The sequence below is a fragment of the Lynx canadensis genome, chromosome X (genome assembly GCF_007474595.2).
Source record: "Lynx canadensis isolate LIC74 chromosome X, mLynCan4.pri.v2, whole genome shotgun sequence".
Classification (NCBI taxonomy): Eukaryota; Metazoa; Chordata; class Mammalia; order Carnivora; family Felidae; genus Lynx; species Lynx canadensis.
The window spans coordinates 85,187,422-85,475,779 of NC_044321.2; the positions used below are offsets into that span (position 1 = coordinate 85,187,422).

The 288,358-nt window shown below is 45.7% G+C and overlaps 3 protein-coding genes across 3 annotated transcripts; 2 read left to right on the plus strand and 1 right to left on the minus strand.

Annotated features, from left to right (window-relative positions):
* Positions 1–39,942: 39,942 nt before the first annotated feature.
* Positions 39,943–40,130, minus strand: LOC115507459 (40S ribosomal protein S27-like). Its single transcript, XM_030305815.1, has one exon. The coding sequence runs from the start codon at positions 40,126–40,128 to the stop codon at positions 39,943–39,945; it is 186 nt and encodes a 61-aa protein (XP_030161675.1). The 5' UTR covers positions 40,129–40,130.
* A 56,560-nt stretch (positions 40,131–96,690) lies between these two features.
* Positions 96,691–221,321, plus strand: FRMPD3 (FERM and PDZ domain containing 3). Its single transcript, XM_032592070.1, has 15 exons — positions 96,691–96,821; positions 160,651–160,805; positions 163,895–163,997; positions 167,650–167,695; positions 178,110–178,214; positions 182,624–182,731; positions 185,476–185,607; positions 186,993–187,112; positions 192,021–192,157; positions 192,487–192,613; positions 194,638–194,727; positions 196,407–196,586; positions 206,263–206,407; positions 215,102–215,923; positions 217,522–221,321. The coding sequence occupies exons 1-15, from the start codon at positions 96,691–96,693 to the stop codon at positions 220,533–220,535; spliced, it is 5,415 nt and encodes a 1,804-aa protein (XP_032447961.1). The 3' UTR covers positions 220,536–221,321.
* Positions 221,322–235,066: 13,745 nt separating this feature from the next.
* PRPS1 (phosphoribosyl pyrophosphate synthetase 1) lies at positions 235,067–256,587 on the plus strand. The gene is made up of 7 exons (XM_030305677.1): positions 235,067–235,332; positions 244,886–245,069; positions 246,176–246,274; positions 247,812–247,936; positions 251,043–251,216; positions 254,158–254,317; positions 255,455–256,587. The coding sequence occupies exons 1-7, from the start codon at positions 235,211–235,213 to the stop codon at positions 255,545–255,547; spliced, it is 957 nt and encodes a 318-aa protein (XP_030161537.1). The 5' UTR covers positions 235,067–235,210; the 3' UTR covers positions 255,548–256,587.
* The last annotated feature ends 31,771 nt before the right edge of the window (positions 256,588–288,358 follow it).

The window sequence follows — 288,358 nt, forward strand, 5'->3', positions numbered from 1 at the left end:
ATTTCAGCATAAGTAGTTTGTTTGGGAGGTGATCACAGGAAATACCTATAAAGGAGTGGGGGAGTGACATAGGGGAGGGAAGAAAGCCAATGAAAGGGCATGTTATCAAGCAAAGTACCACTGTGGATAAATACAGCTTAATCACACTGAGGAATTCTGGGAAGTGGTGTAGAACATGCATGCAGAGTCATTCCACCTGAAGAATAACTTACTCTTGTAAGTCACTGCTTCAGAACTGTCCTAGGGAGGTTGTTCAAACTCTGGCACTTCTGGCTTCCTGTGTGTGCAGGCAAAGAAGGTTCTGGGGGCCAGAGAAAACCCTCCAGGCAAAGAGATGCAGGGGCTGGCAGTTGGAAGTCAGGTTGCAGGGACAACAATAGTAAGGGCCCAGGGATGTGGGTGGAGCACCACCAGCAGTATCTGCTACCGGAAGCAGCGTGCCAGCAGAGAGCCAGGATTCAGTCAGGACAAAGAACGGGAGAGACTGTTCTATAAAGCAGGGGAGAGTGAAGGGACTAATTTACTTTAGAATGGACATTAAAAAAATTGTATTCTTTCTTTACCTCATTGTGCAGATTCTTTTAACACCTAATAATGCTCAAACCATATTCAAATTCCCCTCCCTCCACCGTTATTTCAGAAATGTCCTTTATAGCTAGGTTGTCCAAATCAGAATTCAGTCCGAAATCATGCATTCATCTTACAATGTCACTTAAATCTCACTTGAGAACACGCTCTTTATTTATTTTTTTTAATTTTTTAAAAACATTTATTTATTTTTGACAGAGAGAGACAGAGCATGAGTAGGGGAGGGGCAGAGAGAGGGAGACACAGAATCTGAAATAGGCTCCAGGCTCTGAGCTGTCAGCACAGAGCCCGACGCGGGGCTCGAACTCACAGACCCCGAGATCATGACCTGAGCCAAAGTCGGTAGCTCAACCGACTGAGACACCCAGGCACCCTGAGAATACGCTCTTTAAATTTCCTGTTGTGTTTACATCTGGAAGAAATCAGGCCAGTTGTTCTGAAGAATGTCCCATTTGGGGGATTTGTATAATTTCTCATTTGTGGTGTTATTTAGCCTGTTCCTCAATCTCCTAGATTTCCTGCAAACTGGACATTAGGTTTAAAGTCTTGAGGGGCGCCTGGGTGGCTCAGTCGGTTTAGCGTCTGACTTCAGCTCAGGTCATGATCTCACAGTCAGTCAGTTTGAGCCCCGCATCAGGCTCTGTGCTGACAGCTCAGAGCCTGGAGCCATCTTCAGATTCTGTGTCTCCCTCTCTCTCTGCCCCTCCCCTGCTCATCCTCTGTCTCTCTCTGTCTCAAAAATAAATAAAAACATTTAAAAAATTAAAAAAAAAGAAGTCTTGATCACAGGGGCACCTGGGTGGCTCAGTTGGTTGAGTGTCCGGCTTCGGCTCAGGTCATGATCTCACCATTCATGAGTCGGAGCCCCACATCAGTCTCTGTGCTGACAGCTCAAAGCCTGGAACCTGCTTCGGATTCTGTGTCTTTCTCTCTCTCTCTCTCTACCAGCCCTCTGCTCTCTCTCTCTCAAAAATAAATTTTAAAAAAATTTAAAAATTTTTTAAATAAATATTTAAAAAAATAAAAAAATAAAGTATTGATCACATTTGAGTTAAATATCTTGAGCTAGACTACATCAGTGTGGCACTGTATCACATACTGTAGCACCACCATCAGGAGACTCATGTCTACTTGCTCTTCTGGTAGTAATGCTAGGATTGACTACTGCGTCAGCATGATGGCAGCCAGCTGCATTGGATAGTTAAGTTTCCCTCTTGATGCCCAGAAAAGGGCCTGTGGGCTGTTTCCTTGGCACCATACCAATGTCCAGCTTCCCATCAACTATTCACATAGTAGTTTTTAATCCCACTTGACAATTCTTGCCTGGAACAATGAATTCATGTCAGCATTAAAAATGACTTTCTAATTCTATCACTCCATCTTTATTTACTAGCCATCATTCTTCAGGAAAGTAGAACTTTCCTTATTCAACCAGAGCAGCCTAGTGCAGTGGGTATGAGCAGGCACTTTACAGCCATACTGTCTGGATTCAAATCCTGGTCCCACCAGTTGCTAGCTGTGTGACTAAGTCACTGAAACGCTTGGTACCTCAAATTCCTTATCTGTAAAACGTGGTTGCTATGAAAATTAAATGAGGTAATATTAGTAAAGCAATAAGAATAAGGTCTGCTGTATGATAAGTGGTAGAGAAGTGCTAAATAAATAAAAAGTAAAACTATGGGTATTTAATTATATTGAAATACAGTTCCTACTGGAAAGGCAGGATAAATGCTTAATTCTTTCCCTTTAATTACCAAGTCTCAAAGTAAGGATTTGGTTTAATAGCTGCCACAAGGGTTGACAAATAAGCAGAATGAACATTAAAGAGCTCAGGAAAAGATTTGGGAGGGAGAGCAGCTGGGAGAAGCGTCCAGAATGAGGGCATACAGAGCAGTGTGGGGCTGGGAGAAGTAGAAGACCGGAAATAGCCCTCTCCACCTTTTTCTCCATTCCCCAGAGCCCCAGTCAAAACCACACAGGGCTGGGTAACCGATGGAAATAGGAAACAGAAGCTCCTGTTTAAAAGACAGGTGCTGTGGGGTGCCCGGATGGCTCAATTGGTTAAGCATCCAACTCTTGGTTTTGGTTCAGGTCATGATCTCACGTTTGGTTTGTGAGTTTGGGCCCCACATCCAGCTGTGTGCTGACAGCACAGAGCCTGCTTGGGATTTCTCTCTCTGCCCCTTCCTGGCTTGCTCTCTCTCTCTCTCTTAAAAAATAAAAATAAATAAACTTAAAAAAAAAGACAGGTGCTTGGCTATTCACATATATCTGCAAAAGACAGCCATGCTTTCTCTTCATTTGCTGTTATGATAATACAATTGCATTGTTGTAATATATTATACATGTGATATGAAATAGAAATTTTTAATTCATAAAACAAAATTTGGAATAAAGCAACACAAAACTGGGGTGCCTGAGTGGCTCAGTCGGTTAAGCATCTGACTATGGCTCAGGTCATGATCTCATGGTTCATTGGTTCGAGCTCTGTCTCAGGCTCTGTGCTGACAGCTCAGAGCCTGGAGGCTGCTTTGGATTCTGTGTCTCCCTCTCTCTCTGCCCCTCCCCCGCTCAAATTCTGTCTCTCTTTCTCTCAAAAATAAACATTAAAAAATTAAAAAAAAAACACACACACTAAACTTATTCTAGCCCTATCATCTTGATTTGTTGAATGAAATAATGAGGCCTCATTCGGGGATCCACTTAAAAAATGTTCCTAGGCAGAGCTGACTTCTTGGGTATGGTACCTGGGCGGTATCACAGGACTCCACTGTTAGTAAAGCACAGGCCTGGTTTAATGTCCTGCTGTCACTGTTTTAAAATTCCTAATCATTTTTGAACAAAGGACCCCACATTTTCATTCTGCACTGAGCCCTGAAAATTATGTAGCCAATCCTCTTCCCAGGGCTTCTTTGGGCCCTTGACCCTGACCCCAGGCAAGCTGCCACCCTGCACCTGGCAGAACAGTGTAGGTAGATGACTCTTTGCATTTCTAAGCTCTCTCTTTTTTAACTCTTGGGCTGCTCTACGCTTTGCTTTTCTTACTGGCAGTCTTTTGATTTGGTTGCCTCCGTGGCTTGTTCAGTCTACATCCCCTCCCTTTTTCCTTCTTCAGAACCATTGATGAAATGCGGCTGTCTGTGGGCGGTGCTCCTTCCCCCACTCCCCGGAACACACTCTCACCAGAGCTGTGAGGATTGTCTGTCTTGTCCTCTTCCCCCTCAGTCTGAGTATTCTCTGTATTGCTTGTTGCTTATTACTAAAATAAGACAAATGGCCAAGAAAAGAAAAGAAACCACCCCAGCTCTCCCAGGCGAGCATTTTATTGATGTGTGGACCGGCTCAGCTCTGAGGCTCTGGGACAGTTGAATACAGGTGGGGGCTGGAGAGAAAAGCAAAAAAAGGAAGCTCTGAAAAGGATAAGATTATTCAGTTCCCTTGTCTGTCTATCCATAGGGGTTGTCTCCAGCTTTATGCCACACAGATGAGGGGCTAATTGCTTTTTTAAGTTTACATATTTATTTTGAGAGAAAGAGAGAGAAACAGAGAGAGAGAGAGAGAGTGAGCAAGGGAGGGGTAGAGAGAATCCCAAGAAGACTCTGCACTGCCAGGGCAGAGCTGTACTCGTGGCTCGAACCCACAAACTGTGAGATCACAATCTGAGCTGAAACCAAGAGTCAGATGCTCAACAGATTGAGCCATACAGGTGCCTTTATGAGGGGCTAATTCTTAAGGAGCTCCTAGGGAAAGCCACATCACAAGGTATTCTGAGCATTTGCAGTTCATTTCGTAGTTCCAAACACCTTTCCAGAAATGATCAATATCACTTTTTCAACACACTAAACTCTAATCTTCATCCTTTCTACATCTATTATATTTATATTATATTAAATATATTATATTATATTATATATTATATTTAATATGTGTGATTCCTTCTCTAATTCCTTGCTGTGTGTGTGTGTGTGTGTGTGTGTGTGTGTATATATATATATATATATATATATATATATATTCTCCTATTCTGAGGAGGCTTTATGTTAAAGATTATGCCTTTTGCCCTTCCACATTTGGTCCACTCTCTTTCCTTAATGTGAGAACAAAGAAATTTTCATTAGGGCTGGGATAATCCCCAGCAGTGTATTTTTTTTTTTTAAATAACTCAAAGGCTGAATAATCGGAGAAAAAGTCATAGTAGCAGTAGTAGTAATAATGAGTGCCCCTGGTGTGCAAGGCACCATCCTGCATTGCTCATCCTAGTGAAAACCCCGTGATTTGGGTTTTATTGTCCCTATTTTACAGACAGGGAAACAGGCTAAATAGTCAAGGAAATTTGCCTAAAGTTATTCCATTTTATTTTATTTTATTTTATTTTATTTGAGAGAGAGAGAGAGAGAATGAGCAGGGGAGGGGCAGAGATAAAGGGAGAGAGAGAGAGAATCCCAAGCAGGCTCCACACTGTCAGCACAGAGCCCAACGCAGGGCTCAAACTCACGAACCGTGAGATCATGACCTGAGCCGAGACCAAGAGTCAGACCCTTAACTGACTGAGCCACCCAGGCGTCCCAAAGTTGTTCCCTTTTAAATGACAAAACTGAGAAGCTAATGCCACTCTGCGGACACCAATGCTTGGTCACCACCCTACCAAGCTCCTCCATTTGAAAGAGAAGACCACAGCATCCTCTTTTGTTTGAACAAGGCTCCATTAGCTTGGTAGCCACAGCTTTTCCACTCTTTATTTACATGCAAACACCAAATGCTGGGGTGCCCCCCACATGCACACTGTATTTTCTATGATGGTTTATATTAGCTCTCACTAGGTGCTTGTTATGTAAGATGCTCCACATGACATCTCTGCTTTGCCCTCTTTCTTACATTCCCTGAAGTCTCTTAAAGATCTTTTTAATGTCCTCATCCCCTCATCCATCAATTTCTATTTTATGGCTTTAGCCCTCCTTTGCTATTTCTCTGCATGGCACTCTCCTGGCCTTTCCCTTGGGGTATTTGCCATTCCTTCTTTGTCATACCCTTTCCACAGGTCACCCTGTCCATATATCTTGCGTTCAGTGACATGGGCTCCTCCTATTAGTTTCTCGGTGTTGGTAGAAGGAATTTGAATCCTGCCCCCAAGTTGTCCTCTCCCCGGTATCTTACTTTGAAACACAAAAGCATTAAATTGTAAATGAATTCTGCATTGATCAAGGCTGGCTCCCATATCCACTGCCTGGCTGCGACCTCTGAATGCTGAAACCAGGAGTTTGCTTCTGTGCTTGCACTATTCTTGTACAAGGCCAAGAAAAGGTCCTCATCAACGAAGCTGCACACCCTGTTGGCAGGAGTCAGGCAGGAAAGCTGGCAGCCAAATCTTGCTCATTTCCACCTTTCTTTTCTAATGATAATCTTAGTCTCTCTAATTTGCTTCTTTTTTAATTTTCCTACTCCCATTGCATCTTATTCTTCTCCCAAGTGTAGGCAGGGAATTCTTATCTCTCACATTTACAGGTTTTCCTCTCTTTTCTTCCTATTCTGCTCATTTGTCCCTTTGGTTTGACTCTCATGTCAGTCTATTTGGGTTTTGCTTTCAACAGCTGTAGATAATTCAACAAGTATGTATTGAATGCCTACTATGTGCTAGCCACAACAAGGTCCCTTTATCTACCTCAGTTTACAGTAACAAAACTTCCTCTAATTAGTAGTAGCTTGGATTTTTGCCAAGCCCTGGCAGCGGTGATAATGAGAAAAGAGAAAACAAAGATATTTGCTCTCCTTCAATTATTGGTAGTGTGATGTGCTCTGCATGAGTGTGGTTGGGACTCTCCTTGCTTCTCAGGAACCCCCTCTTTCCATCCCAACACTTTGCACCCCTTTGTCTGACATATATTTCTTCTCCAGACTTCTTTTTTTTTTGAGGGAGAGAGAGATGGGGGGCAGTGCACAAGTGAGTCAGGGGCAGAGAGAGAGAGAGAGAGAGAGAGAGGTGGGACTCACCTGACGCAGGGCTTGTGCTCACCGGAAGCGAAAGTGGGGCTGGAGCTCACTGGATGCAGGACTCCAGACCACAATCCATGAGATCATGACCTGAGCTGAAATCAGATGCTTAACTGACTGAGACACCCAGGCGCCCCATCTCCAGACTTCTTTACATCTCCACTTAGATGTCTGATAGGCCTCTGAAATTTAACTGGTCCCAAACTAAGCTCACAATTTCCCCAATCTTCATACCTGCGCCTTTCCCATTCTTCCTCATCCTAGTAAATGGCATCCTGATTCACCTAGCTGCTCAGGCCAAGACACTTGTTATTATTCTTGACACTCTCTCACACACTATGTCCAATCCATCAGCAAATTCTATTAGGTTTAGCTGGTTTTGCCTTTAGAATCTATGCTGAATCCACCTACTTTTCACCCCCTCTGCTGCTCCCACCCTAGTTGACACCATCATCATCTTTCACTTGGACTAATGCAGTAGTCTTCTCTCTGGTCTTCCTGCTTCCACTCTCACCCCCTACAGTCCATCCTCCACACCATGGCCAGAGGATGCTTGAAAAAAAGGTCAACTTGATGCTGTCGATCCCCAGATGAAAACACTCTAATGGCTTCTCATCAAATTAGGACAAAAATATAAAGTTCTTACCTCAATCTGCAAAGCCTTTTGCAGATTGGTCCCTGGCTGGCTCTACAGTCTGGCCTAATTTCCTACCATTCATCTTTTAACTCATCTTACTTTACTGGCCTCCTTCACTGTTTGCAAACACATCAAACACCTCCAGGCCTGGGTACTTTCTGTCCCCTTAGCCTAAAATACTTTTTTTTCCTAAATATCCACGTGGCTCACATCCTCACTTAATTTAGGACTATTCACTCCTCTGAAGGCCTTCCCGGCCCATCCTGCCTAAAACAGCGCCATACTCCGTGACTTCCTAGTTTATTAACCTGTTCTATTTTTCTTCATAGTACTGGTGAGATTATATTATATGCATAATTGTTTGTTATCTATTTATCATCAGAATACAAGCTTCACGAGGGCAGAAATGTCTGTTCATTCACTTCTATATTCTCAGCAACTAGGACAGTGTCTGGCACACAGTAAGAGCTCACTAAATATTTGTTAAATGAGGGAACAGTTATGTGGAAGGGGCCCAACTTGGCAGCCTAAATTGGATTCACTCTAAGATTCACATACATCTTGTGTCTGTCTGGAAGGTCCAGGAAGGAGGCTACTGGGGAACTATTTGTTTAAAAGCCCAAGAAGCTTCTCAGGAAAGGGCTCATCCCAATGTAAGAAAGATGTACATACAAGATTCCTCTTAGATCTCAGAGTAGAAGGGGAGGGAAGATTTGAGTGCAACTCTCAGGTTGTGGTTAATGTGGATATTTTAAAATAAGAACGAACAGAAATCTAACTCAAACTCAAACTCAAATCTAACTCAAATCTAAATCAAACAAAGGATGTATTGGTTGATAAGACTAGGAAGGAAGGTCAGATGCTCAGAGGAACCAGGGTTGGGTACTCAATGTTGTCAGAACTCTCTGTATCTATATTTCATCTCTGTCTCTGCTCCTCTTTTCCCACTTGTCTCATCCTCTCATGTTGTAGACTTATCTTCTCCATATTGGAAGAAATGTGGCTGCCAACAGCCACCATTTAGCAGAAAACTTCTATCTCCCAGAGTTTATGGATTTATTTTGAGGAACATTTCTGATTGGCCTTTTTTGATCATGTGTCGATAATTTGGTCCAATCAACATTGCTAGGAGAATGGATGTTCTGTGATTGGCCAGGTCTAGTTCACATACTTATCCCTCAGGGTCAGGAGTAGAGTTTAAGACAGTTGAAGGGGAATGGGAAAGCTTGTAGGAGAGACAAAAAACCAAATCAGGACAACACAATAGCTACTAGAGGGCACTACCCTGGTTATCTTATTAAATTTTTTTTTTTTTTTTGAGAGAGAGAGAGCAAGCGAGTGCGGGAGGGGTAGAGAGAGAGGGAGACAGAGAATCCCAAGCACTGACAGTGGAGAGCCTGATGCGGGGCTCAAACTCACAAACTGCGAGATCATGACCTGAGCTGAAATCAAAAGTTGGAAGAACCGACTGAGCCACCCAAGTGCCCCTACCTTGGTTATCTTCTGATCTAGCTCCCAGGACTCCTACCTGAGTTCTAAGTAGAGAGGGCTTCGTAAGAATAAGTACCAAATTAAACCACTGTCTCACTAAAATCTTTATGGGGCACTGAGTACACAGGCCACATCAGAAGCATTGGCTTTAGTAGTTTTGCTTGTGTAGGAGGCAGCTTTGTGACAGCAGCAGCAGCAGCCACCGCAGTCACCTCAATGCATCAATGCCTTTGTTATGGGCATCAGAAGCCTTGGCAGCAGATTATCACCCCAGGATGCTAGAGAGGGAATGGAGGAAATGGTAGTAGCCACTGGGGAGGTGAAAGGATTCTGTTAATTAACCTATGTGACAGACCTCTGGGAGGCTCACAGAAATAGTTGGGTTAGTGAAAGGCTTTGAAGAGGGGCAAATACAGTCAGGGACAGAGTCAGAGAAATTCCTTCCTTTTTGTGATGATATTGTAACTTGATTTTACTTCCAGCCTGTTTCCCAGGTCAGAAGGATGTCTATGGACCACATAAACGTAAGGAACAGGAGCAGATCATCCTAGTGATGTCTTAGAGGCCCTGGAACTGGGTTGAAGCCACAAAAATCTGTGAAACTCCATCTTTTTCTGGGAAGGTTCAAAATAGGGCATAGGGTAGATAGGTCCCAGTTCTGGGATCCACTGGAACATCCTCGCTGAGCTATGGTGTGGACCACCTAGCTGTTCTAATTCAGAAGATACTTTTTCCACTCTGATTTTATCTCCAGCCTAGTCCCTTCTTGGCTTGAAGCCCAGCCACAGGCCAACACCAAAACTAGACCAGGATTCTCCTGACACTGCCTTCTTCCTGGATTGAACCTCTGCAGTTTAATTTTTCCCTATTTATTCAGACTCCAGACTTTGTCTGTGTCCTCCAGTTTGGCTTTATACCCTGGATTCAGACCTTGGCTTCACCCTCATAACTCATGATAACTACCTCCCTGGTCACTCATTCTAGCTTCCCAATTCACCTGCTGCCCCAACCTATGAGTCCCAACTTGCATTGTTTGGCAGCCACCCATGACCTAGAATTGACAATGTCCTTCCACCTTACTCCTCTTATCACTTGCACTGCTTTCACTACCCACCCTTAGAATATAAAGATGCTGCTCACGTTGATACATAATGTCTTCATATTTCAGCAGCTTGTCTGGCTGAAGGAACCTTCATAACCTCCTCTGGCAATCCATTCAACTGTCTAATCATGCTGATAGTCAAAGTTCTTCCTTCTGTCGTACCATTTAGTAGAAGCCTGAATGCTGCTGAACAATAATCATTCTAAATGTCACCTACCTGGGAGAGATGAGAACAATGATCCTCAGGGTATGCACTATTTGGAATATGCCCAGAATGTAGAAATAGTTGTTAGCGATGGAAACAGTGATCCCCTGAAAATATGTCATCAATAGGCCCAGGGAACTCTAATAGTCACTCCTAAAGCTTATCGGGATAAAAGGGGGAGCCAATGGGATGACTCTGTGGCTCCTGGACAATTGAGGTTCTTGAGGAAGAAATCCTCAAACTGGAGGTAGAAGATGGCACTCTTCTGTGGCTGGATGGAAGCAGTGAGATTGCCTAACACAACTTGTAATGTTCAGTCCAGTGCCTGGCAAAATAGATTCCCATTCACTCATTTTTTACTTCCCTCCATTTCAACTGTCACTGCCCTTGTCACTCTGCTCAAGTCCAGGCATCCAACTCATTCTGCCTGGACAACTGCAATAGCTCCCATCTGGTTTTCCTGCCATCACTCTTGCTCCTTTCTATTCTATCTTCCTTACAGCAGTAAGGAAAGATCACAGAGTGATCTTTCAAAAATGTAAGTCAGATCCCGTCACTCTCCTTCAAAAGGTTCTCATTTTTCTTAGAATAAAATCCAAACTTCTTCCCATGGCTTGTAAGATCAGGTCCCTGCCCATCTCTCAGACATCTTCTGGGCCTGTTCTCTCCCTTCCTCACTATACTCTGACACACTGAATCTATTTCATTTCCTCCTATGTGCTAAGCTCTTCCTTCTCTTGAGGGTCTTTACACATGTGGTTCCCTTTGCCCAGAATGCTCTTTCCCAGGCTTTTATCAAGGCTGGATCTTTCTCAGCTCTTAGTTCTGAGCTATGATGTAACCCTGCCCATGCTTGCAAAAGAAACTCTCTCCCCTACTGTTTATTTCCTTCTTTAGCATTTATCACAATTATGGTTGTTTGATGTGTCTATTTATTCAAGTCTATCTTTCTCACTAGAATATAAGTTCCAAGAGGACATCATATTGTCCCTAGCCTTAGCACAGCACCTGACACATAATAGGCATTCAATAAATATACATTGAATTGATGCTTTTAATAGTAAGTACTCAACACAAAAATTTTTAATGAATGAATGTGTAAAATGTGAAGGATATCCCATGCACATTAAAAAGAAAATAGAAGAATATTACCAACAACTCTATGCCCACAATTTGATGACTTAAGGTGAAATTGACCAGTTCCTTGAAAGACACAGCTACCAAAACTCATAAAAGGAAAAACAGATAATCTGAAAAGGCCTATATTGATTAAAGAGATTGAGTAAATAATTTATAACCCCCCAAAGGGGAAACAATAGGCCCAGATGGTTTTAACATTAAATTCTACCAAACACTTAAGAAAGAAATGGTATCAGTTACAATGTGTTTCAGAAAACAGAAGCTGGGGAAACCCTCTATAACTTGTTCTATGAGGTCAACATTACCCTAATATTAAATCCAAACAAAAACATCACAAGAAATGAAAACTACAGAGAAATATCTGTCATTAACATAACTGCAAAGATCTTCCTAATTTGATTTATACATTCAACTTGATCCCAATCAAAATCCCATAGAGTTGCTTTGTTGATATTGACAAAATGATTCTAAAATTTTGGCATAAGATACCAAATAACCAAGACAGTATGGAAGTAGAAGCAGAAGGGGAAGAAGTGGAAGATAGGGAAGTAGGGGAGGAAGAAGAAGAAGAAGAAGAAGAAGAAGAAGAAGAAGAGGAGAGGGAGAAGAAGGGGTTGGGGGGAGTAGGGGGAGGAGGAGGAGGAGGAAAAGGAGGGGACGGAGAAGAGGAAGAGGAGGAGGAGAGGAAGAGAAGGAGAGGAAGAGGAGGAGGAGAGGAAGAGAAGAAGGAGAAGAAGAAAACAAAGACAGAAGACTGACACCATCCAACTTCAAGACTTACAGTAATCAAGGAAGTGTGGTATTGGCACAAGAATAGACATATATATCAATGTAACAGAATAGAATGTCCAGAAATAGACCCACATAAATGTAGCCAACTGATCTTTGACAAATGATAAAGACAATTCAATGGAGAAAGAATTATCTTTTCAACAAATGATGCTGAATATCCACAAGCAGAAAAAAAGGAAAGAAGATAAAAGTGAACCTAGACACTGACCTTATAATTTTCCCAAAAGTTAGCTCAAAATTGCTCTTAGATCTAAATGTAAAATTCAAAACTATGAAACTTATGGAAGATAACATAAGAGAAAATCTAGATGATCTTGGTAATGGCTTTTCATATACAACACCAGAAGCACGGTCCATGAAAGAAAAAATAGTTAAGTTGGACTTTATTAAAAATACAAGCATCTTCTCTGTGAAACACACTGTTAAGAGAATGAAAAGACAAGCCACAGACTGGGAGAAAATATCTGCAAAAACACATCTTAGATGTAGGACTGATATCCAAATGTAAAAGAACTCTTAAAACTCAGCAATAAGAAAGCAACCCAATTTAAAAAAAATGGGTGAAGGATCTGAAAAGACACCTCACTAAAGGAGATATACATATGGCAAATGAGCATATAAAAAGAGGCTCAATATCATATGCCATTAGAGAATTTTACATTAAAACAACAATGAAATACCACTCACTACATAACTACTGGAATGGCTGGAAATCCAAAACATTAACAAGGATCTAAGCTGACAATGAGGATGGGGAGCACTCTCATTCATTGCTGGTGGAAAGGCAAAATGGTGCAGCCACTTTGGAAGAGAGTTGGCAGTCTCTCACAAAGTTAAACATAGTCTTACTGTGCAATCTAGCAACTTTTCAAACTTATGTCTGTACAAAAAAAAAAACCCCTACACACAATGTCCTTTGCAACTTTATTCATAATTGCCAACACTTGAAGCAACTAAGATATTTTCAATAGGTAAATAGATAAACAAACTGGGATACATCCAGGCAATAGAATCTTATTCTGCAATGAAAAGAAATAAGCACTCCAACCATGAAAAGACATGGATATCGCTGAAATGCATATTGCTAAGTGAAAGAAGCCAGGGTGAAAAGGCTACATTGCTGCACAAGTCACAATTCCAATTATGTCACACTCTAGAAAAGGCAAAACTATAGAGATAGATTAGTGGTTGCCAGGGGAGGCACGAATAGGTGGAGCACAGGGGAATTTTAGGACAATGAAACTACTCTGTATGACACCATATAGGTGAATACATGTCATTATACATTTGTCAAAATGCATACAACTGTACAATACAAAGAGTGAACCTTGATATAAACTATGGACTTTACTAATAATGTATCATTATCGGTTCATCAAATTGTAACTAATGTGCCACACTAATCCAAGGTGTTAATAATAGAGGCAACCATGTGCACAGGGAGAAGGGGTATAAGGGAACTTTTTGCTTTCTGCTCAATTTTGCCATAAACTTAAAATTGATCTAAAAAGTATCCTATTAATTTTAAAAAGTGGAGGGAATATGTGAGAAAAGTTTCTGGAAGGTGCAAGGAGGCAAGCTCCTGGCATTGCATGAGAAATAAAGGTTGATGGTTGAAGGACCAGTTAGGTTCTGAAAGAGCTGCTAGAAGCCTTCTCCCACTAAAACCTGCAGCACATGCTGGACTCCACCACTGGTCTTAACACCACTTGGCCTTCAGGCTTTGCACAGAAGCTAAATCCCACTAGGGCAATCTCAAACGGGCACAGGGACCCCCTCTTCCCCTCATAACCTATCCTTTTCCCCCACTAAAGTCCCACTAAACTGTTATCTGACAGTTTGATTCAGTCTACTGAAGGAATTTCCTCTATAATCATCCCATTTATATAGCCCTCCCAAATGGAAAGGAAGGAGGGAGAGAGGGAGGGAGGGAGGGAGGGAGCAAAGAGAAAGAAAGAAAAAAACAACAACTAATGAAAAACTAGAGGGACGCTTGGGTGCCTCAGTTGAGCATCCAACTCTTGATTTTGGCTCAGGTCATGATCTCACCATTTGGTCCATGGGATCCAGACCCACACTGGGCTCCCTGCTGATAGCACAGAGCCTGCTTGGGATTCACTCTCTCCCTCTCTCCCTCTCTCCCTCTGTTCCTCTGTGCCACCCTCACTCACACACATGCAAGTCCTCTCTCTCTCTCAAAATAAATAAATAAACATTTGAAAGAAACAGAAAAAGTAGAATTCATTTTACAGCTGCCTTTGATGGAGTACATCCATTCCACTAAAGTGTGGGATATTTTCATGTCTCTTCATTCATATACCTTTCTGTCTCACTGGAGAAAGATATGACAAGCACATTCATACTGCAGTTTGTGCAACTGGTTATGTATTCTCCCCATCAGAGCTATTTGTAACTACCTAGGGATTTTTAGAGTCACAGGTTAGGGAGAAATTAGACTCGTGGGAGAATTCCAGGCACTAGTGAGTGGTGGAGACAGTGGAGACATTTTCCCCCAGGCTTCTTGGTCAACTTCATCTCTTGGGTCACAGGAAATTGATGGACATTAGAAGGAGGAGCCCAGACAGGCTCAATCTCAAGAGTTTCTGTTGTTAAGCTTAATTGGTCCTAATTCTGACAGGTGGTTTAGGAGGGAAACAAGTGGCATAGACCAGATAGGAGAGGATGAGACCTAGTTCTGGTCTCACAGGCCTCAGAGAGTTGCAAGGGGAGGAGGCTGACTGCTTTTGGCTGCCGAGGCCCCCCCCCCCCAGAATTGAGGAGATGACAGGAATTGCAAAGACAGAAGCCTCTCCTAGGAGAAAGGCAGCTGAATGAGCTGTTTATTCAACAGGCACTAAAAATGAAGTTCGGCACCTCATCTGAGAACTTCCAGCAGTGTGAAGGAAGCTGATTCATTTTTTCAAATAAAACTTAATCATTGTACTGTTTATTTAATAGTGAAATAATAGCATCTTATGTTTATGAACTGTCTTGTAGCCTGAGGGAGGCCACACCAGTTTACACATTTCACAATCTGAGAGAAGGTAGATGCTGTCTTCAGAAATGCCATCACCCCCGGGAGGGGGGTTCTGGGAACAAGGGTGGGGAATGATTGGCTCAGTCAGTTGCAGTGGCTTTGCAACAACAGATGCTTCCTGGATTAGCTTCCCAGTCTCTTCAGCCCAGGACTCTTGTCCCTCATGGGCAGGGACACGTTGGGCATTTTGTTTCATGAGTGACACCGAGCCAAGGAATCCAGTGGGAGTGGAACCCTAAACCAGGGTCTGCTTGCCAAGCCAAGTACCCTGTGAGGGTCTGCATCTGCCTAGGGGAAGGGATACACTTTTTCTCATTCACAGAAAGAAGTGTTTCTAATTCTGATTAATGCAACATGTGATTCCAAAAAATTAGCTGTGGCCCTGATGAAGGGGGTCGCTAAGGCGTGTGTTATGAGAACCAGGTTGCCTTTGTAGCTTGACTCCTGTGACAGGACAGTGTGGTGTCAGTGAGGCAGAGAGCACTCTGATGTGAAATAGCTGTGCAACCCCCGTAGTCTACTCATTGGTATCTCCAGGCCTCCATTTCCTCCTCTGGAAAGGGGGGAGTCACAGTAACTGATTTCACTGAAATACACAACTCCAGGGGCACCATCCACATTGTTTCTGAAAGAACCTTGAGCTCTAAACAGACTCTGTAGTCCTGTCTAGATGGTGGCAGGGCTAACCATTCCCCTGTTAGTTGTTTTGTTTTGTTTGAGAGAGAGACAGAGCACGTGAGCAGGAGAGGGGCAGAGAGAGAGGGAGAGAGAGAGAATCTCAAGCAGGCTCTGCCTTGCCAGCGCAGAGCCCAAAGTGGGGCTTGGACCCACAAAATGTGAGATCATGACCTAAGCCGAAGTCACGAGCTGGATGGATGCTCAACCAACTGAGCCACACAGGCTCCCCTCCCATGTTAGTTGTTTATGCCAAATACTGCCCCCTCCTTCACGTTCTCTCACATCTAGAGGCCACTGTGCCCTGCTCCCCACTTTCTCTGCACATAGTACTCATTCCTTCTTCCCCCGACTCACAGTATACCCTGTTGTGCTCTTCATAAACTTGTAATATTTTCTCATGTGTTTAGGCTCCTTATTAGACCATGATCTCTCCTAGGGCATTATAAGCTCTTTTTCTTATCCATCTTTGCATATTTCCCTCTGCCCAACCTCTACACCCCCACACAATCGATCTGGCTCCTCTGGCTAATTAGAGGCTTTTAAGTCTGTTTGGTCCCCGCCTTCCCTCTCTAAAAACTTAACTATGAAGAAAAAGACTGGGGGGTGAGGGTGGAGGTTACCTGGGAGACCAGTAGGAATTCACCATTTCCCATCTAGTGTCCTCTTGGCTCCAGGAGGCCCCTTCTCATGCCTACTCACTGCAGAGGTTGGGGGAGGGCTCTGGAAGGGGAGAGATTAGCTGATCTCCAAAGTCTCTTCTGTTTTCGGCTTCCTATGAAAACATCCTAGTTGCCCTTAGTAACCAGCTATGCATAAATTTATGAATGCATCTAACCCTTTTAAAAAGGTATTTATACATACTTTCCACTTACACTAACTCTTGAGGATAATGAATTTAATACATTTGTTTTGTGTTGCATAAAATCACATTAATTTGTGTTTTTCTGAATGTACTTCTTTCAAAGCCTCAAGTGGGCTCTGATAGAGTCTCCACATCTGCATTTACCATCTCTGTAGGCCTCCCCTAGCTCTGCTGTGTCAACCTGTGTACTGACTTCAGAAGCAGGCATTCTTTGTGCAAGGGTTGGAATGGGTCTCTCCTGAACAAGCCCAGTATTTGGTGGCCTGCCTTGACCACAGTGGTAGGTGGCCACCTGGATTTTTTAAAAAAAAGTCTTAGGATGCCTGGGTGTCTCAGTCTGTTAAGCGTCCGACTTGGGCTCAGGCCATGATGTTGAGGTCTGTGAGTTCGAGCCCCGTGGCGGGGTCTGTGCTCAGAGCTTGGAGTGTGCTACAGATTCTGTGTCCCCCTCTCTCTCTGACCCTTCCCTGCCCACACTCTGTCTCTCTCTCTCTCTGTCTCTCAAAAATAAATAAACATTAAAAAAATTTAAAAAAATTCTCTCACAGAGCTCTTTGCACACCCCAAACAAGCTAGACAACCCTCGTGAATCCTGGATGTGTCTTTGGCCTCATTCCAAGAGCTTCCAGTGCTTGAGGAGATGGTGTTTTTCCTGGGATCCTTGAGAAGCATGAGACCTGGGGGATAACCACAAAAGCAGCTACCATCCAGAAAATATTCCAGTAGAATATGTGCCATTGGCAAAGCTGCTACAAAGAAAAGACAATGCTCTGAAGAATAGAGAACCAGGCTGATGTACAAAGGACTTGCACTTAGTGCTGAACAACACAGTTGGATTCCTAGGTGGAGATTGCTTCAGTTTTTCCATCTGTCTTATGGGAAACAATGAGGATGGATGACACAGGAAAAACACATAGATAGTTATAATCTCAACCCTCCCCCCCCTTTTTAAAGAGTTTCCTGGATTTTTAAAAATCTTTATTTATTTTTGAGAGAGAGAAAGCACATGTATGCGAGTGAGGGAGGGGCAGAGAGAGGGGGACAGAGGATCCGAAGCTGGTTCTGTGCTGATAGCAGAGCCACCCATCTCATGTGGGGCTTGAATTCATGAACCATGAGATCATGACCTGAGCCAAAGTCGGACATTTAACTGAGCCACCCAGGCACACCCCAACCCCCTTTTAAAGAGAGTGGCTACTGGTACATGGAAGAAAGTTTCTTAAATCTGTTGAGGCCTTGATGGATAGACCTGCTGGATGCTCTGTCTAATACAGGGAGAAGAAATTGCATGTAACCATACAGTCTCTCTAGGAGGGAGGACGCTAAAAGGAATAGAGAAAGGAGGAGAAGGAGAAGAATGCAGGGGAGCAGGCAGAAGGCTCCATGCTGTGACCCTTTCTCTGGGACCCTCCCCCAAAATCATTAAAGTCTACCCAGATTTGCTGAATGCCGCTGGAGATGAGCAGATAGCTTTTGGAAATCAAAGGAAAGACTGAGGTTGTGCCTGGTGTCCCAAAGGAAACAAAAACAGCATATGGAGATGCAGAAGCCAGAAGCATAGTGGAGAGAAGAAAATTAGCTGTCCAGAATGGCTGACTCCCTTTCCATCACGTTGAGCTGTCCCTTGAGGCCTGCAGTGTCCTTTCCTGCCCAGAGACTCTGATTAGACTTTTCTACTTGGCCAGATTTCCCCATTCTGAAGTCTCTGGGAAGAGAGCTTGGGCCCCATTTCCTTTCCTTCCAGAAGACCCTTACCCCCCAACCCACACTCCTTGGAATCATGTTGAAGGACGAGGTGGGTGGCTGAAGAGGCATCAGGCAAAAGATCCTATAACATCCTTTCTCTGGCACTAAGGCCCACACTGGACTTAAATGACTTAACTAAGTGAAGCCACTCAAGGGATTTTGGAGGGGGGCATAATAGAATTAAACGAATCAAAATAAATGAAAGTCTGTGAGCTGAAGTGACATGCAGATTTGGCTCCAGTAATTTTTAAATTGCCACCTCACAAGCCCTCGAACATCTCAAAGGAACCCACACAGCTTTCCAATTTTAAGGTACCTCTCCCTTGGATCCATTCCTTTCATCTGTAGATTTGGTTAGTGCTGGGGGGGAGGGTGGATAGATCAATATTTATGAGGAGGAGACCCCCATTCCGCTCCCTGGAACAAAGAACCCCCTGAACAGCAGCCAGAATCTGATGCTGCACTGAGTTTAAGATCTGGGCCTAGTGGTCCTGCTGGCCTCTCTTTTCTTGGGGGCTGTGAATCAGGGTGCACTGGATGCATTTTTTCATGTAAGGCTGAGACGTTAAAATTCTGTGGTGCAGCCATTCCTGTTATGGGAATTAAGGGAAGGACAGTGTCGAGCAGGAAGGACACAGCAGCCTCAGCAGCCTGCCCTGTTCTGTCTCCCACTGCCCATCTGCTTCTCCTCTACCTCCACAGGCTTTCCCTAGAATCCTAAACTGAGATGGATGCTACCACCCCCACACCTGGCCTCTGACAACCTAGTGTTTCCCTATCTAGGCTGGCCAGTTGTGGACAAATCCCTCCGCTCTACAGAGATAAGGTTGGAATTAGAAATCAAATGCAAACACATAGGAATGGAGGGGTTGACAGCACAGGCATCTTCAGCTAAAGCCACAGAAATCTATTCAGAGCTTATAGGCCACCTGGCCCCAGTTCCTTTTCCTCACTAAAACCTTACTTTGCACGAAGGGTGAATGCTAGGCCAAGCCACTCAGACTTCCAGCCCCAAAGACTTTTGAGTTTGTGCAGCAGTTTGTTCACCCAGGAGAGGAGAGGAGGCTGACACAGAAAAGAAGGACACAAACATATAGAGATAGAGATAGAGATGATAGAGATAGAGATAGAGATAGAGATAGAGATAGAGATGATAGAGATATCAATATGGATAGAAATATGAATATATGAATATGGATATAGATATATGGATATGGATGTATGGATATAGATATGTATATGGATATATCAATATGGATATGGATATAGATATGGATATAGACATGGATATATGGATATGGATATAGATATAGATATGTGGATATATATAGATATAGACATTGATATATGGATATATGGATATGGATATAGATATATGGATATGGATATATGGATATAGATATGTATATGGATATATCAATATGGATATGGATATAGATATGGATATAGACATGGATATATGGATATGGATATAGATATAGATATGTGGATATATATAGATATAGACATTGATATATGGATATATGGATATGGATATAGATATAGATATATGGATATGAATATGGATATAGACATAAACATAGACATAGATATAGATATCGATATTGATATATATATATATATGTAGACAGATAGAGATATGGATATAGATATGGATACAGATATAGATGATCCCTAAGCAAAAATGTCAACAATTACCATAAATGAACCATAGTACTTTGTGATCTCAAGGCCATCAGCTGAACTGAGAAATATTCTTCATTCTGACAGTTAAGGGCCCAGTTGACTCAATTGGTTTGACTTTTTCCCCTATCCTGTGGTCCATCTAATTTGCCCTTGGATTGGCTGATGGATGAGCATCATCAAAACTCCTTGGCCAATTTTTAGTTTTGGGCTTTACTTGTATGGCAGAAGGTTTAAACTGTTTAGAGAGGGTTTGTGTTTTGGCTTTTGAAATAGCCACACTCCTCTCCTCTGAGAATTATGGGTTGTTTCAGAACTGGGAACTTCAAAGAAAGCTCTTATTGGATCTGGACTTGAGCCACTGCTGGAACTGTTTGTTTCATCTGGTCCATCACTCTGCTTGTTGCCACCTACACAGACAGGAACCATCTCCTGGAACTGAAATTTACAAGCCCCTTGCCTATCATCCAACATGCTAACTTCTATCTTTTGGAAGCTGATGTCTACTAATAATTGCAATATTGAGATATAGACAAGAAGCATCAATGCTATTGACCCACTGAAAATAGCCAGTCCAGAACTCTGGGCTATTAAGAACCTAAAGAAAGTATTGATTGTAAGCTGCCTACACCAAGGAAACCCAGCATATAGCCAAGAGTCAAAAATGGCCATGCAGAGCCGAGAGCTGGCACCACATTTTAGTATGTAAACAACCCATGATCATTGAGGAAGAGGGAAACAATAGTAAGCCTTTTCAGTGTATTTCCTGGGAAGCTAGCAAACAGATGTGTCTCTGAAATCTGTCTTCAGTCCCTCATGGGAATTGGGCAATGGTATCAGTGACCAGCAGGGGATACAGTGTCACATTATGCATAGAAGCTTGTGCTTGCTATAAGGCTGCCTGGGTTCAAAACGCCCTTGAAACACTTACCAAGATTTCTTTTGGAAGTTGAGGGAGTAAGGTTGTGTCTCTCTTGCTTACTTAACTTATTAAAATTCTTTGAGTCTGCATTTTCTTATTCATAAAATGGACATAGTAATGGTACCTACTGTGTAATTTAAACAAAAAAATTCATATAAATGTTTAGCATAGTTCCTGGCACACCATGAGAGTAAAATAGACATTAGTTGTTATTGTTTATGGGATTCAGGGAAGTCATGAATCCACAGCAGATTTTGGCCCCTGCTTCTAATTCCAAAGATGAATCTTTAGGTCTCCAGAATCCTAATATAAATTGATATCTCTTGCTATGAAACTACAGAATATAGTTTATAGAATACAGAATATAGAATATAAATTGATATCTCTTTCCATGAAACTTATTTTTGAGAGAGAGAGAGAGTGTGTGAGCAAGGGAGGGGCAGAGAGAGAGACACACACAGAATCTGAAGCAGGCTCCAGTCTCTGAGCTGTAAGCACAGAGTTCGAGGTGGGGCTCAAACTCACAAATCACGAGATCATGACCTGTGCCAAGGTCAGACGCTTAACCAACTGAGCCACCCAGGTGCCCCGACCCATGCAATTATGGAGGCTGGGAAGTCCCAAAATGTATAGTGGGGAAGCTAGATACCCTGAAGAGCTAATGGTGTAGTTCCAAGTCTGAGGCTAAAGACCTAAGAACCAAGATTGCTAATGGTGTGAGTTCCAGTTTGAAACACAACAGGATCAAGACCCAAGAAAACTCAATGTTTCAGTTTGAGTCCAAAGACAGGAAAAGATGGATGTCCTGGCTCAAGAGTCAAGCAGTAGGAGTTCCCTCTTACTCAGCTTTTTTGTTCTATCCAGGCTTTCAACTGATTGGATGAAGCCCACCCACATTAAGGAGAGTAATCTGCTTTACTCAGACTACCAGTTCACATGGTTATCTCATCCAGAAACACCTCCACAGATGCACCCAGAATAATGTTTGGCCAAATGTCTGGGCACTCTGCGGCCCAGTCATAAAATTAACCATCACAGGGGAGAAATGTTAAGTTCTCATGAGCCAAAGTGTGGTCTACAGACCAGCAGCACTGCCACTCCTATGAAGTCTGCTAGAAGTGCAGAATCTCAGACCTCATTACAGAACTGCTGAATCAGAATCTACATTTAAATTATTTTAAAGTTTTTTTTATTGCTTACTGAGACAGAGAGAGAGAGAGAGAGAGAGCGAGCGAGCTGGGGAGGGGCAGAGACAGGAAGATAGAGAATCCCAAGCAGGCTCCACACTGCCAGCATGGAGCCCAATGTGGGGCTAGAACTCACAAACTGTGAGATCATGACCTGAGCCGAAGTTGGACATTTAATCGACTGAGCCACCCAGGCGCCCCCAGAATCTGCATGTAAACATCTTCAGGTGACTCATATGCACATTAAAACTTGAGAAATGCTGGGCTAAAACTTTGAAAGCTGTGGTTCTCAAAATGTGGTCTTTGAAAAACGAATAGCATTGGCATCACCTATGAGCTTTTCATAAATGTAGCTTCATGGGCCCTGCCTCAATGCAACTGAGTAAGAATCTATGGGAATGAGGCCTAGGGAACTGACTTTTAACAAACAAATTAAAGCTTGAGAACCACTGAGTTACAAATAGGTGCCCTTCTTTATAAGGGTCAAATGATGGGGCACCTGGATGGCTTGGTTGGTTGAGCATCCAATTCTTGATTTTGACTCAGGTCATGATCCCAGGGTCATGGGATCGAGCCCTGCATTGGGCTTCACACTAAGTGTGGACCTGCTTGGGATTCTCTCTCTCTCTCTCTCTCCCTCTGCCCCTCTACCTCGCTCATGTTCTCTCTCTCTCTAAAATAAAAAATAAAATAAAATATTTTAAAAAAAGAGTCAAATGACCTGGGGCCTAAACAATAAGAAATTGTTTTAGACCAATGACTTGATTTTTTTAAGCCAACAGATTTGATTCTCCCATTTTTTTCCCCTCGCTGAGCTCTTTCATGCTTTTGACCTTGTTGCTACTAATTTGCCAGGGGCAGGGGGGGAGGGGGATACTGCCATGAGGTCTTGCTGGATATCCCAGATGGTCCAATTTCCCATCAGACTCTAAGCTCTGCAGCCACCATTCCCACCTCCCAGAAATGATCAGTCTCTACAAGGGATTTCCATCCTTGCCATGGAGGATATTTGAGTCAGTGCTAGAAGGAAAAAAGCATTTGGTGTAGGAGCTGAGATGGATGGGAGAAGATTCCAAGAAGATTCAGAGAAGATCCTCTAATCACACAACTCAAGATAAATGATGCCCCCCCCCCCGCAAACACACACACACATACACACACTGTTTATCTGTTCTCTGAATAAAACTGGATGGGTTGATTGTGACCCCAGCCCCTCCCACACATATGCAGGTGTAATCTTATTAGCAGAGTTCATGCTGTCTCCTGCCTCTTTGGAGAAAGAGAGACCAATTTGAGTGACCTAGCAATGCCTGGATCTGGGATTACCCTTTTAATGGCTCATAACAGATACTAGAGTTGGCAAGACTGAGAATTTTTCAGGGACTTTATAAGTACATCAAATATTGATGTTCTGTGGGGAGATGCTTAGAAATTGCCCTGATATATTTTTGATGACCGGTGTATGTAAATGTGTGTGGGGGTATTTATATGTGTATATTTCTTTAAAAATATTCATAATTTGCTCTGTGAGTTTATTTTTCCTGTTATGTACTCTCTCTTTAGGCCCTGGGAATTGCCCTGGGAATTGCGAGACTTGAATAGCAATCTTAAAGCCCATGGGGGTCATTGAATAAGTGGAAGGGGGAAAACGAAGGTGGTGGGTCCCCAAAGTTTGTAACAGATGTACTAGTTTACCGTGGGGAGATCTCAGGGGCCCCAGGAAACTGGCTAATCCCTTTGCCTATAGGTTTTGATACCTACTAAAATTTAAATACCCCTGGGGCTTTATTCTAGTTATCAATCACTCATATCTCAGAATGAATATATAAATCCATTATTCAACAAATATTTTTTCATCTTTCTGCCAGGCACAAGGTTGCAGAAGTTATAAGTTTCAGATGGAGAAGGATTAAGAGAGAATCCTAAAGAGGAGCTAGATAAGGAAAAAGGAGACTCCTTCTTGCTTGGAAATCTCATGTATTCATTCATTCAACAAATACTTTTTGAGTACCCACTATGTGTGAGACACTGGACCCTAGGCACTAGGGATAGAGCAATGAATATGAACAAATCAGACAAAAATCCCTGCCTTCACAAATCTTCCATGATAATGGAGAGAGACCATAAAGTAGTAAGGAAAAAACATAGCATATTAAAAATTTTTTATGTTTTGTTTTAGTTTTGAGAGAGCAGGGAAGGGGCAGAGAGAGAGAGGGAGACACAGAATCCGAAGCAGTCTCCAGGCTCTGAGCTGTCGGCACAGAGCCCGACACAGGGCTCAAACTCACCAATGGTGGATCATGACCTGAGCTGAAGTCGGATGCTTAACTGACTGAGCCACCCAGGTGCCCCTATAGCATATTAGGTTGTTATAAACACTATGGAAAAAACTACAGCAGGATATGGGGGTAAAGATGTCAGAGGTTGCAATTTTAAGTGGGGAAGGGGCAGAGGAGACCTCACTAAGGACGTGGCAGTTGAGCTGAGATTTTTTTTAAGTTTATTTATTTTGAAAGAGATAGATTGATTGATAGAGACAAAGAGAGAGAGAGAAGGGGCATAGAGAGAAGGGGAGAGAGAGAATTCCAGGCAGGCTCCACGTGGCCAGCACAGAGTCCAATGTTGGGCTCGAACCCATGAGCCACAAGATCATGACCTGAGCCGAAACCAAGATTCAGACACTTAACCGACTGAGCCACCCAGGCGTCCCTGAGCTGAGATTTAAAGACAGTGAGGGAGTGAGCCATGTGAATAACTTCAAAGGCAGAAGGAAACAGTGAGGGCAAAGGTTCTGAGGTGGGCCTCTGGCTGGAAGGTCTCCAGAACAGCACGGAAGCCAATGAGTGTGACTGGAAGTCACACAGGCAAAAATGAAGCAAGAGGTCAGGTCATGAGGACCTTGCAGGTCACTAGAAGGACTTTGACTTTTACTCAGAGTGAGGTGGGGAGCTGTTGCAGCGTGGTGAACAGTGATAGAATCTGAATTTATTGGATTTTTTTAAAGTTGTATATGTACATGGTAAAGGAAATCAAACAGTGTATAGAAGTAATGAAAAGCAAAACTTTTCCTTCTATCTTCCCATCTACCAAACCATTTCTTCAAAGGTAAACACTATTTTCAGTATCTTGAATAACCTTGAGAGAGAGAGAGAGAGAGAGAGAGAGAGAGAGGTGTGGAGGGAGAGAGGGAGGCATATTTCCTTTTTTTAACTTACACACATGGAAAAATACATGTTATACAGTTATGGCTTAGATATTTATCCATATTGGTCCATATAGGTGTATCTCATCTTATTCTTTTTAATGTCTGCATAGCACTACACTGTATGTCATAATTTATGAAACCAATTCCTAGTTAATTGATGGATATTTAGGTTGTTTCCAGGATGGGTTTTTTGTTTTGTTTTGTTTTCATTTTTCTTGGGGGGAGTATTATTATAAAAATACTGTAATGAATCTACTAATGAATGCACCTTCGAGCACAAGAATAATAACAACTAACATTTATTGAGAGCTTACTATGCACTAGGTACTGTGCTAAGCACTTTAGGTGCCTTTTCTCATTTTATCCTTATGACTCTATGGGCTAAATACTTGCTATATATTGAATGTTTGTGTCTCCCATTCATATACCCTCAAAACCTAGTGCCCATATGTCCTGATACCCTAATGCCTAATGTGATGGTATCAGGAGATGGGGCCTTTGGGAGGTGATTAGGTCATTAGGGCAGAGCCCTTATAAATAGGATTAGTACCCTTTTAAAAGAAGTCCAAGAGACTCCCTTGCCTCTTCACCATGTGAGGACATAGGTGGCTTTTTGCAATCTAGAAGAAGGTCCTCACCAGAACTCGCCCATGCTGGCACCTTGATCTTGGTGTTCCCAGCCTCCAGAACTGTGAGAAAATAAACTTCTGTGGTTTATAAACCACCCAGTCTGTGAGGTTACATTATAGCAGTCCAAACAGACTAAGACAGTACTATTATTATCCCCATTTTGCAGATGAGGAAAGCTTTAAAGAGGTTGAGGGACACTCCCAAGGTCACAAAGCTAAGAACCTGTAGAGACAGAATTTGAAGGCAGGCAGTCTGACTCCAGAGCCTGTGGTTTTAATTACTGTGTTATATAAATGGAATTACTAGGTCAGAGGGCATGTACATTAAAGTTTACAGTAGTTAAGGGGTGCTAGGGTGGCTCAGTCGGTTAAACGTCCGACTTCAGCTCAGGTCATGATCTCACGGTTCGTGAGCTCAAGCCCTGAGTTGGACTTGGTACTGACAGCTCAGAGCCTGGAGTCTGCTTCAGATTCTGTGTCTCCCTCTCTGTCTGCTCCTCCCCTGTTCATGCTCTGTCTCTGTCTCTATCTCTCAAAAATAAACATGAAAAAATTTTTAAAAAATTACAGTAGTTAAATTGCTGGCTCCCCTATACCCTCATCAACATTGGATATTATCAATCTTTTTGAATATTTGCCAGCACGGTAGGGGAAGAAAGGGCATCTTGCTGTTTTAATTTGCATGCTTTTGTTGAGGAGCAAGGTTGGACATCTTTTTATATGTGTAATTTACCCATTTGTCTTTTTTTCTGTTAACTGCCTGTTTGTATCATTTGGTTGTTTGACTTTGGATTGGCAATGTTTTTCTTGATGATTTGTTTGAGTTTGTTGGAAATTAAGGAAATTAGTCCTTTGTCTACCATAAGTGTTGCAAAGATCTTGTCACAGTTTGTCATTTCTCTTTGGGCTCTTTTTATGGTTTTCTTTTTTGCTGTACAGAAATTTTAAATTTTTATGTAGTCACATTTATCAGTTTTTTAAATGACTTTTGGATTCATGGCCTGATTAGAAAGGCCATTCCCTTTCCAGGATTGTATGTATTTAAATTCTCTCATATTTTCCTTTAGTACTTTTAAGTTTCATTTTTCACATTAAATTCTTTGATCCATCTATAATTTATTTTGAGGTAAAATGTAAGTTAGAGACTTCAGTTTGCCCACTATGCAAATATAATTTTTTTATAATCTATTTTTCCCTGTTGATTTGATGTGACATATTTCTCTCTCTCTCTCTCTCTCTCTCTCTCTCTCTCTCTCTCTCCTTTTTAGAGTTTATTTATTTATTTAAGTACACTGAACATGGGGCTTGAATTCAAGATCCTGAGATCAAGACTCGCATGCTCTTCTGACTGAGCCAGCCAGGCACCCCTGACATGCCACCTTTATTTTTTTAATGTTTGTTTATTTTTGAGAGAGAGCAAGGAAGGGACAGAGAGAGAAGGAAATCCCAAGCAGGCTCTGTGCCATCAGCACGGAGCCTGACATGGGGCTCGAACTCACAAACCGTAAGATCACGACCTGAGCAGAAATCAAGAGGCAGACACTTAAGGGACTGAGCCACCCATGTGCCCCGCCATCTTTAAAATACACTAATTTCCCACATATATCGAGGCATTGATTTTTTTTTTCTCAAGAACTCAACTGTCTTAAGGTAGCATCATAACATGTTTTATTTGATGAGCCCTTGGGGTGCATGGCTGGCTCAGTCGTTCGATTAAGCGTCCGACTTCGGCTCAGGTCATGATCTCACAGTCTATAGGTTCAAGCCCCGAACTGGGCTCTGTGCTGACAGCTCGGAGCCTGAAGCCTATTTCAGATTCTGTGTCTCCCTCTCTCTGCCCCTCCCTCACTCATGCTCTCTCTCTCTCTCTCTCTGTCTCTCAAAAAATAAATAAACATTAAAAAAATATTTGATGGGGCCTGTTTCTCCTCAAATGCCCTTCTTTCAGAATTTTCCTGACTTTTATTCATCCTTTTCCCCTTGATTTTCAGTTTCCTCTTTTGCCATCTCTCCCTCATCAAAAATGCCAGCTATTCCCCCAACTTCTCCATCCCATCTGGGTGTTGTTCATTCATGAATAAGAGTATACTAAGTATTGCTGATTGGCAGATATTATGTGGACTAGAGGTATAATGATGAATAATGACAGTTTTTGCCATCATGAAACTCAAAGTCTACTGGGAGACATAGAAAAGCCAACAGCTAGTTACAAGACAATTTCCTGAGGGATATGCATAAGTATGATAGGTCCCTGGTAGAACAATAATTAACCTAGGGGTGCCTGGGTGGTTCAGTCGCTTAAGCATCTGACTCTTGATCTTGGCTTAGGTCATGATCTCACGATTCATGAGATCGAGCCCCTTGTGGGGCTCCTCGCTGATAGCTCAGAGCCTGCTTGGGATTCTCTTTCTCCCTCTCTCTCTTTCTCTCTCAAAATAAATAAATAAACCTTAAAAAAGAACAGTAACTAACCTAGACTTGGTGGGAGGGAGGGAAAGGGCAAAAGACATGGAGTCGGTGACACACGAGCTGACCTTTGAAAGACTAATAGCAATAAACTAGGTGAGGGGGGAAGAAATAGGAGGGGGTTCCAAGGAGAGCAAGCCTCTTGTGCAAAAGATCAGAAACATGATGAGCTCGACAAATCACAAAGAGCAGTTAGCTGTGGCTAAAGAGTAGGATGTGGGGAGGGGTTGGGTTAAGGTGGAAGATGTGACAAAGAGCTGGAGAGATGAGAGATGGGTCCTGTGCAGAGGGTCTTGAAAGCTGTGCTAAGTAGGTTGCACTCTACCAAATGAGCCACAGGACACTATTGAAATATTTTAATCACATTCTCATTTTGGAGTGATCACTCTGGCTGCAGGGTGGAGAACGGGTGGGAAAAGAGCAACAATGGGAGTGAAGAGATGAATTAGGGGGCCAATGCAGTGAAATAACCCAGATGAGAAAGGCTGGGTGTCTGAACTAGGGTAGAGACTATGGAGGTGAAGACAAGTGGATGACTTTGAAGGATGTTAAAAGTTAAAATGGACAGGGGCGCCTGGGTGGCTCAGTCAGTTAAGCATCTGACTTCATTTGGATCAGGTCGTAATCTCACAGTTGTTGGGTTCGAGCACCGCATCGGGCCCTGTGCTGATGGCTTGGAACCTGCTTGGGATTCTCTCTCTTCTCTCTCTGCTCCTCCTCTGCTTGCACATGCTCTCTCTCTCTCTCTCTCTCTCTCTCTCTCTCTCAAAATAAATAAACTTAAAAAAGAGCAGTAACTAACCTAGACTTGGTGGAGAGGGAAAGGGCCAAAAAAGACATGGAGTAGGTGACACATGAGCTGATCTTTGAAAGACTAATAGGAGTAAAGTAGGATCTTCTGTCTTCCTCTCTCTCTCTCTCTGCCTCTCTCTTCCTCTTAAAAGTAAATAAACATGAAAAAAACCTTTCCTAAAAAATGAATAAATAAAAGTTAAAATTTACAGAAATTGATGATTTGTTGGACCTAATTGGTTGGAGGTATCAAGGATGCTCCCGGGTTTACTGAGCTAGGACATAGTGGAACAGGCATGGGAGGAATGCAGAATGACAGTGGGTACTGAGGAGTGTCCAGTGTTATGAACATATTCCTTCCCCTTCCTGCATCAGAATTGATCGGCCCTGTCGCCTGTTCCCTCAAGAGCTCTGTTCTCCCTTTCTGATTTACACTAGGGTATTATAAGCTAGTTATTCTAATCAGACACCAGGAACATTTTCACTTGGGAGCTACTTTTAAGGCTCTTGTCTATAAAAATGATTTTGATAATGGTAGTTTCAGGCAGGCCAACTGGGGAAGGGATTTTTGGTAAGAGGGCTTCAAATTACAGTTTGACCCTTGAACAACACAGGTTTGAACTATGCGGGCCCACTACTATGCAGATTTTCTTGTTCGATAAATACAGTATAGTACTATAATGCATTTTCTCTTCCTTATGATTTTCTTAATAATATTTTCTTTACCCTAGCTTTATTGTAAGAATATGGCATATAATACATAAACATACAAAATGTGTCTTAACTGACTGTTTCTTTGACTGGTAAGGTTTCCAGTCAGCAACAGATGATAGTAGCTAAGTTTTGGAGGAGTCAAAAGCTGTATTCAGGGTGTGTGCCCCTAACACCCGTGCAGGTCAAAGGTCAACTGTATGCCATAGTCCACAGCCTGTTCCCCAAAGCAGGTCCTAGTCCTCTGTTACCCTCAAAGCAGGTACTGCGTTGTTCCACAGCACGGGCTGGTGTAAGGTGGAGAGACTGGCCCAGACATCGGCAGGAATAGGTCACAGGCTTAACTGGAAAAATCTGTCTGCTGTGGTCTAGTCTCCCACATGTCAGGCTCCCTCTTCCCCAAAAGGAATGTGGTCTTAGGGGTCTGGCACGAACAGTCTCCGGAGACAGGCAGTTATTAGATGAGCCCATTATTGAGCCCTTGAAACCAAGCACAGCATTTACCGCAGAAAGAAAACTGGCATTGTGGATTCTGAAGGAGGGGGGAGGGCAGGCTGACATCAGAAGAGAAGGATTCGCGTTGTCATGGCAACCATAAGAGTTATACTGTATTGTTTGTACCCAGAATTTAAGAGATTATCCTTGGGCTACACAAAAGAAAGTGCCATCCCCGTGCACTTCAACGTCACCATCTCAGGACACCCACCACCTTCCTATGAGGAATTTTATTTGTTCATTAGTTATATGTCACTTGGGTGTTTATTGATTTACTAATCTCCCTTCTTCCATTTTTTTTCTCCTTCTTTTCTTTCTTCCCTGCATCTGACCAGCACAGCCAGCATAGGCCATTTGTCTTCTCACAGACGGTGCCAGTAAATCAAACTTCTGGCCGGTGGAAACTGGGACCCTGGAAAACCTCCCAAGTTCTCTTGCCTCAGGGCTGCTTCTGGTCTGCAGGGAGTGAGGGTCTCTGGGAAAGGGCCCTCTGTCCAAAAAGGTGACAAAATAAGGCACTGATGGAAAGGTTGTTTTCTCAGTCCAATCCTGTTCTGACACCTTTAAGGTCTGTAGCCATTAGGCAAGGAGCTCACTCAAATTACAGCCTTAACAGTGTCAGTGCAGGATCGGGCACTTGGTAAATGGGGAAAGACCTTTTCTGGGCCTTTACAAAAGCAAGCAAGCATTTGTTCATCACCTTGGGTTTCTTCCCATGTCACAGAAGAGTAAGGTAAGACAGGAAAGGCACACCTAGCCAGTTTTTTTTTTTAAGTGAATCAAAGAAGGATCTGGAAATAACACAGCGCTTATTAATTCCTGGCTCCAGTTAACCCCTCCTCCCATAGATAACACTGACATCACCTAGCTTTTTAATCCCAAGACCTAATTGGCATCCTGTTTATTAAGCTTTAAAACCCTTTTCTTTCTTTCCCCTTCCTGGCTCAGTAACTCCCACTTTGGAAATCTCTGGAGATTTTAATTTCCCGAAGAGCCTCCTGTCATCTCTTACAGTAAGTCTTTTCATTTCACCTCGTTTAAGTATATTGGCTGGTCTAAAGGCTTAATTGTGATGAAGAAGATTAAGTCTAAATGTAATAAGCATTAAGGATAGAACAACATCCTTTATTTCCTCTGGCTTCGATAATCATTGCATTTGGTTTTGTATTTGTAGTGGAAAAGTTCAGGTGACCCAAACTAGGGGAAGGAGGTGGGCTTGAGAGAAGGGTGAGAAGATAATCTGGCTGGTTTTTTCTAAAATGTGTGGCTGCTGCAGTCGCAGTAGCAGCAGACAAATGGTGGAAGGAGGGTGATGGGTCTGGAAATGATCGGGCAAGAACACAAGATGAAGCAGGCATGGAGGGAGGAAGGTGTGCCTCCAAGCTCTTCCTTAGTTTGCAAATGGGTTCTTTATTTTACCAGCAAGAGTGGCTTCCAGAACACTCTGGGTTCTCCAAGTCTCTTGGCATGGATGTAGACAAATCTCTTTTCCTGTTAGTACAGCTAAGACCAGATTAGCATTTTTCAAAAAGAGCTTGACTAGGAAATGAAGGGAAACACAAAACTAAAAAAAGAAAATGTAAATGCATAGAAATGAGCACAGAGTCTAAGATAAAGTCTAGCCCCAGATTGGCTCGACTGGCATAGACTACCACGCACCTGTGTGTGTGTGTGTGTGTGTGTGTGTGCGCGCACACACACACACACACACAGACACACAAACACCTGGTCCTTTCTCCTCCTCAATGCTATTTGTGGAACCCTGCCTCAAAAGGCCCCCGAGTGTTTCTCCTATGCATTGCAGTCTTGGCTCTCTTCTCTATTACACCTTTTATCCCTCTGTTTTCTGATGATCTCAATATATATTTGTCTCTTCCTAGTGGACTGTTAAGCTCTGTGAAGACAGGGACGAATCATAATCATCTTTGTATCCAGAGTGTCTGGCATGTGAAACCATCCGTAAATGACTGTAGAACTGAAGTGCACCAGATCAGATCCTGGCAACCTAGAATCATGTCTATCCTTGAAAGTAGCTCCTCTAAAAGTGGGGTTCTGACAGTGGACAATGCTTTACACTCTAAGCTTAGGTCTTTTTGACCCCGTGTAAACATGCTTTTGGCAATTTACAAAAACAAGGACTGCCTTATAATTGTAGAGGACTCCGTGCTTCTCAAAACGTGTTTCACACAATTTCTCATTTGATACTCCTAACAACCTTGTGAGGAAATGAGACTTAGGTTAAATAGCCCACCCCCAGTCACAGTGCTATATAATATATATAGCAGAATTAGAGCTTTTGGTACTTAGTCCCATATCCTCCCAGTTTGATATGTTACATCCAAAAAAGACCTTTTTGGGTCAGGACATCAGTAAACTGAGAGAATCGTTCTCAGGCTTGTCTCTCACCATCCTCTCTCTCTTCCACCTACCCAGTATGGCACCAGACCAGGGAGAGAGTCAAATGATCATTTGGGGACAAGCAAATACCAGAACCTTGCTAAATCAGAACCCAGCAATCCTGTTTCTAGGAATGTCTCCTAACAGATCATCCAAATTTGACATAACTTTTTTATTTAGGAAGATGTGCTGGGGTGCCTGGTGGTTCAGTCAGTTAAGCATCCAACTCTTGGTTTCAGCTCAGGTCATGATCTCACAGTTTGTGAGATAGAGCCCTGCGTTGGGCTTTGCGCTGACAGCGTAGAGCCTGCTTAGGATTCTCTCTCTCTCCCTCTGCCCTTACACACACTCTCCCTCTCTCTCAAAATAAAATAAAATAAAATAAAAATAAAAAGATGTACTGTCCACACAAAACACAACTGTGAGCACAAATCAGCCAGTGGGTTGGCAGTTTACTATCTCTGAAATAACTGGACAGGTACGTAAAGATGTATGCATCAGGATGTTCATGACAGCTGTGTTACATTGGGAAAACATTGGAAACTATCTGATGTCTAATGATAAGAGAAAGGGTTAAAAAAATTAAGGCACATCCATATTACTGACTCTTATGAAGTCAATAAAACCAATGATGTGGTATAGATTTATATTTATTGACATGGAAATATATCTATGGCACTGTGGAGCTTTTTTAAAAGCAAGATACAAATCAGCATTAAAGTATAATATCATTTCTGTAAAATACTACACTTAAGAAAACAGCCTGGAAGGATATTTTTAAAATGTTAACAGTAGTGGATTGTGTGACATTGAGATTGGAAGGTGGAGTGATATGTGATCTTCATTTTTGCTCACATATATTTTTCTTCAATGAACGTATATTACCTTTTTTTAGTAAGCTCTATGCCCAACGTGGGGCTTGGACTCATGACCCCCGAGATCAAGAGTCACATGCTCCACTGACTGAACCAGCCAGGTGCCCTGAATATATATTACTTTTGCCATAAGAAACATAATAAATGAGGGGCACCTGGATGGTTCAGTCAGTTAAGCATCTGACTTTAGTTCAGGTCATGATCTCACAGTCAGTGAGTTTGAGCCCCGCATCAGGCTCTGTGCTAACAGCTCAGAGCTTGGAGCCTGCTTCAGATTCAGTGTTTCCCTCGCTCTCTGCCCTTCCCCCACTCACGTTCTGTCTCTGTCAAAAATGAATACAGTTTAGGGGCGCCTGGGTGGCGCAGTCGGTTAAGCGTCCGACTTCATCCAGGTCACGATCTCGCGGTCCGTGAGTTCGAGCCCCGCGTCGGGCTCTGGGCTGATGGCTCAGAGCCTGGAGCCTGTTTCCAATTCTGTGTCTCCCTCTCTCTGCCCCTCCCCCGTTCATGCTCTGTCTCTCTCTGTCCCAAGAAAAATAAATAAACGTTGAAAAAAAAAATGAATACAGTTTAAAATTAAAAAAATAAAAAAATAAACATAACAAATGATTTTCAAAGGAAGAATTAAATGTCAGCCCTACCATTTATGATAAATTGATCTTTGACAAGGGTGCCAGTACATTTCAATGGCCCAAGAATAGTCTTTTTAACAAATGGTGCTAGAACAAGTGGATTCATATGCAGAAGAATGAAGTTGAACTCCTACCTCACACCATATACAAAAATTAACTCAATGGATCTGACACTTAAATATAAGAGCTAAAACTATAAAACTGTTTGTAGAAAACAAGTGTAAATCTTTAATTCTCAAGTTAGAGTATTGGCTTCCCCTTTGTTGATTTTTTTCAAAAGTATAAATATCCTGAGGTAGGTGTATTATTTCTTTTAGACCCTGGTCTGTGGCAATCAATACTGTGTGTGTGTGTGTGTGTGTGTGTGCACGTGCATGTGTGCGTGTGTGTGTGTGTGCCTGTCTGTCTGTGTCCGTGTTTGTGTGTGCATGTGTGTCTATGTGTGTGTCTATGTGTGTATTGGGGATAGATGTGCACAGAGAATGAAGTGGCCTCCATCCCAGTCCTTTCATACTGTGGCTGTCAGAAAAGTGTCATTTTCTGGGCTTGGTGGACCAGGAGTCTATTTTTATAAGGAAACAGAAGTGAATGGTAACCTAGACTAGATGCATAAGAAGGGATCCAGCTGAAATCTGCTGCTGAGCAAAGGTGAAATCTTTGTTAGCTGTGCCTTGAAAAACACAGACTTTCCAATTTATTCCCTGTTCTATAGCCATCTTGGCTCCCTTGTAGGTAGAGTTGCTCCACCCCTCCTCAACCATGCCCTAAGGTTAATACTTGTCTCTTTGTATTAAATTGGAGTGTTGCTTCTTTTTTCTTCACTCTTCTAGGTATGTACATTTTTAGTTTGTTATCTTAGGTCAGGTTTCCTGGAAATAGACTCTGATGCAGAGATTTGCATACAGGAAGGTTATGAGGAGTACACTTGGGACCAATGCCTGTGTGGGAGTGAGGAAAGCAGGACTGGGGGGAAGGAGAAGTTGGACTGAAAAGCTCCAGCTGTTCCCACAGAGAGCTCTGGAGCCAAGATGACCTTTCAGAATTATCCAAAATTGAAGCAAAGGTTGTGAACCTTTGTATTCTCATTGGATATGTGCTGTTTACCACACCATAAGGCTATGGCTGAGAGGACATAATCTTAGACAAAGCCACCTTTGGCTAAGAGCAATGCGAAGAGAGTGGCATAACTGTAAGCCATCAGCAACCAACACTTCCAGCAGCCGAGGGTGGAGGCAGGGATCTGTGTGGTGCCTCATGACACCTACTTACAGTAATTTACCTGACCAGACCTCAAAGAAAGCTCCAGAAGAGATTGATGTGAATTCTTTCATCTTCACCCACATTTCCCCCATTTTTTCATGGCTAGAAATGACAATTAGGAAGACAGGTGTAGGACTTCCAGATTTGGGGCATGAGCAACTGGGGAAGACAAAAAATATCCCTGGATTGAGCAAATGGATGGATGCTGGTGCAGTTTACTGAGATGGATGAGGAAAAAGGTTGGGGCAGGGAGAAATCAAGATTTTAGTCTTAGAGAAGTTAAGTTTGAGATGTTGGTGTAACATTCAGATGGAGATGTAAATTAGGTAAATGAACATGAATATGAGCTCAGAGAAGTCTGGGATATTGCTGTAACTTGGGAGGTAGGATATAAATTGGATTGATGGGGCGCCTGGGTGGCTCAGTTGGTTGAGCGTCCAATTCTTGATTTCAGCTCAGGTCATGATCTCATGGTTTCTGGGATAGTCCTGTGTCAGGCTCTGCACTGACAGCATGGAGCCTGCTCGGGATTCTCTCTCTCTCTCTCTCTCTCTCTCTCTCTCTCTCTCCCCACTCCCATCCCACTCGTATTCTCTCTCTCTGTCTCAAAATAAATAAATAAACATTTTTTTAAAAAGGATATAGGGGCACCTGGGTGGCTCAGTCAGTTAAGCGTCTGACTTCAGCTCAGGTCATGATTACATGGTTTGTGGGTTTGGGCCCCACATTGGGCTGTGTGCTGGCAGCTCAGAGCCTGGAACCTGCTTCGGATTCTGTGTCTCCCTCTCTCTCTGCCCCTCCTCCACTCGCGCTCTCTCTCTGTCTCTCAAAAATAATTAAATCCTAAAAAAAATTTAAAGGATACAAATTGGGTTGAAAGCCATAGGAATGAATGAGGTCACTTAAGGAGAGAAGTGTAGAAAGAGAAGTGAAAACGTAGAGCTGAGCCTTCAGGAAACCTTCAACATTTAATGCCTGGATAGAGGAGGATGGGGAGACAGAGATGGAGTAGTCAGAGGAGCAGGAAGAATACTGTGAGAGTATCATGTCACAAAATCCACAAGAGAATGTTTCAGCATGAGAATGGTCGGCAGTATTAAATACTTTTGGGGTGTGAAGCAAGTGAAGGATAGAGAATTTTCCATCAGATTTAACAACATGGGAAGCCATTGGTGATCTTTGTGAGAGCTATTTTAGGAGAGTTGTGGGGACAGAGAGCCAGATTGGAGTGGGTTGACGAATGAGTGGAAAGTGAGGAAATAGAGGAAGTGCATATAGAAAACTCAAGAAGTTGGCCGTGATAAGCAGGAGGAAAAGAGATACAGGACAGTTAGCTGAAAGGGTTTGTGATTTTGAGGGATTGTGTTGTATGCTGGTTTGTTTGCTTTTCGATATTTTGTTTTGTTTTGTTGCTTTTTTTTGCTTTTATATATTTTAATAGAACTCTAACATACTTACAGAAAAGTACAAATCAGGTGTACAGCTTGATGAATTTCCACAATATGAACACATCCATGTAAACAGCATCCAGATAAAAAAAAAGGAGAACAACTAAAGGCTGTATAGTGTATGATTCCAACTATCTGGCATTCTGGAAAAGACAAAGCAATGGAGATTGTACAGCAATCAGTGGACTAGTGGGGAGGGAGGGATGAATAGGGGAAGCACAGAGGATTTTTAAGACAGTGAAACTCCTCTGTATGATACTAACATGATGGATGCATGTGAAACTCATAGAATATACAACGTGGAGAGTGAACTCTAATGTAAAGGACTCTGGATAATTATGATGTGTCAGTGTAGGTTCATTGATTGTAACAAATGTTTACCAATATGGTGGGGAATGTTGATAACGGGAGAGGCTATGCATGTGTAGGAGCAGAGGGTATATAGGAAATCTCTATACCTCCTGATCAATACCACTGTGAACCAAAAGCTGCTCTAAAAACTGAAGTATATTTTTTAAAAAAGAGAGAGAACACCCCAGAAGTCCCCTTGTTACTTATTTCAGTAACTAGCCCCTGCAAAGGTAACCATTACCCTAACATCTAACACCATGGAGTAATTTTCCTTATTTTTGAACTGTAATGGAATCATCCAATATGTACTCTTTCATGTCTGGCTTGTATTACTTCACATTTGTATTCAATTCACACTGGCTTGTATTACTTCACACTGCTTGTGAAATACATCTGTATTATTGTGTATAGTAGCAGTGCATTTAGTCTCATTGCAGTATATTATTGCATTGTGTTAATTTATCCATTCTACTGCTGAAAGGCATTAGGGTAGTTTCCAGTTTGGAACCATTACAAAGAGTACATTCTTGTGCGTGTATCTATTTTTTAGTACTTAAACCATCATTAAGGTAAATATAAATCACTTCTCAAGAAGCACTCATTTTAAAACATAACTTTGTAAAAAGAACACACAAATCTTAAAAAAAAAAAAGCTTAAGAAAAGACCATTCTATGGCCCAGTCCTACAAAGTTAACCTCATGAATTTCAGAGCAATTTATTAAGATGCTAAATATTTGGGGCGCCTGGGTGGCTCAGTCAGTTAAGCGTCCAACTCTTGCTTTCAGCTCGGGTCATGCATGGCCTCACAGTTCGTGAGATCAAGCTCTGCACTGGGCTCTGCACAGTCAGTGAGGAACCTGCTTGGGATTCTTTCTCTCTCCCTGTCTCTCTGCCCCTCCCCTTCTCATTCCCACCCCCTCTCTCAAAATAAATAAATAAATAAAATTTTAAAAAAGATTCTAAATATTCATAAAATATTTCTCATATGCTTATGGATTAAAAGGTACAATGAGAAAGTTGCTCCAAAACTAATACCCCTCTTCCAGTCTCCAAATAACTTTCCTACTCCAAGTAATCCATAAGCCCGTTTAGGTCCACATTCCTTAAATGTTTGCTTTAAAATAAGCCAGCAGTTAAGTACTAGACAGAAACTTTTTTTTCCCAGGACATATGTGGATAGGCAACAAGTCAAATTCAAGCTTTCTATTTTTAAAACTTTTTCTTATTGAGGTAAAATTCGCATAATGTAAAATTAACCATTTTAAAGTGAACAATTCAGTAGCATTTGGTATGATCATAATGTTGTGCAACAACCACCTCTATTTTGTTCCAAACCATTTTTATCACCCCAAAAGGAAACCCTGTGCATGTTAAGCAGACGTTCTCTATTCCTCCTTCCCTCTGTCTCTGCCCCTGACAACCACCAACATGCCTTTACCTTCTACAGATTTATTCTGGATATTTCATATAAATTCTGGACATTTCCTATAACTGGAATCATACAATATGTGACCTTTTGGTTCTGGCCTCTTTTCACTGAGAAGAGTGTTTTTGAGGGTCATGCACATGTACCGTGTATCACTACCTCATTCTTTTTTGTGTCTTGAATAATATTCTATTGTATGTATATACCACAATCTGTCCGTTCATCCATTGATGGACATTTAGGTTCTTTCCAACTTTTGGCTATTGTAAATAGTACTCCTATAAACATGAGTGTTCATGTATTTGTTTGTTACCTGTTTTCCATTTCTTTTGTACATATACCTAGGAGTGAAACAGCAGGGTCATGTGGTGATTCTACGTTTACTTTTTTGAGAAACCACCAACTTATGCCCATTGGCTGAGCCCTTTTACATTCCCACTAGCAATGTATGAGACTTCCAATTTCTCCACATCTTCACCAACATTCATTCTTTTCTTTTTTCTTTTTCTTTTTTTGTAATAGCCATCCCAGTGAATGTGAAGTGATACCTCATTTCCTCATTGTGGTTTTGATTTGCATTTCCATAATGACTAAAGATGCTGAGCATCTTCTCATGGGCTTGTTGACTATTTGTATATCTTCTTTGGATAAATGTCTGTTCTAATCCTTTGTCCATTTTTTAACTGGGTTGTTTGTCTTTTGTGTTGAGTTGTAAGAGTTCTTTAGATGTTCTAGATACTAGCACCTTATAAGACACATAATATACAAATACTTTCTTCCTTTCTGTAGGTTATCTTTTCACTTTCTTAATCATATCTTTTGATGCAATTGAGATTATCATGGATTTATTTTTCTTCCTTCTATTAATATATTATTTTACATTGATTGATTTCCTTATGTTGAACCACCCTTGCATTATTAGGATAAATCTCGCTTGGTCATGGTGTTTTATCTTTTTAATGTGCTGTTGGATTCTGTTTGCTAGTATTTTGTTGAGGATTTTTTTTGAGAGACAGAGAGAAAGCACGAGCAGGGGAAAGAGGCAGAGGAAGAGAGAGAAATCAAGAGTCAGATGCTTCACCAACTGAGCCACCCAGGCACCCCAAGGATTGTTTTTAATCCAAAATATGTTTATTAGGATAGTTTCCCACTCATCTAGATTCAGGGTGCTTTTAGTGCTGCTGCCATTTGAAGGATCATCCTTCTGTAAGCCTTGCTTTTCCTCCTGTAGGCTGGCAAAGAACAGTGGAGCAGCCAACACACAAAACTACTGTTCGTGTATGGCTAAAGATGGTGGTGATTTTGTAGCATCCTGGGCACTTCACATCCATGAAGTAGGAGTTGGGGCTCTGCACCAGGCACTTCTTCTTATGCTTCCTCATCTCCTCTTTTGTGGACTGGTGGAGAAGGTCCTTTTCAAGGGGCACGTTCTTGTGGGAAGTTTGTCACCACCAGAAAGCTTGTTGAGGATTTTTGCATCTATATCCATAAGGGATGTTAGTCTATAACAAACATCATATTTTAAAGAGAAAAAGAAAAGAAAAAATGTATCAATACATTTTGCTGAAGCAAAATAAGGAAAAAGTAAAAAAATCACACCCCAGTATTTATCACCTTGAATGGCATCTTGTTAATTGGTAATCCATCTTGCAGGGAAATTTCCCTCAACAGGGACCCTGCCTAATCTATCCAATAGAGTTAAAAACACCTAAATCTTAAGCTCATCAAGCCACCTTAGAGGGGAGGAAACTGCCACGGAAGTTAAATGATTTGTGTGTGGTGACATTTCCAGCAAGCAGGAATTGACACTTTTTATTTTGTCACCATTCACCTGAAGCACTTTGCACTTCACCACTCTATTCTTTACTACCAATCTCCGAGACTTCAGCTCTCTTACCAAAAACCCACACTACAAAATTTTCCCCTGCATCTAATGAAAAAGATGTTCTGCAATTTGAGTCAATTACTCCCCACTATTTTCTTCGGGGAGACTAGAAAACAACCTTGACAGTATTTTATCACAAAAGCCATTCACATACTTGAAGTACAACAAGCCATGTGGCCAAGTTCTTTGACATTTTCTTTGCTAGTTTTATTTCCTAAGCCTTTGGGGCTATTCTGTCCTGGACTGGTACATGTTCTCTGCATCTCACAAGGCTACAAGATCCAAAATACAACATAGTGTCCTAATAGAGGCAATTCACAAGATAAAGCAACTGTTGATGGTGAAGGTGGATATAATATTTTAAAGTTTGAAAAGTGACAGAAATATTAAACCTTTTTGAAATGTTCAGGCTGTAATGTTCAAATTAAGAGCAATGTTGAGAGACAAGAGAGTAAAAACATGAAAAATAATGATATAATTCACATGCATGAGTCAATTGTATTTAGTAAGTAGGTGGAAATAGGATGGTGAAAACTAGGGAGAAAAACCAGAATTAAAAAAGCCAGGGTCAATTCAAAGGTCAAATGAACTATAAGTGAATCAATTTGGAGTCATGCAAAGTAGTTGACACAATGATGGGCCATATATCAGGCTGAATATGACATGCTGCTTCCAGTATCCTTAGAAGGAGGTGATGGAGGGCCCAACATTTTAGTATTTTTCAGTGGTTAATTTCAAGCTCTGTAGCTCCAGCTTTTTTACAGTACCACTCTAGTTCTATTTTTTTTTTTTGTCCTTTTGAACTTTTCCCTGCTTTTGGTGGTTCTTTCTCCTTCTTATTTCTATTCCCTGTGGCTGGTACAGGCCACTGCCCCCTCCTGCCTACCCCCGTTCACAAGCACAGACTCGCACTCTGCTATTGCACCTCCCCAGTGGCAGTGACATCCACTGTCTGAAGATAGTTGGTAGCTCCTTCTCACTTCCCCTTTCAAGACCCAAGGGCAGTGGCAGCCATGTATATATCTTTTGGTAAATATATTTGCACTTTTATTGGGCATATGCTTAGAAATGGCATTGCTGAGTCATAGAGAATGCATATATAGTTAGCTTTAGAAGATTCTGCCAAAGGTGGTTCGGTTTGTGGGATCAAGCCCCGTGTCGGGCTCTGCACTGTTAGTGCAGAGCCTGCTTGGGATTCTCCTCCCCTCTCTCTCTGCCCCTCCCCTGCTTGTGCTCTCTCTCTCTCTCTCAATAAAGTAATAGCTTTTAAAAAAGAAGATGCTCCCAAAGAGTTTGCCAAATGTTTGTACCAGTTTACATATACCCACCAGTGATGAATGACAATTCAAGTTTCTCCTCATCCTCACCAACAGCTGGCATTGTCTTTTTCTTCTCTCATTTTAGCCATTCTGGTGAAATTATAGTGGTATCTTATTGTAGATGATTGTTGTTGTTGTTTATGTCTTTCTTTTAATTATTTTGAAATAATTTTAGACTTATGAAAAAAGTTACAAAAAATAGTACAGAGAAATCGATACACTCCTCATCTACCTTCCCCTAATGTTAACATATTATATGCCTATAGTACAACTATAGAAATCAGGAACTTAACATTGATACATTATTATTAACTAATTTATACGCCTTATTTGAATTTTGCCAGTTGGCCCACTGCTGACCGTTTTCTGGTCCTGGATCCAATTGTATTTAAGTACCATGTCTCCTTAGTCTTCTCCAGCTCATGAAAGTTCCTCAGTCTTTGTCTTTCATGACTGTGGGAAGTTGAATAATGGCCCCCAAAGATGTTCATGTTCTAATCTCTGGAACCTGTGAATGTTATCATGTAGGTCAAAATGGATTTTTCAGGTGTGATTTCTTTAAGGATCTTGAGATGAGGTGATCATCCTGCACTAGCCAAGTGGGCCAACTGTAATCACAAGGGTCCTTATAAGGGGGAGGCAGGCAGGAGATCAGAGTCAGAGTAGGAGATGTGATGACAGAAGTAAAATGGTGAAGCAACACAAGGAAGGAGTCACTAACCAAGGAATGCTGGACAGCCTCAAGAAGCTGGAAAGGCAAGGAAACAGATTCTCCTCTTAGAGCCTCCAGAAGGAACACAGCCCTGCTGATATCTTGACTTTAGACTTCTGACCTCTATAAATATAAGGAAATAGATTTCTTTGGTTTTAAGCCACTAAATTTATGATCATTTGTTACAGAAGCAATAGGAAACTAATACACTAAACTTAACACTTTTTAAGAGTACTTGCTTGATGGATGTTCCTAATTTGGGTTTGTCTGAGGTTTTCTCATGCTTATACTGAGGTTATGCTTTATTTTTCACAAGAATACCATAGAAGTGATGTTGTGTCCTTCTCTGTGCATCATGTCAGGAGGTACATGATGTCAATGTGCCCTATTACTAGTGATAGTAACCTTGATCACTTGGACGAGGTGGTGTCTGCTAGGTTTTTTCCATTGTAAAATTCTTATTTTGCCCTTTGATGAACCTTTGAAGGGAGATACTTTGAGGCTATGCTAATATCCTGTTTCTCCTTAAACTTTGGCCCACTAATTTTAGCATCCATCAATGTTTCTTGCATGCAATAAATATTACTGTGATATGTGCCTAATAATGGTTATCAATTTCCATTATTCCTTCTACATCTATTAATTGGGATTCTTCTGTAAGAAAGAACTATCCCCTCCCCTGCCATTTTGTTTATATATATATATATATATATATATATGTATATGTGTGTGTGTATATATAATGTATATATATATATATATACACACATATATATATATACACGTATATATACACATTTGTATGGACCCATGTATATCTATTTTATTCTATGGGTTATAATCCATTGCTATCATTATTTATCTTGCTCTTCAAATTGCCCCAGATTGGCCACAAAGAGCTCCAACTTTATAGAAGTTGACCACTCTATAGAGGTGCCTGGGTGGCTCAGTCGGTTAAGCGTCCAACTCTTGGTTTCAGCACAGGTCATGATCTCATGACTCGTGAGTTTGAGCCCTACATCAGACTCTGTGCTGACAGCATGCAACTTGCTTGGGATTCTCTGCCTCCCTCTCTTTCCGCCCTTCCCCCACTCACAAACTCTCTCTGCCTCAAAAATAAATAAACATTAAAAAAAAAGTTGAACACACTACAAAGATATTTTCCAAGTTTTCTTCTGAGAGATTTATTGTTTTACCTTTCACATTTATATCTGCAATCCATATGGAATTCATTTTTGTGCATGGTAAGAAAAAGGAGGCAACATACATTTTTTCCTGAATGGATAACCAAGTGATTTAACACCATCTTTTGAAAAACTGTCCTTTCCCCTGACTGAACTGCAATGTCATCAATGATGTAAATCTGGTGACTATAGGTGTGAAGTTGTTTTTACATTCTCTATGCAGATCCATTGGTCTATTTCCTTATCCCTGTGCCAATACTACATTATTTTAATAATTGTAGCTAGATATAGCTTAATTTCTGGTAGTATGTTTTATTTTTCTTCTTTAAGATTGCCTTGCCTATTCTTGCCTCTTTTTATTTCCATATAAACTTTATAATTGCCTTGTCAATTTCCACAAATGAAAATAACCTGCTGGGATATGCTTGGGATTATCTTGAATCTGTAGATCAAATTAGCAAGAACTGACATCTTGCAAAATATGGAGACTTACAATCCATTTACAATCTACCTATTTATTTAGGTCTTATTTACTTCCTCTCAAACATGTTTTTGAACTTTCTGTTTAGAGGCCTTAAACAATTTTCCCGGTTTCACTGGGAAAGCATTGAATGTTTTCCAATGCAATTGTAAATGGTTTAGGTTTTGTTTTTGTTTTGTAGCCTGCTTTTAGCTTTTAATACATCCATTTGTGAATACAGATTTTTAAAATATTTCTTCACATAATGGCAAATAGAAGAAAATTGACAGAGGAGAGTGATTCACAATTATTAGATGAATCAGAATGTGAATATAATGAGAAAGATCACAGCACTCCAGTCTCAGATGATGGCAGTGAAACTGTGTAAGTGAAATTTCAGGCTATGAGTCTTCAGCTGAAGATCTACACCTTAGATGAATTTTCTCAGACTCAAAAATTGACAAGCAAATAATATATTTCTAAAGACAAAAAAGGGGGGTGCCTGGGTGGCTCAGTTAGGCGTCCGACATCAGCTCAGGTCATGATCTCACAGTTTGTGAGTTCCAGCCCCGCGTGGGGCTCTGTGCTGACAGCTCAGAGCCTGGAGCCTGCTTCAGATTCTGCGTCTCCCTCTCTTTCTCTGCACCCTAGCCCCCCTCTTCTCATGATCTCTGTCTCTCTCTCTCTGAAATAAACACTAAAAAAAATTTTTAAGACAAAAAAGGAATGAGAAAAAAATACCCAAAACAAAACAAAACAAAACAAAACAAAACAAAAGACACACACAAAAAGGAATGACAGTCATTTAACAGGAAGTATTTTATTATGCAGCATTCTGTGACATGGACCTAAACGGTCCCTTTTGGCTGAGATCATATGACTACATTCTATCTCCTTTATGATGTTTTTGTGCCCAAACTTAATACAAAATTACATGTTACATTAAAATCCTTCTTAAATGTGTTTTTAAAGTTATTATTTACTATTAACTGAATTCCAGACCTTATTTGGATTTTACTAGCTTTTCCATTTATGTCCTCTTTCTATTCCAAGATCCAATCCAGAGTAATGGTATATAGTTTTTAAATTTTACCTTTCAGGTTGTTTGTTCTGGTATATAGAAATATAATTGATTTTTGTATGCTGACCTCATTAATAGTGACCTTGCTATATTCACTTATCCTCTTAGTTTATCTTATATTTTATTTTAAGTTTAATTTTTAAAATTTACTAATTTATTGTTGTTTTGATTTTTTTGACAACCGGGCACATTATCTGAAAATAGTGATGGTTTTAATTTTTAATCCACTTTACTGAACTATAATTTACACATAATAAAATGCACCCTTTTAGAGTGTACAGTTGATTAGTTTTGACAAATGTATACACCTGTGTTCTTTGTCAATTAATCTCCACTGCCCATCCTGGCCTCAGGCACTCTCTATAGATTAGTTTTGTCTTTTCTAGAGTTTTGTATAAATGGAATCATGTAATATGTACTATTTTGTGTCTGGCTTCTTTCACTTGGCATAAGAGATTCATATATGTTTTAGGGTCTCAGTAGTTTGTTTCTTTTTTTAATGTTTATTTATTTATTTTGAGAGAAAGAGAGAGAGTGTGAGTGGGGGAGGGGTAGAGAGAGAGAGATACAGACAATCCCAAGCAGGCTCTGTGCTGTCAGTGCAGAGCCCTATGTGGGGATCAATGTTATGAACTGTGAAATCATGACCTGAGCCCAAATCAAAAGTCAGATACTTAACCAACTGAGCCATCTGGGTGCCCCAATAGTTGGTTTCTTTTTTTAAATAAATATTTGATCATGAGAGGGGTGGGGGGGGAGAGAGAGAGAGAGAGAGAGAGAGAGGAAACATGAGTGGGGGAGGGGCAGAGGAGACAGAGGATCTGAAGCGGGCTCTGCTCTTACAGCAGAGAGCCAGATGCGAAGTTCCAACTCACCAACCTGGAGATCATTACCTAAGCTGAAGTTGGACACTCAACTGACTGAGCCATCCAGGTGCTCCAGTTGGTTTCTTTTTAAAAAATACTTTAAAACTTTCTTGAGATGTAATGGAAATACACGAAACTACTCAAATTTAGAGTGTTAAAATTCACTCAACTTTGACATATATATATACACTTGTAAAACAATTATCACAGTAAAGATAACAAATGTTTCCATTATCCCCCCAAAGTTTCCTTTTTCCCATTTGCAATCCATTTTTCCCTCCACCTTCATCCCCAGGTATGTACTGATCTGCTTTCTGTCACTACATCTTAATTTGCATTTTGTATAATTTTGGACTCATGGACTCATGCAATATGTACATGTTTTGGCCTGGATTTTTTCACTCAGCATAATGATTTTGAGATTCATCCATGTTAATGAATATACCAATAATTTGTTCCTTTTAATTGATGAGTAGTATTCTGTTATATGAATTTACCACAATTTGTTTTTCCCTTCATCAAATGATGAACATTTGGATAGTGTCCATTTGGGGGCTTTTACAAAAAAAGCTGCTATGAATATTCGTGTACAAGTCTTCATATACACTTAGGCTTCCATTTCTCTCGGGTAAATACCTAGAACTGAAATAGCTAGGTCATTTAGTCAGTGAAAATTTACCTTTTGAGAAATTTCTGAACTGTTTTCCAAGTTGGTTGTACTATTTTATATTCCCATTAACACTGTATGAGAGCTCTAGCCTCTCCACATTCTCATGAACAGTTGATATGGTCAGTATTTTAAACTTCAGCCATTCTCCTGGATGAATAGTGGTTTTAATGTGCAATTCCTTGATGACTGATGATATAAACTATTTTCTCAGTGTCTATTCAAATCTTTTGCCCATTTTAAAAATTGGGTTGTCTTCTTACTGTTGAGCTGTGTTTATATATTCTGTATACAAGTCCTTTATCTGATTTATGTATTGTCAATATTTTCTCCCAGTCTGTGGCTTATTTTTTCATTTTATTTTTTCTTTTTTCTTCATTTTCTTTTTTTTCTTTTTTGAGAGAAAGAGGTGGGTGGGAAGGGGCAGAGGGACAGGGAGAGAGAATATTAAGCAGACTCCATCCCCAGGGCCAAGCCCGATGGGGGGCTCGATCTCACAACCATGAGATCATGACCTGGGCCTAAATCAAGAGGTGAATCCTCAACCATCTGAGCCACCCAGGCGCCCCTTGTCTGTTCATTTTCTTAATGGTGTCTTTTGAAGAGCAAAATTTAAAAATTTTTATGAAGACCAATGTATTAATTTTTTTTATGGTTTGTGTTTTTGTGTTCTAAGAAGCTTTTGCCTTCCTTGACATCATATGTTCTCCTCCTATATTTCTCCTGAAGTTGTATAATTTTAGGGTTTATGTTTTGATATATGATCCATTCAACTTAATTGTTGTGCCCAGGGTGAGATCATAGTAGAGGTTCAGTTTTTACATTAATATATCCAGTTGTTCCAGTTCTATTTGTTAAAAAGAGTTTATTTTCCCTATTGAATTACTTTGATAACTTTGTCAAAAATAAGTCTTATATATATAATTTGTATATGTTGAATTTATATATATATTACATTTTGTATCAATGGAATATATATGTTTGTGTATATATGTATGCTTTTCTGTCAACTTATCTGTATAGCTATTCTTACATCAATACCACACTGTCTAGATTAGTATAGTTTAATAGTAAGACTTGAAATTAAGTAGTATAAATACTCCAACTTTGTTCTTTTTTCAAAATAATTTTTTATATTCTAGGTCCTTGAAATTTTCATATGACTTTTAAAGTCATCTTGTCAGTTTCTACCAAAAACTCTGCTGGGATATTAATTGGGAATGTATTGAATGTATAGATCAATTTGCAGAGAATAGACATCTTATAAGAATACAATTAATTTTTATATATTTATCTTGTGCTCTGCAACCCTCCCAAATTCACTTATTTCTAAACATGTTAAAAAGTTAAAAGAACCAATAGAGCAGGAACATTTTAATAATAGAGAACAAAAAATCATCTATAACTTAAGGAGTGTATAGAGTTTTGCTCTTTAAAACACAGCACACAAGGGCGCCTGGGTGGCTCATTTAGTTGAGCATCTGACTCTTGATTTAAGCTCAGGTTATGATCCTAGGGTTGTGGGATTGAGCCCTGTGTCAATCTTCACCCTGAGCATGGAGCCTGCTTAAGATTCTCTCTCTCTCTCCCTCTGCCCCTCTCCCCTGTTCACACTCTCTCAAAACAACAACAACAACACTACACACACACATACACACACTCACATAGACTTCTTTCTTACCTTCTATACTTCCAATAGAGTTACATCACAATTATTGTTTAACTTGATACTTATTATTTACATTATTGTGACTATGTCAATATCTTTCATTGCTGAGCCAAGTAGTATGCTATGATTATATTTCCTTTTTTCTACATCCCTTTTTCTCCATAGGGTGAGTTTGTCCTTTTTAAATTTTTTTTTTTTGGTTTTCTATGTCTATTTTCCATATTTTTTTAAATTTCCCTTTCCCCAGAACATTGTTTTTTACATTGTTGAAGACATCTGGGATTCTATCAGTTCCATTTTTTTCCGTGTTTGTTTGAGAGAGAGAAAGAGAGAGAGAAGAGAAGGGACAGCAAGAGAGGGAGACAGAGAAACCTAAGCAGGCTTCGCACTGTCAGCACAGACCCTGATGTGGGGCTAGATCCCACGAACTGTGAGATCATGACCTGAGCAGAATCAAGAGTCATTTAACTGACTAAGCCAGCCAGGCACTCCCAGTTCCACTTTTTTTAAATGGAGATATCTGTCTTGCAGACCTCCATCTTCTTGCTCCAATTTGAACTGATTGCCCTCTAGGCCTGCTGCACAGTTCTTATCTCAGTGTTTCCTTTAATTCTCCTTCTATTATGAGTCTTATTTCCTGGGTCCCAAATGTTCCTGCTTCGTGGAGGACTTCCTCCAGTCACTTCCTGAGAAAGGGTACACAAGAGTTAAGTTTCCTAAGACTTGGCATGACCGAAATTTCTTTTTATTCTACTCCAAATCTTGATCAATAGCTTTGTTGGATATAAAATCATTATTTAAAAAGATTTTCCACTAGAATTTTGAAAACAGTTTCCCATTAATTTCTAACTTCCAGTGTGGCTGTTGAAAAGTCTGATGCCATTCTGATTCTCCATTCCTTTGTATGTAATGCGTTTTTTTTTTCTTTCTGAAAGCTTCTACTGTCTTTTATTTATTCCTTATGTTCTGAGTTCTTATGATGCCATCATAGTCTAGGTCCTTTTGCATTAACTGAGACAGGCACTTGTTGGATCCTTGCAATCTGGACCTTCAGATCCTTCATTCCCGGGGAAATTTACACTATTTGTTTCTTTCTATCTATTTTTCTCTCTTTTCTCTTCCTAGAACTCCTATTGATTAAATTTTGGCCATCTGGATTAACTCTGTAATGTTTCTTATCTTTTTTCTCTGATTTCCCATGACTTTGCCTTTTTGCTTTACTTTCTGGGTAAGAGTCTTTATCTTACAACTCCTCCAGTGATTTTTAAAATTCCAGTTACACTGTTTTTAATTTCTAATAGCTCTTTCTTATTCTGTATTCCTTTTTCTTTTTAAGGATCCTATTTCTGTTTGTTACATGAAAAATGTTAACTCTATAAGGATATTAATCATTGTTTTTTTTTTAAATTTTCCTGATCTACACATTGTCTCTGTTTTCTTTGAGTTCTCTCTCTCTCTCTCTCTCTCTCTCTTCATTCTTTCATATTAAAGGCTTTCCTCAAATGCCTGGTGATCCTCTGTTGTCTATGTTTTATTTTTTGTTTTTTTTTTAAATAATTTTTAAATTTTTATTTATTTTTGAGAGAGAGAGAGAGACAGAGCACAAGTGGGGGAGGGGCAGAGAGCGAGGGAGACACAGACTCTGAAGCAGGCTCCAGGCTCTGAGCTGTCAGCACAGAGCCCAAGGCGGGGCTCGAACCCATGAACCGTGAGATCATGACCTGAGACGAAGTCGGATGCTTAACCAACTGAGCCACCTAGGCACCCCTGTTGTCTATATTTTAAAATGAAAATTATTGGGGTGCCTGGATGGCTCAGTAGGTTAAGCATCTGACTTCGGCTCAGGTCATGATCTCACAGTTTGTGAGTTCGAGCCCCACATCAAGCTCTGTGCTGACAGCTCAGAGCTTACTTCGGATTCTGTGTCTCCCTCTCTCTGCTCCTCCCCTGCTCATACTTGTCTGTCTCCCTGTCTCTCAAAAATAAATAAACATTAAAAAAATTTTTAAATGAAAATTCTCCTAAGGCTTACTCCCTATAAGACAGTTACTAACTTCCATTCTAGATAATTGGCCAGGAACCCAGACATTTCACTGGAAGAGCAACAGTAGTCATTATCAGCAATCCTCATTTCTCATGATTCCTGTATGAATAAATGTCAGTTACCATCAGCCTCCCAACAGCACAGTTCAAATTTCAGTTACCACAGTATATTAACTGTGCGTGATTACTTAAAGTACAAACTGCAGTGTTAGCTCTTTAGCCAACAAGTCACTGTATAAATAACAGAAGTGCATCAAGACCATGTCACTTCTTTCAAACTCTATTGGTGGTTGGTCTCCTTTGAATCTGTTAGGCAGTCCGTGCACAGATGACAAAGCTTGTACCACCGTTGTGTTGACTACTTGTCTCACAGTGATGAACCCACATAACATTTACAAATAAATAGATAATCAAAAGAGGGAATTGGCTAACACAGAGGAAAATATAGCAAAGAAATAAAAAGTGAACATGCTGGCAGTGAAATTGGGTGTGAGTTGAATATGGCAGCAGCAAAGGAAAGATTGGACAAGACCTAGGCCTGCATGAAGCTATGGTGTGGACAACATTGCACAAGTTCAATTGATACAATAAAAGCAAAGTAAATTTGCATTAACACATTTTAGTTTAAATTGCACTAAGAACAGAAAGCTGCTTATGTGCTTGAAACGGAGCACTTACTTCTACTTTGGATTAAAGACTGTAAAAAAACCTAATCAGTTTGCCTGGGGTTTGGGCCAAAACACTGAAGTTATTGCCAGTAATGTCCACTTTAACCATTTCAGAAATTGGCATGAATTGATTAACGTTAATTTATCTGGCAAAGCTACTAGCACAGATGTAGATACTGATACGAAATTTGCATCCAAATTGCAAGAATTAGTTAAGGCAGGTATTTATAATAACCATCAACCATTTAATGTTGATGAAACAAGTCTTTTCTGAGAGACAACTCTGTGGATAACTTATATGACAAAAGATGGAAGGATCATGAAGTGTCCATAAAGGAGAGATTATAGATATGCCACTAGAAGAAACTTAGCGAAGAAGAATTTATCAACATAAATGAGGAAAATGGTTGTGACAAAAAGGATGAAAGTGTCCCGGAGGAAGTGACGCTGGCAGAAATACTTCACACTGAAGGAACTCTGAGATGTTTCATAAGATTGAAAGCGCAAAGGATAAAATATTGGAAGCTGATCCAAATTTAGAAGAGTCTGACAATTTCCATGACAAGGCATAGGAAAGACTCTTGCTCCACAACGTAAGTTACACTACAAAAAGAAGGCAAGCACTGTTCAAATAGCTTCTTGGTAAGTTTTACAAAAACAGAACAAAACAAAAAAAAACCACGACACACTTTAATTCTCAATGTTCCTCATGCTTTAACTTGCAATGTAGTAAATAAATATCAATTTTACTATTTCATCATTTCCCTATACATTTATGCCTGACAGAGGGTTTTTAATGTTTTCACAAAACAATGTAAAGATCATGGAATAATTGTAATTTTCCCCATTGATTATTAAGATTACTTTGCATGGTCATTGTTATGGTCCCTCCCTGCTGTGAAAGAAAGGACTGCCTATATGTGTAGATCTCTTCTCTGGGCTGTTCAGTTTCTCTGGAGAGCAATCCTCCAGTCCCTCAGCTGGTGACTCTACCTAGTCGCTAACATGCTTGGAGCTGACACGAGTTAGGGAGGTGTTACTACAGAATATGTAGACTTTTGCTTAATCCCACTGCCTCCAAATGGTGCCACACTCTGTGCTTGACATCTCCCAAACTAGAGTCTCTCTGGTTCAGTTTCTACATGGAATAAATCTCCCATATTCTACCAGGATGGGACAAGAGATTCAAGGGTGTAGGGGCAACTGGGTGGCTCGGTTGGCTGAGCATCCGACTCGTAGTTTCCGCTCAGGTCATGATCTCACGGTTCATGGGTTCGAGCCCTGCACTGGGCTCTGTGTTAACATGTTGGAGCCTGCCTGGGATTCTCTCTGCCTCTCTCTCTTTCTCTGCCCCTACCCTGCTCGTTATCTCTCTTTCTCTCAAAATAAATAAATAAATAAATAAATAAATAAATAAAATATTTTAAAAGAGAGACAGAGATTCAGGGGTGTAATTCTTTCTTATGTAGGCTTTCAGGTAAACCCTTCCTTTACAGCTCTACTCATTTACCACTCCAGCTGTACTCATTAACTAGCACTTCCAATTCCTGAGCTTCTCTGGCATTCTGTAGGTGAATTGGCTTGTTTCTCATCAGCATCATCCTTTCCATGGGCTTGGTATACAGCCTTTCCAGCCCTGCTAAGTCCTTTACTTGCTTCCCTCTCCTCCTCCTCCTCGCCCTCGTCCTCCTAGTCCTCCTCGTCCTCCTCATCGTCGTCCTCCTCCTTCTCCTCTTCCTCCTTCTCCTCCTCCTCCTCCTCCTTCTCCTCTTCTCCTCCTTCTCCTCCTCTTCCTCCTTCTTCTTTTTAATTTCATTCATTTTTGAGAGAGAGAGAGCGAGAGACAGAGCATGAGTGGGGGAGGGGCAGAGAAAGAGACACACACAGAATCTGAATCAGGCTCCAGGCTCTGAGCTGTCAGCACAGAAATGATGCAGGGCTCGAACCCACAAACTGTGAGATCATGACCTGAGCTGATGTCGGAGGCTTAACTGACTGAGCCACCCAAGTGCCTCACTTGCTTCCCTCTTCTAAAAATGTGTGCACATCTCTTGTCCTCTGGTTTCTTTCTCTGCTCTTTGTTCTCATGGGTCTATACTTAAAAATTGTTCTTCTTTACTTCCATTTTGATGGAGTTTAATGAGGGAACAGGTGTTCAATGTGCTATGTTTAACTGGAATAATCCATTATAAATTTACGATGATCCAAGTTTGCCTTATTGTATACATTCTTTGGCAGGGCTTGGGTGCTCAGGTTAAAGAATCAAGCAAGTAGATAATAGGGTTCATTTGGAATCAAAGCTTTATCAGCCAAGTGCAGCAAAATGTCAGAGGGACAAGAGAATTTGGGGCAGTGGAAAAATGTTGAAATTATGAATCATGTAATAAAAGCTGAATGAGAATGGAAGAAAAAAGAAAGTTGACAGAGGGAAAATTCATGGGTCAATATACTGAAGATGCTGATTAGGTCAAAAAAGGGTCATTGTAAGAGTAGTTGAATAAGTAATCAAGAAGAAGAGGAGGCTGTGGTCATACAAGTAGGATGTCTGAGTTAGTAATTTTGGAGATTGAACAGGCATGGGTGGTCGATTAGGCTCATCTTCTACTGACAGAAAACCCCAGATAACCATGACTTAAACAATATGGTCTATTTCACTTTCATGTGTCAGGCTCATGGTGATTCTTCCCATGATGCCCTCAGGGATCAAGGCTACCTCCAACTCAATGTTCCACCATTCCTACATAGTCCAAGTTGGTGAGCCAGAGTCCCAACCACCACACCTGCATTCCAGACAATAGGATTAAAGAAGGTTAAAAGAAGAAGCAAAAGATATGGGCAGCTTTCTTTTCTTAATATAATTTATTGTCAAAGTGGCTTCCATACAACACCTAGTACTTATCCCAACAAGTGCCTTCCTCAATGGGCAGCTTTCTTTAAAAAAATTCCTAGGAAATGGTGCTGGGAGAACTGGACAGCAACATGCAGAAGGTTGAAACTAGACCACTTTCTCACACCATTCACAAAAGCAAACTCAAAATGGATAAAGGTCCTGAATGTGAGACAGGAAACCATCAAAACCCTAGAGGAGAAAGCAGGAAAAGACCTCTCTGACCTCAGCCGTAGCAATCTCTTACCCGACACATCCCCAAAGGCAAGGGAATTAAAGGCAAAAATGAACTACTGGGACCTTATGAAGATAAAAAGCTTCTGCACAGCAAAGGAAACAACCAACAAAACTAAAAGGCAACCAATGGAATGGGAAAAGATATTTGCAAATGACATATCAGACAAAGGGCTAGTATCCAAAATCTATAAAGAGCTCACCAAATTCCACACCCGAAAAACAAATAACCCAGTGAAGAAATGGGCAGAAAACATGAATAGACACTTCTCTAAAGAAGACATCCGGATGGCCAACAGGCCCATGAAAAGATGCTCAACGTCACTCCTCATCAGGGAAATACAAATCAAAACCACACTCAGATACCACCTCACACCAGTCAGAGTGGCCAAAATGAACAAATCAGGAGACTATAGATGCTGGCGAGGATGTGGAGAAACGGGAACCCTCTTGCACTGTTGGTGGGGATGCAAATTGGTGCAGCCACTCTGGAAAACAGTGTGGAGGTTCCTCAGAAAATTAAAAATAGACCTACCCTATGACCCAGAAGTAGCACTGCTAGGAATTTACCCAAGGGATACAGGAGTACTGATGCATAGGGGCACTTGTACCCCAATGTTTATAGCAGCACTCTCAACAATAGCCAAATGATGGAAAGAGCCTAAATGTCCATCAACTGATGAATGGATAAAGAAATTGTGGTTTATATACACAATGGAGTACTACGTGGCAATGAGAAAGAATGAAATATGGCCCTTTGTAGCAACGTGGATGGAACTGGAGAGTGTGATGCTAAGTGAAATAAGCCATACAGAGAAAGATACCATATGTTTTCACTCTTAAGTGGATCCTGAGAAACTTAACAGAAACCCATGGGGGAGGGGAAGGAAAAAGAAAAGAGGTTAGAGTGGGAGAGAGCCAAAGCATAAAAGACTCTTAAAAACTGAGAACAAACTGAGGGTTGATGGGGGTGGGAGGGAGGGGAGGGTGGGTGATGGGTATTGAGGAGGGCACCTTTTGGGATGAGCACTGGGTGTTGTATGGAAATTAATTAATTAATTAATTAAAAATCCAGTTATAAAAAAAAATTCCTAGGAACTGAACACATCACTTGAGCTTACATCCCCCTGGCCTAAATGTTACATACCACTGGCCCCAAGGCCACTTCTAGCTAGAAGTGAAACTAGGAAATAGAATTGTTTTTCTAGGAAGCCATGTACTCAGTTAAAATTTCTATTACTATGGAAGAAAGAGACAGTGGGTATAAGGGGACAACCAGCAGCCTCTGCCACGGCCCTGGAAATTAGGTATGAGGAGAGAACTGGGATTAAGATTTGTTAACTAGAGGGGAATTTTCCCACCATTAAGTGATGTTCAAAAATAATCTTAGGCTCACCTGGGTGGCTCAGTTGGTTAAGCATCCGACTTCTGCTCACCTCTTGGGTTTGAGCCCTGTGTCGGGCTCTGTGCTGGCAGCTCAGAGCCTGGAGCCTCCTTTGGATTCTGTGTCTCCCTCTCTCTCTGCCCCTCCTCCCAGATTCTGTCTCTCTCTCTCTTTCTCTCTCAAAAATAAATAAACATTAAAAAATTTAAATAATCTTAAATTGTTTATGCTTCAATGTTGCCTCACTTTCCTTAAAAAAGTTGAGTAAGTTTTTGGTATTCATAACCAGAAAAATCATCAGGATCTTGGAGATATGCTGAATTAAATAATCAACATTTAGGGTTACCAAGAGGTTTGTGAACTTGCACTTGCACTTGAATTTGCACTCTCTTAAATGATAATAAAGGCTACTGGATCCACTAAAGATATCCACCTCTTAATCTCTGGAAACTCTGCGTGCCACCTTAAATGGCAAACAGGGTGGGGGTGGGGGTCTTTGCAGCTGTGATTAAATTAAGCATATGGAGATGGGGAGATGTCTTTTTCTCATCTCTTTCACCCCACTGGTGAGAGAGGAATTCCCATTCGAGGGTTCTGGGGGTGGTCAAATACATGGCACCCAACACTGGGCAGATGAGATAGGCAGTAGTTTATTGGTCACATACATTCACCTCCCAGGGGAGAATGACACTACATGCTATATAGGGCTATGCAGGGGTTGCACTCAGGAATAGAGGAAACCAGAAGGGGCTGTGGAAGGCAAGCTTTGTAGTAAAAGAGGGGTGGGGCACCCCTCAGTTCCTGAGGGAAGATGTGATTGGTTTGAATAAAATCACAGGCTGTCAGGGAAGTGAAACCCATGAGGTTGAGGACTGGCCTAGGTGGGGTGCAGCTGATCCAGCTGATAAGGGGACTAACCTAGTGAGACCCTTTCTACCTGGATGGCAGACATACCTGGCAAGAGCAAAAAACAAACTAGGACCTTGAGGCCCTTCGAGACTCAAAGATGTCAAAGTCGCATGCAAAATTTTAAGCCTTACACTACAGAAGATTATTCTGGGGGCGCCTGGGTGGGTCAGTCAGTTAAGCATCCGACTTCGGCTTAGGTCGTGATCTCATGGTTCCTGAGTTAGAGCCCTGCCATTGGGTTCTGTGCTTATAGCTCAGAGCCTGGAGACTGCTTTGGATTTGGTGTCTCCCTCTCTCTCTACACCTACCCTGCTCTCTCTCTCTGTCTCTCTAAAATAAATGAACATTAAAAATTTTTTTAAAAGAAGACTATTCTGGATTATCCAGGTAAACTCTAAATGTAATCCTGTATATCTTTATAAGAGGGACACAGAGGAATATTTTTTTTATTTATTTATTTATTTTTATATATATATATATGAAATTTATTGACAAATTGGTTTCCATACAACACCCAGTGCTCATCCCAAAAGGTGCCCTCCTCAATACCCATCACCCACCCTCCCCTCCCTCCCACCCCCCATCAACCCTCAGTTTGTTCTCAGTTTTTAACAGTCTCTTATGTTTTGGCTCTCTCCCACTCTAACCTCTTTTCTTTTTTTTTTTTCCTTCCCCTCCCCCGTGGGTTCATGTTAAGTTTCTCAGGATCCACATAAGAGTGAAACCATATGGTATCTGTCTTTCTCTGTATGGCTTATTTCACTTAGCATTACACTCTCCAGTTCCATCCACGTTGCTACAAAATTATGGAAAGAGCCTAAATGTCCATCAACTGATGAATGGATAAAGAAATTGTGGTATATATACACAATGGAATACTACGTGGCAATGAGAAAAAATGAAATATGGCCTTTTGTAGCACAGAGGAATATTAAACACACAGAAGAGGAGAAGGCAATGTGACCACAGAAGCAGAGATTAGAATGATATAGCCACAAACCATAGAATGCTGGCAGCCACTAGAAGCTGGAAGAGGCAAGGAATAGATTCTCTCCTAGAGTCCCAAAGGGAGTGAAGCCCCGTGTACACCTTGATTTCAACCGAATGAAACTGGTTTTGGACTTCTGGCCTCCAGAACTTTGAGAGGATAAATCTCTGGTGTTTGAAGCCCCCAAACTTGTGGCAATTTATTACAACAGTGCTATGGTCTGAATGTTTGTGTCACTTAAAGTTCATATGTTGAAATCGTAATGCCAATGTGATGGTATTAAGAGGTGGGCCCTTTGGGGGGTGCTTAGGTCATGAGGGGGAGCCCTAATGAAGAATATTAGTGATTTTAAAAGAAAAAAGACCCAACAGGGGCGCTTGAGTGACTCAATTGGTTAACCATCAGACTTCAGCTCAGGTCACGATCTCACAGTTCGTGGATTTGAACCCCACATCGGGCTTTGTGCTGACAGCGCAGAGCCTGGAGCCTGCTTTGGATTCTGTGTCTCCCTCTCTCTCTGCCCCTCCCCTGTTCACATTCTGTCTCTTTCCCTCTCAAAAATAAATGAACATAAAAAACCCACAGAACCCTCTTGCCCCGGCTACCATGTTAGGATACAACCAGCAGGAGCCACCTATGAACCAGAGAGGAGGCTCTCACCAGAACCCAACCACGCTGGCACTCTGATCTTGGTCTTCCAGCCTCCAGAACTGTAAGAAACAAATTTTTCTGGTTCATAAACTACACAGTCTGTGGTGTTTTGTTATACCAACCACTGAGTGTTTGCTATGTACCAGACACTATGCTAAATCCATCACATGTATTATCTCATCTAATCCTCACAAAAGCCCAAAGACATAGATACTATTGTTAACTGCATTTTACAGATAAAGAAACTGATTTTTAGAAATGACAAATAACTTGGGGCGCCTGGGTGGCTCAGTCGGTTACGCATCTGAGCTCAGTCGGTTAAGCATCTGACTTTGGCTCAGCTCATGATCTTACGGTTCATGAGTTCAAGCCCCACATCGGGCTCTGTGCTGACAGCTTAGAGTCTGAAGCCTGCTTTAGATTCTGCGTCTCCCTCTCTCTCTGCCCCTCCCCAGCTTGCACTCTGTCTCTCTCACTCTCAAAAACAAATAAAAATAAAAATAAACCCAAAGAATTAAAAAAAAATGACAAATAACTTGCCCAATGTCACACACCACTCAATGGTAGGTTGAGAGTGCTACCCTAATCTATATGACCCTAAAGCCCATGCTCTTTACCACTATGCAGTGTTATGATTAGAATATCCCGTGTTAGGACCTTGAGAAAGGCTCCCTGAGAGAATGCGAAACAGGACACCAAAGTTCAGATGGTAAAGGAGGAAGTCAAGGCATAGAAAACACCAGGGAATAGACAAGAAACTTGGGGTGCACAGACTAACAAAACAACTATTGGTTTATTCATTCATCCATTCGACAGATATTAACTGAGTGTCTACCGTGTGCTTGGCACTCTGCCAGATGTTGTGGGGATAAAGGCGATCAATAACTAAATTCATTTTTGAACTTCTCTTCCCTCCCCTGGCCCAGAATGAACCACAGGCAGCTTTCACTGACCTGAGACACTGTCCTACCTCTCTACTGAGAGCTAGCTTGCACTCTATTCATTCTAAAACCCAGCCATCCGGCCCTCAATGGACTCAGGATTCTCAGTCAAGGAAGATCAGAATCAAGACCAAACCTCTATGAAGTGCTTATTACTCCCCAGCAGCATCTCCTTAAATCTACAAATAATCTTGGGCCCTTTTGAAACTTCTCTTTCACCTGCTGGTCACATAGGGTTTGCACTGTAGAGCTCTTCCAACATTGGAAGGTTTTTGTGTTGTTGTTGTTTTTTTGTTTTTTTGTTTTTTTTTAACAGAGTTTGCTCGGAAACTCTCTAATACCCAAGAAAGACATAGGAACCGTTAAGAGGCAAGTGTTGTTCTTCCTTCCTTGCCCTGCAACACTGCTTTCTGAATACCTATACTTCACCTCTTGCTGCCTTTACCCACATATTCATTAGTTTCTGCTGATGAAACCAATCAAGCTTGAATAGATGAATACAGCCATGTGTATGCATGAGCTTGGTCCATTTCCCAGTAGGTAGACTACCTTGTGATAAGGCTTCCATGAATACACTGCATTGCAAAATCAGGAACGGCATACAAATTGACCTTTTATTGTCTTAAAAGATCTTCTGTGAGGACATTCTAAGCATAAATACAATGGAAGTAGTCACAAAGGAAAAATATAGATAGATGTGACAAAGTTGAAATAAAATAATTACCTGCATTAAAAAAAAAAAACCAGACACTGCTGGCGGGTAAGTAAATTGGTACAACTTTCATGGAGAGCAATCTGGTATATGTATTAAAAGCTTTTCAGGGGCGTCTGGGTGGCTTAGTCAGTTGAGCGTACGACTCTTGGTTTTTGGGTCATGATCTCGCAGTTCGTGAGTTCAAACCCCATGTCAGGCTCCAGGCTGCCGGCATGGAGCCTGCTTGGGAATCTCTTTCCCTTTCTCTCTGCATCATCCCTGCTCACACACTCTCTCTCAAAATAAACAAATAAACTTCAAAAATTAAAAAAAATGCCTTTCAAATGTCCTTACCATGTCACCTAGGAATCCCACTGCTAAGAATTTATCCAAAGGAAATAAACATGTATGGCACAAAGGTTTTGCTATGAGGATATTTATCTGTGTTAATGATCAGAGTGGAAGGTTGGAAGTAACATAAATGTCTAATAATAGAGGGCCAATCCATTGCTTGATGGAATACAGTGCAGACATTGAAAGCTATATTTTTAAAGAATATTTAATGTCATAGGAAGTACTCAGGTTACAATTAAGTAAAGTAAGCAGGATATAAAATGGTATACACAGTATGTTTTCAATTAAAATAAGTATATGTACTCATTAACTCAACAAATATTTGTTGAGGCTCTAACATGTGCTGGGTATAGTGGCATATTCTTAAGATATAGCAGTAAGCCAAACAGACACAGTCTCTGCCTTCATGGAAGAAAAGAGACTGGAAAGAAATACACCAAAATCCAAATCTGTAAGGCATCTATCTCTGGATAGGATTAAGGATGATTTTATTTTTTTTTCTTGATACCTCTTTATATATTCTGTAATTATATAATGCTTTCATAATCAGAAAAAAGTTATAAAAATCATTTTTCAAATTGAGGCCAGCTATTATACCCTTGTGAAGCCTAATACATAAAAACATGTTGTATTTAAAGAACACAGAGTGGGGTACCCAAATGGCTCAGTTGGTTATGTGTCTGACTCTTGATTTTGGCACAGGTCATGATCTCACGGTTCATGGGTTCAAGCCTCACATTGGGCTCTGCGCTGACTGTGCAGAGAGATTCTCTCTCTCTCCCTCTCTTTCTGCCCCTGCCCTGCTTGCTTGCACACATTCACTCTCTCTCATAATAAATAAACTTTAAAAAAAAAGAGCACAGGGTGATATATGGAAGTGTTAAATTACTTTAATATTGTACACCTGAAACTAATACAGCACTGTATGTTAACTAAATGGAATTAAAATAAAAACTTAAAAAAAATAAAAACCTCATGACAATTTGGACCACTTCCATGGCTGTCTTTTTATTTCACCCTCCCAACAATCTTGTGTGTAGGTGTAGGCAGGGATTGTATGCCCATTGTATGGATAAAGAGACTGAGGCAGAGAAAACAAGTGGTTACCCTGGAAAATAGTGAGTTTGGGCTAGAATCATAGCTCTAAAACATCAGGTTTCAGGGCTCTCTTTAGCTCTACTATGTTTCCCTAAGGGTGCTGTAAAGGAAAGGAGCCTCCCATGGCTTTGCCCAAATTATTTTCCCAACATTTCACCCACTCATTCCCTAGACCTTATTGTCTTTCCCTCTTTCTTCAAGTGGCTGGATACTACGGAATTCCCAAAAGAGCAAGAGGAATGACCAACTCATTTTTCCTCCTTGCCTCTCAGGGATGTACAATCACAGAGGAGAAAAGACTGTGGAAAGCGGCCCAGCCTCCTCTCCAAGTTGAGAAGATTGCCTGGCAGGGGGTGTGTGGGGGCGTACCCATGCTCCTGATCTGCCTTTCCATCTCACTCTGCCAGGTACAGTTACCCCCTTTTCCCCTCCTCCTCCCACCTCTTTTGGGAGGTCTGCTAAGTGGCTGTTTGAAAGAATGAATTAGACCTAATGTCTTCTAGCTGGTAATGGGCTCATGCCTGAATACCAAACTTGCCATGACGTTTGCATTTTAAGAACTCTAAAGACACCAACCTAAAGGAACATTGGGATTTCGAGCAGCACAGCAGACTAGCAAGGGAGGTATCTGTGGTCAGGATGGTGTTTTAACCGCTCTGCTAAAGATTTTACAAAATCTAGGCATGCCTGGGTGGCTCAGTCAGTTAAGTGTCCAACTTTGCCTCAGGTCCTGATCTCGCAGTTCATGAGTTCAAGCCCCGGGTCGGGCTCTGTGCTGACAGCCCTGAGCCTGGAGCCTGCTTCAGATTCTGCATCTCCCTCTTTCTCTGCACACTCCCGACCCCCTGCACTCATGCTCTGATTAAATTAAAAAAAAAAAGACTTTACAGCATTTAGGTAAGCTCCCTCCTCCTAGTACCTATAAGACCAGCTCCATCCTCAGGGAGCTGGCTCACCTGGAGGGGAGGACTGAGGATACTGGCCTGCAGTGACCCATCCTTCTGGCCTCCATCAGGGGTTAGCGGGTGCAGCCAGGCACGGTGCCCGCAGCCACTCAGGAGGAAGCAAGGGAGCCTGAAGAACAGGGAAAGAATGAGTTGTCTGTGGGAAGATTTCCAATTCTTCCAAAAGAAAAACACATCCAATTCCTATTCATTTGCCTCTCGGTTCTAGTGTTCATGCCCTCTGGCTTCCTTGGGTCAATGGCAGATCTGAGCTCCTGGCTGTCAGCTTCTTTGCCTTAGTTTTGGCCTCTACTTGAGTTTGCCACTGCTGCTGCTACAGAGGACCACTCTCCATCCATCAGCAGAGCTGGCTCCCAGTTTGCTGCAAGAGAAAATTGGGATTGTGCCACTTTGTGTCTGCTCTGCTGCTTCCATTTCAAGGTTTGCCCCCTGGGGCATGCAGCTCTCCCCTTCACCCACCCCTTGACCCCCATGGCTTCTTGCCAAACCTAAAGCTGTTTCCTGAAGCAACACTTTGGGAACCAAAATTACTGAAACTCAGACATAGACCAGGCCTGACTCAATGTTGGCTATCGTTGTCACCTGCCGGGTGTGTGTTTTCAGTGACATCAGAACAAGATTCCTTGTCCAGAACTCTTCCCCAATTCCTTGTTGAGGCAATAATATAATAATAATAATAATATAACAACGACTAATAGGTATAAATAATCACATATGTGCTAAGCACTGTGCTAAGCAATTTACACACATAAATCATTTAATCCTCAAAAGCCTAAGCAATAGGTGCCACTGTATTATCCCCATTGCACATTTTTTTTCAGTTCAAGATGGTAGACTGAGCACAAACATTTAAGTCATCTCCCTCCAGAGACCTCATTAAAATAATAGTACAGAAATTTTAAAATGCATAAACCCACCACAATAAAGAAAACAGGAGGGGAGTTGTCAGTGGATGAGAAATTTAAATAAATTTCTGAAGTCAGAAAGCATCTGGAGGAGTGCTAACTGATGAGGCAGAGTGGAGCAAACAATCAGCTTTAACCATGTGCAGAAAGGCTGCAGCTAAAGAGGCAGACTGCCTACCTTGTAAACCTTAGCAAGGTCTAGCCTCAGAGACTACAAGGACGACAGAGAGTGTGAGCGACAGAATTAGAAGCGAGGTGGACAAGGCGGGCTCACAGCTGAAGCTCTGTACACAGAGTTGACCCCTCAACCCCTACGTGGAGATGAGCTGGCAGCCAAATATTTACTTGCCAGCCTAAAAACAAAGGGTTTTTCCTTTACAGAAATTGAACAAAGTATCTAGAGAGAATGAGGTCAGCTAGTTGGGTGTTAGTGGCTCAGAATTAGGCCTTCAGCCATCTGCTATTTGGACTCTTATTCTCCACTTCCGTGCCCCCACAGAACATGTATAACCAGCTCCCCTCCCATCCTCCTTAAGCAAAATCTGCCCATTGACAAGGTCTGCTCCTACACTCAGCTCCCACTCACATTCTGTATTGCCCCATTTTAAAAGATGAACAGGAAACAGGGGTGCCTGGGTGGCTCTATCGGTTGAGTGTACAACTCTTGATTTTGGCTCAGGTGATCTTGAGGTTCATGAGTTCGAGCCCTGCATCGGGCTCTGTGCTGACAGTGCAGAGCCAGCTTGTGATTCCCTCTCTACTTCTCTGCTCTGACCCTCTCTGATTCATGCTCACTCTTTCTCTCTCTCTCAAAATAAATAAACATTAAAAATTTTAAAAAAAGATGAACAGGAAACAAAGGAGCATTAGACATACAAGGAAAGGTTGGAAAATAAAAATCACGAGATAAACGGAACGAGTAGAGTTAATTCAGAGAACTAAAGGTAGCTTTAAATAAAGCTCCAAGTAGTATCCATGGAGAAATTTGAGAATATATTAAGTCAGTAAAACAAGAATAGAAAGGTATAAAAAATAACAAAGAATACAATTGAGCTTTTTTGCAAAACTTTTCTTTTTTTTTTTAATAATTTACAGTGTAGTCATGGCTTCGGAGTAGATTCCCATGATTCATCACTTACATACAATACCCAGTGCTTATCCCAACAAGTGCTCTCCTAAATGCCCAACACCCATTTTTCCCACCCCCACCATTTTGCTTTGATTTTTGAACCACATGAAAGATATTACTTACTTATTTGAAATAGATGAGTTTAGTTTTTTTAAATGACGAGTTCTTGAAAATAAAAATATGATTGGCAAAGTAAAAAGTCAGAGAAGGTGACTTTTCTATAGTTCTATAGTTTTCTGTTGCTGCATAACAACTTACTAGAAGCTTAGTGGCTGAAAACAATACACATTTATTATCTCAGTTTCTGTAGAGCAGAGTCCAGGCACAACATCTGGGCTCCCTGCTCAAGGTCTCATCAGGGTACAATCAAGGTGTCCCCAAAATGCTTTCTCACCTAGATTTCACATTCCTTTCCAAGCTTGTTCAGGCTGTGGGCAGAATTCAGTTCTTTAAAGTTGAAAGAAGACCCTTAACTCCTAGAAGCTTCCCCTCTCCTTAGACAGTTTACGACAAGGTTATTTTCTTCTTCAAGGACAGCAGGAGAATCTCTTTAACCTGCCTCAGACTCCTCCTTTTCCTTTAAAGAGCTCGACTGATTAAGTCAGGCCCACCCAGACGATCTCCCTTTTGATTAACTAAAAAAAATAACTGATTTGGGACTTGAATTACATTTGCAAAATCTCATCACCTTTGCATATACTTAATTATGAGAGGAACATCCCATCAAATTCACAGGTCTTACTCAAATTCAAGGGGAAGAGATTATACAGGGCATATATACCAGGGTACAGGAATCTTGGGGGCCATCTTAGAATTCTGCCTACTACAGAATATTGGGAAATAAAGATACAGAAATCTCCCACAATGAAGAACAATAAATAAGAAATAAAGGAGGAAATAAAAACAATAAAGAAGAATTCAAGAGGTTCAATGTCTAACATTGAACTATGTTAACAATGTCTAACATCCAACTATTAGAAAATAAAAAAAGAAGGAAGAGAGAAAATTATCAAAAAAGTACAACAACCAATTTCCCCAAAGTTGATGGAAGACATGAGTTTTCTAACTGAAAAAGCCAACTGAATGTCACACAGAATTAATTTTTTCAAACCTACATTGCTCAGCCATGTGCAGGGTTTATATGCTAAAAACTATTAAATACTGATGAAAGAAATCAAGCCTATGTAAATAGGGAGACATACCGTGTTCATGGACTGGAAGACGTAATCTGGTTAAAATGTCAATTCTCCCGAATGGATTGATAGCTTTAATGTAATGTCTATCAAAATCCCAGTTTTTTGTAGATATAGGCACACTTATTCTAAAACTAATATGGAAAAGCAAAGGAATTAGAAAAGTCAAGAAAATATTTGAAAAAAAAATAAATTTAGAGAAATCATACCAAATGATTTTAAGATTCATAAAAAGTTGGGTAACCAAACAATGTGGTATTAGTAAAAGGATAGGCACATAGACCAATGGGATAGAAAAGAGAGTCCAGACATAGACCTATAAACATTTATTTTTACATTTAAACATTTTAAACATTTAAACATTTAAAACATTTAAAAATTTAAATTTTTTAATGTTTGTTTATTTTTGAGATAGAGAGAAAGAGAGAGAGAGAGAGAGAGAGAGCAGGTGAGGGGCAGAGCAGGAGAGGGAGACACAAAATCCAAAGGAGGCTCCAGGCTGTGAACTGTCAGCAGAGAGCCCTACATGGTGCTCAAACTCACGAACTGTGAGATCACGATCTGAGCTGAAGTCGGATGCTTAACTGAGCCACCCAGGCGCCCCTAGACAGAGACCTATAGAGACAGACATGCAAGAGCAATTCAATCTTTTTAACAAATAATGCCAAAACAATTATGTTAAAAAAAAGAAAGAGAAAGAAAGAAAGAAAGAAAGAAAGAAGAAGAAAGAAAGAAACTTTGGGGGCTCTTGAGTGGCTCAGTCGGTTAAGGGTCTGAGTCTTGATTTCTGCTCAAGTCATGATCCCAGGGTCAGGGGATCAAGCCTGGTGTTGGCTCAACATGGAGCCTACTTGGGATTTTCTCCCTCCCTCTCCCTTGTCCCTTTCCCACTTGCTTTCTCTCTCTCTCTCTCACACAATAAAAAATACAAAAATATTAATAAAAGAACTTTTATCTAAATCACATACCTTACATAAAATGAATTAAAAATGAATAGTAAAACTGGGTTGCCTGGGTGGCTCAGTTGGTTAAGCATCCGACTTCGGCTCAGGTCATGATCTCATGGTTCATGAGTTTGAGCCCCAAGTCGGGCTCTCTGCTGACAGCTCAGAGCCTGGAACCTGCTTCAGATTCTGTGTCTCCCTTGATCTCTGCCCCTTCACTGCTCACACTCTCTCCCTCTCTCTCAAAAATAAATAAACATTAAAAAAATTAACATTAAAACATTTTTTAAATGGGTGGTAAACCTGAAATTATAAAACTTTTAGAAGACACAGGAAAAAAAATCTTCAGGGCCTTGGGCTGGGAAAAGAGTGTTTATAAATGGCTCCAAAAGCTTGATCTAGGGGCACCTGGGTGGCTCAGTCAGTTAAGCATCTGACTCTTGATTTCAGCTCAGATCATGATCATGAGATTGAGCCCTGCATCAGGCTCCTCGCTGACAACATGGAGCCTGCTTAACATTCTCTCCCTCTCTCTCTGCCCCTCTCTGCTCTCTCTCTCTCTCTCTCAAAATAAATACATAAAGTTATATATATATATATATATATATATATAAACTTTTACTTTGTGAAAAACAGTGAAGAGAATGAAAAGACAGCCTAACAACTGGGAGAAAATATTTGCAAATCACATATCTGCCCAAGGGCTTGTATCCAGAATATATAAAGAACTCTTACAATTCAATAATAAGATTTATTGAGACAAACTAATTTTTTTAATGAGCAAAATATTTGAAGTGTCACTTTACAAAAGGTAAAGTCAGGAAATGAGAAATCAAACTTTAGGCAATAACACACCTCTACACAGCCACCAGAAATTAAAATAAAAAGCATACAAATTACCAAGTTTTGGCAAGGATGTGGAGCCACCGGAACTCTGATTGTTGGTGGGATTTTCAAATGGGATAAGCACAGCGGGGCACCTGGGTGGCTCAGTGGGTTGAACATCTGACTTCAGCTCAGGGCAAGATCTCACACTCCGTGAGTTCAAGCCCCACGTCGGGCTCTGTGCTGATAGCTCAGAGCCTGGAGCCTGCTTCATATTCTGTGTCTCCCCCTCTCCCTGCCCCTCCCCTGCTCATGCTCTGTCTCTCTCTGTCTCAAAAATAAATAAAAACATTAAAAAAATTAAAATGGGACAAGCACTTGGGAAAACACTCTGTCAGTGTCTTATAAAGTTAAACCTATACCTACTGTATGATCTAGCCATTCCATTGCTAGAGAGAGAGGAGAATATGTCCACATAAAAACTGGTACATTCGGGGCACCTGGGTTGCTCAGTCGGTTAAGCTTCTGACTGGCTTAGGTCATGATCTCACAGCTCATGAGTTCCAGCCTTGTGTCAGGCTCTGTGCTGACAGCTCAGGGCCTGGAGCCTGCTTCAGATTCTGTCTCCCTCTCCCTCTGCCCCTCCCCCACTTGTGTGCGTGCGCGCTCTCTCTCTCTCTCCCTCTCTTAAATATAAATAACCATTTTTTAAAAATGTAAAAAAAACGGTAACACATGTTGTTTGAAGTTTGTGTACAATTTTCAAAAATTGAGAATAACTTAAATGCCCAGTATAAGTGAATAGATAAACAAATTGTGGTATAGCCATACCATGGAATACCACTCAGCAGTAAAAAGGAATTGTCTATTGGTTGAAACAACAACCTGGATGAATCTCACAAATATGCTATGCTCACAAAACTAACATACTGCATGATTCTGGTTATACAAAATCCTAAAGTATAGTGACAGAAAGCCAGCCAGTGGTTGCCTAGGGATGGGGGAAATGAATTACAGAAGGCCCTAGAAAACTTCTGGAGGTATTGGATATGTTCGATCTTGATTGTGGGGATGGTTTCATGGATATAAACAAATGTCAAAACTTAGCACACTGTGCACTTCTAACAAATGCAACTTCTTTTTTTTTTTTTAATTTTTTTTTTTTCAACGTTTATTTATTTTTGGGACAGAGAGAGACAGAGCATGAACGGGGGAGGGGCAGAGAGAGAGGGAGACACAGAATCGGAAACAGGCTCCAGGCTCTGAGCCGTCAGCCCAGAGCCCGACGCGGGGCTCGAACTCACGGACCGCGAGATCGTGACCTGGCTGAAGTCGGACGCTTAACCGACTGCGCCACCCAGGCGCCCCAAATGCAACTTCTTATAAGTCACTTATTCTTCAATATAGTTGCTTTACAAGATTATAAAAATGACACTATCTTCAATGAAACAGTCATACATGAAAGGAAACATGTGTATAATTCCATTATATGAAGTTTGAGATCATGAAACTGTTTTAATTTATTTAAAAATTAGAAGGAAAAATGAAATTTAGGTCAAAGAAAATGCTTTAATATATAATGTTAATACATTTCTCTTTATACTAATAAAGTCATAAAATATCATTTTTGATCTTTTTTTCATGAAGGAAGGGTCCACCAAAGCAAAAGTGCTTAAGGCTGATGAAAATGATAATACATCCCTGTCTGCAGTGAATTATATCTGCCAAGTCACAATAATATCAACATTACTTCTTCGTTGTCAACTTTTAGAATCAGCCTAAAAACAAAGCATGGGAGATGTAATCAGAATTAGAAAAAACAATGTAAATGTGTTTTACATTGTCATCAACCTTGACGATGTAAAAGTAGCTATGCATTTGATAGAAACTGGAGTAAAAAGAAACTGGTAAAAGCTGAAAGAGGTGTCGGTCATGGTAGACTTGAATTGTTTTATCTTATAAAAATGGGGAGTTAAGAGATGTTGTCTATAGTTGATGGAACAATTTATAGGGGTTTACATATATTATTTAATGTTCCAGAGGTAATTAGCATTATAACTACGATATTATATACCTGTATCGGGAGGCGTGGAGAAATAGAAGTGGGTGTGTTATTGAGCACTGCATTCTGATCTACATTGTAGAAATCCAGTAGACGAATGTCTCAAAATGATAAATCAAGAAAAGAGGTGGGGCACCTGGGTGGCTCAGTTGGTTAAGCGACCAACTCTTGATCTCAGCTCAGGTCATGATCTTAGGGTCATGAGTTCGAGCCCTGAGTAGGGCTCCTCAATGGGCATGGAAACTACTTTAAAAAAAAATTAGACAAAATATATTATTTAGAAAAATGGAGGTCAAACAGCAGAAGAACTAAAAGCGAAAGGTTAAAAGTGGCAGCTTTTGGAACTAAAGGTGGAGGAAGTGGGGCAAAGGAATCTGCTTTTTACTATTAGTTTTTCCGTAGTGTTTGATTTTTCTTTAACCAGGCATACATGTCATTTTGATAAAAATGAAGTCAAGTTCTCTTGCCTTTGTTATTCTCTACTCGAGCACCATCTGTGTATGCTTTGTTGTACTCATCCTGACTTGTAATTACGTTAGTTGTATATGATGATTCAGTTCATGCCTTTCTTCCCATGAAACTGTAAGCTCCAGGAGGCCAAGAACAATCTGTCTTTTCTACTGGTGTATCCCTAATCCTGGCACAGAATGTGGCCCAGGGATCAGGGTTGCACCACGCATATCACCTTGGGAACTTTACATTCAAAAGGCTCTCCTAGCTTCCTCTCTAAGAGCAACTAGCATTTGAGATGGAAAGTGTCCTGTTGTAGAAAGGCAGTGTCCTCCCAGGGAATGAGAGCAGGGCTGGGCATCAGAGCAGAAAGGATCTATAGCCAAATAGTAGCTCCTCTCCCCCTGACCGCACCGGGAGAGGGCTCTAAAACCTTCCCTAGGGGGGATGTGAGGAGGTAGGAGTCTGGTCTGTGCTTATCCCTCCAGCACAGAGATCCTCTTAAAAGAACATCAAAGAGTGCCTTGAAGGGGAAAAGAAATTCTAAATGGGCCTCCTGCAGGGAGCGTCAGAAAAAAAGAAAGAGCAGAGGTGATCTGAGCTTTTGGCATTGTGACACCAGCTGGGGAGATAGCCTCTCAGTTGGCCTAGGCTAGTGCCTGCAAGCAAGCAAGCAGTCCATCCAGTAAACACAGTGGATCCAGTGGTCCAGCTCAGACAGCTCTGAAGAGGAGTGTGAGGGGCACCCGGGTGGCTCAGTTACATGTCTGACTTCGGCTCAGGTCATGATCTCGCCATTCGTGGGTTCGAGCCCCGCATCAGGATCTGTGCTGACAGCTCAAAATCTGAAGCCTGCTTGGGATTCTGTGTCTCCCTCTCTCTCTGCCCCTCCCTGCCCCCATTCTCTCAAAAATAAAAATAAACATTAAAAATAAAAGAGGAGTTTGAAAACTGCTTGGTGGCTGAGCTGTAGGTTACCTTATGGTCAGAACAAGAGGGCCTGGGAGCAGGGAGCAGGGAGCAGGGAAGCCATGCTGTCTTATTGAGCCACTTCCCTAAAAAACTGGGGGATGCTGGGGGAAATGGTTTGGGCACACCTTCCTGATTAGGCAAGGAAAAGGTGACCTGTGAGGTCTTGGTCTTCTGACCTCAGCCCCACACCTGGACATTGGAAAGTCCCAGGTGGGAAGATTTCGAGGTTCAGACCACCCCTATTGAATTCCCTTGGGTTGACTGGGCTTTCCTAGAGAAAATGTTCTTCTAATGAGGAAAACCCAAAAAAGTGGGAAAAGGCCAATAAAAAATTACGGGTGACGCTGCTAGAGGAGGTAAGCTGAGAAGAAGATGGTCCACAGGGAGAAGGCCCCTGCTTAGCAGGTAGGAAATTGTTCCTTCCCCTCTCCAGGGAGGAAACAAAGGGTTTTCAGGGTTTGAGGGTTTCAGTTTTGTCTACTGGGTGCCTGGAACCTCCCTTTGGCCGGGTTCCCCGGGGCTGGGTAAGTTGTCAATAGGCAATGCAGTCACGCAGAATCCTTCTGGAATGAGTAAGTCAAAGACAGGAGTCTATTTGATGCGTTTTCAATGACTGCTGTATGTAGTTCCGTCTTTGGCTCCTCGTCAGAAGACAACTGACAGATTCATTCGGGTGAAGGGTTGGGTGTTGTAAGTAGAGAAATGAACCTTGAGGCCATTTCTCCTAAGTGGGGAAGGCTTGGAGTGTAAAACGTTAAAAATGTCCCTCCTGCTCAGTGCACATTTCTCAGGGCCCAGGGCAAAGGCAGGACATGGTGTTCCTGCTCTCGGAGTAACTGAAAAAGCCAGTAGAAGTGCCCAGCTTGGGGCTAGGCTGGCAGAGCCCGCTGTCCTCACTACCCCGGCAATGGCTCGGGGACACGTGTACTCTCAGTCCCTAGAACACAGATTCACTGGATTCCTCAGTCTTCACGCATCCAGAGAGCAGCAGTAGCCACGCCACTCCAAACAGTGAGGAGTCTCGAAGCTGACGGCCTCATTATATGCAAGCGAGTCAGAGCCCGACTTTGGATCTTTCCTAATGTCCTTCTGGTTTCTTCCCTGCTCCTGCACTTGGCCTGGCTTCCTTTTCTCTGAGTTGGTCACCAAATACCCCAGGGGAACTCCTTGGGTTCCTGTCTCTAGAAGCAGTAGATTAGTTAAGGGTACACACACTCCAGAGTCAGACTGCCAAGGTTTGCTGCCCGACGCTGCCTTCTGCCAGCTCCACACAGTTTGCTTACCTGTTTTGTGCCAGTTTGTCTTCTCTAAAATGGCAATGGTACTTAACTCATGGAGCTGTTGTAAGAATTAAATGGGACAGGTAATGGGCCTGGCATCTGGTTCAAGTTCACTAATGGTAGCCATTATTATTTGGAATGAAAAGTCCTTTTCTTTCTCTTGCACTCCCCTGCTCCTCCTTCTCCCCAGTGAATTTCTTCACCCTTCTCTAGACATGGTGAGACTTGCAGTACTACATTTTCTTAAAGAAGAGATTTCCTTTTGATCTTTTCCATCTCCTGTAGACCCCAGCCCTGGATAATTATTGGCCATCACAATCAGAAAGGCCTTTCATAAATCATCTGAGTCAATTTGTTCTTTTTGCAGATGTAAAGTCAGAGCCATAAAGAGAAAGTGACTTAATAAAGATCGGGATGAACTACAACCCCAGTCTAGCCCTACAGGTATTAGCAACATCAGACACCATGTCTACTGCATTTCGGTCTAGTAGATTCAACATAAACCTGGTAAGGATCTACTGTGTGAACTTTGTCCTTCTGCCCCAGTACAGTGGGCATCCCTCTGCCAAATGACGAGGTTTGTATACATTCAGAAATGGAGCTACAGTGTAATTGGTCTTGGGGACAGGTTCCTCTGGCCCTGAGCATACGTTCCCACCCTAAAAGTAGATGAAAGACAGGTCCTCTATTCTTGGGAGGAGCTAAGTAAAGGACTGTTCAAGGAAGAGAAAAACAGGGTGCTTGGGTGGTTTAGTCAGTTGAGTGTCTGACTCTTGATTCTGGCTCAGGTCATGGTTTCACAGTTTGTGGGATCGAGCCCTGTGTTGGGCTCTGTGCTGACAGTGTGGAACCTGCTTTGGATTCTCTCTCTCCCTCTCTCTCTCTGCTACTCCTCTGCTCACCTGCTCTCTCTCTCTCTCTCAAACTAAATAAATATTTTTTTAAAAGGAAAATCAAAACAAGTGTATGTTTCTGTGAGACCTGGAAGGTAGAGGGACCAACTGGTTACTCAAGGGAGGCTCAGCATGGACCAGAGGTAGAAGAGGAATGGGCTTTTCTGAGAGCTGGATAATGACCAGGAATAGGTAGTGAACTAATAGTCCCAAATCAGGGAATCCCTGAGCAAGACCAAACTGGATTCTGAGTTTTCACTATAAAAAAAGATGTAGAGTGTATTTGTCCCCCTGGAAATTCTATGTGTTGACAAAGGCACGTATCACTTTTAGCTATTTATGGCTTACCGTGAAGAGGTATGCAGCAGATTAATTAGAAGGTACCATGCTTCTGAGGCTGTGTTCCCAAGAAGGCAGGAAAGAGGCCCAAACTGCTGTGTCTGGTGCCAATTTCCCTACCTTCAGTCAACTAGCAACACCCCAAGGCCGCCTTCTCCCACTGGGAACATTCTTCAGGTCAGGCATTACTGAACTCTGTCTTGCAACTTAAGACTGACTCTAAAGTCCTTTCCAAAGCAAATACTAATTAGGATATAGTGAGATTCTAGGTGTGAACCCTTTGTGACCTTCCTTAGATTCTAGTACTAAAGTGGACCTCAGTGTATTTGAATCACTGAAGGGAGGGAAGAGGGGAGGAGAAAAGAAAGGAGAGGGAAGGGGCAGGACATCAGACAACTTTGGGCATGCTAACAGTAGGAAACTAGACTTCCCTCTCTCAAACACTGGTCCTATCAATGCAGTTCCTTTTCTGTCCTCAATATACCAGCCCTCTCAGCAGCAGTGAGCCCATTCAGCAGGAGACACTGTCCCTTCTAGGCTCTCATGATGCCACACCTGCTTAGCTGGCCCCCTGCCCTGTGCTTCCTCAGTCTGCTTTGCTGACTCCTTTTTCTCCAAATGTTTCAGGTGTTTTAGGGCTCTACCCCTCCACCCCTCTACCCCACTTCTTGCAAAATCAATCCATCTAATCCTATAGCTCTAAATAGCATTAATAAAATGAATGCTCCCTTATTTCCATATCTAGCCATCACCTCCTCTTTGAGTTCACACTTATGGTGGCTCTGCCATTTGCCATGTCGACCCTGAGTGAGGTGTTTAACCTTTTTGTCTCCACCTCCTCTTCTCTAAAGTGGGATGAGAATAATACCTGACCTCACAGGGTTGTTGGAGAATTAGATGATCTAATACGTGTAGAGCATCTGGGACAGTACTTGGCACATGGTAACCATCAATAAATGTTTGTCATTATTATCATCATTATTTTTTTTAATTTTTTTAACATTTATTCATTTTTGAGACAGAGAGAGACAGAGCATGAAGGGGGGAAGGTCAGAGAGAGAGGGAGACACAGAATCTGAAACAGGCTCCAGGCTCTGAGCTGTCAGCACAGGGCCCGACGCGGGGCTCGAACTCACAGACCATGAGATCATGACCTGAGCCAAAGTCGGACACGCAACCGACTGAGCCACCCAGGTGCCCCTATCATCATTATTTTTAATGTTTTTATTTATTTTTGAGGAGAGAGAGAGCATGAACAGGGGAGGAACAGAAAGAGCGGGGAGGATAGAGGATCTAAAGTGGGCTCCACATTGACAGCAGTGAGCCCGATATGGGGCTCAAACTCACGAACAGCAAGATCATGCCCTGAGCCAAAGTAGGATGCTCAACTGACTGAGCCACCCGGGCGCACCTTATCATTATTATTTTTGACTGCCTACTTGGCAGCTTCTCTTAGGTATCTCACTGGCATCTCAGACTTAACATAGCCAAAATGGAACTCTTGATTTTTAACCCCCAAATCACTCCACTCCCACTTTCATTTTAGTAAATGGCACCACCATGTTTACTAAATGGCATCATCCAGTTGCTCAGAAAAAATCCAGGTGTCATCCCTATTGTTACCCTTTTACCTTATCTCTTACATCCAATCCTTCAACAGAGCTTATCAAGCTCCCAAGTATAGCCAGAACCTATCTACTTTTATCTTTACTACTCCTATCTTAGCCGAAGCCAGCATCAACTCTCACATGGACCCATCCTCCACAGATACCAATGATCTATTTAAGGCAGTTATTTTTTCAGATCATGTCACTCACCTGCTTAAAACTTTAACGGCTCTCTGTTGGATTTAGACTAGAACCCAAATCCTCACCAGGGCCAATTAGTCCCTCCAGAATCTGGCCTCTGCCTTGCTCTCCAAACTCATCTCCACATTCACTGGACTTCTTTACGTTCTTCGTTTACCTTAAGCTTAGTTCAAGCCTCAGGGCCTTTGCACAAGCTGTGCTTTCTACCCAGAATGCCCTCCCCCCTAGATCCTCATATGACTGGCTCCTTTTATCATTCAGAAATCAGGTTAAATGTCACAATGTCACTTCCACAAAGAAGCATTTCTGGACTACCTGATATAAAGTAGCTACCCCCATCGTTGTTTTATTTTCTTCACAGCACTTATTGCTACCTGAAAATACCTTGTTTGTTCATTTTTTGACTAGATTTTATCTCTCCCTCCTCTTTAGAATGTAAGCTCTATGGGAACAGGAACCTTGTCTATCCTGTCCACCATTGTATTCTCAGTGCCCAAGTGCATCAAAGGTTAAGGAATTTATTTTATTTTATTTTATTTTTAAAAAGTTTATTTATTTAGGGGCACCTGGGTGGCTCAGTTGGTTAAACGACTGACTTCGGCTCAGGTCATGATCTTAACGTCTATGAGTTCGAGCCCCGTGTCGGGCTCTGTGCTGACAGCTCAGAGCCAGGAGCCTACTTATTATTCTGTGTGCCTCTCTCTCTGCCCCTCCCCCGCTTGTGCTCTCTCTCTGTCTCTTGCTATCAAAATAAATAACTAAACTTAAAAAAAGGAAAGAATTTGCTTGTAGAGTGTTGTTGAATCTGGACACAACTGCTGGCTACCTGTAGCTCTCTATTTGCATTAAAAGCTAAAGAGACTTTTAAGGATGATTTTGACTATGCAGATTTATCTCCTCACATTTAATTTATGGATTCATGTCCATACATGTACATTTGCATTGTTTCCACATTTTGGCTATTGTCAATCATGCTGCTATGAGCAGAGGTGTGCAAATATCTGTTCAAGTCCCTGTTTTCAATTCTTTGGGGTATATACCCAGAAGTAGAATTTCTGGATCATCTGGTTATTTTATGTTTAATTTTCTGAGGAATCACCACACGGTTTTCCACAGGAGCTGCTTCATTTTACCTTTTCAATGGCAGTATGTATGAGGGTTCCAGTTTCTCCACACCCTAGCCAGCCCTTGGTATTTCCTGTTGTTGTTTTCAGTAGCCATCATAATGAATGCAAAGTGGTATCTCATAATGGTCTTGATTCGTGTTTCCCTAATGACTAGTTCTCTTGAGGAATTTTTCATGTACTCTGGCCATTTGTATGTCTTCTCTGGAGAAATGTCTAGTAAAGTCCTTTGCACATTTTAAAATTTGGTTGTTTGCTTTTCAGATGTTGAGTTAGGGGGTGCCTACGTGGCTCAGTTGGTTAAGTGTTCGACTTTGTCTCAGGTCATGATCTCATGGTTCGTGAGTTGGAGCCCCACATTGGACTCTGTGCTGACAGTTCAGAGCCTGGAGCCTGCTTGGGATTCTGTGTCTCCCTCTCTCTCTGCCCCTCCACTGCTCATGCATGCACTCTCTCTCTCAAAAATAAATAAACATTAAAAAAATTAAAGAAAAGATGTTGAGTTAGGAGTTCTTTATATATTCTGGATACTAGTCCCTTATCAGATACATGGTTTACAAATATTTCCTCCCATTTCATGGGTTGCCTTTTCACTCTGTTAATAGTGTCCTTTGATGCACAAAAGGTTTTAATTTTGATGAAGATAGGATTGTTTTCTAAGAGCTAACAATTAAGGGAGGGACTAGGGCTCAGCATGAGGTTTGATGTGAAAAGGCTGATGTTCAGAGAAGTAAAGTACACCAGCAGGTCTGAAAGGATGCCATGGAGGAGAGTCCTTGGGACCCGGAAGATGTCATGAGGTGTCTGGAAACCCTGGGTAGGTAAGGGCAAAAGAAGGGAGAATAATAATAGATAACATTCACTGAGAGCTTTCTATGCACCAAGTACTGTGCTAAGCACCATACATCCATTACTTCATTTAATTCCTCTGACAATTCTCTGAGGTGAGGATTATTACCAGCTCTAATTTATAGATGAGGAAAAGAAGATGCAGAAAGATTCAGCAATCTACCCCAAGTCACACAGCTAGAAAGGGACAGAGCTGGGATTTGAACCCAAGCAGTGTGGTTCTGGAGCCTGTGATCCCATCAATTGGCCTTCTGTACTAGACTAGTAAAGGAGATGTGGGTAGGACATTGGTGACATTGTGGTTGTTAAAAGTATGATGAAAACATAAGTCATAGGTGGTAGCTTTAAAGCATGCCTTGAAGAGCACTGAGAAAGTAGTCAAGGGTGGTGCTTTTCTATATGCTGGCTCCACAAAGACAGGTTTTTTAAGTTTTTAAAAAATGTTAATTTATTTTTGAGAGAGAGAGAACATGAGTGGAGAAAAGGCAGAGAGAAAGGGAGACAGAGAATCTGAAGCAGGCTACACGCTGACAGTGCAATGCCCATTGCAGGGCTCAAATCCATGAATGGGGGACCGTGAGATCATGACCTGAGCCGAAGTCAGACGCTCAATAGACTGAGCCACCCAAGCGCCCCTCCACAAAGACAGTTTTATTTGTCAGGGCGGAATAGAATAGTGGTGAAGTTCATGGGCTTTGGCATCAGATATACCTGGGCTTGAATCCCAGTGCTGCCAGTTACTAGCTAGTGACCTTAGGCAAAGTATCTCACTTCTTTGTGCCTCAGTTTCCTCATCTGCAATCATGGATAAAAGCACTTATTTCATAGAGTCATTATAATGTTTTAATGAGATCTTTGATGTGACCTGTATGGCACCGTGCCTGGCACCTGGAAAAGGCTCAGTAAATATAGGCTCTTGTTCCAGCCAGTGGTGTGGGCCTCTCCCCCATCTTCTGATTAAAGAGAAGATTTCCCAGGCCAGGCTGAAGTAGCTGTATTTGCATAACTTCATGGGCCATGGAGGCTCATGGAGGGATAGGTGACTAAAAGTGATCCCTCCAAGAACAAAGAAAGATACTTCCTTCCCTAAAGACACATTCCCACCACCCCTGTTTGAGCCCCAGGAAATGCATATCTATCTTAAAACAATCACTTTGTCCCAGCTTCCAGCTACCCAGGGTTCGAGAACTCAGAGCATCTCCCTACACAATCAAGAATATATTTTTTAATTTTGAGAAGGACATTTACAAGCCTCTTTCAGTCAAGTTTAATCTCAGAGAAGAGTTAGCGAAAACAATGGCTGACTGGCTCTGCAGACACTGAAAAACCATCTAAGGAAGGGTCGTATGAAAGACAAACTTCCCCGACTTCCCAGGTTTTTTTTTTCTTGGCTGCCTCTGGATTGATTAATTTCAGAGAAACTGAAGAGGGTCCAAAGAGGAACCATCAAAATGATTAATAAAAGCGAGCTACTGAATGGTGCTAGGAGCTTCTAGTGAAGGGGATGGAGAGGGGGAGGCCCTGAAGGTTGAAGTCAAAGCAGCCATCAGAGACTACAGAGCTGCGGGGAACTATGGGAGGAAGGGGCAGGAAGCCTGGGCCCAGCTCCCTACTGGCCATCACCCAGCATTGGACCAGGCAATCTGGAAGATCAAAAGGAGCACAAGGGGTGACCTGGGTGGTTCAGTCGGTTAAGTGTCCGACTCTTGATTTCAGCTCAGGTCATGATCTCACGGTTCATGAGTTCAAGTCCTTCATCGAGCTCTGAGCCTGCTTGGGATTCTCCCTCTCTCTGTGTGTGCACTCCCCCAAATAAATAAATAAACTTTTTTTAAAATAGTATAAGGCTTGGTCTATGCCTACAAAGACAGGGGGACAGGGCTACATCCACAAAAGGACAAATTACAGCCGTAGCCAAGAATACACATGCTGTGATGAAGCATTCACTCTCTGATATGTGCCAAAAGACTAGTACAGGGAGAAGTGCTTACCATTCCTAGGAGGATGGGGCCCTCACAGGCGATGGGGCTGAGGCCTAGGGGGAAGGACAGGGTTGGTGAGCAGAGAAAAGAGAGAGCCACACAGGCCTGGGGAAAACTGCAAGACCAAAATGCAGAAGGCAGGATAGGAACAAGGAAGAGTGAAAAGCCTGGTGGAGGGAGCAGTTCTCAGAATGGACTAGTGGTAAATGGACACTAGCAAAAGGGTTTAGAGCTTATGCTACGGGGTGAGGGCAGCCACTGAAGGCGTCTGAGCAGGACAATGTCATGGTGCCAGCCACGCTTTGGCAAGATGGACCTGTCTACGCATGATGGATTGGAGGTGAAGATAGGGAGACCAAAGCTGAGACTAAGCCTTTAAGAAACCTCCTGGGGCTGCAGCCACTGAACATGTGCTCAAGCATGGACAGGGGCCAAGCCCCAGCTGACAAAGCCAGCTGGAGTCCAAGCTTCTCTCCAAAAGATGCAGTCTGGGTTCCACACCCTGAGACCACAGCCTGAGTTCCTTCAGGCTCACCAAACCCGTGGAGCTGGTCACCATTCAAAGCACATCTCAGCAAGCTTAGGCCTGTACCAAGGACAGATTTCTGGGCAGATGATATCTCTGTTATAAATAGAGAATTTGACTCCAGGTGGGAAATTCAATTTGTGGGAGCAGATGAAATCTTCTAAAACCAAGATCTGATTTCCTGAGCAAATGTCCTTTGGTCTTAATGAACAAGAGAGGGCGATAAGGAAAAGAAGAAGCTATAATTAGGCCTTTCCCCTAAATAGGAGGCTTCTTGGATTACCAGGGAACTGCCTGCAGTGCCTTAACAAATGCCTCCCATTTCTGAGCCATGGCTTTGGAGACAATGAATGCCATTAAACATCAATGCATCACTTAGGAATGGTTGCAAAGTGCTTTTCAGCTCTTGTTTTTCATTAGCCAACCCCATCTCCCACCCGCTCTCTTTCCCCACCTCCTTCCCTCAAGCCCACCCCACTATGAGCCTGGAGAGGCTTATGCAGGTTGAAAAGATAAGAACTTGCAGGCAGAAAGGTTAATCAATTTACTCCAGGTCAAACACAGCAAGTTACTGACAGTGCAGCGGTGAGAATGTTCTAGTCAAGCCTTTATGGGGGTTATTGCTTTACCCCACCGAGACACACAAGCCAACACCTGCTTTCCTGCAAAGCTATTTTTTTTTCTTCCCTGTCTGGTGAATTGCAGCCAGAGAAGCAGAAAATCAGATCCAGAAAAAACAGAGTGAAGAAAGCAGAGATCAGTAACAGACAAAAGGGTCAATGGGAGAAACCACTGATCCCTCTAAGGTCTGGTATTCCTGAGCCTTCTGCTCAGGTGGAGTAGGCAAGGACAAGCGTGAGGAACACTCTATCCAGGAATCACTGGCTTCCTGCTTGGGTGGCCCTGGGCAGTTATTTGGCCAATCTGAGCCTTAGTTTCCTCATCTCTAAAATGGATGATTATAGGGGCACCTGGGCGGCTCTGTCCGTTAAGTGTATGACTCTTGATTTTGGCTCAGGTCATGATCTCGTTGTTCATGAGTTTGAGCCCCCACATCAGGTTCCACACACTGATAATGTGGAGCCTGCTTGGGATTCTCTCTCTCTCTCTCTCTCTCTCTCTCTCTCTCTCTGTCTCTCTCTCTCTGCCCCTCCCCTGCTCACTCTGTCTCTCTCAAAATAAATAACCTTTAAAAAAATAAAAATAAAAATAAAATGGGTGACTATAGCAGCCTTACATACCTCACAGTGTTATTGTGAAGATGAAATAAAAGCCAGCTGTAGGGGTGGCTGGGTGGCTTAATTAAGTGTCCAACTCTTGATTTTGGCTCAGGTCCTGATCTCGTGGTTCTGAGATTGAGCCCCACGTCAGATCTGCCCTAACAGCTTGGAGCCTGCTTGGGATTCTCTCTCTCCCTCTCTCTCTCTGCCCTTATCCTGCTCACGCTGTCTCTCTCTCTCTCTTTGTGTCTCTCCAAATAAATAAATAAACTTAAAAAAAAGCCAGCTGTAAAGCCCTGTGCCCCTGGAAGGGGTTATCTGAGGGTGAACCAGGAAAGCCTCCCCTTTCCCTCAAACTCCTCAGCCACCTGCCTCCTCTGTGTTAAACATTCACGGTATTAGTCACATCTTTGGAGAAAGACATTGAAAACTTGGTTCTGGACAAAACACAAAGTGTTGGGAAACTTGTTGGTCCATTAGCACTCACTGGCACATTTATCAGATGATCAAAGACTCCCAAGATTTTGCAGGGAGGTGGATTCGAACACCATTTCTTCCCTAGAGTCTTCCTGGGGACATTTGTCTCTATGTGGTGTTTTCTTCCGAAAAGTTCCAGGCACACCCTTGTGTAAGTCTGCAGCCCTGTGAAAAACATTGGGCAGAGGTTTGACTCTCCTTCAGAGTTTCCCCTCTCCCCCCAGGGGGACCTTAAGCACAGAGAGGTTAAATCAAGTGTCCATGACTACACAGTGGCCTAACCCAGCCCTCTGCTCATCAGCCTAGGAACATTTCCTGTCATCCACTCAGATTCTCCTTTCCAAATTTCACTCCACCCCCACCCCCACCCCAACCCAGATAGGTGAGCAAAGGTGAGGAGGCTGGCTCCCAGCAGCAATGTCCCAAGTGCACGCCGAACTCCCTCATGGGGAATAGCTATATTAGTGGCAACAACAGTGGCAAGCGCTTGGCATCTGATAGGCTCCGTCAGCATCGATTTAAATTGGTGTTTTGCTTCCTAACTCCAGGAGGGCAAACATGCCTAAGATGCCAGCAGGGGGCTAGCGAAGGAAGGCATACAAGGAAGTTGGGCGATTCCCCGGAGCCTGTCAATTCACCTCCCACACTCCAAAGCCTTCCTGGGCCACTGGCCCTCTCTCTGCAGGGCTCCCTCTGTTTGAAGGAGGTGGGCGAGTAGGAACCAGCCATGCAAAAGCACTTTCTCTAAGAAGAAATCAAAAAAAGGAGCTCTGGAGTAGGGTTAGGGCCATGGAAAGCTGCGTGGCGGTGGGTGGGGGGGGGGGTGTCTTAGCCCCGGCCTTCAGTGGCAGCTTATTTGGCCCTGGCCTCCAAGGTCCCCAGAGCAGCATCCCTCCCTTCAGGCTTGCTTTGGCTGCGCTTGGATGCAGGCTTGACCCAGGGTGCTTGTTAAATAGAGTCCTGGGGTCCAGGGTGGGGCCTAGGAATCAGCCTTTTCACAGCTCCCTGCAGGATTCTGATGCAGCAGGTTCAAGGTTCACAGCTGGGGAAATGCCGCATGAGAGCTCTTCCAACCCACCCCGTAGTACCCCAAGGAAAGGTCCCTGGTCACTGTCTCATCCCCTCACAGCACTGCCCTCGGAGAGGTGACAGGCAATCTGATAGATTTATTCAGGCGAGTGCATTAATGGGCGCTAATGACTTAATGTGCTGTCCATTCCAGATAACATGTGCAATTTACCCGGACCTTCTGGAGACTGGGCCTTAACCCAAAGGAGAATTTCCGGCACACACAGCCGGGAGGCAGGTGAATTTGAGTCAGGGGATGGTTCGCATCACACCAACTAGGAGGCTGCCTGAGCCCTCTGGGACCTACAGGTTCGGGTGGTCCTGCTTTGAGTCCTGAGGGGGAAATTAAGCTTACTAAGAAGACAGACTCCCCGCCCACACACACACACTGCTGCCCCCCAACACTGCAAATGGCTCTAATCATTCTTCCTTCTCACCACTCCCTTCAGTAGAGATAGTGGGTCAAAAGCAAGCAGGTTCTGGGATAATGCATTATTCAGTGTCTCTTGAATGGATGTCTCTATGCCTCTTTGTGGGGTGCATGGAGCCATGGGATAAACAGAGTGCATCTTTTTGGAGTTTCCATTTATGCAAGGATTTTAAAGCTCTCCACTTGCTCACATAGTAAACCAAACATCAGTATAGTTATGGTGTAGAATGTGGAAATTCACGTTTCAAAATTAAGTGTGAGACTTTGAAGAAATTTGACACTTTGGGCCACTTTGGCCTTGACTTCCAGATTCTCACTTTATTGTATTGTTAGGGATTCTGTGAGAGTGTGTGTGTGTGTGTGTGTGTGTGTGTGTGAGAGAGAGAGAAGGTTGAGAATCACTGCCAATTAAGGTCTGTGTTTACCTAAGGATAAATCAGTTCATGGGGTCATCTAGGACTATGATAAGGGATGGATAAATTTTGATGGGGGACAGAGATTGCATTTGGGAAATACCCAGAGCAAGCGGTGCCTGGGTAGCTCAGTCAGTTAGGCATCTGACTCTTGGTTTCGGCTTGGTTCATGATCTCACTGTTCTGTGAGTTGGAGCCCCACATGGGGCTCTGGGCTGGTGGTGCCGAGCCTGCTTGGGATTCTCTCCCTTTCTCTGTGCCCCTCCTCCACTCGTGCTGTCTCTGTCTCTCTTAAAATTAAAAAAAATTAAAAAAGAAGGAAATACCTAGAGCCTGAAGAGCTGTCTAGGGGAGAGCACTCAAAGAGGATCTAGGAAAAGGGGGCTTAATGAGGGGAGGTGCATATGGGATGCCAGAAGGAAATCTTGTTAAGCCAGTACTTAGGTAAGTGAGATGAACAGGGGCAGGAAGACTAAAGAACCAGGAACACTAAAGAGGCCTGGGCTTTACTGATGCAAATAGTGTCCCTCTGACCCCAAACCCCAGGGAGGAAGCCAAGAACTCAGTGGACCGCATTCTGGTCACAGGGCATGACTATAGGATGAACTCCAGTTCTGATGTGGGGATCCCCCTCCCATGACTGGGCACCTCCCTAGCAAGTTGTGTATGGGAGGGGCAAGGATATAGACAGGGAAGCTGGGAGCTAGCTCGGACCCACACCACTAGCAGGCAGCAGACCCCTCAAGCAGTTGTGTGTTTGAAGGGAGAGGGCACCAGCCAGCCCAGGCTTGGGAAAGAGTCAGATGAGGATCTGCAGCTCATGGCCCTGCCGGGAGTTGTCCCTTCCAATGTCTACCAGTGCACACGGGGTGCACTTGCACGCAAAGGGCCACCGAAAGGCCCTCTTGGAATAATTGCCCATCCTTTTGTCCTTCCTCCTACTGACAAATCCTTCGAAATGATCCTTTTCTTCTTCATTTCTTTTCTCTGGCATTCTCTTTGTCATCCAGCTTTCCTGCTCGCTCTCAATCTCCCCAGTAGCTCAGGAACTGAGGAGTTTCCTCTCCCTTTTTCTCCAACTACCCTGTCCCAAACACGAGGGGCCTGGTGGGCCTGGGATGCTTGAGGATGGTGGGTGTCTTGCTGAAAGGCAAGATGGAGAATAAAAGGCTGGGAGCTGAAAATTACAAAGTAGGTTTCCTCCTTGATCTTTCTGATTCTGCTGTCCTCCTACCATCCCAGGGCCTGCCTAGCCACCCAGGGGATCCCCTTGCTGCCTTTGGCAGATGCACTTCTGGCCGTCACTATCAGCGGTACCCCTCTCTTCACTTATTCATCTTTTCCTGGGCACCAGTGGATAGCCGCGTTGCCTCAGCATAGGCAGGCAGCTTAGTAGGTCTCTGGAAAATGTTGGCAGCCTGTCTCTGCTGTGTAATCCCAACTGAAAGGTTGGAGTCATAGCCCTTTTGGAGAAATTATAACCATTGTAGTCAAATTGGGATGGGTTAAAATCCTGGATTAGGTCCCACTAGCTGTGTGACCTTGTGGAGACTAGTTGACCTCTCTGAGTCTCCATTTTCCTTCAAAATAGTAACAATCATAAGTAACTACCCTCTCAAGTTTATTGTGAAGATACAAGTGATAATGCACGCGAAATGCTAGCACAGCGCCTGGCCCATAATAAATTCCCAATAAAAGTTAGGAAGCATAATAATTGTTACTATTAATTGTCATTACCTGGTTAGAATCCAGGTTCCACCATTTACTGCTACGTGAGTCTTGGCTGCCTCCTTTGTAAAATAAGGATGATGTTCCCTAGGTAAGAGGGTTGTGGTGATCATGAAATCAGTTAATGCATGTAAAGCTTTCAGGGCTGGCTGGAGGTCCTACCAGGGGAGTGGAACTAATTGTATCCCCTGGGATGAAGAACCGTCCTCCTTTTCCTAGTAGCCGTAGCAAGGCACTCTGCTGGCAGTGAGTAATGGGTCCTTAAACGTTAGTCAGTATTACTATCATTACTGGAGGCCAAGAGAGTCTCTGTCCATTTATCCCTGGATTCTCAGTTAACAGTGGTTGGTTGGTTGGTTGGTAAGTGCTGATTACAGTCCAAAGTGCCAGTAAGGCTGGGCTGCCTCTATCCACTCTCAGTGTGCAGGGGAAAAAAATAATGCCACTTATTAGTGTCGTCTCAACGTATTGATTTTAATAGGAAATAGACTTCTGGCTGGAAGATCTTCATTCTTCATCCAATTGTCATGAGATGGAAAAGACTGAATTCTTACCCCGAGGGAATCGTCCTCAACAAATTTCAGTGCAACTGGAATGAGGGTCCCAATTTTACATTCAAGTGTTTCTTTTACTGCATTTTGGTGCAGGGCTAAGAATGTTGAAGAACCCTCTCTGTACCCTGTCTCCTGCTTTCCCGCCTCCCTCATTTCTGTTGAGCATAGGGAGTGCTCAGAGCTTGTCAAACAACAAAAACAAAAACAAAATCCAACAACACTTGCCTGTGATTCTCTGGGATGGGGGTGGGGTGGGAGAGCTCCCTTTGGAAATGAAGTCAGCCAATGTGCAGACAGGCTTAAGAACTCACTTTGGCCGAGAGAGCAAGAAACAATGCAAATGCTACATCACTTCAGACCCAGAATGAAGCAGAATAAAAACAAAACGGGGAGCCTTTTAGCAACTGACTAGGAGGCAGATTGATCTTGAGAAAGAATGACAGCTACCATTTACTGAGACCTTTTACATCCATTTTGTCATTCAATACTCCTGCTAACTCTACAGGGAAGTTATATCATCTCCATCCCCAGGCTCAGAGAGGTTAAGTGACATACCTAAGGTTACACCGCTAGTAAGAAGCAGATTGTGGGGCGCCTGGGTGGCTCAGTCGGTTAAGCATCTAACTCTCAATTTTGGCTCAGGTCATGATCTCACAGTTGGTAGGATTGAGCCCCAAGGTGGGGCACAGCATCAACAGCACAGAGACTGCTTGGGATTCTCTCTTTCCCTCTCTCTCTGCCCTACCTCTCTCTTTCTCAAAATAAATAAATAAGCAGGTTTTTTTTTTTTTTTTAAAAGAAGCAGATACCAAAAGCTGTGCCCTTAATTACTACTCTAAACTGTACAGTGCCTCACTGGTCACCCGGGGAGCCTTCACACAAGCATTTGTCCAGTGACACAGTCCCTCCTAATACTCTTTCCCCCTTCACTATCCCTTCTTTGCTTTTGTTTACCACACAGCAGATTGACTGGAGCCTGGGCATATGCTTCCAGTGAGCCCAGCAAGCAGCAGAAGACAGCTAATCAGAATCACAAAATGCATTTATTTTAGTTATTAACCCATTGAGTTTTATTGTGAGAACTGATACAAACCAACTTGTTGTATCTGTGTTATTAATATTAATAAGGAACACACAGGGTAAGGATCAGAGGACTCTGGAGGGGATTCCCCCCCACCAGACATGGCCCCAAGGAAGCCAGCCAGGAACTAACTGTCTGGCTGCAAATAGCATTATGCATACTGGACAGCTGGTTCCCGGCTCCCTCTCCAGTCCCTGGAGACAGGAGGCCAACTCTTCCCTGCTTCTCATCACCTCTCTATTTTGGAAGGATTAGAAATCAAGTCTGAGTCATTTCTCTGGCTAGTCTTCTTCTTCTTCTTCTTTTTCTTCTTCTTCTTCTTCTTCTTCTTCTTCTTCTTCTTCTTCTTCTTCGTACTAGCTCAGTATGTCTGTGGTCCTATGTGTGACTCCGTGTGTGTGTCCCTGGGGGTGTGTGTGTGTGTGTGTGTGTGTGTGTGCGCGCGCGCACGTTATGTTCCTCAGAACATCATCTCATGTATGGGTCTGCCTGTGCATTTGCCAGGAATATTGGATGTTTTTCTCCCTGCATGTCTTTACTTTCAATCACCATCCATTTTTGATACTTCTATCAGCCTGTTTGTCCAGCCTGGGCTACCCCTATTCCAGATGCAGGGAATTTCCATCCTTTTTTCAAGGTAGGAAGTGCCAGGAAGAAAGCAAAAGTGTGCTCACTGGATGGATGGCCAAATCTGCTAGTCAGCTACTCCACTGCTGATCCTAGCTGCAGGGAGCCACAGAGCCCTGCACCCGGAGATCTTCTCTGGATCCTGGAAATTCCACGCAGCTCACAAGCCCATCTTCTTGCCCCACCAAGAGGAGCCCTCATTGGCCCTCAGTAGCCCTTTCGCCTCTTCTGCTTAAAAAGAACTGAGGGTGAGGAAGAGATTCCAACCGGAATGGGTCCCCTTTTCTCAAAACCCCCCTTCCAGAGGTCCAGGCACATAGAGGAAATGGAGGAAGACTCACTTTTCACCCTAGAACTGCTGAGGCCAGAATGTGTCCATTAGCGCTCTCTGAAAGGCTTCTGGCACTCAGAAATTCACCATGCATTTGACATCACCTGTGGCTCTTCAACTCTAACGCTTGCTTCCTTCTGCCTTTCTCTTCCCTGGCCTCAACTTCTGCCCTCCCAGACCTGCTGTCCAGCTTCCCAGTCCCCCCGGGGTCCCCACAGAGGCTGTCCTCTGCGGGAGAGGGAGAGTGGCCTTTTTCTTCCTCCCTAAAACTCCTCCAAGGGGGTCTGAAGGCAGCTAGAAGACCAAGAGCCTTTCTTGAGTCTTGGCTGCTACGTGTTTAGTATTCACAGCGTGTCTCTTAAAAATGTCCTGAAATCATTCATCAGGCACTGTGCTGTGTGCCTAGCTACTCTCCTCTGGGTCTGTCTGTGTGTGTGTGTGTGTGTGTGTGTGTGTCTGCGCAGGACCCTCCCTCCATCTGCTGGCGAACACACATGCACACAAACCTTAACCTCCTTCCCCTCTCACCAAACCAACCTCATGCTCCAAGCGGACCTTTGCCCACTGGCAGATCGCTCCCTTCCCGAGGTGGGCTCCAGGGCTGGGCCTGGGCTCCAAACAGCTCGCACTCCAGTGCTGAGGAGAGACGCTGCCAGCAGGAGCCGAGCCGAAACTCAAAGTGCGTGTAGATGTTGACAGCGTTGACCTGGAGCGGAGCTGCCGGAAAGGCAACCCCAGCGAAAGGCGAGCAAATGGGAGGCGAGGGGAGCTTGGGGAGGCAAGGTCAGGGGCCAGGGAATGGTGTCCCTAAGCGAGCGTTCCCGTCGCCCCTTCTCTGCAGTTTACTCCCCCACCCCCACCCCCGCACTTTCCCGGGTTCACTTTGGAAATTGGCTTGCCCGGTTAGCTGCCAGCAGTTCCTGGCAGAGCTCAAACCGAACAGTCAGGTTCAAGAAGTGAGGAAGCGCCGGGCTGGTGGCTGGGTTGCTGGGTTGTGTCTTGGGAGATTCTTTCCCCAATTGTCAATTTTGTGCTTATTTTTAGTTGTGACCCTAGCCGGGAGCTGTGCCTTTAAGCCGCGTTCCCTATCGGGGAAACCGACGCCAGCACTCGAGGGTCGGGAGGCTCCTGAGAGGCCCCTCTTTTCTGCACTCCCCCTCCCCCTCCCCCGCCCCCGCCCCCGCCCCTTCTCCCCTCCCCGCCTCGGCTGTCCGGCCGCCTCGCGGCCAGCCGTCACCTTGCCGCCTGCCGCACTCCTGGAGGGAGAGAGCGACGAGCGAGCCACGGCGATGGTGCCGCCCGCGGCGCAGCCATGGAGCCCGCCCAAGGAGCCCGCGCGCGCCGCTGCCAGCCTGCCCGCAGCCCGCTGCCTGCGCGCCAGCTCCCCGTGTCCCGGGCCAGCTGCTGCCGCCCCGCCAGCCTCTGCCCGCCGCGCCGCCCGGCGCCACTGAGCCCCACGCCCGTGCCGGGCTCGGGGACACGGGCGCCCTAGTCCCGCCGCCGCCGCCGCCGCCGCCGCCGCCGCGCCGCCGCCGCCGCCGACGAGGAGGAGGAGGAGGAGGAGGAGGAAGAGGAGACGGAGGAGGAAGGTAAGAGGCGCGCTGCCTTGGGGGGGGGGGCGCCCGCGGGCTCAGCCCGGCCAAGTGTGGGTCGCGGCGGCTGCGTGCCGCTCCGGGTCGGCTCGGGGGCGACCGGCGCTTGGGCGCCCCCGGGAGTCGGGGTCAGGGCGGGGGGCGCAGAGCGTGTCGGGCGGCGCGGAGTTTGGGCGGGGAGCGGCCGGGTGCGCGCCCACTGCCCCGAGAGTCTCCGGCTTAGTAGGCTCGCCTTGGCTGCTGGGGGTGCAGGGTGAGGAGCCGAGTGCAAGGGAGTGCAGCGCGTTCATTATGGGGCCTTTGTGTGTGCGCCGGGGCCCTGGGCACAGTTGGGAGAGCTGGCGAGACTCGGGGCCTGGCTGCTGGGAGGTGGCCACTTAGCTGGGGTGCCCGGAGAAGCCCGAGCCCCAGGGCCGCCAGAAACAGCTGTCTGAAGCATGTGTGTGGTTCTTGGGGCCACGTTCACACGCGGACACGGACGCGCGCACACACACACATACACACACACGCACGCACACACAGCGGCACCATATACCCGGCGCTCAGCTACAGTCACCCCCATCCAAAGACGAAACACACAGACACACAGAGAAACACACACACACAGCTACACTTGCCCCTTCCACCAGGATGCTAATTAAGCAGTCACCCAAACATACACAGCTAGGCGCACCTCCTCCCCAGTGCCGAAATACATGTACACACACACACACACACACACACACACACACATTTCTACTCCCCAGCCTGGTGCTTTGGAGGTTGGAGAGTGTGTATGTGAGTGAGTGTGTGTGTGTGTGTGTGTGTGTGTGTGTGTTGTCTCAGAGTATCCCTGAGAAACTACATGACAGCTGCACATTACTGCAGATCCAATACCTGCTGCCCCCCTTCACACAAACACACAGCCAACCCCCACCCCAAGCTACTGTAGATACCTCCACCAGGGCCCTTGAGAACTCTATTCTGAGGGGGGAAAAGCGTTCCCAACTCTGATAGTTGTGCCCTTCCACGCCCGAGCTCCTGGGTCTCCTGCGCGCGCGCGCACACACACACACACACACACACACACACACACACTGAAACCACTGCAGGGGTTAATGCTTGACAACCTTTCCCCAGAAGCAGGTGGCGCCCCTACCCTTGCAGCTGTTAACCAAGAGCCCTTGACCACACTGTACGCTGAGTCCTGTGGACCTGTCCCCTCCCACTGGCATCGGAGTCCAGCTGCAGAGCCCTGGAGTCCAACCGGTGGTCTCAGCATCCTGCAGCTCTTGTGGAGGGCGGGGCAGTTTCTGGACTTCTGCCCATTGGGGAAATTGTTATAAGACCAAGGCTCCCTTGGGGGCGTCCCTCTCAGCGGTGGAGGGTGGGGAATCTATGCTGACTCAGAGAGAAGCCCCAACTGAGTTTTCCCTGCTGGAAAGCTGGGGTGAAAGGCGCACTTTGGCCTGCGGTTCAGCAGCCCCCCCTCCCCGCCCCCGGGGCTTTCAGCTGGGAGACCCTGCCTCTCCCTCCCCTTCCTCTCCTGTCAAGCTCACTGCAGAAGCTGGGAGAATCCAGTTCCTGGCTTCCTCGGAGCTGAGAGAGGCTTCCCAGGAAGCCCTTGCTATTTTCACTGAGCAGAAGGCTCTCAGCTCTCCCCGGGGAGACCTCAACAAGACTTGGCCATGCCCAAGCAGACATGCCGGCTTCTACCCAATTTCATGGCTTATTATTATTATTTTTTTCATGTGAGAGAAGCATTTAAACCTCAGCAGTTTGGCGTGAGTGAGGGTATCCCTGAGTTGAAATAAAACATAACGCGCGTGGAGGGGGAAGCAAGATTGGAGCGGGGAGGACTGGAGGAGTTGGCTGGTTTAGGTGGGGACACCAAGCCAGACTCCAGCCCTTGGTAAAGTCGTGACAGAGATGGATTCGACGTCATAGCCCTGTCCCTGCACCCCTCCCGTGGGCTGCTCCAGTCGCCTCTGGGTCCCCTCCCCCTCCCCCTTAGACTTTTAGGCGGGGCTTTGCTCCCTGCTCGGGCAAATCTGAGGCCAGAATCCCTGCCTGGCCAAGATGTTAATATCTCATAATGTTTTACTGCCTTCACCTCTCAGGTAACATTTGCATTTTTGGAAGGAGGCAGAGGAGTGGCTCCATTGGTGGGACTATCAAGCACCTGTGGCAGGACCCAGGCTGGAGCATTTGTGGACGGCGTCATCTACTGTCTCTGTCTGGCCCTGAGTTCTGCGTGATGTGTGTGTGGGAGTGGGGATGTAGGAAGGTGGGATGTAATTATGGAGGGCTTTGAGGCCCACGGAAAGAAGGTTTAAATTGACGCGAGAGGCAATTGGGAGCCACTGCAGGATTCTGACAAGGGAGGGGATATGATCCAAGTGGGAGAGAAACACTCCTTGCTGCATGTGTAGGGATCCTCCTCTCTCTGCCACCGACACCCACCACCACAATTGCCTTGCAAGTGTGGGCTGATGGCCAACAGAGAGAGAAGAGGCCAGGCGAGGGTAGTGGGAGCCTCAGGCTCCTGGCTCCAAGCATTTTCCAGATCTGAAGTGTCTGCAGACTGGCAGGGCTAGCTGCCCTAAACCAGCAAGTGCCCTCATAAACACTAGCTGGTGATGCTGTTGGTGCTGTGGCTTCTGACAGTGCAATGGAGCTTCTGCCTCCCTGAAAGAGGGGGTTGGGGACTCCTAGGAGGCCACAGGCCACATTTTGAATGGGTCGGGGGACCTGCCCCACCAGTGAGTGGCATAGCCCCAGGGTCTTGGGAAGTGAGCTGTGTGGCCCGAATGGGGTATTTTGCCACCCATGAGATCTTTTGGGAGCAAGAGTGGGTTGAAAAAGTGCAATGGAAAGCCCTGGGATTGCTGACCACAGCAGCAAGCAAGGTAGGGCATGGGGGTGGGGTGAGGCAGTTGAAGTCCCAGGGTTTGTTGGGGGGTAGAGTACAGGGGGGCTTAGCGGGGCATGGGCCGAGGAGAGGCATCGGTCTGGCACCACCCACTGCCATAGTCCCCGCTTCTATCCTCGGAGGGAGCATGGGTAGATGTGGGACAGGGTGGATGCTGGACAACAGAAGCACTCTGCTCTCCACCCACCCCACCCCCCACCCCCAGAAATGATTGGGCTTCTAGGAGAGCACTGGACAAGGCACCCTGAGAAGGTAGCACCAATGCAATAGAGAAAGGATCCTGTTCTTGTGGAGCCTCTAGGCTAGCTGAAACCATGAAAGACACACACAGACACACACACACAACTGGAGCAAATTGTGGGAAGGGAGGCTCATACAGATGAGCTTGGCTTATGGGGGTTCATGCCTTCGCAAGGCCCTAGCAATGATTTCTTTCTAGAGGGGCAGGGGCAGTCCCCATTGATTCTGGATGAAGACCCTTAGCTTGGACAAGCCCCTGGGAGGAAGCCACACCCACATTAGCTTCAGCTGTGGGCCAGCCTTTTGGCTATTAGCATTCGTAGCAGAAAACTCCATTCTGGCTCTTCTCTCAAGGACTTCTGTTTTCCTTCTTACCATAAATTCAAAAAGAAAAAACATCCTCTTGCATTACCCACGACCAAAATGAAGGACTCAAAATGGGCTTTACCTTTGCAGCTCTACTGAGAAGGGCTATGGGCAGAGGGGAGGGAAGCATACCATCTCCCCTCCTTTCCAGTGCCCCCTCAGCTGAGCTTTGAAGGAGAGGGCGGGGATCTTGGGGCTCCGTATTATTTCCCAGCAGCGTCCCCCTTTTTAAGGGCACTATCCTTACAATGGATGTGGCACACTAGCAACTTACTCCCCCGGGCAGTCAGAAAATGAGCTTGGAAATCAGAGTGTGTATATGACATGAGGGCAAGGGGAGGAAAAGAGAGAGAGAAAGAGAGAGAGAGAGAGAGAGAGAAGAGGTTGCCTGTTATATGTAGGAGCCTCTGTGCCTGTTGGTGTTGGTGAACTTGAGATGAGCAGGTCTCTCTGTATGCATGCCATAGCTAGTGACCTTTCCTGAGCCTCTGGTTCACTTTGGCATTAGCCACACTGCTAGCCATCCCTAGGTCTTTGAAGAGCTCTCTGCCTGGTTGTACTGTTTGTGTCTCCTTCCACCCCAGGGACTCCCTCCTTTTGTCTCGGTTTTGCTCCTTCTCCTCCTACCCCTCAAATCTGGGTGTCTTCCAGCTTCTCTTGCTTTCTACTTCCTCTGTTGCCAAGGACATCCAGCTGTGTCATAGATTCTTGTCTCACCTCTCTACTGGCCATTCCCTCTCCTCTAGACCAAACTTAACCCTTCTCTGATAGTTCAGCCTGCGATTTCCAGCTTCTTGCTGAATATTTCCCCTTGGATGGTCTGTTATTGTGTCAGACTCGACATTCACAAACTCACTCGCTCTTCTCATCTCTGTCACTCAAGCCTTCTAGTTGCCCAGATTAGAAACCTCAGAGCCATCCGACTCTACCCTGGTCCACCCCACCCCCATCCACCATCTCATATCTATACTGTACTGGTCTCTTTCCATCCCAGTCTGTAATATCCACACCAGCCAGCTTCATACTTCTAAATATCCTTTATTCATTATGCTTCTGACCAACATCTTCGAGGGGTAATTACCAGATGGCCTGTAGGATAAATTTCAGCTTCCTTAGCTTGACACTCGGGACTCCCCTTGAGTAGGCCTAATGCTGTATATTCTTAGAACTTCATTTCCCACTCTTTGTCCCCATCACAGATTCTCAAATTTTAATGTTTCTCAAAAATCACTTGCAGATTCCTAGTGAGAAATCTGCTTTGGTACAAACAATCCCACATGGACCCTCTACTCCAGCCAAATTTATTTCCTCAGGGTCTCCTAAACCTGTCTCCTGTACATGTTTGGTCATCTGTGTTCTTGTTCATGCCATTCCACTCACCAGGTGTCCCCCCTCCTCTTTGCCCATGCTCCTCTCCTGTCCAGTACCACTATACCCATCCTTCAATGCCACATTCAAATTCACCTCCTCTGTCAAGTCTTCTTGGATTGCTCTAGACTGAAGTGATCTTTCTCTCCCCACTCTGAACTCATCCTGCATTTACTGGCTGTAAAATACATTTGGCAAGTACATCACTGATATGCCTTACTCTTATTGCTTGAATCATTAATTCATATATGCCTCACATACATATATAACTTCTCATATGTATATGTCTTGTCTACATTATAAGCTCAATGAAAGAAAGAGCCTGGTGTTTTTTCTCTCTTTTTTAGCCCCATAGCACACAATGCCTCACACATAGTAGGTAATCAATAAGCATTTGTTGGGTTGGATTGAATACTTGTTGGGTCATAGTAGAGGGGGATTCTATCACGTCTCCCCCTGCATATCAGTTCAAGGAACATTTGCTGAGCACGTGTTGTGTGCAAGGTGCTGTACTGGTTGCCGGGGAGGATGTGAAGATGAAGGAAGTCCGTTGTCTTCCTCCGTCTCAGTCAGGTTTGCATTTACAGTGCCTAGTTTATATAAGAGGTCCTTGATAGATATTTGCTGAGTAAACAAGTAAAGTAATGAGTCAGTGAAAGGATGAAGTTCAGACAGGAGTCACATGGGCCAGAACATAGAGTAGCCATGTCATAGAGAAGTGAAGTAGGAGAGAAAGATAAAGCTACAAAGGTAGACTGAGGTATGGTGGATGACTGTTGTTTTTGCTTTTTATCATGAACATCTCTCAAAGACATAAAGAAAATATATAATAACCCATTATTCTCATTAAGTAATTATCAGGGCTTTGCCACACTTGCTTCCTTGATCCATTTTTCCTTTGCTTTGTTTTAAAACAAACTTTGAACATCAATCATGTCATTTCACCCCTAAAACTTCTCTACGCATCTCTAAAACACAGACATTTTGGGGCACTTGGGTGGCTCAGTTAAGTGCCTGACTTTGGCTCAGGTCATGATCTCATGGTTCATAAGTTCGAACCCTGTGTCAGGCTCTGTGCTGACAGTTCAGAGCCCGGAGCCTGCTTCAGATTCTGTGCCTCTTTCTCTCTCTGCCCCTCCCCCACTCATCCTCTGTCTCTGTCTCTGTCTCTCAAAGAAAAATAAACATTAAAAAAATTCAAAACACATTTTCTCACATAACCTCAGTGTCATTAACACATTGAACAAAAGCAACAATAATGCTTTTGTACTATCCATTATTCAGTCCATAATTAAATGTCCTCAATTATCTCAAAATATGTTTTCACAGTTAGCTTGTTAGAATCAAGACCCCTCCCCCCCCCAAAAAAAATCCCTGCACATTACATTTGGTCATTATGTCTCTTAAGGACCTCTCAACAGTCCCTTCTCTGTGACTTGTTAGAGAAAGACTTGTAGAGAAAGCAGGCTAGTTGTCCCGTACCCTGTCCCACATTCTGGTCCCTTTGCTTCCTCTTGTTGTCATTTAGCTTGTTCTGCTATTTTCTGTATCTCTTATAAGTGGAAATTAGTGCTAGGCTTGATTAGATTCAGGCTCATTTTTCTTGTTTTTCCCCCCCCTTTTGGCAAGTTGATTAAAAGGGGGCCATCCTGGAAGCATGAAGGGGGTAGAAATAGCTGGAAGGGGATAGAAAGAAGGAGATGGATAGATTGATTTTGGAGGTAGAAAAAAACCCGATTTACCTACTAATTGGATGAGTGATGAAGAAGCAAGAAGAGTCAAAGATGATTCTGAGCCGGGGCGCCTGGGTGGCGCAGTCGGTTAAGCGTCCGACTTCAGCCAGGTCACGATCTCGCGGTCCGTGACTTCGAGCCCCGCGTCAGGCTCTGGGCTGATGGCTCAGAGCCTGGAGCCTGGTTCCGATTCTGTGTCTCCCTCTCTCTCTGCCCCTCCCCCGTTCATGCTCTGTCTCTCTCTGTCCCAAAAATAAATAAACGTTGAAAAAAAATTTAAAAAAAATATAAAAAAAAAAAACAAAGATGATTCTGAGGCTTGGGGCCTGTGTCGATGAGGAGAGTAATAATACCATTTATACGTGAAGGATGGGTATTTAATGAGAGCAGCAGGAATCATGGTTAGATTAAGGGAGGACTTTTCTCACAGTAATAAGCCATCTTCTCTGTTGTTGTTTTTTTCCAGGCAACACTAACTTTTCCAGAAAACTTTTGAGTAGTGGTATAGCTAGTTTGGTGCCCCCCACAAGAAGTTCAGAAAGGGCCTTCTTAGTTTTTCTCAATGGCCAAATAATTTAATTTCCAGACCCAGAGCCTTGGGAAGGAGAATAGTCTGTACACCAATGGACAGAGAGAAGGTAATGCTGATACCACCCTTGCAGATTGGTCAGCTGTCCCATATCATCATGGATATCAGAGTCTCCAGTCTTGAGTGGAAGACTGAAGGATGCCAGAACTTGGGATTTCTGTAGACCCTGACAATGGGCACAGCTCCTGATCCAAGTGTTTCCTTAGGTACCTAGAAGCCTCTATCCCACACCCACTTCTCCATCCACTATGTAGCCTTTAGCCTCTTAGACTCTCCATGGCCCGTGGCAACTGTGGTCCTGCCAAGGCCAAAGATTGCCCAGCAGCCCTGGGATATTCACTGGGCTCTGAGAAAGACCTCAGCTTATTTAGTTGCCTCAGCAAGAACTCACCATTGAATCAGATCAGGTGAGAATGGCTCTCAGCTCCATTCTGTCATATCCCCATTCATAAAAACTCTCCCTCTTCCTTCCCCCAGCTCATCTTTCTTCCTGCTTTCTCTTTCTTCTCTCTCTCCCTGCTCTGTCTCTTCCAGCATACATGTATTCTCTCGAGTTAATCAAACACTGGCCCCTGCAGCCCATTGTGTCTCAGATTGATCACTTAAGCAGCATTATTGATCGCTCGGAAAGCCTTAGGAGGTGGGAGTGGCTTGAAAAATTAGAGATCCGACAGCTGATTGGCTGGCTAGGCCTCTCTGGGTGGCCTCAGCCCTTCAACTGCCTGGAATATCTTCTGAGAAAGGGGAAGGAATGGACAGAGAAGATCCTCAGAGGGCCTTAATTCATCTCATCCTTCCTTCATTTTGGAGTTAAGCCAAGGGAACAGGAGTCCATTGAGAACCCCTGGGTCTAGCCCAATGCCCATGTTATGATGAGAAGGGGAGAGCAAAGGACCCGCTCTTTAGACATTCGTATGTTAATAGAAAAACCATACTTACTCATATGAAGCAACTAAGAATAATAAAAGTTGGGAAACAATTACATACTATGTTATGTGCTTTAAACTGTAAGCACTGTAGGGGTTCAGGACACAGAGAATGAACAGCGTGGGCTGGAACGGAGGGAGAAGGCTTCCCACAAGAGGTTGAACTTGGGTTAGGTTTTGAATAATGTGTGCGATTGAGGTCGTGGACTAGAAAAGGAGCAGGCTTCCAAGGGAGAGGCATAGTTAGGGGGAAGACCGTGAGGAAGAAAGGACTTCTGGGTCAGGGGTACTTCGATTTGGAGGACCTTTGATGTCAGCATGGGGAGTTTGGACTTAGACCCTGGGGGGCTGGTGGACAATTAATGAGAAGTATTTTAGGATGGCTAGCCATGTGATAGGACGCTGACTTGACTGGAGCAAGGAGGGATTGAGACCAGCTTGTAAAACACTACAGCACTCCAAGTGAGACGGAGTTAGAGTGATGGCAGTGGGCATGGAGAGGAGGGTCAAATCTAAAAGTCACTTCAGGCTTTCCCGTGGCTAGTAAACCACCAAGTAGATTGTCTTGACTTGTTTTGGCCTCACCTACTGCTGGTCCCCTTATGAACCTCTACTCACACTTCCTTTGCCCCAGTGCCCTCAGGTTTTTCACCTGGCAGAATTTCGGTGGAGCTAAGAACACCATGAGTTGATCAGTTAACCATCCCAGGTAAAGTAAATTTGCCTCCGGGGCCCTGAAGGAGTGAGCCATAGGGAATCCGGCTGCAGAATCGGGTTGAGATGGGGTGCTAAGTACTATACCCCCAACAGGGAGGTGGGAGGCAGGGGCTGTTTCAAGCTCCCAAGACCTCTGCAGGGCTGCTGAGAGCCAGGAGACACCTTTCAGCTTCCCTGGTAGAATCAGTTTGAAAACGCCTCTCAGCACTTGGGATGGTCCCGGCGGAGGTCACACCTGTGCCTGGGCATGGGGCGAGCTACCACAGCACTTTAATGTCAGCTGGAGCCTTGCTGTTCCAGCTGGTAGGAGAGAAAGAAGCGAGGAGCCCACAGGTGGGTTGGAAGGTGATGGTAGAGGCTTCTGCCTGTTCATTTCCTTCCCCACCAGCTCTCCCCTCCCTGCCTAGGCCACCGAAGATCAGCCCTGGGCAGGTGTCTGGGCCGAGCCCCTCGTCCCTGGATTGGAAGAGAATTGAGAACTGCGGATAAAGGGATGTTTGTGGGATTGTAGCCCCCTTTCTCTTACCGCTTCTCCTTGGGGGAGGGAATGATGTCTTGTAAAGATGGATGCATGCAGAGGGAGTCATCCCAGGCTGTGGTCTCCTAACTGCCAAGGGAGCTCAGCTCTGGGTTAGGACCACCCAAACGGGTCTCTCTTTGCTTCTTATCCAAACCCACTGGGAAAACAGAACAGATGGCTAGACTGGTGGATGAACACTCACACACGCATGCGTACACACACACACACACACACACACACACACTGAATAGTCTGTCGGCCAGTGATTTCCGGCATTTCCCTGCTGGAGATTTTTGTTCTGATTTCTGATCAGTCTTGTGGTTGCTGGTTTGAGGGAGGGGTGACTGTTGGCAGGAGGGTGGTTGAAAAGTGGGCAGGTGTCCCAAGTGGAAGGTGCTCATGGAGGTGGGAGATTGGAAAGAGGGAATGCAAGTCACTGACTAGGGCAGTTGTCCTATTTATGGCCCTTTGTATGGAAAAGCCCATTAGAAGTGGCAAAAAGATGGCACGGTGGTGACAACGGCATGGGAGTCAACCAGTCAACCAAGACCTCTCAGGTCGGAAATCCTGGCTGCAGTGTGCGCTCATTGCTTCTCTCCCAAGCTTCATCTTTCATCTGTCATTTTCCTCTTAATTGTTCTGTTTATCTTCCCACTTCTAACCCAGACCCAAGCAAGTCTGCTCCCCATGCTTTTCCATTTGACCCAGGGAGAAACTGAGGTACCCAGATTATTTCTTAATGGGCCTTGCCTCTGATCCTGTCACAGGATGGCCAGAAGTCTGGACACTGTGGGCTGGGACTCTGGAAACCAGCCCACTCACCCGGGTAGGGGAGGGCGCTGTGTGTCATGCCAGCTCTGTTGCTAAGATCAGTGAAATCACCGAAAATGCAGATATGATTAATAAAGGGAGTGTTGTTTCCGTATTCATCTCATCACCTACAGTCGAGCCGTAATCTTTCTAATACGTAGGGAAATCACTCACTGACAGAGAAAAAGGAGGGTTTTTTTTTTTTTTTTAACAGACCCACCAGCCTGCTGTTGCCACACAGTTTAGAGTCTGTCACCGGCAAAGCCCAAATTGGAATTGGCTGTTGGGTCTGCTGTTTTTCCTCCCCGCCCCCCACCCTCAGAGGCTGACACACTCAGTCTAAATACAGCTCGACCCGCTTTGGGATTCTGGGTGATCACTGGAGATGATGAAGGCTGGCCTTTAACCTGAGCTCCAGCTCCATTTCATTGTTACCTTTAAGGACATTTTCTCTGTGGAGTTTACCATCCCTTTAAATTGGCCACAACTGGGGCGCCTGGGTGGCGCAGTCGGTTAAGCGTCCGACTTCAGCCAGGTCACGATCTCGCGGTCCGTGAGTTTGAGCCCCGCGTCGGGCTCTGGGCTGATGGCTCGGAGCCTGGAGCCTGTTTCCGATTCTGTGTCTCCCTCTCTCTCTGCCCCTCCCCCGTTCATGCTCTGTCTCTCTCTGTCTCAAAAATAAATAAAAAAAAAAAAGTTAAAAAAAAATAAATAAATAAATTGGCCACAACTACAACCAAACTCAGGGTGTCTCCTCTGAATCTTACCCTCCACACCGATTGCCAGCCCTGAGCCCTTTCTGGCATCTCTGTCTCTATTAGTGACACCATTGTTCTTTCTAGAGCCGACAGGCTGAGTCTTGGAATCGGTCACCCCCTCCTCATGCCCATCAGTCACCGCCAGGTCTTGGTAGTCCATCTCTCACAAGTGCCTCATGAACCCATGCCTTCTTGACTATTTCCACTGCTGCCATCATAGCCCACGCTCTGGTTCCCTCACGCCCAGACTCCTGCAGCAGCATCCCGACTGGTCCCTCCGCATGCTGCCTTCCCCTCCCCGCCAAGTGATCCTTCAAGCTGCTGCCAAAGGAATCTCCTTAAGACATCTTTCATCATGTCACTTCCCTGCTCAAGAGCCTATAATAGCTCCCTTTTGCTTACAATATCAAATGGAAACTCCTCTCTCTGGTATCCGAGGCCTGCCTTCCACAACAGCTGAACTTCACCATGTATACATATGCTATATACAATCCTGTATAGAATTTTATATATGTGTGTGCGTGTGTGTTTACATATATATATATATATAAAATCCCTCTGACCTATTTCTTCCTGACCCCCATTTCCGTCAGTCTCCTTATCTCCCTGCCCCACTTGTACCCCACTCAGAGCTCACTCCTCTCTCTGCATTCATCTTTCTGCTGTCCCCCTAGCCTGTAGTAGCCCCCTTTTTTCCATCTCTGCAAATCCTTCCATCACATCTCTACCAAGCTCAAGTCCAGCCTCTGCCGAGAAGCCTTTCCTGATCATTCTAGCCCTCATCGGCTGCCCCTCTTTTTATAAGTTTTCCTTGATTATGAAAGGGATACCTGCACATAGTGGAAAACTTCTAGAGTACAGAAAATATAGGGGAAAGAATAGTCACCCATGATTCCCCCTCTTCCATTTTGGAATCCAGACCTTTTTGCCATCACAATTTAGCCCTTGATTATACTGTGTCATGTTGCCTTGACTTCCTGTGCATTCCCCTTTGTCCTCAGCTAGGGAGTGAGCTCTTCAGGGGCCTCTGTGATCTGTGTGTCATGCAGGGCAGTGCCAGCCATGGCTCTGCTACTTCGTCTTCCAGGTGAGGAATGCAACCCAGACACAGAGGTGAGAGTTCAGGGTTCATCATGCCCTGCAATCCTGCTGCCTGATGACACAACCCTCTTGTGCGGTGCTGGTTTCTTTCTCTTCAGGAAGCCTCTGGCTTTGAGGTGACAGCTTTAATTCATCCTTGTGGCCAGAATGAGCTTCTCCTAACCTATTGTTATTACCTTGCAAGAGTCAATAATTGCCCCCTTTGCCCATTGTACCAAATTGAAATCTCTCATCCTGGCCTTCAAAAAGACCTGCCAGTTCACTTACCTTGACTTTCCCATCTGACTAACCTATCTCTCATGGCTTTCAGTTTCTGTAACATACTCCCTTCACTTGAGCCAAGCCAGCCAGTGTGCTATAACCTCAAAACCTAACTCCCCTAACACCTGACAGTGGGTTATTTGCTACATATTACCCACCAACTCCAGCCTCAGGCCCTATACAGCCTAGTCCCTCTACCTTGAGTCTTGTCCCTATTGCCTTGTTGCTGTCCGCCACTGAGGTCCACAATCCCATCGACACATGCTGCTACTGACCTCAGACTCAGGGTGCAGCCTTCTCTGTCCTTATGTAATCATTCTGTATTCAAATATTAATATGTGCTTGCTATTCTATTATCATATCAAAGCATTCCCCAGCCAGTTCCCACCTGGGTTCTGTGAGCAGCATTAGGTAGAGCATGTACTCTGGAGCTGGCCTCACCACATACTGCAATTTCATGGTGTTGAAGACATGATTTTAACATTTTGGAAAGTGAAATACTTCTTACAATCCATGGTGCATTGTAATTTAGTTGCCAGCATCTTTTCTGTCTCAGGGAAAACCCAGGGAAGTGTTGTCTCTAACATCTAGAGTCAATGAAATGAAGTACTAGGTTACTCAGCCTCTCTGAGGCCCAGAGCCTTTACCTGCAAAATACTTAGACATCAGAGGGTTGTTGTGAGGATTCAAAGATAATATTTATATCGCACTTAGCACAGGGCCCCACACTTTGGTAGAGGCTCAATAAATGTCAGTAATTTTAATTTCCCAACTTTATAAACTATAAACCCCTCAAGGGCAGGGACATGTTTTTCCCTCTTCCAGCAGATGGTATGATGTGAAGGGTGGAAAAGTTTCCCTTTCCAAAAATATCTTCTTTACTAGACTGCCAAACAGCTGAAATTTCAACATTAATCACTCCTTTGAGTTAAGGCATTATCTCCTGAAGACCTCTGTTAAAAATGCAAATATGTCACTTGGGAAGGTAACACATTAATTCATTAGCATTCATGATCCCATTTGTGCAGATGAGTTTATCAGATTAACTAGCTGGCACCAGGCAAAGCCCTAGCAAGGGGGCTAGTGAGATACATGCCTGTGGGTGGGAGTGGAGGAGCCAGGGGACAGGCAGTCCAGAGTGTGGGGCCACATCCCATATTCTGGTGCCTTTTGGGGTTTGTTGGCAAGACTGTGACTGCAATAAACAAGGAAGGAGCTCAGTGACGGGACAGAAACACACTGTTGGGAGGAAATGTAAGTTTGGGAGGACAGTCCTTACAAGGTCATCTGGTTCAGTCTGCCCCTGAAATTTGTAACTCTCATCAGCAGGGCATTCACTGCCTCCTAAGGGAGTCTGTTCCATTGTTGAGCTATTCTAATTAGAACATTTTTTGAGATTGAGCTGAAAGCCCTCTCTTTCAGTGACTTCTTTCCTTCCTCTTCCTCTTGGCATATAGCTATCACATTTCCTTAAGTCGGTCTGTCTTTTTTTTAAGTTTATTTATTTATTTTGGGGGAAGGGGCAGAGAGAGAGAGAGAGAGAGAGAGAGAGAGAGAACCCCAAGCAGGCTCCATGCTCAGCGAGGAGCCTGATGTGGGACTCAATCCCACGACTGCAAGATCACAACCTGAGCTGATTCGAAGAGACTGATGCTTAACTGACTGAGCCACCTAGGTACCCCCAGTCTGTATGTCTTTTGACTTTCAATTTATTTTACTTTTTTGGCTAAATCTTCTGTTGGGGAGGATATTTTTCTTCTACTCTGCAAAATTCTTCTAGCCAGTCTAAGAATTAAATTGACATGAGGCAGATTAACAGGAGAAAAAAACCCAAAGTTTAGTTACATGCACACAGAAACCTGGTAATGAAATTGAGACCTAAAGAAATAACCAAGGAAGGCAGTCTTTATACTTTTTAGACAAAGAAACAATAAATCTGTGAAGAATTGACAGGACAAAGAGAACTGATTTCTGGGAGCTTCAATCAGTAAGGAATTCTAAACAGAATTTGGGCTGGGGTAGTAAATTAGTAAAAAGTAACAAAGGCTGTTTCTACAGCCTTCTCAGCCCTGAATTCCCTGTCTCTGGTGATAAGGATGTCTTTTTACCTCCCGATCCAGGGAGGGGACCTTTCACATGGGAGATTTATTTCCTTTCTGGAGACAAAGTGGAGGGTCAGAGTGTTCTTTTTGCACTGGCCGTTTCTTTAAGTAATCTTTACTTAAAATAATCAATATGCCAACGTGGCACATTTTTGGGCGGCCTGCCCTTGGCCCCTACACTGCCCAATTTGCTCAGTGATTCCTTGTGTGGTGTGATTGCACAGCTGAGCTTCCTCAGAGGGGTCCATGAACCTCCTGGAGTTGGACGCAAATGCTGGCTAAGTGTACCTGAGTACCTACCTACATGTCTTCCCTCTGGCTCCGTAGCTTCCCGCAGTGGTCCTGGACCTAGAAGAGACCTTAGCCTACTGCCTTATAGTATCTCAGTCCCTTTGCTTTGGTAACGCTCCAGAGTTTGTGAGAATGCTTCTCAGGGGCCCTGCATGGGACCAAACACAGTTCTGTAACCAGCACAGAACACAGTGGACACAGCGCTTTTATGAATAGCTTGATAATGCACAGTTCTCATCTTTGGAGAGCACTCAGTTTAATGGATGAGAACATCTTGTTCCCAGGTAACTGACCCTCACTGGGACTAAGTCCCTCCTTTCAAAGAAGCAGCTGGCTCCCTGCCCCTCAGTTTACCGTCTTGAAGAGCATCTTTATTTTTTTTTTCTCTCTCCCTTGGCAGCCTCCCTTCTAAGCAGGTAGAAAGGGGCTCCTCATCCCAGTTCTTTTTAATTTTTTTAACGTTTATTCAGTTTTTGAGATACAGAGACAGCATGAGCAGGGGAGGGGCAGAGAGGGAGAGGGAGACATAGAATCCAAAGCAGGCTCCAGGCTCTGAGCTGTCAGCACAGAGCCTGACTCAGGGCTTGAACTCACGAACTGTGAAATCATGACCTGAGCCAAAGTCGGATGCCTAACCAACTGAGCCACCCAGGCACCCCCTCATCCCCGTTCTTTTGGTAGGAGCCAGTGGGGAGGTCCCTTGTGGCGACCTGTCTGGTCAGGCCACTTAGTAGGCTAGCAGAGGAGCCGTGTGACTGAGCACAGCCCTTGAGTTGTCTCCACTGCCCCCATTTTCCCAGTCCTGTGCACTGTAAAGAAATGATTGGTTCACACATAAAAGAGAACCCAGAGAGAGAGCACTGAGGCTCACAACTAGCCCTTCTCGAGGCAGTGGGCCTACGAGGCTTTAAAGGATGGAGTTTCGGGTGACTGGTGGTGTCAGTAGAGAACAAGGGAACAAATGTCCAATGCTTTATGAAGGGCCAGCTCTTTTTTTTCAATGTTTATTTATTTATTTTGAGAGAAAGAGAGAGAGTGCGTGTACAAGCAGGGGAGGAGCAGAGTGGGGGAGAGAGAGAGAGAGAGAGAGAGAGAATGAGAATCCTAAGCAGGCTCCCGCTGTCAGCACAGAGCCCAATGCAGAGCTCAAACTCATGAACCATGAGATCATGACCTGAGCCAAATCAAGAGTTGGCCAGTTAACCAGCTGACTCACCCAGGAGTCCCAGGAAGGGCCAGGTCTTAAACATAAGTGTGTCAACATGAGAAATAGACATGTCTTTGGGGAGACAGTCCTCCCTCCATTCCTTCCATTCTAGTCCCCCACACACAGCCCCAAAAGGCTAAATATTAAAGATATTTGCGACTGTGTGGGATAGGAGCAAGCCAACTGGTAAGTGGCAATCACCTGTAATGTGTGACATGAAACAGCCATACCACCAGGGCCCTCTGGTCAAAAATTTCTCCCTTCTAGCCTTGATTTTATATATATATATATATATATATATATATGTAAATATAGTACTTGATCCAAAGTCACCATCACTGCTTCCACTAACTCTAAGGGTGCCTACCTTCTCACCTTTTATGGTCACTCTTTTAAGTATAGGTATCAAAGCCTGTTGTGAAAATGCACATGTTATCTGAGAGGGGAAATACATCAAATAAAACACTCGTCCTGCAAGCTACTCTGCAGAAATAAAAAGAAAAGATTCTATGGCCGAATACATTTGAGAAGTGCCACATCCACCTCTTAGACCCTCACAATGCACTTTAGTGCATTAAAGGCTCTGAGAAGTCCCGCAGTAGAGAAACCTGCTGATACTGTTTAAGGTTTCCAGTATGTATTTGACCACAGATCACCATCCTTCTGTTTCCCCCTCAAATACAATCTATTAACATCCACACAACAGCTTGGGGGAACTCAGCGTTTGGCCATGACCCGCCGTTTCACACCTGGATACACAAATGACTCAGTGCTCCCAGGGTTCTGCAGAAATGGGACACGGATGAGGGAATATTGCTGTGGGGCAGCTGTACAAGACTCTTGGGGCAGGGAAACACACTTTGGGAACCTGGGTGAGGGCACCTAAAACTGGGGAGGAAAACAAGACAGGGATGCTGGAGACCAGCTCCCCCCACCTAGCAGTTCTGCTACTGGCCAGCCCTGGTAGATTCTTTGCTCTCAGCTCTGAGCCAACAGTGAGCAGAGCAGAGGAGCTTTGGCTGGCCCAGGACCCTGCAGGGCCATGTGTGGTCATTGGCTTCTCAGCTGGGGCCTTTCCCGTTTCATTCCCTGCCTGCTGTCCTCTATTCCTTCCCCGGGCCTCTGGCGCAATTCAGCCTCTCAGTGTACATGTTGATACATTTTACTTGGGTCTCGTTCTTTCCTCTTCCCTTCAATGGGACTGAGGAGGCTTTTGAGTTTTGTGACACCACAGGGAAGAATGAGAGCATGGGGTGGGTGGAAAGGCAAGGAAAAGAACATGCCTCTTCTATAGGACCTGGGGCAAAGTCTGTATTTTCTCCTCACCCCATGAGCAGGAAGGGACACTTCTATAGCTGCTGCTGGGCCCTGGGGAGGTACCAAAGATACTTCTGGAGGCAGAGACTCCTACCTTTTGCCAAGAGAATCTAGGAGGAGATGAGGATCAGAAAGGCAGGGGGGTACATAAAGGCAGAAGCCGTAAGGGTTAAAGAATCTAGCTGCTATCTGGTAAAAGTGGCTTGGGTTGGGGAGGGATGGAGGGGGAACAGAGGGAGGGAGAGAGAGGGGGAAAGAGAGTGAGAGAGGGAGAAAGAAGAGAAAGTATACACACAATAGTGTGTGTGTGTGTGTGTGTGTGTGTGTGTGTGTGTGTGTGTGTGAAGGTAAATCTGGTGCAAAGATGGTTGAATCTTTCCAGACTGAGGAGGCCTAGGGGACACCCGGATACTTGGCAAGGGTGCTTCAGGATCATAGAAGTGACTTGTCAGTAGGGAAAAGGGATAAGATCTCTATAGTGTGCTAGCTCTTTCGTCATCAATGAAACCAAGGAGACAGAGCAGGGTCATTCCCCTCCATGCAGGGTGCAAGAGTGTGAGTGTGTCCGTTGGAATGCATGCACACCCGGTGGCCTCTGAGGACTAACCCTGCAAAAGGCCTCTCAGGCCTTTTCAAAAGGTTTGAACCCCCACAACTTCCCCCACCGCCAAAAGCCAGGGAGGGGTTGCTGGTACTGATGATGCCCCCAGGACCTGATCTCACCTAGTTTCAATGCCTCTAATGCCAGCGAGTCAACCTCATCACTAGGTAGTTTATTCCGCTGCCTAACTGCATTAAGGTTAAGAAATGGGCTGTTTCCCTCTCACTTGATTCTATTTTTAGATATGAAGACCCCAGGCTTTCTCTGTCTGTCTCTGTCTCTGTCTGTGCCTCCTTTCCTCTCCCTCTCCCACACCAGGTCACCGAGGCCTGCGGTGGCACTCTGTGTCCCTACTCACACAGATATCCCACTTTGCTTTGAAGCCTCAAAATGTCCCAACGAATCTTACAGTTTGGATGCCGAGTGCCACCTCATGCTCCAGGACCAAAATTTCCTTTTCTCCGACATATGTAGACCTCAGCTCTTGCCTGTCAGGGTAGCCCTTTCCATCTTCCCTTTGGATTTTGCTGTACCTTCTCCGCTGCAAAGACCCTCCCCTGACCAGAAACTGCTGAAGGAGAAAACCTACCAACTCCCCGCCCCCTCACCAGCCCCCCTCCACCGTCACCCCTTTGGAAAATTCAAGACTAAAACATTGTGCAGTAAAAAAGCCCTCACTCGCTCTTCATCCCCCCATCCCCAGCAGCCCAGCAAGGCATGGTAGTGTGGTTAATGGATGGAGCATGGGCCAGACGTCTCAACAATTTTACACTACAAGTGCGGTCTCAGGATTTACTTGTATTCAGTTTAATTCCAGATGCCAAGGGAAGCTGAAGACTATGACTCGGGCCTTGCCCTCAGGACACTTGTTCGCCAGCTAGGGAAAAACACACAAAGGAACTTGCAGGTGAAACATCCTTTTCATTCAACCAACAAATTTTCACGGAGTACCTCCTATGCACTCAGTGCTGTTACAGGTGCTGGGGACACAGTGGCAAACAGGACAGAAAAATATCCCTGCCCTCATGGAGCATAGGTTTCTGTGGGAACACATTTGAAAAGCAGAAAAATAGGGGCACCTGGGTGACTCAGTCGGTTAAGCGTCTGACTCTTGATCTCGGCCCAGGTCATGATCTCGTGGTTCGTAAGTTCGAGCCCCACATTGGGCTCTGTGCTGACAGTGTGGAGCTTGCTTGGTATTCTCTCTCTCCCCCTCTCTCTCTGCCCCTCCCCTACTCATGCTCTCTCTCCCTCAAAAAATAACTAAACTAAAAAGTGACAAATAAATCATCACTATTTGTATTGATAAGTGCCAGGAAGAAAAAAAACAAGGGGCTGGGGTGGAGAGTCACAGGTACTTCAGTTGGGCAGTCAGGAAAGGCTTCTCTGCAGAGGTGACATTTGAGCTGAGAATTGAATGGCTTGAGGACAGTCCACACCATGCTCCTCAGACAGAAGAAATCACAGGGGCAGAAAGAAGTAGGGAAGGCTTTCAGAAGCAGATGGGTAAAGCACATGGCACAGAGCCTTGACCACTACTTTGGGAGCATTGGTCTCGCTCTGGCAAAACTGAGACATGCATTTCCACTCAGGTAGAGGCTCCATGGTCTTCTTGAAATCTGAGATGGGCACTCTAAGAGGAAAGGCCTTTGAGATTTCTCCAGGGGATCTGGCTATAAAACCCTCTCTATGTCACACCTAGCAGTTCCCAACTAGAAACATCGAGTGTTGCCAGGTAGGACAAAGTCAAAACGATAGCTAACGGGTGAGGGGAAATCAGGAGATTATTGCAGCTAGAAGTAGAAGTTACGTGATGGAAAATAGTGAAAGGTATGTGGGCTGGGGCCAAATTGTGATAAGAGGACTTTGGACTTAATCCAGTAAGCAATAGGAGGCTGCTGTCAGTTTTTGAGCAAGGAAGTATAAGGAAGACGAAAGAAAGTCAAGGTCCTGACAACTTTTGGTAACCAGACTCCCTCCTGCCCAGGACATGTGGGCTCCCCTCAAGAAACATGGTCATGACCATGGGCTCAAATCCCAGCTCTGCCATTTACTGAGTCTGAACTTGGACAGTTACTTACCTCCTCTGTGTCTCAGTTTCCTCCTCTGTAGAATGGAATTTTGCAAGGATCAAATGAGTAAATCATTATAAAATACTTAGTGCCTGATATTTAGTTAGTACTCAGTAAACTTTAGCTACCATTATCCAAGGATGAAACTGGTATGAGGGGTTGCAGTCTGGACACTGTCATGAACCTGGAGTTACTTTTGGTCACAATTTGATCATCTGGGGATTCTAAGGAGCTATGAACATTGCCTAGGCTCAGGACCAATGCATACAAAGTAAGTCGGTCCTCTGCCCCAGTAATCTTTTCCATTAGCCTTCTACCAGCATCTAAAACCCCCCCCCCACTGTTCTTTAGTGGCAATCTGGAGACTCAAGCATGTTTAACGGAATTAAGGTATCCTCTTATCTGGCTGTTAAAAAAAAAACTTGAATATTAGGTCATTGGTCATTGTCACCTGGGATAAAGCAGAGCTTTGAGGGAGTGGGACACAGGATGATACATTAGTTATCTTATTGCCACATAACAAATGATTCCCAAACGTAGCCATTTAAAACAACAAACATTTTGGGACACCTGGGCGGCTCAGTAGGTTAAGCATTCGACTTCATGATCTCACAATTTGTGAGTTCGGGCCCCACCTCCGGCTCTGTGCTGACAGCTCAGAGCCTGAAGCCTGCTTGGGATTCTGTGTCTACCTCTCTGCCCCTCCCACACTCACACTCTGTCTCTGTCTCTCAGAAATAAATAAACATTAAAAAAATTTAAAAAAATAAAACAAACATTTTAACATCTTACGGTTTCTGTGGGTCAGGAGTCTGGGTGCATCTTAGCTGTGTGGTTCTGGCTCAAGGCCACTCACAAGGTTGTGGTAAAGGTGCAGGTCAGGGCTGTGGTAACTAAAGACTCAACTGGGGTTGCAGGATTTGTCTCCAAAACTCATTCATGTGGTTGTTAGCACGCCTTGCAAGTTTCAGCAGTTCCTCGCCGGGTCCTCTCTGTCAGGCTGCTCACAGCATGGCAGCTTGCTCCCTCCAGTGTGAGCAGAGAGAGAGAGAGAGAGAGAGAGAGAGAGCATGTGACCAAGAGCAGGCCAGCTCAAGGCCGAAGCCACAGTCTTTTTATAACCTTATCTTGGAAGTGAAGCCCCATAACTTCTTCCATACACTTTACATTAGAAGTGAGCCACGAGGTCCATCTCAAGCTCAGGGGGAAGGGATCCAGAAGGATGTGAATATCGGGGGGTGAAGATTATTGGGACCATTTTAGAGGCCACCCACCACAGATGGATAAGAATTGATGGTACCTGGGGGAAAAAAAGGCCCTAGTTAAATGGAAACTTGAATACCCTGGCTAATTGGGGGTCAGCATAAACAGTTACTGGACTTAGTGGTAGCCAAAGAAACTGGGTACCAAAAAGTTCAAAGAGACGAACCAGAAGGTAGAATGGATGGTAGCTGGGAGATGTTTGACCCACACCTGGAGTTGCCAAATGTCTGAGACCCTCCTGTGATCCAGGCCCCAATTTGTGCAAAGGTCTCAACCCACCCCCCCACATTGCTCTTGCCCTCGAGGCCCGGCCCTGTGGGTGTGGCCAGGAAGAGAGGATGGAGGAGGGATGATGCCCAGGAAGCCCAATGGCAGCAGAAGCAAGACAAGGGAATGCAGGTTCAGCAACTGCATTTGTTTGCAGTTGGGAAAGTTGTTAATTTTAGCTTTACACAAGGGGCAGAAGCAGGAGGGTTTGTCATTTCTGCTGAGCTAGTCCTTGGCTGCCTCCCACAGGCCACTGCCGCCGTGTCAGCTCCAAGCCTCCGTTTGCAGGCTGGCGCTTGGCTAGTAGTAACGAAGGGCTGCATGGGCTGGGGGTGCCCTGGGGCCTGATGAGTCGGAGGCCTTGGGTAAGGGGGCCCAGCGAGCCCTGGGCAAAACAGTGCTGTGGGCTGGTCACTGCCTGCCTGCACCTCATCATCATCCTTTTTATCACCCCTGTTTTTCCTTTCCTTGCTCTACCACTTGCTGATTTTGTGACCCGGGGCAAGTTACTTTATTTCTCAGTGCCTCCATTTTCTTCTCTGCAAAATGGAGATAAATAGTCCCCAGCTTACAGGGTTGTCGTGAGGATCTGTGGGCTCATGTAGGTAAAGCACCAATACATGGTGACTGTTATGACTTAGGTACCGAGCTCTGCCTCAGGGCACCCAGCCCAAAGGAGGCAGGTCTCTCCCAGCTCAGGACCCCACTTCCTAAAGCAATCAGAATACCTCTCTGGGCATAAGTGGCTTCTTTTGCTGAGGGCTTTACATAGATTTACAAGCATTAGACACTCAAATGATCTCCGGTTTACATAAAAAAAGGGGCTTAGAGAGGTGAAGTGACTTGCTCAGGGGCACATAGCTAGTAATAAGTGGCAGAGTTGGGACCATAACCCAGATCTGTCCTAGTTCCAGATCTGCCCTTTTTCTATCCTACTTACATACAGTTGGTTGGCCCTAAGCACGATTTCAGGATGAGATAGGGGTATACAGTGGGGCCAGAGGCTGGTTACAAAGGTAGAAGGCTTTGGGTCCCAATCATACAACTTTCTGGAGTCTTACAAACTTGATTTTGTACTCCATTTCCACATGGCTGAGCCAGGAGTAGAGGTTGTGGTTTGTTTAATGACACTCTCCCACCCTCACCCCAACACACACACACACACACACACACACACACACACACACACACACACGTGTTTTTCTACCAAATGGCTAATTTCCTCTTGATCACATTTCCGAAATCACGAAACTCAGAAGCAGGTGTGGGTGTGAATGTTTGAGGACCTGTTCAGAACGCAAAGCTCTAAGAGCACAGCCGTCCTCCCGGAGATGCAGATACCCTCTCCTCGTTACCAAGGGAAACCTCGTTCCCCTGCAGCAGGAAGTGGGGGTCTGGGCTGGCCACAGCTTGCCCTGGCCTCACAGCTTAGGGCAGACTCACCCTCTACTTCATCTGCAATAGCTGCAGAGAGAGAAGAGCTGGAAACCCTTGGAGCTTGAGGGTAAGGAATTAGCAATGGAGACACTTAAGTGAAGCTTGGTCTGGAGACAGGGAGGCCAGGTGAGGACTATGCAGATCTGAGAGGTTGAAAGAGGATAAAGAAGAAAAGGGACAAGGATTGAGAGAAAGGTAAGGGAAAGGGAAGAGAAAACCCAGGAAGAGAGGCATGTAGGAGACATGAAGGAATGGAGGAAAGAGGAGGGCAAACTCAGATCACAAAATGCAGAGATATCCTGAACAAGTGGCCTTCAGAACTGCCACACAGCGGGGTGCCTGGGTGGCTCAGTTGGTTAAGTGTCTGGCTCTTGGTTTCGGCTCAGGTCATGATCTCAAGGTTCATGGGTTTGAACCCCACATCGGGCTCCTTGCTGACAGTGCTGACAGTTCAGAACCTCTTGAGATTCTTTCTCTCTCCCTCTCTCTCTGCCCCCCCCAAATAAATAAATAAACTTTAAAAAAGAGTTGTCATACAGGAAGAATGTAGGTAGGGGCCACATAGTCTCCCTGGTAGTGGGTTTAGGAGGCTTGTCTGGAAGCTGCCTTTGTATATTTCTTGGGGGTACTTGCAGTGGGCTGGTGTTGTTAGAGATTCATGGGGAAGGGTGGTTCCTCCCCCCCAGCCATCCCTTGGCACTGCTGCCACCAACGAGCCACATTTATAAAGTACCTACTGTAGGGGTGCCTGGGTGGCTCAGTAGGTTGAGGGTCCGACTTTGACTCAGGTCATGATCTCACGGTTCAGGAGTTCAAGCCCCACATTGGGCTCCGTGCTGACAGCTCAGAGCCTGGAGCCTGCTTCGGATTCTGTCTCCCTCTCTTTCTGCCCCTCCCCTGCTTGTGCTCTGTCTCCCTCTCTTTCTCAAAAATAAACATTTAAAAAAAATTTTTTTAAATAAAGTGCCTACTGTGTGCCAGAGAAGAGATGGAAGAAAATCAAACAGCAGGGAACAAAGGGAGAAAAGCTAAAGGGTCCCCCGAAGGCCACAACAGGTTGAACTTCCCTGAAGTGGGTAGAAGGGCAGGGGCACTGGGGGCTTTCTGCTCAGCAGCCCGAGGAGGTCAGGTTAACTAAATGAAGGGCCGGTATGGGAGTGGAGGAGGAGCAGAGAGAGAGGGAGACACAGAATCTGAAACAGGCTCCAGGCTCTGAGCTGTCAGCATAGAGCTCGATGCGGGGCTCAAACTCACAAACCGTGAGATCATGACCTGAGCTGAAGTCGGATGCTTACCAACTGAGCCACCCAGGCGCCCCCAGAATCTTATTTTAGAGGACTATCAGGCCCACCTCCACCGGCAGCATGACTAGCTGTGAATTTAGAGTAAGGACACTAAATGCGTCTGAATATATATATATATATATATATATATATATATATATGTGTGTGTGTGTGTGTGTGTGTGTGTATACACACACACACACATGTGTATATATGTATATGCAGGTACATTCCCAGAGAGGAACCGTTTCTCTCCCAGTGCACAGACGCAGTGCACACGCGTGAATAACACACATGGCATGTGCAAGCGTGATTATGTTGTCTGCTGTCCGGAGGTGGCAGTGGGTCTTCCCTGGGCCCGTGAAGGCCACTTAATCCCAGCTCTCTTTCCTTCCTGAGCTCCCTTCAAGTGAGTGCTCTGCCCTGCTCCATGGAAGAGGGACCCTGGCTGGGAATGTGTTTTTGTTTTCTGTGGTTCCTTTTTTCCTCTGCCCCAACCTTAGCCTGAGCTGCTGTTCCCTCAACAACATCCAAAGGGGGAAGCAATCATTGATTGGTTCGAAAAGAATCTCTGAGCCAATGAAATGAAGGCTCAGCCATTGTTTCCAGATGCCTAAAAGAGAATTATCCAGAAATGGAGCAAAAACCTCGGTTGACCAGAATATTTGGGGATGCACAGATAACAACAGTTTTCTAGTGGGTCAAGGGCTTTCATTTCGATGCGCTGTGGAAATCCTCTCTCACGTCTGAGGCCTCTTTCTTGCCTTAGGATGTAAGGACCAGTGAAATGGATTCTGTGTTTGTTTGATGCCTTGCTTTCTAAATATCAGCTCCAATGTTTAGGATCACAGGAAGATGGTATGGGAGAGCAGTCAGAACACTGGATTCTAGAAGTCAGGGGGCATGGGTTCCACGTGGCAGGTGAAAATGTGTACTGAACACAGACCATCCCCCTAGAAATGACTTACTTGAATTATTCCCTCATGCAAGCTGAGTTCATTATCCTTTGCCTCTTTCTCGAAACAGCTGAGTGAAGAAAGAAATGTATATGATCAATTGATGGATCAAAAGATTGGACCTTTGTTGGCTGAAATTTTATCACTTGTCCCTTTTCTTCCTTTACCAGAATGGCGACCCCTGTGTTCTATCCCAAGCCATTCAAATCCCTTAGCTCCCAGTTTCACTGCAAGCACTTCACTGATGCTTAGTCATATTCAACCAGGTGCCAGTGTTGATGCCTTCACTGGTCCACCATGGGGCCAGGCTGCAGGTTCAGATAGGACCCCTGCCTTGAGACCTCTGAATGAGCACAGGGCCTGGTGTTCAGTGAGTGCTTACTACGTGGTAACTGTTGGTTCTGGTATCATTATTCTTTGGGGGAAGACAGGAGGAACTAACACAGTTCCATTGTGGCTGCTAGAATTGTATGCATAATCATAGCAAGGGGAATCTCAGAGCTGGAAGAGTCCTTCCAGATGAGGAAATGAAGGTCAGAGCCTCCTAAATGAAGCAGTATGCCAGGGGCAAGTTTAGACTTCAGAGCAGGTAGGAGAGAGGGAAGCTGAGAGGCAAAAGTTGAAGTCCACGGGCTGGGCTCAGTCCCCTCCCCCACCTCTTTCCCATCTGCTTGATAGCAGGGATTACTTCACCTGGTTAGGCTGAGGGTTTGGGACAGAGGAGGGACTGGCCTCAGGGGCAGGAGTTCAGGCCTAGGTGACTTGGGGGAACTTGGGCCCTTGAGAAAGGAGAGCCTGGATGAGTGGGGCTCCCGTGCTAGAAGGACAATCAGAGGGCATCTAGCCAAGGACTGGAGCAGGGGGTGAGAGCAGTGGCATCCATAGCCTACTCCCCAACTTTGCCCTAGGATATCTGAGATAGAGGATGCTGGCCTTGCCCCAGGGAATCCCTTTGGAACCCCAGGAAAGAGGAAGAGCCAGCTGAGTGCCCCAGGGTGGGCGTCCTGGCTGGTGATTCTGCAGACAGAGCTGAACTTATGGTTTTGCTGGGGGGTGGGGTGTGGGCAGCACCTACTGCAGAGAGAACTGTGGAGAGAGAGGCCAGGCAACCGGCTCACCCAGGATAGGACTGTCATGTAGAAATATTCCCATCTGGATAGTTCTAGAGAAGCAAGTCTGGGTAATGATAAACTATGAATTTTATGCATGAGCTGAACATTGAAAAACTTCAGCCCCAAGCTCCGGGCTAGCATCTGAGCCAAATCCCACTCGCACAGCATTTAATCAGCTTCCTGACAGATCCCAGTAAAAGGGAGATGAATTTACGAGATTGATTAGCTAATACCCAAGTGTTATGCTTACTCTGTGATCCAGGAGCACCAGGCTGGGGCCTCTAGACTTTCTGCTGCTCAGATTCCGCAGCTGCTTTCATGGCAGGTGGGCCTGGACCTGCTCCCCTGGGGAGGGGACTGAGCTGAGCTGTTCCTGCTCTCAGGCTTTCTCCCCAGCCTTTGAGGCCCCCCTGCCCCTCCCCCACCAACCTAGGATGCATCTGGGCCTTGGGAAAGAACTAGTCTCCTTGTTGCTCTCCACCCCCTATATAATGGCCTCCACCTCCTGCCAAGGATACCTCTCCTGGTCCCTACCAGTCCAAAGCATGCCTGCAGTCTCACCTTCTCTGAGAAGCCTTCCCTGGCTATCAAAGCCCTCAGTGACCTTTCTCTTCTTCCAAAGACTCAGTATTGTGTAAACCACATGTAATCACAGACCATGGTTAGAGCTACACCAGAATTTGGCTGGTCCCATCCATTCCCACTTGTAAATGCTAGATTTATTTAACCACAAAAGTCATACATGCTCATTATAACAAGTAAAAAACACAGGGAGGCTTAAAGGAAAAAACCCCTAGGATCCCAATATTACCAGTGTCTCCGCACTGTCTCTTTGCTCATACAGACATCGGTGCACAGCTCCTTCATTTTACCTGTAAGGAAACTGAGGCCCAGAGAGGCGAGGTCATTTTTTCACTAATCACAGCTGGCGAGTGGTCAGCCTCAGGAGTGAGAACCCAGGTGTCCTGGCTCCCAGTTCCCAGGCCAGTGATGTTGTGGTTTAGCTGCCTCCTAAGAGAGTCATGTCTCCCCATGAATTGTAAACTCAACTAAGAATAAGGGGGAAAAAAAGTGTTCTCTCTTGCATTTCCCACAACATCTCACAGTTTCGAGCATCTGGTCTAGGGTGTTTACTAAATGTTTGTCTCCTCGTTTTAAATCCTTTCTGAAACAAGACACAGTATAAATAAAGAAAAAGAAAATGTTTGACTCAGTGCCTGGTTGCGCTAGACTGCAAAGCCGAGTCATGCAATCATACAGAAATTGATTGTTAAGCTGGCTGGGAAAAAAAGCAGCCAAAAACTCAAGTGATTGGTGACCGCGTGCAGATATCTGGAGACAGAGACAAATATGGAGATTGGGGAGCTCAAATGTTTGAGGGCCTTGTGCTCCAAACTGAGCTAACAGAGCTGAGAACCTGGTTTGGAGGTAGGTGGGAGCGGTGCTGCAGGTGCAGAAGAAGGCCCCTCAACACCCCACTTTCTTTGGCACCTGTCATACCCAGCGCCAATGGCTGTGCTGGATGCTGTGGTCCTACAAGTGCTGATGAAGGTACCCACTGGCTGCAGCCAAGGACTTAAGCCTCCTTTCCTGTTATGGCCTTTTCATTCTGTGGAGTCATTAATGGGATTTGCATGGATTAATTCGGTAGAGTTGTGTATTGCTGATCAGGTGTGAGGGTAGAAAAGGCCAGGCTGGAATTGAGGCTCCAGCCCACAGGCATGTGTCCCCCTGCCCTGGGGAGCTCGGGAGGGGTTGCTAGTGGCCTGTGACACATCAACTGATCTGGAGGCAGAGCCCTTTGAAAAATGATAAATACTAATTGAACTTCAGAGCTGAAACAAATTTACAAGATCATCTAATAAGGTTATTAATATCTCACATTTATACAGCACTTCATAGTTTATGAAGTGACTAGATGTGACTCATGCCCCTCATTTTACAAGTAGAAACCTTTGTTTATTTAAGAAGACCCTGACACCTGGGTAGTAGATTAATTGTCTTCATTGTGAGAATGGCATCGTGGATATATTGGAATGTTCTAATTTTTAGGAGGTGAATGATGGAAGTATTCAGGGGTGAAGCGTCATGATGTTTGAAGCTTTAAAATGATACAACATTTAAAAAGATACGAATAGGGGCTGGGGAGGATGGGGAGTTAGTATTTAGTGGGTACAGAGATTCTGTTTGGGGTGATGAAAAGTTTGGGATGATAAAGATGGATATTGGTGGTGGACATTGGTGAATGTACTTCATGCCACTGAATTGTACACTTAAAAATGGTTAAAATGGTGGGGTGCCTCAGTGACTCGGTTGGTTAAGCGTCCGACTTCAGCTCAGGTCATGATCTCACAGTTTGTGAATTTGAATCCTGCATCAGGCTCTGTGCTGACAGCTCAGAGCCTGGAGCCGGCTTCATATTCTGTGTCTCCCTCTCTCTCTGCCCCTCCCCAACTTGAGCACACACTCTCTCTCTCTCTTTCTCATTCAAAAATAAGTAAATATTAAAAAACAGTTAAAATGGTAATTTTATGTTATAATTTGCCACAATAAAAAATGTATAAACATACCCACAGAGTTAAAGCAAAAATATTAACAAATGTTGATTCTAGGTGATGAATGTGAAGGTGATTATTGTATTGTTTTTAAGGCTACTTTAGCAGCTCTGTATATTTGAACATATTCATAATAGAGCATAGGGAATAAAAGAAACTCTTCATATGAGCAGGCTTATGGAGAAATGGACACATGGCTGTCTATGTTAGCCAAAGATTGTACCAAAGATGGGGCATGGGCCCAAAGGGCATGTGGGAGATTGGAACACATGATGGAAAGGAGGCAATGGATGGACTGTTGTGTGGTTGGCCACTAATGGTCAGTTGACAGGTAAGATGACAGAGCTGAGCCAGTTGTCTACTCTGGATGTTACCTGGGGTGGGTTATAGGAAAGTTGTTACATGAAGGGACCTTCGGTTGCAACATGAGACAGCTTACAGTTAGGGGTATCTCAAGAGCTCCACGTTATTCAGGGGCTGACTGACTAGTTTGTGCCTCATACCTCCTGTGGCCCGTGGTGATGGTCAGGAGACCTCCATGATGGAATGAAGCAGAGAAATAGAAGTTGCTGAAAATGTCATCAGTTCGTTTGGGTTGGCTTTGTGCCACCCAGCTGCAATCTCGAAATCTCATCAAACCGCACATCCTCTAGGTGAGGGTCAGAAGGGCTCTCTGTAAGGTGGCCCATAAGGGCTTGGTGCTTCGGGGTTTGGTGAGAGGAGTAATCAAAAGGAAGGACCCTGTGATTCAGTCACCCAGCCCTACCTACATGTGTTCTATTCCTCATTTGAGCCTTTGCTGATGAGAGGGAAGAGGAGGCTCTGCCCCAGTTCTGCGGCCCTCCAGATGTTCTTGTCTGAAGTATGAAGGTGCCATACATCTCACTGCTGGCAGGGCCTAAGGATCATTTCAGAACTCAACAGAGCCCTTAGGGTGAGGATTGCCCCCCTGAAACCACGTGATGAGCTGTAATTTGTGGGGATCACTTTGTCTCTGCTCTTGCCTTGCTGAACCTGCCCAGATTCAGCCCCACCAGGGCCTCATCCCTCTTCAACAGACAGAAGAGCTTTGACTGACCCTCCCAGGGCATAAGGGAAAGGAACAGGGACTTAATTTGTATTTTCCTTTGGCCAGCATTTGCCTGGTGTCTACATTAATCACCATAAAGGATAAATGCCACCAAGAGAATGGAGCAAGCCATGGAGAGCAAGAGCAAGCAAGTGAGAGAGGGGGAGAGAGAGAGAGAATGAGCAAGAGGGTGAGCACACATGAGCCTGAGCAAGTAGTGGGGCCTAAGGTGGGGGGTGGGGGTGGGGGAGCAAGCTGGTCTGGAAAAGAACAGGTTGGAATGAATCCTTGGTGAGCTCTCACTTCCTCTCCTGAGTCTCTGGGGCTTCAGCCTTTGGAAAATTGGATTTCCTTCCATGTCATGTTTGATAGCCATATTCCAAACTAATGGAGCCTGGGACTAAAAGAAATCAGGCTGTGAGCAAGGCCGATGCGGTGTCATCAGAACAAATGAATATAACACAGGTGGGAGATTGGATAGATGAGGATAGGGTAAAATCTTAGAGATTATTTACTAGTTCAATTTCCTTCCTAATTTTACACCTAAGGAAATGGAGACTCGGCAAGGGGAAAGGACTTACCCAAGGTCACCCAGTTCATTAGTCCAGGTAGAGCCCCTGAGTCCTAAGCCAGTCCTTTTTTATGGATCATAACACATTGTGCTGGCAAGCAAAAACCCCATGAGCCGAGAGTTCTTTTTTCTCTCAAACATCTTTGCGAGGTGGCACTGACAGAAACCCAGTCTTGGAAGAGGCTTGCCCCTCCTCCCTCCCTGTCTTAACCAGCAAGGTGGCCATGCTCTGGAGTCAGGCCAAGCTCCAGTAGGTCCTCACTCTGTCTCCAGCCTGCTCCCCCTCCCTCTCCTTTGTCAGCAGAGGCTTACTGGAAAGGCTGCTCTGAAATGAAGACAATGTCAGTGAAGTGCTTGTTAGTAAGTAGCCGCTGGCAGACTACAGACTGGGCCATCCCCCTTGGTCTCCATCTGAGGCTCTTGATCTGTGCTGTATCTGGACCAGCTCCTCTTACCTGTGACGCTGAGCACAGGGGTCACCAGCTAATGCCCTGGGCCCCGTATTTTTTCCTACCCCAACTTTCAGAGCAGCATGGTCCTTCATTGGGTTGGTGGAGAGGCAGAGCCAGGGAGCAAACCTTGGGGCAGAAGTAATACAGGCTTTTCAGAGTCACAGAACCTCAGATGGGAAGGGACCTTGATCTGTCTCCAAGGTATATATCAGGAAACTGAGGATCACTGTCACCCTAATATAGCCCAGTTTCCACTTGAGAGCACAGCATGAGGGAACAGGGTCCGTAAAGAGTTTCCTTACATAGGACTAGTGATGCCAGTAGGCAGGGCAGTTAAGTGGGAGGTTAAGTGGGGGCTTTTGGGGAGGGGGCGTCCAAGGGACAGGTTGGGAGATACAAAAAACATGAGTATTATGTTCATGCCAGAATAAATCACAGTAAAATAAAAAAGTCGCAAAGTCCTTGATAGGCAGAAGGACCTGGAAAATAACTCCCTCAGAAAGGAAAAGACATCTCCACCTCAACCTCACAGTGGGCTTCCTGCTGGTCTAGTTCCCCCAGCTGGGTTTACCTGCCATCATACCTGTCCAGAGACCCAGCCCTTTCTTTGCTTCTAAGCCAATGAGGATGGAATGGAGTCAAGGCTTTCAGCAGCTCAGTCTCCCTGTACTTCAGTGTGAAGAAGGAGGAGAGTTATTTGCTGCAGTAAGGGCTACCAAACACAGTTGTGCAGGTTGCAAACTACATAAAGGTGTTTAGCCAAGGAGGTAAGTAGTGGCAGAAATCCAGCCCAGCTCTGCTCCTCAAACCATGTGCCGTGGTGCAGGACTGAGTCCACTTGGATGAAGGGGTAGGTTTTTCATCTAACAAAGTCATACTGTTCACGGGGCTGCATTCACCAAGAAGGAGTAGCTTTTTCTAACCTTTTTATACAAAGGCACAGAGTATCTACTTGTGGCTCAGGCTGCCATCATCCATGGGCTCCTGTGCTCCATGGTGACCCATCCTTAGACTCCTAGGCTTCCCCACTGAGGTTCTCTCCCTCCCTGCGTACCTCCTCATCCCAGACTTTTTGTTCTTGCCAGCCACCTTCTGAGCATGAGGGCGGGAACTCCAGTAAGGTAGGTCTCTTGGAGCCTGGGGCCCACCCCACGAAGACTCGCAGGTTTTGGAGCTCTCTCAGCCCTGTATTTTCTACCCCTATGCTCTGCCCACCTGTTTGGCTCACCCTTCATATCTTGGATGTCTGCTCCCTTCCTGGTAGCCTGGTGCCAACTGTTTGTCTGAATCGTGATGCTGACTGCTGTGTCCCCTGTTTTCTGTGCCCTGCCCTCCCAGCTGCGCCTCTGTAGTCAGCTGTCAAAGCTAGAACACATCCCCTAGGCTGGGTAGGGGCCGTGATGCGGAGGCAGACAGGGTTGGGGAGGGGGGCAGACAGAGGACTTGCCTGGAGCACAGCAGCTTGTTCTAGCTCCCTGCCTGCTGGTCTAGATGGAAGCCTGCTGTTGGTGCTTTTCACTGCAAAGGAACATACATGCAGGGTAGGCAGGGAGGATGCCAGCGGGGGGAGAGGGAGGAGGGAGGGCTCTCAGCCAGAGAGTTCCATCATGTCCACCTAGTGCCGTGTCAAGACCCCACCAGCCACCTGAGCGTGTTCTCCTTGGGCTGCAGGGGAAAGGCTGTGGCAGGACCAAGAACAGGCTCTGAAGGCATGAGGAGGAAGGGGGGGCAGGTTGGTCCTTGGGATCAGAATAGCTCCCTCTGGCTAGGCTTAAAGTGTCCCCTCCCCCCTCCTGGACCACACAGGCCCAAGGCTTCCAAATGAGCTCACTGGGCCTTCCCAGAGGCCAGTGGATTACAGTGCCAGATGGGCCTGAAACAAACCGCCCAGCAGAGTGCTGCTGGGGAAGAAAGGGGCCTCAGGTCAGGACCAGCACTGGGCCAGCCAGACGGGAGGTGACAGGGAGGGAGGCAGGTTCCCCGAAGCCTCTTCACTCTAAGAGGGAGGCCAGCATCTTCTCGGCTGAGCCCCTTCAAGTGAGGACTAGCAAAAGCCCTTGAATCAAGAAGAATGTGGATGAGACAGCTAAGCGGTTTCCCTCTCTGCCTCCCCCCTCCTCTCCAAATCCCGGAGCTGGAAGGAGCCAGACAGTGGAAGAAGGGGCAGGGAAAGAAAGCGTAGGGCTTGCCATCAATCTCCTGCCCCACAAGCTGCGTGGTCATGGGCATCGCTGGCTCCAGCTGGCTCCCCTGGGTGGGAGGAGGGGGGGCAGGGAGCCAGGTGTGGGTCCTGGCCAGGAAGATCCCGGGGGGATGGAGACACAGGGCAGTGGCAGTCGGGTTCTGGGTCTTAGAGCCAGGACCAGGGCCAGGTCAGAAGGTTGGGATGCCCTTCCAGGGGTACCAAGAGACCCGTCAAACCAGGGAGAGTCCACCTCTGAATGGATACTGGACAGGAGCCAGGCTTCGTAGAGTCCTCTCTATGGTTCCTCTGCTGCTTCTCTGGTTTCTCAGTGCCTGCTTCAGCAACTCCCCTCCAATGCCGGGACTTCTCATAGCTCAGTCCTCTCCCCAGAGGTGGGTGCAAACCCCAAAGGATATTGTTAACTAATTTCAAAGGCCAAAGATCTGGTCATGCCAAGATGTGAGGGTTATAAAGAGGAGGGAACCCCAGATCAGTTAGCTCGCAGTCAGAAATGCCTGCTTCCCAGTTCTTTGAACTCTCTTGGAAAGAACCACACAGCCTGGGAGAATGTTGCAATTTAGTCATGCCAGTGGTCTAAGCCAACCAAGTAATTTGGTGAGGGGGAAGGAAAGGGGAAGGCACCCTGCAATTGGAAGAGTTTCTGAGAAATGCCATGGAGCTTGGGTTCCCCTGCTGGTGAGGCAGTTCTTTTTCAGGAATGTGATCTGGCTTGGGACTGGGTGGGTCTCTGCAGGGGCTTCACTGCAGGAACTTTTCAGTTGGGGTTTTCTTGGTGGGGGGAGGTGGGGAGGGGGGGTGGGGGGAGGCGGGGAAGATGGGGAATGCAGGAGAGAAGGTTGAGACAGAGAAGAGAGTTCCCAAACAAGCGTCTACCAGCCCTGGAGAAAGTTCCTGAACCAGATTCAATGTTTAGTCCCGCTCATATGTAGTGGCTACTTAAATTTTGTTCAGTAGCTTAGAAAATCTACAGGCTCCTTCTAAATTTAATTGGTTTACTAGGTTTTAAAAAAGTACCCTAGTTGTGTGTTCAGTAAGCAAAGAATCCGAATTCTGTGAAGGAAGGGGTTCAGCAGATTAACAAGTCTCATTCTGATTTAGAGTTTGTAGCCTGCTCAATTCAAGCTCCTACCCCCGGGGGAGCCACAACCACTGCCAACAGGTAGCCCCTGGGACCTCAGGGTCTTTGAAAGCCTCGACTTATCTCAAGCTGTTGTTCCAGTATGGAGGGCAGAGGTGGAGGGAGGGGTACAGAGGAAAGAGAACAATTCCTCCTTGATTGTATCTTGCTTAATGGTTTTCCCACCAAAGAGCACTCATTTGTCACATTTAGCTTCAGAAGGTATGACAGGATGATCCACCCCTCAGGCCAGGGCCTATAAAAACCAGGAATTGGCACCTGCAATCTACCATTCTCTACCTTTACCTTCTCTGGCTCCAGCTAAACTGCCCCTGAAATGCTGACTCCTGCTTTGTCCATGATGGAGTGAGCTTTTAACAGGGTAGCATGGCCTGTAAAGCTTCTTTTATTCAGAGCTGCATAAAATGTTGGAGATGGTAGAGAGCTAGAAGGGCCAGTGGAGGAGGAGGGGGGAAGACACTGGTGGCTGGATGTGAGAAGAGCCCCATGAGGCCGCAATAGGCCGGAACCTTCCCTGGGTGCCATCTCCAGTCACACCCAAAGAATGGGCCTGGCCAGTCCAGATAGTTCTCAGATGTGGATCTCCAGTAATCAGCTGCATGGGTAACCATCTACCCACGTGGTGTGCTTTGAAAGCCTCCACAGCTCCCTTCCAACCACACAAGATGTCCTCCCTGCTTTGCCATCATCCCTGAAAATTATTAACTGTGTGTCAGGTCACTGTCCTCCGAAGACCCTTGTTAAGATGTACATTTGTTTTTTTTTTGTTTTTGTCTTTGTCTTTTTATGGTCTGAGAGAAGTTTTCATATATCAGATTCATTGGCTCCTACCTGTCAAAAGCAGGTTTACAAATAAACGGGATCCAGGGCAAATGACACCTGAAGGGAAGGGGAATGAGGATATGTTCACAACAAGGTGGAGCATAATGAGCTGGGTTGGGAGTTATAATTGCTCAGCCAGGGAGAGAGGACTGGGCGGCCCAGGGAAGAAAGCAGACAACTGGCACCCGTTATCCCTGTAATCTGGGTGTCCATGTGTTCTCCCATGCCCTGAAGAGGGAAATAAGATTCCTTCAAGATCTATGCCCTTCCAGATCTCTGCATCCCTGGGGAAAGCTTCCCTTCTGGTTCCTCCAACCCTAGGCTGCAAGCACCCAGTTCTCCTGAAGGAGTTCCATCTATACCAGTGGAACAACCTACACCTTGGTTGCTCATTCAGAATCACTTGGGGAGCTTTTAGAAGCTTTGATGCCAGACCCTTCCACAAACTAGTGAGGGGAGGCCCCTGGGGCATCTCAGAGAATCTCGTGTGGTTCTAATAGGCAGCCAGCATTAGGAGTGCTGGCTTAGACATTCCACTTGTTGCATCTTGTCATGCCAACCAAAATGTGGAGCTTGCCCTCTTCCTTAATTCTCCCTCCCCCCCACAAATAACCATTCTCCCAAGGAATTGTGGGTAGAAGGGCTTTAGGGGGACAGGGAGTTTGCTCACAGCAGCGCAGACAATGTAAAATGTGAGGTCAGGGATCCCAGACCTAAGGAATCCTTGGTCATTTTCCCAGCCAGACTCTACCCTCTCATCCTGTTCCCGTTCCCCTCTCTTCCCTCTGTTTACTCCTCTCCTGTCTGTTCCCTCACAACCCAAAGTTCTGTTCATTTTCACCACACAGCGTTACGCTTTCTCCTCTGTTGCCTTGGCGCCTGCCTACCCAGGCTGTCAAGGCAAGCCGCTTATCAAAATCTTTCCCTAAAGACAGTCGCAGTTCTCCCCTTAAGAGGGATGCTAATGCCAGCTGGTGAGATGGTTGAAATTTCTCCCAAGATCCACATGGTTTTGTCAAGGACCCCGGATGGCCTCATCGTTCTAGCTCCACGGGCTCAGAGAACCATCACAGAAGCAAGCTCTGCTATTTCCACCCAAAGAAGCAGGGCCCACATCTTGCAGGGGAGGCCAGAAGTTGGCAAAGCATTTGAAGAGTGGCTGTCTGTGTATCCACTTGAGGGAGTCTTTGTGTACTTGTGGGCGTCCAGCCCTTATGGCTAATATTCAAATTTGGCCCGTTTGCAGACTCACAGGACTTTCCCAAGTGCAGAGAAAAGCATCCCTGATGTATGACCTAAAAGAATATATACTGTCACTACAAAAGCACTTTGAGACAAACATGTGACATTTTATTCAGTGGACATTTACTGGACATCATTACCTGCCAGCCACTGGGCTTAGGTGCTTTGGATTTGGTGGTGACCTAAACCCATGTGCCTGGTACTTATAGTCTCGTGAGTTCTAGTAATTTCTTCTTTGAGCTCCTCTTTTTGAACTAAAAGGCAGTATTTAAATTTTTTTAAATGTTTATCTATCTTTGAGAGAGACAGACAGAGCACGAGCCAGGGAGGGGCAGAGAGGAGACACAGAATGCAAAGCAGGCTCCAGGCTCTGAGCTGTCAGTACAGAGCCCGATGTGGGGCTTGAATTTATGGACTGGGAGATCATGACCTGAGCCAAAGTCAATCGACTGAGCCACCCAGGCACCCCTAAAAGGCACTATTCAAAAAATAAACCAACAAACCAACCAAACACTAAGCTCTGAGTCAAGAGTTTCTATCCACTGGAAATTGTCCTCAGCAAACAGGTGGCTTTCTGTATATGGGCCTGAACACATTATTTCCTTTTTATGTATGTGATATGGTAATGTTTAAAAGGCACTTCGTGTGTGTGTAAGCCTTTTATAGGCCTGTCTGTGATTCCCAGACTAGACTGTGAGGGTACCTTGATTCCTGAAACTTTGCTTCCCAGGGCTTGGTCAAGTTCTCAGACACTGGATCACTAGCTAGCTGGCTAACACCTGTCAGTGCTTAGGATACCCCAGGCACCAAGCTCGTCATTTCACATGCATCATCTCATTCTGTCCTGACAATGGTGAGGTAACTAGAGTCCTCATCCCCATTTTACAACTGGGAAGACTGCTGCTCACATCCGACTTGGTAGCAGAGCTGGAATTCAAACCCAGGACTGTTTGACCCCAAAGCCTTTCAAAACTCACTGCCTTCTGGTGCTAACCGCTAAAGCAGGGAAAGCAAGCTCCCTCATCATCAATAACAACCTCATCATCATGATCATTGTCATCCTGTCATCATATCAGTGATCATTTTTCAAACACCTTCTTTGTGCCAAGCGCTGCTTTTAACAATAATAAAAAGAAACAATATTAACTGCAGTTCGTAGTTATTGAGTTCTTGGGGCACCTGGGTGGCTCAGTCGGTTGAGCATCTGACTTTGGCTCAGGTCATGATCTTGAGGTCCATAAGTTCGAGCCCCACATCGGACTCTGTGCTGATGGCACATTTAATTTTTTTAATGTTTATTTATTTTTGAGAGAGAGAGAGCAAGAGACAGAGCGTGAGTGGGGGAGGGGTAGAGAGAGAGGGAGACACAGAATCTGAAGCAGGCTCCAGGTTCTGAGCCATCAGCACAGAGCCCAACGAGGGGCTCGAACTCACAAGCCCTGAGATCATGTCCTGAGCCCAAGTCGGATGCCCAACTGACTAAGCCACCCAGGCACCTGCCTCCCCCCCCCCACCAATTTTTAAAAAATAGCTATTGAGTTCTTATTATGTGTCAGGCACTGTCCTAACCATCCCCTAATCTTTTCTCGCCATATTGCAGTGAGATCGATCCCATTCTTAGCCCTATTTTAGAGAAGAGAAAACTGAGGTTTTTCAGCTAGTGTTGTAGCAGAGCAAGGGTGTAGATATGCTGACTCTGTCTGATTGCAGAACCTGAGCTCCTGTGCAGTACAGCCTCCCACGTCAGGGGGTGCCTGCCTTTCCTGTGTTTTCCAGTTTGGGAGCACTGTCTGCCACTGGCTTCTGATAATTGGAGAGCTCTCTCAGATCCATCTGCCAACTGGGGGTAGGGACTCTTGGAGTAGCAGATCACTATGAGCATGAGCAGACGCCCTTCTACATGAGCCGACAACCCAGACCCTTCAATCAGGTAGCCAATGCCATGAGCATGAGAAATCTGCCCAGAGAGGGCCTCCCGGCCGAACACTTTGCACAGCAGAACTTTGGGGAAAATATGTAGCAGAGGCCTTTGTGTTTTCTCCTCCTCATTCTACCAGGTCTGATTTTACACAGTGTTTATTTTCTCCTCGTTGCACCTCCAGGGCAACCTGCCCACTAGCATCTCTTGTTGATGCCTCCTTCTTCCTCCTTGCCTCAGCTAACCCCTGAGTCCCTTACCTCCTGTCTACTCTCAGTATTATTTTCTTATCACCCCATTTCATTCCCCTTTTGAAAATACCTTTCCCTCTCTGCTCCAAATCTCCCCGCTTTTCCCTGCTTTCATTTCAGCTCAAGCCACATTAAGGTTGTAAAGCATTTTGGAAAAGAGTGGGTATGGCAGGATGGCAAATAGAGCTTTATGGCATTTTGCTCTTGTTGAGCTCGGAGCCTGAAAACCAACAGCAATTCATAGCCCTGGCATTCCTTTGTCTGTGCAGGGCTATTAAGTAGCCCTAGATGAGGTCTATGGCCATGACCCACAATGTCTACTTCTCAGATGATGCAAAGTCACTCCAGGTAGAGCAGTATTAGCTTGAGCAGCACTTCCCAAATCGGCTGCCACAGTACCCTGCGTGTGAAGATTAATAGGTACCATGGAGAGAAAAAGGGTTTCCGAGTACAAATGAGTTTGACAAATGCTGGGTTTGATAAGCTAAACTTTACTACAGGGTTTCTCAGAGCCCTTAACATACTAGTGGGAATCACGAGTCCCCAAGAGGACATTTAGAATCTTGCCACCCAAAATGTGGTCCAAGGATTGCAGCATCGGCATCACCTGGGAGCTTGCTGGAAATGTACAGTCTCAGACCTCTGTCCCACACTTTCCAAGTTCCAATCGGCATCCTCAGATCACAATCCTTAAATTTTGAGAAGTGCTGATTCCGAGTACCCTCCATTTCTCAACTTTTTTTTTGTCAGTAGAACACTTTTTGGGGCCTCTTCTGTGACTTGTGTTCCCCACAACATACTTTGAGGGAGAGACTAAGGCTAGAAAGGCCTTCATAGGAATTTCTCACTGTCTAGAGACTGCACAGAAAGACATTAGCCAAAACAGCATTTAGAAATTGGGGAGCTGATTCATTATATGGTACCCACAGACTCATTTTACAGGAGTTTTCGGGTCTTCCAAGCCTTGTGTTACCAGAAAGTCTTCCCATGACCCCAATTGACTCATTTCCCCAATTAACTCATTTCCTGGGGGCATTTTAAAGCAGTACCACAGTTCCGCTGGTTTGTTCTGTTCTCTGGCCCAGATCAACATGTTCATTTCTGAAACCCAGCAGCTCAGGATCCGAACCTCTAAAGAATGCTGCATGGTTGGTCCCCTGCTATAGAACATTAGAAAGGCAATTGTATAAAAGCTGGGCAACTTTTTGGTCCGGTGTATTATGTTCACTTAAGCTGTCATCCTTTTTCTTTCAGGCATTTAAGCTGTTGTGCCGAACATTACAAAAACGCTAGCTATTTTGTATTCCAATCTGGCGACTCATTTGGGGGCATTGTTAATATTTTATAAGAACACTCTCATTTTTTCTTCCATTCACATGTGTGATTTTCAAGTGTGTTCCTGCATGGCGTTCATAAACATGATTTTTATTAAGTCTCGGGGCTCCATTTTTTTTTTCTCCTCGGAGAAACACATCTCCAATTTTATGTTAAAAGTTAAATGGAAAATAGTCTTTGATATGTGAAAATTTGATTTGCAAGAAATTTGTCCAGGAGGCAACCATACTGTAGAGCAAGGTGCTGCCATGCCCAAGCTCTGGTTGGTGGCCCCCGGGGCAAAGCTCCCAGCAGTTGGCAGTCGGCAGTCAGCACCTTGTCAGTGACCACTCTCCATGGCTGGCCAAGACTGTCTGCCCAGAGTGCAGGAAGAGGAGGTGACGTGAGCAGCAGGATGGCATGTAGGGATGTGTGGGAGTGGAGAAGACATACGCCATTAGGCCCCTCAGGCTGGAGGGCCTGCTGACCCCAGAGGTTTTGCGCTCTGGGTTTGGAACCATCACTCTGATCTCCCCCGCCCTCCTGCCCGGGGCAGAAGCAACAGAGTAAAAGGGAATGGACTCTGGAAACACCTGTCTATGCTGGTTCAGAAGATCCGAGGCTTCATCTGAATTTCCCAGTTGCTCAGTGATGCTGGGAGCGCTACTGTTTAGAGCCCCCATCGGTTTAAAGATAAATGCAGACCCACCCGGAAAAGGTACCCATTGATGCCAGTGTTCATCCCAACCTCCCTCACGTTACAAATGCCCATTTGTGGTGTTAAAAATGTAGGACACTCCCCACGATAGTGATTCTACTTGATTTTTTTTCTCTTTACTGATGATCTATCATTGATATATTCAAGAATTTTCTTTGCAAGAAACCCATAGGCCTTTTAAGGAAAGGCACACAGATTGTTCTCTATACTTTATGCCTGGGTGTGAATGAATAATCGCAGCTACCATTTCCTGAGTGTTTACTACGTGCCAGGCACTCAGCTCAGCATTTTACATGCAGTATCTCATTTAATCCTCATAAAACCTTACTTCTCCATTAAAAAAATCTTTTTGGGGGCGCCTTGGTAGCTCAGTCGGTTAAGCATCCGACTTCAGCTCAGGTCATGATTTCGTGATTTGTCAGTTCGAGCCCCATGTCAGGCTCTGTGCTGACAATTCAGAGCCTGGAGCCTACTTCGGATTCTATGTCTCCTTCTCTGTCTGCCCCTCCTCTGCTCATGCTCTGTCTCTGTCTCTCAAAAATAAATAAATGTTAAAATTTTTTTGAAAAATAAAAATATATATATTTTTTATTTTAGAGAGAGAGCTATAGAGAGAGTATGCATGAGGGAGAGGTGCAGAGGGAAAGAGAAAGAGAATCTTTTTTATTTTTATTTGTTTATTAAAAAAATGTTTTTTAAATGTTTATTTTTGAGAGAGAGACAGAGTTTGAGCAGGGGAGGGGCAGAGAGAGAGGGAGACACAGAATCCAGAGCAGGCTCCAGACTCTGAGCTGTCAGCACAGAGCCTGATGTGAGACTTGAACTCATGAACCTCGAAATCATGACCTGAGCCAAAGTCAGATGCTTAATTGACTGAGCCACCCAGGCGCCCTAAGAGAGAGAATCTTAAGCAGGCTTTGTGCTCAGCATGGAGCCTGATATGGGGCTCAATCCTATGACCCTAGGATCATGACCTGAGCTGAAATCAAGAGTTGGACGTTCAACCGACTGAGTTACCCAGGCACCCCTCCATTTTAAAAATAAGGCAATTGAGGCTTGGAGAAGTAGGTGACTTACCCAAAAAAAGTCACAGCTAGTAAGAGGTGGAACCATGAGGCCAGCCCAGATCTGGGGGGCTCCCAAGTTGTGTTCTTTATTCCTCAGGCTGGGGGACTGGCTTTGATGGCAGGGAGTATTGGAAAGGCTTTGAATTCTGAGGGGGCAAATGGGCTTCTGCAGAATCAAAAGGACCAGGGAGTTGAGGAGTGGCAGAATGTGCATTTGCCTCAAAATTTTGCCTAGAGCTAGCCCTGCAAGCTGACCAAGGTTAAGGTGGCCCTCATAAACCACCCAGAGATCTAATGACAGAGCCCACTCCTGGATCCACCTCTACACACACAGCTATTCATTTGTATTCTCACAGACAAACTTCCAGCAGCACTGGACCTCCTTCACAGTCCTTGGTCACTCCAGACACACTCTGTCCCTGGGCCTTACACATGTTTTCCCTTGTGCCTAACAGACTCTTCCCCCAGATGGCTATAGAGCTCCCTCCCTCCCTTCCTTCAAGTCTTTGCTCGGTTGAAGAGCACTGAGGAGTCCCCTGATAACCCTCTTTAACGTTGCAAACACTCATCCAGAAACTGTATCCCCTTACTTTCTTCATTTTTCTCCAAAGCACTTATCATTCCCTAAAATATTAATAATTTCACCTGTTTGTCCGTTTATTGTCATTGGAATACAGGCTCCATAAGGATGGGAATTTGTATCTATTTTGTTCACTACAGTATCCCTGGTGTCTAGAAACCATGTCTAGCACATAGTAGGAGCTCAATAAGTATCTGTTGAATGAATGATGAAATATGCAGATAGCTTTAAACATGGCTCCCCACCTGTATTGATTCTACAGAGATACATAGGTTCTTTGAGATAAAACCAAAGGTGAGGTGCCTGGGTGGCACAGTCAGTTAAGCATCAGACTCTTGATTTCAGCTCAGGTCATGATCTCGGGGTCATGAGACTGAGCCCCATGTCGGGCTCCACGATGAACATATAGCCTGCTTGGGATTCTCTTCCTCCCTCTCCCTCTGCTGCTCCCCACCACTTCTCTCAAAAATAAAATTAAAAAGTTAAAAAATTTAAAAAATAATGAAATAAAATAAAACCAAAGGTGAACATATAAGAGAATGAGTACCTTTGTAGGTGAGAGGACACAGGGAGTACTCCACACACAAAATGCCCATGTTTCTCAATCTGGCTAAAATCAAGGAACCATATGGTGGACCTCTCTTGACATCAGTTTTACTTACTCTTTGTATCCATTGATTGAGAAACACAGAATGACCACAAACTAATATAAATGTATGATATTTTAAAATGGATTTTGTTAATCATTGTGACACCTGCCTAATGTTTGGAATATAGCAATACATACATGTGTGAGATGTTTTAGGATAGTGCTTAAATGTCTAGTCTCTGGCACCTGTCAGCCAGGGTTTGATTTCTGGTGTTGCCACTTATTACCTCTGTGATATTGAGCAAGTTGCTTAAGCCTTTGTTTTAGTGTCCTTGTCTGCAAAGCAGGGCTAGTGATATACCAAGTTCATAGAGTTATTACAAAGATTCGATGAGATACTGCATGTCAAGCTCATGTAAAGAGTCTTCCACATAGTAAATGCTCCTCAAATGGGAACTGTCATCATCATTGTCGTCGTCATCATCATCATCATCATTATCATCATTGGCTATTGATTGACATAGCCACAGGCGATGCTTCATAGTGTACGCATATGCATCCCCCTTGCAGTGCTCTGCAGTCTCCAGGGTCCTGGATCCATAGTTCTGGGAGCCGGTATGGTAGACACTAAGTGGTTTTGACAGTCAAAGAAGAAGGGTTGACCACTGGGTGAATAGGGGCATAGGCATGGTGAGACTGGGAAGGTAGACAAGAGGGAGAGTGTGCATCTTGGAATGGTGGCTCAATGCACACACTCAGAGAGGAAGCCAGCAGCTGCACAGGAAGCCTTTCAACACTTCTGAAATCCCAACTTAGCTAAAGGTTGCTCAGGAAAACAGACAAAGATAGTTATTACCGAATAGCCCTGTAAGTTTAAAGTGTTTTGTCATCTCTGAGTGTTAGCTCTTGGAGAGTGGTGAGGCTGCTCTGTTCTTCACCCTATTTGGCCTTGCATTCCACAGAATTCTGAGTTCCAGATAGTAGCCCATTAGTGGCAGATTGGGTCTAGGTGACCGGAGTCTTTTCTCTGTGATATTTCTCCGCTCATCCGCCACCCCCAGATGGGGACTCCAGAAAGCTGTTTCTGAGACAATCTTTGGGGCTGCAGCACTAACAGCAACCAACTGTGGGTAGCTGAGCTGAGAGCAGTGGTGGGTAACCAGTGAGTACAGGTACTGTCCGCCATGGTGCTGGATTGCTATGCCCTACAGAGCTGGAAGCACAGGGCAGATTAATCAGGGGGTCCACTGAGACCTGGTGGTTCAAGGGATCAAAAAGAAGAAGGTCAGGGATGGAGCTCAATGTGGGGGGTGGGGTGAGGAGAAGTGGTCACCCCCTGAAGCTAAACGTGATTAGACAGGAACCAGTCCACCCATGGAGAGAGCATGCAAGCTGTGCCCATAGGCTGACTGATTTGATGAGAGTTGAGTACCGTCTGTGATTTTTTGCACAAAATGGGCAATTGAGCCAATTAAACCTTCCCAAGGAAGAATAGGGAACCCCAGCTTTCGGTTTTATTTTAGGAAGCTGATCTTTCTGGAAAGACAAAAAACCCCAGTGGCACTTGGCAACATGCCACAGGGAGGCCTCTTCTTCTTGACCTTCAGGTGGGAAGCTCCAACTCTTGTGCAAGTCAGGAATTTTTGTTCTCAAACCAAGGATCTTAAAAAGATAGCTCTGTCAGTCTTGTATGAATTGGCTGGGGCCCCTTTCTCATTTCTCCTGGAAGCCTTGACTTCATTCTTGTCATCATGCAAGTGGACAATTTGTACCTGTCCAGCCCTTTCCTGGACCTTATGGGGAGTTCTGCTTTGGGGTGTTATTTGCATAGACAAATGCAAACTGGCATCTGTCAGTTTAGCACCTCAAGCCAACGAGCCGGAGCGGCGATGGGCAACCTTCTGGGCAAATACCCTGGATACTGGATTCAAAAATGACAGTGTCAAATTGGGGCTAATTTGCATAGGCTTATCAGGTTAATTACTACAATGTCTCCAGGAACTTGAAAATCCTTGAATTCTTATGCAACCAGAATGCTCAGAGTCTGTTGCTATGAAACTTGGAGTGTAAATTACCATGAATACCATTAATCTGTTCACCAGGAGGTTAATTTGCAATTTGTTGGCAAATCACATGTGGGTCTTATAGCAAGAGTGTGGGTGGTGTTTTTGTGCCAACGTGTGGCCCTGTCTGTCTCTGGGGGTGCGTGCGCATGTGCCTGTGTGTGTGCATGTGGCATTGGGACCGGCACTCTGTGGGAACACACATCCTAGGTTTTCTCACTGCTTGCTAGGTCTCAATGGGCTCTTCTGGCACATCCTGGGTCCTAGGACATGCACTTTCAGGGTTGGAGGGCTGTTGTGCCGAGCAGTCTTTGACCCAGTGCCAGCTTACAAGACATTACCTCCTCCTGAGACAGGATCGCAAAGGTATCCATTAATGCTTTAAAATCATCTGGCTTTTCTGAAAGATGCTCTTTCCCCTTAATGGCTCTCAAGTTGTTTTTGTGCGCAGGCAAGTTACTCCTGGCAAAGGAACTCAGATCATGTAGAGGCACCAGGGCAGGGACGTCGCACTGGGGTAGGACATGGTGACAGGGACCACACCAGATGGGGGTGGAAGGAGAAGACTGCTGAGCAGAGCCAGGACGTTTCCATGGCTGTGCCCAGTTACTGTGAATGGGGGGAGAGGCAGGGTGGATGATACAAAACTTACCCCAGTTGTACTGGCCGGCTCCCCCATGAAAGACCCGTACTTATAACAAAGTGAGAAAAATCCCCTCCTGACTTAGGCAACAGGCTGTGAGGTGTGACTGAAGGGGCGCTGGAATCCCTCTCACCTGGAAATACCTCCCAGCTAGCCTCCTGGGGCTGGAAATCCCCTTTGGGCAGAGGCATCAGAGATTCAAATATGCTGCCTGGGAAGAAAGACCTAGTGGGACAGCAGGGCCTGAGGGGAATAAGGATGTGAAATATCTCAGTTTTGATGCTCAGGATGGATCTGCCCAGGAAGTGCCCAATGCTTTGGGGACACCCTGAACAGCCTTGGGGATGGAAGCCTGTGAGTCCATCACAGTGAGGGGCTATTCAAAGGAACAAGGGCATGCTGAAAGTTGGGGAAGGCTCTAAAAACAGCACATCCACTTACCCCACAGGTGAACCTTATAATAATCCTGGGGAGGACATAGAGAATTTGTGATGTGGGTTTGAATAACTCTGTGGCTGGGGCGGGGGTGGGCGGTACACACAGAAGCAGATTTAGGAGGTCTACAGGGAGCCAGAGAGCCCCAGAAAATGTGGCTGCGATGATGTCCTCTTGAAACTTTCACTTCCCAACATCCCCGTCAATCAGCATTTCCTGAGTACCTATACTTGTGCTGGACACTGGGAATACAGTGGGCAAGATATATGCCTTGCCCTGCCCCCCAGCAAGCTCACATTCTAAGGGAGGGTAGACTTTTAAATCAGTTCTGTCTGGGAAGGCAGATCAGGCTCAGAGAGGGTGTCCCAGAAAAGGTGACTTGAGCTGAGGCCAGAAAGATGTGTAAGCGGTTGCCAGGTAGACAAGGTGGTGGAGGGCATTCTGGGTAAAGAAAGAGCAAGTGTGGAACTATGAAAGAACTTTGTGCAGTCTCCACAAGCAGGGTAAGACTGCCTTCTCCCTAGAGAAGGAAATGCCATCTTCCTTAATAAAATGTCACCCATAACTTCCATGATTGGCCCTAGAAGGAGACCTTTTCAGCAGGGAAGAAGCATCCATAAGATTCACCTTCCCCTGTAACATTGACCCATCACAAGGGTCTTTTAATACTCGACGGTATTGTTTATACCAGGTTGAAACTTTTCAGACAAAACCATATATTAAATTTTTTAATGTTTATTTTTGAGAGAGACAGACAGACAGAGTGCTAGTGGGGAAGGGGCAGAGAGAGAGAGGGAGACATAGAATCTGAAGCAGGCTCCAGGCTCTGAGCTGTCAGCACAGAACCCAACCTGGAGCTCAAACTGACAAGCTGTGAGAGTATAACCTGAGCTGAAGTTCGATGTTCAACCGACTGAGCTACCCAGGTGCCCCCAAAACCATATATTAAAGGCTAGGGGATGACAAAAGGGATGCCAACATTTGTTGAGCACTTTCTCTGAGCCAGGTGTCATTCTAAATGTATATGTACACATATACTCATTTAATCCTAATAATAACTCCACAAGGTAGGCATGGTACTATTATTACCATTATGCCCATTTCACAGATAAGGGCCAGAAAGCTAGTCTAGACAGTTTGCCCTAGAAAGTATCATTCAGTCATCTTTGACTGCCCGGGCCCCTGGACCTTCCTCTCAGCCAACCTCCATGGGCCACAGGCCACCTATAGTCCCAGCCACCTACAAGTGCCCTCCCAAATAAGTGCCTGGCCTTCCCTCCTCTCACATTGAAGAGGCAATGGAGAAGAATGGGGTGGAGGGATCATATGCTCAGATGCCTCCTGGGCCAGACACAAAGGAGTGAATGTATTCACTAGGGCAAGATCAGATGTGTGCCCAGGAAATGTTTCGTTCTCCTCTTTATTATTCTGTTAATAAAAACAGCACCACAACCGGACAAGAATGATTTTGAATGGCAACTGACACCTGGCCCCCTGGCTAGGGTACGGAAGCAGTGGTGGGGACAGGGGTGACCTGGAGAGATCCCATCCCTCATCCAGAAGAGGCACTTCTACTTAGCTCCAGCTGATCATGGCCAGGTGGGACTTTAAAGGCCCAGGGATGCCAGATAGCCAGAAATCCAGATTCTTACATGGAATCTGATGATTTTTAAATGTTAGCAATGAATCAAAAAAATTTTTTGAAAACACCATGCAGGGCAAACAAAACACACTTGCAGCCAGGTGACCTTCTGGCAAGTAACTTGACCTCTGGGGCCTGGACTCTCTAATATGTAAAATAGGGGTAATACCACTGCCTATGCCATGGGGTGAGTATGAAGATTAAGTGAGGTAATATAAGTGAAATACCTGTTGGGATGATTATTATTCCTTGGGAGTTCCAGTCTTTTACCTGATGAACATCTCTTTCTAGGTGATTGACAGGAAAGTCTCTGTCCTTCACCTCCAGAGAGGCTCCCTGCCTTACTCAGGGAATTTAGCTCCACCCTTGCTGGCAGAAGATTCTAAGGCTATGCTTAAAACACAGCGATTGGCCAACATGTATACATATGGGGAGGGGGACGCATTTCTTTATTTCTACCCTTTAACACAGCATACTGGGTGCTGACTGATTTACCAAGCCATTCCAGGCCTGGGGAGGGGCTGAGAAGATGTATAGAATGATTTCCTTCAGGCAGAAAGGAGGCAACTGAGGCAGGGAAGCTAGGCCATTGTTCACATGCCAGCCTACCTTCAGTTCGTTCTGCGGATACCTCAGGTTCTTAAGAAAGCTCTTGGCTGCTAAAGCTTTTACAACCTCATCTTCCTTTCAAGCTGTGACTCTCCCCCTTGGATGCAAATTAGAAACACTTGAGCAGCTTTAAAAAAAATACTGATGCCGAGGCCTGACCTTCAGAGACTCTGTGACCCCTCACACAATCTTAAGCACAACTGTATATGGGTGTGTGTGCACATGTGCACTTTTCTGGGGACTTGGTTGGGGCCTCAGAGGGCAGTGTCCGTAATGAATGGCATAAACGTGTGGGGTACTATGGGGAACAGCCATGACCTTCTCAGCCATCACACAGTATCCATCCAGGTAGACTGGCCTTCTCACCTCTGGGAGCCCCAGTTTCTTCTCCGGTCCCACGGGGCTCAGTAATCAACACCTTCTGTGTTTCCTCAGCGGTTGTGAGGATGTACCGAACCACTAAAGCATGTACAAGAAAGGCCTTTGAAAAAGCCTAACCCACTCTCCACAGGGGAGGGCCCGTTATTACAAGGTTAAGGAGGGTGTGGGTGGAGAGGTAACAGAGGCAGCGGGAAGCAGCAGTACACGTCGAGAAAAGGCCACACACATTAACAAAGCAGCTCCAAATGCAAGCAAATTAATACAGGGCCCAGCAAGAACAGAACATTCGCACCGCAGGGGCAGAGCACCCATTGGAGCAGCTAGGCCTTGGCAGGGGGAAGGAAGAAGAATGGCACAGGGAGGGGAGACAGGGGCCAAGTGAGGGGGGTTTTCAGTGGTAGGGAGGCTTGCTCTGGCTAAGAGAAGAGAAGGGGTCAGCCACGGAGGGGAAGAAAATGTGGTGAGTACCCCAAGTAGGCCTGGGGAGCAGGCAGGAGCATCGGAGAGTGTCTGGTGAAGGGTAACCAGTGATGGGTACAGAATCAGTGCCCCCTTCAGGTAATAGTAGGAGGAAGGGTCCCTCCAACCTCAATACATTTGGCTTCATCCTATGGTAACTGGATCCAAGACCACAAGGCAGAGAGGGTCACCAGGGAAGCTGCTACTAACTATAGGGCCAGACCCTCCACTTCTTGCTGCTTTTTCTTTCTTCTCTGGAACAACCAGGACCCACCTGACTCAGAGGCAAGGAGTGGAGCATATGTCAATTCAGGAAGCCCTTGACACATCTTCATAGAGAAATGGTCTGGAAAGGGGGAAGGACATTGGACTAGACCAAAATCCTGGCTGGGTGGCTCAGTCAGTTGAGCATCTGACTTTGGCTCAGGTTGTGATCTTGCGGTTCGTGGGTTCAAGCCCCACATCAGGCTCACCGCTGTCAGTCTGTCAGCTCAGATCCTGCTTCAGATAGTCTGTCTCCCTCTCTCTCTGACCCTTCCCCACTTGCACACGCGTGCTCATTCACGCGCTCTCTCTCTCTCTCAAAATAAATAGTAATGAGAAAAATATTGTATTGCCTGTATGGCTCAGGCACTGACCAGGAAGGATGAACAGCCCCTAGAACTAGAGCAGCATTCTAGAGGGCCCCTACTAGCCAGGCATTAACCCTCTGGTTGCTGGATCAGAAGGAGGTGGGGACAGTTGGAAGGCACTGCGGGGGGCGGGGGTGGGGAGTTGAGGCAGCAGCTGTTTAATGATCATTAAGTCACGAATGTAAAATCTGAGTAAGTGTGATGGTGGTACAGGTGTTCACTGGTAATGTCAGCCCTGATCCTGGGGCAGCTGGAATCAGTCCTGGAGGTCATAGGGGATTAACATGCAGAGAGCTACTGCTGGGGATTTGAGGGTTCCTGTCTGCAAGCTGGAGTGGGGGCAGTGAACAAATTCTCCCTTTGTCCCCCGGCCAAGGTGGGTCAGACGCTGGCTGCATTGTTGAATAGCAGTGCCTGTGTCATGCCCATAGTGGCAACCCTTCATACCTGTCTAGCTTCCATGCATACGCAATGCCATGCCCAATGTTCTCGAATGAGGGCCCATTCTGGAGGAAACATCAGTCTATTTCAGTGCTATTTAGCCTAGAATCTGAGCCTGACAGAATAGGAAGGGACAGTACAAATCTGCTCTCTTTCAACTTAAGGAGAAAGTGAGATCTAGAGAGGGAAAGTGTAGGGCCATACATCTAATTAGCTCCAGAGCTGAGATGAGCAGCAAGATGTCCCTGCTCCCAGCCTGGTGTATTTTCTATTGCTTTCTTTGCTATTATTCCAAGTCTTCATTATCGTCAAGGGAAGATGCCAGAATATCCTCAGGGCCAACCATACCCATAGGTAAACATGATGTGATCAAATAGGTCTCCTCAATTGCCTGTCACTGTGCCTGAAATGTCACCATCGGTGATTCTTTCCTTTGTATCTTGAAGCTTTCCAGTCTTTCTGGGGGATATAGGTGTGGGATTTGTTGACAGTCCCAGAGAGAAAGACTTTGTAAATTGGACTCAGGTTATATAGCTCGGGGAGAGCAGCAGCAGGTGGCCGAGGGGAGGGGAGGAGGGAGAAGATGCAGGCTGAGGTAGACATGGGGACTCAGGGCGAGGATCTGAATCCAGGGCCCAGGCCACCCTGAGTGGGGCAGAGGAGTATTTGATACACCCACACCCAAAGCATCCATCAGCCTGGCTTGGGTGCCCAAGGAATCATTTTCCCGGGAGACAGTACTGTAACCCGAGGGGCCTGAATCACTGGCCCACTCTGGGGAGAAGGACAGGAGAGTAAGGATAACATCAGGCTGTCTGGAGTGGCCGCGGGGGGCACTTTATTAAGAGGAGCAGCCTGGGCAAGATGGATGTGACAAGGGAATCTATGAAGACATTGAGAGGAACCTCAGCTGCAAGAGGGATGGGCTCCAAGACTGCCAAGGGAAGTTAGGTGTGGAGACTGCCTGTTTGGCGCCTACCCCCCAGGGACCTGCTGAAGGTGCCCTGGCCCAAGGCTAGGCTCCTTTCTGTTGCTGCCTCTGACTTCCATTCTGGTTTGGCTCCAGAGCTGTGCAACGCAGCCCTAGGCTTGGCTGGCCATGGTGCCCATGTTCCCCATCAGTTGTAGCACTTAATTATCAAAGGGGCTTCAGGGTGACAGTCTGGTGGGAAGGCGGGAGAGGAAGGAAAGAGGTTAGCAGATTTGTCTGGAAAGGGTTTGCCTGGCAATACCCTGTGTTTCCTTTAAGTATGTGTTTACTTGGGGGTAGCAAGAGGTAGGGGAAAGTGCTTCTGGAACTTTGGTGATTAGCATAGTGTTGTAATTTAGATTGTAGGTCTATTTGGGGTGCGGGGCTTGTTGGGGTGTGCTGAGCCAGCTGAAGACCCTCCCAGAGACTTCACTAGTTCTGTTGTAGATCTCAGCCAGCCAGGCAAAGCCAGAACCCCTAACATCCCCCCAAAGAGAGTATCAGCCACCCTCAAGGCCACCTTCTGCTGTCTGATATAAGTCCCTTGCTTCCTAAAGGGGTGTTGCTGGAGGCCTCAAGTAGTTTCCACCCAGACATGTACAGTGCCGGGTTCGGTGGGCTCTGGTGGTGGGCGGGGGGAAGGGGGGATACTAGGGTTGCCAGGAATTAGAGACCCAGAGCCAAGACTGTCCCCTGAGACCACTCAAGTCCCCCCAAACAATCTCCCTGGCTTAAGGCCAGGCCATCACTAACCTGAGTGTCATGGGCACTGCTGAGGGAAGATGATATTTCACAGAGCAGAGACTCCTGCCCAGGTGAGGATCGGTGATTCAGGGAAGATGGAATTCAGTGCAATGAATTTGGGAAAGTCAGCCAGGAATTCTAAGCTTTACTTCCCAGCAGCCCCCCTCCCACCTCAGAGATGGACTAATCCCTGACATTCGTCTGGTGGCTTTATACTTTTCAAAGCTCCTTCACATCCATTTTGTCCACTGAGCCTCACAAACACCCCCATGAATTAGGGCAGGAAGGTGTTATTATCCCTGTTTGACCAACAAGAAAACTGAGGCCTCAAAAGGATACATGACTCATCCAGGGTCACACAGCTATTTAGCCAAAGGGCTGGGACTTAAAATATGTTTCCTAACTTGCAGTACTGTGTGCTTTCCACCTCCCATGTGTGTGGACGCCCCCACAGAATCATGGAAGTGCCCAGCACCCAGCATGGTGCCTGGCACATGATAGATGCTAATAAATATTTGCTGAACGAATGACTGAATGGATAAGCAGGAACAAGGCAGGGGGGAATACAAACTGCTCATTTTTTAATGATCAGAATGGAAGGGCAGGAATACTGGGTTGTTTCATCATTTTGACCACAAAGGAAGGAGTAAGAGATCTTTCCCATTTCACAGATGTCATTGTCAAGGCAGGAAGATGAGGGTAGCTCCCATAGGGAAGCCACAAAGCTTAATCTCCCCACAGGCTGCTTTCTACTCACACTTCATACATTTTTTTAATGTTTATTTATTTTTGAGAGAGACAGAAACAGAGCGTGAGTTGGGGAGGGGCAGAGTGAGAGGGAGACACAGAATCCCAAGCAGGCTCCAGGCTCCAAGAGCTGTCAGCACAGAGCTCCAACGCACCAACCCACCAACCGTGAGATCATGACCTGAGCCAAAGTCAGACGCTTAACCCCCTGAGCCACACAGGTGTCCTTCTACTTACACTTTAAAGAGGAATGAGTGGTGTGGACCCTCACTCCAGGACCAGGAAGGAGTCAGATCAGCCCTATAGGAAGATCACCCTCCCCACCCTGTCCCTGTGAGCCTCTTCTCTCCCCGTGTCCCCGCCAGAGGCTCCCTGAGGTTCTGCTGTGGGAGGGGTCTCTGAGCTCCTTTAGGGCCTCTGCACCTCCCCCCACTTTGATCCTTCTAGCATAACGCAGACAGACCTCACAGGCTCGGTGCCTGCCTCCTGTATGGCACCTGGACCAAGACTAATTTTCTGTACCTTCTTGTGTGTCCCACAAGGCCTGGCACATAGTAGGTGAATGGTCTGGGGTAAAGAGGGATGGCCACTCCATGGCACTAGGCACTGCAGTCAGTATCCAGCCTCCTGAGGTCCCCATCTCCACCCTCATCAGCAAACTGGGCTGGAGTTGCCACTCGTCCCCAGTGCTGTCAGAGAAATGGGGACACGGGAGGTGGAGACGCGGGTATTCAAATGTTGCTTTGCAGCAGCACGAAGTGGCTCCTGAGGCTGGCAGCAGCGGAATCTGATATCCCACTGGGGTCGAAGCCGGGCCCCACCACTTACTGCTTAGCCCGCGTATCTGGGATGATTTGCTTTGCTCCCCTGGACGTCGGTTTTAATTTCTGTCAGCTGGGGAGGATGCTGGGGTGAGAGAATGGATGTGAAGCCCGGGGACCGGCACCGAGCGCTCGCTGGATTATCCGCACGGCCCCTCCCCGGCTCCCCCGCGGGGGCCTGGCCAGGGGGGACGGGAGGCGGGGGCTCCTCCGCGGCGGACTGTGGGGCGGGCGCGAGGCAGCAGACGCCGTGTTTACCAGCGGCCTCGCTAGTTCGCCACCTCAGCCGCGGCTCTGGGGCCGAGCCAGTCGCCTTCTTTAAGATTCTGGTCACAGCAGGGGCTGGGTTTCTAAGGCAGTCGTGATCTTTCTCTTTCTACAGACACCGCTGTCGCTCCGGTCGGCGCGGGGCACAGCCGGGGGCAGCGCGAGGGGGAGACGGCGACGGGGTTCCCGGGGCCGGGCAGAAGCCCAGCCCCGGCCTGGAGAGGGCTCCGACAGTAAGTACGGCGCTTCGAGCGGCCAGGGGTCGGGCTCGCCTGGGAGGAGGCCAGAAAGCGGTGCACCCGGCCGCCGAGGCTGGAGTCTGGGGGATCTGGGAGGTCGGCAGCCGAGCGCCTGCCCCGCGCCCCTCCGCACCCCCGCCGCTGACCCCTCCGAGTGACTCCGGGCGGTGCGGGCACGGGCCCCTGGGCCTGGGTGCGCGCCCCCTCGGCGCAGTCGGTGGACGGAGTTGGCGCGTCGGGAGCCGACCTCCGTCCGCCCGGCCGGGAGCCCCGAGCCCCCAAGGAGCCATTCCGGGCGTCGGGCCGCCGCGGGCCCCTTCGCCGCACCTCCCGCGAGGGAACTGGAAGACGAGATGCGCGGGGTTGAGGGTTTGGACGCCGTGGAAAAGTGGCGGCGTGAGCGGGAAGTTTTCCGCTGGAGCGGGGGGAGCGAGGAGGGAGAGCAGGAGCAGGGAGGGCGGGAAGCCGGGAGGCAGTCGTTGGCGAGGGCAGACAGAGGTGACCCCTCCTGGGGCCCGGGCCCTGCCCTCCCCGCCGCCCGCTACGCCCATCCCCCACACCCTGGGCGAGGAGCCCCAGCTCCTGGGCTTCGAGACGCCTGCACCCCCTCGCACACACCCCCACCCCGGGCCCCAGCTTCCCCAGGGCCCAGCCGCCCTGGCTGGCCTGCCCTGCTGCCCTGGAATGGTCTCAGCGTTCACGCAGCATCGCGGGACTTAGAAACAAGACCACCCTATCAGGTGGTGCATTACTTGTAGAAACCTCAGCAAATCGGGAAATGCTGGGGCATACCTGTCACTTTCTTTTCCTGAGCTGTGTAAAATTCAAGGGCGGGGGGGGGGGGGGGGGTGGCTGAGTTCATAAGTCACTTAGCCTCCTGCTCAGAAAAGACCCCCATCTCCCTTCCGCTCCTCTGCCCCCAGCCACTCTTATTTGCTGAGAGCACTGATGATCACAGTAGGCACATTGCTTTTGTGCCAAGCATTGGGCTAACAAGCTTTTAGGTAGCAGTAAGAGTCCGTGTTCAAGAAGAACAGTAGCTGGCACTCACTTGGGGCTTTCTGTGTGCCTAGCACATGTAGTATATTTAATCTTCACAACAAAGCTGTGAGGTAGATCCTCACATTAGCACCATTTTACAGATGAGGAAATTGAAGTGATGGAAACTGAGAGGTGGACAAGCCCAAGGTCCCACAGCAGGGGAGAAGCAGAGATGGGATCTCCACCCCCCCTCCACTGTTAGCCATGAGAAATGTTGTGAGAAATTGGCTTTAATGAAGTTGTAGAATGGTTTGTTTTCCCTACAGAAAAAGTTTATTTATTCTGTAGATCGGAAGTTAGAGCCCAAGGTCCAAATGGATTTGAACCACCTTCATTACATTCTGTGGAGAAAGGCAAACCCAGTGGGCTGTAACAGGACAGTGGGTCCTGTTAGTAAGTGCCTAAATAGAACAAAGATCATAATCATTGCTAATAGCCATTATCGATGGAGCACTCACTTTGTATATTTAATCTTCACGGAGATATTTTTAAGTAGGTACTATCATGAGCCCCATTTTACAGATGAGGGAACTGAGACTCTGGAGGTTGAGTAACCTGTCACAGAATTGGGATTCCAGCCCACATCCCAGGCTGGAGCTAACCTTTGGCAGATTTGTGCAAGAGGGAGACGTTCCCCCATCACCTACCTGAGCTGGGCCCCTTGAGCTGTGCCCTCCCCAGCCAGTTGCCCAGAGCTCTGCATCATTCCCTCCTTTCCTCAGCCCCTGTTTGCATGAACAAAGGGATCGTATAAGTTGTAGAAGAAAGGGCTTCCCAGAAAACATGCGGCATTCTGTGTGGATTTGGGTTTTGTTGTTGTATTAAGTGCCGTGCCTGCAACATCAAGAAGTTGTTCTGCTTTATAAGTTTTATTAATTAGACAAGTGTCTGGTCTGCTGGCTTGGAGTTGTTAATCCAACATTATGGCTCTATCTGAGTACCTCTGCTAGGAATTATTTTCTGAAAAGTTTTTAGAGCCTTGCTTGCAATGCTTAGCAAAGCCATCTTCCCACCTTCTGGGGAAGGAGAGGGGGCTTGTGTCTTGGCCAGGATTTCAGTAGTAGGAAATACTGCTAACGCTTGAGTAGTCTTATTGCTGTCCTATTGATAGTCAGCCCTCCTACCCCCAGGATGGTCCCCGTGGGGTGAACAGAATGTGGCCGGGTCCCAAGGGGAGGGGCTCTTCTGCGTCACATGTTGCCCTGCGGGGGGACTCCACCACTGGCCCTGGCCCTGGCCCAATAAATAGAGCTGGCTTCAGTGGGCCCTCTTCAGTATGGCCATACTAGGGCATGTGAGCTTTGTGACTTTGGTCTCCATTACTGTGGATGCATCTCAGTGCATCTGCTGGCAAGCTACCCTTCCCTTTTCTTTCTCTGTTGTGAGAGGGGGGCCTTCCATGTGTAGCTTTTGGGCAGTGCGTAGATGTATGGCTAGTAACCCCAGCGCTGGGCTGTGTCCCTAGTCATCAGTGTGGCCTCCCTGAGTGCCCCGCCACATCTCCGAGGCCACGTGAAAGGAGCCAGTAGGTAGCGCAAGTCCTCTGCCCTCATTCCTGCAACCAGAAATTGAAGATTCCCTTCAGTTTTGCCTGAATTTGTTCCATTATTTCTTCTTTTCATTGCAGAGGCTTAAACACCTAGAGGTTTCCCCCATTCCTATTATTCGTTTGCTGTCAAATTTGACATTCCTTTCCTGGAAGGTCCTTCGCCTTGACCATCTGTGGACTCCTATTCACCTTCACCACTCAGCTTAGTTGGGGGGGCGGGGAGGGGCGTCTGCTGGAAGTCATGGGGGTGGTGGGGAATGGGCCCTCCTCCGGAGCTCTCATAACATCCTCTGCTGCCCCTTGTGGTTCCAAGTGACACATGGTTTTATGTTTGTTCACACACCTGCTCCCACCTCAGACCACAGCCTCTCTGAAAGGGAGAGACGGGGCCTGTTTTATCTTCATACCGCCAGTACCCAGCACCATGTCTGGCACATAGGAGGTACTTGGTAAATTTTTGTTGCATATATGAATAAATGCATGAATGAATGCATCTAAACTCTGGTGGAGGGAGCCCGTGACTCAAGCAAGGGTCTCTGCTATTGTTCCCCTTACAAGCAAGGAGATAGGAGCGAACTAGCGTTATTCTACAATCGAGTCCCAGCTCTGCAGATTTTAATCACTGAAAAAAATACAAATATACTGTAATGCCAAAACTTGAATGCTTGGGGAAGGGCTTTTATGGTTAATAGAATGTTCTGGGTAACTGAGGGTTAGGCAAAAAAGCTACACACACGCATGCGTGCACACACACACACACACACACACACGCGCCTTTTTTCCTTACCCTTCTTGGTTCTTTCTAAAATGCCTGGGTCTGGTTTTCTACCTTAGTGAGTCAAGTCTGGGGTCCATCGTTGAATCTGTGTTGCTGAGGAGGGAGCCTGCAAGTTCTCAGGATCCCCTAGGATTCTGTCTCCCCCAAGTCTGGTTGGAGAGTAGGGTGCGATCTCCTTACCACCCCCACCTCCACCCAGAGACAAGCCCACAGGCCCTTAGAAGTTTGCAAATTTACTGCCCTTCACCTCCAGGAAACAGACAGTACCCCCTCACCAGCCTAACAACACAGGTGAGGTGCAGAGTGTTTGCGTGCTAACTCATGCTCTCTGATATAGTAACTCAGCACTTGCCCTTGCCCTTGGCTTTTATTCTTAGGTAGAGAGTTCACCAACCTCCCTCTCCCTTTTCTGATTCCATAAGAGCTTCCTTTTCTTTTTTTAATGTTTATTTATTTTTGAGAGAGAGAGAGAGAGAGAGAGAACACACACACACACACACACACACACACACACACACACGAGTGGGGGAGGGGCAGAGAGAGAGGGGGACAGAGGATCCAACTGCTGACAGCAGTGAGCCTGATGCAGGGCTCAAACTCATGAACTGTGAGATCACGACCCAAGCCAAAGTCGGATGCTCAACTGACTGAGCCACCCAGGTGCCCCAGGATCTTCCTTTTCTTTAGGAAAGACCTTATAATTTGTTCTTCTCTCTCAGCAGAAAGATGCAATCAGGCAGGAGAGAAGGGGTCTCGGCCTGAAGCTGTATTTGGCATCTCTGGACACCTCCAGACAGGGTGATATGAGTTTATCAGGCCTCTGCTCACACAGCCTCTTTTGTGGAGTTGCTCTTGGCCTGATTTCTGCACTGCCCCCACCTGGGTACTCCTGGATGGACATCTTGAAGATAGAGCACAGGGAGGAAGCCGAGGATTGCTCCTGTCTTCTCCCTCACCAAAGGTCAGCCTGGTGCCTGCTGGGCATGGTGCCTGAGCTTCAGGTTCCACCTGAATCGTGTCAGGCAAGAAGGGGGCAGATGGGCATCTAGGCAAAGCCATGGGATAGATATGCCTTTCTCTCTCCAGGAATGTCTAGACTGGCCTGCCCATCTCCTCCTAAGCTCCCCAAGGGGCCACTGGGGAGAAGACCTCTTGCCCCAGCAGAACCAGACATGAGAGAGAGGAAGAGGGAGAGTAAACCTCTCAACTTCCCGCTTCCTAGCTAACCTCTCCTGGCACCCCCTCCCTCACTCAGGCTGTTATCTCCGTGCCCCTGACATAGCCCCCCTGCTCCCTTCTGTCTCCAGGCCTGCTCTCAGTGCCCTCCCTCTGGACTGGCCCAAATATGGCCCCTCCTCTAGAAAACCTTCCCCTGCTGCTTCTGGAAGTCAGCAGAGGGTGGACAAGGGTGAAGTAAATAACTTCCAAGGTCCCTGCCAACTCTGAGATTCAGCTGTTTGACCAGAGTCAAGAGCTGGGGGCATCCTAGGCTGGTGGCCCAGGCTGTCAATGCCTGACAGCCTCACGGAGAGGAGGGAGACTGCACAGCCAGCCAGCTGAGTAGGCCCTTGTTTGGCTTCAGGAGGCTTTGCTGGGAGCCCTGTATAGCCAGAGCCTGCCAGGCAGCCCCCAGAGGGGTGCTATTTGAGCCCTGGATCTTTGGTTGCTAGAGGCAGCTACTTGTTGGGATGTTCCCAGCAGCTCCTGCCCACACCTGCTCCCCCTATCCAGCCTCCAAGCCTTGTTTACAGTTCAGTCCTTGGCAGACTAGAGGCTAGGATCCAAGAGGAGAGAGAGATCTGGGTGGCCAGGGACCCTCTCCTGGCTTAGCATTCTGTGCCAGAGCGCTGAAACCCAGCCTGGCCTCCGAGAGATGTGTTCACTGAGGGGAAGAATTCAGGCCTGCTGCTCCCTTCCATGCCAACTCCACTTTTCCCATCATGACCATTCCCTCCCAGCTTAAAGAATTCTCTCCCCTCCCTATTTTCTCCTCTTGATCTCATTCTCTTTCCCAAGAATAATACAGCCTCTGGTCGCTGGGGGATCAACCCAGGTCAGGATGGCACCCCAGGTGTCTTCCTCAGGCTGTTTCAGATGTGCCCTTGCTCACCACGTCCCTATCTGTGGAATGGGGAGGGCCATCGTGGTGTCAGTATGGCATAACCACAGTGCCCCTTCCCAAAGAGCTTGAGCACCCCAAGTCCCATATCAGAAGGCTCTGATTGTCATGTGACCCTTTTGCAGCTGCAGGAGACTGAGGGCAGAGCTGGGAGTGGCCCAAGGGCATTTAGAGAGCAGGTGAGGCACTGGAGTGGCCCCCAAAGAGCCAATACAAGTTGGTGGAGTTTGTGGAGTTGGTGGCCATGGGTTCTCTGTTGGCCTCATCTTCCTCAACCCTGTCCTTTGTCCTTCACTGTCTCTGAGGCCCTCCTCTTGTCTCACGTCTCTTCTTCTGTGTTTTTCTCTGCCTCTTGTTATGCCCCCACCCCAGCTCTGTCTGGCCCCCTTTCCCACTCAGCTGGCTTCCCCTCCATTCCTCTCTCTCTTCCCCTCTGGCTCGATCTCTGCCTCTGCCTCCCTCGAGAAATACTTGGTGTGGTACATGGAAGGTGGGATCAGGGGTGCCCAGGGCTCTCTGGAGTGATGTGACCCCTCCTTTAAGCTTCCATGAATATTTCCTTGCTCCTGTTTGCCCTCCCTGCCTCTGCCAGTGACAAGTGAGCAGGGGCTAAAATACAAGGATCTCCTCGCTAACTCCCACAGCTCAGTGGCAGCAGCTTCAGACCTTGTGACCCACAGTGCCATATGGCATCAGCCTCACATCTGGCACAGTCCTCACATCTGTCACTGGGCTAGCAGCCCCAGAAGGAAGGGTTTAGGAGTGTGTCTAGGCCCATTAGACAACATGTCTGAGTCTATTGGATGTGTAGCCCCTGAGGGGAGAAGTAAGGAGGAGCAGGGGGGGGTGGCTTCCCAGAGGGTCCTCTACAGCATCTGTTCAGAGGCATCATCTGAGCATTGGTCTTTTGTGAGGTGACTCCAGGCTTCCAGGTATTTGTGGAAGGACAGATAGCCTCTGGATCTCTACCTTCCCCCTTGTGACCTGCTAGAACAGGTGACAGGTGTTCTCCATCCCAGCCCACTGGGGAACAGCAACTGTTTGGACAACCAGAAAATGAATCCAGACACAAGCAGGTTTTCTAGAAGATGCCTCTTCAGGCTCAGCTGAGGAGGAAGTTGCAGGGCCATGAAGAACTGGATGGTAATAGGGAGGCAGCCCTCAGAAAATAACCAGATCTGGGGTGCCTGGGTGGTTCAGTTGGTTAAGCATCTGACTTCAGCTCAGGTCATGATCTCAAGGCTCATGAGTTCGAGCCCCAGGTCGGGCTTCTCACTGGCAGCACTGAGCTCGGTTGGGATTCTCTTTCTCTCTCTCTCTCTCTCTCTCTCTCTCTGCACCTCCCCACTTCTGCTTTCTCTCAAATAAACTTAAAAAAAAAAAAACCGGATCTTCTACCCAGTAGGAGACTGCTAGGAGTGGGAAGGGCTATCCAAAGCCATCCTGTCCAAACTCCAGGCCTCTGGCCGTTCTGAAAGAATTATTTGTCCTTTAAAGAAGCATTCTTTTCCTGAGAAGGAATAAGTGTTAGATTTCTCACCCTCATACCCCTAAAAGGACTGGAGCCATGCCAGCTTCCATTTCTTCTTAGATCGTAGCTCTCCTATACTTTTCCTTTCACTCCATTTGCTCCCCACCTTTGTATTTGGCCAGAGATGTTGAGGGGTTTCTCCCACCAGCCAGACTCCCCATCCAAAAACCTGTCTTTCACAGGCTGAGACAGAACCAGTAGGCATTTGATAATGAATTGCATGGAGTGGTCTAGGGATCATAATTTGTATGCCTCAGAATCACTCCTACCCAGGCATCCATCAATCCATTTAGAAAATATTTATTAATCACCTGCAATGTGCCAGGTACCATACTAGGTGGTAGAAACGCCATGTTGAACAAAAGAGACACAGTCAATACTCTTATGGAGTTTCTAGACAAATAATCACATAAATGAATATATATCATGATGAGACTCCTGAGGGAAATAAACAGGCTGTAGTGATGGGGATAACCAAGGCAGAGTTCTCAGGGAAGGCCTCTGGCCTCTGTGAGGAGGCAATACTTAAGTGGGGACCTGAAGGGTGAAAGATCAACCATGTGGAGAATGGGAAAAGAATTTTCCAGGCGAAAAAGGAATGCCAAGTGGGAGGGCCTTGAGGTGGTAGAGAACTTGATGTGTTCAGAAATGGAAAAAAACACCAGTGGGGCCAGATTGTACCAGGCAAGAGTAAGAATAGCTTAAGAAGGGTTTGGCAAGGAGGACAGGAGGAGATCACACAGGGTCTCTCGCAGGCCATGAAGGAAGAATTTGGATGTTATTCACTTGTAGTGGGAGACATGTGCAGGGTTTTGAGCAGGAGGAGAGCAGCAGGATCTGATTTGGACTTTGCATTATCTATACAGACCAGACTGAAGTGGGGGCAACCGTGGCCTCAGGGAGACCAGGACGGAGGCATCTGCAGCAATCCAGGGGACGGATGATAGTCACTTGAACAGGGTGATAGCCGTGGAGATGGAGAGTGTTGGTCAGATTGAGAAGGAACAGCGACCAAGACTTACCAAGGGATTTGCTGTTGGGGTTGGTGGGGGGAGTGGTGATGGAAAGGGAGGGACAGGACTCAAGAATGACTCCAAGGTTTCTGGCTTGAGTTATTAAAGAGATGATGGTACCATGTACTGAGATGAGGAAAGGTGAGAGAGGCCTAGACTGGGGGGCTTGAGTTATTAAAGGGATGATGGTGCCATGTACTGAGATGAGGAAAGCTGAGAGAGGCCTAGACCGGGCCTAGACTGAGTTCAGTTTTGGACATGTTAAGTTTGAGAACTCTGTGAGACATAAAAGCAGAGATGACAGAACAGATCGTTGGAATATAAGAATTTGGGAGGTCACAGAAGAGGTGTGAGTAGAATACAAATTTGGGATCGTGTGCATACAGGTTGTATTTAAAGCCAGGGGACTGAGGAGGGGCGCCTATGTGGCTCAGTCAGTTAAGCATCTGACTTCGGTTCAGGTCATGATCTCGCAGTTCATGAGTTCAGGCCCCACACTGGGCTCTGTGCTGACAGCTTGGAGCCTGGAGCCTGCTTCAGATTCTGTGTCTCCCTCTCTCTCTGCCCCTCTACCGCTTGTACTCTGTCTCTCTCTCTCTCTCAAAAAAAAAATAAAGATTAAAAAAATTTTTTAAAAAAGCCAGGGGACTGAGGAGACCACCTGGAAAGAGAGCAGAGAAGGGAAGGCCTGAGACTGAGTTGGGAAGAATGGCAATATCTAGTGATTCAGTAGCAGAGGAGAAGCCCACCAAAGAGACGAAGAAAAAAAGTGGGCAGAGAGGTTGTTGGAGACTCAGGAGACCATCACAGAAGTCAAGAGAGAGTACTTCAAGGGAATGGCCAACTCTGTCCAAAGCCAGTGAGAGGTTGAGTAAGATAAAAACTGAGAGTTGACCTTGAAGGCCATTGATGACCCTAACAAGAGCAACTCTATGGAGTGATGGATGTGGAAGCCAGATTATAATGGATTGAGGAGCAAGGGGAAGATGTCAAAGTGGAGACAATATGTGTGGAAAACTCTTGAGCAGTTTTTCTGTGATGGGGAGCAGGGCAAAGGGACAGTGTAAGAGGACTGTGGCATGGAGGGAGGTGATTTCAGTTTTTTCTCTTAAGGGTGGGCTATTTCCATCAGCATGCTAGCATGATTCTAGAGAGGCGGAGAGATCGATGAGTTACAGAAGAGATTGAATGCCCAAAGGAGCAAAATCCTTGAGAAGATGAGAGGGGATAGTACCAGAGCATAAATGAAGAGATGTGCCATTAGTAGAAGAAAAGAAACATACTCCATTTTAATTGGAGGAGAAAAGGAATCCGGGGTACAGGTGTAGGCGGGTGGAGTATAGACTTGGTGATGGTAAGATGAGGGAAGGAGCTCTCACTTGATGGTTTGTGATTCCTCAATCACATATGGACAAGGTCATCAGCCGAGGCATGTTGGGACCAATGGAGAGATGCAGAAGATTGAGCAAAGAGGAGGAATTATGAAATAATCACCTTAGAGAGTGAGAAAGTGGTGGCCAGACAGCTCTGTGGGCCCACACCAGGTTTGAGACCGTGAATATAAAGTGAAAGCCTTGGACTCCACCATGTGTTTTTTTCTCCAACTGCCTTCAGGTACTTGGATGCAGGCACAGAGAATGCATATGGTTGAGGTCATTGAGGAATGAGGTTTTGCATGGCAAGAATAGCAAAGAACAAGGAAATAAGGGAGTTAAAGGCAGGTGCAAGAGAATGGTCATAATGGTAGACCAGGAGCTCTAATTTGGACATGAAGGGAAACAAAGATAAGAGGGAGCTTCAAGGACAGTAAGAAAGTAAATATGGGAGGGGTGCCTGGGTGGCTTAGTCAGTTAAGCTCAGGTCATGATCTCGAGGGTTCATGGGTTCAAGCAGCGCGTCAGGCTCCATGCTGACAGTACAGAGCTGGCTTGGGATTCTCTGTCTCCCTCTCTCTCTGCCCCTCCCCGACTCTTGCTGTCTTTGTCTCTCTCAAAATAAATAAGGAAACTTAAGGAAAAAAAAGAAAGTAAATAGGAGAAAGGTTTCAGGAAGGCGTCTCTGAGGAGGTGACATTTAAGCTGAGACCTGAATGGAACACAAAGAATGGAAGAAGAGATTTCTAGGAAAAGGGAATCCCAAGTGGGAAGTGAATAAGTGATCATGACGCTTCTAGTTATTTCTGCAGTGGGAGTCCCGTGGGAGGTAAACTGCCAGGATAAATGGGATAGGAGCAAATGGCAGGTTGGCGAAGGAGACTGGGGAGGTGGTGCAGTATCTGATGACCACCCAAAGTCTAGGTGTGACGATAGAGCGAGTAACCGAGTGAAGTGGGGGAAGCAGTTGCTGAAGTCCTCCCCATAGCCATGTGCATGTCCAATTCACTAATGATGATATCAAGAGTATGCAGTGGGCACAGCCATTTGGATGGTGGTTATCAAAAAAGAAAAACAGAAAATACTAACAAGCGTTGACAGGGATGTGGGAAAATCAGATTTTGCATTGTGGTTAAGAACGTAAAATGGTGCAAAGCACCTGGGTGGCTCAGGCATCTGACTCTTGATCTTGGCTCAGGTCATGATTTCATGGTTTGTGAGTTCGAGCCCCACGTTGGGCTGTGCACTGGCAGCTTGGAGCCTGCTTGGGATTCTCTCCTCCCCTGCTCTCTCTCTCTCTCTCTCTCTCTCTCTCTGTGTGTGTGTGTCTTCAAAAATAAACATTAAAAAATCTTTTAAAAAAGAATGTAAAATGGTACAGTCACTGTAGAAAATGATAGAGCAATTCCTTTAAAAAAATTCAACATAGAATTACTATATGACCCAGCAATTCCACTTGTAGGTATATACCCAAAAGACGGGAAGGCAAGGACTCAAACAGATAACTATGCACTCATGCTCACTGGCAGCTTTATTCATAATAGCCAAAAGGTGGAAACAACCCAGCTGTCCATTGACACATAAATAAGATGTACCACACACATACACATGGAGTATTATTTAAACTTTAAAAGGAAGAGAATTCCAACCCATGCTCTCATACAGATGAACTTTGAAGACATTATGCTAGGTGAGATAAGCCAATTAGAAAGGGCCAAATGTTGTAGGAGTCCACTTACATGGCTTCCTAGAACAGGCAAATCCATAGATACGGAAAGTAAAATGGTAGTTGCTAGGTTCTGACGGGGAGAGGGGAATGGGGAGTTGGTGTTTACTGGGTCCAGAGTTTCACTCTGGCATGATGAGAAAGTTCTGGAGATAGATGGTGGGGATAGTTGCACAAAAATGTGATAAAATTGATGCCACTGAACTGTATGCTTAAAAATGATTAAAATGGTCAATTTCATGTTATGTATATCTTACCACAATAAAATAAGAATTGGAGTAGATGGGAAGATCACACGTGACCAGGAACCGAAGTCCTCAGTGAATGTGGGGGGACTACTCAGGAAGTTGTAGATAGCAATGGTGGGACAGAAAGGGTGGTAGGGGTGGGTGGCAGGCGTGTTCCTCAAAGGAGCAGGATTTTTTTGCAAAAGGAAAGAGGAGTAGTGGCTCGAAGGTGGCATTGGCAAGCATGGAGGACACCTACCCCACGTGCAGGTCTTGAAGGTCTTGAGTTTTGAGCATGAAAAAAAAACCCAGCTTCCATTTGAGAGGGCTGGTGGGCAAGTGATGTCCTCAAGGAATAAATCAGACCTTCATTGGGAGAGGAGGTGAAGGGTACTTTCAGAGAAGAAATTGACAACATCGGAGAATTTGCTATGCTCCAGAGGGCAAAATGGAAGGGTTGGAAGGGACAAGAGTGGCATTAGTGTACAAATAGACCACTGTGGGGAGGAGAGTCTGGGTTCTGAGGGGTTACCAGAGGTGAGTGGACATCTTTCTGGTGATGACTGAAATTAACAGGCACGTGGGGCCTTACGAGCTGAGTCTCCCTTAGGGGAGGATGGACTCAGAGGTGTATGGGAAGTCAGTTCTGAGGACTGGGTCTCCACAATGTGTCCCCTCTGATGAGGTGACTCAAGGGAGGCTGCTTTGACAAGACAACACAGGGACGCATCTCCATTCACTTGCATAGAAGCAGTCTGCTGAAGCCTCCCACCCCATCTCCTCGTTGCCTGCTGGGCATCTGCTCAGTCCACAGGTTCTTGGCAGAAATGGTGTAGGAGGGGCACCTGGGTGGGTCAGTAGGTTGAGCATCAGACTGTTGATTTCGGCTCAGGTCATGAACTCAAGGTTCATGGGTTTGAGCCCCCGTGTCAAATCCCACATCCCTGTTTGGGATTCTCTCTCTCCCTGTCTCTCTGACCCTTACCCACATGCATGTGCATGCTCTCTCTCTCTCTCAAAATAAATAAATAAACTTGAAAAGAAAAGAAAAGAAAAGAAAAGAAAAGAAAAGAAAAGAAAAGAAAAGAAAAGAAAAGAAAAGAAAAGAAACGATGTAGGAAGATTAGCCCTGGAGTCCCACAGATGTGGGTTAACATTATGGTCCCACCACAGTGTGTACAGGTATATGTCCTGGAACAAGTTGCTTAATCTCTCCTCCTAAATCTGTTTCCTTGTCTGTAAAGTGGCAGTAATACTGCCTCCTTAGAGGTTGTTGGACAGTGCCTGGTGCATAGTGAGTCCTCAGTAAATGGCGGCTGTTGTTGTTTTCTGCACTGTCCGCTTTTTCTTCATGTTCCTCGCCTTAGTCCCAGATGTCTCGCGTACTCAGGCTGTCCTTCTGCTGACCAAACTCTTCAGTAGGACTAAGTAGTGCCTAATCTATCCAGATCTTTCTCTCCTTTTCCCTAATGCAACCTTACTTGTCTTACTTCATATCCATTTAGAGCCTTCCCTATTTTCTTCTGGGATAAATTGGATTCAGCCAGTGAGTCCTTTGTTGGCATGACTTTATGTGTCCTTTTTCCAAGAAAGCATTTGTATTCTAACTGGGGCCTTCAATGACATAACCCAATGGAATAAAAGCACCTCAGTCCTCCCTCCTGATTGTGGCCTTCCCATTGTCTGAGAATAGTGATCTTTAAGATCCTTGTTTCTCCAAGTGTCGTCTGCGGACCGACAGCATGGGCACCACCCTGGAATTTGCTAGAATCTCAGACCCTACTCCAGACCTACTGCATCAGAATCATTCTAGCAATGCCCCTAGGTGATTCGTATGTACATTCGAATTTGAGCAGCATTGCTGGAGTAAGAAGCAGCTAGCCAAAGCAAGGGCTTCTTTACAAGAAGAGTTTGTGTCCAAGCTCCTTACAAGAGGACTCCCAGAGCAGCTGCTTCAGAGCCCCAGGGATGGGGCTCCCATCCCCAACACCAGGAATAGATGGCATCTCCTGGGGGCCCAGCTGCCATGCTGGATCTCTGGAGCGTCTGGGAGAGTCAGGCTCTTGTGATTGGAATCAGACAGCTAATTGGCCCCACAAGGCTCCAAATCCTGCCAGTTGTGAGGGGAGGGACAAGACTCCCCAAGGAGCCAACCAAACATAAAGAAAAGGGAGCTAAAGGCAAGGAGGGATGGAGAACTAAAAGCTGATGCCTGGGAATCTAGCTGTTACATTTCTATCTTCCTGCCCAGAAGTGTCAGGGAAAGAGCATTAGCTCAGAATCAATCCATCTTCTCAGTTCTCTTGTCCTTTAGCCACGTCCTGCCTAGCAACAGTTGACAGTAGGAACTCCAGCTACCAGTCTCTCTCTGGATGGCAGGAGGGATCTGTTTAGCCCACAGAGGAACTGGTGTCAGGGCGTCCACAGAGAGCCAAGTCAGCTGATAGTTGGACCAGGAAAAGAGCTGCCTGGGAAATGAGGGGACAGAGTCCATCGTGGGGTAGCCTCTTGCCGGCAAGAAGTTGCTGGGGGAAGGGCCTAGGTTTGGTGTGAAGCCGGTGAAGTTTATCTGCAGCTCCCTTCCCCTTGCTCCTCCGGCCACCCCGAAAGAGGTTACCAGTAATATCACCACCTCTACATCTGCATGATGCGTTTAACCTTCCAAAGTGCTTCTGTAGCCATTATCTCATTTCATTCTCCCAGCAACGCTGAGTGAACAGGATCAGAGACATGTTAATTAGGACGTGGGCGGGCCTTCCAGACTCAGCCAGGACATGGGGTGCTGCTGGCCACGGGCTTGGGCCAGCCCTGTGGTGAAGACTGAACAGCCAGAGGGTCCAGAACCCTGAGTGGCTGTGGGTGGGGGTGCCAGGATTGTGGGCCCCCTCCGAGAGATTTGGTTCCAGCTGGGCTGCTAATGTGCTTAGCCTCCATGGGTCACTTAGCCTGGAGGCTGGGATGGAGGAGGAGCAGTCACCAAGCCTATTTGGCAGGATAGTTAGAGACTGGGAGGAGATAATGGATGTGAAAGCACCTTTTCTCAGATGAGGTAATGGGTGTAAAAATGAAAAGAACCACTTGGCTATAAAGTGTCGTTATTGTTAGGCAGAAGAGAAAGGCGAGGCTTTTACCCAGGTCACTGGAGTGGGGTGCAGGGACACGTTTAGAGGCCTTGGACACAAAGGGATCAGAATAAAGGCATTGCATGTGCAGGGGCAAACAACAGAACATAGCAGGTCCCAGAAACAAAGCTGGGGCGGGGGAGGGCCACAAGCTCTGGCTGCTTCATCATTTTGCCCAGGGTTGCCCTGTTCGAGGGACCAAAACCCAAACATCTTTCAAAGGTAAATTGCCTTTTCCCCCCAGGAGGGAAGTCATGTGCTCCGTGGACAGCTGAGCTCCTCTCTTCTGTCACTGGTTTCCTGCATTGTCACTCCCAAGTCTCCAGGCACTTAGCAAATTTCAGAGAGACTGAGCTCTAGTCACTGAAAGATGCAGACCCCAGGAGGGAAGGGACAACTTCCATTTGCATTGTAAAATGGCCTTCAGGGCTGTTAACGGAGGGGTGTCTTCCCTGACCAGAGACATTTGGGAAGGTGCAGGTGAGGAAAGGGCTGCTTGCAGATTCAGGGGAGGATCTAGTTAGGGACAGTTAGCTCAGCTCAGTTAGGGACATCCCGGGGACGAATGTGTTTTAGACATACCCAGAGACACTTCTGCGGCTGTAGGAGAAGCCGTTGGGTTCCTTGGGGAAACATGGAGGCGCCTGTGGACAGAGCTCAGCATCTTGTCTCCCTTCCCATCACTGCCCTTTCCTGGCCATCCAGCACACTTCCTGCCTCCTCCTTGGGGCTCTCTGTGGCTTTTCTACCCCCTTCTCTGAACACACAAGTTAGACCTTAATTATGGACTTTCTATGGTATTCTCAGTTACCACTCTAATTGTTAAGAGTTCATCTCTCTTTCCTCCCCACGCTAGATTGGAAGCTCTTTGAGGGCAGAAGAGACCTGTAACTCCTGTGTCCCTCGAAGCTCTGAGTAGGCACTCAATAAATACTTGTTGATGGATTCACATGAGTCAAAACAGTAAAGCAAAAACACTTGTGTCACAAAAGGCTCTTAGCTTATTGGTTCCTCTGGTTCCAGGAGTGTTTATCTGCATCATTATTGGCTGTGCCTCTGGCCCAATGGGAGACTAAAGTGTGCCCAGATTCAGAAAAAGAAAAAGGCAGCAAAACTGAGGCTGCAGTGGCCAGGGGGCCCTGAGCTCAGGACAGTGTACCGAGCACTTCCACTTGTGCCTGGATCTTTCTGGCAAGTGTCCCTGCTCCCCACCCCACAGGCTGCACAGCCCCACAGGCTCTCATCCTCTGGCCTGCCCTAGCTGTTGTTCATGTCAGAAATGAGCCGGTGTCACCCCCAAGAAGAAGCTCATTCAGTGCCAATGAGATTGGAGACAGGAAGCAAAGGGCTCATTTCGGAAGCAGCCCCCGGGGGTGAGGCAAGATGGCAGCCGCAGAAAGATGTTCTCTGGCTCCCTTCAAGGCCGAGCTCCTGCCTGCCACCAGGAGCAGAAATGAGAGAGGTACCAGCCTGAGGCCACCCTCATCAAGGCCCTGTCCTTCAGGGGTGCCTATCTAGGATACTGGCCAGCCATGTTCCAGCTTCTGAATGACTTTCCATTGAAAAATGACCACTTGTCTTACCAGCACGAGAGGGAAGGAGCCAGTTTCTGAATTTACCTTCAGGGGGCCTGACCTCATCCTGACCAGCCCCTTCTGCCTCCGTAAGGGGTACCCCGACAGACACACCCCAAGCCAGCTTGGGTGCAGCCAGTGTTGATGTGACTGGACTTAAGTAAGCCATGGTCTGTCTTCCTTCCTGATTTCTATGAGAGAGACAAAGGTCCCAAGACTATGAATTTTCCTTTTGTGCAATTACTCTAAATCTCCCACCCCCTGATAAATAGTCCTCAAGTCTCATTATTGAATTTGTGTCCTGATAAACAACCAACTCACTTGAAACCATTTGCAACTGAGGAATTTGGTATTCCTAGCCTGCCAACAATCCCCCTCATGGTGTCAGAACCTCCCACTTCTTTTACAAACCTTATACTAGTTTGATTAATTATCTCTTGCCCTTCTGTATCTTGTTCAGAAGGGCCCTGCCTGGAATCTGAATTTTTGAGCATACACACAGTGGGACTAGGGAACTCAATCCCATTTGTTAGACCAGAAAGCCTGGGGGCTGAGCGGTGCCTAGGCAGGGAGGTAAGGTTTTGAGTCTCTTGACTCTGTTGTCTTCTATTCCACCTCCACCTGCCCTGCCTGTTGGCCATTCTTCCCCTTTTTACCTCCTTCCCTGCGCCTGGCACCCAGTGCCCTCTCACAAGCTCCATGGTCCCCATGCCCTCACCCCTCAGGGCTCTTCACTTGAAGACTGTGCTCAGACCCATCTTTGCTTGCAGTCCACCTCACCCTGGCCCTTGCTGTAGAACTTTCCTGAAGTCCTTGTGAAATTTTCCTAAACTTCAACGACTTCATTTGTGGGCATCGGGAGAGCCATCTGCAGGCTCTCACAGGTATTGGGGCGGCGATTTTTCTTCTCCCGGCTCATTGGGGTTCAGGTCCTCTGGCAGCCACAATATACAGCTCCCCTGCTTGCCCATAGGAGCCATTTTCCAGTTGTCCCATTAACTGAAATAAGTTGGCATTACATACAATTGTGTACAGTGATGGTCCTCAGCATTAGCTCATTTGTTTGTGTATGCCATCTAAATAGTTTATTCTTATATATGGTCTAAGGGATATTAAAGTTTATAATTGCACAAGGACTTCATGAAGGTGTATTCTGAAATGACTTTGCCTCCCTTCCCCACTTACTTGCCTGTTTGGTGGTCCCTTCCTCAAGGTTTTGGTTTCCCTTAGGGAGTTACTAGCCAACTTAGTGGGCAATGCCGGTTAACTTTCATAATAACATATTTGCATTTACGCTCCTTCTAGAGAGTCCCCATACGTTGGAGGAAAGGGCTGAATCTAATGTCAAGTTCTTGGCAACAGCTTTTTTCTGTGGGCTCTGGCCCTGTAGACAGTGGCTTTTCCTTTCTAGACGTATCTTTCTTCAGCCTGAGATAGGAGGCCGCCATTGCCTCTGCTGGTTCCAGAGGACGCAGGAAGCTAAACGTGTGAACTCTCAGGTGCCATGGCCAGCGCCCTAACCAGTGTCCCTCCCAGCTGGCTCTGAGGCTTAGTCGCCTTTGCGTCTTGTTTTGCTCCCATCTTCCCCTTCCCTCAGTCATGTGATGCAGGAAGAGAGCGCAAATGATATGGAATGTGAGCAGCTGCCAGCAGAGACACTGCGACAAGTGACCATTCACCGAGACCCTATATATGGCTTTGGCTTCGTGGCTGGCAGTGAGCGGCCTGTGGTGGTGCGGTCTGTGAGGCCAGGTAGGTGTTCTTCAGAGTGTCCCCCTGGCCCTGGATCCTATCCCCCAGCACCCACTCATCTTCCCAAAGAACAGAGCTCAGCTCACTGTTGTATTCCCCAGGAATTCACAAAGAGTGGGCAAAGGCTTGCCAACTAATAACCGTGTGAGGGAGCTGGGCTTTGAGAGTGATTGACGCAAGCCATGGAGGCTGTCTGAGGCCTAGACAGAGGCCACAGTTGATGGTTTAGTAGGGTAGGACCTCATTCTTAATAAAGCCTCCCTTTGCATAGAACCTTCGTAAAAGAGCCAGACTGCCTTTGGATGAGAAATACCTATTCAAGTGAATTCAACAAGTATTTATAAATTGCCTACTCTAAGCGCAGCAAGACTATAGGGAAAGTATAGGACACAGTTCATGTCCCCAAGAATCTAGCCATCAGGCTGTGGAGACTGCTACACAGTCATGAAAAAGGTCAGCCCTTGAAGACTGGAATCAGGATACAGGCCGTAGGTGGGAGAGGAGGGGAGAGGAGAGCGAAATCTCCAAATACCACAGTGGCAGTAACAGCAGCCACCATTGATTAAGAACCCATTTTGTGCCTTCATCATCTTGCTTAATCCTCACAGCCAAGCCTGCAAGGTAAGTAGTCATTCCCATTTTGCAAATGAGGAAACTGAGGCATAGAGGAAAGGAAATGACCTGTCCAGGGGCACTCGTGGAGGAAACAGCAGAGTCAGGACTTGACCCTGGGCCTGTCTGATGCCACACGGAAGAAGCAGGGCTTGAATGGGACCATATGGGGCAGAACACGGGAAAGCCCCACCTGAACTGTGGAATCCTGCCATCATGAATGAGATGGGAAATGACCCAAGCACTGTTTTGTTCCACATCTGCTAAGCATTGACAGAAAAGACAGACAGAAAAAAGCTTTATTCCTGGCTTGCTGGGCCTGAGGCTTTAAATGTTTACAACAGTTTCTCACTCAGTCAAGAGGAGCAGCTGGAGTACAAACTGGTCTAGCAGAAATTTGATGAATTTTTCAATCCTCAAAGGAAAAGAAAAAGATTTTTGTAAGCTCCCTTTTCAACTAGAGGGCATAGAGAAAAAAATAAAAAAATAAACAATTCAGTACAGGAGTTCGTGGCTGACCTAAGGCTCCCAAGTCAGTCATGCAGTTTGGTGGAAAGGCTTTTGAGTCTCTGATCAGAAATCAAATCTGTCCTGGGTAGGAGAAATCAGAAAAAAAAAAACTGAGTAACAGACCACCAGGAGTCCCTGCTTTTAACTTCAAAGGAGACGGGATTTACAGGGCCGAAGGAAGCCCCTAAGCCTAGAAAAGGCAGTCATCTTCAAGCCGTATGAAAATGAAGAGGCAGAGTTGGAGGAGTGGAGAGAAGGAAAGCCACAGGCAGGAGCCACAGAAAGTCATGGGGTTGGCAGGCACAGTTCTCTAAAGATGTGGGCTGATTTAGAGAGCTGTTTCTGGCTCCGGTGGCTCTCACACACAGATGACTTTTTGGTTCTGTACTTGAGATGATAAGATACAAGACAAGGAGCATCCTATAGAGAAACAATCACTATTGAGCAAGCCAACAAACCATCCATGAGAGCAGTAGAGTTGAGTTCCATGAGGACCTCTTCCATTAAAAGGAAGGAAGGGAGGAGGGAGGAATAAGTGGCCTCTACGAAAAGACTGGCATTTTGTCAGAAGTAGGTAGAAGGAATGAAATGAGTTGAAGGGATCGCCCCTTTGGAGGATAATAACTCCCATTTATCGAATTCTTACCAACATCGATCAACTGTTTTTTAAGCGCTGTACATTCATCATCTCCTTCATCCTCCCAACTGTTCTTGTGATGTGTAGTCACTGTTATTTTCCCATTTTACAAATGAGGAAAGAGAGACTCACAGAGATTAAATGTCTCATGCAAGGTCACACAGCCAGTGAATTGCAGATTTGGAATTGGAGTTCAGATTGGGCTGGCTGCACCACCCCGTTCCCTGCTCTTGAAGCCACTGTGCCATCAGGAGACTTGGCCTAGTGGGTTGAGGGCCAGTGCAGCTGGAGTGGTGAGTTTGCTCGTCGAGCCACATAGCCACCCTCAGCACACAGGCCCCATGCTCCTGAGCCATTGGGCCATGCTCAAGTGACAGAGTTGTTTTGTATGTTCATGCTTCTGGAATTTGCACAGCACACTTCTTTGTAGAGAGAGGGAACAGTTGGGATCCTGCCCTTTGCAGCAGACACAAACGAGAGTCAAGGCTGGTTTGAGAGTGGGACACATCAGTAAATATTTCTTTTGGGTTTGAGTGGGGCTGGGCCTGACTTCTCATTCCAGCTGAATCTCTGAAAAGCTTTTCTCCTTGATCTTGGCTAAACACCAGAGGCAATGCACCCTGTGGCACCTCTCTACCCCCACCCTTTACTCCAACCAAGGAGGTAGGGCCCTCAGACAAGTCTGCCTTCTTAACCTCGGCAGTAGAGATGGGAAGGAGAGAAAGCAAATTTCTGACTACCTGTGATTTAGGGTCTGTGCTTGTTCCCTTATTTACTAAAGAGCAGCATCTCTCAGAGATGAAGGAAAATAAACCCTTTGGGGGTCTTTTAGTCCATCCCCCTGTCTTCAGGCAGGTGAATGCCTAAATCATTCTAGACCAGTGAGTATGAATGTTGCTCAGGTAAGAAGATTCCTTCTCACACCTCCCTTCACCTATACCAGCGTCAGTAGCCTGGACGTCATTCCTCAGGCCTCAGCTGATCCCTCCTGGTGAAAGGGAAATCCGTGTCCCTCTTTAGAACCAGGCCAAGAAAGCACACTTATTAACCTTGTCTGAGGGCCAGGCCTGGGCTTGGGACCTTATGGTAGCACACTACTCCCAGCCATAGGAGGTCCACGCTATACTTGTTCTTCAGTCTTCTGCCCTGTGTCTGGCACAGGCAGCAGTGGCATGAACAATACCCCTACCACCAGCCCATGCAGCATGCGCTGTTTCCTACATACTTCAGGACCCACTTCAGCTCCCTCAGGCACTGGCGACTCCCACCCAGACCTGCGCTTTCCCAGCAGTGGCTCCAAGCCCTCATGCCTCTCTCCTCTCCTCTGCAGGAGGCCCCTCTGAGGACAAGCTCCTGGCTGGTGACCAGATTGTGGCTATTAATGAGGAGGACGTGAGTGAAGCCCCCAGGGAGAGGTTCATAGAACTCATCAGGTAACAGGGGCCTCTTGGGCCTTGGCAGGTAGCTGAGCACTGACCCCTCCCCTGTCCCACCGGTGGAATATGAGCTCCCACAGTCCTCTGGCCCTGAGAGGGAAGCCCTTCAGGCAGAGAAGCCCTAGCCAGGGCTCCTGGCTACCCAGGACTTCAGGGGCCAGCCCTTCCAGGGCTTCAGGGTCCCTCACACTCTCTGGCGTAGCCTTCTCCAGCGATGTGAACAAAGAATAGCTTCCTGCAAGAGCTCACCTCACCTCCCTCCACCTTACCACAGCCCTCACCCGAACCCCTTGGTGTTTGATTTACTGTGCAGTGGGACAGACCAGTTGAGCAATTAGAACCAAACAAGCCATTAAAAGAACATTCTGAGATAAGCCCAGTGTGAGCAAGACATTGTTCCTCACCTCTCCATGCCCTCCCCAAAGGAAAAGAAAATCTGAATCTCTGGCCGATGGATTTGGGAAGGGAACCTGGCATTGTGTATTTTGCTCACTGTGTGTGTGACCTGTTAGTGCCTTCCACAGATGGGGGCAAGTGAGAGAGAGAAAAGAGTACCAGGGGGACCACAACCATCTGTACATGGAGGTAATCATGTTGGCGTTTCCCCTTCCTCACCCCTACACATACCATACATGCATACCATGCATACCACACCACACATGCACACACACACACACACACACACACACATACACACACACAAACCATGAACACTACATACCAAACACACATACCCTACACAAACCATGCATACCACATGCCACACACACCATGCACACCACATACCATGCACACACACCATGCATAACACATACCATACACACACACCCTATACCACCATGCACACCACATATCACACACACACCCTACACAAACCATGGACTCTACATACCGCACACACACACCACATACCACACACACAAACCATGCACACTACATACGACACACATGCTGTGCATACCACATACCACACACACACCATACATAACACATACCACACACACAAGCCATGCCTACCACATGACACACACACACACACACACCAGGCACACCATGTACCACACACACAAACCATGCACACTACATACAACACACACACGGTGCATACCACATACCACACACACATCCCACACACAAACCATGCATACCACATAACACACACACACATACACACACTGTACACACTCCCCTACCTCATATTCCCACCACATGCACACATACACACCACCCACATGCCCCCTTGCATAGATGTATTCATAAGGAATAAAAGGATAGAGGTGCTCTAAAGGATACCTTAAAGGATAAAGGCTCTAAATTGCATGGGTTGTCTTCATTTTTGGTGACCTTGGCTGTCTCCTCCCAAATGGAACCATGTGCCTCCCCCCACCTCTCTCTGTGCCTTGTGTAGTCTACTCTATGTCTGCCTCTATCTCCTTCAAGCCCTCCTGGTTTAGAATGTTTTTCATCCCACTGGTCTTTCTTGTTTGCCAGCGCCCCTCCCTCCCCTTCAAAGGCGGACCTAGCACTTGTATATGGGACAGCACCCTCTCACAAGCTCTGGAGGCACTTGGAATACCCCCTCCTGAAGTCCAGAGCAGGCCTTCCTTGACAGGCTCCCCTCCAGCTCATATCTTGGAATACATCTGGTCTCTAATGACATTTAGTTTGTCTCTTCTCCAAGTTCAGTTGTCCATTGCATCCCCCCTCCCCATTCCACCCTTCACCCTCCACCACCACACCAAAATTGGGTAAGTCCTTTCAACCCCATGAGGGCATGTTGGGGTTCTTTCAACCTGGCCCTCCAGAAGTCCTTGCTTTGCTTCCAATGAATATCTTTGCACCCTAGAACAGGCAGCCCCATTTTGTGAAGGAGTCCAGAGCTCCTTCGGGATCAAGACAGAGCTCACTTATTTGATGACCTCGGGGGCTAGCAGATTTTTATTTCATTCCTTCAATGAATATTTGTTAACAAGTGTCTGCTCTGCGCCAGGCACTGTTCCAGGCACTGAATACACAGCAATGAATAAGATAAAAATCCCATTGGAGTTTACACGCTAGTGGAAGGAGATATACCTTAACAATAAACATGATAAATATGTAATTGTACAGTATGCTGGAAATTGATGAAGGTTATTGAAAAGTAGAAAGTGGATCAGGGCAAACAGGAGTGCTGGACACAGGGATGCTGATGCCTGGCCAGGGGGCACCTGGGTGGCCCAGTCGGTTAAGCGTCCAACTTCCACTCAGGTCATGATCTCACAGTTTGTGGGTTCAAGCACCCTGTTGGGCTGTCTGCTGTCAGCTCAGAGCCTGGAGCCTGCTTCAGATTCTGTGTCTCCCTCTCTCTCTACCCCTCCCCCACGTGCGCTCTGTCTCTCTCTCTCTTTCTCAAAAATAAATAAACATTTAAAAGAATTAAAAAATTAAATAGCCTTGCCAGTGAGAAGGTAAAAACTGAAGAAAGATTTTAAGGAGTGAGGGTGTCAGAGAGAGAAGAGCCAGTGCAAAGGCCCTGAGGCAGGAGTGTATCTGGCGTGTTTGGGGGACAGGGGAGAAGCCACTATAAGAAGTGGGGTAAAGAGGGGTAGAGTTGTAGCCACTGTAAGGACTTTGGCTTTGTTCCCCCATGAAATGGGGAAATGTGGCAGGGGCTGGGGCAGACTCATCACATAATCCGACTTACACTCTGCCCTACCCTGGTCAAGAGACCGATTTTTCTGTCGTGTTTTCTGGAACACAACTCCTTCCTTCTCCCCGGAGCTCCTCAGACCCTGGAGTTGATTCATCCCTGGACTCTGCCTCTCCAAGTTCCAAGTCCGTGCATGGGGAGGGAGGCTTGGCCTTTCTTGAATACCTAGAACCAAGTGGTCTTGACTCTGCTTCTTGAATACCTTTTTTCCCCAGAAACATATGAAAAAGCCCAGCAAGGAGAGGGGACATTCCTTCAGGGCAAACTCTTTCCATTTCTTCCAGCTATTTTGAAGGATTATGTATTCCCGGGAGATAATTTTCATACCTCATGGCCTGTCTGATCATTGGCATAAGGAAGAGTTTCAAATTCTTCACCCTTTTGAATATTTGCTATCTGGAGAGTCTTGGTTCCATCTGTTGCTCCCTAGCTCTTAGTTTTTGGTCCTTCAATTAAAACAAATCTGCTGAGTATGAGTCATGATAACCAAATGACCTCCTTTGGGGTTTTCCTTTGAATTTCTCCTCTTGCTTAAATACCAAATTGCCAATAATCATGGCACATGGTTCCCGGGACTCAGACTGTGCCCTTTGAGTGCCATAATTCAGGCCTTTAGTTTTCCTTGAGAATTTTCTCTTCTACAGCTAAAATTGCTCCTAAGGTTTGGGGATTTCTACAGAGAGAATATGAGAAGGAATATAAAAAGAAGGCCTGAAAAATGAAAGCCCCAGAGATAATGGTAATACCATCTACAGATGCCTGCGTGAGCCTATATGGATGCTTTACGTCGACCACCACAAATGATGGGAGGCAAGGCAGCCAGGCAGATACTCAGAGCGCCCTCTGGCCTAATCCATATCCCTGAATGCAGCCCAGGGGAAAATTCTGGTGTTGCTTCTTGTGCCAGATGAATACCTGGTGCATGATACACTGCTCTCCTGTTCCTTCTTCTCTCTGTAGGAGCGCTAAGGAATTCATCGTTCTTACAGTTCTGCACACTCATCAGGTGAGTGAGCCTCTTTGCCATCTGCCCTTCCTCCTGATCAAGATGAGAGAATCCCATATTGGAAAGTGACAGTGATGCGAGGGCGGGTGGAGGGACATCCCAGAATCAACATGTTGTGAGCCGGAGATTTAGGAGTGACCTGAAAGCATACCTTCTGAACATCTTATCTACTTTCACATTCAAGGCTTGAATTCTGAAAGGTCACACAGTGCTATGTTCTGCCCTGTGCCTTGTGCTTTACCTCACTTAGGCCGCTCACTGCCCCCCAGTCCCAGACAGATTTTCTCCCTCTTTTTTGGCTGTGTCCCATCAAAATTTACCTGTCCAGTGTCCAACCCCCATGAAGTCCTTGCCGATGGTGGGTGCTAGCTAGCTAGCTTCATCCATTCATCCATCCACCTACCCATCCATCCATCCATCCATCCATCCATCCATCCCCGTATTTACTAAATGGCCTACAATGTATGAGACTCAGCACTGAATGTGGGGAATTTAATATGAAGTTGGTGGGAAAGTACAGTTGGACAAACAGGTTCATCTTTGTCCTGGCACAGTCACTAACTGGCTGTGTGACCTTGGGTGGGTCAGTTTCCTTTTCTGAACCTGTTTCCCCATCTACAGATTGAGGGGTTTAGACTAGAATAGTGTTTTCCAAACTCGACTGATCATAATAGTCACAGGAGTGCTTATTAAAAATAAAAATTCCAAGCCCCTCTCCTCAAGAGTTGGATGTAGAAGGCCCAATGTCCATTCCTAGGTTACATTCTTGTAGTAATCTTAACTTAAATGCACAGACCCGGGTGTAAAACTCTTATATGCAAAACTCAGAACCTTTCTTCCACCTCCAGGCCTAGTTGTCCCTTCTCAGTCCCCCAACACTCCCCTGCCCTCCAGCACTGATGTCCCACCCCCATGGCCACAGGAGAGGTCACACCTGTTGGGGTGGGGGGCATGAAATCAGGAGAGCCTTCACAGAGGAAGCTGCATCTGATATGGACCTCTAGAGATTGGGGCAGGATTCCCCAGGAAGAGACAGAGGGAAAGAGTTTCCAGAGACAACGTTTCTGTGCAAAGACAGAGATGGTGCGCAGGCGCAGAGCATGGGCTCATGTGTTGGGGACAGAGTTCAAATCAAGCTCTGGCTCTACCTGCCTCTCCCCATGGCCCCCAGCCATCTTCTGTGTCAGTGTGAACTTCACACACACACATTTATGCATGCACGTTCATATTCTCTCTCTCTCTCCCCCGCCCCATACATGCTCCCTGGCAAATAGGCCTTTCTCAATTGCCTTTCTCAATTGCAATTCTCCTGTATCTCTGGGCAGACATGTTCCACCCCTCAGTGGATGTAACTGGTAGAACCCTTCCTCCCTACCTTACTGCACAGGTACAATTGCCTAGTGGGCAGTGGGCAGTCATTCCCCACTCCCCAGTCTCCTGTCATGAAATGGCTACCAGTTCTCCCCAAAAACTATGCTTGTTGTGTTTTATCTCTCTGGTTAGGGACTCATTGTGGGTTACTTTGTTAGTCTGATCTCCTCAAATGCCATCTCCTTATAGAAGCCTTCCTTGACTACCCTTTTTAAGGTAGCATTGACCTGTGACTATCTGCTGATACTGCATAATTTTTTTCATCAGTACTAAAATATTATATTTTTTAACTTTTTATTTTGGAATAATTATAGATTCACAGGAACTCATGAAGCCAGTACAGACATCCCTGTGTACCTTTGACCCTATTTCTCCCAAGGGTTGCATCTTACATAACTAAAATACCATATCAAAACTGGGACATTGACACCAATACAATGTGTGTGTATGGTTCAGTGTCAGTCTGTCTGTTGGTTCATGTATCCACCAGCACAGTCAAGATACTGGACATTCCTATCACTAAAAGGACCCCTCACATTGCCCTTTTACAGCCAAACTCACTCCCCCCCACAACCCCAATCCCCGTCAACCACTAATCTGTTCTCCATGTCTGTAATTATATCATTTCAAAAATACTATATAGGGGTGCCTGGGTGGCTCAGTCGGTTTAGCGTCTGGCTCTTGATTTCAATCAAGGTCATGATCTCACAGTCATAAGATCAAGTCTCGCGTCGGGCTCTGCACTGGGTGTGGAGCCTGCTTAAGATCCTCTTTCTCTCTCTCTCTCTCTCTCTCTCTCTCTCTCTCTGTCTCTGTCTCTCTCTCTCTCTCCCTCTGCCTCTCTGCCCCTCTGCCCCTCTGCCCCTCTCCCCCTCTCCCCCACTCACACTCTCCTCTCTAAAATAAAATGAAAATTAAAAATATTATATAAGTGGGATAATATAGTATGTAATCATTGGGATTGGCTTTTTTAACTCAGCACAATGCCCTTGAGATTCATCCAAATTGTTGCCAGTGTCAGTAGTGTGTTCCTTTTTATTGCTGAGTAGTAGTCCATGGTGTGGATGTCCCACAGATTGTTTAGTCATCTATCCAATGAAGGACATCTGGGCTATTTCCAGTTTGCAGCTAATACTAATAAAGCTGCTATAAACATCCGTGTACAGGTTTTTTTGTGAGCATAAGTTTTTATTTCTCTGGGATAGATGCCCAAAAGTGTGACTGCTGGGTTGATACATTAAGTGTATGTTTGTTAGTAAGCTGCCAAACTATTTTCTGGAGTGGCTGTACCATTTTACATTCCCATTAAATATCATATATATACATATATATACATATATATACATATATATGTATATATATGTATGAGATATATATCTTGTTAGAATGTCGGCTCCTCAAGGATAGGGACTGTGTTTTGTTCACTGCCGTATCCCCCAGCACCCGGAACCTGCCAAAGAAGGAATAAGGGAAACCCAGCTTCCAGCCATCACAGCAGCCTAAACTAAACTCAAGTGTCCAACCTTTGGTGCAGAATGAAGAGCCTAACACTCCCTCCACCTCTGTTCCATCTCTCATCCCAGTGCTCCTAACACCCCTTTGCCCTCTAGTTCTCATGTCCCCCACTGTCCTATCCCATGGCCTCTTTGCTATGACCAGGCTGCTTTCCTTCTCCTCCTGGTACATATCTTAGTTCTTACTACCCTGCAGGCTTCTGTCCTCGTACTAGTCCGCACCTCTTCTAGTACATGTCTGTTTCCTTTAAGACCTGGCTTGAGACCTTTCCAAACACCTTTGCCTTACTAACCTCAATGAGAGTCTCATTTGTTCATCCATTCAGCAAGCATTTATTGAATGTCTACTGTTCCGGGTGCTCTTCTAAACTGGGAACATAGCAGTACATGGGAAAAACGTGGTTCCTACCCTCATAGAGCTTACACTCTAGTATTGGCCTCGTGCTTTCTAAACCCTTGGAGCAGAGACATGAGCACGTACACACAGGGGTGATAGTCAAAACAATTAACCTGTACAGTAGGAGCCATTCGATCAGAATGTAAGCCAGCCAGAGTCTTGGAGACCTCCTACTGTGCCAGGCATTAACTGTTCAGTTGACCATTTGTAAAGAGGTCCCAGGGGAGAGGTCAGGTGGCACCCAGGAAGCTTAGGGCAGTGGCTACTTACCAATCAGTGTGAAAGAAACCCTGAATATTTTACAACAGGTATGGCCATACCAGTGTATGCCAACTGAAAGTCAGCCTTACGTATGTGTACAATCAACCCTCATTATTTGCAGATTCTGTATCTGCAAATTCACCTACTCCTTCTAATGTATTTGTAACCCTAGAATCAATACCCACGGTGCTTTCCTGGTCATTTGCAGATGTGTGAAGAACATGAAAACATTTGAGTCTCCCAATGTACACATTTCCAGTTGAGGTCAAATAAGGCAACGCACTGCCATCTTGTTTCAGCTGTCACGCAGAGGTATCCAGAATATAGAGATGGCAGGGAGCAGTGCAGTGTAGTGCAAGAAGCTCAGTCTGTAGAACAGTTGGATGGGATTTGAATCCTAACTCTGGCACCTGTTAGTGGGGCGGCCTCAGGCAAGTCACTTAACACTTCAGAACCTCATTTTCTCCTAGTGAAATAAAGAAAATAGAAGCTACCAGGATGAGTTGTTTTTAGAATTATAAATCATAATCTATGTGAGGTACACACACACACACACATACACGCATATTTCCCCTAAGGAGCAACTGTTCGGTATTCATTAGTTCAGTGTTCGAGGTGAGTTTATAAAACGTAACTACCATGAGTCACAAAAATGGACTGAGAAAGAGAATCTTTTCTCTCAAGTTATAATGAAAGTTTATTGACAACCCCCAGCATATGTTCAGCGTGGTAGCCCTGCATCACAGAACATAGTACTGAGTCCACAGTACTCAACGTCTTATGGTTGCGTGGAGACTGCCGCCTCTTACCAAACTCTCATCTTGTTCAAGCTTGATTCCCACTTCTTCTAGGAGACGGTTTCCCAGTAAGTCCAGCATGTGGCCCAGGAATCTTTATACCTCTAAGGCTCCTTCTAACTTGTACATTCCTTGGCTGATGAGGGTGGTTCTTGACCCTGGCTATACATTAGAACTACCTGAGAGGCTCTTAAAACTATTGATGCTCAGCTTGTAGCTCTTACCAATTGAATTAGAAGCTTTGGGGATGGGACCCAGGTTTTTGTCTTTTGAAAAGGCTTCTGAAATGATTCTTATGTAGCCAAGGTACATATCAAGAACTACTGATGTAATATGAACTCTTTCAGATGACATTTTTCTTTTAATGAAGTGACTTTTATGATGGCAGACCATGGGGGTATTTGAGGGGAGTGATCACAGCAGTCCATTCCCAGGGCCCCTCAAACCATACTGCATTAGATAGCCACTTATTAAGCCTATATGTATTTAAGGGTGTCTCTTAATCTTCAAGTGACCAACTATCCCCATGATTGACTAAATATGTATTAATTTTGGTACCCTTAGACCTTGGCACATGGTGTGTCCTCAATAAATATTTTAAAAGTACTTTGTTGTGACCTAGATAAAGAAAGTAGACAGTTCCTTCAAATGAAACTCTAGTGTTGTGGTACTGAAGACTTCCCTGTACCCAACAAGCCAGGATCCTGTTTCTTGGGGCCACATGCCCAGAAAAAAAAGGCCAAAATAATGGGCACCTACTGCAGAAGAACTGGTTTTCCACAGAGCTTCTTGAGGTATAATGCTTAGCAGATGGTAGGTCCTCAAACCATATTTGCTAAAATTGATGAACTAATTCATTATGAACCTTAGCAGTCAACTACTAGCTCTTATTCTGTGCCTACTCTATGCTTGGTGCTAGGGGTAGACATAGTAATATAAAATGCCATCTCTTCTTTTACAACCTGGCTGAGGAGGTGAACGCTGGCAGTATGGATTACCAAGGAGTACTATAGGAAATCCAGGGAGGGGACTGGAGGAATCGGGGAAGAATTCAAGACCAAGGCAGAATTTGAGCTGGGCTTTAGAGATGGCATTTAGCTAAGCAGGGGGGATGCTAAAGGGTGGGCAAAAGTGGGAAACAGCACAATGTGCCCAGGGAACTGGGGGCAGAACCACCTGACGAGGCCATCGATGGGGAATAAGGGTCATGTGTGGCTTGCAGGGGGCTTTGGAAGCTGGAGAAAGGCCATGTTCACCTCCAGGCACCAAGTGCAGGAAGGAAGACCCTGGGTTCCTTATCAGTAGTCAAGTGAAACCAGTATGGCCCTCCATTGTCCCAGACTCCCACAGTGCTATGGGAAGTGCTTCTAAGTAGGCTCAGGTGAAAGGAGCCAATGAGCCAGCAGAAAGGAGAATCGGGAGGCTGTCAGACCTTCGGGAACCTCTCAAAATCAAAGTAGGGCCCTATCGTACACCAAGATGTTGGGCCATATACCTGACTTTGAACACAACCCTGAAATCTGTATTAATAGAGCCACCAAATTAAAAAATAGTCAAAGTGTCACCAGCTGCTGAATGAAGTCCTGGGGGAGAGGCAGACTCTCTCCTCTATTGCTTATTCCACTGAGCTGCTGGCTTCATATTTGCTTCGAGGGGCTTCACAGTGGCCCCGGAGGTGCTTAGTAATTCCAGTCCCATGTTTCAAGCCAAAATTCATTTTAACCAGCAAGGGTGCCTGTTGCAAAATGAGACTCCCAACTGCTTGAAGGAAAAATGGGATCAGTGAAGAGCTCAGATGTCCCAGCTTTAAGGTACTCAATTAATCTATGCTTAATGGGTTAGGACATTTTCAACAATATAAATTCTGTGCCTTATGTTCCTAGAGATTCCGACTTTTTAAGTCTGGTGTGGGCCTAGAAATCTGTGGTTTAGCAAGCACTCCCCAGTGATTCTTATCATCAGGAAAGTTTTAGAAACAGTGGGTGAGTGCATGCTAATGAGTTAGCGCAGGAGTCAGCAAACTTTCTGTAAAGGGCTGTATAGTAAATATTGTAACTTTGTAGACCATACATGATAGTTGCAAAAGCAACCACAGACAGTAATACATAAGTGAAGATCACAGCTGTATTCCAATAAAGTTTTATTTACAAAAACAGGTGGTGGGCAGGATTTGGCCCATGCAGGCTGTAGTCTGCTGACCCCTGAATTATGTTCATTACTCCTCCCTGGTACCACATTGGCATTTTGATCAGGGCCTTCCTAATTCTCAATATTTTCTTAAGTTTTTATTTATTTATTTTGAGAGAGAGAGAGAGAGCAAGCAGGGGAGGGACAGAGAGGGAGAGAGAATCCCAAGCAGGCTTCACACTGTCAGCACAGAGCCCAATGTGGGGCTCATACTCACAAACCATGAGATCATGACTTGGGCCGAAATCAAGTTGGACGCCCAACCAACTGAGCCACCTAGGCACCCCCCTAACTCTTAATATTTAAATTCAAAGGAGTGACCCTAGCATTAAGAGCTTCAGTCCCCGTAGCTGAGCTTCGAAGATGCTTTGGAGCAGGGAGACCTTTGAGAGCACCTGCAAGGTGTATCACACTGCAAGGCAGACATCACCTGTGTTGAAGCATAAGGCTAGCTATGACTCCGTGACATGTAGCAGAGCCCAGCTGGCAATGAGTGAGTCACCATCAGTGATCAAGGCTGAAGACTGAGAATAGGATGGATTCTTAGAGACTGACAGGACAAGGGTCAATAAGGAATGAGGCACAAACAAGCTGAAAATAGCTCTACCACGGACACCGGAAATGATTATAATCCCTGAAAATAATGGACCATTCCACTTCCTCCTTCATGATTTTGCTCCTATAAATATATAAGTCTTTTGTTTATAGTGGTATCTGTAGGACAGGATCCAATCTGGGACTTTTGGTAAGGACCTCAAGGAGTCATTCCCTCACCATAGGTGAAGACACAGAAGGGTACCAGTTGCGGTTCTTCATATGCTCAAAGGTCAAACCAGAGCCACTGGATGAAAGATCCTGCAGTCGCTCTGGAAAACAGTGTGGACGTTCCTCAAAAAACTAAAAATAGAACTACCCTATGACCCAGCAATAGCACTACTAGGAGTTTACCCCAGGGATACAGGAGTGCTGATGCATAGGGGCACGTGTACCCCAATGTTTAGAGCAGCACTTTCAACAATAGCCAAATTATGGAAAGAACCTAAATGTCCATCAGCTGATGAATGGTTAAAGAAATTGTGGTTTATATATACAGTGGAATACTACTTGGCAACGAGAAAGAATGAAATCATGCCATTTGCAGCAATGTGGATGGAACTGGAAGGTATGCTGAGTGAAATAAGTCAGAGAAGGACAGCTATCATATGTTTTCACTCATATGTGGATCTTGACAAACATAACAGAAGACCACGGGGGAAGGGAAGGGGAAAAAATAGTTACAGAGAGGGAGATAGGCAAACCACAAGAGACTCTTAAATACAGAGAACAAACTGAGGGTGTATGGTGGGGGTGGGGGAGAGGGGAAAATGGGTGAATGGCATTGAGGAAGGCACTTGTTGGGCTGGGTGTTGTATGTAAGCCAATTTGACAATAAATTATATTCATTAAAAAAAAGGAAAGGATACCCAGCTTCAGCTGGCTGTGGGGAATAATCACCAACCCAAGACTCAGGAAATCTGGGTTCTAGTTTCAGCTCTACTACCAAATTATTTTGGTACTTGCAGTAAACCATATCCTCTTCCCAGGACTCCGCTTCACGTGTGAAAATGAAGGGTGGATCACATGGCCCATTCAGGCCTCTGGAGATGCCTCGTTCCACACTGCACAAAGGCATGCCATCACAGATGATTATAGAGAAAGGAGGACGTGACTGTCGGGTAGAAACAAAGATTTCACCTGCCTCCCGTCTGTGGCACCTCAGGTGGAAATTTGGACTGCTGTGGAGTCTCCCTGAACATAGCCACAGATCTTTCTTTCTTGCCCCTTCTCTTTTGCTCCTGCTGCAGCCTGCAGCCCCTGCCCAGGATTTAAGCACTAAGCTATGCAACACACAAAGGCATTTCTTGACTCCCATGAACAATCAATACTGTAATCACCCTCTGCAACGATCTCCAGCCCTGGATTTTGTTGTGCTATATCGCCTGCTGCCAACAAACTATCTCTGTGCCTCAGGACGGGAAGCCTAAGGTTCCTTTAGCTCAGTGGTTCGTGCAACCTTAGCTGCATTTTGAAATCATTGGAAATTAAAAAAAAAGTTACCAATACCTGGACCTCATCCCCAGGAATTTGATGTCATTGGTCTAGGGTGGGGCCCGGGCATTAGGGGTTTTTAAAGCCATTCCACTATTTCTGCCACACAGCCAGGACCAAGACCCACTGCCTGAGGTCCTACTGGACTTGGGTTGAACAGGTGGCTTTCTGCAAACTGCCCTCTGTGGGGGATGAGATTGCTGGCTCAGGACAAGAACACAGCTGAGACCAGGGCCCAAGACCTGATGAGGACATTTGTTTCTGGTGTGTCTTTATCTTAGGGTCCGGCCCTCCTGTGGCTGCTCTGGTAAATGAAATTCAAATGCAGCGTAAATGGCAGAAAATAGCTTCATGTATTGCCTTACCAGCTGGCAGGGCCCTTCAGGGCCTTAACTCAAAGGGATTCTTGATTGTGGGATGCACAGGCTCCATGACCGAGCTGGTAGGGGAGGTGGTTTGAAGGAGCCCCAAACCTGATTCCCACCGTGGTCTTCCTCATCTTAGTAAGTGGCAACTCCATTCTTCCAGTTGATTCCTCTCTTTTTTCTCACCTCCCACATCCAATCCGTCAACATATCGTCTTGGTTCTATCTTCAGAATCAATCCAAAATTGACTCACTTTTCATAAGCTCCATTATTACTACCCTAGCCCTAGCCTCCATCCCATTTTAGCTGTATTATTACAGGACACTCTGAACTAGTCTCACTACTTTGGGCGTAACCCTCCAGTGGAGTGAAATCCAAAGTTCTCGCCATGGCTGACCAGGCCCTACATTGACCCAATGCTCAACTGCCTCTCTGAGCATACCCCTCCACCTCCACCCCGATCATTCTGCTCTGGCCACACTGGACTCCCTTGCTGTTCCTGATGCACCCCAATCCCACCTCTGAGCCTGTAATATTCTTTCTGCCCAGGAGTCTTTTTCTCCACATATCCTTATGGCTGGCTCTTTTTCTCCACATATTCTCATGGCTGGCTCTCCCTCACTTGCTTCGGGTCTCTGCTTCAACATCACCTCCTGTGCGAGGTCTTCCCTGCACATCCTGACTAAAATAACACCCCCATCACTCCTACCATCACTCATACAGTCTCTTGTATAGTCCCTCACCCTGCTTGATTTTTCCTCACAGTCCTTATTTGCTACCTAAAAGATATTTATTTGTTTATTGTCAGTCTGTTCCTACTATATGGCCTTTGAGGCCAGGGAGCTTTGTGTTGTTCACTGCTGAACCCCTCATCACCTGGAACAGTGCCTGGCACATAGTCGGTCCTCCCTAAACTTGTCACATGAATGATTAAAGGCTCCTGAAGACATGAGGGTTCCCCTCATCTAGACTCTTGCATTTCCTTGAATCATTTTCTATAATCTCCTTCCTAGGGGCAGGGCATATCTCGGAGATGAATAAGGTCATTTCTGTAAATCCTTCGAGATGCTTGTATTCAGATGTAATAAAAACCACCATTTAGGTATATCTCACGTTAAGCAAACCAAACATATAATAATTCAGTGGATGTTATTGCTAAAGGATTTTGGCAAACTCCACTAGGCCCAGAGTGTTAATAATGGGATTCAATCTACCCAAATTCAATTCATGCCCAGCTTTTTCAGAACACACCAATCATAGAAGGAAGCACTTAGCACATCATCTTGCACCTAGTAGGGAATCAATACGTATTTATTGACTTATTGATCAGTAAGGCAAAGCATGCCCGTACTGAGACATCTTAACTCCAGTGTGGCAAAGGTCAGGTTTTGCCCAGGGATAGAGAACTCATCAGCCCTCTGTTCTTTTTCCAGTCCCCCAAATCTGCCTTCATCAGCGCTGCGAAGAAGGCCAGGCTGAGATCGAATCCTGCGAAGGTCCGATTTTCTGAGCAGGTGGCAGTTGGAGAAACAGATGCAGTAAGTGCAGCTTTTCAGCTCCCTGTCCTTGGCCCTTGGCTAGAATCAGCCTGACCGCGGAGGTCTGGCTTTGGAGCAGGCGCTTGAGAGTGGGCAGCATTACAAAAGGGCTGGAGGGAAGAGGGAGGACCACAGGGCTCCAGGCTGGTTGTAAGATAGGAGAACGCGGCATCCAGAAGAGCCCTGGGCACTGTGGGGCCAAGGAACCTGTATCACTTCACTCAGGCCCCTCATGGTGCTTAGAGAAATTGCTGTCCCTGGCACGATAGCATCCACTCAGAACAAGTGCTCCACAAACATCTTCGGGCTATTTGATAGAAGCAGGAAAGAGGTGGTGGTTTTCTGAAGATCTGGAGCAAGAGTGGGCTGGTGTAATTGAGCTGTCTTCGCATTAAAGTAATCCTGCCACGGCACGTCTTGACTAGTGAAGCAGCCTACGGGAAATGATACAGACTCTCATTGTCACGAAGCTTTTTTTTTTTTTTAAGATTTATTTATTTTTGAGAGAGAAAACATGCAAGCAGGGAAGGGCAGAGTGGGGGGGACAGAGATCTGATGCGGGCTCTGCGCTGACAGCAGCTGGCCGACACAAGATCATGCCCTGAGCTGAAGTCGGATGCTCAGCTGACTGAGCCACCCATGTGCCCCCCATCACAAAACTTTTATTAGGCACCTTCTGTGTTCCCAGTACCACATGGCATGGAAAATGAACACCTGTTCCCTGCCACTGGATACCACTGGGTGATGTTGGGGCAGGGCGGGGGACAAGTAGTTCAGATTGAGATACATAGAATCCCCCACTGGGTGGTATGGTTTCAAGGAACAGGTGATGCTTGACAGCCCATGCTATGTAGCTGCCCAACTGGGAGAGTCTTGGCCAGCCTGCAGTCTTTCTCACTGCTGTATGGGGTTTACATGAGCCGAGCTGTCTGCTCCAGATAAGCAAATGAGAAGAGGTGGATGGAGAGCAGAGAGATATGTGTTAAGCAGTCATGGATTATGGCCAGAGCCACCCAGGAGTCTGCAGAAGTCGGTGATATCCAGGTGCGGGTGGAGAGAGCCAGAGCTAATAGGCATTTGTGTGCTTTTGCAGGCTTTTGCAGGCAGGGCTCTCAGGGGGCCTGTGGCATTTATGTACGGAGGCACAGCTACACTTGAGAAAAGCCAGCAGGCCCAGCCTGAGTGGGGAAATCAGTGGGGCACCAGGCACTTCTGTAGTTCTTTGAAGCAGTGCCACTCAGAAGATGGGATAGAGGGCACAGGTGTCTTCCATGTCCTTTTCCCCAACACTCATCCCCAGACTCAGCCTAGGCCCTCTTCCATCCCTGTTCGAGGAAGGCTGAAAAGCCTGGGAGCCTACAGAGTCCCACTGGGTAAGCCGTCAAGTAATTGGAGGCTGGGCTCCATATCAGTCCTAGCAGAAGAGGTTAAAGAGAAGTGGGGGTTGGTGAGCAGAGAGACGAGGCAACAGTATCGAGTCCCTACAGATCACAATGAAGAACACCCTTAGGTCCGAGCCACAAAGGAGACATTTGTGCCCTGAACCCTTGAAAACCCAGAGCCAATGCAAATTGGGTTTGGAAAGCACAGACTATCCCATCTCAGCATTACAGAGTAATCAATCAAGACCTGGCTACCCAATGAAAACCTCCCTACCACCTCCCCCTTTTTCCTCCCATCTCTTCCTCTCCCTTCCACTCTCCCCTCCCCACTCTCCCCTTGCTCCACTATGACCCCCCTCTCCATAAGTCTCAGCTATCCACAGGTAGGATCAAGCCCCCACTCCAGACCAACCTGAAAGCAAAGGCCCTGGAGTAGCTAGGACCCGCCCAGGGTTACTTCTGTCGCTCCTGGACCGACCACCAGGCACAGTTTGGGGCTCTTGTCTGAGAGAGAGAGAGAGAGAGAGAGAGAGAGAGAGAGAGACATCAATCTTCCCACTCTGCTGTACTCAGGAAATTACCTGATGTCACAACAACCCCTACCTCCCACGCCACCAGTATGGACCCTAGCAGCCTCACCATTGGTTGGGACCTAGGGAACTCCAGGCCCAGGTGACTCTGGGCTGTCCTATCATCCCTTTGCCTTGGTGTTCCAGGGCTTTAGTAAGCAGCCAGAGCAAAAATAAATCCCGTGGGCGTTCCTTGCCAACTCTATTTTTAAACAAAATCAATTAAGTAATTATCTGAGTCCAACCCCAGTGTGCTAAATAAAACCTGCCACTGCCGACTGTCATCAGCCTGGGGATCCAGGGCCTCAGGGCTTGGTAGGAGCAAGGCATCTCAGGATCAGTGAGAGAACCAGGGAGTCACACTTTCCCAACTTTATACCCCATCACTTCCTACCACGATTTGACTCCTGGCTCCCCACCACCACCAATCATACCCTGACCCAGGAGGACTTGCTTGCTCATTTTTCCATGCTGTCCATGATGGTCCCTAGGTCTGGACTGTCCCTCTGCTAGCCTCTCTTAATAGTCTACACCTACCATCTCCTTTGAAATCAAAATCTAAGTCACCTCACCTAGGAAACCTTAACTATCTTATACCTGTTGGTTTGTTTTCGGTTTTACAATTGTTCTCTAGTGGATTCGTGTGGGTGTTCACAAGAGTGTAAGACCAGACCCAGCCCTCTATTTCTGTCTGGGCCTCATGGGGCTTAGCATAGTGCTGGGCATATACTAAAGGCTCAGTGAATGCCCACTGAATTAAGGAATCTAGCCATCTTATGCAGCTTTTCAGTTCCTATAGAACTGGTGATGGCCCTGGGAAATGGTTGGGTTCTCCTGATGATTCTAATCACTCAAGTAAGCACATATTAAGCACCTATTACTCATATATTCAGCAGCCATTCATTGAGCACCAACTGTATGCCAGGAACTCTGCTCAGTGTCAGAATTACAAAGATTTAATAGGACATGGATGTGCTCTAAGTTCACCATTTGTGAGAGACCAACATTCTTCAAAAATATGCTAAGAACATTGAGAGAAGTATGTATACGTTGCTGTAGGAACACGTGGGAATACCAGGTCCAAGCACCTGAAGAGTTGGGACAAGACTTTACAGAATTTGTATTTAAGCCAGGTTTTGAAGGATGAGTAGGAGTTTGCCAAGGAGGGAAAGAGAAAGGCAGAGAGAATAGTCTTTATTTAACAAATATTGAGGGGCGCCTGAGTGGCTCAGTTGGTTAAGCTTCTGACTTAGGCTCAGGTCACGATATCACAGTTCATGGGTTCGAGCCCTGCATCGGGCTCTGCTCTGGCAGCTCGGAGCCTGCTTGGGATTCTTTCTGTCTATACCTCTCTCTCTGCCCTTCTGCTGCTCGCGCACACTCTCCATCTCAAAATAAATAAACTTTAAAAATAAACAAAAAAAACACCACAAATATTTATTTACCTTTTAGCTCTCTACAAGTAAACACCCGGGCCAAGAAAACTTTTGCTAAGAAGATATCAGGTGTTCAGAAATGGGCTTTGGGGCACCTGGTGGGTCAGTTGCTTGAGCATCTGACTTTGGCTCAGGTCATGATCCATGGTTCATGAGTTCAAGCCCCACATTGGGTTCACTGCTGTCAGTCTGTCAGCACAGAGCCCACTTCAGATCCTGTGTCCCCTTCTCTCTGCCCCTTTCCCACTTGCACTGCCCCCAAAATAAATAAATATTTAAAACAAAGCGGCTTTACCAGAGGTTCTCAATCAAGGTCAATACTGCCCACTCTCAGAGAGCTTTTGGAAATATCTAAGGATGTTTTGGGTTATACTGACGATTTGGCATGCTATTGGCATTTAGTGTCTCATGGTCAGAGATACTAAGTACCCTGCGGGGAGTGACACAGTCCCTGAATGATGAATTGTCAGAGGTAAGGAGGGGTGAAAGAGCAGGATGGGTACCTGCACCAGTGAGACATGACTCTGGAGAAATAGGCAGGGCCAGGTCAGAAAGGACATAGGAGATCATGGGGGACAGGGAAGGGCAGAACAAAGGCATGGATGTTGAAGTGACCTCAGTGTGTGAAGAGTCTGGTGGAAAGGGAAGTGTCAGGATATAAGAGCAGGCCAGTGAGGGGGGCTCCTAAGGAGGCCTTCCATCTGGTCTTTAGTGATGGTCTCTATGGACCAAGCACCACTCAAAGCTGTGGAACTTGGAGCCATGGTACAATGGGGTGGGCTGTGACATCAAATGAAGGGTGAACTTTTGATATGGCCCAATGTCTTCTTGGAGCATTTGGTTCTGATCTGCATGTGATGTGATCATCGATCTGTTCTCTCCTCTGTCCCTCCGTCCTTCCATATCTTTGGCTCCCCGTCTCCTTCTCTCGCTCCCTTCTCTTCCTACTTATACCCCTCCTCTGGCTTCCCTCTGCCTTCTAAATGAGCCCCTCTCCTTGACCTTTCCCTGCCTATTCACAGAAAATGATGAAGAAAGAAGCTCTTCTCCTCATCCCCAACGTCCTGAAGGTTTTCTTAGAAAATGGGCAGATCAAATCATTCACGTTTGATGGCCGGACCACTGTTAAGGTACATACAGAGTGTCCTGTCTTGGGTCAACATTTGCCCTCTCTGGAGCATACAGAGCTGCTGGTTCCTGGGTTTATCTGAGTCTGCACAGAGTTGCGTCTGGAGCAAGGTGGCCTTTGAGCTTCAGCTTCTGGGAGCACCAGTCTGCAAGAACACACAGCCCTCAGATGAGGGTGTTGGGGGAGGGGAGAATTTGAGTGCCCAGCTATGTGTGTGTGTGCGTGTGTGTGTGTGTGTGTGTGCATGCACGCACATATGCGCAGAAGCATGGGTGCATGTGTGTGTACACACCTACTAGTGGATTGCTTTGTGTCCATGTTACACCGGGTCCTTCAAGACTCTTAGGAGCTAAGAAGTTTGAAGATCATTAAACCATTTATAAAGCGAAAGTGATTTATATTGCTATAATAACATATGCACACATTTACACACAGAAATCAACAAACACAATCTCTTGGGAGATTAGCTTAGCCATGCTTTGCTTTTTAAATAAGAACCAGATCTTAAACACTAAACCAAGATTTGAAACGTCCAGCCACAGTCCCGTTGGCTCTTCCTTTCATAGGAAGAACAATTACTGAGCTGTGATTCTTAAGAGCTCAGCCAGCCTCAGCCAGCCGTCTAAAAGTTGTAGCGATTCCCTTAGTGCTGAGGAGCAAAGGCAATGAAACGATTAACCCCCAGGTTCAACTCTTATCTGGGACAGAAATAACCACTTCCTGCTTTTTCTGGACTCCTTCCAGAAAGAGAATGCCATCCCCAGGATGAATTTGCATACAACCAGTGGAATAGCATCTGCCCAGAAAACCCACCTTGGCTCACAGGTGTCCTGAGGTCCCCGTGCTGAGGCCAAGACAATTCTATAAACAAAGAAACCCCAGGGCCAAGAAACTTCCCTGAGAGGAATTATCAGGTGGTCAGAATTGGCACTTCTCTCCCAGACAGCTTTTGGCAATGTCTGAGGGGATGTGGGGTCATCCCATGATTTGGCGTGCTGCTGGCATTGAGTGTCTCTGGGCAGAGATGCTAAGTGTCTTGCAGGGAGTGAGGCAGTCCCTAAAGATGAAGAATTGTCCTGCCCAAAGTGCCGGCAGCACCCAAGTCACAAAACACTGGGCCTAACCCGTGTTGATGGAACTGGAGTTTCTTTGGAAGGCTTCGGCCTGGTTGGTTCCCTGGAGGCATAGGACTGAAATATACTTCTTAGGGTCTCCTGGGATGGTCTCTTGCCCATTGAAGATCTCGCCTATGGGAGGGACATTGAAATACAACTAGGCCACTGAGGGGTGTCCAGATGCCCCACCTCCAGATGTGGATATGTCTCTGTGTTGGAATCCTTCTTGGTGTTCATTCATGGGTAGGTATGCCCTTTGGAGACCTGCCTCTGCACTGAACAATTACTCCTCTTTTTTCCCCCTTGGAGGCTTCTTCGAGCATTCTCCTACTTCACAATGACACCGCTGTTGTTGCCTCCAGGTAGTCCCAGCCTTCCAGGCCAGCAGTGTCCCCTGGCTTGTGATCTCACCCTGACCTCAGGGAAGGTACACTGGCTATTCATTGGAACTTGGACAGGCTGCCAAGCCATTTATCCCTGAGAGGTACCTGGGTGAATTAACAGCCTGGAATGGGAGCTGTTACACTTCTAACACCAGTTGGCAGTCGCCAGCTTGGCCATCCACAATCCCAAATGCAGCCAAACTGCAAAGAAAACCCCATTTGTCCCTGCCAGAGCTCCAGCAACACTGGCGCCTCTGTGACTGCTTGGATGATACAAAGAGATACTCTCAAGTACCCACCAGTTTCCAGCCTAACATCTGAATAGCTAAGCGTCATTTCCTGTTCACTGAGGGGCTTGTTTGGCAACCCCAGCTGTAAGGGAGCTTCACGTTCCCAAGCCTGCTTCCTTCTGGCCTTTGGGGAGCTGAGCTGTGCTGACTCCACGAACACACATACTGAAGCCCTGTGTGTGCTGAAGCCCCAGCAAATAGATGGCAGAAGTCTCAAAACTGACATTTGGGTGGCCCCCAAGGATATGTTTCCAGACATCCTAATATTAAAAGTAGGGCAGCAGAGCAGACAGAGCCCAGAAGGAGTCAGATTTATGACTGTACACAAGACACGTGACATAGTTTCTCTGCATGGACACATTTCTCAAGTTGCCAAATTGATCGTCTCTAAAAGCCAGCAACAATCAAAAATGAACATCCTGCCAGTAACTCGAGTCATTCAATTTAGATTATGAATCCAGAAATATTCTTTTTAATCACATAATTGTGGCTCTCGGTCTTGTTAATTCTTAAGTAAAGAGTTGATAAACAAACTACAGTGAACATTCTGACTTATGTAAGGTGAGAGAACAACCAGCACAGTGTCTTCCTTATTCATTGACTTGCTTAGTAAGCACTCAGAAAATGTGTTGTTGAATGGAAGGAGAAAAGGAGGGAGGGAGGGACATGACCTTCTTTTGTCATATGCCTGGCTGGGCCAAGTTCAGAAACACCTTCCTCTACCCCCTGCACCTTTTGGTGTTCCCCAGGGCCCAAGTACTCATGGGTCACTCTCCTTATCCTGGAGAATGCATGGGCCACTATAAAGGCCTGTGTCTCTGGCCACTCCCTAGCCTCAGCCCCCTCCCCAGGACCATCTTTCTTGGTGCTCCATCTCCCTCTTCCATGTTTGGTGCTGAGAGTGGCTTAGAACTGTAATGTATCTCCCTCTCAAGGCTCTTCTTTTCTCTTCCACAGGATGTGATTGTAACATTACAGGACCGTCTTTCCCTGAGGTACATTGAGCACTTTGCTCTTGTCCTTGAGTATGCCGGGCCAGAACAGAACCACAAGTTCCTGCTTCTCCAGGACAAGCAACCCCTGGCTTATGTAAGTAACTCCTTTAGCCTGGCTTGAGAACTTTGCATGTGGCCTCTACTAGAGAAGAGGACTCCAGGCACTCTCTTTCTGGAAAATTCAAAACAATTTGCTCAGCCGGATCCCAGAAGTTACGGTTCACAGTGAGGTCTATACTAACCACATCCAGCAGGCTTTCAATGATATTCCTCATGACATAAGAAGGGCATGAAGATTGTTAGTCCTGGTCTCTAGTGGGGAAGGTGTGGGGTGGTGGGTCACTGCATGGCTCCCGGAATGCTAACATGAACAGCAGTGTCAACCATACTGTGTCCTGGAAGCCCTGCCTCAGAGGAAACGTGGCCTTCAGATGAAGGCTTTAATATGAAAAGGTCAACAAGTGGAGCGTACTGAGACCACTGAGGCCAGGACAAGTGTGGGCTGAGAATGGGCTGAGTGGGGCCCAGAATGGGCAGCATGTCACCCACATCAACTTCCAAGGCAGAGTAGGAGAAAGAGAGAGAGAGAGACTGGGGAAGCTGGCTAGCATTTCACCAACGGCAAATCACCAAGAAGAGTCAGAGAGGCCAACCAGGGCCAACCAGTGTTCCCAGAGAGGGGGGGAAGGAATTGGAGAGGGACAGTTGGGGAGGAAATGCCTACATGGAAGCATAGTAAAAATCAAAATCAGACACACACAAAAATGAAAGGATTTTATGAAAGAGAAATTCAAGTTTAGCTCTCAGCCAAATGCAGTCCAGAGACTCCTCCTATGTTCCCACCTGTGAAGGGAAGATTAGTAGCTTGGAAGGGGGGCCTAAGCACCTCCAGCCTCTCAAGAGGCCTTTTGAATCCAATTGGTCTCTTTTGCCAAATGGGATTTTAAACTTTTTTATTACAAAAAAAAATCTCAAACATACACAGAAGTAGAAGGAATTGTATAATGAATCCTCGTTACCCAAGGCAGCTTCAGCAATTACCAATATATTACCAACTTGTTTCACCTGTACCTCCAAATGGGATTTTAAATCTTTGGTTTGGCTTTTAATCAGCAATGTACCCTGCTTGCAGCTGAGCCGCTCTGCAAGGTTAAAGGCATTGGCCCCACAGTGAGAAAAGAGTCAGAAAAGTTCCCAGGAACCCTCTCTTCCCACCTCTTGTCTTGGGCCTTAGACCCAATTGTTGATGAAGGCCATGTCCTGGTTAAGTGATTCAAAAATTCTAGTCCCCTTGGACCAGAACGGCAGGCAAGACCTTTCCTCTGAGGATAATTGGAAAGGGCCAGGTGGGAGACCATGATAAGCAGCACCCTACCTCCACCCCAAGCCCCACGTTGAGGGGTCACCCTGCTGGCTCTCTTTGCTACAGCTACTGATTCCCAGGTGTCTTTTCCTCCCACCTCTCATCCTGGTGTTCAGGTCGTACAGCGGACACACTATCAAGGAATGAAATGCCTCTTCCGAATAAGCTTCTTTCCCAAAGACCCCGTGGAACTGTTGCGCCGGGATCCTGCTGCTTTTGAGTACCTGTACATCCAGGTAGAGTCTGATTGGGGATAAACAGACAGACAGACCAGTGGACTAGCAAGCAGTCAGGCTGTTCTGCCATCACTGTGAAGTCGCTATGTAAGTTATTCCAACCTCCAGGTAGCCCTGAAAGCCCTTTCCTTTTCTGCTACCATCGTAAGCCATGGCCAAGTTGTTTAGCCTGGTGACTGGAGCTGGCTGTGGCTCAAGTCCTGTCTCTCTGTCTAGACAGATCTCATCAGTTTTTCAGGAGCAAGCAACCCAAGGAATTCTGTCAATATCACAGGATCCCAAGGTTTACTGAGCCCATTTGGGTAACAGGGTGACTCAACCCCCAATGCCTAGCTCCATTAAGGAGATGATTCCGAATTCAGTTCATCCAGAAACATTTGCTGAACACTGACTCTGGAGCAGGCCCTGTGCTAGGTGCTGCCAATCAAGGTAAACAATAAATTGTCCTAGCTCTCTGGATCTCATAGACAGACATACGCACAAGTAAATCTAAAACAGTGGGACAGTCCTGTAATGATGGCAGGGTACAGTGTCAGTTGGAGCAGCCAAGAGGAGGCAGTTTGCCAACTCTTCTTGGATGGAGGATAGTGGAGGCTTCACAGAGGAAGCAATACATGCACGCTCTTAGCCTTGAAGGACGAGTAGAAGTTTGCTGTGTACAGACATGGAGTGGAGGGGGCACATTCTAGGCAAAGGGACTTGCAGCTACAAAGTCTTGGTGGCATGAAACAGCATGCTCTGATGAGACAACTATGAGTAACTTATTTACCTGGAGTTCAGAATGTGAGGTAAGGAGCAATAAGAAATGAAATGGGAGAGACAGGAAGCAGGTGGTGAAGGGCTTGACACGTCATGACAGGCACAGGCTTCAAAGTGATTTAGACCTGTGTTTTAACAAGCTCTCCAAGGGATTCTGATGCCCATTGGAGTTTGGGAACCACTGTTTTAGGGCAGTGGGTCTTCACTGTAGCTGCACATTAGAATTATCTGGGAAGGTTTGGGAAAAAAAAAGTTCTGCTCCACCCAAGACCAAATCAAAACATTGATATTTTCTAAATCCCTCAAGTGATTTGAATGTGTAGCCAGGGTAAAGAAATTCTGCTGTAGGGTGGGGGTACAGAAATGTTGAAGGGAGAGTAACCTAGTCAGATGAGCAAATTTGAAAGGTTACATAGTGCCGAGGAAGTACACCAGCTAGGGAGCTGTTACGGTTATCCAGAGGAGAGATGATGGGGACCAGAACCAGGGCAGTGATAGATGGGGTGGGGAGGGATTCAAGATATAATTAAAAGGGAAAATCAATGGTCTTAGATTCAATGAGTGTCTAGTGGAGGTGGTATCATTCTCCAAGTTAAGGAATACAAGTAGAGTGGGTTTGGGAAAAAGATGAGTTCATTTTGGGGATGTATTGAGTTTTAGGTGCCCATGGAACATACAGAGTGCTTGAGGAGAAGAGAAAAATAGGCTCAAAACTCATCTCTGATGATGTCTGCGATAGCAACACCTGAAGATGTGCTGTGAAACATCATGGTTGCCCTTCTAGCTATCTAAAATGTTGGGAACATTTCTCAAACAACCTTGGGCTCCCAAACCAGTGCTCTAGGGGGCAATGAGTTGTGGTTCCTCTATGAATTTTATAAGGTTAGTTCTCATTTCTTTTGGCCTTAAATTTCTTCTCCTGGGAGTCATTTTTAATTCCAATGATTTTGGAATCTAGTGTCAAGACCATGTCCACCCTCTCTCTCCCCTTCGTGATAATATGGACTTCACCTGTAATTCCTTCTTTTTTATATTGAACAGCCTTATGGAGGTCTCATTGATACACAAACTGCACATATTTTTAAAAATTTTTTTAATGTTTATTTATTTTTGAGACAGAGAGAGACAGAGCATGAGCGGAGGAGGGGTAGAGAGAGAGGGGGAAACACAGAATCCGAAGCAGGCTCCAGGCTCTGAGCTGTCAGCACAGAGCCTGACGTGGGGCTCGAACTCACGAGCTGTGAGATCATGACCTGAGCCAAAGTCAGACACCCAACCGACTGAGCCACCCAGGCTCCCCTAAACTGCACATATTTAAAATAACAACTTGATAGGTTTTGACATATGTTTATACCTATGAAGCCATCACCACAATCAAGATACTTAACATATCTGTTGCCCCCAAAAGTTTGCTCAGGCTTTTGTGTAATTCACCACCCCCCATTCCCAGGCAATCACTGACCTGCTTTCTGTCACTATAGATTGGCTTGCATTTTCTAGAGTTTTATATAAATGAGATCATACAGTCTGTACATTTATTTTGGTCTGGCTTCTTTCACCAAGTATGATTTTGAGACCTATCCTTGTTTTTGTGTGTACCATGACCCCATTCCTGTTCATTGTTGAGTGGTATTCCACAGTATGGATGTACCAAAATGTTTTTATCAGTTCACCTGCTGATGGACTTTGGGGTTGTTTCCAGGTTTTGGCTACTACAAACAAAGCTTCTACAAACATTCATGCACAAGTCTTTGTATGGCACATGCTCCCTTTTTTCTTGGGCAAATACCTAAGAATGGAATGGTTTGATTGTACAGCAGATCTCTCTTTAATTTTTTTTTAAAAGAAACTCCAATACTGTTTTCCCAAGTGGTGGTACCATTTTCTACATTCCCACCAGCCATGTATGAGAGTTCCAGTTTCTCCACATCCTCATCAGCACTTGGTATTGTTGGTATTGTTTTTAGGCATTTAAAAATTTTTTTAAGATTATTAATTATTGAGAGACAGAGCATGAGCAGGGGAGGGGCAGAGAGAGGAGGAGACACAGAATCCGAAGCAGGCTCCAGGCTCTGAGCTGTCAGCACAGAGCCCGACGCGGGGCTCAAACTCACAAACTGTGAGATCATGACCTGAGCTGAAGTCGGACACTTAACCGACCGAGCCACCCAGGTGCCCCAGTTTTTAGGCATTTTAATAGTATGCAGTGGCATCTCGGTGGTATCTCACTTGCACTTTCCCAGTGACTAATGATGTTGAACATCTTTTTGTGTGCTTGTTTGCCAACACGCATCTTTTTTACTGAAGTGTCTTTCCAAATCTTTTGCCTGCTTTTTTACTGGAGTTGTCTTCTTATTAGTGAGTTATGAGACTTCCTCATATATCCTGGATACGAGTTGCTTGTTGGATATGTTATTTCTCCCAGTCTGTGGCTTCTCTTTTCAGTCTCTAAACAGTGTCTTTCACAGAGCAAGTGTTTGTATTTTGATGAAGTCCAATTTCTCAATTTGTTCTCCAACAGATAATGCTTTTATGGATCATGCTCGTGATGTCGTATCTATAAAATCTCAAGGTCACAGAGATTTTCTCCTATTTTTTTCTAGAAGTTTTATCATTTTAGTTTTTACATTTAGGTCTGTGATCCATGTTGACATAAAGTTTTTAGGCAGTACAAGTTAGTGATCAAATTTCTTTCTTTTTTTTTTTTGTATTATGTATATATCCAGCTGTGCCTGGACCATTTGTTAAAAAGACTGTTATTTTTCCACTGTAGTACCTTTGCACTTTTGTCAAAAAGCACTTGTCTATATATGTGTGGGTCTGTTTCAGAACTCTTTATTGATCTACTTGTCTATTTTTATGTCGACATCACACTCTTGATTATTGTAGCTTTATGAATCTTAAAATCAGGTAGTGTTTATCTTCTAGCTTTGTTCTCAAATAAGAACACTCTTTGGTCATTCTAGGTCCTTTGCATTGAATTTTAGAATTAACTTGTCAATTTCTACCAAAAATCTGCTGTGATTTTAATTGAGATCATGTTGAATCTATAGATCAGATTGGGGAGAATTGACATCTTACTGGGTCTTCTGACCCATGAACACAGTATATTTCTATATTTATTTGGGTCTTCTTTAATTTTTCTCATCAGTATTTTCTAGTTTTCAGTGTACAGGCCTTTCACTTATTTTTATGGATTTATCCCTAATTATATATTTTTGATGCTACTGTAAATGGTTTTGACTTTTAATTTGAATTTCCAATTGTTTGTCATAAGCATGTAGAAATGCAATTGGTTTATATATGTTGCTCTTATATCTTGCAACCTTGCTAACTTGTTAGTTTTAATAGGTATTTTATAGATACCATTGGATTTTCTACATAAATGATCATGGATGAAGCATTCCTTTTCCACTCTCTCCTATGCTGTAGTGATACCACTGTGGCTCCCTAGTACCTTAGTTCATCCTGGTTTAACCTCAACAAAATGAGCAACTGATCTAACCAAGGCTGAATCAATAGCTAGGACTCTAATTCTCAGGGTTTGAGGGCTGTCATACCCTTGGCAAGTAGCTCCAGGGGACCCCCTTTAGGATAACATAGGGAAGAGTGACTCATTTTTGCTTTTAACCTTCAGACCCCAAGGAACAGAATATCTGTCCCATCCCTGCAATCCATGTCTCATCCTGGGCTTTTGGGTTAGAGCCCTATGGAGAACTCTTCCCAGGGTCTCTCTTTATTACCATCTGAGCTAGTAGAGGATCCCTGTATGACTGGGGAATGCATTTAGGCCTCCAAGAAAAGGCAGGAAGGCCTCTTATAACAGGAGGAAGGAAATAGAGTGGTGCCATGTGTCACTTTTGCAGTGACCTAGATGTTCTGCCCATTTGTGCCTAGCCATTGTATGTATCTATCATTGAGAAGCCTGTCCAGTATCTGGTGGATGAGGCAAATAGTGTCCCCGAGACTTAAGTTCCCTCTGTTGCCTTTTCCCCAAGGGCAGAAACCTCCTCCTCCCCTTTACCTAGGATGTCTTACTTGACACCATGATTTTTTTCTGGGACTCAAGGGAGTAGATCAGGGGCGAGGTGGGGGGGGGGAAGGGAACATCTTTTAAAACTGATAGGTTTGGACTGCCCTCTCCTGCAGAGTCGGAATGATGTTATACGAGAACGCTTTGGAATGGACCCCAAGCCGGAGATGCTTTTGGGTCTTGCTGCCCTCCACATCTATATCACCGTCTCAGCCACTCGACCTAGTCAGAAGATCTCGCTCAAGAATGTGGAGTGAGTTCTGCCAGGGCCCTTCAGGAAGGCGGCAAATCACTGTAGAGGGAGAAAGTGCAATGGTTGAGCTGTGCTATGCTTTTCTGGAACAGAGGGCCTGGGGTGGGAGTGAGAATTGGAATTCCTCACACCTAGACTGTGATGCCTTTGAGCTATAGCTTCTGCTAGAGAACTATGGCCAATGTGATTCTCCTGCCCCCATCTCTCTTTTTCTCGCAGGCTCCTTCCCTCCCTCTGACTCTCAGATCCAATTCCTGCCTTGCTATCTTGCTTTCTCTGCCCCACTTTATGTCTCTCAAACTAATTTCTTGCTTTTCTTCTGATTTTAGGAAGGAATGGGGCCTGGAACCCTTTCTTCCACCCTCCCTCCTACAGGGCATCAAAGAGAAGAACCTCCGGAAATCTCTCTCTCAGCAACTGAAGGCCCACCAAACACATCCTTCCAGCGGCACCAAGGTACCCATTGTCATCCATTGGGTGCCCTCCTCAGGCCCTAGTGAATGTGGGGGTCTCCTGTGTGGTTTCCCAGCAGGCCTGGCCTCCTGGGGACCCTCCCCACTGTTTTTGAGTTGGGTACACAGACAGCTTGGCTGGATATGGGCGATGATTATGGAGAGGGATTTTTCCCAAACCTGAGACACCTCCAGAGACAGCTCAGAGGCAAGTCACTGAGAGAGCCCAGGATCCTCAAGGCAAAGGGACCAGGATGCAGGAAGAGGCAATTCTTGGATCATTCCACCCATTTAGTCAGTGCTGATTGAGCACCTGCTGTGTGGACAGCACTGGACACTGGGGAGGCACGTTTTCCACAGAAATGACTGCTCCATTCCTCATTAGCTTTCTAATTCATCAGTCCTGCCATAGGGAATTCTGGGAGATAGAAGCACAGCTTGGTACAGCAAGGCCTGACCTGGAGAATGGGTAACTGGGCAGCCTATGGAAGGCTCACGTCACTGCCCTGCTCTCCTACACATTCTCAAATGCCCTCTGAGGGACTCCCACCCCCTGCCCCTCTAGACCTGAAGGTCCCAGACCCTTCCCAGTCTGCTGGTGCTTCCTGCCCAGGAGGCTGGAGGGTGGTGAAAGGCACTAGAATCAGCACACAGATGTAGACACAGGACACAGTCGCCCCCATATATTCTACCCATTCCGGATTCCTTGTATCACCAACTAGCTTCTCTTTTAAGATGCAAATTTCCCCAGAGAGTTAAGCCATTCCTACCTTGCTGTGCATATTTAATCAAATCATTTTTTTCTTCCCAGAGGGAGAACATCAGTGCTCCCAGCCATCTCCTCAGCAAACATTTTTTTTGAGGACCCCCACTACTTGGGCTGGAGACAGAAAGATGAAGAAGGCCTGCCTGCTCTCTGCCCTCAAATCAGGCACAGGCTAGTGGGGAAACACAACAGTCACAGCACACTGCGACAGTCAGTCACAACATGATGCAACAGGCGTGGGGGCCCTGGAAACACGGAGGAGGAGGAACACCCAGCCCAGCCTTAGGGAGGTAGAAAAGGCCAGAAATGGGTGCATTTGATGCCAGAGCTGGGTCTTGACAGACAGGAGTTTGTCTAGATGAGGGGGAGGTAGGGGGGAGGAAGACTTTCCCAGGCAGGCAGATAGATCCATCTGTACAAAGCCCCAGGGATATAAGAGAACATTGTGCATGGAAAGAAATGCAAATAGTTCAGCAATAAGCAAGTACAGAGAGTGCAAGGAAACATGCCTGGGGAGGAGGACAAGAGAGAAGGCCAGAGAAGCTGGCAGGAGCCAGTTGTGTGTTGGAGCACCTTGTGTGCCTTGGGGAAGGGCTGTACTTCATCTTGGGGTCATCAGGGAGCCACTGAAGGATTTAAGCAGGCAGCTGATCTGATGACACTTATGTTTTAGGCTTCTGCCCTTAACAGCAGTGTGGAGGGGTCGAGTGATTGGAGTATGGATAGTCTGGAAAGGAAGTTAGGAGGTACAATCAAGGTGATGGCTGGTGGTCCTGAGGTGATAGGACGAGGGAGGAGCCCAGTGTGACACAGGTTTCTGGCTCTAATGCCTGGAGGAAGCTGGTACCACTGATAGAGACTTTTCTATGAGGGAATGGCAGAGGAAAGAACCCTGGCTGGGGATGGCCAGTACCAAGGTGGCAATAGGGGATCTCAGGACAGAGATGTAGATGAGGCAGGGTGTCAAGAGTTAGGGAAAGGTGTTAGGATTATCCCAAGAACAAAACGAGTAAGCTGGGTTTTGAAGGCCCAAGGATCAGGAGGTAGGAGAAAGGTTTAGAAAGGGAGACGGGATACTAGAGTTGTCCAAACTGGAACCTTCCAGCAGTTTTTCTGAGGGTGTCCTCACACTCCCAGTGTGGCTTGCAGACTAGTCTGAGTGGTGCCTCTCCTAAGATGTTGACTCTCCTTCCTGAGAACACAAGTTTACTTTTCCTGTGCAACTCAGGCTTCTTATGTTTCTGGATGGGTTGTTTCCACAGGGCTCTGCAATTCAGGCAAAGCTCCAGTATCTTCGAATTCTGAATGAACTTCCGACCTTCACAGGCGTTTTGTTCAACACTGTGGGCCTGGTCAGTGAGGGCAGTTGTCGGGAGGGAACCCCTCGTGTGCACTTGTGCTTGGGTGGGGGGCAGGAGAGACTCCACTACAGCTTTAGGGTGGCATTCTCTGTCAGCAAATACTTCCAAAGACTTTCCTGCCTCTTCCTCCTCTTTCTCCCTCTCCCTTCCCGTGGTGTTCTGGTCCTGCCTCTGGTAAAATGGTAAAGTAGGAGGCCATATTTGTTTACGATATCCCTCCATGACCCTTCTGCATCCCCTTTCCTCAATTTCAGGGGTCAGCAAACCTCCTGCATAAAGAGCTAGTTAGTACCTATTTTAGGTTTTGCAGGCCACCCAGGTCTCTGTCGCAACTATTTAGCTACCATTGTAGTGCAAATAGAGCCATAGACAGTGCATAAACAAATGAGCATGGCTGTATTCCAATATCTCTTTATGGGCACTGAAATTTGATTTTCATGTGATTTTTACATGGCACCAAACATGGTTCTTTTGAGTTTTTTCCAACCATTTAAAAATGTAAAACGCATTCTTAGTTTCTGGACCATACAAACACTGGCGGTGGGCCTGATGTGGCCCCCCACCCCAGGCTTTCTGAGTCTGTGTACTTCCCCCTACCTGCCCAGGGCCCCCACTGCAGTAACACTCCTCTCTATAGCGGGGCACAGCTGGTACCCCCCCAACCTGTGCCCCAGGCTAATTCACCCTAGTGAGCTGTGGTGAAAGGAAATTCAAATCATTTTGCGGACTGGATCCAGGTGCTTGTCATGCTCTGGGGAACACGCTGTCATGTTCGTGGGGCACACTGATGGAAAACCGCTTATCAAAGTGTCTAGAGCAGACGTAAAGAGGTTCCTTGGGGTGATGCTAATTCCAGGGAATGGGCCAGCAGAGGGCCGAGGCTTGATGGTGCCCAGCAGCCTGTCAGGACCACTTAAGGGAATCCAGCCCACCAGGTGCAGAGGTAGACATTTACATACTTGGATTTGCAGATCCCTGAAAGCCTACTGCCCCCTCCCTCTACACCCCCCACCCCTGCACATCCCCTCTGCCACTGGGGCCATTCCGCCATTCCTTTGGGTTAAGACTGCTGGAGTGCCAGTTAAAAGGCAAATAGCTTCTTAGGGAAGGAGATGCCCCCCACACTCTCTATCCCAACCCTGCTATTAAGCACCCAATCAACTCCTTAACATCTTAGAGTGAATGGCAGTTTTGCTTTTGGCACTAGGTGGGAAGCGCGAGTTTAAGTGGCTCTTGGGTAGGGAGGTAAAGAGGAAAACAGGATGCCACCTGTTCAGGTAGAGCACTGGGTGGGGGGGGGGGGTTGCGAGTGACTTGTAGCAGCAAATGGAAAATCCCTGGAGATTGGTAGGAAGAAGATGCTGCAGAGCTTTAAAAACAAAGCTCACAATTTTGCTAGAGCCAGCCTTGCCACTGACCACCTCACTCAGCCTATTGTGGAGGCTAAGATGTCCATTTAGACCAGTGACCTGGGGCCCTGCCCTGGGGACAGAAACATCCCAGACCATTTTCCCCTTGATGTTGTCCTCCTGTCCTGGCACTAAGCCTCAGATGTTTCCAGACGTCCCAGCAGAACCAGTTCAATGCCTGTTTTCTATTTCCTCCCCCCTCATCGGCCACCTCCTCTGCCCTCCTTTCGGTGAATGCTGCCCTCCATGCTTGGGTACCAGGATGAGAAGCAGTCAGCCACCACTCTTCTGGTGGGACCCCGTCACGGCATCAGCCATGTTATCGACCTCAAAACCAACCTCACCACTGTGCTGTCTGAATTCAGCAAGATCAGTAAGATCCAGCTGTTCCGGGAGAACCAGGGCGTGGCCCGGGTGGAGACCAGCATCATGGATGCCAAGGTAAGCCCAGCTTTGAGGAGCTACTTCTCTCCAGGGACAGGCCTTAGGAACACAGGAAGAAGTAAAGAGCACTTGAGCCTTTTCAGTGAGAGCTGGTGATTCTGAAGTGGTTCAGATCCAGGGTCCCTTTAGGCTCATCTTTCTTTCGTTTCTCAACCCTGTGGGACATGCTATCTTGACCACACATTAGGGTCAGCCAGTGCTGGAGAAGGCTGGGAAGTGTCAGATCAACCCACAAGAGGTCTTCAGCAGAGGGCAGGAGAATTGAACTCAGAGCTACCCCCAGGCTGTAGCTTCCCAATCTTTCTTGTGTCACAGCACACATAGGAAATGACATTCATGTGGAACAGTGGGATAAATAGTCCAGCCCACAGACTCTGGCCTCTCTGGGCCCTGCCTGGCCTCCCCAGAGGCTGAAGAGATATGCGCACACCAGTTGGGGAGCCCTGCCATAGGCATACACACTTGCAATCGTGGAGGAGGAGGTATATGAATATATGGACAGACCCAAGGAAGCCTGGGAACATGGGGAACAGGCCGAGCCTCACCCACATCTTACCTCCCAAAGTCCAGCTCTTCTGGAATCTTAGAACTTTTCTCATAGATCAGCTCCTTCAGACTGTCAAGGAACTGTTACCTGTGCAGAGTCTGGCCGCTGTGGTCAGCCACCCCCTCCATGGCTCTCATGTTGAACACCCAGTAACCAGTTGGGCGGGGGGGGGGGGGGTGGGCAGGCCTGCCTGCCAGCTGGTGGAAGCTATTAGAAGAGGTGCAATTTTCCTTTCTTAAAGGATTTCCCACAGGGAGATGTTGTTAGCAGATTAAGAGATGGAGTGTTTGCTGTTTCTAAAAGAGCAAATTACTTATTTTTGTCTTTGTGAAATCCAGAAAACTTTACTATGTTAATTTTTCCACCTGTGATTCCTAGTATTCCCATTGGTTTAGGAACCTGCCTGGAGCTGATATCTAATTGGCTTGTGGCCACTTCCTCAACCAATGATCTTGCCCTCCTCCGATGTTGTTGGGTAAAAAGCCAAATGGACAGATAGGGAAGGGACAGGAAGGAGCAGAAGACATGCAGGGTAGATGTGGCTTCCTGAGAAATTTAAGGACTTTAAAAGAGAGAAATAGCTTTCCAAATGAGTCGTCTTCTATGTTGTAAAAGTGATTGTCAGCATTGGCTGCACAATAGAATTTCCTTGAGAGCTTTTTAAAAATGCAGATGCCTGAGTCCTGTTTCCAGAGACTGTGATTGAATTAATCAGGGTGCAGCCTGGGCATCAGGATTTATCTACTTTTCAGTTCCCCAAGTGATTCTGTAGGATAGCTGGATTTGAGAACCACTGACTTCTGGGTCCAAAGCTCTGGGAGGCGCCAGGCTGAGCAGGCCCAGATATTGCTTGAGTGAGGAGCACTATTCTCATTTCCAGGAGCGATCCAGCTACAGGTCTGGGCCTGAATGCTGCCCAGGAGAGACCACACTCTTACTGGGGAGACTAGACTCACAAAGACACATGACCTGCCTTAATAACACAACATCAGAACATGTGTGGAGCTCTGGAATCAGACAGACCAGGTTCAAATCCCAGCTCTACAGCTACCAAGCTGTGTGGCCTTCAAAAAGTGTCTTAACCTCTCTGAACACTGATTTCCTCAACTGCAACATGGAATGCCTATCTCCAAAGGCTGTCGTTCAGGAGTAAGCAAGAAAACATAGGTAAAAAGTCTTAGCACATTACCTGATACACAGTAAGTACTCAACCTGTTATTTTTTTCAAAAGCAAAACAGCAATGAAGAAAAGTTAATAGGAAGTAAATTTTGCAGGTAAGTATGGTGTGGAACATAGAACAAAAGAATAGGAAGGGGTTAACCAGAACTGGCTTCCCACAAGAGAGTGTTTTAAGCTGGATCTTAAAGTGATAGGCATGGATTAGCAGAGAGAAGTGGGATGTGTTCACAGGCAGAGAGCAAGCATGGAAATAAGCAAGCCATATGTGCAGGTGGATAAGCATAGTTGCTTGGCTGGAGAGGAGGATAATGAGAAAAAAGATTGGCGAGATTGGGGGTGGGCAGACCAAGCTGGTTAAAAGCTTCGAAAAGGCAAGGCTAGTGTGAAGCCAGGGAGGTGAGGAGGGGATAGTGGCACTAGTGCCAGGGCAAAGTGATAAGGTCAGGGCCTGAGCTGGAGGGACAGCAATGAAAAAGAGTGAATGTGAAACATACAGAATCACTAAGCGTGTGCATCCGTATGCCTACACATGTTCCTCTCTTGCACATGCAATGCACCTGTCTTATTATACCTAACCCTTATTGCCTGCTCCCTGTATCCTGAGTACACTGAAGACCGGGGCTATGCACATGGCATGCAGCACACAGAGGGTCCAAATCATGGGTGAAAGGAGAGGTGAGAGACCACATTATGGGATAAACGGGGCATCACGTTGGTGAATGGAGAGGGGCTAGGAGAAGGTTGCACTTTGCTGAGTGGGAAACAGCAAATGGATAGGTAGATGAGGCAAGCACCAGGTGTTGGATAGTTCAGGTATGCCCTCCTTTAGGCAGGTAGATACAATGCATATGAAGAAACCACAGGAGAATTATCCATTTTGCATTGGAATGTTTCTGCTAGGCAGAACAACAGCCCCCTCCCAAACATGCCCATGCCCTAATCCCCAGAACCTGTGAATATGCCTTGTTATATTGGGGGGGGGGGGAATTAGGGTTGCAGGTGGAATTAATCATCTGACCTCAAGAGAGGGAGATTAGTCTGGATTATCCAGGTGGGCCCAGTGTAATCACAAGGGTCCTTATAGGTAGAAGAGGGAGGTAGAAGAGAAGGTCATAGTGATGTGGTGTGATGTGATGTGATGTGATGATGTGATGATGTGATGATGTGATGTGATGTGATGATGTGATGTGATGTGATGTGATGTGATGTGATGTGATGTGATGTGATGTGATGATGTGATGATGTGATGTGATGTGAGAAGGGCTCAGCCCAACCTTGTTGTCCTTGAAGATGGATAAGATGGCCATGAGCCAAGGAATGTGGGTGGCCTCCAGAAGCTAGAAAAGGCAAGGAAACCCATTCCCTCCTAGAGCCTCCAGAAGGGATGCATCCCTGTCTACCCTTGATTTTAACCCCGTGACCCTCGAGTCTGATTTCTGACCTCCAGAACTTTAAGAAAACAGATGTGTATTGTTTAAGCCACTGAGTTTGGGTTGATTTGTTACAGAAGCAACAGGAAACTAACATAAAGGTGAGATTCCTTCAAGTAGGGAACCCTCATACCCTGCATTAAAGAAACAGTTTGACTGATAAATGTTCTGCCCACACCCAAGTTTTGTTACATAAGATCAGATGCATCTGTAATCAGAGATGTCTGCTATGTGTATCACTACAGTAGGTCAGTGCCCTATGAAATAGACAGGATGGTATTTATACTTTTCACAGATAAATCAGCAGAGGTATGGTCTACAATATGGTGATGGGAGAAAAAGAGGAAGATTGAGGGAGAAAAAAAGATCCAGGCTTCCATTTGACAGTCATTTAGTAAGAACTTACCTTTGCTAAGAAGCTTGCTAAACCCAATAGGAGATACAAACATGAAATGAAAAGAAAAACATGGCTTCTTGCCCTCAAGAATCTTTCTGTGCTGTAGGAGAGAAAGAAGTGTGCTAATACGTGGCTTACCAAAGAAGGTACCATTAGAAGAGGTACCAAGAGTGTATCAGAGTACAGAGGAGGGCAAAATTAAATCTGGCTCAGGGATTAAGGAAGCTTCCTGGAGGCACTCCATATCAGCAATACCTATGGTTACTGAGTGGTGCCTCTCTCCATATATGTGAACAAAGGGCAGGATTTGGGGGGACAGGGTCTGGGAAGCTTCCTACTGGAGAATGGCTTCCCTGGGCTCAGTAGGAGTCTATCCTTAGGGTCAGTGTCATGATGGAGCCAGCTCAAACAGGTGTATCCCTCCCAACTCTGCATTCAGTAACATCACATCGATAAATTGGAAGTGGCCGTGGCTTAAATATATACACTAGGGAAACAGGCCAACACTACAAATCAGGACTTCACAGAACTGGTTGTTTAACGTTTACCAGTACACCACTGCATAAGGTATACTGAAGAATATGGAAGTTAGAAACCAGACTTGGCTTGTTTCCTCCTAGATATGCTGCTCTGTTTTGGGAATATTCTTGAAGGGCCCAGTGAAACTAAGATTATTCACTCAAAGCAGTGGTTCTCAGCTCTGACTGCATGTTAGAATCATGTATGGAGATTTAAAAACCACTGGTGCCTGGGTCCTTCCTCTCAGACCATTTAAACCAGAATTTTTTTTGGGGGGGGGGAATGAGGCTGGGGTATATAGGTTTTTCAAGCTTCCCAGGTAATTGTAGTGTGTGCCTGCTTGAGAACCACTGCCTTAAAGTGATATTCTGCCTAGGGGCACCTGGGTATCTCAGTCAGTTAAGCGTCCGACTCTTGGTTTCAGCTCAGGTCATGATCTCACGGTTTGTGAGTTTGAGCCTGGCATTGGGCTCTGTGCTGATAGTATGGAACCTGCTTGGGATTCTCTCTCTCTGCCTGTCCCTTTCTCTCTCTCTCTCTCTCTCTCTCTCTCTCTCTCTCTCTCTGTCAAAAATAAACTTTTTCAAAAAGTGATATTCTGCCTTGTCTCCAAATTGGCTGGTGATGCCCAATTAGCCTTCCCCAGGGCCAGGGAGGCAAGAATCCTAATGTACTAGTCCCTTGGGATCCAAGGACCATCACCTCATTCCCTTGCCCTTCTGTATCACTGGATTCCCATCTTTTTCCTGTTTTCATAGATGCTACAGTGAGCTGAGGCCACCCCAAGGCCAGTCCCCTCCCTAGTCGGCATCCCGAAGTGGCCTTCGAGCTCCCAGCACACCCTGAGCACCCGAGGAAGAAGATGGGGCTGGAACATATCAAATTAAACCCTGTTCTACCTTCTCCTGGCTGGCCATGCCTCCAACTCCATCCTCCTTTTCCCCTTTAGCATTTGAAGATGGCCTGGGCACATTTTGTTAGCTCTCACTCTGCTTACTTGCTCTTAGTAGGGTGAACAAGAGGCAGTATGCAAATATCTTTCTCCAAAAGACAGTAGTCTGGGACTGAGGCACCACTGGGCCATTACCATACCCCATTACCACAAAAGCACGTAAGGGGGAAAGAAACCATCAAAGGAATGTCTCAAGGGATCTGTCGTGGCCCAGTGTGTCTCCCATTCTCGTGTTTGAACTTTATGTCTCTAGCGCTGTCTGTAGGGACAAGTATTACATTAGACGTCATGATCATTAAAATCCTATTTAAAACAAAATGTTTTTGAAGGTTTCTAAGAAAACTCGTCCAACCTCTTTGCTTGCCTGCCTTTGATTTGATTTTTACCCCTGCTGGCAAAAAGCGCATCTGTGCTCCTTTGACAAGCTGCCTTTGGCCCATGCTGGGGCCCAGTTGGCTTGTGTGGGCACGCAGAGGACTGACTCCTGATGTGCAGTGCTGAGCCAGCTAGGGATGCGCTTGGACCTCTCTGTGCATAGGGTTGTGCCTTCGTGCTGTTTCATTACCCACACCAGGCTATATTTGGGGTGAGAAATAGGGAGGGAAACCGAAATGAAGCCAGACAGGTAAGTCAGTCAGCCAGTTAGTCACTCTGTCTCTGATCTGTCCATTAGCCAGGCAGCCGGGCAGCTAACCAGTCAGGATGTCAGACATTCTGCCTGTCTTGCATCCAGTTTGTCAGCCAGGGCATCAGTGAGTCAGACTGCTCTGCAGCCAGCTCGACTGTCTGTCTGTCCATCAGTCAGCCAAGCCCATCAGCCTGTACTTTGGTCAAATGGAATGTCATCCTCTCCTCAAAGAAGCTCTCTCCACCTTCAGAAGCCAAATGAGTCACACGAGCACACGTTCACATCCACCCACCCACAACACACACCGATCCAGGACATTCTCTGTTCTGATAACTGTCTGTACTTTTCCTTCAAAACTCTCACCACACCTTCCAATCCTATTCATCTGTATGGTTATTTGGTTTGTGTCTTATTTCCTGTTAGATTATAAGCTCCATGAGGGCAGGACTTGTGTGGGCCCTGTGCTGGCATGAATGGCTGCATCTATCCATGGGTCATGCCGTCCATGAGTCATCCAACCAGCAGGTAGCAGTTTGCTGGGTAGGCAGAGTGGGCCATGGGGGGATTTCAGCCAGAGAGAACAGCATGGGTTAAGATATGAAAGTGGTAAAAGAACATGGCATCTCTGGAAAACTGTAAATAATGTGTCATTGCTGGAGCATAAGGAACAGGACAGGGATGGGAGGAGGGCACAGGCAGAGCTAGTGGGAGATATGCTTGGAGCTATAGATTGAGTCCAAGTCCTAAAGGGTTTTGTGTAACACTAGAAGGCAGTAGGTTTTATGTGAAGAGATACTGAAAATTTTAAGGGAGAGTCATGTTTTAAGTTTATTTATTTATTTTGAGAGAGAGAGAGAAAGCACAAGCAGGGAAGGGGCAGAGAGAGAGGAAAAGAGAGAATCCCAACCAGGCTGCACACTGTCAGCAGGGAGCTTAGGCAGGGCTCGAACCCACAAACTGTGAGATCTTGACCTGAGCCAAAACCAAGAGTCAGATGCTTACCCAACTGAGCCACCCAGGCACTCCGGGAGAGTCGTGTTTTAGAAACCCGGGCAGTGATATGGAGGTGAAGTGGAGTGAAGTGGGTAGAGACTGGAGGCAGGAAGGCCAATCAGGAGGCTACTGGAAGCCCTGAGGTTAGTGTGTCCCCACCTTTTCCATATCATGAGAAGTGCCACAATTTGTATGGCCCACTAGAACAAACTGATGAAGCAGCTTGTGGCCAGAGGCAATAGGACCCAGAGGCCGAGGGGCTCAGGATCCCAGCACACTTGTCACCCATTCACAGATATCTCGAGAAGTTTTGGTATTAGAGGAAAATGATGCAGGCTTGAAATAAAGCTGTGCAGCAGGAGTGGCTATGATGTCTGTGAACATTCTTGAGGCAAGCCTAGTGAGTCTTGGGCCCTCATAGCAATGTTGGTAGCAGCTGTCCACACCCAGACCTCTGTGTATCCTTTTGTCATTAGTGGCAGGGGACAAGGCACTCTCCCCCTCCCCCATTCCATTCCCCTTCTGTCTCTTCTTTGTTGTACACAAGGCTGACCATTCTGTTGTGACCGAGAAATGTCCATTAACTAGAAATACAAACACTCCTTCTGTCCCTTCTTAATAATGACTTGAAGGGTATGTTAACTAACTGGAGTTAAAATAAAAACTTTTTAAAAAATGACCCAAAGGTAACATCTTATGCCTGGTCCCTTTCTCACTGGAGAAAGGAGTCAGTTGCTCCTCAGGGTACAGGTGGTTCCTTTTCTTCCTGATGGCATTGAGTGATCTCTCTAGGAGCATCATTAACTCATTGCCTGTGGGGTAAAATCCAAATGCCTTATCATGGCATGCAGTGTAATTGGATGTAAAATAACTAAACAATTCAAGATAGGGTTCGACTCAGCACAAGACTGTGTGAGACAGACATAGCAGTGTAGGAGCAGTGAGATAGGAAAAGAGTTCAAGAGGGAAATAGGCTGGAGATGGTGATCTGGGGGAGGCTGTACAAGAAGAGAAAGCCAAAGAGAGAGATGGAGATGGTTAGCAGTTACAGAACCAGAACCCAGCATCATGGAAGCAGAAACGGAGGGAATTTCCAAAGGAGAAGGGGATCACTGCTGGCAAATGAAATAGGAGGTGTGAAAATTAAAATGAACAATTGTATTTAGCTAGAAAGAAGCTTCACTCCTACATCAAACTAAACATGACCCACTACTTGTTTCTGTACATAAAGTTTTCTTAGGACCCTGTCACACCCACTGTTTAGCTCATGGATTATCTATGGCTATTTTCACACTATAATAGCCAAGTTACTGCAACAGAGTATATGGCCTACAAGGCCTAAAGTATCTTATATATTTTCTGTCTAGCCCTTTACAGAAAAAAATTGCCAACCGCTGGTCTGTATAAACTACAAAATATTCAACTTAAGCTCTATGTCAGGATCCTGAGAGACAGCAAAGAAAACTTGTGCAACTTTATTTAAGAGGTGAGCTGGTTTGGATTCAGAATTGTGCCCCAAGTGATAATCCAGGCAAAGAAGGCTATTCCAGTTGTGACCAAGTTCAACTAAGTCTTGTATGATTTTCCTTTTTATGGCCACCTAATCACCTCTCATCTGGACTGTTGCTGTAGCTACCTTACTGGTCAGAGAAGGGATTCACTCCATCCTAATTCTCTTAGCTCTTAATGCCTGGTCTGGGAACCCCCAAAAATTAAGGTGAGTCATGGCCCCATGGCTCCCTCTCCAGCCAGTCTTTCTCCCCTATCCCAGCAGAATGCCCCCATGACTGACTTCAGTCTGACCCAAACTTATTTTCAAGCCACACTTTCAAAATCATAATACAGATATTGGGAAGGTTTCTTAAAAAGGTATTATTTTTTTTTGGTTATGTCTCTCTTTTTTTTTTTTTGATATTTCAGTGCAAAGTCTCTGAAACAATCAACCAGTTAGCCCCAGGATTAATTTGACTGATTGAAGGACAAAAACAAAAGTCAACAGAGTATGCTAGTATTTCCCAAAGTAGGTTAAAAAAAAAACAAAAAACTACAACCCTACCACCATGAGATCTTCTATGAAAATAGATGGTTTTGGTCAAATAATTTGGAAATGTTGGAATCCTAAAACCCCCCCTCTTGACATTTTGCAGTGCGTGTTCCTATTTGAAAGGGCCTGAGCTCTCTGCATAGCTTTGTTTGACCCAGTGTTTCACACACATGCTTAACCAAGGAACTGTTTTAGTGAACACCAACTAGCATCTTGAGGACACCTTAGGAAAGAGGGGAAAAGGGCACCTGGGTGACTCAGTTGGTTTAGCGTCAGATTCAATTTCTGCTCAGCTCAGGATCTCACAGTCATGAGATAAGGCTCCACCCTGAGCATGGAGCCTGCTTGAGATTCTCTCTGCCCCTCTCCCCTGTGTGATCTCTCTCTCATGGGTGCTTTCTCTCTAAAATTTAAAAAAAATAAAGAGGGAAGAGAAAGGAGGTCTGAGCAGGGCTGCAAACCAGAAAGGCCTGAGCCCCGAAGGTACAGTGAAGACTTTGCTGCACAGAATGTCCCTGTCTGGAAAATTATTCTGGGCAGAGAGGGTTATAGAGATGAGCTAGAGATAGTTTGTGCATTCAGGAACTTTCTATCAGGGATGTTCCCCAGTCTAGCCAGGACTCCCAGGTTCACCCCACCTCCCCTAGCCGGCCCACATATCTGCCAAGCCCCAACAAACACAAATACAGCCACGCGGCAGACACATGATATTACATAATTTTAGTTTTTTTTTTTCAGTAAAGGTAGTTCATTAAATGTGTAATTAAAGGATGATTTAATTTTGATACCTGGGTATGAGTTTAGTATAAATAGATTGTCAAATCAGAAGAAATGATCTGTCAGTCCACACACCTTGATTTTGGGCTCAGAAAGTAGGATTCCCATACCTCGGCCAGTCATCTTTTCTTCACTGTTATCCTCCCAGACCTGCATCTGCCCCGCTCCTTCCCACACCCTCATGTTACTTCTTATGTCTCCTGCAGCCTCTGGTGCTGCTGATGGAGTGGCCTGAAGCCACCAACTTTGCCTGCCTGATTGCGGGGTACTGCCGTCTCCTGCTGGACTCCAGGAAGATGGTCTTCTCCAAGCCTGCCAGCCAGCCTCTTCCACCTCCAATGATCAAGGCAGGTAGGGTTCAGCCTCAGTTTTCAGTATGCCAGAGGCCCTTTGCACCCTGGACACATGGAGGGAGGAGCTTTGCTGCCTTAGGGCTCACCCCATTCCACCAGCACCCAGTTTCCCAGGAGCCAGTGCTATACCACTGGATCCCCCCTGGCACAAGCCAGTGGGAAAGACAGCTGGCCTTCAGATGGGCCTGTCCTACAAAGGATGCCCGTGACAACACATTGCGATTGAGTCAGTGAATGAATGTAAGATAAAAATAGCGAATAAGGAATAAACAGGACCAATCAGAGAATCGCACTGGATCTAAGGCACAGCTTTAGAGGTACAGTGATCTAGGGAGAGATGCATGGGTGTTCTGGTTTAGGGAAAGTGGAGGTTGAAAGTGAAGATAAAATCTTTCTTTTGTTCACCATAGCGGGGGTCGACAGAGCTGCCCAAAGTTAAGAGGCCATGGAAGACTGGGGTAGGAAATTCCATGCAGGTGCAGAGTACAGTCCATCAGGAGGCTTAGAGATATGAGGGGATGACCATTAAGAACAAGGTCAAGTACAGCCTCCAAACACAAGGCTTCCCAGTTAGGCAACTCACTGCAGCCACCCCTCGTAGCTGTCCTGGGGATACCACAAGCAGGGGCCTTGGGAAAGATCAGCCCAGTCCAGATAATTCTGCCCAGAACCAAAGCGGCAGGAGAAACAGGTGCTTCACATATTAGACCTAAGGCTCACGTACACGCGGTAGGCACTCCCCCAACCCTGGCACCCAAACGTCATGGTGGAAGCTGAGACTGACCACCTAGCAGTCACCCTCCTCACATGCCAAAGCCTCTCCATCCACTTGCCTTGCAGTTGGCCATTTCTTCTCTGCCCAGAACTGCAGTGTTCTCACATCTCATCTAGATGGAGGAGTTTTAGGGAGTGTAAGCCCACTCCCCATGGATGCCCCAGCTCCCAGAGAGCTGTGTAACCCCCCACACCATGTCACCTCATCATTTCTTCCTCGCAAACATCATGACAAGCCCTTGTTGACATCTTATAACATCATCCACGGGACTTAGAAGGCAATCCCCCAAACATAGACTGGGGAAAGGATGGGTGACCCCAAGGCATAGAAGGAGGCTCCACATGGAGAAGCAAAGGGACTGACTAGGAATAAGAAGGAGCCAGGAGGCCATGTTGCAGCATGTCCCCAGGGAGAATAGCTCCGAAGTGGACAGCTATATGTATCACCAAGCCTGTGGATGGCCAAGTGATGGCAAAACCAGTGTTAGCGTTGTCCATGTCACCTGGCATCACTCCCAAGTAAATTATACCTTTGGCTGAGCTGGTTAGGGGGAGAGAGAGGGAGAAGGGAAGGCAGAAGAAGGGGCCCTTTGGGGGATCAACTTTCAGAAGGCCCCAGAGATGACTCTGTAGTCCCACCTGCCTTCCAGAGGGTTCTGTCACCCCATCAGCCAACGCTGTCCTTCAGTATTTCTCTTTCCACAGGGATAGTGGCACCAAGCGAGGGCGCAGGGTTCCTGTTCCCCCCTCAGTCTCACTGAACATACCCTGGGATGCATCCCTGTGGCTTTGCCAAAGGCCAATCAATTTCATTGGATTCTCTGGAAGGTGTTGCAGCCTGGAAAGAAGGCTTCTACAAGTGCTAGGCATGGCTTTAGAGCCCCTCCCTGATTCCTGAGCATCCCCCTTGTGGCCTGCAGCATGATGGCGGCTCAGCTACCTCTAGCACAGTGCCTTTCACCATGCAGGAGCTGGATGGACCACCATAGTATTCCCTTGTTTGTACTGCTTCACCTCCCCAGGGGTGTGGGTCCATGCCTGGGCCCAGTACTTGGCCTTTTGAACTGTTACGTGCTGGATTGATGACAACCACCAAGTACTCTGCTTGTAGAGGGCTGGTGTGCGCATCTGACCCCATGGCCCCAAGAAAGGGAAAGGGGGGACTGTGAGGGCACACTGGGGAGCCCTCCACCCAGGTTACAGTGCCAGGCCATCAGTTCCTGGTACAACGTTGAGATATGTTTCCTCCATGGGCCCTCACTTTCACCCCAGAAAAGAAGCCCCAGTGCCCAGTTGTCATTTAGCAAAGGGCTATAGGAAACAGACACCCTTGCCAGCCTCATCTGGACTTTTTCCTCAGGGCCAAAGCCCCAGCCCACTAAGGGCCTGATCTCTCTGTCCAGATCTATATTCTTGGCCCACTGCTGGATAGGCTTAAAGGATGCTTGTTTAACCAGCAACTCGAAAGAGAAAGCATCACCTCTCACTTGGAGGCCCAGAAAAAAAGGAACATGGGGACATGGAAGGGAAGGGATTACCTCTTGGGCTTTATCAGTAGTTTCCCCAAAGTACGTATTTCACTCATTCATCCAAAGACTATTTCTCAGTTACTCATTATATACCAGGTCCTTGCCCTCACAGAGCTTACAGTCTAGTGGGGGGAATACAGACGGATGATTAAACTGATATTATCAATACAGTAAGTGCCTTTGGATTTACATAGAGGAAACTCCACAGCCACAACAGAACAGCACCTGGGCTTAAAGACACAGCTTAGAGAAAGTCTCAGGCAAATGCCAGTTCTCACCTGTATTGGGCCGTTGGGAGATCCAGAGGCAACCATCTCTCTCCAGCCTTGAGCTCCCCCGTATCATGGGGAAATGCAGGAAAATAAGGCTTCGGGGCCCCCGTTGGAGCCACAGTCATAGATTTTTCCCCCATGGTTAGAAAGCAGTGTGGTCTGGTATAGTAAATGTTCTGAAACAGACCCATACATATATAGATAAGTGCTTTTTGACAAAGGTGCAAAGGTAGTACAGTGGAGAAAGGACAGTCAAAGCTGGTTGACTCAGTGTTGCACTGACTCTATGCATGTATGCATGCGTATACACACACTGCATATATTTGTGTGTATGTGTATGTGTGTATACACACTGCATATATTTTTTAACATAGCTCCAGTTGGATCACCATCCTGTACTTTGCAAGCATTTTTTTAAAAGTCAATCTTCTGAGTGGCTGAGTACAGAGAGCTAGACTAGGACATCCCCCTTGGGGAAAGCTGATGAGCAATTTACAGCAGATTTGCAATCTGAGAGGCATGCTGTTCTAGCCATCAGCCAAGCGCACCTGGCTCTGCTTGCATTTCTAACCTTCTGTCTGGAGGAGGTCTGGGCTTTTCCAGACATATTTTCTCCTCCGCATGGCCCTGTGCTGCTCCTTGGATCTGGAAATCACAGTCGTTGTCAGCCTGGTGTTGGGAGATGTGTTAGACCTACAGCCTTTGTCAGAGAGGAGCCACCACCTGCTTATTGGACATGCCCCTGGGAGCCACCTCTGATGTCAGCTTATTGCCAGGCTGGCTATGCTGACTGTTCAGCTGGCTCATAGGAAGTTAGCACCTGGTGCATGGCCAGGACCTGTGGACAGTGCCTGAGAGTAGAAACCACCTGAACTGCTACTTCATGCTAGTGGCTTAGCACTGCCCTAGAGCGCTTCTTCACCAAGGCTCAGAGGGTCATTACATATTATTCCCCCAGCCGATCCAGAGTTCCCTGGATACAGCCACTAGGGCCTGAATTGAACCCACTCAACATAATTACATTGACTCTATATTTAAAGGGGCAACATGGTCTATGGAAATCAGAAAGGGCTTAGAACCTGAAGGTATAGAGACTTGGGTTCTAGCCCCCCGCTCTGCTATATCTTAGCTGTGTGGCCATGAACAAATTCCATAAACGGAGTCTGTTTCTTCATCTGCAACCTGAAGATAACAGTACCTAACTCAGTAGAGATTTGACAGGAGTATGTGAGAGAAGACTCACAAATTTCTTTTAAGCACAGAGCATATTTTTGGCTCTTTTTATAACAATTGAGAGTTCACTTTGTGCCCAGCACTGTGCTTTTTTTTTAAAGAATATAAACAGCTTCATTGAGAAATAATTTCCAAGCCAGAAAATTCACCCATTTAAACTTCACAACTCAGTGTTTTTGAGTATGTTTAATATACTTACAGGGCTTTGTACCCATTGCCACAATTTAATTTTAGAACTTTTGACCCCTCCTAAAACAAACTCTGTACCTGTAACACTCATCCCCTAGTCCCTTCCTAATCACCACCCAGCCTTAAGCAGCCATGCATGAACTGTTTTTCTGGGTCTATAGCTTTGCCTATCATGGACATTTTGGATAAAAAGAATCCTACAATATATAGTCTTCATGTGGTTTGCTTTTTTCATTTAGCATAATGTTTTCAAGGGTCATCTGTGTTGTAGCATATATCAGTACTTGTTTCTTTTTACAGCCAAATATTCCATTGTGCAGATAGACCACATTATGTGTATCCATTCATCAGTTGGTGGGCATTTGGGTTTCCTTCATTGTGGCTATTATGAATAATAATGTTATAAACCTTTATGCATGAGTTTTTATGGAGGCATATGTTCTTGTTTCTCTTTGGCACACAACTAGGAGTGGAATTGCTTGTCAAATGGTAACTCTATGTTTAACTTTGAGAAACTGCCAAAGTGTTTCCCAAAAGGACTGCACCATTTTACATTACCATCCACGGTGTTGACGGATACAATTTCACCATATCCTCACCAACATTTGTTATTGTCCATCTTTTTTTTTTATATCCATTGTAGTGGATGTGAAAAGGTATCTCATGGTTTTGATTTGCATCATCATAGCTGATGGTGTTGAACATCTTTTCATGTATTTATTAGCCATTTGTATATCTTCTTTCATGAGCTATCTATTCACATCATTTGCTCATTTTTAAATTGGGCTATTTGACCATAAACATGAGGGTTTATTTCTAGACTCACAATTCTATTCCATTGATCTACGTGTTTATTCTTAAGTCAGTACCACACTGTCTTGATTACCATTGCTTTGTATTAAGTTTTGAAATCAGGAAGTGTGGGTCTGCCTACCTTGTTCTTTCTTAAGATTGTTTTAGTTATTCCGTGTCCTTTGTGATTCCATATGAACTTTTGAATTACCTTGTCAATTACTACAAAAAGTCCATTGGGATTCTTATAAGGGGCTGTGTTGAATTTGTAGATCAGTTTGGGAAGTACTTTCATGTTGACAATATTGAGTCTTCCAATCCATGAATATAGACTGTCTTTTAATTTATTTAAACCTTCTTTGTTTTCTTTCAGAAATGTTTGCAGTTTCCATTGTACAAGTCTTGCACTTCTTTTGTTAAATTTATACCTATTTTATTCTTTTTGGTGCTGTTATAAATAGAATTGTTTCCTAATTTCATTACCAGATTGTTCATTGCTACTATATAACAATACAGTTAATTTTTGTTCTGTCCTTTATCATGCAACCTTGCTGAGCTTATTAGCTCTAATAATTTGTGGATTCCTTGGGATTTTTCCTACAGAAGATCATGTCATCTGCATATAGAGATAGTTTTACTTTTCCTTTCTGATCTGGATGCCTCATATTTCATTTTATTGTCTAATTATCCTGGCTAAGCCTTCTAGTACAGTGTTGAATAGAAGGGTTAAAACAGAAGTCCTGGACTTTTTATGATGTTAGGGGGAAAGCTTTCAGTGTTTTACCACCAGGTATGATGTTTGCCATGGGTTTTTCATAGATAATCTTTATCATGTTGAGGAAGTTCCCTTTTATTTCTAGCTTTTTGAGTTTTCTCATGAAAGGGTGGTAGCTTTTGCCAAATTATTTTTCTGAGTCTATTGAGATGATCATCTAGTTTTTGTCCTCTATTCTATTAACATGATGTATCACATTAATTGATTTTTGGATGTTAAACCAACCTTGAATTCGTGCAATAAATCCCATTTTGTCATGGTGTATAATGCTTTTTATATGTTGCTGGATTCAGATTGCTAGTATTTTGTTGAGGAACTTTGTATCTGTATTTACAAAAAATATTGCTCTGTAGTTTTCTTGTGATGTTTTGTCTGGTTTTGATACCAGGGTAATATTGATGTTATAGAATGAGTTGTGAAGTGTTCCCCCCTCTTCTGTGTGTGTGTGTGTGTGTGTGTGTGTGTGTGTGTGTGTGTGTTGGAAGGGTTTTGAAGAATTTGTAGAAATTCTTTGAGCATTTGGGAAAATTTGCCAGTGAAGCCATTTGGGCCTGAGTTTTATTTTTAGTAGGGGTGGGATGAATACCTTGTTTTCAAGTTTAATTTATTTATTTCGAGAGAGAGTATGAGCAGAAGAGGGGCAGAGAAAGAGGGAGAATATCAAGCAGGCTCTGGGCTGTCAGCACAGAGCCCATATGGAGCTCAAACTCATGGAACTGTGAGATCATAACCTGAGCTGAAATCAGGAGTCAGACACTTAACTGACTGAGCCACCCAGGTGCCCTAGGGTGGATACTTTTAATTACTAACTCAATTTCTTTTCTTGTTATTGGTCTATTCTGGTTTCCTGTCTTCCTGAGTCAGTTTTGATCATATATTTCTAGGTATTTGTCCATTTCATTTAGGTTATCTAATGTTTTTGGTATAAGCTTACTTAAAATATTCTTTTATAATTAAGTCTTTATCTGTAGAATCAGCAGTGATGGTCCTCTTATTCCTGATTTTAGTAATTTGAATCTTCTCTTTTTTTGCTTGGTCTCTACAGCTAAATATTTGTCAATTTTATTGATCTTTTCAAAGAACCAACTTTTAGTTTCATCGATTTTCACAATTGTTTTTCTGTCCTCTAAACTTTACTGTTTCTTTCCTTCTGCTTGCTTTGGGTTTGGTTTGTTTCTCATTTGCAAGTTTCTTAAGGTGGAAGGTTAGGCCATGGATGTGAAATCTCTTCCTTTTTAATGTATGTGTTTATAACTATAAATGTGTCTCTAAACAGTAATTCAGCTAGATCCCATAAGTTTGGGTATGTTGTATCTTCATTTTCATTCATCTCAAAATAGTTTCCAATTTACCTTGTGATTTCTTCTTTGACCCATTGTTTATTTAGGGATGTTTTATTTAATGTCCACATATTTGTGAGTTTCCCAAAGTGCATTCTATTATTGATTTCTAATTCCATTGTGCCCCCCCAACACATACTTTGTATGATTTCCTTTCTTTTAAATTTATTGAGGCTTATTTTGTGACCTAACATATGGCCTGTCTTAGAGAATGTTCCAGGTGCACTTGAGAAGAATGTATATTCTGCTGTTGTTAGGTGGCATGTTCTATAGATTTTTTTTTTTTGCTATGTCTACTTAGTTTATAGTTTTCCGGGTCCATTACTTCCTTGTCGATCTTCTGTTTAGTTGTTCTACTCATTATTGAAGGTGAGGTATTGAAGTGTCCAGTTATTGCTGTTGAATTTCTCATTTCGATTCAGTCAGGTTTCGCTTCATGTGTTTTGGGGCTCTGTTGGGAGAAGGCAGCACCACGCTTTTGTGATGGTTGTGAACTCTAGTAAACAGCAACACTGACGCACTGACCCTGTCAAACTGGAAATGGAAAGGCATTTTGAAGGTTTGTTTTCTAGCATCTCAACCACCACAATGAAGGATAGGGCAATGCTTAAAACCATGGGCTGTTTAGTCCCGCAGACCTGGGCTCAAATCCAGGCCGCATTTAGGACTCAGGTGACCTTGGATAAGTCACATAACCAAATGGATCAGTTTCTTGCTCTATAAACTGGGGATAGTGACAGCACCTGCCTTGCTGGCTTGCTGTGAGGATTAAATGGAATCGTATGTGATAATTTTATCCAAAGTTAGTGCTTGCTTGCCATTTGCCTCTCTATCTGCCGATGACAAAATGAATTGGCATTGTCTGAGTACATTCTCACAGATAACATGGGGAAGGGCCCCCAAAACAGTCTGAGAGAAAGAAGCCATTTAGAGAGAAAGCATTCGCCATGGATAATTCTCGGATGTGCACACCTACCATCATTAAAAGCTGTTGACTAGAACATTTTACCCCACGTATGTGTAGCAAGCAGGCTGGCCCTGCGTGAATACAGAGAAGTAATGTGTTTGGAGGAATTGTAAGAATGCTCCCCCCACCCTGCTCCCACAGACGCACATCCCCACATATTTCCCAAATACTTCACACGTTCAGAGATGCCCCAGAACGCTACTAGTAGAGCTTTATTCTTTTTGGGTCCTTCCTTGACAGTCCTCTTTGAAATGCAAATTTCAGGCATTGTGTAAGGGCCAGTTCTGCATCTTCCCACTAAGGCAGTAGTAACTTGTCAGATGTATTTCCTTCCTGCTAGAAGAGATCCAACATAACACAGGAGGAACAGAACACTGGGTTGGCAGGGGCACGGGGGAGGAAGGGGTGGAAAGGCTCTGGGAAAGGTGGGGACGGGGGCAGAGACACTTCTAGGGGGAGGGACATAAAACAAATTACACTTCTTTAAGTACAGTTACAGCTGACTTTCAGACCAGACATACCCATATTAAATAAGAGTCCAGCAGGACCCAGATACCAAGGTGCTCAGCCCTTCCCCGGTCACCCCATGCCAGTTTCCATTTCAGAGGCGATGGGGCTGTTAGCAGCCCAGGCCATTCGATTCTACTCACTCTACTCTCAGGGGCGGCAGCAATGTGGCCGCCCCTTTCCCAAATGTCTAGCAGCCAAGTAATGCTCTCTGTCACTACCTGCCATCCAGTTGCGCACCAAAAAACACCAAGGGAGCTCAGCCACCGTCCTCAGCACCACGGCTCATCTGTTGATTCTCTTTCTGGGTTTAGATTACATGCACAGCGCCCACCGCCCTGTCACTGGGGGCCACCTGGGGAAAAAGGAGAGTAGTTATGTGGGCAGCGTGGGCACCAGCCCCAGGAAGTCGAGCCGCTGCACGCCCCCACCTGCCGACTCTGAGCTTGTCAGCTTTTGCTACCTCCACATGCGGGAACAAAGGAAGGAGCAGGAAAGCCGGATGGATGTCAATAAGAACTTAATTTTCTTTGAGGAGAGCAGGCCCCGGACCAAGTCTGACCCCACATCCAAAAGCTCTGGCCAAGGTTACGAAGTAATCCCTGATGACTTTGATGCCGCCAGCCTAGACCATGAGCCTTGTGCCAGCAGGGCCCGGTCCTACACCTTGGACAATTCCCTTGGGGCTGAAGCCCTGAATTTCTACTGTGACTCTTGCAAAGCCAAACTCCAGGAGCAGCTGGGCCCTCCCAAAGGTGGGAGGCCTGGCTCCTCTCGTGACAATATGGTAGACTTGATGTCCCTTCCACCCCCCGGGAGCGAGGAGGAAGAGGAGGAGGAAGATGAGAGCACTTTGCTGTTGCCTGCCATTGCTGCCCCACCTCCTGGTTTCAGAGACAACAGTTCTGATGAGGATGACCCCAAGCGCCGGGCAGTCCAGAGCCAGGAGCAAGGACGCCACCTGCGTGGGCTCCTGTACGATGAGATTCCAGTGACACTGATTGACAGCGTGCAAACCCGGACGGTCCGAGATCATGCCCAGGAGCTAGATGATGCCCTGGTGTCCACTCTGCAGGCTCTGGAAGCCCTGGCAGCCTCAGAGGATGGACCACACCCCCCACCCCCACAGACTGCAGGTAATAGCCCGTTCCTCCTCCCTCTTGCCTCCCTTTCCTTCTCCTGACCAAGCAGGGCCAGCAGGTGATATTGCTTCTTCCCAAGCAGAGGATAAAGTCATCGTGGTGTGCCAGGGCAGTGGATGGCCAGAGGTAGCACAGATAGGGTCAGGTGATCAACAATGCTGTGTCAGGGGCCAGCTGCTCAGCTCCAGCTAGAGCTCTGGCTCTCACCATTCCATCTCTGGAAATGTCTTGCAGATGACCCCAGGGATTGGAGCCGTGATAGCTACGGAGCCAGGCCAGGATAGAGGATCAGAGCAAAATTGTGAGAGATCTAGAAGATAGTTCCCTCACACATGACTGGAAGAAAAACAAAATGACCAACTAATCACCTAGTGACCCGGGATCAGGGGAGCCAGGAGCCATCACTCCTCAGGGCTGAGGTCTTGATCTTGCCTAAGAGCATGAACTCCCAGTCAGATGCACCCAAGTTCTGGCTTCTTCACTCACTTTCAGTGTGACCTTCGGCAAGGCACGTTACCCTCTCTGAGCCTCACTTTTGTCATTTCAAATGGGCTTGGTAACAACAGCCATATCATGTAGGGTTCGTTGTGGGCATTAAATGAGATCATTCGTGCAAAGCACTGCCTAGCATATAAGCATCAATCCATAAGTAGTAGCTGTTATTAGCAATTATTTGGTGGGAGAGCCATGCGACACGCATGCCAGTCCTTCTTATGGACACACGTACAATGCGTCTTGTAGACCAGCATGCATGTCAGACATGCACCCATATTCACAATGCACACCTCCATACACACACACCTTCAAAAAAATAAAAAACAGGTAAATGCCACAGCGACAGAAAAGGCCCAGGGAGGAATAAGGCACAAGAGAAGGCATGTGAAGCAGGTGAGGTGTGCACAGAGAAGACGAAGAGATTGGGGTCAAAGGCAGCCTGGCTGACCAGGGAGAGTACCAACCCCTACCTTTTCTGTATGTAAGGGCATCATCCTTGGTGTTGGCAGCCCCCATGTGTTTAGCCCCCCCCGGGGGCCAGCATGTCTCTTGGCTCCTGAGTCTGGTGATCCAAGCCCTCACTGCTCCTAGACTAGCCCCTGTGGTCACCAGAGAGGACAAGTGCAGGCCAAAGGGCCTCAGCTGCAAGGCCTGGCCAAATGACGAGGGCCAGATAGAGAGGGACGTGACTTTGCCAGCCCTCTTCAGGACAATTAACAAACATTTCCTAGCTATTGAATCTAAAAATAGTGACGATTAGCATGTTGTTCTGCATGTGATGTGCATGTTAATTTGCCTTTAGACTGCCCAGCAGATATTCTCCGTGCCCCTTTTGTTGCTTTTTCGGATTCCGGCCCTTCATAAGCTCTCTCCCAGCTTGCCTCCCTTTGCCCCTCCTCTCTACTCCTCCCACCCTTGGCCCAGTACCGTCCCCCCACTGCCTCCTCCCTGCCCCCTGCCACCTCCCCCAGGTCTGACTGGCTTTCCCCAGCTTGAGATGCTGCTGGCTGCCCTTGGCCCCCACAGACTTTCTACATATGACTGGAAAAAGGACTCGATTGGACTAAGTGCAGCAAGCCCTCTCCCTGTCCCTCCAGGTCTGATTGTGCTGGCCACAATCACCCCTGAATCATCGCTGGACTCAGGCCATGAAACCAACTCTTCGGAGCTCACAGACATGTCGGAGATGATGTCGGCCATGAAGCAGCACCAGAACACCACCTACTTCCTGGCCCAGCACCTCAACAAGGATAGCCTCCTGGCTCGCAAGGACCTGCCCTTCCGGATCCAGAGCTGTTCAGCGCAGGCTGTACTCACGGCACCTTACTCTCTCGGGCGCCCCGATCCCAACGCATCCCTGCAGCCAGTGGTGACAGGCCAGAGTCCGGGCCCCCCTGGCGCTCGGAGGAAGCTGCCCCAGGTGGAGTCGCAACCACAGCGAGAGCGAACCTACACCCTGGCAGTGCACCCAACATTGTCCCCACAGCTTGGTGAGCAGAAGAATCTGAGCCTGCTGTCCCCAGTTCCTGAAGACAAAGGGCCTGGCCACACTAGGGCAGGCCTGGAGATGTCACTGAGGGCTGCCACGCCATCCCTCAGTGACGAGCAAGTCTCTGAGCTAAGGGAGAATCTTCCCAAAGAAGTCAGGTTGAGCCCCAAGCTTATCCTCGACCCAAAGGGCAGCGTGACCCCAGCTATCATCTCAGCTGCCCTACAGCAGGTGGTTCACACTAAGAGCCTCCCTGCCCCTGGCGGGGCCCTGGGGAACCCTCCCAGCAGTGGGGAGAGAAGGCTGGAGGCCAGCATGGGGAGGCCAGAAGTTAGCATGATGAGCGGTAGTGCCAGTAAGAATCTGAAGTTCAAAATGAGCCCCAGTGCTCCAGAGACGTCACGGAATTCCCAGCAGCAGCTGAGCCCAGAGGTCTCCTCTGGCTCCAGGGTGCCTGCAGGCAGCCGGGGTGACAGCCTGCATCTCTCCCCACAAGAGGACAGGCTGCCTGTTCAGAGTGTCCCGCCTAAAAGCTACCTTTCCCGAGCGAGTCGAGAGTCACTGAGCAACCCATGCATAGGGGAGGTGGCAGGCAAGGCGGGGCCCGAGGGTGCTAAGCCTGCCCTGCACAAGCTGGGCACCGTCTCCAGCCAGGGGGAGAAGGGGCAGCTGGAGAGCATGCCCCAAAGCAGCAAGATTGAGGAGACCAGCCTGGTGCCCCGAGCCGGCTATGCCATGGCTCTACAGAGCCCCAGCTGCCAGCCGCGAGGCCACAGCCCCAGCAGCCAGTCCCGAGGCCAGAGCCCCAGCTGCCACCCTCGAGGCCAGAGCCCACTGAGGCCCCAGGCTGCCAGCCGGCAGGTGAGCACCATGCCCTCCAGGAAGCTCGAAACAACCCTGGATGGAGCCCACTCAGCCCCCGAGGGCCCCGCAAAGCCCAAATCATCCCGAGGGCCCTTCCGGCTCCGCAGTTTATTCTCTGCCACCTTTCCGACTCGCCAGAAGAAGGAGACTGACGAGCGGCAGGCCCAACTGCAGAAGGTGAAGCAGTATGAGCTAGAGTTCCTCGAGGAACTCCTAAAGCCGCCGAGCCAGGGGGAGCTGCCAGGCACCGAGTACCTGCAACCCCCAGCCCCAGGCCGCTGCAGCTGCCAGCTGCGCAGCAGCCCAGTGCAGCAGGGGCCTGGCATGTCCCGTGAGCAGAGGCGCAGCTGTGACTGCAAGCGCATCTGCCGGGGGGGTCGGCCCCAGGCCCCCCAGACGCCAGTGCCCGGCCTCCGGGGGAGGGAGAGGGACAGGGTCACCCCGACCCAGAGGCAGCCAGAGGCTGGCCCAGGCCTGAGCCTCAGCAGCCCCACCACTGTCGGGCGCATCCGCTCCACCAGCCTGGAATCCCAAGAGTGCCGATCGGACCCCGAGAGTGGTGTGTCCTGCCTGACCACGTGTGCCTCGGGGGGTGAGTGCCTGGGAGCTCCCAACTACAGGAAACTGATGCGCCGCTACAGTATCAGTGAACTGGACCAGGGTGACAGGGCCTCTCTGACCTCGGACATCTATCCACACCCACCCCTGGGCATGCTGCCCAGGGAAGCCAAGGAGGTAGAGGCAGGCCTCCCCTTAGGCCTGGGTCCCAAAAACAAGTCACTGGAGTCACCGACCCTGGGAGACCCCTCATACGTCCAGGTCGCCCCTGAGACCAAAGGCCCCAGACAGATGGCAGTGTTCTCGCTGCCAGAAGAGGTGTACCGGAAGCCTGCCGATCTGGACGAGGACAGTGAGGGCAGCAAGTGCTGCTCTATCCGCTACTGCTTCTATTACCGCAAGTGCGATATGGCAGATGATGCCAGTGACGGCAAGGACGAGCTCTCCTACTCCATCCCAATGAAGATTCTGCCTGGCATGAAGCTGGACGAGCAGGTGGTGCCCGTGGTGAGCAGGACCCTGCAGGTGCTAGATGCCGCCACCTGCAGCAGCAGCAGCCCCGAGGCCGCCCACACCCAAGAGATTGACCTCCGGGTGTCCACCTTTGAGGGGAGCCTGGCCAAGATCAATGCCCTGCGGGCCCATGCCTATGGCCTGCCTGATGGTTTCCTGGCTGCCCGACTGGACACCAACGAGCTGCTAACGGTCCTGCGGCAGTGCGTGGCCAGCCCTGAGGCCCGCGCCCCTAAGCCCTACGTCTCTCAGATCTCTGAGTACAAGCTCGAGCTGGCTCTCAAGTTCAAGGAGCTCCGGGCCTCCTGCCGCCGCGTGGCCAACGTGGACAAGAGCCCGACCCACATGCTGGCAGCCATCACGGGCAGCTTCCAGGTGCTGAGCAGCCTCATCGAGACCTTTGTGCGGCTGGTGTTCATCGTGCGCTCCGAGGCCCAGCGCCAAGAGCTGCTGGCCAAGGTCGAAGAGGTAGTGAGGAACTACACCTTCCTACTGCGTGCCGCTGAGGAGTCCACCACCCGGAACCTTAACCAGCAGCAGCAGCAGCAGCAGCAGCAACAGCAGCAGCAGCAGCAGCAGCAGCAGGCAGCAGCTATAGGGGCGGCCACAGGGCACCCACCGGGCTCCCCAACGTCAGCGACTGTTATGAGCACATTCACCCGCTCCTTAAAAACCCTTATCAAGTAGGGCATCCGCCCAGGCCTGCCCCTCCTTTCCCCAACCACAGCCCCAGGTTTAAGCTTTGTGGTCTTTGCATCTTGTGGTGAGTGTATGTGTCTGCTGGGCCAGTCAGGGTCTGAGAGCCTTCAGTCTTTGGGGAGCGGAAACTCCCCGGATTGAGGCTGTCCCTGAGGGCTCCGGGCAGCCGCCATCCTGGGTATCCTCACCCTTTCCCTGGCCTCTGGTCGTCACTGTGAGGGCCAAGGCCCCTTGTCACTATGCCTGCCTGCCGCAGAGCTGTATTTTATCTCTTCTTTAGGGCTGACAGGTGACATCAGGCTCACCTTCCTGCTCCATTTTGGGGCCCCAGGGAGCCAGGGCCTGAAGCAGGCAGGCCCACAGGCCTTGAGCTCCTCCTGGCGTCTGCTCCCCTCTGGGGAGCAGTGGCAGTAGCACCAGGGCACAGCACCCAGCGGAGGGGAAAGGGCACTCGGCCCAGATGTGCCCGCCCACCCTGGGCTCACACTCACTCGGCAGAAGCCACCCTAGAGGGCCTGTGCCCAGGTGGCAGGTCTGCAGAAAACAGCTATGCGGGCTGTTTGTAGCCAGCCCAAGAGGCTGGCAGGCTTGGGAGCCCTCGCCCCCAGGCCCAGTAGCTCCACACCAGCCATCCCCAAAGTGCCCTGTCCCTCACTAATGGGCAGGGTGGCTCAGTCCACTAGGGAGCAAGCATCTGGGTTCACCCCACTTGTTCTGGGTAAGGTACCTGGTGAAAATGTCTGCCCTGGGGAGACCCAGCACAGGCCTCAGAGCCCGCCCGGCCCAGCCCGGCCCAGCGCAGAGGCTGTTGCCGCAGGCGTGCGGTTCCTCTCTCAACATCTACCAGACGGACTGTCCTTAGGAGTTTGACTTAGCTACCGATTGGGGATGGGGGGGGGTGGGGGGAGGGGGGGGTGGGGGGAGGGGTGGGGGGGTGTCGATGACTATATCTTAAACTTCTGGAAGCTAGCGTGATATGTTAATCCCGAGTATATGCTTTTGGCTGTGTATTGACCCTGTGGATTTGTCTCTCTAAGAAAAGAAGCTGAGCGCCTTACCCGGTGCAGTCCTGCACCTCTCTCTCTCTCTCTCTCTCTCTCTCTCTCTCTCTCTGTCTCTCTGTCTGTCTCTCTCTCTATCTCTCTCTCTGTCTCTCCGGAGTCATCTGGAAGGGAATTCACACTGTTTAGCATCCTCCTTGACACACATCTACTGCTGGCGCCACCCACCGCCCCCTCCCCCACAACCTTCCTGGGAGTGAAGACACGGAGTCCCTACCAAAGGTCCCCCTGTAGGGAACAAAGAAAGCCAATGTTTCTTCTGTATAGATTGCTTCTTGTCCACCTCTCCATACCTCCCGTTTGCCACACGCTCGTGCCCTGTGTCTGCCTCTCTTTCATCGTTACGTGAGAGGTCGGTGTGAAATCTCTCATTCTTACGTGAGTTTTATAAAGATGTACACTGTGCTTAACCCCTGCCCAGCGCAATAAAGCCCCCTCCCCCCCCCACCACCGAGTGGTAATTTCTCCTGGCAAGGATTAGGGGAGCTCCTTCTGCAGGAGCCAGCACCCCCCTTCCTTGTTTTTCCTCCCACAGGACCAAGTTGTTTAATGGGCCAGAGATACAGCCAGTGGGGAACCCCTTTCCCTCCGTGACCACTGCAAGCCTGAGTGCTGTCATGGTCTTCCTCTTCTCCCAACTTCTTGATCCTGCACCTTTGCCACTCAGGCCCTGCCTGTGTCATTTCACCGCCATCCTTCACCTCTCCCTCAGCCTCATGGAGAGGACACATTTTCTAATGTCTGTATATAGTATATATACTACATAAAATATATAAATTATATATATATATACTAATTTATGTCTTGTTTTTCAAACAAGAATGATTAAATCTATTCATCTTACTATCCCACTACGTCTTTGCAGTGCCTCTTTGTGGGTGTCCTTGTGTCATTGAATTCCTTGTTGGTGGCGCACCCCCACCCACCGAGAGCTCTCTCTAGCTTCTGCTCCCTTCTACCTGAGCCCCAGTGAGCGATGAGAGCTTAGGACCTTGCTTAGAAGCCTCCTGTCGGTGGTCACTAGAATTGAAATACTGTGTACTCCTTTCTCTTGACCCTGGCCATGACCTCAGAGATGAAGGAGGCAGGGGGCGGGGTTGGGGGGGCGCAGAAACACAGTGCACTCTGTGCATAGTACACCTGGGAGTATGCCTGGGAGTTAAGGAACAGACAGAAGGGTTTCTGGCCAGCTCTCAGGGTGGAACTGGGAAATGGGGCCTCTTCCTCTGAAATGTGTCCAGTTGCCTCAGAGTGTAGCTTGACCGCCTTATTATTGTTGTGAATCCGTTGTGATGCCCACTGGCAATTTATCGGAGGGGTGGAGGTGTTTCAAAAGGGTAGGAGCAACAGGACCCTAACCAGGGCTGGCCTCTCCGGCTTTTCAGAGAGTTACCTGATGGAGAGAAATGATTTTGCTTCTCCTGCTCTCTTACTTTCTTCTGGTAATCACAGGTCCCCACTAGCCTATGAGGCACATTTGTGCCAACTAGATAAATGTTCGTCCTGCCATACACATCCCCATGTTGAATTAGAAAGAAGATCATCCTCTGGGTGATGCTAGCCCTGTGGGCACATGGCTTCATCATCTCAGCTCCATCCAGCCCCACCGGCCTTGTTGGCCGGGTACACAAATGATACAACCGTGTACTGCGGCCCTGAATAATCACTTCCAAAGACTAGACACAGGCCCTCTTCTCACGTCTGCACAGGTCATGGCCCAAGTGATTTGGGAGTGGAGCACAGAGGAGAAGCCAGAAAAAATGCAGCGAGAGCTCCCCTCTGCATGCAGAAGGCCCTAGGTGGGACAGGCCTAGCCACGGTGACAGAGCTCCTCTGGGAGTTCCCCACCAGGTATACTATCCCACAACCCCAAGGCCGGGACTCAGTGGAAGGCAGTGCCAATGTAAAGTGAGACTCACTACTACTTAAAATTACCTAACTTGACAGTCCAGAAATTTGGGGTCCCCCTCACCCTGCACCACACTGGTAGCTCCTTCTGGTTCTATACCCTGGGAACCCATCTACATAGTACCCTGCACGTAGGGCTTCAATAATGATTTGCAGAATGAGTGAGTGTTGCATGAGATGACCGTCACGAGAGAGCCTTCCCAGACCTCTGTACCTCGTGAAAAGGGCCCTCTGCCCCCTGGAAATAGCTAATCCAGACCAGTGCAGCTGGATGAGGCTGGACAGCCTGGCCTCCTATCAAAGAAGACGTCAGGTCAGTCATCCAGTGTTCCATTAACTCAGTGGACTTTCACAAACTACTTTCCGGAAGCTTTGGAAACTCTCCTGAGGTGACCAGTGGTCTCCTTTTCTGTGGACCCAGGACCTCTGTGCAGTATCCGGAAGCACTGGGGGAGGCCATCTTTCCACCAGGGTCTACTTGCCATCTTCGGCCTGAGCCAGAGCCTGATGCTGGTGCTCTTCAGCCACCCCCCTACCAGACCTGAGTCCCCAGAGCCCAACTCCTGTTTTCTGGCTTCAGCCAATTAAAGGAAAATGGGGGCGCCTGGGTGGCTCAGTCGGTTACGTGTCTGACTCTTGATTTTGCTCAGGTTACACATGATCTTAACAGTTCGTGGGATCAATCCCTGCATGAGGCTCTGTGCTGACAGCGTGGAGCTTGCTTGGGATACTCTCTCTCCCTCTCCCTCTCTGCCCCTCCCCAGTTCATGCTCACGCATGCACACTCTCTCTCTAAATAATTTTTTTTATAAAAAGGAAAATGGGTTCATGCTGTTGCCATGGACCCAGGATGACCATGGCAGAGACACATTTTTTTCAAGCTGTTGTCAAAGCACTATGGATAATAGGCAGTTTCATCAGAAATGAATTGAAAGCTTGCTCTCTCTCTCTCTCTCTCTCTCTCTCAAAATAAATTTAAAAAGGTGGGGGGGGTGTTGTGCCTGGGTGGCTCAGTTAAGTTGAGCAACCAATTCTTGATTTTGGCTCAGGTCATGATCTCACAGTTCATGAGATCAAGCTCCACAATGGGCTCTGTACTGACAGCGTGGAGCCTGCTTGGGATTCTCTCTCTCTCCCTTTTTCTCTGCCTCTCCCCTCTCACTCACTCACAAGCTCTTTCTTGCTCTCTCTGTCAAAATCAATTTAAAAACGTAAAAACAAAAGAAATTAATTGAAAGGACCTGCCTCAACGAGAACTCCTTCTGCCAAAGGGGCATGGGGAGATCAGCCACCAGCAGTGGGAAAAGGCATCAGTGTATATCTTAGGCTCAAATTCCTGCAAACAGCAGCTAGGATGAGAGGAAGAACTATGTCCCATTCCCCATCCTGTAGGCTGGACACCAGACTGTGGGTGTGCATCTGGAGCAAGGAAGAGGTCCTCCATGGAGTCAGAGGAGGAAATAAACCAAGGGTTCAGTTCTGGGCCCTAGAAAAATGGGTTGAATTCCAGGCAGGTCTCTTCCAACAACCTGACCTGCTGCAAGCCACTGTTAGGAGAATTATGGAGGCCAGTCTTCTCACCCATGTCACCAAGTCTTTGTGTATTTCCCATACTCCCAATATTATGGGGGCATGCTCTGACATTTCCAGCTGTAGGTTCTGGACCCACCACGTAGGAAGGAGCTTAGTTTTAGCTCCCCAGCCCTCCTATCTGTGATGTCTGTCTTTCCCTCTGGGTGTTGACCCCTCATTCTTGTTTTCATGGCTTCAGCTAAAAGGAATAGGAGTCTGCACTATGTGGAGAGCCTTCTACAACACCGAAAAGATGATCCCTGCCCTTAAATATGCAAAAACAACTGTGTGATCACTTGCCATATGCCAGGCACTGTGCTAAGTACTTTACATGCACGATCTCATTTAATTTCCCTAGCAATCCTTTGAGAGAGGGACTATAAGGAGCAGCTGGCTGACTCAGTTGATGGAGCATGCGACTTTTGATCTCAGGGCCGTGAGTTCACCCCGAGGACAGTGTAGAGCTTACTTAAAAATATACATATATTTTTAAAAAGCTTAAAAGACAGAGACTATGATCATATCTCAGAGGAGAAAACCAAGGCCTACAGAGGTTAAATCACGAGCCCAAGGTCACAGAGCTGGTAAGTGGTGAGCCGGTCAGTGTTCAAACCTATTCAGGCTTTCAACTGCTACCCTCTAGAACTCAGCCCAGCCCCATCTTTGGGGCAGTTCCCCTGAAAACAGAGGCATAGATGCAGCCACACTCATTAAACGATGGCCTGTAAAAATGCTGTTCGGCATCCAGGCAGCATGTGGGTAACAAACGGGTCATTGGTAACTTTCAGGAGTGAGGTGTGGGGTACCACAAGCCCACCTGCTCCCCTCACCTCTCTTTGCCAGGCTGCCCTAGTGTCCCATGCCTCTCAGAACCTGAGGGTTGGAGTGGTATTTATGCATAGAAATTTGTGGGTAGAGCAGTGTGTCCAAAAAACTACCATCAAAATTATGGAACACCCCCCCACCACCACCACCATTCTCCTCAAACTACAATCTGATTCTCCCAGAGATTTGGCCCATATTCCATATGCATGTGCATTTTTCTGAAAGATTTCAGAGGAAAATATCATTTGGGGCACCTGGGTGGCTCAGTCAGTTAAGCATCCAACTCTTGATCTGGGCTCAGGTCATGATCTCATGGTTGGTGATATTGGGTCCTGTGCCAGACTCTGGTGTGACAGTGTGGAGCCTGCTTGGGATTCTCTCTCTCCCTCTCTCTGCCCTTCCCCTGTTAGTGCTCTATCTCTCTCCCTCTCTCAAAATAAATAAATAAACTTTAAAAAAATATGGAGAGGAATGCAAAAGTTGCATGCCTCGTAAAGAAAACATATTTCAGAGACACTTGAGACTTGTGTCTGATACTTCTGGCTACATTCCCGTGCCCACCTACACAGTGTTCACTATCCTCTACCACTAGACATGCTTTGGTGGAAATGTTGGACACACTCAAGGCCCATCAGGTGAGCTAACTGCTGGCATGGGCCCTGAGGGTAGGACATCCAGGACTGGCCTCTGTGAATCTGGGCACACAGGTAGGGATCAGGCACTTTTTCAGGAATAAGAGACCTGGCATGACACGGTGCCAGGATGGGATGCCAGGACAAAGTGGGGTCAGCCTCCCTCCCTCCTAGCCCCTGCCTCCAATGTTGCCTGTTATACCCTTTAGCAGAGGGTCAGCCCCAAAAATAGACAGGGGAGCCAGATTGCCAACAAGCCTGAGATTTTGGCACCTGCAATGAGCAAGGAATTCACGGAGGCCGTGTGGGCTAAGTGGAGTGGTTCCCCAGAATAAGCACTCAGTGCTATTTTCAGCACCGCCACTGACTTGCCATATGATGGGGTCCAAGTCATTTTACCTCGTTGTGCCTCTTCTCTAAAATGAAGATGACTGAGTCTTCAGCCTCTCTCTACAGCTCGGAGGACTAATGAGGTGGTGCTGAAAAATCAGCTATAAAAATCCTGCATGCTAGCTGTATGAGCTTAATGAGAGCAAATGGAACTGCCCCCTTTGCAACTGATTCGGAAACTAATTAAGCTTGCACCAAGAGCCTGGAACCAGAAGCCCGGTTGCCTGTTTCCTTCAAATCGTGGTTTTTCTTGGTCAAAGCCATCTGCCGGTCAGTCCCCATCAAAAGGGATATGCAGGAGCCCCATCTCCCTTGGACCTTTGTTTTGAAATTGGGAAGCCCACCCGCTACTTCAGTGCAGAAGCCCTGTCCTGCAGGGACACGCAGGTGGACCCAAGGCTGTTCTTGGCCTTTGGCCAATTCCCTGGTTCATTTCTCTGACATCCTCCTATCCCGTCTTTGTTCTCCTCCTTGCTAGAAGCAGCTATAATTGAAGGAGGCTTGAACTTCTGATTTTTCTTCAACATTGAGGCTTAGCTCATAGGAAAGGGCTTTCAACTCCAAACTCTTAGCCAGCTACCCAGTGGCAGCTTGGAGTTCTATCTGCTGTGCCCAGTGTTTAGTTCTTGTGTGTCCCACTGCTGCCCTAGCTGTGTGCCAACCTATGGCATCATGCCGACAGCAACAAGAGAAATGAATTTCAAAGACTCCCAGGGGAGGGGGACGGTTCAGCTACCAGGATCATGGAAAAATGGCTTAGGAGGCAAAGTTGGCCTTACTTCTTACCCCTTGGTGGCCCTCCCTACCCCTTTCTCACCAGGACATCCTGGGTCCTCATGTGTTCCTCTGGCTTCTCAATGCTCTACTTGCTGATGACCCACCTACCCTCCCTTCAAATTGACCTCTTCCCTCACTCCCTCTCCCCAAGCAAAAACCATTATTATGAGCATATGTTAGGTTGTAAGCCATCTGATTAACAAATACAGCAATTTGTGTTATGCCTAAGGGTTTCCTGCAATGTTACATATAGTCATATCCAATAGGGATGCAATGAGTCTGATCTTTTAATTGGTATGCATGCTGTGTGACCTTGGTAACATGGCTGTTGGAAATCCCTTCTCTCACTTATGGGATTATGACAGTGGGGAGTGTCCAAGCCACTGAGGTAACACCGTTCTCTTTGCCTTCTCTAGAACCCAAATCACTCAATTCCTCAGCTTGCCCACTTCTAAACAAAGGAGCCCATCTGCCCCTCCCTGAGGATAAATCTGCAGTATGGGCTACCTGGTTTGCAGTTTCTTAGGAGTGGCTATTAATTCCTGCTTTCTAGTATGATTTATAGGCAAAAAAAAATGTTCTAGGACAGTTGCAGGACTCTTGGCCACCAACGACAGAGGAATTGGTAGGAAAGTGAGAGCAAGGACCAACATTCTTGACCCTTTCCGAACCTGGCATGGCAGGAATGAATATTCGTACAATGACCCCAGGGACCTGAAAAAAATTCAAAGAACCAAGTAGAAAATGGACTGATGTTCCCCCTGCTGAACACCAGAAACTAAGACTTTGATTTGACTTGCAGTTTTCACAGCCCCAAGCCCATGCTTCCTGGTCTGTCACAGAGCTGCAAGCAAGAGCCGTACACCAGGAGCCAGAAGACTTTGGTTCTACTGGAAGCTCTTCCAAGAACTAGCTGTGTGACCCTGGACATTCACTTCCTCTGAGTATCAGGTTCCTGCTAAGTAAATCCAGTGGGTTGAACTAGAGGGCCCATCAGCTTTTCAAAAACACATTTTTTGTACACTCTTTTATGTAAGCATTTCTTTTAAAAAACAAAGGCAAGTGTTTCTAGCATCACCCAAACATTTCCCAAATCAGTAATTAAACCAGGAGGACGTCGAAGCTCACAGCAGTTAAACACCAGAGCAAACCACAGAGCCCACTTGCCCTGCTGGTTTTTATCCAGTGCCATTCTGCCAAGGGATGGTTGAGGGGGGCGGGGGGTGCTAACGTCTCCCATCTCTTAAATCTGTAGATGATTCTAGCTTCCAGGGATACTGACTTTGAACAATCAAGGCTGCATTAGCAGGAAACCTTTAAAGGTGACCTTTAAAGCCCTCTTCTGTGCTTATAAATGAGACACCCACCTGCCATGAAAACCCTAGGAGAAAACGCATTTAAAGGGTCCGACCAAATCCTACTTAAGGTGAACCAGCAGATTTGCTTTATGAGATAAATCTTCTGAAACAGGACTAGTTTTAAGATAGACTTTTGTTGGGGCACCTGGGTGGCTCAGTGGGTTAAGCAGCTGACTCTTGATCTCGGCTCAAGTCATGATCTCACGGTTTGTGAGTTCCAGCCCCACATCAGGCTCGCTGCTATCAGCACAGAGCCCACTTCAGATCTTCTGTCTCCTCTCCTCCTCCACCCCCATCTCTCTGCCCCTTCTCCACTTGCACTCTCTTTCTCTCAAAAATGAATAAACCTTAGGGGTGGCTGTGTGGCTCAATCAGTTAAGCATCCCACTTTGGCTCAGGTCATGATCTTGCAGTTCATGGGTTCAAGCCCTGCGTCAAGCTCTGTACTGACAGCTTAGAGCCTGGAGCCTGCTTCAAATTCTGTGTCTCCCTCTCTCTCTGCTCCTCCCCTGCTCGCTCTCTGCCTCTCTCTCTTTCTCTCAAAAATAAACATTAAAAAAAATATTTTTAATGAATAAATCTTAAAAACAGGTAGACTTTTGTAATAAAATCATGATTTACATATATATCCTTTCCTCTTTCAAAGGACTCCTACATCAAATCCTTTTGAAAAGCCATGAATACTCACCTCCTAATTGATCTTCAGTGCCAATCCAGATCTTCAGTTCAAGTCCTTGAGTGTTTAAAATGCATCCACTCTACGGGGCGTCTGGGTGGCGCAGTCGGTTAAGCGTCCGACTTCAGCCAGGTCACGATCTCGCGGTCCGTGAGTTCGAGCCCCGCGTCAGGCTCTGGGCTGATGGCTCAGAGCCTGGAGCCTGTTTCCGATTCTGTGTCTCCCTCTCTCTCTGCCCCTCCCCCGTTCATGCTCTGTCTCTCTGTCCCAAAAATAAATAAACGTTGAAAAAAAAATAAATAAATAAAATGCATCCACTTCCTGGATGGATCAGCCGGTTAAGTGTCCTAGTGTCCTACTTCGACTCTGGTCATGATCTCACAGTTTGTGAGTTCAAGCCCCATATCGGGCTCTGTACTGGAACCTGCTTCAGATTCTGTGTCTCCCTCTCTCTCTGCCCCTCTCCCACCCTCTCAAAAATAAATAAACACTAAAAATATCTCAAAAATAAATAAAATAAAATGCATCCACTCCAAGGGTCCAAGGGTCTATGCTAGGGGCTATGGGAGATACATGGTCTCTGCCCTCAAAGAGCTTGCATGCTCACTGAAGACACAGAGAAATGTGAAGACACAGAGAATGTGAGTCCAGGAGTTCAGGACCCAATGGAAGGGCCAACTGGTGAACTCAGTGGGGCTACAGCACACTGGGAATTCTCTACAGATGCGATGCGCTTTGCAGTGGCCTTTAAAGCCCTCTGCTGTGCTTATAAGTGAGACACCCACCTGCCATCACTTTGGCATTGAATGAGGAGTTGGCTGAAAAAGTGAAGGCGGGGTATGAACGAGGACGGGTCACACTAGCCTCCCAAGGGGAAAACTCAGAACATAGGCCAAAAACAGAAAAGAGAAAAATCTTTTGGAAGAACTGCCAATGTCTAGCAACAGCAGGAAAGGTTGCTTGAAGAAGACAAGGAAGCTCGTCGAAACTGAGGCAGGAAATCCCATGTGCTGGGATTGAAGTGGCAGGCCCCGGAAAGGAAGGTTTTGTTGCCACTATTTTCTTGAAGTCCTGCAGGGTTTGGGAGGAGGGAATGAAGCCTTCTTTCTCTGTCTGCTACTCAGGTAGTCATTTTTAAGTCTTTAAAACTCTATGAGGAGAAGGGCTGTGCTTTATTCATTTCTGTAATCCAAAGGCTGAGTGCTGTACTTTGCCCATAGTTGCTGCACAAGAAAAATGCCTGTATAAGAAATGACTGAGCAAACATATGGATGAATTTAGATTCTCCTATAATGGCTGGGGTCTCAGAAGGAGGCAAAACCAGACCTGCCCTACAGGGTGGGAGAGGGAGGGGGCCCTTTCGGTGAGGAGGGTGTTTGAGCTTTAATCTAATGGGTCCAGAGTTCTGTGGTCTTTTATCTGGGGAGAGGATCCCTAGTGTTCATAAAATTCTTGAAGGGGCCCGTGATCTCCAAAAGGTTGAGATTCACAAACAACGTTTCTCCGAACCCTCTTGTTAAACCCTATAACTAGTGGCCCAATTGAGGACATTCCTAACTTACCCTCCCAACCTCGTTTGCCTGCCTCCAATCTCTTCCCTATTATTCATCCTATACAGATAAATTTACTTAAAGTACAATTATGATCATGTCATTCCCTTAATCCCGAAAGATAGCTCCCCCATCACTTACAGAATGAAGTCTCAACATAGTGCCTCAACAATAAAGTCTCAACAAGCAGGGGAGGGGCAGAGAACGAAGGTGACAGGGAATCCCAAGCAGGCTCCACAGCCATCAGAGCAGCCTGATGTGGGGCTCAAACTCATGAACCATGAGATCATGACCTGAGCCAGAGTCGATGCTCAACTGACTGAGCCACCCACGTACCCCTACTTCCCTTTCCTTAAAACCTTTCTCTGCTTCCTCACTTGTGCTTCAAGCCTGGAGAGCCTCTTCCCAAAACCCTCCCCATTCCTCAGCCTAACTCCTGTACTTCCACCATGCAGCGGTGATACTGTTTACCACTGAGTCCACGTATCACTTTGTTTGGGTCTTATGGCTGATGTCTAGTTATACCTCCAAAATCCATTTTCCTCTTCTGCCTGGGTGCAAAGCCACCTAACAAGATATTTCCTAGTCTTTCTTGCAGTTAGGTGAGACTTGCAACTAAGCTTTTGCCATGTGACAAAGCTCTTGTCAAAAGGATATGACAGAAAGTGAAATGGACAAATTCCACCTGACTTGCTTAAAAGGAAATCCCTTCCCTGGACCTCTTTCTTCCTTCACATGAGCTGGAATGTGGATGTGCTTATGACCTTGCATGGAGCATAACTCTCCAACTGGCCTAGAGTGGCCAGCATGTGATGTAAGAGAGAAGTTATCCTTCTTATTTGAACCACTGCATTTTAGGCACCCCTTAAGTACCCCTAAGCCACAGCAGAGGCTTCTCTATGGTAGTGTATTAAATTGTACTGTGGCTTATAGTTATTTATATAAATGTCTCGTTTTCTCTACTAAGAAACCAACCCCTTGTTGGTTTCCCTGCTTCCTATCTTTCCCCCTACACTCTATTCTCAGCTGAGGTGATTTATTTATTTATTTATTTAAAGTTTTTATTCATTTATTTTTCAAAAGACAGAGGTAGCATGAGCAGGAGAGAGGCAGAGAGAAAGGGAGACAGAATCCCAAGCAGGCTCCATGCTGCCAGCACAGAGCCCAGTGCAGGGCTTGAACTCACGAAACCATGAGATCATGACCTGATCTGAAGCCAAGGGTCAGATGCTTAACCATCTGAGCCACCCAGGCGCCCCTGAGGTGATCCTTTTAAAGGGGAAGTCAGATCATGTCAAAACACACACATACACACACACACACACACACACACACACCAAAAACAAAAACACCTTACTCAGTAAATGAAGAAATCTTTAAAATGGCCTACAAGGTCCTACAAGGTCCATGATCGGCAGCCCCTCACTAATCGCCCTTATCTCACAGGCCTTATTTTCCATATTTTCTCTTACAGGTGTGCCCCACTTCCACCGACCCAACAGTCACTCTGCATCAGACACACCAACCATTTTACTATTCCACAAACAAGTTAGACACTCTCCTGCCTTGGGGTCTTTGCACCTGCTTTTCCCTCAGCTTGTCCCAGATATCAACATGGCTCATTCCTTTATCCCCTTCAGGTTTTGCTTCAAATGTTATCTTCCCAGATAGGGTTTCTCTGACTATCCCACTTAAAATTATACTCTCCCTCTCCCCTACTACAATCTGGCACATTATCCCACTTCCTTGCCTGATTTTCCTCTACAGCACTTATCACCATTTGATATATTATATATTGTCTTTATTTACACATTTATTGTTCGAGAATGTAAGCTCCATGAGACCAGGATTTATTTAAAAAATTTTTAATGTTTATTTATTTTTGAGAGAGAGTCAGAGGATGAGCAGGAGAGGAGCAGAGAGAGAAGGAGAAACAGAATCTGAAGCAGGCTCCAGGTTCTGAGCTGTCAGCACAGAGCCTGCGGCAGGGCTCGAACCCATGAACCATGAGATCATGACCTGAGCTGAAGTCAGACACTTAACCAACTGAGCCACCCAGGAACCTGAAGAGCAGGGATTTTTGATTGCTTACTGCCATATTCTCAGTGCCCAGGACAGTATTAAAAGTATTCAATTGGGGCACCTGGGTGGCTCAGTCGGTTCAGCGTCTGACTTTGGCTCAAGACATGATATCAAGGTTCACGAGTTCGAGCCCTTTATCGGGTCCTGTCCCCCACTCTCTCTTGCCTCTCCCCCACTCGCATGCATGCACATACACCTTCAAAAATAAATATTAAATTTTTTTAAGTATTCAATATGTATTGAATGGATGAATTCCTTGGGCCCTAATACCTTCTAGTCCCCTCAATGCCTAGCACAGTGCTTTGCATGCCATAAAGCACTCAGTAAATATTTGATGAATGAACTATGATGGAAGGCTACTAATATTCTGCCTTGAAGTTTGCTTCCTTCTCCAAGTACCCCTATACACCTGGGCCTACATTAAATTCCTAAACTCTTAAAAGTATGACAAAGGGTCAGTAGGAGAGGTCCTCCATGGACACTGCTGAAAATGGCAATAACAAAGCTAGGATGCTGCTTTGAGTGTTTTCTGCCTTTTCCACTTGGACAAATCCCTTTGCATCTCTGGGTCTTAGTTTCACCATATGTAGGATGAAGCTAGGAGAGTAGATGATTTCTGAAGTCCGTTCTATTTTTACAGCTTGTAGTTATGGTGCTCATAACTAAAATTGTATGATTCTAAAATTGTATGATTTTTCTCTTCCAACCTGTGATTGGAATATGCTTACTGAAAATGTGGTGTCAGAATAAAGGCCCTCTTTGGTCCAATTAGCAAGCATCATCATAAAAATAATAAAACGTGGTGTAAAAGGCCATATTAGCAAAACGCAGACATGACAGTGAGGCTCCCATGAGGCAGATAAGACCAAAAACTAGGTTTTCTGATTCCTTCAGGGTTCTTTATCTCAAGTCCCATACATATATTTAATTTCCTCTCCTTTCCAAGGGTTAGATAAATCAGATCTTTATCGGCAAGATATTTTGGAAAATCCACACTCCTTTACTTGTTTGAACACACTTGGTCTCAGCATCCGAGACAAAACACAACTTTCTCTTGCCGTGTCTCTGGATGATTGAGGTGACATGTCCTCAGTCACTTTCCCCTTGGGACTTGTCTTCCAGGCAAAGGCAACACAGTACAGTTGCAAAAGGTAAGCATGCCCTTTGAATGCACCTGTGGTACGGGTGTCTCTCTGTGATGTAAACGTGCTTTAATTCAGCCCTATCCTTATAAGGAGATAAAAATCACGTTCAGAAATATGCAAACTCTTGTTCAGAAACCTCCCCTTCATTCTGACAAACTGGCTGCCATCCTGATAAACAGATTTTCTTAAAAGGAACTGTAAACCAGAGCCAGACTTAATTTCTGGCACTGAAGGAAAAAAAAAGCGTGTCTGATTTCCCGCATGCGAGAAAGATCTGGCACTATGCGTCACCAGCATCCCTGCACTCCCCAGTCAAACGTGGTTTGCTTTGGCGCTCCTGAGCCAGCTCTCGCCCACTGCCTGGCTACGGGGGCGGGGCTATACCTTAGCCTCGCCCCTTTCGTGGCCTCCAGCCAATACCTGAGACAACTGGAGGCAGGCAAGAGCCACAGTAAGGACCCGCCCCTCGCTCCCGTTCAGCTAATCAGGGCGGACGGGGTGTGGATTTCTTTGCTGACCCCGCCTTCCTGGCGGTGGGCAATTTAGAGCCGCACGCCCGGCGGGAATGTAAGATGGCGGAGTAGCAACGCGAAGCGGTTTGGACCTGAGTCTGTGGGCCGACTTCGGTTCCGGTCTCGGCAGCAACAGTGATCGCTGAGCAGAGAGTGCCTAGGGTGGTTGGCCAAGATGCCGAATATTAAAATCTTCAGCGGCAGTTCCCACCAAGACTTATCCCAGAAAATTGCTGACCGCCTGGGCCTGGAACTAGGCAAGGTGGTGACTAAGAAATTCAGCAACCAAGAGACCTGGTAAGGGCGAAGTTGGGACCCCAACCCGGGGCGGCAGGGACCCCGCTTGGGCGGCAGAGAGTAGGGGGATGGGGCCGCCGCGTGAGTTCTGAGGGACCGCAGGGAGGGGGGGAAGGGGAAGGGGCAGCTCTGTGGCAAGCGTGCCCCACGGGCTGTTTCCGTTATTTTACCTCTCGCGGGAGGGTCACGTTCATTCTCACCGTGAGGTGGGGTGGAGTCAAGATGGAGCATGAGGCGAAGCTGTCGGGTTTGAAGTCAAGGGCCGGAGGACCCAAGGCGGGGTAGTGGCTGCCTAGAGCTACGGGAAGGGAAAGACGCTTAGCCTCGGCCAAGGGGACACGTGGCTTTGTCGCTTCGCTGTTGAGCTATCCTGACTGGACTGGGTTCACTTTAACTCTTGGACCAGCTTGCTTGGGAGAACCTTACTGCGTAATAAGCCCTCCTGGTGTTTCTTTTAGAGTCTAAGAAGCCGCTTTTCAATTCGAAATGGTGTCGGTTGGGTTTCGTTTTGAAGGAAATTGACATTATGTACTGAGGGCGCCAAAATGATTACTAAGGACTTCCCTTGGATTGGCAAGCGTTGGCTTTTCACATCTTTAGAATCGGAGCCATACTTAAGTTAAATCTAGTTGATCAAATAAAGTGATGCATTAACTCTGCATCCTGATTGCCAGCATCTCAGCTTGAGCCATCCAAAAATTTGGGGGAACCTTAGTTCTGGAATCCTTGACCTTTCCCAGTGCGGGTACTGGTACAGATGATACAGAAACGTATTTTTCAGTAGCAAAGTCCCTCCTGAACTCGTCCACTCCTCTTAGCGCTGTTGTGAGGATTTTAGGAAACAGTTTTCATCGCAGAGTGTTAAGATAATGGAGGAAAGATAATACAGTGGAAGACCGGAATTGCATAGTACATTGCAGCTGGAATTTTTTTCATTGCCTTGCTAATTAAACGTGCTCCCTCCCCCCACTCCCAACCTCCTCCTGCACCTTGGGGCCATCTTAAAAGATAACTTAGTTATTTCATCCTTTCAGTGTGCCTTCCACCTAAATGTAGAATCTTCTGGTTCTGATAGATATACTTCGTGTTTTGTGGTCCTGTTGATCAAATCAGAGCTGGGCCTGCAGTCATCTAGTCAGTCATCTAGTAAGGGGAAAGTTTACACCAAGTCTAATGGTCAGTTAAATTAGTTAAGGTTACTTTCAACATTTTTTCCTAAATGCTTTTTTTTTCCTTTTTTTTTCTTTCTTTAAACTTACTATGGAAGTGTAACTCCCCTATCCTTTCTAGATCTGCTTATAAAAGCATTCATCTGTAGTGGGCAGCTTCCTTCTGGATACTTGATTGTTGCACCGCTGGTTGTGATGCAGATGATAGTGCAAACACTGACACCATCTGTAACTAGGCAATACCTTAGTCAGAAGAGGCTAGCCAAGCTGCTGTCTTTAGCTTTGACCACACCATTATGACACCATAATAATGAAACCATACAGGACCAGACATTGCATGTGGCAGTACAGGTGGGGACAAGAATGATTTTCATTTAGAGGGGTTTTTTGCCCCCCTTAGAGAACTATGGTTATTAAATCCTCTTCCTACACTTCTAGGAAAAATCCAAAGACCTTATTTTTCTTTGTGTTAACCCTTCACCCTCTGTCATAATGCAATACTCTAGAGCCTGAAACTATATTGGGAGAGGGGGAGGACGAGAACAATTCAGTGTTCTGACCGATCTGGATTCATCAGCAATCCCCATCTACTTCTGAAATCAGGCTGGTTTCATTTTTAAACAGCTGGACAGAGGCATGCTTGGAAACATTGGTTAAGATTAAGCCCAATGTGGAAAATGGCTGACTGGTTTGGTTTCCTCGTTTCAGGCTTAATAGCTTTTTGGTTCCCTAGGTGTTCTGAAATCTTCATTGAACATAATTGAGTATGTTGCCCGTGAAGCCTCCCTCTTCCATCCCCAACCCCCACCTTTGGCTCTTCTGCACTGTAGAAATGGTAACTACTGCCCTGTGTGACTCTTGGGCTCTGAAGGGCATAGACAGAGCAGCTCAGTGGGTACTCTGGGTCATCAGATGGAGAACTGCAGAGCCCATCCTCAAATGAGACAGTTTTGCTATTTGGCAGAGTCACAGGGGTTGGTGCTCTCTCAAGCAGAGTGGCGTTACTTCTCGACTCAGGAGCCTCCCTTGCTGTCCAGTTACGCAGGAAACATACATATAGGTGGGTGTATTGCACACAAAAAATAAGAGAGATTAAAAGCTCAGGCTCTGGAATCAGAGAACCTGCATTTGAAATCTTAGCTTTTCTTTGCCTCACCTGTAAAGTAATAGCTACCCATAGAATTATTGTGAAGATTAAATGAGATAAATTAGAACATTGTCCAACCCAATAAATGCACAGTGGATGTTGGTAAGCAGTTGTGGTGATGGTATTGCAGAAACTACAGAAGAGGAAAAAGGGGAAAAAAGACCTCCCAGATAGTGCCGTCACCACCCAAGATCAGCTGTTCACATTTTGATTTATGACCTTCCAGATATTTTGTGTGTTTATGTACTTTTCCAAAAATGTAAGGTATCTATGGCTTTCATCACTTAGCAATATATTTTGAATAATTTCTCCCCTTAATATTTAGTCTACATGGTTTTAAATAGCTGTTCTGGTCTTCTTACAGTTTTACCATAATTTTAGATAACTGAGTAGTAGATATTTCCTGTTGTTGACTAATGCTTTTATATGAAAACCTTTGAACACAAATCTTTGTCCATTTCCTTAGGACAAATCCCTAGAAGGGGAGTTACCAAGTTAGGGGTAGATGCCATTTTTCAGGCAACTGATAACATGTTACCCAATTGCCCTCTAGAAAAGTTGACCCAACTTCTGCTCTCATCGGCAATAATCAAAATAATAGTAATTAATGTATAATGAGTGCTTTAAAGAGGTGCTAGTTCCTATGCTAAGTACTTTATACATTTCTAATCCCCTCTACCCTGCTGAGAAGTTACTATCCCCATTTTATGGATAAAGGAACTAAGATTCAGAGGTTAAGTAACTTGCCCAATACTGGGTACTATTGCTTACAATTTTTGTTGATGGAGTATCTCATCTGGCTTTTAAAACTTATGAATAAATTAAAGTTTTTGATGTTTTTTTGATTCTCTTCAATATCAAGAAATAGCTTTGGTTTATTTGGTTACTGTGGATAGGCTCAGAGTGGGGAGGACTTTAACTTTGATTGTCTAGGATTTTCCTAAGAACCTTGGTTAGTTAATCCCTTGGTTAGTTAATCCCTTGCATTTTGCACATGCCAATGTCTCCATCTAAATTCTTGAGATTTTCTTAAGAAGACTATCCACCTTTTAGATTTCCCTTTATTTCCTATTGTGTTTCTTAGCATTCCATGCTGGTTGGATGCACTGATGCTAAAGTAAAGATAAAGGAGAAGCTGTTTTTCTCATTGGATGGACATAGCCAGCCTGGCCTTGCCAGAAGATTGGGGGAATGATTGGCCCAAAGCCATTTGGAGAACACACCGTTAGTAGCTAGAGGGAAAGAACATGGAGTGTTACCCTTTAAATTGCTAAACTAGGTCTTTCCACCTGATAAATTGCATTAAAAGCAAACAGGTTTTAGCCACAGCTCTTCTACCATCAATCACTGCCTAATTTATCATCTCTTAGACTTAGAGGAAACCATAGAAATAATACTAAGATTTTTTGAGGACTCACTGAACTATTGATTGACCAAGCTGTATAATAGGAGTGTAGTTTGCAGGTATTTGAAGGCTTTCTGAAAGTCTGTACCTTATAATACTACTGGAGGGGCAAGATTGATCTTGATTAGTGAGATTAGAATACACAGTAAAATAAGGCAGTGTCCTAGTTTTACTTACACTGCTTTATTTTGCATATAGTTAAATAAATAAAATTTTCAAGTTGCTAGATACATGTCTGGTAATAACACCTTTCTATGCTTTAGGATTTAGTCCTAAATTTGGTTTTGGGAAATGGCTGAACTGTTGGTTGACTATCATCGGGTAATATGATAACACAAAAGTGTTACTAGCAATTGTGTTGGGTGGTGAGCTGGTGCTTTTATAAAAATTATTATTCAAACCTTATGTGATGTTAGAGTATGATTTTTAAAGGCATACCTCTGCTAAATCTATGTATGTAACAAATGGTCTCTCATGTTTAACTTGGCAGTGATAATTTAATTTTATAATTAATGCTTTAGCTGCTTTCAAGAAAGGATTTGAAGTGTGTTTCATGATAGTCACACGATTTGTTAAATAGATGCTTCAGAAGCCTTCTAGAACAAAGGCCTATCATAATTGTGCCAAGAATTTGGCACAAGGTAGTTACTGCAGTCTAGGGTTACTTTAACTGCATCCCTTGGCTTCCTGGTAGCCAAAGGGATAAGCCACTTGCAGTGGATTATGTAGTTTTTCTTTTTTTTTTTTTGAGAGAGAGAGAGACAGAACAGCATGAGCAGGGGAGGGGCAGAGGGAGTGGGAGACCGGGAATCTTAAGCAGGCTCCACACCCAGCGAGGGGCTGGATCTCACTGGTTGGATCTCACATGGTGAGATCATGACCTCAGCCAAAATCAAGAGTCAGATGCTTAACCAACTGAGTATCATGAAACTCTTTAGATACCTCCAGGCACAAAATTCTGGGAATTTCATGGGTGGGATCCTTAAATAATGATATTGAGTAACATAAGGAACAATGTAAACAATTATTATGGGTGTTTTTAATATTACTTCTGATAGTTTAGGCATTTGTAAAGAGAGATAAGCCATCATGTGTTGTTTTCTGGTCTTACTTGAAAACAAAGCTTTGGAATAGATAATTAGCCCTTCTCTTAGCCTCTTGGAGCTTTTGTTTAAATTCCTAATCAACACCACCTGGTTCTGGGTTGAGTGTATGTCTGGACCACAGATGATATTCTGTGTTCTTGACTGGAATAAGAGCCATAGGCCTTCCATATCACATGTAGAGGATAGAGGTGACTTTCCTGGAAATCAGTGTGCCTGACCTTTGTTCTCCCCCAAGGAAATGGAGATCTTCCTCAAGGAGGTGAGGTATGGGGCTCACCCCACACCTGTGGGCGGGATTAAATTTTTGAGTTTTGAAGTTGCACAGGTATTTGAAATACTTGGTCCAGACCCCGGAGTTGTGCACCATAAAACATAGAAGGGACTCTTGTGGACTGGAACTTCTTAAAGGGTGGGCAGTGTTAGTGAAGGAGATCTGAGAAGTCCCTTAAACACCGCTGTCTCTTGTTTGGGCCTACCACAATGAGTAACCTGCAGAGCGTGTTCTCCTCCAGGAGGTGTGACTTAGCCTTGTCCATTGTGTTTTTTACATTTTTAGTATATTTTACTTATCCCAGTATATCCAAAAATATGATAATTTCAGCACATAAGCAACTTTGAAATTGAGATACGTTTTGCTTTTGTTTCTCCCACCTTCACAATAAATAGAGTGTGTATCGTATGCTTGTAGCACATCTCAATTCGGTTCCTCTGTCACTAGTGACATTTTAGGCGCTCCATAACCACACAAATCCATTGACTCCCAGATTGCTCAGTGCCATTCTAGGACCTGCACTTTGGAAAACATGGGAGTTACTCTCACAGAAAGTGCTCCCTGGCTCCCTTCTGCTTGTCCATTTGAATTTTGAAGAATGTCTTCAGAATGTAATTTTGGCATTGGCGTAGTTAAGGTTGCCGACAGACTCCATTTGGTTTTTTTTTTTAATGTTTATTTATTTTTGAGAGAGGGAGAACACCAGCAGGGGAGGGGCAGAGAGAGAAGGAGACCCAGAATCCCAAGCAGGCTCCAGACTCTGAGCCATCGGCATGGAGCCCGACACGGGCCTCAAACTCGTGAACCCTGAGATCATGACCTGAGCCAAAGTTTGGACGCTTAACTGACTAAGCCACCCAGGCTCCCCCAGAGTCCATTGTTTTTTAAGGCTGACCTTGGTGATTAACAGATGTCAACTTGGCTAAGCCGGGGTCCACAAAATTGCTGTATCATTTATTCTGTTGCCTCGGTATCAGTATTTCAGGATCCTGCTGCAAAAATCTTCGTAGCTGTCGTATTCTGGTGCTCCCAACAGGTTGTATGTAGTTCCACCCAAAATGAAATCTCTGCCAGCTGTGTATCTGTGAAGAGGGTATGAACAGATTTATCAAAATCTTTTAAAGAAACATGTTGGACCCATTGCCTCTAGTGTGAAGTGAGTTACTTTGTGAGGAATGATAGAAGTCCGTCTTCTAAATTTTCTCACTAGTACACCTGCAGAAGGTTCACAGTATCTTGAGTGGATACCGAGAGGCATCCTAGTCCTGCCGGATATTCATTCATTCATTGTTTGTGCCCTAGAGGCACTGGCTGGCTGGGGATACAGAAGAGTGCAACAGATCTGGTCCCTGCCTTTGTGGAGCTTATGTTCTAGTGAAAGAGACAGGCAATAAACAAGTGTTTACAAAATAAAGTGATAACAAGTTATGATAAGTGTTTTTGAAGATAATAACTAAAGTGGTGAGGGAATGACTGGGGAGGGTCACTTTTTTATGAAACATTTCAAACACGCAGAAGTAGAAGAGTATAGTGGTTTCCCCCAAGGTACCCATCACCCAGTTCATCAATTCTCAATTCCTGGTTTAATCTTGTTTTCATCTGTTATTCCCCCTTCCATACACACCCACAGTTACTTTGAAACAAGCCTAGATAGTATATTGCCCTTGTACATTTTAGTAACCACAGTCCCATTTTCTTGCCTCAAAATGTTAACAGCAATCTCTTAATATCAAATACACAGTGTTCACATTTCCCTGCCTCATAATTGTGGGTGCTTTTCTTCTCTGTTTGCTCGAATTGGTTTGCAGACAAGGTCCATATATATATTTTAATTGGTTGATTATTTTTAAGTCACTTTTGATCTTTTGCTTCTCAGGAAGTCACTTTTTTTGATAAGAGGGTCAGAGGAGATACTTTGATTGAAGTCCTGAGAAATAAACCAGCTAGTTGTAGGAACAGCATCCCAGGTAAGTGGGAAGAAGTGCAAGGCAATGATGTGAGCAGGGAATGTTAAGGAAGGCCATGTGACTGATACATAGTAAGCTAGGGAGAAAATCTTTTGAGATGAGCTATCTCTCAAATCAAAAAGCCCAGAGTTTTCCAGATTCCCTCACAGTATTGCACAGTTTCTCAGAACATTATACAACTGGACTAGGTTCTTTGACTTAATGCAGAAATGCTTTTGTTTTTAGCTACATTTCTGTGACTTCAGCTTTCACTGAGGGCCACAGTTAATGCTTTATTTACTCAAGTATGTACAAAGCATGATTATGTGCTTCTGTGTTCAAGTCAAATTTTGAGATAGTTGTAGATCCACAGGTAATTGTAAGATATGATGCTAAGACGTTCTGTGTACCCCTTACCCAGTTTTCCCAAAGCTCCCAGCCATAGTCATTCCAAACTAGAGTTTTCTTGCAAAACTGTAGTGTGACACAAGAAGCAGGATATGGACATTGATGCAGTCAAAATACAAAACCATCCTGTCACCACAAGGCTCCATCCTGTCATAACCACACCCACCTCTCTTCTCCCTCTCTGTATTTTCCTTATGTTGCCTTTGTCTGGTTTTTTGGTGGCTCACTACTACGGCCTTGTAAAATGCATTGGAAAATATTCCCTCCTCATCTGCGTTCTAGAAAAGATGGTGCACAATTCGTGTGAATTCTTCAGATGTTTGGTAGAACTCTCCAGTGAAGCTGTTTTTGGTCAATCTTAGAGACATCCATTTTTTAAATTTTTTTTTAAAAGTTTATTTATTTAAGCAATCTCTGCACCGAATGTGGGGCTCGAACTCACGACCCTGAGATTAAGAGCCGCATGCTCATCTGACTGGGCTAGCCAGGTGCCCCAAGGCTTAACCAGTTTTTTAAATTCCCCTTCCCCCAAGAACCAGCTTTGTGTTTCATTGGTTTTTCTCTATTGTTTTTGGTTTCATTGGTTTCTGCTCTTATGGTTAATTTTCTTCTGCTTACTTCGGGTTTATTTTGCCCATTTTCTACTTTATTGATATTAATTATTGAGCAAATCATGCACTTTTAACATAAGGATCCCCAGTATAAAATACTTCTTTAATTCAGTGCCTGAAGAAGGTTTATCTCCAGATATCCCAAACTAATGGGTTTTCTTCTTTGTTCTGGCTACCAAGAATCTCAGCTTCCCTGTTATAATTGGTTTCTGGTTTGATTTTTACCATTTTCTTTTATTTGTCTTGCTTTACAATGTAAACTAACCCCATTCTTTTTATTTTTTATTTTTATTTTTTTAATGTTTATTTTTAAGAGAGAGAGACAGAGCGCGAGTGGGGGTGGGGCAGAGAGAGACGGAGACCTATTTTCCGAAGGAGGCTCCAGGCTTCGAGCTGTCAGCACAGAGCCCGATGCAGGGCTCAAACTCACCCATGGGGAGATCATGACCTGAGCCAAAGTCGGATACTTAACCAACTGAGCCACCCATGCACCCAACCTCATTCTTTTTAAAATTAATTGTTACTTGAATTGGAAAAGAATAAATATAACTGTCTCCCTATATTAGCTGCTTCTGGCAATGTAATTCTCTCCTGTTGAAGTTTTTCTCTTGATCAGTAGGAGTTATCCACAATTCTAACCTACTCCTGGTTGATACACGTTATGTAACACACACACGCGCGCGTGCGCAATACCACCACCTCACCTACAGGATTAATTGGGGGAAATGGTGTTGCTCTGAGGTTTCACGGAGGTTATGATTTTTTAATTATAAGTTATTCTTGGTAACAACCCAAGCATGGATATTAAAACTTTCATTTTATGGTTAAGTGTAGCCCTACTCCATAATTAACTTCCTGTGGAATATTTTTTAAACAAGACATACTAATTGGAAAGAATACAGTTCGCATAAAATGGAGGCAAGGACCACATCTGTTTTATTCTCCATGTGTCCCTGGCACTTAGTACAGTGACTGGCATATGAACATTTACTGTTTGTTGAGTGAAGTGCCAATATGGTAGATGTGGTACTGGCTTCCATAGAAGGCATCGTTATAGAACAGTAGTGTGATTCATTCCTCACATGATCTCTCTACTTTTGTTATACGTGGATTGTGACAGTCACAGGCTCTGTATCCAATTTGCATGCACATGTCCTATTCCTGTACGTAATGAGACACAGGCAGCTCACTGAAATTATGGTCCGGTTACTTGTAAGTTCTTTAGCCAGGCTTTTTCATGCCATGTCTCATGTAATAATAGGTAATATTTGTATAGTACACTGGCGTAAACTGAGGCAGTAAACTCCTTCTGGAACAGGGGCTCCTCCTGGGGATCTCCCAAAGTCTGAGGGGATCAGTGACCATGTGCAGCTAGAACTCATTAACAGCATACTAGTAGGGAAGTTATACTTTTTAGGCTGTACTGTCTGTAAAAGTGTAGTATGGTGCTTTAAAATCTGTTTTTTGTTTTCGTTCCTTTCTCGTTGTAGTGTGGAAATTGGTGAAAGTGTACGTGGAGAGGATGTCTACATTGTTCAGAGTGGCTGTGGCGAAATAAATGACAATCTAATGGAGCTTTTGATCATGATTAACGCCTGCAAGATCGCTTCAGCCAGCCGGGTTACCGCAGTCATCCCATGCTTTCCGTATGCCCGGCAGGACAAGAAGGATAAGGTGGGAGCAGAATCTACTTTAAAAAAAATTTTTTTTTGTTTTAATCAGAAGAAGCACATGCCCAGAGTCACAAAAAAAAACTTCCTTAATTCTCAGATACATATTTAGAGGATATTGTTGTTTTTTTTAATCACATTTTCTTAGGTATTACCCAATGTTCAAAACAATTGACATGTGATTGGTTTATATAAATCAACATCTTTGTAGTCTGTATTTCTTCGTCATACATCTGTGACTCTCAGCTCACTGTGACTTTTTAATTGTATCAAGAGGACTAAGCACCAGCTACCATGGAGTAGAATATTTTTTAAACTGGTAGATCCTCTGGGACCCTCGTCATAAAACTTGAAGTCAGTTACATGAATACCTGGTCTCATTATACACATGCACATCTCCCCTTATTTATCTGGTATATTAGAGTTAAGGTACATGTATAAAACTTTGCAGGTCTGTTCTAACAGTCAGTGCCCAAATTTTACGTACAATGTCTGGGAGAAGGCCAGACATTTTTATTCTGAGACTATAGTGCTCCTACAGAGTATAAAGGGCATGGGCTTTGCTAGTTTATCGTGCAGCAGGTGTGTTTATCTGTCATTTAAGGAGGTTGAAGTTGCTGGAATATTGACCTCAAGATGAGTAAGCAAGTGGTATAATTTGCACAATAAACTAGAATTTCCATTCTGTGATCTGTCTTTTAAGTTTTGACATGTTAGATGCAATACAGGTTTGCGTATGTATGTGTCAAAAGAGATTTTAATAATTCTTGTGAAAAAGATTTTTTAAGTCAGCCTAGTTTGAATAATTGAGCATTAAAACCCTTAAATAGGCTGAAAATATGTACATTAAGAAAAAAAAAGGTAGGAAGGTATTTTTCTTCTCTGAAATATGTATCCTGATTTGGAAAAGTGATATTCCACTTAGTATTTGTGCTAGATTGCAATTTACTCATATAGTCAATGGCCATGGCACTTGCTATGAATTTCCTGGTAGCATGGTGCCGTAAACATAGTAGGTGCACAGTAAGCAAATGTTTCTTGAGCAAATGAATTATTTCTCAAAATGGCTTTTTGGTTTTTTGTCCTTCTTCTTTTGTCCCCTCCATTTAGAGCCGGGCTCCAATCTCAGCCAAGCTTGTTGCAAACATGCTCTCTGTAGCAGGCGCAGATCATATTATCACCATGGACCTGCATGCCTCTCAGATTCAGGTATCTGGAAGTTAAATATTCAGCATTAGAAAGCAGGGGGTGTGGGGAGGAGAGAGCTTATAATGCTAAGAGTGCACAGAAGCAAAAACCTGCCCAAAGACAGCTCAAATAAACTAGACATCGACATCATTTTAAACATCCTCACCTTAAGCATTGTTTACCATCTCAGTCATTTGGAGTGGTTGGATAAGGGAGGTGGTCTGGTATTCTGAGAAGAACATGGACTTTGGGTTCAGACCTAGTTTGAATACTGGCTGACACTTACTGGCTTTATAACCTTGCACAGATTATTTAACTACTCTGAACACACACTGCATTGTTATTGTGAGTATTCAATTTATGGTATAAATGCCTGGCTCAGGATAGGTGCTCAGTAATTGGGAACTGTTTTTGTCATCATTAAATTTAGAGCCACAGATATCAGAATCTACTTTCTAGCATAAACACAGAGTAAGGGGAACGCAGCATTCCTTTGTATTTTGTACTGTTTAAAGGGACTTTCAGGGGCGCCTGGGTGGCGCAGTCGGTTAAGCGTCCGACTTCAGCCAGGTCACGATCTCGCGGTCCGTGAGTTCGAGCCCCGCGTCGGGCTCTGGGCTGATGGCTCAGAGCCTGGAGCCTGTTTCCGATTCTGTGTCTCCCTCTCTCTCTGCTCCTCCCCCGTTCATGCTCTGTCTCTCTCTGTCCCAAAAATAAATAAACGTTGAAAAAAAAAAATAAATAAAGGGACTTTCAAATCATCATTGGAGGCTTATGGCAGTCCAGTGAGGTACACAGGGTAGGTGGTTATGACCATTTTTTAAACGTGTTTTTATTACTTATTTTTGAGAGAGAGAGAGAATGTGCATGCACGTGAGTAGAGGGACAGAGGATCCAAAGCAGGGTCTGCACTGACTGCAGAGAGCCCAATGTAGGGGCTCAAACCCACGAACCGTGAGATCATGACCTGAGCCAAAGTCAGACACTTAACTGACTGAGCCACCCAGGCGCCCCTGATTATACCCATTTTATCGAAGAGGAACAGATTTCTTGAGAAACGCAACTAATCTGTAGCAACTAGTATTAGAACAGAGATCTTTTACCAGTTACTCTCTGTGACCATTTATTATAAATACATTCCACTAAGTTTATGTATCAAAGCGTCTTCTAACTGGTTTAGCAGTTAGCTTTTGCTCCCTAACAGACCAGCCCAACATTTGATGGAATAAGGCAATAAGTATTACCTCATAGGTCTCCACATTGACTGGGCAGTCGCGGTATTGGCTGAACTTGGCCGTTCTTCCCAAGGGCTCTTTCATGGTCCTGTCGTCAATTGTGGGTTAGCTGAAGTCAGGCCTTGCCCCTCTTGGCCGGGACTCTCTTGGCCAGCCCAGGTTTGAGAAGCCATTTTTAATCTGCTACACTGAGCATGCCTTCTAATCAGTTTGAATGTCACAGGAAGGTATTCTTTGGGCCAGTTATTATCCTCTTTGTATTAGTCATTTATAAATCGAAGAGCACAAAAAGAAAGCAAAAGTGACTCAGCTTCTTTCTACAGGGCTTTTTTGATATCCCAGTGGACAATTTGTACGCGGAGCCAGCTGTCCTGAAATGGATCAGGGAAAACATCTCTGAGTGGAGGAACTGCACTATTGTCTCCCCCGATGCTGGTGGAGCTAAGAGGTACGGCCAAACTGTGCATTGTTCTCACAGTACTGGGGATATCTTTCAGACAGCTATGTCAGAAAGTTGACATTTTTCTAGCAAGTGACAGTTTTTAAGTTCAGTTTACCCTTGAACAGCATGGGGATTAGGGGCATCGACCTCCCCACCCCCTGCCCCATGCACTCCAAAATCCGCATATAACTTTTGACCACCTCAGAACTTAACTACTAATAGCCAGCTGTTGACCAGAAGTGTTACCAAAAACATAAACAGTCAATTAACACACTTCGTATTTTACGTGTGTTATAGATAGTATTACAACAAAGCAAGCTAGAGAAAAGAAACTGTTGTTGAGAGAATACATTTACAGCATGGTCTGCATCAAGAAAAATCTATTTATAAGTGGACCTGCACAGTTGAAACCCATGTTTTTCAAGGGTCACGTATACTTCAAAATGGGTGTATCAGTAGCTGGGACACGAGCTGGACATAGTTTTACTGACCTGAGTCACTGCCAGAAAGTGACAGAAAGACAAGGCAGCCTAGAGGGGGTCCTTAAGTAGTTGCAGTGTTGTAGGCTTGACTGAAACCCATTAGTAACTTGGCACCACAGAGCTAGCCAACAACACCACTGTGAACCCATCCAGAAGGCTGGGGAATTGGGGTTTCCAGTGAATGGCACCAGCTATCGAACCATGTGCTATTATTGGATAAATAGGCTTTTACTCCCCTCATGATGCTGTTGGTTCGACCTGTGTTAACCCTGGCATTGAGACATTAAGCAGGAGGGAAAATAAAATGTGGTAACTTTATATTTAAAACCAAGACCTTAACATTTTAAACAAACTGATTGCCAGGCATTGCCAGTTTCAGTGCTTCACAGCTCACATGGTGCCGACTAAGAGCTCTTGATTTCCTTAGTGGATCACTCATTAGTAATGCATTCAAAAATCTGACACATGTTCTTCTTGTTGTGGAAATAGAATGAAGAGGCTACAAAACACAGATGATTGGGGAAAGCTAATTCCAGTCTTTCTAAAGGCCATTCAAATCTTCAATGACTGTTTCTCCACAACCTCTTTATTGCAGTAACTCCAACAGAACTGATAAGCTGAGCACTTGAGTTCCGTTATCCAGCCAGATGTGTGTCTCTGTGAGTCTCATGTAATCGATAGTTATTATCTGTAAAAGCGACAGAGCCGAAAAAGCATCCCCCTAATGGCAGTTGTCAAACTTGTCTTAACTTGTTGGGCATTATTTTCACATCTTGCCATGGGACTTAGAAAATAGTCATGTTTGAAACAAATAATCAAGCCAAGATCTTCTTTCCAAAGTTGGGTATAGGAAAACTGCCTTTAGTAGGTGACTTATTGCCACATATCCACTCTCTGTGTGTGTTTATAATTCTCTTTCCATAGTGGAGGATTTGCTGAGTGAGTAGCTATCAGTTTGGTCTTGGCAGGGTTTTTGGAGTAGGTAGAGGTCCCTGTGTGATTGTGGTTTGCACAGTTTTCCCCTCCATGGTGTAGGGAGTGACTTTTTCCAGCCCTTCCTGCTTTGTCAGTCACTGATTTTTTTTTTTAATGTTTATTTTTGAGAGAACATGAGAACTCGAGCAGGGGAGGGGGCAGAGAAAGAGGGAGACACAAAATCCGAAGCAGTCTCTAGGCTCTGCCCTGTCAGCACAGAGCCTGATGCAGGGCTAGAACCCACGAACTGTGGGACCATGACCTGAGCCAAAGTCAGAAGCTTAACTGACTGAGCCACTCAGGTGTCCCCTGTCAGTCTTTGATTTTGTTGGCCATGGAGTATGGGCAGTCTGGGATGCTTGAGCTAATTGAGCATGCATTTGTCTTGGATGAGTAAACATTCCAAGGAGATTGGTTATTCTTATGTTCTATGCCCACACAATTCTAGTAATGGGGAACACAAGGTATGGTTCATTTAGATCAGGATACATAAGCTGTTCAGGTTGTGGTTTGGATCTTGCACGTTCTCTATTATATGGTCACAGGCTCTCCCCTGTCCAGCACAAACTCCGTTATGTGACCATAGGCACAATGGAAATCAGACATAATGCTCTGGTTGTATCAGTGCTGCATTAAAAAACAAGACCTGGGACGCCAGGGTGGCTCAGTCACTTGAGCATCTGACTCTTGATTTTGGCTCAGGTCATGATCCCAGGGTTGTAGGATCAAGCCCTGTGTGGGGCTCTGTACTGAGCATGGAGCCTGCTTAAGATTCTCTCTCTCTCTAAAATGAAAAAATAAAAACAAGACCCAAAGCACAGGCTTCTTCACGCACGATGATGGCACAGTGGAGCATGGACCTACATGTTACTGGAACAGCGTGCTGTCATTTACATGGGATGGATTTCTGTCTGAGTGAATTCTGTGGTACTTTGTCATCAAAGATTTGTCTTCTGTGTCACTTTCTAGTTTGGTTTATGTTATTTTGTAATAGAAAAATAAGACATTTTGATTTGTTGGCAATCCTTCGGGCTGTCCAAGCAAGATGTCCCATTTTCCTGATTAATTGGTACAGTGTTCCTTGTAGTGTTCCTAAAAGGAACATCCAAGCTCAGTGCCCATGTACAGTTGACACTGACAGTTGGTAGATCACTGGGGGTAAGCGCAGTGAGCGCACAGGCACTGGAATGGGCTGGGGACTTACTCCTCTCCTGTCAGAGGCTCAGGTTCACTTCTCATCACATCTGTGCATCCAGTTGGGACAGTCTGTGCACCCCCGGCATTAGCTAAAGGAAGTCGTCTTTCTCTTCCCTTCTGCTGCCAGTCTATTAAATGAATGTGCCTTAGCATCCTGCTGCTTCCCAGGACCGGTGAGGCATCTGGCTCTCCCCTGCTGTAAACCGGAATTAATTATAATTGAAGTCTGACTAATCTCAGGATACAGATGCATTAGTCTCTAAAACCTGCTTTGTGACGTTTGCCTTTGAGAAGCCAGTCAAGTAGAGTTGTTTTCTTCCAGACCCAGGAACAGTTTGGTTTCAAAGAGCGGTATCCCTGAAAAACAAACCCACTGTTTAGTCCCTGTGTTGGCATCTTTAGGAGACACACACACACACACACACTGTTTGAACTGTGAACGCACCGCTGTCTTGCAGAGTGACCTCCATCGCAGACCGGTTGAATGTGGACTTCGCTCTGATTCACAAAGAACGGAAGAAGGCCAATGAAGTAGACCGCATGGTGCTGGTGGGAGATGTGAAGGATCGGGTGGCCATCCTGGTAGATGACATGGCCGACACCTGTGGCACGATCTGCCATGCGGCTGACAAGTGAGTGCCAAGAGGTGGTGGGGCCAGTGGTTAGAAGTGAAAAGCTAACTGCTTGCTATCTGCAGGTGAATTGAGGGGGATGAGAACTATCTTTGGGAGTTTTTATTACCCTAGGCTTGAATTGCAACATGCATCAATTGATGAATATTTTATTTTCACTTAGTTATTTTTTTCTTACTGTGCTCAACTATATAAAACATAAATTTGCCACTTTGACCATTAAGTGTACAATTCAGTGGCGTTAAATACATTCGCAGTATGTGCAACTATCACCGCTGTATTTCCAAAATGTTCTTATCACTCTGAATACTCTACTTTTGATAGTTGTTTTTTAAAAATTTTTTAATGTTTTATTTATTTTTGAGAGAGAGAGACAGAGACAGAATCTGAAGCAAGCTCCAGGCTCTAAGCTGTCAGCACAGAGCCCGACGCAGGGCTCAAACTCACGAACTGCGAGATCATGACCTGAGCCCAAGTCGGATGCTTAACTGATTGAGCCACCCAGGCACCCACTTGATAGTTTTTTTAAATTTTTTTAACGTTTATTTATTTTTGAGGCAGAGAGAGACAGAGCATGAATGGGGGAGGGTCAGAGAGAGAGGGAGACACAGAATCTGAAACAGGCTCCAGGCTCTGAGCTGTCAGCACAGAGCCTGACTCAGGGCTCGAACTCACAGACTGCAAGATCATGACCTGAGCCGAAGTCAGACGCTTAACCGACTGAGCCACCCAGGTGCCCCGATAGTTGTTTTTTTTTTTAAGAAACAAATTAAGGTAGAAATGTATAGGCCTGAACAGACAGGACTATACAGTTGGCCCTTGAACACAGATTTGAACTGTGTGAGTCCACTTATTGTGCTTTTTTTTGATAAATACAGTAGAGGACTATAAGTGTATTTTCTCTTCCTTATGATTTTCTTAATAACATTTTCTTTTCTCTAGCCTATTTTATTGTAAAAATACAGCATATGGGGCGCCTGTTGGGTAAATGTCTGACTTTAGCTCGGGTCATGATCTCATGGTTCATGAATCTAAGCCCTGCATCAGGCTCTGTGCTGACAGTGTGGAGCCTGCTTGGGATTCTCTCTCCCTCTCTCTCTGCCCCTCTCCCACTTGTGCACTTGCTCTCTCTCTCTCTCTCTAAATAAATAAAACTAAATAAAATAAAAATAGAGCATATACTATAGCATACAGAATATGTCTGAATGGACTTTATGTTATCGATGAGGCTTCTGGTCAGCAGGAGGGTATTAGTTATGATTTGGGTGAGTCAAAAGTTGTGCTCAGATTTTCAACTGTGGGGGTGGGTGGTTGACACCCCTAACCCCCATGTTGTTACAGGGTATACAGTATTTTCCCATTTATATTTTACCTAAGCCAGAAACCCTGGTCCTACCTCTTGACTGTCCATTTTAGTTGCTACCACCTTCATTCATGTTATTTCTCCTCTCTTGCCTGCACTGTTCTAAACTGCCTTCACTCTGTTCTCTCTGCTGCTGGTAATCAATCTCTTACCTCCCCAGTCTGTCTTCTCTCACACTGCCTCCCCTCTTGCGAATCTGTCTAAAACTAAGGCTAGATACCATCACTCCTCTCCTTTAAAACCTTAAGTGGCTCCCCATTGCTTATAATCCACATTACTGTGGACAGCATAGTTTTTCGTGATTTTTCCTTAACCTCTGGGTGTCTGTGCCAGGCGCAGGCCCTGGCATATAATAGGGGCTAAGAAAATATTTGTGTGCTGAATGATTGCTGATTTGGATCCTGGAGTATACATTTATAAAACTCATTTTGTCCTTGTATTGTTAAGGTAATGCTAATTGCTGTAACAGATCAACTCCCTGAAATGTCAGTTGGTTAATGCGACAGTTCTTGTTTGTGGTTTAACTCCAGTGCAAGTATTCCTCTTTTGGTTTTGTAGTGCCACATCTTTAACATAAGGCTTCCAAGATTACCTTGGAAGACATTTCCATTTTGGCCAGCCAGAAAGGGAGAAAAGAGCATGGAGAATCACCCGTGGAAGATTTTTTTAAAAATCTTTTTTTAATTTTTATTTATTTTTTAGAGAGAGAAAGAGAGCATGAGTGGGGGAGGGCCAGAGAGAGAGGGAGACACAGAATCTGAAGCAGGCTCCAGGCTCTGAGCTGTCAGCATAGGGCCCAATGCAGGGCTCGAACCGTGAGATCATGACCTGAGCTGAAGTTGGATGCTTAACCGACTGAGCCACCCAGGCACCCCACCCATGGAAGATTTTTATAAGCCCAACCAGTTGTGTACGTTGTATCTGCCCATATTCTGATAGCTAGAATTAAGGCACATGGTCACTCTTAACTATGCAAGAGATACTGGGAAAGGTAGTCCAGCCGTGTGCCCAGGAAAAAAAGGAGATGGATTTCCTTGAGCATAGCAGTCTGTACCAGTCTCACTATGTTAATCCAAACCTATTCAGATCAGTTCTTAGTCCATATACTTGTCTTTGCTGTGAACCGAATTGTGTCTCTCCTAAAATTCATATGTTGAGGTTCTAGGCCCCCTAGTGCGATGATATTTGGAGATGGGGCCTTCGGGAGGTCACTACGTTTAGATGAGGTCACGAGGGTGGGACCGTCTCATGATGGGAATAGTGCTCTTGTGAGCAGAGACACCAGAGAGCTGATTACCCCATGCATATGTGCACACAGAGGTCACATGAGTGCACAGTGAGACAGCGGCTGCCAACAAGCCACGGGGAGAGGCCTCAGGATGAAGGTCACCCTGTCACCACATTAATCTTAGGGTTCCCGGCCTCCAGGACTGTGAAATGAAGTTCTGTCTTTGAAGGCACACAGTCTGTGGTATTTTGCTATGGCAGCCCAAGCTGACTAATACACTCCTCTCCCCGAACTCAGGTCCTGTGGTGACAGGTGAGATTAATCCAAAGCATCTCTGCTTCTTCCTCTAGACTTCTCTCAGCTGGAGCCACCAGAGTTTATGCGATCTTGACTCATGGAATCTTTTCTGGCCCGGCCATTTCCCGCATTAACAATGCATGCTTTGAAGCAGTAGTCGTCACCAATACCATACCTCAGGAGGATAAGATGAAGCATTGCTCCAAAATACAGGTAAGGATGCAATTCTTGCAAAATACTCTATTTATTTAGGAGGTGGTTTCATACATTGAATTGGGTGTCTACGTTCTGAAGCCTCCCCGCTTCACTCTTAAGGGCTCAGTCTGTCATCAGGATCTGTGGTCCAAAAGTAAGAAAACAAAATCAGGTTTAAAAGATTCAAGTTGCTAGATGCACCTCTGGAGGATGGAGCACCAGGGATGCTACATTTCAACAGACTGTCTCAGTGATCGTGATACCCGCTCACATTTACAAGTCCTTGCTCTGCAGTATGTGTGTGTCGCTATTAACTGTTGGCCCCTGCAGACATAACGTGAAACCTTTGAACCAGTAGTACAACCCTTAGGACGGCAGCGTTTCTCAAAGCATGCTCTGGAAACAAAGTTCGTTACCTATGGTCCTTGTTAAAATGCGGATTCCTTTGCTCCATCTGAGACGTGCACAACCAAGAGGTCCTGGGACCACTGTTTTAATTCCCCAAGGAATTAGACACTAAAGTTCGAGTACTGTTGTATCAAAAGAACAAGGCCTTGCTTAATTAAAGTGTACAGTAGTCCATTCGCTTTCTGAAATTAATATGTAGAATTGGAGCATCCATGTCCTTCTTAAGGATTTTTTTTTCCAGCTTAAATGGGTTTTTTTTTTTCATTCCTAAGAATTTGTAAATGTCAACCCACCGCCACCTTGGTGAGTCTGAGTGAGGGGTTTTCCTCCATTAGCACTTTGACTCTTTCCTAAGTGGTGATACTAAAAATACAACGCAGAGGAGCACCTGGGCGGCTGTCAGTTAAGCGTCCGACTCTTGATTTCAGCTCAGGTCATGATCTCACGGGTTTGTGAGTTTGAGCCCCGAGTTGGGCTCTCTGCTGTCAGGAGAGCCTGCTTCAGATCCTCTATCTCCTTCTCTCTCTGCCCCTCCCTGACTCATGCTTGCTCTTCCTCTCTCTCTCAAAAAATAAACGTAAAAAAAAAAAAAGGCTGCAGAATGGCTGGGTGTGGCTCCCAAAGGGAAATAGCACAGTGCAGCTGTTTTAAGAGGAAGGACCCTCACAGGTCTGCTCCTCAGTGTCTACAAAAGGGTGGGTCCTCTGTCTGGGTGTTCCTAACCTGCCGATTTTCTCACTTTCCTAGGTGATTGACATCTCAATGATCCTCGCAGAAGCCATCAGGAGAACTCACAACGGGGAGTCCGTTTCCTACCTGTTCAGCCATGTCCCTTTATAATAGAATTACTGCTGAGGCTTTTTACAAATAACGTGAACCCCGCCCCTTGTTCTCCCTTGGCATTTGATGAAAAATCCAGCAGAAAACCCAGCTTGCTCCAGTGTAGCTTTCCACACCCCACATTAGGTATATTAGTGTTTCTCCTAAATTAGAGAAAGACGGATTGAGACTCACTGCTGGGATTTCCTTCCTCCGTTGTCTCATTCCGGCTTCTTGGATTCTGTGAGCCTCGCAGCTTTGCAGCTTTAACCACAGCCGAACTGCTGCAAGATTGCAGGCTTGAGAGGGTGTTGTGTTGTAGGGGTGTTTGAAGTTGATGAGGGAAGCTCAGACTACTTTGCATGTGAATTCTTCAGGGTTTCCTTGGTTCCGAACCACTGGTGACAAAGCCGAACCACTGGTGACAAAGCCGATCCAGTTCCCATCCCCCAACCCCCAACCTGTGAAAAGCTCTCAAAAGTCTATGCTAAATTACAGCAGGAACCCTAGGCAGCCCCAACCCAGCTCTGGTTGCTGAGTCCTGTAAAGCAGGAGCCAGCGGGCAGCTCTCTGGTTGGAGGGGGGAGCCTGAGGGGTGGCAGCACACAGGGCAGTGAATGCTTCTTGGGAGGAAATAGCCTGATCCTTCACCCCCTGCTTGGGGACTGTGTCCCTTGGATTCTCCTTTGTACCTGTTCCTTTACATTTGACTTGACCTTCAGCCATCTTGCCCTTTCCCTGGCCAAATAACCCTCTCAGGCCCAAATGTTCCTTGTACTACAGTCTTCTGGAAAGCAAACTTACCCCCTGCTACGTGATCTCTAACATTTACATGGGATTGTTGTTTCTGCCGTAGCTTAATCTTCCTGAGCCCGCTACCACCCTGGTAGTAGGTTTTAGGTGGGGTCGTAGTGCCTTTAGATTAATTTAAATATCTCATTTTCATCTTCCTCCCATTGATTTGGCCTCTCCAGTGACCTGAGATTTCTGTTAAAAAGGTTGATGTTACTGTTTACTGTCTCTTGTAGAGGAAACTAATAAAGTGTCTTTGTGTGATTGTGGATCTGTATCATATCTGTACCGGTCTTTCTGCCAGAGGTTTGGTCTAGGTGTCTTACGGCCCGGTGATCACTCTTCTATGCTTCCAGACTGTCAGTTGCATTGTTAAGCCAAGAGAAGACCTTGGCCGCAGTTTTATCCAACCTTCAGACCTTAAGATGTCTGGGGTGTGCTAAGAACTAGATACAACGTGATTCTGTGCATTGTATCTGAATTACAGCGCCTGTGAGGCCTGCTGGATCTCTCGTTCTTATTCCTGGGGAATAGGAATCCAAGTGCTTTCTCAGAGGAAGAGCGTAGTCTTTATAATTTATTCATTTTGGAACCAATTTTGCCAAATGTAACATTTCCCTCCATCAGTAGTTGATACATGTGTGGCATTTAATTTCAGGCCTTCTAATTAAACACTGGGGAAGGTAAATGTGTACAATTGAATGAATGCTAACGCATTCCAGAAGGTGAAGGGATTTTTTTTGGTGCTTCATCAAATCAGGACGCTCTTTAACTTCGGGAGAAGCCACATGCTTCTTGCTTTTGTTTGCTCTGGTTGTGCTTTATGTTGAATAATGGGATGTTGACTTTACCATGAGTGTTCTGAAAAAAAAGTGATTCAAAAGGGGACTGAGATGAGCTATGGAGTGTGTGCCTCTGGCCCACTAGCCTTCTTTCACCGCAAGTGCTCTGGGAGAAGCTGACGTGGAGAACCAAGTGCCCTATCCTGCCGGTCACAACTTCCTGAAGCATTGGACCCATTGATCAGGGCTTGCTGCGCCATAACTTTTGGACTCTATTGTGGGCCCCTTTGGGTAATCCAGTTCCTAGAATGAGGTTTTAAGGTCATTCAGGAAAGGCATTCAGTCCCCACCTGTGGCCCCTGTGCCTGGGGGAAGGTCAGTATTCAATTCCCCGTGACACTCAGCAGAGTTCCATAAGCACCTCCACCACCCTTCTTTTTGGGAGAAACCCAAGGGTCCTGGATGGTAAGTGACTCCCAACTGGGGAATAGCAGCAGGAACAGACCTGGTGGGGTGTAAGGAGGAGATACCGGAGCTGAACAGAGCTGCAGCCTGATCACAGTTGGAGCTGTACCTGTAATAGGTGTAGGACCGCTTCTGAGCAAAAGGCATCACCAGGTTCTCTACATCCCTCACCTCCCACCCTCAGAACCAGAGGAAGGGAGGTTACTTGGAACAAGGCTAATCTCATTGAGTCCCCAAGCTAAAGATTCAGTTCATCTCAAACTGGGGACTGCTGGTCTCCTTGCCAGATTTGGAAATAGAAGCATTTTCTGCTAGAGTTCATTTTTTTTTTAGGTTTTTGAAAATGTTTACTTTTAGGAGAGAGAGAGTGTGTGAGCGCAAGCAGGGGGAGGGGCAGAGAAAGAGGGAGACACAGAATCTGAAGTGGGCTCCAGGCTCTTGAGCTGTCAGCACAGAGCCCAATGCGGGGCTTGAACTCACGCAGCACAAGATCATGACCTGAGCCAAAGTCAGACGCTTAGCTGACAGCCACCCAGGTTCTCCCCTGCTAGAGTTCATTTAATTTGACTATTAATAACATGTAGCCCTTGACCTGAAGGTTATTAGGATCATACAAAAAGCCTGAAATTAAGAAAAACTGCCCCTCTTAGTGATCTTGCCTCCTGCCATCTCCCTCTTACTAGCTCTTGGTGGAGGGGTGGGGAGAGGAAAAGGCTTCTGGAAAGGAATCTGGTTATTGGAGGCACCTCCCCCACAAATAACTCTAGAAGTGAGGGTGAAGGAAGAAAGTTCTGCGCTGTTGGTGGGCCCACCACTCAAGACTAGGGACCACTGAGGGAGTAAAGGTCCTGTTTGTGAAAATAGCCATTACATTTGGTGAGGAGATGGAGTCAGCCTCCTACCTTTCAGTCTGCACCCCTAGTCTCCAGCCAGATGCCTCTTCAGTTGAAGGGCTCCTGGAGCCCTGAGCCCCAGCTTCCTCTGCCTCTGGTCTCCCCTTGCCCTGCCTTTGCTGGGCATTTTGTCTTTGTTGCCCTTGATGATGCCTCTTGCCACCAGTGCATACACAATATGACCAAAAGAGGTTTGGCTGGAGGAGCACCATGCATCTTGGGAGTCCTCTAGGGATGCCAGAGCACCCCTCCCCCATCACATAACTGGGGTCGCCAGTCATACATTACTGCCGGCTCAATGGCTGCCAGTGGGAGAAGAGGATTAGAGTTAACACAACCATGGGGGCAGGAACATACTGGAAGTTAATTCACACCTCATTTTCAGGCCAAGGATTGACCTTGTGCCTGTTAGTCATTTGCTGCCTTTTGCCAACTGCTGGCTCCCCCGGAAGACTGTTCTTACCAGCTCATCCTTTTGCAAGTGATTATCCCAAAGAATACACCATGATACCTCTACCCTCCCGCACACACACACCAGTCATTGGCCCCTCGACACAGCTGCTCGGAACAGGTGGCTCCTGTCAGGTCATGGTTTAAAGGCAAGAATGCTACAGCTAGACACCCCTTATGCTTTACTCCTGCCATGTTTCAAGGTCTGCTTCTCTCTTGCAGATCTTTTTTCTACTAGTCTGAGACTCCTTGTTGAAGAAGAAAACAAATTCTTCCCTGAATCCTGATAAAGTTCTGTGCTCCATAAACTCTTTGATAAAACCGTTTCCTCTAAGTCCCATGTTTCAAAGCATAGTTATTTACAACTGTAGGGTAGCTAAGAGAGCGACAGGCATATTCAGACCCGGACAGCCTGTGGTAATGATTGTCTAGTTCTCTCCATGGCCCCGAAGATCGCCAAGGGAAAGGGCTTGTGGGGGCTAGATTCCCCCCACTCTGCCCTTCCTGAGACCACTCTTCTAAGCACAAGGGACTACGAGAAAGAAGACACTCCTTCCCAACCACCATCCCCTCGCTGCCTCTCTCTCCTTCCTGGGAAGGCCCAGATGCCCTTAGCCACTGATGTTACTTTTTTTTTTCAAGTGAGCTATACACCCGATGTGGGGCTCAAACTCACGACCCCGAGACCAAGAGTCATTCATAGGCTCTACTGACTGAAGCAGCCAGGCGCTTCAGCCTTTGATGTTGCTAAGTAGTCTTGCCATGAAGCTTCTTAGGCCTGCTGTTCTTTTGGAGGATGTTCCCTTGGTTTTTCATTCACAGAATGAAGGGGAAGAAGAGACAAAGGGGCAGGGTAGCTCTCTCCAGCCCAGCCCTTGCTCACCTCCCCAGCCCCAGAGACCCTGAAACCTGGCTGGCTCCTTGCTGCAGCTTCAGTCCATGTGGGTGTGATCCTCTTTGTTGCTGGCCTATTGTATGCCCCTTGGTGACAGCCTACTGTCCCTGCCCATGCCCTAAGCCACCAGAGTGAGACTCTTCTCCATCTTTCCCTTTCCTGAGCTCTTTTCCCCCAAGATAGACCTCCAGTAGCTCAGCTACCAACTATAAAATTACAAAGAGGGGGAGGGGAAAGCTGATTTGAAAGCAAAATCAAACCGTGCAGTGTGGCAATAGGCCTTAATCTCATTTCCCTCCACCCGGCTTTGTGTTTTCAACTGGCTCGCGTCTTTTATTTTCCAAGTTTCCACTGCCACACTCGGCGTGTCCATTCACTGCTACAGCTGGCTCTAGTTGTTTCATCCATATAGTTGCCATGAACCCACTCACATCTTGTGGTTCTGATCCAGGCTTTGAATATAAGACAAAAGAGGGCAGCCAGGCTTGACCAATCCATTTTGCCTGGGCAACACACGGAGCAGAGTTTTTCTGCCTCTGTCATGGAAATCAGCCTGGAGTCACACTACCCAACTTTTCTCCTCACCTTCCAAGTTCTTGGGGTAGGGCCTCCGGTGACAAGGTGGATGGGGACTCTGTGGTGCTGCAGGGGCTACAGCCAGGCAGGGGAGGAGCACCATGAGGAGAGGGCCACCCAGTAGAGGTTGAAGCCTGGCTTGAGGACACTGCCCCCTCTGGTCCCTTTCCTGCAGCTATCACCTGGCCCTCGGGCCCTGTCACTACAGACAAACTGCCACTAGGGGGAGCCAAGCAGAGGCTGGAGGGAACGGACACCTGGGAAAAATGGCTCAGGGCTTGAGACTCCTAAGCCCCTACTGGTCCTCCAGGTCCCCTCTTCCCCTTAATGTCCCCAGCAGCCAGGGGACAACACAGTGCCAAATTCATTCAGCACACGACAAGTTGCACAAAGTGTAAGTACATAGCTCCGTGTCTTTTCATGAACCAAGCGCTGTGCCAGATGCTAGGAACACAGAATCTGACAAGGTCCCCCACCTGGAGGCACTATGTTCTAGGGAGGGAAACAGGGCATTGGTGTGATAAGGGTGACGATGAGGCAAGAGCAAGGTTCAATGGGAGCACAAGAGGTGAGCAACTCAGTCAGTGTTGAGAGTCAGGAAGACATCCTGGAGAAAATTATTTTGACTTTTGAAGCAGTTGATTAGAAATTGGCCAAAGGCAGAATGGGGAGAAGGATGTTTCAGGCAGACAGAATAGCATGTGCTTACCTGGGCACCCAAAAGAATGTGGCAGGTGTGTATGTGCGTGCACACGTGTGTGTTTGAGAGTAGGATGGGGAGCTGTGACCAGGGATGGGGCTGGTGAGACCAGACCACAAAGGATCTTTTTTTTTTTTAAGTTTATTTATTTATTTTGAGAGAGAAAGAGACCGTGCGAGCAGCAGAGGGGCAGAGAAGGAGAAAGAGAATCCCAGGCAGGCTCCATGCAGTCAGCACAGAGCCCGACGTGGGGTGTCACCTCATGAACCATGAGTCCAGATCAAGAGTCAGATGATTAAACCACTGAGCCACCCAGGTGCTCCCAGGAAGGATCTTATAAGTAGAGCAACCACACACCTATGGTCCCGGTGTATTTATTGATAGCGCCCCCTTTCACTCTCAAAAGTGCCCTGGTTTGGATAACAATGCAAGCCTATAATATGGTAACCCTACTTGTGAGACATGCTAAAGTGTTTGAACTTTATCCTGGGAGCAAAGAGGAGCCACCCAGGGGTTTCAGCAGGGTGCTGACTGGATCAGAGTCACTCAGTTAAAACAGAATGGCAGTGAGGTGAAGAGTGGATGTGGGGTGGGCAGCAAGCGTGAAAGAGGAAGTGCAGGTAGGAAGCCGTGCAGTTGTCGGAGGGGAGGATGAGGGCAGCCGAGGTGAGAGAAGTGCTGGTGGAGAGAAGACCAATTTACAGTAGATCCGGGAGGAAAGTGCCACAGAACTGGGTGACATTTTGTTTTAATGTCATGATTGAGAGAGGAATCCAGGACAACTTCCATTCTTCTGGCTGAGTGCACGGAGGTCGCTGGTACTGTGGACTATGGGGATGATGCTGAAGTCTGGTTGTGGAATTGCTCAGTTTAAGGTACCTGGGACACCTCACCAGGAGGACTCAATGGGCAGCCATGGCAGCCAGCAGAGAAGTGGCTGTCAATACATTTTTGCCCAGATGCCATCTCCAGACAGTCATGAAGCAGTGGGACTGGAGACCAGCCTTGAGTACTCTGGGTGTGTGAATCCAAAGGACAAGGAGAAGTAGGGGAGGTTATGGAACCAAAAGAAAGGTGGGAGAACAATGGAGAAAGGTAAAAAGGGTTTTAAATGCACAAGATAAAAATCTGGGCTATAGGTTACTTAAAGGGGGAAAATAAATAGAAGCCAACAGAAGGTTCTAAAAGAAACGAGTGGAGGTCTGTTGAAAATTATAGACAGCCTAGGGCAGCATTACAGACAATTTGGGAAACATGCCTGTGAAAAGCCTTCACTCATAATATGTCACTTCATCACAATGACGATTATTTCAGTATATTTAGGAGGGATACAAAAGTGAAGGAAGAGCAGCAGTAGCAGGTTAACTAAAGAAGATCTACAATAACTGTTTTAACAGGTCCAAGCCCAGACTTGGAAGGCTACATCAGGAACCCAGATAGGGAATAGCAATCAGAGGCTCATCTAAAGGGGGACAAGGGCTTCAGAACCCTGCGTCCATGCTGAACAGACTCCCTATGCTTTATTAAATATCAAAATATTTTGAGATAATTGTAGATGCACATGTAGTTATGAAAAATAACAGAGATACCACAAGCCCTTCACCCAATTTCTCCTAATGTAGGTAACATCTTGCAGAACTGTAGTATAACATACAAACTGGAAGTGATTCACTGATACAAACAAGATATAAACAGCACGATTCATCACCACAAGGAGCCCTTCATTGCCTTGAAGAGCCACAGCCACTTCCCTTGAACCCCAACACCCTCATTAATCCCTGGCAATTAACTCATCTATGCTCCATTTCCAACATCTTATCATTTCAAGAATGTTGTATAAATAGAATCATACAACATGTAATCTTTTGGCTTTTTCTTTAAACTCAACCTGATTCTCTGGAGATTCACCCAAATTGCATTTCAATAGTTTGTTCCTTTTTAGTGCTGAGTAGAATTCCATGGTATACATGTACCAGTTTGTTCAACCATTTATCCATTGAAGGATATTTGTGTTTCCGAGTTTTGGCTCTGGAGAATAAAACCATTATTGACACTCATGTACTGGTTTTTGTGTGAGCCTAAGTTTTTAATTCTCTAGGATAAATGCCCAGAAATGCAGTGGCTGAGTCGTATGGTAGTGGCACGTTCAGTTGTTTGTTTGTTTTTTTAAGACACTGCCAAACTGGTTTCCAGAGTGGTTGGACCATTTCGCATTCCTACCATCAATGTGTGAGTGGTCTGGCTTCGAAACCTCTATAGAAACGTAAAGATGAATGGAAATTAAGATGGATACACAAGCACTTCAGCAAGGCTTGGCGTTGAACTGAACAAGTTTTTCTCCTCCTCATTCTTGAAGCCTCTCCTCTCCTCTTCACTTGTTTTTCTGTAGAGTCCTTTGTTTCAGGAGCTTGATATGGATATTGACATCTCCCTGACCTCAATGTATACTTAGTAATGAGACTGGGATGGCCGGCACCTGCGCTAGTCTAGTCGTGAGACTACCTCGAAGACATGATGAAAGTAGCTGGCAGCACAACAGCACATATCAGATTCCTATGAAAGCTGCCCAGATCCTGTATTTTCCTATAAAACCCCTCAGCCTCTTCCTACCCCCCCCCCCCAGGTGGGTCTACAGTTTTGAAGTCATCGGCCTTCTGCAGACTCGTTGCCTGGCAAAGTAATAAAACTACTGTTCCTCTTTATCCCCAAACTCCGTCTTTGTGTTATATTACGTCTCCAGAGCACAAAGGTCAGTTTTCTGCAAGAAAACAAGAGTTTCTCTGCATCCTCACCAGCATTCAGTGTTGTCACTATTCTTTTTTTAAATTTTAGCTATTCTGATAGGTATGTAGTGATGTCTCACTGTGGTTTTCGTTTTCATTTCCCTAGTGGCTCATGATGTTGAACATCTCTTCGTGTGCTTATTTGCTATCCTTATATCCTCTTTGCTGAAGTGTCTGATCCAACCTTTCAAAGCTCTCTGTTTTAGCTGGCTCCCTCTGACACTGCTCCAGCGCTGGAAGGGGGAATCGGCATCACCGTTGGGGTTTGAAGTACGGGTCCCACTCAGCCTCTGTTGATAAGACCAAGTAGGGAGCCTCCAAGTTACTGCTGGATTGGGACTTCCGGCTTCCACTAGACCTCTGCTGATACCTCCTGGCCAGGAAGGGTAGGAGTTCCTTGTAACTGCTTCCCCTACTCCCCATGACCTCTTGTGAACTCCTCCCCCCACTCCCCATGACACCACACAGTTGGAGGCGTGTGGTCTCCTTACTGCTGGGTGATGGTGAAAATCTTAAACTCTCCACTTGATCTGACACTACCCAGCCAGGAAGGATAGTCATTACAGCCTAGTGGGAATGGAAGTCCGGGCTCCCCACGTGGTCTCCACTGATACCGCAGGAGGAGGGAATCTCATTATCATTCAGCCAGATGAAAGTCCTGCCTCTCTACTCAGCCTCCTCTGAACCCTCTTGACAGGGGGTACAGGCAAGGGCTTGGGGTGCTCATTATAGCTTGAAGTCGAAGTCTCTGCTCTCCACGTGTCCTTTGTTGGCAAGGGTGGGGCCACAGTTTTTCCTGTGCTGTTTGGCTACAGTAGAGAGATCAAGATCTAAAATTTTCTGTTTTCTTAGGCTGCCCTTTTCCTAGAGAGAGATGACTTTTGCCAGGGTTCTTCTGCCTGCACCTATTGGTGTTTCCCAGTTATCAGCTTCTTCAGCTCCAAGTCTGGAATATATGAGGCAAAAAAGAAAACCCAGGAAACTCCTGATCATGTTGTTCCTTGTGTCAGAACCCCCTAGCTGCTCTGCTTTCTCTCCCTCTTTCAGAGTCTTCCATGGTTGTTTTATATATAATGTCCAGAGTTTTCAGCTCAGGTATTCAGAAGGAATAGGCAAAAGTAAGTCCACTTGATCTTTCTAGAAATTTGTATGTCTTTGAAGAAACCAAAACTTGTCATATAAACACACAGGGAAGGGCACAGCTCACTAAATTTTCACAAACTGAACATACCTAGCAACTGGATCAAAAACCAGAACATGACCAGCACCCCTTTCAGTCACTACTGTCCACACTACAGTAGCTACTACCTCTGTGGCTCTTACCTGGCTGGCCTGGCAGAAGGGCATCAACAGCTGGAGACTCGCTCTGGCTTAAAGTCTCTCCAGTGCGTGCATGCGTGTTCATGCGTGCATGCATGTTCGTGCGTGCATGTGCACATGCCCTCTTGTGTATAAGTCCATGGGTTTTGGCACCCAGCTTTTATCAATGTGACTTCCTTGCCAGACCCGTGGGTTTGAAAGTTCTTCACAGACCGGGGTTCAAATTTGAGTTCCATTATTAACCAGAAGTTCAGTGTACTAAGAGCATGGGCTTAGCACCTGAGTTCAAATCCTCTACCACTCCTCAGCTGTGTGGTGAAGAAAAGGGCAATAACAGTGCAGACCTTTTGGTGGTGGTGTGAGGATTAAATGCAACAACTTGTGTGAAGTGCTTAGAACAGTGCTTGACCCATAAGCCCATCCTCAATCACTGGCAAGTATTACCATTATTAGTATTAAGGCTGCAGTGAATATTGAGCAATCTAAGTTATGTCAAGTACCTGATACAGTTGCTGGCATTCAGCAAGCAGGAATTCTCCTTCCTCCCTGCAGGGGACGATAAAGAGTCAAGTACCATCTGTAACTTTGTTCCCTTGGGCTGGAGGGAGGGAAAAGCTTCAGTGGGGAGAGTAGCCATGATGTGGCATCCTTCTCGGGGCCTCCTGAGAATACGCAACATGCTCCCTTTTGACAGACTTCCTTCCCTGCTCAACAAGGTCAACTCCCACTGCCTCCCTTCATGCCCCTACTCAGGGCTCCATCAGCAAAGGTCTGGATGGAGTAGAAAGCAATGCTGAAGGGAAAGCCAGCCTGTTTCTGTAGATTGAAGTCTGCTTGCCTCCCTAGCTCTAACACTATTTGACTTCCCTCTTAGTCTGGCAAAGGCCCTGGAAGTTTCCAGGCTACCACAACTCCATATCCCAGCCTGGCCTCTGTGAGTCTCTTCCTCTCTGTGGCAAACGGTGTGGGCTGCCACGCCCAGGCCTGCCTTGGTGAAGCCCCAAGATGGCTTCCAGTACCTCACTTTGTGCATGAAGGGGAGAGTTTGTCACTAAATGTCCAAAATGCATTTTGACATAACCTCCATTTTTAAACTGTGTCACTACACATTTCTGTGAGGAGAGAAAGAGAGAGTATGTGGAAGTTAAACAGAGCTAAAGCATTCTAGCTCCCCAAAGTGTGGGGATCGGCTACGCTAATAATTGAATGTAATTTATGAACTCCCTACGCACCTTGTTCCACTGCAGAGAAATCTCTAGATTTATGGCATTGCCCTTCTCTCTGCAGACAGCAGAGGGCCTCATTAGCACAAACTCAATGTCACTGGCAAATATATGGGAAAGGAAGTTGGCCAAGGTTCTAGAAGCACAGTAAAACTTTGGTTAACAGAAATGTGCAAGAAAATTGGCTGTTCAGCTGAATTCTCTCTCTCTCCCTTCTCTCTCTCTCTCTCTCTCTCTCAAAAAAAAGACTTTTATAAGTAAGGGTTGAGAAAACCTTATTGTTCCTCCCCTTGTGGTTGAAAATTCATTCAAAATTCCCACATTGTCTTCACTGCCTCAACCAGTAATAGGGATCCTGGGTAGGGTCTCCAGATTTAGAAAATAAAAATACAGGATGTCAAATACAGGGCATTATGTACTTTAAAAAATAAGCCTCTGAAAGATGGAGAGAGGATGGCAGAGGAGTTAGGGTCCCCACAACCTGAGAAACAGCATAGTGGTAAGTTTCCTGGATTTTCTTGCCTTGTATACCCTGGACTGGGCACTGGAGCAACGGGCAATCCAGAAATGCCAATGGGCACGGACAAAAGAAGCCTTAACAAAATCCAGCTGTTTCTAGGCAAAGGAACAGGAATGAGACAGCCTAACAAGACAGAAAACTTACAGACATTCATTGTGCCTGGGCAACCAGAGACCACAGCTCTATCTGCCCCAGGCCAGCAAAGGTCCAGTGGGAAGCCAAGATTTCCACATTTACTAGGCTGTAAGGAGGTGCCTCCAAGGTCTCACATGGGTGGTTTCAGAAAATGCCTAGCATGGGCCTGGGGCTTTCGCTTTTGCCACCTGACCATAACAAGACCCCTCACCCCATAGTGTCAGTGGGGGCACTCCCGCCCCTCAAAGTGGGGGCCTACCGGGGATCCTGAACTCTCATTCCTGTTCAGCCTCTGGGTGTCACTGGAACCCCAATGGGAACCCTGGACTTCTATCTCTCCTGGCTTATGAGACCATGTCTTTCTTCCCTCATGAGCATGGTGTCTGAGGAAGCTTGCTGAAATAGAAGCTTTAAATAAGACCCAGAGTCTCATTATACCCCAAATGTCGAAGTTGCAGTAACAAATGACTCGAATTTCCAAGAACCAGGAGGATCTCAGCCTCACTGAAGAAAGGCAATCAATAGGTGCCAACACCATGATGACAGAGATGTTAGAATTATCTGACAAAAATCTTAAAGCAGCCATCATAAAAATGCTTCAATGAGCAAATATGAACATGCTTGAAACTACTAAAAATTAATAGGCTCAGCAAAGAAATAGAGATATAAAGGGACAACTGGAGATTTTAGAGTTGAAGAAAAAAAAAAACAATGGCTAGACTCAACAGCACAACAGAGGGGCCAGAGGAAAGTGTCAGGGAGTGAACTCGAAGATACAACAACAGGCATGACTCATTCTGAACACCAGAGAGAAAATAGATTTGAAGGAAAAAGAAACAACAGAAACTTGGGGACTTTGTATGACTATAAAAAAAATCTAACAGGGGCACCTGGATGGGTCAGTCTGTTAAACATCTGACTCTGAGTCAGGTCATGATCTCACAGCTCGTGAGTTCGAGCCCCACGTCAGGCTCTGTGCTGACAGCTCAGAGCCTGGAACCTACTTCGGATTCTGTGTCTCCCTCTGTTTCTCTGTCCCTCCCCTGCGTACGCTCTCTCTCTCTCTCTCTCTTTCTCAAAAATAAGTAAACATTAAAAAAACCTAACATTCATGACATCAGAGTTCGAGAAGAAGAGGAGAAAGAGGATGGCACTACAAAGGTACAAGAAGAAATAATGGTTGAAAACTTCCTAAATTTGGCAAAAGACATAAACCAACAGATTGAAGAAGCTGAGTGAGCCCCAAAAAGGATAAAATCAAATATAATCCACACTGAAACACATCATGGTCACACTTCTAAAAACCAAAGACAAAAGGAGCTCCTGGTTGGCTCAGTTGGTTCAGTGTCCGACTTCAGCTCAGGTCATGATCTCGCGATTTGTGGGTTTGAGCCCCACATCAGGCTCTCTGCTGTCAGCACTGTGGATCCTCTGGATCCCACTCTGGATCCTCTGTCTCCATCTCTCTGCCTCTCCTCTGTCTCACACATGCTCTCTCTCTCTCTCAAAAATAAATAAATATTTAAAAAATTTAAAAACCAAAGACAAAGAAAAAAATCCCAAAAGTAGGGAAAGAGAAATGATACCTTACCTATAGGGAAAAGGAAATTCAAATGATAGATTTCTCATCAGAAACTTCCTTCTCATCAGAAGGAAATGCTGACAGAAAACTGTCAACCCAGAATCTAATGAAAATACCCTTCAGGATCAAAGGGAAAGAATCAAGGCATTCTTAGATAAAGGAAAACGAAGGACAGTGAGTCATCAGCAGACCTACTCTGAATTGACAGAAGAAGGAATCGAATCTTGGAACATCATGAAAGAGGAAAGAACTCAAATATAGGTAAATACCATAGAAATACTTCTCTTGAGTTTTCTAAATTATGTTTGATGGTTGAAGCAAAACTTACAATCCTGCCTGATGTGGTTCTCAATGTATGTCGAATATTTAAGACAATTATATGCCTGTCAATTATACTTCAGTAAAGCTAGAAAAAAAATAAGGAATAGGGTAAAAGACAATTATGAATGGGAGAGGGTAAAGGGACATAAAGGGAGATAAGGTTTCCAGGCTTCACTCAAAATGGTAAAATGTCAACACCAGTAGGCTGTGATAAATTACATTTATTTTATTTTTTATTTTTATTTTTTGAGAAAAATTTTAATGTTTATTTTTGAGAGACAGAGAGAGACAGAGTGTGAGCGGGGGAGGGGCAGAGAGAGAGGGAGACACAGAATCCGAAGCAGGCTCCAGGCTCTGAGCTGTCAGCACAGAGCCCGATGAGGAGCTTGAACCCATGGACTGCAAGATGATGACCTGAGCCAAAGTCAGACGCTCAACTGACTGAGCCACACAGGTGCCTGATGTATATTTTATATAATGCCTAGAGCAATCACAAAAAAGTTATACAAAGACACGCACCCCAAAGCACTAAAGACACAGGCATACTTCATTTCATTGTGCTTTGCAGATATCGAAGGTTTGTGGAAACTCTACATGGAGCAAGTGTATTGGAGCCATTTTTCCAACAGCAATTTGGCCATTTCGTGTCTGTGTGGCATATTTTGGTAATTCTTGCAATATTTCAAGCTTTTTCATTGTTATTATATGCTACGATGATTTGTAATCAGTGATTATGACTCACTGAAAGCTCAGGTGATGGTTAGTATCTTTTAGCAATAAAGTATTTTTAAATTAAGGTATGTGCTTTTTTTAGACATAATGCTATTGCACACTTAATAGACTACAATATATTGTAAACATAACTTTTATATGCACTGGGAAACCAAAAAATTCATTTGACTCGCTTTATTGTGATATTCGCTTAATTTGCAGTGGTCTGGAACTGAACACACAATATCTCTGACATATGTCTGTAATGAAAATAGAATCCTAAAAGTGGTAAAGGCAGCACACAGGAAGTTAGGGAAAAGAAACAACAACAACAACAAAAACAGAACAAGCAGGAAACGAACAATAAAATGGTGATCTTGCTCTCCAGCATATCTAGCAAATAATTACATTTGGTGTATAGTGTTGAAATACACCAATGAAAAGCCTTAGATTGGCATAGTGGATTTAAAAAACATGAAAATATTTTTACTTTAAAATACATTTACTTTAAAAAAATCTAAAAATTCTTTTAAACATGGAAGAATATACCACATTGATATTAACTAGACTTACTCTGGTGACCATTTTTGCAGTACACAACATGTATTGAACCATTATGTTGTGCAACTGAAACTAGCAGAATGTTAGATGTCAATTATATGTCAATTTTGTAAAAGTTAGAAAAAAAATTCTGGACGCCCAGCTCAGTTTGAATTTCAGATAAACAATGAATAATCTTACAGTGTAAGTGTGTCCTGTGCAACAGCTATCTTAAATTCCCCATAGCGCTGTTTTCTCCCCAGTTTTGCTTTGTTTTTCATCTCTCCTACAAATCAGTAGCAGGAAGAAAAATAAGCAGTTTAACTCCTGCGTCCTCTCCAAGGAAACAGAATTGATTGTCCGTGAGGTAGATTTCTCACCCAGGATTATTGTGTGGATTAAATGAGTTAATGGAAATGAAAGCCCTGGGCACCCAGGAGTTGCTCAATGAACATTACTTTCCTTCTCTCCTGAAACATCAAGAACTTTCGGGCATCCTCAGCCTAGCTGTGGCTGCGAGATAAAATGCAGCTGACCCTCTGCCCGCTGAATGTCATTTTTATTTTAGGAACTAAAATAGTAACTAAATTTTATTGAAAGGATAAGACATGGTTAACAAAAATCCGGGCGGTACAAAATGGTATAGGACGAAAAGGAAATCTCTCCCCATCACAGTCCACAGTCCTCCACTTCCTCTCCCTAGAAGCAACCGCTGTTACCAATTTATCCCTTCCAGAAGAGTTCTATGCATATATATGCCTATATATAACCCTCTTTTTTCCCACCAGTGTGAACATACTAGATGTACTGTTCTGCACCTTCGCACGCTATTTTTAGCTTCTAATTGCCTGGCTGCAGTGGGATACAGGCGGTGGATCCTGAGGGTCCGTATGAAAAACAGCCCTTTGAAACTCGTTGCTACCGCTATTGTAAGGATGTTGTCAAGGATGTCGTTCATTGTATCCCACAGCATCCTGTCTGAGGACCCCCGAGAGGAATTCCTGTCTGATCTGGGTACTAAGAACAGTCGCCCTTCTGAGCAATGAGTTTGTTTTTATCTCCTGGACATTGTGAATTGTGCAACAACAAGGTTTCCCCTTTCCTGTTGGCTGCTAGAAAGCTTATAGCCAACTTTTGGGCCCACTCCTCACGGGAGCAGAGGCTTTTATGGTATGTATTTCTACCCTTATTCTTGGCTCCGCTTTCTGCCCACCCTTGTTTTTCTATCTTTAATTTATGCTGCCCTGGCCTACCTTGTGTGTCCTTTCAAACCGACTGAAATCCTTTCTGAGGAAAGGTGAATTTGGAATAATTAAATAACCTCCTGGCATAGCTCACTCTCTCTAGTCGCCACCTACCCCCTCCCTTATCCCCCATCATATTCTTTCAGCAGCTTCCTAGCGCTCCTCTCCGGTCTCCTTAGCAATTCCTCTCCCCTCCAGCCTTATGTCCCAGCCAGCCTTCATTGCTCTTGGGCCTTAATGGGGGCTCTCTGGCTTGTCATTGCCCCCACCCCCACCTCTTGTGACGGTCTTCACCTCCGTATGCATTGTGGGTAGCCTTTCGATGCTCGATTTGATCATTCTAGAACTGAAGACTCTGGCACCCGGCCACACATTAGAATCATTCCCCATCCATCCAAGTTTCCAGCTGGCGTCCCTGGCAGCCGGGCCTGCCATTCAGTAATGTCAGTGGTGTGTGCTGTAAGAACAGGGCCATCACAGGCTCGCATTACCTCTCTGGACCAAGGGGGGATTCCATAGAAGAGATGAATTGTTTTTGAAGGGAGCTGCATCCCAACTAACCTTGTTTCCCAGGTTGGAAGGGCCAGGAAGGCAGAGTGATCTCTGGAAAGAGCATGTAGACTGTACAGAAAAGTTGGGAACCCCTTGTTCTATTCCCTGCCACTGAGTGACTGGTCAATGTTAGACAAGTCCTGTCCCCTCTCAGGACCCTAGTTTTTGAATCCCTAAAGATAGAAAGATTAGAGAATCTTTAAGAGACCTGCCAACTTTGGCGGCTCTGTGAGCCAGTCAACAGATGTTGGCAGATAACCTGCTGGAGGATGCACTCATCCCTTCCGGCTGCAAGTCTGTCTGTGCTGGGATCGTTAATAAGACACTTCTAGTCCTTGGCCATAGAAGGGAGGTTCCTGCGATTACCAATCTTCTAAACTGGTAGAGATGCCCCTATAGGCTATGGTAGTCTGAATTTAAACTTAATATACTAAGAAGTTCAAGAGAGGGGTGCCTGGGTGGCTCAATTGCTTAAGCATCCAACTTCAGCTCAGGTCATGATCTCTCGGTTCGTGAGTTCAAGCCCCGTGTGGGGTTCCGTGCTGACAGCTTGGAGCCTGGAGCCTGCTTTGCATTCTGTCTCTCTCTCTCTGCCCCTCCCCTGCTCACACTCTGTCTCTCTCTCTCAAAAATAATTAACATTAAAAAAAATTTAAAAAAGAAGTTCAAGGGAAACCCAGCTAGAAGGTCTGACAGGTCCACTGCTTAGCTAGTTGATTTTCCTTTCTTTTTTTTTTTAAGTTTATTTACTTATTTTGAGAGACAGCAAAAGCAGGGGAGGGGCAGAGAGAGGGAGAGAGGGAATCCCAAGCAGGCTACATAATCAGTGCAGAGCCAGACATGGAGCTTGAACTCATGAACTGTGAGATCATGACCTGAGCCAAAGGCAGACGCTTAACAGACCAAGCCACCCAGGTGCCCCAACAATAGCTGATTCTAATACTTCGTATTTGAGTGCAGTAAGGAACCAGTCCTATTCAAAATACCTTCAATGAATTAACTCATTCTTCATAAAAACCTAGTGAAGTTGGGACCATTACAATGAACACCTTATGCAGCCATGAGTCAGAGTTAACAAATATTCACTTTTTGCCATTTTTACCTTCAGTCCTTAAAAAAAAAAATTAAAACATTGCAGAAACAGCCAACACTTCCCCATCCCATGCCTCTTCTGTCTTCCCCATTGGGAACCATTGTTCTAAAGTTGGCAGTTGGTGAGGGTGTGTCGTATTTCTGTTTTTGTACTTTCACTACATAGTGTATATCCATAAACAGTAGGCAACATAGATGTCTGTTTTCAATTTTACATAAACGGTGTCAGAATGTAAATTTTCTTTTGAATAAATGGTGTCAGAATGTACATTTACTTTTGAAATTGGAGTGGTTAATTCAGTACCTTGCTAGAGTGGATGGCCTTTGTTCATACCGTTTCCAGATGATAAAATGTCAACAATTTGTACCCATTTAGACTTACTTTGACCATAGGATTCCTTGGTCTGTGAGGTCTTCAAGATGTCTTCCTATCCGTTTTTCATGTACCAGCTTTTTGTCTCTTAAAACAGAACCAAGCTAACTACCTATTAGGCCACCAGCCAGGAATTTCCTCAACTTCTGACCTGCTTCTGACCAAATTATTTGTATCTTTATGCACCACCTTAACCCTCTTCCTTCCAGTTTCATCAGTCCCTCTAGCTTCAAATATTACCTGTTGAATGGGTTGACAAACAAATCTGTAGCTACAGCCAGAATTTCCTCCTTATCGCCAGACCTGTACATCCTTGCCCTAACTGGACACCCTTTATCCGGATGTCTTAAAGGCACTTTGGATTCAACTTGCCTCAGACTGAACTCATTGCCACCTTCCTCTCCAAAACAAAACACAACTCTTAAAGAATTGTCTATACACACCATTTCAATGTCTCACTTCCCATGCACTCCTGTTTTTTGAATGTATGTTCATTCCTCAACTCATTCCCATCTACGTTCCATTCTTCATAGTCTTCACCAAATAGTCTTCACCAAAACTATTTTTTAACACTTTTTTTCACAATTGAAGAATAATTGACATGCAACATTAGTTCCAAGTATACAACATGGCGATTCAATATTTATTTATTTATTTATTTATTTATTTATTTAAGTTTGTGTGTATGTATATATGTATTTGTTTATTTATTTTTAATGTTTATTTGTTTTTTAGAGAGTGCAAGCAGAGAAGCAGCAGAGAGAGAGGAGGACAGAGGATCCAAAGCGGGCTCTACGCTGACAGTATCGAGTGGATGTGGGACTTGAACTCATGAACCGGAGATCATGACCTGAGCTGAAGTCAGAGCTCAACCAACTGAGTCACCCACGTGCCCTTTATTTATTTATTTTTAATGTTTATTTATTTTTAAGAGAGAGAGTGTGTGAGCTGGGAAGGGGAAGAGAGAGACAGGGACAGAGAATCCAAAGCAGGCTCTACACTGATAGCGCAGAGCCTGATTGCGGGGCGGGGGGTTTGAGCTCATGAACCTCGAGATCATGACCTGAGCCGAAGCCAGAAACTTAACCGACTGAGCCACCCAGATGCCTCTAGTGATTCAATATTTATATACATTATGCCATGGTCACCACAATAAGTCTGGTTCCATCTGTCACTATGCAAAGTTGTTAAGATATCATTGACTACATTCCCCATGCTGTACATTACATCCCCACTTCTTATTTATTTTATAACTGGAAGACTGTACCTCTTAATCTTCTTCACCAATTTTGTGTCTCCTTCCACCCCCTTCTCTGGAAATCACCAGTTTGTTCTCTGTATCTGTGATTGTGTTTCTGTTTTGTTCATTTGCTTTGTTTTTTAGATTCCACATAGAAGGGAAACCATATGGTATTTGTCTTTCTCTGACTTATTTCACTTAGCATAATACCCACTAGGTCTTCTGTGTTGTCACAGATAGCAAGATTTTGCTTTTTATGGCTAATATTCCCTTCTGTATATTTACCACGTCCTCTTTATCCTTCTATCTGTCAGTGGACATTTAGGTTGCTTCTGTATCTTGGCTATTGTAAAGAATGCTGTGCCGAACATAGGAATGCACATAATTTTTTCAAATTGGTGTCTTTCTTTTCTTTTTTTAAATTTTTTTTAACGTTCAATTATTTTTTGACAGAGAGTGAGCGGGGGAGGGGCAGAGAGAGAGGGAGACACAGAATCAGAAGCAGGCTCCAGGCTCTGAGCTGTCACCACAGAGCCCAACGCGGGGCTCAAACTCACAAACTGCAAGTTCATGACCTGAGCTGAAGTCGGACGCTTAACCGACTGAGCCACCCAGGCACCCTGGTGTCTTTGTTTTCTTGAGATAAATAACTAAAAATGGAATTGCTGAATCTTATTGGAAGAACCTTCATAGTATTTTCCAGAATAGCTGCACCAATTTACATTCCCATCAACACTGCATAAGGGTGCCCTTTTCTTCACATCCTCACCAGCACTTGTTTCTTGTCTTTTTGATCAATAGCCATTTCAGGGGCACCTGGGTGGCTCAGTTGTTTAAGTGTCTGACTTCGGCTCAGGTCATGATCTCATAGTCTGTAAGTTCAATCCCTGCATCGGGCTCTGTGCTGACAGCTCAGAGCCTGGAGCCTGCCTCAGATTCTGTGTCTCCCTCTCTCTCTGCCCCTCCCCCTCCCCTGCTCATGCCCTGTCTCTCTCCTTCTCAAAAATAAATAAACATTAAAAAATTGTAAAAAATCATATGACTTCACTCATACGAGGGCTGTAAGAGACAAAGCAGATGAACATAAGGGAAGGAAACAAAAATAATATAAAAACAGGGAGGGGGACAAAACAGAAGAGACTCATAAATATGGAGAACAAACTGAGGGTTACTGGAGGGGTTGTGGGAGGGGGGATGGGATAAATGGGTAAGGGGCACTAAGGAATCTACTGAAATCATTGTTGCACTATATGCTAACTAATTTGGATGTAAATTTTAAAAAATGAAAAATAAAATTTTAAAAAATTTTTAAAAATAAAGATAATAGCCATTCCAATGTGTAAGTTGTTATCTCGTGATTTTGATTTGCATTTCCTTGATGATGAGTGATGCTGAGCTTTTTTTCATGTGTCTGTTGGCCATCTGGATGTCTTCTTTGGAATACTCTCTATTAAAATCCTCTGTCCATTTTTTTAATTGGCTGTTTGTTTTTTTGATATTGAGTTGGATGAGTTCTATATATAGTTTGGATGTTAACCCCTTATCAAATATATCATTTGCAAATATATTCTCTCATTCAGTACATTGCCTTTTCATTTTACTAATGGTTTCCTTTACTATGCAAAAGCTTTTTGATTTTAGTCTTATTTTTTAATTTTTGCTTGTGTTGTCCTTGCCTGAGGAGACAGATCCAAAAAAATATATCACTGACACCAACATCAAAGAGCTTACTGCCTATGTTTTCTTCTAGGATTTTTATGATTTCAGGTCTCACATTTAGGTCTTTAGTCTATTTTGAGTTTATTTTTAAGTATGGTGTAAGAAAACAGTCCAGTTTCATTCTTTTGGGTATTGCTGTTCAGTTTTCCCAACACTATTTATTAAGGAGACTGTATTTTCTCCATTGTATATTCTTGCCCCTTTTGTCATAGAGTGATTGGCCATGTAAGTGTGGATTTATTTCTGGGCTTTCTATTCTGTTCCATTGATCTATATGTCTGTTTTTGTGCCAGTACCATAATGTTTTGATTACTATAGCTTTGTAGTATAGTTTGAAATCTGACAGCACGATATGTCCAGCTTCGTTTTTCTTTCTCAAGATTTCTTTGGCTATTCAAGGTCTTTTGTGGTTTCATACAGAGTTTAGGATTATTTGTTCTAGTTCTGGAAACAATGTCATTGGTATTTTGATAGGGATTGCTTTGAATCTGTAGATTGCTTTGAGTACGGGCATTTGAACAATATTAATTCTTCTAATCTATGAGCATGGGATATCTTCCCATTTATTCTGTTGTCTTCAATTTCTTTCATCAATGTCATAGTTTTCAAAGTGTAGGTCTTTCACCTCCTTGGTTAAATTTATTCCTAGGAATTTTATTCTTTTTGATGCAATTGTAAATGGCAATTGTAATTTCTCTTTCTGCTACTTCATTATTAGTATATAAAAATGCAACAGGTTTCTGTGTATTGGTTTTGTATCTTGAAAATTTATTGAATTTATTTATTAATTCTAATAGCTTTTTTTTGAGGCCTTAGGGTTTTCTATATATAGTATCATGTCATCTGCAAATAGTGGCAATTTTACTTATTACTTTCCAAATTGGATGCCTTTTATTTCTTTTCCTTGCTTTACTTGCCGTGGCCAGGACTTCCAATACTATGTTGAATAGAAATGGCAAGGCTGGGTATCCTTGTCTTGTTCCCAATTATAGAGGAAAAGCTTTGACCTTTTCATCATTGAGTATGATGTTTGTTGTGGGTTTGTCATATAAGGTTTTTATTATGTTGAGGTATGTTCCCTGTATAACCATTTTGTTGAGGGCTGTTATCATGCATCAATGTTGGATTTTGTCAAATGTTTTTTCTGCATCTATTGAGATGATCATGATGTTTATTCTTTGTTGCATTAATGTGGTGTATCATGTTGATTGATTTGTGGATATCAAGTCATCTTTGCATCTCTGGAATAAATCCCCCTTGATTGTTGTGAACAATCTTTTTAATGTATTGTTAGAATACAGCTTGCTAATATTTTGTTAAGATTTTACATCTATGTTAATCACATATATTGGCCTATAATTTCCTTCCTTCCTTCCTTCCTTCCTTCCTTCCTTCCTTCCTCTCTCTCTCTCTCCTTCTTTCTTAATTTCTCTCCTTCCTTCCTTCCTTCCTTCCTTCCTTCCTTCCTTCCTTTCGTCTCTTACAGTGTCTTTCTCTGGTTTCAGTATCAGAGTAATCCTGGCCTCACAGAATGAGTTTGGAAGCATGACTTCCTCTTAAATTTTTTGCCATACTTTGACAAGGACAGGTATTAACTCTTCTTTAAATGTTTGGTAGAATATACTTGTGAAGCTGTCTGGTCCTGGACTTTTGTTTGTTGGGAGTTTTTTTATTTTTTATTTTTTTTATTTTTTATTTTTTATTTTTTTTTAATTTTTAACGTTTATTTATTTTTCAGACAGAGACAGAGCATGAATGGGGGAGGGTCAGAGAGAGAGGGAGACACAGAATCTGAAACAGGCTCCAGGCTCTGAGCTGTCAGCACAGAGCCCGACGCGGGGCTCGAACTCAAGGAACGCGAGATCATGACCTGAGCCGAAGTCAGACGCTCAACCGACTGAGCCACCCAGACGCCCCTGTTGGGAGTTTTTTTAATTACTGATTCCATTTCATTGCTAGTAATCTATCTGTTCAGATTTTCTATTTCTTCCTGATTCAGTTTTGTAAGATTGTGTTTCTAGGAATTTATCCATTTCTTCTAGGTTGTCCAATTTGTTGGCCTATAATTTTTTTGTCTCTTATGGTCCTTTGAATTTCTGGGGTATTGGTTATAATTTTTCCTCTTTCATTTCTGATTATTTGGGCTCTCTCTCTTTTTCTCATGATGAGTCTGGCTAAAGGCTTATCAATTTCATTTATCTTTTCAAAAAACCAGCTCTTAGTTTTACTGGACTTTTCTATTTTTTCTCTATTTCACTTATTTCCAATCTGATCTTTATTATTTCCTTTCTTCTACTAACTTTGGATTTCATTTTTAGTTTTTCAGTTCCTTTAGGTATAAGGTTAGGTTGTTTACTTGAGATTTTTCTTGTTTCTTGAGGTGAGCCTGTATTGCTATAAACTTTCTTCTGAGAACTGCTTTTGCTGTGTCTTAAAGATTTTAGGGGGTGCCTGGGTGGCTTAGTCAGTTAAGTGTCTGACTCAGCTCAGGTCATTATCTCATGGTTTGTGAGTTCAAGCACCGCGTGGGGCTCTGTGCTGATAGCATGGAGACTGCATGGAATCTGTCTCTCCCTCTCTCTGCTCCTTCCCTGTTCACTCTCTCTCTCTCTCAAAATAAATAAATTAATTTAAAAAAAGATTTTAGAGTGTTGTGTTTTCATTTTCATTAGCTTCAAGGTATTTTATTTCCTCTTTAATTTCTTCATTGACCCATTGGTCATTTAAAAGCATGTTGTTGAGTCTCCACATTTTGTGTTTTTTCCAGTTTTTATTCTTGTAATTAATTTCTAGTTTCATAGTGTTGTGGTCAGAAAAGATGCTTGATATGATTTCAGTCTTCTTAAATTTATTGAGACTTGTTTTGTTGCCTAACATGTGATTTATCCTGGAGAATGTTCCATGTGCACTTGAGAAGAATGTGTATTCTGCCGTTTTTTAAAATTAATTATTTTAAAAATCTTATAATTAACACAGTGTTATATTAGTTTCAGGTATACAACATAGTGATTCAACAATTCTATACAATACTCAGTGCTCATCAGGATAAGTGTACTCTTTTTTTTAATTTTTTTTTAACGTTTATTTATTTTTGACAGAGAGAGACAGAGCATGAACGGGGGAGGGTCACAGAGAGAGGGAGACACAGAATCTGAAACAGGCTCCAGGCTCTGAGCTGTCAGCACAGAGCCCGACGCGGGGCTCGAACCCACGGACCATGAGATCATGACCTGAGCCGAAGTCGGGCGCTTAACCGAGCGAGCCACCCAGGCACCCCAGGATAAGTGTACTCTTAATCCCCTTCACCTGTTTCGCCCATCCCCCCACCTACCTCTCCTCTGTCAACCATCAATTTGTTCTCTATAGTTAAGAGTCTGTTTCTTGGTTTGTCTCTTTTTTTCTTTGTTGGTTTGTTTTGTTTCTTAAATTCCACATATAAGTGAAATAATACATACTCTGCTGTTTTAAAATTTTTTTAAACATTTATTCATTTTTGAGAGACAGAGAAAGAGCGCAAGCAAAGGTTGGGGCAGAGGAGAGGGAAACACAGAATCTGAAGCAGGCTCTAGGCTCTGAGCTGTCAGCACAGAGCCCGACACAGAGCTTGAACTCACAAATAGCGAGATCATGACCTGAGCTGAAGTCGGTTGCTTAACCGACTGAGCCACTCAGGCGCCCCAATACTCTGCTGTTTTTAAATGAAATGTTCTGTATATATCTATTAAGTCCATCTGGTCTAGTTTATTGTTTAAAGCCAATGTTTCCTTATTAATTTTCTGTCTGGATGATCTATCTATTGATGTAAGTGGGGTATTAAATTCTCCTACTGTTATTATATTACTGTCCATTTCTCCCTTTGTGTCTGTTAATATTTGTTTTTTATGTTTAGGTGCTCTTATGTTGGGTGCATTAATATTTACAAGTGTTATATCTTCTTGTTGGATTGATCCCTTTATCATTATGTAATGCCCTTCTTTTTGTCTAGGGGCACCTGGGTATTTCAGTTGGTTAAGTATCCAACTTGATTTCGGCTCAGGTCATGATCTCACAGTGAGATCGAGTCCGCTCCAGAGTTGGGCCCTGTGCTGACAGTGGGGAGCCTGCTTGGGATTGTCTCTCTCCCTCTCTCTTTGCCCCACCCCTGCTCGTACTTTCTCTATCAAAATAAATACATATTTAAAAAATAATACATATAGTCATTTTGTCTGATGTGACTATTGTTACTTCAGCTTTCTTTTTGTGTGCATCTGCATGGATTGCTTTTTCCATCTCTTCACTTTCAGTCTGTGTCTTAGGTTTGAAATGAGCCTCTTGTAAGCAGCATATAGATGGATCTTTTTTTTTTTTAAATCCATTCAGCCACCCTATGTCTTTTGACTGGAGCACTCAATCCATTTACAATTAAATTAATTATTGAGGTATGCAAGCACCTGGGTGGCTCAATCAGTTGCGCATCTGACTTTGGCTCAGTTTTGTGATCTCACAGGTTGTGGGTTTGAGCCCTGAGTCAGGCTCTGTGCTGACAGCTCAGAGCTTGGAGCTGTTTCATATTCTGTGTCTCCCTCTCTCTGCCCTTCCCCCATTCACAATCTGTCTCTCTCAAAAATAAACATTAAAAAAATAAAAATAAAAATAAAAAAAATAATTATTGAGGTATGTAATTATTGGCATTTCATTCATTGTTTTCTGGTTGTTTTTGTAGTTCTTCTCTTGCTCTCTTCCCTTGCAATTTGATGACTTTCTTTAATGTTATCTTTGGATTTCTTTCTCTTTATTTTTTGTGTATCTATTATAGATTTTTGGTTTGTGGTTCTTATGAAGTCCGTGTATAACAACCTATGTATATAACAGTCTGCTTAAAGTTGGTGGTCATTTAAGTTTGAACACATTCTAAAAGCACTATGCTTTTACTTCCCTTCCCCATGTTGTATGTTTTTGATGTCATATTATACATCGTTTTGTGTGTGTGCATCTCTTAACAGATTATTGTAGATATGGTTGATTTCATGACTTTTGTCTTTTAACCTTCGTATTAGCTTTATAAGTGGTTGATATACTACATTTACTATATGTCTGCCTCTACCAATGAGGTTTTTTTCTTTGATATATTTTTTTATTTCTGGTTATGGCCTTTTCTTTTGTCATTAAAGAAGTCCCTTTAATATTGCTTATAAATCTGGTTTAGTGGTGATGACCTCCTTTAGATTTGTCTGTCTGGGAAACTCTTTATCTCCCCTTCAACTGTGAATGATAACCTTGCCAGGTAGAGTATTCTTTTTTAAAAAAATTTTTTAATGTTTATTTACTTTTGAGAGAGAGAGAGAGAGAGAGCATGAATGGGGGGGTGACAGAGAGACAGAGAGAGACAGAGAGACAGAATCTGAAGCAGGTTCCAGGCTCTGAGTTGTCAGCACAGAGCCCAATGCGGGGCTCCACCCCATGAACCGTGAGATTGTGACCTGAGCCCAAGTCGGATGCTTAACTGACTGAGCCACCCAGGCGCCCATGCCAGGTAGAATATTCTTGATTGTAAGTTTTTTTCCTTTCAGCACTTTGAACATATCATGCCACTCCCTTCTGGCTTACAAAATTTCTGCTGAGAAATCTGCGGAAGTCTTATGGGGTTCCCTTATGTGTAACTAATTGCTTTTTCTTGCAGCTTTTAAGATTCTCTCTTCATCTTTAATTTTTGACATTTTAATTATAATGTTTTTGTGTGGATCTCTTTGGGTTCATCTTGTTCAGGACTTTCTGTGCTTCCTGGGCCTGGATGTCTGTTTTCTTCTCCACGTTAGGGAAGTTTTCCGGAGTTATTTCTTCAAATAATTCTTCTGCCCCCTTTCTCTGTCTCTTCTCCTTCTGGGACACTTATAATGCAAATGTTAATATGCATGATGTTGTCCCAGAAGTCCCTTAAACTATCCTCATTTTAAACATTTTTTTTCTGTTTGCTTTTCAGTTTGATTGATCTCTACTCCCCTGTCTTCTGCATTGCAGATCCATTCTTCTGTATCATCTAATCTGCTATTTATTCACTCTAGTGTATTTTTTTATTTCTGTTGTATTCTTTAGCTCTCATCAGTGCTTTCTTGGTTAAAGTTTTCACTGTGTGTACCTATTCTCCTGAGCTCTCAGCATCTTTATGACCATCACTTTGAACTTTTTTTTTAACTTTATTTATTTATTTCTAGAGAGAGAGAGCATGAACAGGGGAGGCTCAAGAGAGAGAATCTCAAGCAGGCCTAGCGTGGAGACTGGTATGGGGGTGGGGCTCGAACCCACTAACTGTGACATCATGACCTGAGCCTAAATCTAGAGTCAGACACTTAACCCACTGAGCCACCCAGGTGCCCCATTACTTTGAACCCTTAATCAGGTAGATTGCTCATTTCGGTTTCATTTAGTTCTTTTTCTGAAGTTTTATTCTTTCTTTTGGAACATATTCATCTGTCTCTTCAACTTGTCTGACCCTCTGTGTTGTTTTTACATATTAAGTAGTTCAGCTAGATCTCCTACTCCTTTTTAAAATTTTTTTAATAATGTTTATTTATTTTTGAGAGAGAGACAGAGTGCAAGTGAGAGAGAGGGAGACAGAATCTGAAGCAGGCTCCAGGCTCTGAGCTGTCAGCACAGAGCCCGACGCAGGGCTCAAACTCACAGACTGTGATATCATGACCTGAGTCGAAGTTGGACATTCAACCGACTGAGCCACCCACGTGCCCCTAGATCTCCTACTCTTGAAGGAGGGGCCTTAGGTAGGAGATGTTGTTTGGGGGCTCAGAAGCACAATACTCCCCTGGACATCACAGCCAGAGGCTCCAGGGTCATCCCCTTTGTGGGCTGCATCCAGTCTCCTTCTTGGGCAGGGCTGTGCTTGCTGTAAGTACATTGGGGGGAGGCACTGGCCCTTGGCCTGGTTGGCTGCAAGGCCCAGCCACAACTGCTGCAAGTGTGCTTTTGAGCGAGGGTGGCCCCCAGGGGCCAGGCTGCAACTTACCAAACTTGTTCTTGTCAAGGTCCCCAGTTTCCTCCAAGTTACCAAGTCCAATGGCCAGCTGTCTGTTCTTAATGCACTAGGCCTGTCAGCACCAGTTGTCGCATTGATCACTCACTCCTTGAAACTCTTTCTTCACTTCTTTTTTGGGACCCGTCTACACTTGCTTGGTTCTTCCTACCACACCGGTTGCTCCTTCTCAGCTTTGCAAGGTCCTTCTCATCTTTGTGATCTTTAAACAGTGGAGTGTTCAAGGCTTAGATATGTGATAAATCAAATATATATAGGATACATCAAAAATATATAAGATGAATATATCAACTCCCTTATTCCAAATCTGTTGATATCTGCCCATTGCCCATAGCAGTTTTCAAACTTGTTTGTAGGTGGTCTTTTTTTTTTTTAATGTTTGTTTATTTTTGAGAGAGAGAGAGTGAGCACATGAGCAGGGGAGGGCCAGAGAGGTGGTGGGGAACAGAGGATCCAAAGCAGGCTCTGTGCTGACAGCAGAGAGCCTGATGTGGGGCTTGAACTAAGGAACCGTGACATCATGACCTGAACTGAAGTCAGATGCTTAATCGACTGAGCTACCCACATGACCCTGTGGGTGATATTAGAACAAACAAACAAACAAACAAACAAAACAGTGGCACTTTAAAAAAAGACACTTTGTGAGGGGCACCTGGGTGGCTTTTGGTTGGTTGTCTGACTTTGGCACAGGTCATAATCTTGCAGTTGGTAGGTTTGAGCCCCAGGTTGGGCTCTGTGCTGGCAGCTCGGAGCTTGGAGATTGCTTCGGATTCTGCATCTCCCTCTCTCTCTGGCCCTCCCCTGCTCACTCTCTCTCTCTTGCTCTCTCTCAAAAATAAATAAACATTAAAAAAATGTTTTTTGAAACAAACGAAGCTTTTTAACACAAGTAAATGTGGAGCTACTCTAGCTGGAGAGCCATGGAGATCCTACAGCACCATCCACCCAACGTCCTCCTCATACCTGCCTCCCTTCTCACTGCTGGCAGCTACTGGAGTAGCCCTTTGGAGGCCTCTCTGTGGAACCTTCATACTCCAGGAAACACAGTTGGAAACCCTGTAAGATAAAGCCCAAACTCTTACAAAACAAAGAAAATGTCAACAATAAGAAAGTTGTTCTCCATGCTCTGGGCCCTGCTCCCTTGCCCATGTCCTGGCTTCCCACCCTATCTGCTCTTCACACTTTGGCCACAGCCAACCAATGGCAGGTCCTTCAGTGAGTCTCAGCCCTCAGCAGCAGTTTCGGCCCTCAGTACACACATGTCATTTACCCTTGGAGAATGCGCTATCCTCCCTGCCCTGCCTCTCAGTCTGACAAACTTAGTTTTCAAGAGCCAAGACAAAATCTGTAAAGTCTTGCCTGGCTCCTCCAGGAGGATTTAGGGAGTCCTTCTTCACAGTCCCTTGGAGAAGTCTGAGAGTTACGTTTTCTTGGCCTGGGTGCCTCAAAGGGCAGGGATCTTACTCTGCTTATCTCTGGATGCCGTAGCACCTGGTTTATCACAGACGCTCAATCAATGTTTAGAAAACGGCCAAGGAGACTACAGTGATGGTTTTGACTCTATTAATAGGCCCTATTGATAATGTCGCTTTAACCAACAAGACTAACTAGAGATCTTTACTATCTTTACTGATAAGCACGAAATCAACTGCGCCTGGTGGCTTAGTTTCTTTTCTCCCAGCCTGGAAGTCATAAACAATGTGTCCCCTCTGTCACAGGTTCCGGAGGGGGAAGAGAGGTTTCTTAGAGCCAGCTGAGGTTGGCAGCTTTCCTGAGCCATATCTGGCCTGAGCGGGAGCCCCACAGGACCTCCAGGTTATCAAGCACACAATGGCTACAATGTGCTGGGCTGCAGGAGCGAAGAGAACAATTTCTATAGCCCCTATATTGTTTACATGAACTTCACAAAAGCATTTCACAACAGTGGAGGGGCGCCAGCCTTAGCTGACTATCAACACAGGGAAAGGGGTGGGGGATGGTGGAGAGGGAAGTCTATAAATTCAACACCAACCCACCCTGGAAAACACACTGAGGTGCCTCCCACTAGCTCCTTGAGAGTTTGTTTTGTTTTGTTTTTCAAAGAGGTAGTGAGGGGGATAAAAGGGACTTAATAGTAACAGCTCCTATTTATTTAGCATTTACTGGGTACCAGAGATTGTACTGATGATTCTGTGTATATGGTTCATCATAATCTCTTGAGATGATACTACTATTACTGTTCCCAGTTTACAGATGAAGAAACTGAGGTATGGTGAAGCCAAGTAGCTTGCCTGAGGTTCACAGGAGCAAGCCAGGATTCAAACTCCCGCAGTCTTGTTTCAGAGCCCAAGCCTTTAACCAACTGCACTTCACTGTCCCCCATTGGTTGTACCAAGGCCACTGAAGCTGTGGTCCTGCTCCTCGGAAAGCTGACTAAGATGGTAACCAAAGACTGACACGTCCTCAAGGAGAGAGAATATGGCCATAACTACACGGGGCAGAAATCAAAAATGAAGCCCAGAGAGGTTTGCCAGAGTTGCTGCTGAGGATTGTGGGCAACAGAATGGGGGCAAGTGAGGAACTTTTCCCAAAGGTGCTGAAACAGATTCTTGTACACCCATATTCACAGCATTCAGCACTGTTCACAATAGCCAAAAGGTGGAAATCCAAATGTCTCTCAAAGGACAAGTGGATAAACAAAATGTGGTTTACACATACATTGAATTTCACTCAGCCTTAAAAAAAAAAAAAAAAAAAAAAGAATGAAATTCCTGGGCGCCTGTTTGGCTCAGTTGGTTGAGCGTCTGACTCTTGATTTCAGCTCAGGTCATGATCTCATGGTTCATGGGTTCAAGCCTTGCAATCAGGCTCTGTACTGCCAGCGGAGCAGCACAGGGCCTGCTTGGGATTCTCTCTCTGTCTCCCCCTCTCTCTCTGCCCCTCCGAGGCTCTCTCTCTCTCTCAAAATAAATAAATAAACTTTTTAAAAAACCTTTTTTTTAAATGAAATTCCAATCCATGCTACAACATGGATGAACTCTGATGACATTATGCTCAGTGAATGCAGCCAGACACAGAAGGACAAATACTGTCCATTTATATAAGGTCCCTAGAATAGTGAAATTCTAGAGACAGAAAGTAGTATAGTGCTTACCAGGGGCTGAGGGGGGGCAAGAATGTGGAGTTACTGTTTACTGGGTACAGAGTCTCAGTTTGGCAGGATGGGAAAGTTCTAGAGATGGACAGTGGCAAGCAGTGGCTGTGGAGCAATGTGAATGTTAGGTACTTCATGCCACTGTTGTACGCGTAAGAATGGTTAAAATGGAAACAGGATACAAGAGAATGAAATAAAAACAGACTTAGCAGCCACCTGGCCCACAGAGCTTGCAGCCCATAGGGAATGGTGGTGGGTTTTGAGGTCCCCAAACAGAGGGTCAGATGGCAGAATTTGGTCACTCTGGGAGGAGCAGCAGTGAGCGTGTGTGGACTGAAGAGGGTGCCAGAGAGCTCCGGAATGGTTTCTTCCAGTCACCTCCTTCCTCCCACCCCTCCCCCGACGCTGACTCCCAAGTGCGTGTGAGCGCCTGCACACACACACACACACACACACACACCCCTACCCCACTGCGGAGCTGACACCGCCAGCACAAGCAGCAGCTGGGTGTGGCCTGACCCCCAGGGAGTCCTGGGGAATCCCTCCAACTGAGCAAAGGTCGAGTCTGCCTCTCCCAGCTTCTGGGAACACTCCCTCCCGTTTGCGGCGGCGCGAGCTAGTGTATCCTCCAGTGAAAACATTTTTAAGAGGTGCTACCTGTCCAGGCCTCGGAATTGTCCTGGGGGGCGGGGCGGAAAGGAGGCAGGCCAGTCCAGTGGAATGATCACGGACGCTCAAGTGCCACAGACGTGGATTCGAATCCCGATTGACCCTTTGGCCCAGTATTTGACCTCTTTGTGCCTCAGTTCCCTTATCTGTTAAATGTGATCAAGAACAGCACAGGGACATACTTTACAGTTGTTGCCAGGATTAAATGTGTCAAGTGCTTGCAACACTGCCTGCACGTGGTGAGTGCGAAATAGGTTGTCAGCTACTATTATTCCCTCACAAGGTGGCTGTGATGAAGGCCTGCAAAGGGTGAAAGCACCCAGTACCACATGGGCCGAGTGGTGCTACCTAATAATAGTAACAGGAACAGTAGTAGTGGTGGTGGTAATAATAATAATACCAGAGACCCAGGGTCGTCGGCAGAGAAATGGCCAGAGGAATGTGGAGACGCAGAGCAATGCTGGGGGAAGGAAAGCCACGGTGTGGGGTCTCTGGGGAAGCCAGTGACAGCCAGTCCCCAGAGAGCACTGCCCTCAAGCAGCCATTCAATAAGGCATGGGGAGGGAAGGGAAGAACAGGCAGTAGAGAAGCAGGGACACTGTTGGCCTTCCACCAGTGGGACACCTTCAGGGAAGGGGGAAGGAGGCAGGCCTGCCTCCGAGTCTCCAGGGACCAGCTATACAGTACCAGCCTCTGTTTCAATTCCTCCCCTCTTGGTGTCTCAGCTTTGTTTTTGTAGCTGGAGAGGAAAGGCCTGGGCGGGGCTCTGCTGCACAGCACCAGGAACCACAGACCCAGCCGCCCCCGGATTGAGGGTACAGAATGTACCCAGACTGCAAACCACACCCTTGTAGCCCAGGGAGGCCCCTGGGGCTTCTGGGGGAACTGTCACACTACATTGTTTGAGAGCCCTGTGCCTAGCAACCAGCCTGGGGTTCCACAGCCCTCATACTGTGGGATGACAGTGGGATGTCCCAACAGGTCAAGACTGAATTAAAGAACTTCTTGCCAAAGGGTCTCCCAGGACTTAGGGTCCCTCTGATCTGCAGAGAGGTCCACAGACCCCTCCTGTTGCTAGAGTAGGTCTGGAGCTGGCAT

Coding starts and splice junctions, on each gene's coding strand:
- LOC115507459 (XM_030305815.1), bottom strand. CDS start 40,128: ATGAGGAAGCATAAGAAGAAGTGCCTGGTGCAGAGCCCCAACTCCTAC.
- PRPS1 (XM_030305677.1), top strand. CDS start 235,211: ATGCCGAATATTAAAATCTTCAGCGGCAGTTCCCACCAAGACTTATCC. Junction 235,333..244,885: donor TTCAGCAACCAAGAGACCTG/GTAAGGGCGAAG, acceptor TTCTCGTTGTAG/TGTGGAAATTGGTGAAAGTG. Junction 247,937..251,042: donor GATGCTGGTGGAGCTAAGAG/GTACGGCCAAAC, acceptor GCTGTCTTGCAG/AGTGACCTCCATCGCAGACC.
- FRMPD3 (XM_032592070.1), top strand. CDS start 96,691: ATGGCCCGTGGCAACTGTGGTCCTGCCAAGGCCAAAGATTGCCCAGCA. Junction 192,614..194,637: donor ATCCTTCCAGCGGCACCAAG/GTACCCATTGTC, acceptor TTGTTTCCACAG/GGCTCTGCAATTCAGGCAAA. Junction 215,924..217,521: donor CCCACCCCCACAGACTGCAG/GTAATAGCCCGT, acceptor CTGTCCCTCCAG/GTCTGATTGTGCTGGCCACA.